General features: G+C 47.1%; 1 protein-coding gene and 1 non-coding gene across 4 annotated transcripts; one reads left to right on the top strand and one right to left on the bottom strand.

Moving 5' to 3' along the window:
- The first annotated feature begins 52,941 nt into the window (after positions 1 to 52,941).
- Positions 52,942 to 280,282, top strand: SLC2A9 (solute carrier family 2 member 9). Of its 3 annotated transcripts, none has more exons than XM_027545036.1 (13): positions 52,942 to 53,158; positions 56,750 to 56,849; positions 65,822 to 65,920; positions 86,764 to 86,924; positions 98,134 to 98,258; positions 106,134 to 106,279; positions 150,938 to 151,070; positions 178,195 to 178,382; positions 191,931 to 192,041; positions 213,353 to 213,454; positions 216,997 to 217,072; positions 253,987 to 254,114; positions 278,124 to 280,282. In XM_027545036.1, the coding sequence occupies exons 2-13, from the start codon at positions 56,787 to 56,789 to the stop codon at positions 278,355 to 278,357; spliced, it is 1,566 nt and encodes a 521-aa protein (XP_027400837.1). In that variant the 5' UTR covers positions 52,942 to 53,158; positions 56,750 to 56,786; the 3' UTR covers positions 278,358 to 280,282. The 3 variants fall into 3 exon arrangements, with proteins under 3 accessions (XP_027400837.1, XP_027400838.1, XP_027400836.1); XM_027545037.1 differs by lacking the exons at positions 52,942 to 53,158; positions 56,750 to 56,849 and adding exons at positions 61,945 to 62,277; positions 259,903 to 259,980 and having other exon boundaries at positions 278,124 to 278,207; XM_027545035.1 differs by lacking the exons at positions 52,942 to 53,158; positions 56,750 to 56,849 and adding an exon at positions 61,949 to 62,277.
- TRNAG-CCC lies at positions 123,531 to 123,603 on the bottom strand. Its single transcript has one exon. It is a non-coding gene; the product is annotated as a tRNA-Gly (tRNA).
- Positions 280,283 to 288,358: the final 8,076 nt, after the last annotated feature.

Genomic DNA, 288,358 nt, shown 5'->3' with positions numbered 1-288,358 from the left:
TCCTTCTGGTGTATTATTCATCATTGTTTGTTTATTCTTTAGTTCTTCCAGGTATTTATTAAATATTTCTTTCATCTTCTCCACTCTTTTTTCCAAGATCCTAGATCATCTTCACTATCATTATGAAAACATTCACTTAGATTGGGACATGAACCCCTGTGCTGGGACTTAAACCCAGCCAAAACCCAGTTTGGGATGCTAACCTATGTGGCTGGAACTCAACTCATGGTCTTCCACTGAGATCACACACCTGGTTTCAGGAACTAATGAAGCTCAGGTTCTTGATGTCTTGTCACAGAAAGAATTCGATGAGAGAAAAAGTGGTAGGTAAGAAGTGGATTTATTTAGAGAGAAACATTCCACAGAGAGAGTGCAGTCCACCAAGAGTGGCCTTGAAATGTGGTGTGGTTAGCTTTTATGGATGAGGAAATTTCATAGCCTGATGAGTAAGACTCATTAGGACTGTAACCTACCAGGCTTCTTTGTCCATGGGATTTTCCAGGCAAGAGTACTGGAGTGGGTTGCCATTTCCTTCAGGAGATCTTCCCGACCCAGGGATTGAACCCGGGTCTCCCGCATTGTAGGCAGATGCTTTACCATCTAAGCCATCAGGGAAGGGACTAATGAGTAGGAAGATTATTCCAACTATTTTGGGGAAACGGCAAAGATTTCTAGGAATTGAGCCATCACTCACTTTTTGGTCTTCGATGGTCAGCCTTGGAACTGTCTTGGCGCCTGTGGGTGTGTCATTAGCTTGCTGATGTAATAACAGTGAGTGTTTAAAGGTCTAGCGGAAGTCAACTCAGCCACCATCTTGAACCTATTTGGTTCTAATTAGTTTATGTTGTGTTCTCAGGCTATGTCCTTCTTTTACAAGTTGTGCCCTGCCCACTTCCTTCCTGTTTCAATCATTCTGAATTCTTTTTCTGGAAGATTGCCTATTTGTACTTCAGTCATTTAGTTGTTTTCCTGAGGTTTTTTTGTTGTTGTTGTTGTTCCTTCGTCTGAGAAAAAAGTCCTCTTTTCATTTTATTTAACTTTGTTTAACTGGGATTGTGGTTTTTGTTCTGGAGGCTGCAGGATTGTAGTTCTTCTTGTTCCTTCTGTCTGCCCTCTGGTGGAGTGTGGTAGTGTTAGTTGTTCAGTCGTGTATGACTCTTTGCAACCCCATGGACTGTAGCCCACCAGGGTCCTCTGTCCATGGAATTCTCCAGGCAAGAATCCTGGAGTGGGCTGCTATTCCCTTCTGCAGAGGATTTTCCCAACCCAGGGATCTAACCCAGGTCTTCTGCATTGCAAGTGGATTCTTTACCATCTGAGCCACTAGGGTATCTAAGAGGTTTGTGCAGCTGATGAGAGGGACTGGAGTAGAAAAAACTGGACCTTGCTCTGGTGGGCAGGCCTGTGCTCAGTCAAACTTTAATCCACTAATCTGTTGATGGCTGGGGCTGTGCTCCCTCCCTGTTAGTTGTTTGACCTGAGACAACCCAGCCCTGGAGTATACAGGCTCTGTGGTAGGGCTAGTGGTGACCTCCAAGAGGGCTCATAACAGCCAGTGTGTATTTCCTAGGACTGCTGCTGCCAATGCCCTAGTTCCTGAGGTGAGCCACTGCTGCCCCTCCCCTCTGCAAGAGACCCTCCAATGCTAGCAGGTAGGTCAGGTTCAGTCTTCTGTGGGGTCACTGCTCCTTTCCCCTGGGTCCTGGTGCACACAAGCTTTTATGCACGCTCTCCAAGAGTGGAGTCTCTGTTTTCCCCAGTCCTGTGGAATTCCTATCATCAAATCCTGCTAGCCTTCAAAGTCAGATTCCCTGGGGATTCCTAGTCCCTTTGTCAGATCCCCAGGCTGGGATGCCTGATGGGGGTGCTCAGAACCTTTACAACAGTGGGAGAACTTCTTTGGTGTTATTGTTCTCCAGTTCGTGGACTGCCCATCCGGCGGGTGTGGCATTTGTTTTTACTGTAATTGTGCCCCTCTTCCCATCTCAATGTGGCTTTTCCTTTGGCTGTGGACTATGTTTTTTCAGTGGGTTCCAGCATCCTCCTGAGAACGGCTGTTTAAGAACTAGTTGTGATTTTGGTGCTCTCTCAGGAGGACATGATCACACATCCTTCTACTCTGCCATTGTGAACCAAACCCCAAAGAGTCTCTTTTAATTTCAAAAGAGCTAAGGTTTTGTTGTTACGTAGGAGAGCTTACAACTCCATGATCCAAATAGCCGAATTCCCTTTAAAAGGACATGAATCAGGTTTTTGTCTTATTCATTCATCCAGGGGCCACTCAATTATTTATGTAACTAACTATTCATTGATCATCTATTATGTACCAGTCAACAGCCTTGAGATAAGACAGAGGTCGTTTGTTTTGTTTCTCTGCATTAACAGAGTGTGTGGGGGAGACTTTAGGCAAGTGAGTTCAGGGCAGGAGAACGGTGGTAGAGGATACTATAAGCTAAGGGAACTAGAGAAGGCGAGCTTCCGAGAAAGAACGAGACCGATACTCTACAGGAACAGGTCACATTTAATGAGGCAAGAAGGGAAAGCCATCAAACCAGTGAGCTGCTGCGCTAAGTCAAAAAAAAGAGTAGGTATATATAGAAAACATATATATGTGGACATACGTTGTTTTGAGGGGGTCTGTTTTTCCTCAAGATTATTTTGATTAGTTACCTTTCAACAACTGGGGCAAGGAATTCCCGAGACCAGCCGGAGATTGGGACCAACTGGGAGCTGAATGTAATCAATCTTAATGTTCATTCCTTTCTTGGGGAGAGAAAGTTCTTCGTTCTGTATGGAACGGTGGGAGAGACCTGGAGGGGAATTTGAACTCCAGGCTATTTTGAGCCGCGTAGCTTTCCTTCATTCCAGACCGTAAAGAATATATAAAAAGAGAAAGAGAGATGGGCCTTGTCAATGTTCAGGGTTTCTTCGTGCTGATGAATGTTCGGGGGTTTGTGGTCTGGGAGGAAGGAAGTCTAAGGCCTGTAGTGTTGATTTTCTATTCTAGCTGCCAGGGTCTTGAGCAGAAGAACAGTCTTGACTTGATCTCGAGAAATGGCTCAGATTCAGTCCTGGAAGAATCCCTGGAAAAGATTAAACAAACAAGGTCCAAATGTGAATATTAGGATAATGAATATGAATGGTCTGAGAAGGGGCAAAACCCAAGGCATCCAGTCCCAATCTGTCAGCCATGACTGCCAGGAGTTGCTTAATCTCTGGTGGATTCAAGAGGCTTGATCTGTAAGGCTTTTTGCAGCTTCCTGGACAACACCCAACTAGTCAGCATAGAAGCAGCAGGATTCACCCAGAAAAAGGCACAAACCTCCCTTTTCTTCTGTTTCGTAACACTAGGGCTGCCAAGGAATCGAGTTGATTTTGGATAGTTATAGAGCTTGGGCTATTTCCTGGAGGCTGACTGAGAGGCCTTTAGATAGTGCCTGGTAGTTTTGGATGGAGGTGGTTAGTTCCTATTCCAATTCTAGCCACTATCCCTAGTCCCACTAAGAGGGGAATGAAATGAATGGCTTGTTTCATTTGCTTGTGAATGAGAGGAATAGATAGGGGTTGATCACTGGGGGTATAAAAATGTTTGGACTGGAGTATAGCAGGGTGTGGGTTCCGGTCCAATTAGTAGGTAAACAGACATATATAGATGTCCCACACAAGAAAAACAGGCCAGGTGTCACAATACAACAGATGAAGTTGATGGCGAAGAGGAGTCAGCAGGTGGTGGGGTGGGGAGGCAGAGCTTGATCGTTCGTTCAAGAACAGTCAGAGACCCTGCTAACATGGCCCCAACGATGGGAGAAGTGGAGGAGTATGCTGAAGGAAATCGTCCTGTAAATGTTGAAGAGTGTCCTGTAGGACCAGAAATATTGTATAAAGCCTTTCCATTGGCAAAGAATAAAGTGGAGGTATGGTTATACATGGGTTTAGGGATTATGTCCATGGGTTGGTCATATGAACTATTTTGGGAATTTCTAGATACGAAAAACGGAGAAGGCAATGGCAACTCACTCCAGTACTCTTGCCTGGAAAATCCCATGGATGGAGGAGCCTGGTAGGCTGTAGTCCATGGGGTTGCTAAGCGTCGGACACAACTGAGCAACTTCACTTTCACTTTTCACTTTTGTGCATTGGAGAAGAAAATGGCAACCCACTCCAGTGTTCTTGCCTGGAGAATCCCAGGGATGGGGGAGCCTGGTGGGCTGCTATCTATGGGGTCTCACAGAGTTGGACATGACTGAAGCAACTTAGCAGCAGCAGTAGATATGCAAAAAGGAGCTGGTTGTAATAGTGTTACTTTCTGGGTGATAAGGCCTTCTACTGGAGGTTTTCCATTGTAGGAGGGAAGGTCAGTGAGCAAAGATTCTAAGAGTTTGTCTGAATTCTGGATTTGATCACTAGTGTGAAGATATTTAAGATATGAGACGAATAAAGGCTCCCCACAGTATGAGTGGTGTAGGGATATGTTACCAGTGGTCCAGTCAAGGATGGATGTGGGAAGGGGTGAATCTCCCCAAGGAGTTATAGATAGACATATCCAGCAGTCTTTAGCCAATTGTAGGTATGGGTTGAATTAAGGGTCCAGAATAAATAGTTGAGGTTAGGATTTTGAAAGAGTTCTTGGGTCAGAGGAAAGAGAGAAGATAAGAAGAAGATGTTAAGTAACATTTGGGGAAGTGAGTATAAGATAGACTATTATGGAGAAGAATTGGATTTCGAAAGGGTAAAAGTTATAAAAGGGTCCCTACAGTCACAGGGTGAAGATGTAATCTTCAACGTGTTTGAACATCAATCCTTGAGGACTCGAGATCCAGATATCTGCCAGGAGTTGTTCCAGAAATAATTGTAGCCGTGAAACCCATAGGCTCATCCGTTGTCAGTTGGGGCTGGTGGAAGCCGTGAGAACTTTAGAGCTGTAGGGCCTGTGTGTATTAAGTATTAATCTGGTAAACATTCTCATCATTGGGCTGCATAACCTTTTTTAGTCAAGTAATGTGCTTTGGCCACCTCATGTGAAGAGTTGACTCATTGGAAAAGACTCTGATGCTGGGAGGGATTGGGGGCAAGAGGAGAAGGGGACGCCAGAGGATGAGATGGCTGGATGGCATCACTGACTCGATGGACCTGAGTCTGAGTGAACTCTGGGAGTTGGTGATGGACAGGGAGGCCTGGCGTGCTGCGATTCATGGGGTCGCAAAGAGTCGGACACGACTGAGCGACTGAACTGAACTGAACTGAACTGAATGTGCACCCAAGGGGTGATTTCTTTTAATTTTGCAGTGGTAGGGGTCAGCAGAATTACTATGTAGGGTCCTTGCCATTTTGGGGTTAGATCTGAGTGGGACTGAACCGTCATATAGACTTTGTCTCCTGTTTGGAAGGATGGGTAGGGGATATTGGGATGTGGTCGAGGGAGTAGGTTATCCATATGTTGCCAAAGGGCATCTCATATATGGGCAAGTAAGGGAAAAGGAGGGTGGGATGGCAGTTTAGGACCGTCATGGGAAGTGGAGGGAGTCCTAAAAGTACTATGGGCCTCCCATACATGGCCTCAAATGGACGGATATTTAGAGATTTTTTTGGTATGGCCCAGACCTTTAAGAGGGCTAAAGGGGGGAGTTTAGTCCAATCTTGATGAAGTTCGATTATTAATTTGGTCAGAGTTTCTTTTAGAACTCAGTTGGTTTTCTCAACCTTACCAGAGGACCGGGGGTGACAAGGAATGTGAAACTTCCAAGGAATTTGAAGGGTTCATGCAATATTCTGGGTGACTTGGGATATGATCTTGGGCCTGTTGCCAGACTGGAGGGAGGAAGGCATTCCAAAACTGGGGAGGATTTCAGTGAGAATAAGGCAGGCCACAGTAGGGTCTTGTTTGTTAGTAGTCGGGAAAGCTTCGATCCATCCAGAAAATGTATCTAAGAAGACTAGGAGGAATTTAACCTCTTTACGAGTGGCATGTGGGTGAAATCTACTTGCCAGTCTTGTGCGGGAAGATGCCCGCAAATTTGGTGGGTGGGGAAAGGAGGGGTTGAGTGTTAGAATTAGGGTTTGTCCTCTGACAAGTGGTACAAGCTTGGGTCAGACTACTTAAATGAGTCACATCGTCTTTAGTTAAGTCAATAAAGTTCTGAAGGAAAGCTTTAAGTACTCTTGCAGAGGGGTGGAAAAGGGAATGTAAATATGAAAGTAATGTGCAAATGTTAGGCTCGTCAATTTTGGGTATAGTAAGAATTGATGCTTTTGAACTGTGGTGTTGGAGAAGACTCTTGAGAGCCCCTTGGACTGCAAGGAGATCCAACCAGTCCATTCTGAAGGAGATCAGCCCTGGGATTTCTTTGGAAGGAATGATGCTAAAGCTGAAACTCCAGTACTTTGGCCACCTCATGCGAAGAGTTGACTCATTGGAAAAGACTCTGATGCTGGGAGGGATTGGGGGCAGGAGGAGAAGGGGACGACAGAGGATGAGATGGCTGGATGGCATCACTGACTCGATGGATGTGAGTCTCAGTGAACTCCGGGAGTTGGTGACGGACAGGGAGGCCTGGCGTGCTGCGATTCATGGGGTCGCAAAGAGTCGGACACGACTGAGCCACCGAACTGAACTAAACTGAACTGAACTGAAAGACAGGACTAACAGAGGTGGACTGCCGCTTTGCTTTGTGATCTGCTATATTGTAACAAAATGAGATAGGGCCATATCGCTGGTGTCCCCAGCAATATATTACAGCAGCTTGTTTGGGGAGCTGAGCTACATGGAGGAGTTCAGAAATAAAAGAAGCATTGAGAATAGGTGTGCCCTTCTGAGTCAGGGATCCCCTCTCCCTCCAGATTATAATATTAGAATGTAATATGTTATAGACATATTTAAAGTCAGTGTAAATGTTTACCTTCTGGTCTTTGGCTAGGGTCAAGGCTCGTGTAAGAGCTATCAGTTCAGCCTGCTGTGAGGATGTGTGAGCTGGGAGTGTGGCTGATTTCATGAGGCGAGGCAGGGAATAACTTTGTAGGGCTGTCCCTGGACTATAGCATATCCAGCCCCAAATGGGGCTTGCTTCTGGGCACTGCCATCTATGAACCAGGATGGGACTCTGGGGTCAGTGATGAGCCGATCGGTTATACATTCAAAAGGATTAAGTGAACACAATCCAGGGTCTGAACCCAATCATGAGATAGGTGCTCTGTTTCTGGATCTGGTGTAGGGAGTAAACTAGCAGGATTAAGAGGTTTACAGGGTGTAAAAGAAAGGGATGGGTCGAGGCACTGTGCGTGGAGGATTTGTAGTCGAGCAGGAGACACAGAAAGGAAAAGCCCCATAAGAGAGCAAATCCTTAAAGGAATGAGCTGAACGTACATTTAAAGGAGCATTTCGGGTTAGTTTTGGGGCTTCAGGTATTAAGAGAGTAGTTGCAGCTAAGGCCTGGAAATAAGGTGGCCATCCAAGTGTGATGAGATCGAGTTGTTTGGATAAGTAAGCTAGAGGTCCCCATATGTCCTCCCGTTTCTGGCACAGAATCCCTAAGGCATGTCCTTGTCGAGAATGTACAAAAAGGAAAAAAAGCTTGGTGTAATCAGGTAAGTAAAGAGAAGGGGCCTGAAGTAAATGTTTGATAAGAATCTGTATGGGGGTGTGGAGAGAGGTGGGGGGTCAATAAGAGTTCATCTAAGTTTCCTCAAGTAGCTTGGTAGAGGGATTTTGGGTGGAGAGCAAAATTTGGGACCCATTTAGGAAGAAATTTAATAGACCTAACAGACAGTGAAGTTCCCTCTTGGTTTGGGGCCTGGGGGTCTGTGTCAAGGCTTGAAGTCTTGGAGCTGGAATTATTTTGGATATAGAAGTGAGAAGCAATCCCATGTAATTGACAACGGTGAAAGCAATTTGTGCCTAGGAGAGCGAGATTCTGTAGCCTAGGACATTTAGTCATGTCGCAGTGTGGACTAGGCAGTTATGGCGAGAGGAATTACGTACCAATAAATTGTCTACATATTGAAGTAAGATAGTAGAGCCCAGGTCTAAAGTTTGTAGGGCTCTTTGAAGGGCTTGACCAAAAAAATGAGGGCTGTCTCTAAACCCTTGTGGCAAAACGGTCCAAGTTAATTGTTGGGATTGATATGTGTCTGGGGCTGTGAAGAGTGGTGTAGTAAAGAAAGAGGTATAGTAAAGAAAGTGCTGCAGCCATGCGTTCCGGGAAACAAACTCACTCAGAAGGACAATGCAGATAGTGGAGAGCTGTTTATTACTCTGGCGGGCCCAAGGTAGAGTCTCCCCTTAGCCAAGGACCCCGACCAGTTTTTGTGAAAACCTTATATACCCTAAGTGGACATGCTCAAACCCACATACCCAAATTCTCTGAAACTAGTCTGAACAAAGGAAAAGAAAGATACAAAGTTAACCTGTGATTCGTATGCCTTAAGCCTAGGTGGTTAACAGTGAGCAATTATCAATAGCCATGTGGTCATACCCCAATAAGCATAACAGAATTTATGATTCTACTTGGTTACACAGATAATTAGGGTATTCTTTTAGGTGATGGAGAGTCTAGGTACGAGCCATGGGGCTCTTCCATAGGTGGTGGGGGGTGGGTGGTCTGATTTTCCAGTTAGCTTGTCGTTTCCATAGATTACTGGGCATATAGCTCAAAGTCCACAGCCCGGCCCAAGATGGAGTCCTGCTTTCAAGACGGAGCCTGTTCTATTTCCTCCTTCAAAAGAATATTTGAGACCCAATACCGTGAAATAGAGCGTGTCAGGGGGAAAAGGTGTAGGGATTAGTGACCAGGGGGTGTACGGGTATTATGGCCTCACTGATTTTGTAAAGATCTTGGACTAGATGCCAGGGGTGGGGTCCCTTTTTGACTGCCAGTATAGGGGTATTATGAGGAGAACAGATAGGCTGCAAAAGGCTGGCTTTGAGCAGTCGGAAGACTTGGTTTAAGTCCTTGTCGGGATTCTGTAGTCAGGGTATATTGAGTTTGGGCTATGATCTGAGAGGGACTCTTAAGAAAAACCTATACGGGGGAATGGTGTCAAGCTACCGATGGGGCTTTGGTATCCCAGACCCGAAGATCTATCAGGGGAAGATTAAGGGGCAGGTTTTGGGAGTGAGGGCTGGCCAAGGGTTTGGGTACCATTTGGATGCAAAAAATTGATATGGGATCTAAGAATGGGAGGTTTATAGAAGTTTGTAGCTTAGCCAGAAGATCACGCCCCATCGATGCCACTGGGCATCGAGGAACTACTATAAAAGAATGTGTTAGTGTTGTTTTGCCAAAAGAACAAAGGAGGGAGAGGTTATTTTGGGGTAAAAAGGGATGCCTGAGACCCTTTCGATGGCTACTTCTGAAGGTTGAAGAGGACCTTTAAAGGAGGTTAAAGGTGAAAAGGCCGCTTCAGTGTCTATTATGAACAAGACTTTGTGTCCGGCCAGCCCTGTCAATTACCCGAAGTCCCGTGTCCGTCTGTATGGGATGGACCTGGGGTCTGGAGCTTGGGCTCAGTCACTGGAATAACTCATGCACAGTTGGGTCAATTCCCCTCTCATCCGAGGAGCCATGGTCTGGGGTGCCAGGGCCCCCCAGAGTCTGGCCTTTGACCCATTGTTGGGCCTGGGGAGGACCCCGAGATTTGATGGGTAGTGTCCGAGGACAATTCATTTTCCAGTGTCCCCCTTGTTTGCAGGTGGGGCAGGGTTTGGTGGGTGGCTGGGGGTCTGGGCAGGATTTGGCCCAGTGTCCTGTTTGGTTACATCTGAAGCATGCGCCTGGAGGTCCCACACAGGGGGGTTGAGGTTGGCAGGCCAGAGGGGTTGAATTTTTTTCTTGGATAAGCTGCAGCGAATAAAGCATATTTGGGCTTTCTTTCTTTTCTTTTTCCTTTTTCTCTTCTTCCTCCCTATTATTGAAAACTTTAAAGGCTATTTCTAGGAGATCTCACTGAGGGGTTTCGGGGCCCTTTTCTAACTGGTGTAGTTTTCGGCAGATATCAGGGGCTGACTGACTTATGAACTGGACGTGTAATTATAGGAGTCTGGCGGGGGTGGAAATATCTAGGTTAGTGTATCTGGACTGCCTCAGTAAGCCGTGAAAGAAAAAGGGCAGGATTTTCATCCTTTTCTCAAGTCACTTCTCTAATCTTTATCGTAGTTAACATGAATGTGAGAGCTTTTTAGCATTCCTTCTAGTAAACAGGTGACCATATAATGTAGGTACCGGATGCTGGCATCGCCAGCTTGATATGTCCACCATGGTTCAGTTAAAGGAACTACATCATCAGCCACTGGATTAGCCCTATCTTGGTTATGGAGCTGATTAGCATGAGCTTGGGCTACCTGCCATATCCACTCTTTTTCATCGGCGGTTAAAGTGGCATTTAATGATGTAATAAAGATCACTCCAGATTAAATGATATGCTTGTGTAAGGCGGAGGAATTCCTTCCTATATCTAGTAGGATTTTCTGAAAAGGATCCCAATTTTTCTTCAGTTTGGCTCATATCAGAAATTGAGAAAGGCACATGAACCCGTGTAGGGTCCTCTGGTCCCACTACCTCTCTGCGAGGAAACGTGTTTGCTTTGGGTCCTGGTCCATGGAGAGGGAGTGGAAATCTCTTTTGGGATTTTGGGGTCATCACTTCCTGATTTGGAGGAGGAAGGGCTAGAGGGTGGGGTCTCGCCCCCGGATGTCTCATCACCGGGGCGGTAGGGAGGTGGCTCGTCTGCCGGGTTGAAATCGGGAGCTGAGGGTTTAGGGGGCCTTTTAGGGGCTTTAGATTTGGATTATTTTGTAGTGGAGGGGAAGAGAGAGCAGAGAAGGATTTGATAGGTAGAACAGTACTTGCACAGAAAAGTACAGCTTCTAAGGTCCCAGAAGGCTTGAATATAGGGGACTTCCGACCATTTGCCATTCCGTTTGAGGAAGTTAGTGAGATCTGATAAAACATTGAAATCGAAAGTCCCGAACTCAGGCCAGCAGTTTTGGGTGTCCAATTTGTATTGAGGCCAAATTTGAGTACAAAGTGACTCGAGTTTATGAACCTTGAAATCAGTCAAGCGTAGAGGTTTAAGGTTTCGTTTTACACAGGCCAAGGTAGAGTCCCACAGGACGGATTGGCTTGACTCCATAGCAAATGGCTAACGACTGTCTGATATAGAGAAAATGTCGTCACCTAATCTTTCGACTGCGCAAAGGCAGAGAGAGACTCTGAAGGAGGGAGAGGGCGTCCCCCAAGTACCTCCCCAGAGGGCCTTTTGGCTGGAGGGTTCCTCGGGAACCCAGAAAGGACGATAGTCTATGGCACCCTAGAGTACTGTCTGAGCTTACCTGGGCTCCTGGGTCAGGTGAGAATTTATGGTGGATGGAGGGAGGTCGAATGGCAAAAGGCCTCTGTCCTGGAGTTGGTCGATCTCACGAAAAAGAAAGAGAGAGAGGCCAATATTTCCTGGGGTACACGGAAAACCAATAAAGCTCTTACACAGGGCTTGTACCACTCACGAAGGCACAGGGCATCCTCTTGGGGAGGTCTTGAAAGCCCAGGTGGGAAAGTAAGCTTGGCAGGTTTCCATGCTCCAAAGAGCTGGCCGTGGAGAACAAGAAGGAACCTCAACCTCCCAGGTTTCAGCACCAAGAGTGTAAGGTAAGGGAACCAAAGATGGTGAGGTTCGGAGAAAGAATGAGACTGATACTCTACAGGAACAGATCACCCTTAATGAGGCGAGAAGGGGCAGCCATCAGACCAGTGAGCTGCTGCACTAAGTCAAAAAAAGAGTAGGTATATATAGAAAACATATATATGCGGAGATACGTTGTTTTGAGGGGGTCTGTTTTTCCTCAAGATTATTTTGATTAGTTAGCTTTCAACAACTAGGGCAAGGAATTCCCGAGACCAGCCGGAGATTGGGACTGACTGGGAGCTGAACGTAATCAATCTTGATGTTCATTCCTTTCTTGTGGGGGAGAAAGTTCTTCATTTTGTATAGGATGGTGGGAGAGACCCAGAGGGGAGTTTTAAGTCCAGACTATTTTGAACCGTCTAGCTTTCCTTCAGATACTCAGAGTGCTGTGAACATCTCAACAAGGGACATAAGATCCAGCCTAGGGTGGGTGAAGTGGGAGGGAATTCTAGCTCATCCCTCTGGCTTTATGGGGTGCTGGATGTACAGAGCCTGGTTTCGTTCCCACCACTTTCCAGCCCTTCTACCTCTCTGGAGCCCTACTGTCTCTGGCCTCTGAGCCCCTGGTTGTAGTGCTAGGTTAAGAACAGCAGAGAGCAGCTTGGGATCACGGCTGGCGGAGGTGGGGCCAGCCTGCAGGAGGCGCTGAAACAGGACAGGAAAACTGGCTCCCGGCCAAGGGACTGAGGCAGCCGCACATGGCCAGCACTCCTGATGTCCCTCTTTCCAGCGTCCGCCAGCAGGAAGTCCTGGCCTCCTGACCTCAGCAGAGCTGGCTGGGTCTATGTTGTCTGAAAAGAAGGTTGGCATTTGTTCTTGACCCGGTTCACTGGGCCCAGCAGGAGGAATGCCATCTCTTTCATCTCCTCTCCTGCAAGCCATTCCTTGGTTAAGACCACAGGCTGGCCGCCAGAGCAGAGAAAACCGCTTGTAATTATCCTGTGTGAGATGAGCAGAAGAGACAGCTGCTCGCCACAGGGATAAGGTCCCAAGCAGACTCTCTTTTACCAGCAAAGAAGCAGACGTGATTCTAGCTCATGGTTGGTGTGGGAGGGGGCTTGACTGACTTCACAGTCAGGCACAGTGACCTGGCTTCTCGCCTTCCCAACCCCATTAAAGTGTCCCTGTTCTCAGCTTCTTTCTCCTGGGCAAAAGAGTAAATTGAAAGATTTGTCCCGATGCAGTGCTATGGGATGGTATCAGTTTTATTTCTCCTTCTCTCCTCTTCCCCAAATTACCTTGCTGATGTCTGGATGTGAGCAAGTTTGTCCCCTCTTTTACCCTAAGGAAGGGTGAGCTAAAGGGGATATGCTTGCTCACAAAATGGGACTCTCAGTGAAATAGTGTTTCTCAAAGTATGATCCACAACCAGCTGCACCAGAAAATTCCTTATAAAAATGTGGATTTCACTGTGTGACAGTGTCTACCAGATTTAAACACATACCCACCCAATGGCCCATCAATCCCACTCCTAAATATATGCAAGAGAGTGGAACATGCATGTCCAACAAAAGCCTGGATAAGACCATTTGAGCAGCACTATTTAAAGGAGCCCCAAACTGGGAGCAACCCAGATGACCATCAACAGGAGAATGGAGGAATAAATTGTGGTTTATCCATCTTCAGTGATAAAAGTCAGTAAACTACCGATACAGACAACAGGGTGGGACTCACCTTGTAAATATGATGCTGAACAGGATAACCTAGACACGAAAGAGGGAGTCCTATGTGGTTCCCTTTAGAAGACATTCAAGCACAAGCTAATCTGTGTTGAGGGAAGTTAGAATAATGGTTACCTGCCGTGGAGGTGGTAAAGGCATTTAGAGTGTTGAAACTGTTCCATACATTGATCTAAATAGTGATTTTACAGGTATATACATAGATAGATAGATAGCTAGTTAGATATTGATATCGATAGATAGATCTGTGCCTATATGGCATTTACCATATGGTATAGTATGTTACAGGCACATACCATATATATATGCATGCATACTCCATCATTTCAGTCGTGTCTGACTCTTTGCAACCCCATGGATTGTAGTCCACCAGGCTCTTCTGTCCATGGGATTCTTTAGGCAAGAATATCGGAGTAGGTTACCGAGCCCTCCTTCAGGAGATCTTCCACACCCAGGAATCAAATCCATGTTTCCTGTGTCTCCTGCATTACAGGTGGACTCTTTACCACTGAGCCACCAGGGAAGCCATCATATATATGTATGTATAGACATATGCATTGAGTCCTATGCTTAAGATTTATAAACTTTCAAATCAGAATCTCTCAGTATGGGCACCTGGGAATCTGCATTTGGCCTTCCTGGTGGTGTGGATGTCCTTTGAAAGCTGACTACCAGTGATGTAGGCTGTGGAAGGTGAGGGCAGTGTTTGTCCCCCAAAGGACACCACACCCCATTTCCCATCTGGGTTGGAATATTACGAGATTTTTGCCATCACTAGAGAGTAAGGTTGGCGTGAGATTTCTCACCTGTTAGATCCAGCACTAGGATCCTATGAACAAGATGCCGCAGTCTCTACCCGGGACAGAAGCCACACTCTGGGGAAATACAGACAGGCAGCTCATCTCTGCTTTTTTAATTTTAATTAAAAGTTAAAGCCAGCTGTTTCCATCTTGGTACTACTGAGTGGACAAATACATATTTTAAACTCATAATCAGTCTGTGTATGACTTTAGGGCTTGTCTTCTTCTCTCCATTGCTCATAATGCCATGATCAGCATTATTAACAAGAAGAGGAGGCAGGTGATGTTCAACAAGTGTCCAAAACATGTAAGGATATTTTGTTTAAATGATGTCTTTGGATCTTTAAACCTAGGAGCACAACTAAGGCTCAACAGGATCCAGTAACTTCCTAAAAGTACATAGCAGATAGGCGATGTAGCTGGAATTTGACACCGATCTGTCCAATTCCACTGAAGAGTTTCTCTGGCTTTGGTGAGTTAATAGTCTAAAGGATTCCTGTCTTGTTTTAGTTTGTTTTAACTTACAGCCTTAAGAATTTATCTTTGTCATTAAAACCTATAAGAAAGCATCATCTTTTTTTAATTAAAATTTTAAATTAATTAATTTATTTTTGGCTGCACCCAGTCTTCGTTGCTGCATGAACTTTTGTCTAGTTGTGGTGAGCAGGGGCTACTCTAGTTGCGGGGCTGGGGCTTCTCATTGCAGTGACTTCTCTTGTTGCAGAGCACAGGCTCTAAGGCATGCAGGCTTCAGGAGCTGCAGCACATGGGCTCATGTGTATCTCCCTGGCTCTAGAGCACAGCCTCAGTAGGTGTGGTGCTTGGGCTTAGTTGCTCTGCGGGATCCTCCTGAACCAGGGATTGAACCTGTGTCTTTTGCAGTGGCAGATGAATTCTTTACCACTGGGCCAGCAAGGAAACCCAAACATCATCTTAGTATCTTCATCTTATTCAACAAGTGGGTGGATAGAGTGCAATTTATATAATCATTCCCCTCTAATATATCCTGGATAAAGTCATCAAGAAGACGTGACGACCAGCTGACCCTCAAGCTGAACCCGGGCCCTTGGAAGCTGTGTCCCCCATCATCCCCTCCCCTTGTTCTTAGAATATGTATTCTGCTTGTCTTTTGGGCTCCCAGAAGCCACTCCAAGGGTATAACCTTGAAATAGAAATGTGACATTGAGACTCTCCAAACTGTACGTGACTGACTCCAGTTAAGGGCTCTTTGTAAACTTTTAAGATTCTGGCTGACAAGTGCATGCTCAGTCGCTCAGGAGTGTCTGAATCTTTTCGACCCCATGGACTATAGTCCACCAGGCTCCTCTGTCTGTGGGATTTCCCAGGCAAGACTACTAGAATGGGTTGCCATTTCCTTCTCCAGTTGGCGAGTGCAGAAATCTATTGGTCTTGACATCACCCAAGACGAGTCTGATAAGTAAGCTTTCTTTCTCATTCAACCTGCCACCTACCAATCTGAGTGATCTGCTTTTTTCTGGGGTCTTCCCCTGCCCTTGGCATTTGGGGCTGGTTTCAGATTTCCCTTTCTTATAAGAGCAAATGTCTTGATGAACGTGCTTTCACATCAGTCATTGCATTGAGGATTGTTGCTTTTGGATAGATTATTAAAAATGAATGACCCAAACCAAGACTATGCACACAGGAATTTTTGACACAGGAATTATTGTCACAAACTGCTCTCCAAAAGCATTCTATTAATTTGTATTCCTCTCCATGGTGAGCAAGAACCTGTCTCATTCTGTTCTTGCCAACTTTGAGTATTGTAAGTCATCCTAACTCCAAAACCAACTCAGCCAATATAGCCACAGTTTAGCAACTCAACTGGCGTCAGTGAGGCTGATCATTTTTAATCTATTTATTATTTTTGTTTTTTTTCAGATATGAATTTCTTAGTCTTGGGAGTGTCAGTGTGAGCTCTTGATAGATATATTAAGAAGCTGATTTATATTTTGTCATATTGCATGTGTTTAGGAGCAGGTCACAGGTTCTACTCATACTCAGCGAATGAGTTACACAAGCACAGAAAAGTATCTAGGGGCTTCCTTAAAAGTCTGTCTGCCCAGGTTGTCACACAAGTGTTCATTCAATTATTTTTTTAATTGTATAGGTAGATAGATGCAATTGGGGTTTCCCTGGTGGCTCAGATGGTAAAGAATCTGCCTGCAATGCAGGAGACCCAGATTCAATCCTTGGGTCAAGATGATGCCCTGGAGAAGGGAATGACAACCCCTCTAGTATTCTTGCCTGGAGAATTCCATGGACAGAGGAGCCCATGTGGTAGCAGAGTTGAACATGACTGAGTGACTAACACTTTCACTCTCACATGGATATATGTGTGTGCAGGATATGTTAGTTGCTCAGTCATGTCTGACTCTTTGCAACCCTTTTGGACTGTAGCCCGCCAGACTCCTCTGTCCATGGGATTTTTCAAGCAAGAATACTGCACGGGTTGCCATTCCTTCCTCCAGGAGATTTTCCCAAACCAGGGATCCAACCTGCAACTCCTGTGTCTACTGCATTGTAAGCAGATTCTTTATCTGCTGAGCCATTAGGGAAGCCCATATAAATGTATGTAAATTTATAAAAGATATTCATTTCACAATCAAGCTTGTACTTTATATTAAAAAAAAATTTTTTTAACTCCGAAGCAACTTTTTTAATAAATTAGTTTGGATCTGAGTGTGCCCAGGTATAGTAGGCAAAAAGCTTCTCACTGCTTAGGTGGCCATGTCTGAAATGAAATCTGGAACTCACTCAAGTGAATGATTTGACTGGACTCTTTATTTTTGAAGGACTGACTCTTTATTTCTGAGGTATTAGAAGTTGTCATGAATTCAGCACTTTAAGTACTGCACTCTGAAATTTCTGAATTGCTTAGAAATCACTTCAAAGCCTAATATTCATTTGGAAAAGAATTTGCGAAGAATTGGAGTTCTTACAACATCTACCATCTGCACAGAGCATCTTGCCAAAGGTCGAATGAATCTTCAATACCCTTTAACAGGGGACTTCCCTGGCAGTCCAGTGGTTAAGACCTTGAGTTTCCACTACAGAGAGCATGGGTTTTTGATACCAGATCAGGGAGTCAAGATCCTACAAGCCTCGCAGCCAATAAATAAATAAAAATACCCCTTGATAAAGTTCGGTAGCTGCATTATTCATTTGTGTACCTCCCCTTTCTTGCCAAATTGATTCCTAGGTGTTTCACATTTTTGTTCCTGCTGTTAATGGGCTCTCGATTTTTATATACAATGTCCACTGAATGGTGATATTCAGGAACATATCAGGGTTTTGGATATGCTCCAAGTCTTTACTAAACTTCCATTTCAATTTTAAGAATTTAAATCTCTATTTTCTTAGATTTTCTAGGTACACAGGGTGACATGTGGAAATCATGGTATTTTTTATTTCCTCCTTCTCTGGAAATCAGGTCACAACCCTGATTTACATCTCCTGAAGCAAATTCTGTAAAAGCTTTAAACTTCTGAGGCAGATAAATCTCAGACAGCTTGTTTCTGCCTCGGGGAAGCTGCCTGACCTCTGTGTGCCTCACTTTTCCTTGTATGTCACGTGGTACCACCATGGAGTCCTGTTCATAGAACTATTGTGAGGTTAGATGATGCCTACTCACAGCACAGCATCTTTCTCAAAGCTTGACACACGTTAGACAAATCATGATTATTTTTTATTATATTTTAACAGGACCTTAAATGAAAGTGACAGGGAAGGGACACCCAGGTTGTTAGTACCAAACCTGGTGGTGGACAGATGTATACTGACACAGGAAACGCGGTATGTCTTGAGGAAGGTGTGGGGCGCCTTCTACTTCTTACTTAACCAACAGCCTCAGGTGAAGCGACCATCCCAGCATCTCCCAAATCCCTTGAAGGGAAGTGGGACTCAAACCCAGTGTTTCTTATTTAGTTGCTAAACCACGTCAGACTCTTCCACGACCCTATGGACTGTAGCCCGTCAGGCTCCTCTGTCCATGGGATTTCCCAGGCAAGAATACCAGAATGAGCTGCCATTTCTTTCTCCAGGGGGTCTGCCCCACCAAGGGATCAGACTGTCAATCTCCTACCTTGGCAGGCAGTTTCCTTACCACTGAGCCACCAGGGAAGCCCCAAACCCAGAGAACCTTGCTGCAAAGTCTGTGCTCATCCCCGCTGAACCTCCCTGGGGGTGGAGGTGGGGGGATGGATCAGATGTTCATTGATCCCGACCTTGGCTTCACACTAGGAACAGCTGAGGATTTCTAATAACTCACTGAAGGCTGAGCTCCACCTTAGAACAACTGGATTGGACTTTTCAAGGCTATTTCTCATATAAGCATCCTCTCAAGCCCTGGCAGATGATTGGGATGGCCAGGGCTGAGACATACTGATGGCCCTAGTACAGCATCTCTAACATCTACCTTTCAAGCCTGGTTCCAAACTCCAGGTGCACTGAAGTGTATCCTACCTCTCTTTTCCATGAATTAGTTCATCCACTGCTGCCTGTTATGATTAAATTTTATGTGTCAACTTCACTGGCCTGCATGGCCCAGATATTTGGTCACACATCATTCTGGATGTTTCTGTGAGGGTCTTTTTTGGGTGAGACTAACATCTAAATCATTGGACTTTTTTTTTTTTAAGGATTGGTTTGTTTGTTTATTTAATTTTGGCTGTGCTGGGTCTTTGTTGCTATGCAAAGGCTTTCTCTAGTTGCAGGAAGTGAGGGCTAGGCTCTAGTTGCGGTGTGAGGGCTTCTCATTGTGGTTGCTTCTCTAACTGCAGAGCCCCAGCTCTAGGTGGATGGGGTTCAGTAGTTGAGACTCGCAGCCTCCAGAGCACAAGCTCAATAGTTGTGGTGCACAAACTTAGTTGCCGTGCAGCCTGTGGGATCTTCCCAGACCAGGGATTGAACCCATGTCCCCTGCATTACAAGGCAGATTCTTAACCACTGGGCCAGCAGGGAAGCCCTAAATCATTGGACTTTGAGTAAAGCATTACCTTTCATAATGTGGGTGGGTCTTAAGAAACAAAAGACTCACCTTCTCTGAACTCTGCAGTTGATTGCTTTGGACTCAGACTGCAAATCTCCCCAATCTCCAGCCTTTCACCCTGGCCTGTGGATTTTGGACTCACACCTCCACAAATCAATTTCTTCCATACACACACATCCTGTTGGTTCTGTTTTTCTGGAGATCTCAATAGAGCACTGTAATTAAAACTTGCCTTCTGTTCAACACAATCAAATGAAACACCCAATTCCCATTCTTCATTGGAAAACCATGACTAGAGAGTAAGTGTTATAGAAGCACGGGATTTTCAGTCTAAAGGTGAATATTATAGATTGCTTGGTGGTGGTTTAGTCACTAAGTCGTGTCCGACTCTTGCGATCCCATGGACCATAGCCTGCCAGGCTCCTCTGTCCACAGGATTCTCCAGGCAAGAATACTGGAGTGGGTAGCCTTTTCCTTCTCCAGGGATCTTCCTCACTTAGGAATCAAACCCAGGTCTCCTTCATTGCAGGCAGATTCTTTACCGACTGAACTATGAGGGGAGCCGTGTTGCTTGGTCCAACTGAAATAGAGGGGCAGAGATGGAATAGCCCCAGAGTGATTGTGCCCCTCAATCCTAAAAACATTTAGTATTGTCTGGAGACATTTTTTTTTTTTTTTGGTTGTCATAATGAGGTAAGAGTTAAGGAGCTGGAGAAGAGGGTGCAAGCTTGCTGTTGGCATTAAGTGGTCAGAGAGACCAGGGACACTGCTAAACATCCTCCAAGGCACAGAAGTAAGCAGCCAAAAATGCAAGAGCACCGAAGTTGAGAAACCCTGGGTTAGGATGGTGAAACACTTAGTCATTAAGGAAATTAACTTTTCACCTCTTGGAAGGAGGAGGATTATACTCAAGTCAGGAAGGAAGCCTAACAAGACAACGGGAATCTGACTGACAGACTGGAAAAACAGGTTGGGGGAAATATTACTGAAAAGCCTACTGTTGCGGTCCTTTAATGGACCAGAACCTGGTGGTCTGGAGTCGACAATAAGAAAGTGAAAGAAAGAAAGAAGCTAATATTCCCTGGTTTATGCCTAGAACAAATAAAACCCTAAAACAGGGCTTGCACCCCTCACGAAGGCAGAGGGCGCCCTCTTGAGGAGGTCTTGAAAGCCCGGGCAGGAGAGTGAGTTCAGCTGGTTTCCACACTCCAGAGAATGAGCTGGAGGAAGGGAGAGAGAGAGAGGGAGAGGGGGAGAGAGAGAAAGAAAGACACGGGGACCCAAGCCTCTGGTGGAGCAAGGCTGCTTTAATGGTCTTTCTGTGAGTGTATATAGGCTGTTGTACAAGGAATTTCTTTCGACAATGATAAAGATCAGAAAACCAAAACGTACAGCAATCGTTATCAAGGGAACAAGGGATTAACAGTGGTCATAAGGTCAGGAGACAATCCGTATCTCAATAAAGAAGATTGAGACTAAGCAGTTTTGTTGTAAGGAGAATGTTTACTGCAGGAGATTCATGCCTGTGTTTCATCCTATGATCTCAGTCCTGGGACTGGCGTGCCATTCCACTCGTTCCTGTTGCCAGGAAGTGATAAGGAACAGAGGATTTATGAGGAACACCACGCAGGAGTCCTCCTGTTAAACGTTTCCTGACAGCCTACAGCACATCAATCGGGTAAATTCTGAAAAGGCCGGCTCTACCTGGAGGTAGGAAGGGCCAACCAGTAGGAACTTCCTGGAAACGATGGGTGGCTTGAGTTATGTTCCTAAGTGGCCATGAGCTCAGAAGGTCTCACTCGGGGCACTCTGGGATCAGGACTTAGTGCGAGACCAGAGCAGGTGAGTAGCCGTCTTGTGCTTTGGGACTGTAGCTGTTGTTGCTGTTCTAAGCATCAGATGCAATTTGATGAACTTTCCGGGGGGCTCCGTGGAGAGAATTAGCATGCCAGACTTCTGGTTTTCTCTCTCCCAAGAATGATCTTTTGTACTGACTAAGACGTGCGTGACCTTGTAGTTTAACTTCTCAGAACTTGGGATACATCCGAGCCATGGCGGTCATATGTAATGTTCTGGACACAATGCCACATGCAGAAAGCCCTCATTAAGGGCTCAGTGAAGAGGTCGGGAATAAGTGGGAAAAGCAAATGACATAGTAAACAAATTTTTCAGTTCCCTCATCTGTAAAAAGGAGGATACTAAAATATTGATGGTGGGTGTGTGAATCCAGTGGGGTGACATAGTAACATCATTGAAAGGCAGTGTATGCTCAATCCCTTTAGTCATATCCAACTCTTCATGACCCCATGGATTATAGTCCACCGGGCTCCTCTGTCCATGGAATTTCTCCAGGCAAGAATACTGGAGTGGGTTGCCATGCCCTCCTCCAAGGGATCTTCCTGACCCAGGGATCAAACCTGTGTCTCCTGTATTGCAGGTGGATTCTTTACCACTGAGCCACTGGGGAAGCCCTGAAAAAGTTTAAGTATCCTTTAAAAACTCCAGATGTTCTACTCTCTCGCATGTCTTACATCCCAGAGGATGTTTCCAGGGTGATGTTAAAAAAGAAAATGAAAAGAAAAATGGAAAGACAGGGCTGTGTTGAGATGAACGCATATTAACCTCAGAGAAAAAGACACGCTCATGACTAAAGGCGTAAGACCAGGTCGAATGACACATGGTTGGGGTCAGGTGAATATCCAGTTCAGCGTCTTAATTTATGGCCAGCTCTACATGAAGTGGAGGAGGAAATGGCTACCCACTCCAGTGTTCTTGCCTGGAGAATCCCATGGACAGAGGAGCCTGGTGGGCTATAGTCCATGGGGTTGCAGGGAGTCAGACATGACTTAGGGACTAAAGAGTAAGTACATCAGGCAAGGACCAAGCAGCTACCTTTAATCAGACACACGAGAGCCCTGAGTGTATGAACAGAGGGGGACACGGAAGAGAGAGGGAGAGTTCCTCTGCTCTCAGCACCCAGTGCTGGTGGAGTTGGGTCAATCCTGGGCACCCAGTCCTAAAACAGACCCAGAGAAATGACAGGGACCACTCAGTAGAGGGACTTCAGATCCTGTTTGATCATTCATTTCTTCATTAGCTCATCCAGCAAGTAGCTATGAGTTCCATGTTTCCTGTGGCTGCTGTCACAAATTACCGTGAACTCAGTGTGGTAGTGAAAGTGTTAGTTGCTCAGTTGTGTCCCACTCTTCAGAATCCCATGGACTGTAGCCCACCAGGCTCCTCTGTTCATGGGATTTTTCCAGATAAGAATACTGGAGTGGGTTGCCATTCCTTTCTCCAAGGGATCTTCCCAATCCAGGAATCAAACCCAGGTCTCCTGCATTGCAGGCAGATTTTTCTACTAAGGTTCTTTTCTAAGGCAGATTTTGTCTAAGCAAACAGGGAAGCACCCATTTATTATCTTACAGTTCTGGAGGTCAGAAGTCTGACACCAGTGTCTTGGGGCTAAAATCTGGGTGTCAGAAGGGCTGAATTCCTTCCTGGAGGCTCTAGAGGAAAATTCTTTCCTTGCCTCTTGCAGCTTCTTGAGGCCACCTGCACTCCTTGGCTCATGGCCCCTTCCACATCTTCAGAGCCAGCAATGGTGGATCAAGTCCATCTTAGGTCTCTCTGAATCCTTCTTTTATGGTCCCTTTTCCACTTTTAAGGAACTTTGTGCTTACATTGAGACCACCCAGACAATTCAAGATCTTTTTTTTTAAGATAATTTAAAAATAATTTTCTTTATTTAGTTTTGACTGAACTGGGTCTTCTGTGCACTCAGGCTTTTCTCTAGTTGGCAGTGAGCGGGGACTTGTGTGTAGTTGCGGAGCATGGTCTCATTGTGATAGCTTCTTCTATTGCAGAGCACAGGCTCTGGGGTGAATGGGCCTCAGTAGCTGAAACACATGGGCTCAGTAGTTGCTCCTGTCCAGCTCTAGAGCCCAGCTCGATAGTTGTGGCATGCAGATTTAGTTGCTCTGTGGCATGTGGGATCTTCCTGGATCAGGGTTCAAACTCGTGTCTCTTGCATTGGCAGGCAGATTCCTTACCACTGAGCCACCAGGGAAGCCTAACGATAATCTTATTTTAAGGTCAGTTTATTAGCCACCTTAATTTCATGTGCAACCTTACCCCCTTGTGCCATGTAACCTAACATTGTCACAGATTCCGGGGATTCACAAGTGAATGTCACTGGTGGGCAAAGAATCATGGTGCCTCTCACCAGCTCCTAGGCTGTGCTTAGTACTCTGCTTAGTACACCTGGGATAGATCAGAGATATTCTCTTCTTTCAAAGGTAGTGTACTTCCTACAGTGGAAGTAAGACATAAAAAAGTAGTAATACATATAAGGAGCAACAAGTGATAAAGAAGACATAATGAGCCAGGGATAACTCATAATGAGTTATGAGCATAGATTTCAAGGGCATCGTCACAGAATGAGCTCTGTAAAGCCACCATTTGAAGACCTGAGTGTTGAGAAGGAAGCTCCAATCTGAGGTCAAGTTCTGGGCAGAGAGAAACCCAAGTGCAAAGTCTCTGAAATACCTTCAGGGAATTGGGAGAAGTCAGTCATGTTGCTGGGCTTCCCGGGTGGTGCTAATGGTAAAGAACCTGCCTGACAAGGCAAGTTAGACAAAAGAGACGCCGGTTCGATCCCTGGGTTGGTAAGATCCCCTGGAGGAGAACATGGCAACCCACTCCAGTATTCTTGCTTGGAGAATTCCATGGACAGAGGACCCTGGTGGGCTATGGCCCATAGGGTAGCAAAGAGTCAGACACGACTGAAGAGACTTAACACAGCACAGGTAATGCTGCTTTAACACTAACAATCACAGCAAACGCACCAACTTTCACCATGGGAGGTGCTATTCTAACAGCTTTGTATCAACTCATTTGCTCCTCACAGCAGCCTGACGCCTGAGGTGCTGCTATACTTGTCACACTAGGGAGGAGCCTGCAGAAGCTAGATTACTAGCTCAAGGTCACCCAGCAGGGAAGGAATATGTCATCATACACTGAATGATCTCTACAGGATACAGAATGGAATGTGCCTGTCCTGACTGATGCCACGGGGTAGGGACCACCAGGCTCCTCTGTCCATGGAATTCTCCAGGTAAAGATACTGGAGTTGCCATTTCCTTCTCCAGGGGATCTTCCTGATCCAGGGATCGAACCCAGGTCTCCTGCATTGCAGGCATATTCTTTACCCTGTCTGAGCCCCTAGGCGAGCCCGTTGTCCTTAACTCGATCTATCAAAGATGCTCACCAAAGACACAGCATGTGTGATTTCTAATGGTCTGGGAGTAGCAAAATGCTGTGCAGTTTTAGGATCTGAATTCAATACAATTCCAACAATCTGAAACTGTGGATGGACACTAATGAGTTAGTGTTTAACAAGGATCAAAGGCAAGGCGGTTCCGCATTTAGATTTCAGAATCTGTCCACAGACCCGCACTACCTTGCCCAGACCACATGTGGAATGTTTTGTACTGTTCCCAGGGCTTCTCTGATGAGAGGCATCCTGATAAGCTGAAACTCACTCAGAGGAGCTGAAATCCATTCAATTTGATCACGTCAAAACAGAGGGTGTCTGTTGAATAAAATGACACGCAGGGCAAATTCATGGCTGACAGATCAGAAGAAAGTATTTGAAACTGACATAGAATTAGATCTAGGCTGCAAAGGGACTTCTGAAAATCACCAAGAAGGCAGAAATGGCTATGGAGCAAAGGCAAAGGATATTAACAGGCAAATTATAGATGTAGAAACATGAAGCCTGGGCAAGTGTTTGGAGAGAATCCACTGACATTGATTCTCAGAGGCTCACAGATGAAACCAGCGTGTCTACTAGATGGGTCATGCCCAGACAGCTAGTGATTCACTTGCCAAGTGAAGACTTGCATGCATTAAGTGTGGCTTGGGATGTTTGGGTATTGTCATCCCAGCTCTCATGGCAAGAGACATTCAGCTGGTGATGGTTCATGTTGGTGGAGATGCAGGACTGGGGACCAACTCACTGGAGGTGGAGATGTGGCTGGGAGAACCTTCTGGAGCAAACTTTCTTAAGCACATTCATTATCTAGAGCAAACTCGTGCAGGCCCATGAAGGGACATGGGTAAGAATGCTGGCTGCTCTGCTGGCAGACCTAAAGGCCACCTGACTCTTCAGCCCTTGGATAAAGCTTCATACATATCATTAGAGCTAATTTCCCATCAGTCCAGTGAAGCTGGTACTATTTCCCCATTTTGTAGATGAAAAGACTGAGGGCTGTGAAGTTCAATAACTTGGTCAAGGTCATTCTGAGCTTTAAATTCCAATCCTGCCAGATCTCTAAGTCAGTATATTTGTTCACTAGACCAGTCCCTTCCTAACGAGAAATAAGAGGTGAAACTGGAGACAGTCTTTATTTCCCATCACTCCTGTTCTTCCTTCCATCTTGTATTCCTTGCTTCATCCTTTTTAGATAAAAGCAAGAGAAAAGACAGACATTGCAGAAAGAGGGCCTGGTGGGAATTGGGGTGAAGGAGCACTTTGACCTCCTAGAATTCTGACTTCAGTAAAGCTTCTTACCCAATCTCCTAGGATGCTTTGAGTAAAAAAAAAAATCTTAAAAGAAAAATAAAGACTAACATATATCAAGACCACTTTCCAGGCTCTGTTCTAAGGACCTTATGTGTCTGTGTCTTCTATGGCCTCGGCCTATGGGATGGCAGTGGGGCATGATGATGATTTAGGTCCTTGCATATCAGCAACAACTCTGAACCTATAGCCATCAGCCCTTGAAATGTCTATTGTTATTTTCCCCTCTCTAGTTTATGGTTACTTGACTAAATGACCACAAAATCTTTGGGGGGTTAATTGAGGAAATCATTGCTGTGTTTCCACCTGCTGTTCTACCTTAAGGCAAGGGGTCCTGCTGTCGCTACCCCTGTGTCATACAGTCATTGGCAGGTCTAGGGGTTGGTGGCCTGCCAGGCAGGGTGCTCCTATTGGCTGAGGACAGGTCTCTGGAGAAGAGAGCAGTGTGGGATTTTAGCAGCAACACTGACAGCAGTTGGAGGATGGGCGCTTGGGCTAATTACAAGGATACAGGTGGACTATCAAGGCGATTAGCACAGCATCTCCTGAGACTGAGGGGGAGATGGTGAGGTCAGAGAACTCAGGAAAATAAAGGATGCGTGAAAAACAGCTTGTGGTGTCTGAGATGCTGGCAACATGGCCCCCATTTGCATGTGACGCCATGTGTCGGTGGAGGCCGCTGAGCACGCTGGCCCCAAACTGTGCAGAAGGAAGGAAGAGTTTAGGAGGTCATTATGCTAGTAAGTTAAAATCTGGAATCTGACTTAGATGAGGAGATGATGAAGAAGAGGAGGGCCGGTGGACTGGAGAAAAGATGGAGCGAAGAGTGGACCATAGTAGTCATAAATGGAACAAACTGAAAGGGGATTGGATGATGTCCCAGAGCTGCTGCAACAAAGCGCCACAAACAACAGATATTTATTGTGTTACAGGTCTGGAGGCTAGAGTCTGAGATCAAGGTGTAGGCAGGGATACGCTCCCTGTGGATAGAGACTCTGGGTAGAATCCTTCCTTGTCTCTTCAGCTTCTGGTTGTGCCTATAAATCCTTGGCACTCATTGGCTTGCAGCTGCATCAGTTACAGCATCAATTACTCCGTCTCTCTTGCCACATGCCTTCTCCCTGTGTGTCTCTCTCCTCTTCTTATAAGGACACCTGTCATCTTGGATTAAGGCCACTTAATGGCCTTGTCTTAACTTTATCACATCTACAAAGAAAGACCTTTATTTTCAATTAAGTCCACATCCATGGGTACAAGGGCTTAGGGCTCAGCATATCTTTCTATGGTGTGCTGTGCTTAGTCTCTCAGTCGTGGTCCAACTTTTTGCAACACCATGCACTGTAGTCTGCCACGCTCCTCTGTCCAGGGATTCTCCAGGTAAGAATACTGGAATGGGTTGCCATTTTCTCCTCCAGGGGGTCTTCCCAACCCAGGGATTGAATCCAGGTCTCCCACATTGCAGGTGCATTTTTACCAGCTGAGCTACCAGGGAAACCCATATCTTTCTGCTGCTGCTGCTGCTAAGTCACTTCAGTCACGTTCGACTCTGTGTGACCCCATAGACAGCAGCCCACCAGGCTCCCCCGTCCCTGGGATTCTCCAGGCAAGAACACTGGAGTGGGTTGCCATTTCCTTTTCCAATGCATGAAAGAGAAAAGTGAAAGTGAAGTCACTCAGTCGTGTCTGACTCTTTGCCACCCCATGGACTGCAGGCTACCAGGCTCCTCTATCCATGGGATTTTCCAGGCAAGAGTACTGGAGTAGGGTGCCATTGCCTTCTCCATATCTTTCTGAGGGGGACACAATTCATCTGATAAAAGCAAAAATCCTAAACTTTATAGCTCAATGGCACCCCACTCCAGTACTCTTGCCTGGAAAATCCCATGGATGGAGGAGCCTGGTAGGCTCCAGTCCATGGGGTCACTAAGAGTCGGGCACGACTGAGCGACTTCACTTTCACTTTTCACTTTCATGCATTGGAGAAGGAAAGGGCATCCCACTCCAGTATTCTTGCCTGGAGAATCCCAGGGACAGAGGAGCCTAGTGGGCTGCCGTCTGTGGGGTTGCACAGAGTCGGACACGACTGAAGCGACTTAGCAGCAGCAGCAGCGTGTTGCTCTGAAAATTAAACAATAGGATGCAATGAAAAGACATGGTTAAAAAAAAAAAAAAAAAAACCTCTGACGTTACTGCTCACTCCCCTGGATGGGTTACTGGCTTCTGTTGGGCTTCCAGGATAGCTCAGTTGGTAAAGAATCCACCTGCAATGCAGGAGACCCTGGTTCAATTCCGAGGTCGGGAAGATCCCCCGGAGAAGGGAAAGGCTACCCATTCCAGTTTTCTTGCCTGGAGAATTCCTTGGGCTGTATAGTCCATGGGGTCACAAAGAGTCAGACATGACTGAATAACTTTCACTTATCACTTTCATGAGGCAAATTCAGGGTGGAATCACTTTGAACTGGAAGATTCTGATGTATCAGTGTTTTCTATTTCAAATAGGTCAAAAGCAAGTGATGTGGAAGCCACAGCCAAGCTCAAGTCTTCTGAGCCATAAATCAAATACCCACGTGGGAGCAGTGACACGGGATGTGTCAATAGTTATCGAAATGTGAAAGCACGTCACAGCACTGACACCGAGTTTTCTTCATTCACACCTCCCCACCTCTCCACCTCCCCCTCCCCGCCAGGGCTTTCTGATCCTCCTGCCCAAAGGCTGAGCTGGAGTTTGCTTTTTAGCTCATGGTCTTATGAAAGGGCTTCCCTGGTGGCTCAGTGGTAAATAATCTGCCTGCAATGCAGGGGATGCTGAAGATGCAAGTTCAACCCCTGGGTTGGGAAGATCCCCCAGAGGGGGAAATGGCAACCCGCTCCTGTATTCTTGCCTGGAGAATCCCACGGACAGAGGAGCCTGGCGGGCTACTGTCCATGGATTCACAAAAAAGGCAGACATGACTGAGTGGCTGAACAACAACTAATCTTATAAAAAGGTATATCTATTTTTAAAATAGGTTGACTTGATTATTTAGTATGGAAATGTATTCAAAGTATTTAATTAAATCAAAGTATTTCAAATTACATATTAGCAGAGTGTATCTGAACACATGTCATCAAATGAGACTACCTGCATGGTTTCCAAAGGATTGTCTGCAAAATGTACAGGCTGCTTGGAATGGCATTAAGAGGTAATTCAAAAGCTAAAAATTGTTGTAAGCACTTATTTTAAAATAAAGTTTAATTTTCACTTTAACATATTTTCTGGTTAGAAAATTGAAAAAAAAAAAGTAGAAAAGGTGGAGGAAACAAAACTAACACATTCTTGGAAATTACTATGAATATTTTCTTGTATTTTCTTCCTGACTTTTTAAGAGATTGTTTACAATCATTGTTTATTCATCAAGCACCTTGGCTGAACCCACTGAGTAAAATGGATTTACTGTTACAAACCCCAGCATCTATCCATCACAGTCACTTCCCTGTGGATATTTGTGAAGGGAGGACTCTATTCTAGGCATAAAAGAAAATGGCCTGTCGCTAATGATTTTTATTCGAATTCTTCAGACAAATGAAAATTCTATGGTCCTTTCCCATCAGCCCACATCAGCTGGGTCTTATTGCATTTCTTTCTCCTTTTTGGCTTGCTTGGGAGCCAAGCAAAAAGAAAGCCTGTATTTGGAACAATCATGAGTCTGATTATCAATTCTAATAAAAAGCTCTAGCAGGCATTTCTCCAAATATTGGGGCTGGAAGGACTGGGTTTGTTGATATTTGTCTTGGTGTAAGAAAGCTAGCAACCAATAGTCCTGGTGAGAAGTGGAGGATATGAAAGGCTGACACCCCCACCCCCAAAGGAAGAGATCAGTATCATCGGTGATTCTTCAATTCTGCAGCATACAAAGGGTCTGTCTCAAAACCCTGGGTCCATGATGACATGAAGTTAGGAGGCTGGAGACTGGCGGTGGGGGAGCCAGGCTGATGTCAGGTGGGACAGGATGAAGGTCTCGCTCAGGATAATGGCAGCGGGGATGCAGGGAACCGAGGTAGAGACATTCTCTGAGACGCAGTCACGTGGATGTGGGGTTCCTGGAGGAGGAGGATGACAGGTTAGCTAGCTCTTATCCGCTGGGGCAGCAGAGTGTTTGACGGTATTATTCCCGGAGACAGACGCAGAGGAGGAGAAAGTGTCTTTGCACACCTCCCAGCTCCCCCTGTCCTGTGCCCTCTGCTGCTCACCACCAATGGACAGTCACCCATTCATTGACTCATCTGTCCACCTGCCTCCCATCCTCCCCCAAAGCTCTCATTAAACGTGGGTAAGCGTGCTCTGGGAGTGGCACTTACATTGTCTGGGGGAGGTTCTTGTAAATCGCTCATGCTGAGAATATTCCAGGTAGTTTCTGCACTAAGTATTAAGTCTGAGATTTCATGAGTCCACATGAACAACCCAGAACAGGGACAGCAAATATGACCCATGGGCTGACTCCGGCCCACTGCCTATGTTTGTCAATAAAGTTTTACTGGAACATAGTCATGATCATCTGTGTACGGAATGTCTCAGGCAGCTCTCACGCTCCAATGGCAGAGTTGAGCAGTAGTAACAGACGGCATGGCTAACAAAGCTGAAACCCATCGGGCCCTCCGGAGAAAACATTTGTCTGCCCTTCACTAGTGCGTTCTCTCCTCCCTCTGGTGCTGTGAACAACTGTGCAGTAGTGATTCTAAAAGGGGCACTTCTCCAGTGGGAGGCAACATGGGTTAGCCTATGGCTGCTTCATGTTGAGATTTGGTAGAAACCAATGCAATACTGTAAAGCGATTCTCTTCAACTAAAAATAAATAAATAAAGCACTTTGTGGCATGTAAATCATATGGTAAGAAAGCTGCGGGGTCTTTTTTTAAAGAAAAAAAGGCCAAATAATATGGAACTTGAGAATTAAGCATTGAATGAATGAATGAATGACTTAAAAGAGGCAGTGTCCCTAAACTAGAGAAGGTCATGACATAGGAGCACAAAGAACTGAGAGTCAAGAGGCTCAGATTGTTCCTTTAATAAGTCAGAGGGGACAGTGATGGATCATGCAGTCTTGCATAAACCCTCAAGAGTATAAATTTGTAAAAACTTTCTGGAATCCAAAACACTGATGTGCATCAAGAGACCTAAAAATGCACATCGCATTCTATTCTCAGGCACTGCATCTTGACATGGTAATCCCATTTCTTGAAATCTATTTCAAGGAATGAATCCAATGTTGGAGGAACTATTTGCCCACACATGTCTATTCCACAGCTGTTCCCAAGAGTGAAAAAAGGAAACCAACCTACATGACCAGCTGGTTAAAGAACATATGGGCGCCGAAAAGACTAGTACCATACAGCCATTACAATGATGTTAACGATGGTGGGAATATTCTGGAACGTAAACTGGAAAAGAAGCAGGATGACAAAGTGGGAGTATGGAAACTACCATATGGAATTACAGGCGCAAGACGGTAGCATGGTAACCGCGATGACCTTGCTTATGGATTCCTCTTTACTCTGTGTCAACACTGGGAGGAGACATTTTCACATGTGATCTCTTTTAATCTTGACACAAAGCTTGCGAGTTAATCACTTTTCCGTTTCACAGAGGAAGAAATGAAGACTGGAAGGAAACTTCTACAAGGTCATGAAATTGGCAAGAGGTCGAACTCAAACTTTGCTAACTCTCATCTCTGTGCTTATAGCTGTTATGTTAGGCATATTTTTTTTCTCTGCTACAAAAAGTGTGAAAATGGAAAGGTTTGGATTAACTGTAGCAACAGCTGCCAGTGATCAATAAAGTCGTCCCAGGAGACTGTCCAAGGCAGTCACAGAGGGAGCCTTCTCAAGGATCCAGGAAGCCCTCCCAGCCTGGGAGGTGGGAAGGGTTCCTCTTGTTGTGCTGACTTCACAGATGCAGACCCTGAAGAATCTGGAAGGAACAACCAAGGCTCAGGGCCAAGCAGCCAGGACTGAAGGGAGGGTACTGGGACACCTGCAAGCTGACTGAAGGAGAACTCCTGACAGCTCACGTTCCCCAGGAGGGTGGGAGCTTGCTGGCGCTGAGAGTAAGCCAAGGGTCAAGGGCCAAGGGTACCCTGGTGAGCTAGGCTGCACTGGGGGAGCCGGGCAGCACGCATGGGAAGGAGGACTTAGGTTGGCCTGGTGCTGAGTCACTGGAGCAAGCTGGTACACAGGGCGGAGGGCAAAGACCAGGGATGCCAATGGTGGCGCAGCAGAAAAAGTCCAGCTGAGGATGCCCTTCTGCGTGTCATTTCTCAGAGGAGCCAGGCCTTACACCTCACAAATCTGCACGGCAGCAGTGTTCTTCAGGGAGTGGACCCAGATCATAAAAAAACAAATAATAAAAAGTGAGGAGGCCAAGGTGATAAAAGCAGGCAAAAGCACCCATGCTGCACCGGGATACAGGAATTCAAGGATGGATTGGTGGGCTCTAGCACTGAAATTGATGGTGGATTCCGTCCAAATCCAAGTGATCCCGAGGCCCTTTGGGTCAAAGGTCAGCAGCAACACTTTCCTACGTGTCCTGACACCAAGCCCAGGTACAAGGAGCACCACTCACCTGAGAGCCAGTGGTCTCCAACGCGCCTCAGGAGCGAGTGTGGCAGAGGAAGCTAGCTCAGGTGCACTCTGCCTCTTTCTTGCTGTGTGACCCTGGGTTAGCAGCCTCCCCTCTCTGAGCCTCGATTTCCCCACCTGCTACTGAGCACTTCCAGCAGCAGATGCTATCATAAGTACCCCAGACGTATTGGCTCCTCACAACGCTCTGAGGAGGTTGGCCTCCATGGTCTTCACCCCTGTTTATGGGTCAGGAGACAGAAGCCCCATGAGGAGAAGGGCCTTGTCTGGTGTCACAGGAAGTGGGCAGAGGAGGTGGGATTTCAGAGCCGGGCCCAGGCCATGGGCTTGCAACAGTGAAGCCACATAAAGCGCCAGGTGACTGGCTTTGGCCACGGTCTCCCTGCCACCAGCGAAGGCAAACGCCGGGCAGTTTCTCTGGGTCTGAGCTGCACTCAGAAGACACTGCCCTTCCAGGGGTGTGAGATGTTTCAGCTGACAAGAAAGAACTGAGCCAGCTCCTCCTATGTGTATTTCACTTAAAGGTGTTCATGAATTAGATGGCTTCAACTTGAAAAAAAAAATTATGTATTTCAATGGACTCCTTACTGTCACTATCTCATCTGAGTCCATGATTCTCCCAGATCGTCATCCTCCTCCTTCTGTTTGGGCCCCGTGGGGAGAAGGTGGGAGACTCTGTGAGTTGAGGAGAAAGCTGTGCGGTGCCTGTTGGGACTAGAGAAGGGGTGGGGTAGATGTGGAGGGAGGGAGGGGGCCTACAGGGAAAGAATCATAGAAGACAGCAAGGGCCCCAGGGACGGAGTAGGGGAGAAGCGTGGTAAGGGGGGACCCCTGAGAAGGATGGGAAGACCTGCAGGGAAGCAGGGCTTGGGGTGATGGGAGCCCTTGGGTTTAAGAACAGGAGGTCCCTGTGGTTTTTCAAGGGAATCACTTGGATGGGCCTCATCCCGGATCTCAGGCAATAACACCAGAATGTCAGGACCACAAGGGCATGAACCAGGTGGCTTGTCCACCTCTGTGTCCCTGGGACCAGTCCAGGTTGGTCAGGCACACTGTAGGTGTCAGTATTGATGACTGATTGAGTGGACCAGCGTAGGAGAGAGAGGTCTTGACGATGAAAGCGGAGAACAGTCCAACAAGGTAGACTCAGCCCTGCAGAGATGGAGAAAGGATTTGACCATCTAGGGACTTCTCTACAGACTTTTTTTTCCCCATAGGAGGAATTTATTGTGTTTTTTCTTTTTTTTTTAAACTTTTTATTTTGTATTGGGAAAAGTTGGCTTAAAACTCAACATTCAGAAAATTAAGATCATGGCATCTGGTCCCATTACTTCATGGCAAATAGATGGGGAAACAGTGGAAATGGTGGCTGAATTTGGGGGGGCTCCAAAATCACTGCAGATGGTGACCGCAGCCATGAAATTAAAAGACGCTTGCTCCTTGGAAGGAAAGTTATGACTAACCTAGACAGCATATTAAAAAGCAGAGACATTACTTTGCCAACAAAGCTCCATCTAGTCAAAGCTGTGGTTTTTCCAGTAGTCATGTATGGGTGTGAGAGTTGGATTATAAAGAAAGCTGAGTGCCGAAGAATTGATGCTTTTGAACTGTGGTGTTGGATAAGACTCTTGAGTTGAGAGTCCCTTGGTCTACAAGGAGATCCAACCAGTCCATTCTAAAGGAAATCAGTCCTGGGTGTTCATTGGAAGGACTGATGCTGAATCTGAAGCTCCAATACTTTGGCCACCTGATGTGAAGAGCTGATTCATTTGAAAAGACCCTGATGCTGGGAAAGATTGAAGGCGAGAGGAGAAGGGGACAACAGAGGATGAGATGGTTGGATGGCATCACCAACTCAATGGACATGAGTTCGAGTAGGCTCTGGGAGTTGATGATGGACAGGGAAGCCTGGAGTGCTGCAGTCCATGGGGTCGCAAAGAGTCGGACACATCTGAGCAGTTGAACGGAACTGAACTTACACAATGAAGCGTTTAACTTGCTTATCCCATCTGTTGCAAGACAGCATCTTAGTTCTTTCCAGTAATATCTTTCAACATAACAGACTCAAATCAGTTGCTATAAGTTGCCATAAGCCACAAAGAGCAGAAATATGATCTTCGTGGAGCACAGGACAGAGGAAGTTGATATTGGGAGGCTGTTTGGTACTGGAAGAGGATGGAGAGAGAAATATGTGCTTTCAGGATGGAGAGAGGGGCAGAAGTTTATCAAGTCTCGGGGCCTGATTCAAAGTATTTTCTTTCACTGTAGCCCTCAACCTGCAAAGAGGGGTTCCCATTACTTTTCTTGAAGTGGAAATCATGCCTCAGCCTGGTTATTCAACTTGCCCAAGGTCACACAGCTAGTCAGCAGGATGGGAACTGCTCAGTGTGTTTCTGAAGCCAAAACCCCGCCAATGCCCACGGTGATGCATTGTCTACTCTTGAGGCTTCCTGGAGAGCTCGAGGGAGGGTTACTGTCACCTGTCCAGCTCAGTCTGAGGGCAGGACAGACTCAACAGTGACAGCGACTAAGCTAGGTCTCCTGTTCCCATGTCCCGGGCTGCGTGTGCAGGTCTCAGCACAGGTGGTCTCCTGGGTCCCTGAAACCCCATCACAAGCAGTCCCTGGCTCCCAGCCTCCCCCTGGCCCCAGCCTCCATCACCTCCCTCTTGTATGGACCAAACGGGTCTTGCCGCCTCCACTTGTCCTCATCCTCCAATCTTCACTCAGTGCTAAGCGCCCAGCTCCACGAAGCTGCCCCAGAGGCCTTTGTCAAGAGCCTTTTTCACCATTCCCCTCAACCCCCCACCCAAATTTAGAACCCTTCAATACTTTTTTTTTTACTTTTTATTTTACACTGGAATATTGACAATGTTGTGTTCATTTAAGGTGTATACAGCCAAGTGATTCAATTACTCGTATACGCGTATCTATTGTTTTTCAAATTCTCTTTCTGTTTAGGCTGTTACATAATATTGAGCAGAGCTCTCTGTGCTGTACAGAAGGTCCTTGTGGGTCATCTATTTTATCTATAGCAGTGTGTACATGTCCATCCCAAACTCCCTAACTATCCCTTCTTCCCTTCTATCCCTTGGTAATGAGTTCACTCTCTAAGTTTGTGAGTTTGCTTCTGTAGAATACAGAACAATACTTCGTTCTCATATACAACCCTGCCTTCCTAAGCTTGTCTAGAAGCCAGGCCTTACTCCAGCCACACTGGTCTCCTCCCACACAAGCTCCCCCCGAGCCCCAGCCCTCCCCATCCCTACTCCTTTCACCTGGCCCCACATGCCAACCCCTTCCCCGCCCCTGCCCCCCGCAAAACGTGCACACATGTGGAGTTAAGTCTCACTCTTCGTTTAGGTCAGAATCTCCTGATACTCTCTCTGCTGCTATTTTACACCACTCTCTAGAGTTTTCCATGATTGTATTTAAATATCTGTTCAAGGGCACAGCTGTTTTCCTGTCTGATTCATCACTGCGAAGGGCCCGAAGGACAGGGACTTTCTCTGCTTTACTCAGCTCTGGATCCATGATGCCTAGAACCGGGTGGTCCATGTAGGCAATAGATCTGATGCAACTGTATGCAACTGATCTGCTAGGATTTTGGAATCAAAAGCATCCACTGTTGTCTTTCAGTTCAGTTCAGTTCAGTCACTCAGTCGTGTCAGACTCTTTGAGGCCCCATGGACCGCAGCATGCCAGGCTTCCCTGTCCATCACCAACTCCTGGAACCTGCTCAAATTCATGTCCGTCGCGTCGGTGATGCCATTCAACCATCTCATCCTCTGTCATCCCCTTCTTTTTCTGCATTCAATCTTTCCCAGCATCAGGGTCTTTTCCACTGAGTCAATTCTTCGCATCAGTTGGCCAAAGGGAAAAAAAAATTGGAAACCCCCTTCCAGACTCCTACTGTGCCCATCAAGACAGGGTTTTGTGCTCCCTTGAAGAGTCAGCCTGTAAACACAGCTGCCTCTGGCTGCCTGGGAAAGGCTGCCTCACTCACTTTGATGAACACATGATGCATCCATCTCGTTGCTCTTGAGCTGGTCAGGGAATTCAAAGCTAATTAGATGGGATCAGTAAACAAGGCAGCCAGTTTTCAAACTGAGCACAGCTTTCCTGTAATTAAGCCTTGCTGGGAAGTAAACGTCACAGGCCAGCCTATGAGCCACACATAAGAGGGAATCATGACAAATCTGATCATTCTAATGCTAATTAGAGCTTGGCTGCTCTGATAGTAGTGAAACTTTATTCCTTTTCGCTAATCTTAGAAAAAACCAGAGGAAGTTAATCACGGGGTGAGCATGGTAAAGCCAGACTGTCTGTATGTTTCTGATTGAATGCTTCTGATTCCGAAATCCTAGAGCACAGCACACATCTGAACACACTTGGTCCCCAAGGTAGGTCCTTGGGAAAGCCCTCATCTTAGTCTGTGTTCCAAACCAGTACACATATTGAGACCCTTCACCCTTCAAGCCCACCCCGATGGAAGGCAGGACTATTACGGAATCTCAACTCATACTGCTCGCCTCATGACAGGTCAATTGTCAAAAGAAGAGTTGTTAAGGCAAGGACAGAGAAGGCAATGGCACCCCACTCCAGTACTCTTGCTTGGAAAATCCCATGGATGGAGGAGCCTGTTAGGCTGCATTTTCAGTTTTCCCTTTCATGCACTGGAGAAGGAAATGGCAGCCCACTCCAGTGTTCTTGCCTGGAGAATCCCAGGGACGGGGGAGCCTGGTGGGCTGCCGTCTATAGGGTCGCACAGAGTCGGACACAACTGAAGTGACTTAGCATAGCATAGCATAAGGCAAGGAATAACGACCATATTTGGAAAGTCCGCTGAGAAGATGTGGGCTTGTGCCCCCAAAGAACTATCTTGCCTGAATTAGAACTCAGGTTCCTTTTGTACTAAAAGGGGAGGGAGTCAAGTCAAACACTTCCCGGTCTCCATCAGCCTCCTGAGGGATGTGTTCATTTCTTCTTCCCTGCAGTTATTCAAGAGACGCTCCAGGTAGTGCCGTGGGAAAGAAGCCACCTGCCAGTGCAGGAGTGTGGGTTCGATCCCTGGGTCAGGAAGATCCTCTGGAGGAGGAAATGGCCACCAGCTCCAGTATTCTTGCCTGGAAACTTCCATGGACAGAGGAACCTGGTGGGCTACAGTCTATGGGGTCAAAAAAAGTCTGACTTGACTGAGCGACTGAGCAGAGCAGAGCAGCAGTTATTCACCAGGTAGCCCTGGGCAGGATGTTTCCTGTGAGCTGAACAAAGGTATTTTAGCTTAATGCTCATCACCTGAGAGGCAGGGTTCCCAGAGATGGGCCATTATGTATAACTTGAACTTATAGGCAATATTAGCGAGTAATATAGAATACAAAATGTTCTTCCCTATTACAGGATCTCTCACGTCTCTGACCCTGACATGGCAGAAAAAGGCATGATGGTTAGCATTGGGTGGCTGGAGTTGAATTCTCGGCAAGTGAGTTCCTAATTCTAGACGAGTTGGCATTCAGCAGCCTCTAAGCCTCAGTTTCTAAATCTCTAAAATAGACACAATAATGACCTCTGCAGCAGGTTGGGAAGGGCCTTCACTGTTCATCCAGGGTTTCTCAAAGCACAGACCCCAGGATGCTTTTTGGTTAAGTGTGGATGAGCATGGTCTTATGTGAGCATTAATGCATATGTTTCAATGTCTAATAGATTCTAGTAGAAAGCTGAGCGCCGAAGAATTGATGCTTTTGGACTGTGGTGTTGGAGAAGACTCTTGAAAGTCCCTTGGACTGCAAGGAGATCTAACCAGTCCATCCTAAAGGAAATCAATCCTGAATATTCATTGGAAGGACTGATATTTGAAGCTGAAACTCTAACACTTTGGCCACTTGATGCGAAGAGCTGACTCATTTGAAAAGACCCTGGTGCTGGGAAAGATTGAAGACAGGAGGAGAAGGGGACAACAGAGGATGAAATGTCTGGATGGCATCACCAACTCAATGGACATGAGTTTGAGTAAACTCCAGAAGTTGGTGATGGACAGGGAGGCCTGGTGCGCTGCAGTGCATGGGGTCACAAAGAACTGGACACAGCTGAGTGACTGAACTGAACTGAGATTCCACACATATACTTAAGGCTGTGGTCTTTAACCCTGGCCACAAAGACAAGGCCAGCTGAGGATGGAGACAGACTCGGGTTGTTCAGCTATAAGCCAAAGATGCCGAGGGATACCAGCAGGTAAGGAAAGGCACGGGGCGCAGTGCTCCCCGAGATCCTTCCCCACAGCCCTGCCCTTCCTCCACTTTGGCTTCAGATTTCCAGCCAGTAGAAGTAGAGAAGGACACAAGCCTGTGGCTTTAAGCTGCCCAGTTGGCAGTGCTTTGTCATGCAGACTTAGGAAATGAATACAGACTGGGAGGGCTTTGGCTGTTCCTCCTCAGGCATGTTTCTGGACCCCAGGCTTCCTGTCTGCAAAAAGAGGGAAGGTGTTGGATCAGCGTTTGCCAATTTTGCTGATAATCAGAGTTACCTGAGGCACATTCAGTGCGAGTTTATGATACCTTCCCTCCAGATTTTCAGAATCAGTGAGTCTGGCCGGGGGGTCCAAAAATCTGTTTTTAAGAAACTCTCCAGGTGGTGGCAGTGACCTGCGTCTTGCTGTCACTGTCCTCTCTGGTGTTCTAGGTTTCTTCAGGGTCAAGCTTTGCCCTTGACCCCACACACTCTCTGCAAGCCTGCCCTGAATGGTGCTTGTTGGCGTCTGTGCCCACACACCCAGACTGCAGACCAAGGAGGGCAGATACCCTTCTGTGTCTCTGAATGTTGCCTGGAGATGGCCCACGCTTAGAATTCCGGCATCGAACACAGAGATAAATCGTCTTTACATACAAATGTTCTGTTGCAGGAAATGTGACCAAGGCCCTGGCAGAGTCTCACCTGTGCCTCCCTTCCTCCAGGCTGGCCAAGCCCCACTCCAGTCTAACCTCCATGCTCTTCTGAAGGAATCATGAGGCAGACAAGAAAGTGGAAGTGTTAGTCACTCAGTCGAGTCTGACTCTCTGCGAACCCACTCACTGTAGCCCTCCAGGATCCTCTGTCCTTTGGAATTCTCCAGGCAAGAATACTGGAATGGGTTTCCATTTCCTTTTCCGGGATATCTTCCCAACCCAGGGATCGAAATCCAGGTCTTCTGCATTGCAGGTAGATTCTTTACCACTGAGCCACCAGGGAAGCCCTAGAGGCAGACATAATTCTTTTTTTTAAAAAAACTTTCGATTTTGTATTGGGGTCTAGCTGATTGACAATGTTGCAATAGTTTCAGGCCATACGAGGCAGACACCATTCTAAGTCACTTGGTCCTGTGAAGTGGGTTCTCTGACTCTTGCCTTTTACAGATAGGGAAGAAACAGACTCATAGAGGTTAAGTGACAGTTCCAGTGTTAAGGTCACAGAGCCAGTGGAGGAGCTGGGGTTTGAACCTGGCTGGTGGTCTAGTATCAGCATCTTCATATCTCTGTCACTCACCATCACATCACTCAAAGCAAATCCCTTGCCAAGAGGATCCAGTCCAAGCGGCTGGGCTCATCCCTTCTTCCTGTCCCAGTGACCCCTCTGGCAAGATCTCCCATCACCCTCCCCTCCCCCTTACTCTACACTCCAGCGGCTACTTACCCTTTAGCCCTTCTCCCTTGGCTGGCCTTCTGCTGGAAATCTTTTCTTCACACCCAGAGAACTTTCCCTCTGGGCTTTCCCATTTGTGTCTTTGGTGACTGTAACACACAGCCCAGTTTTCCACGTGGCTCAACCTCCTCCTTCCTTCAAGTCTTTGCTCAAATGTCACCTTTGCAGTGATGCCTTCCAGAACAATCTTTTAAAGCTTTGCTATCTCCTCATCCCCACCTAGACAGTATATTAAAAAGCAGAGACATCACTTCACTGATGAGTGTCCGTATAGTCAAAGCTATGGTTTTTTTCAGTAGTCATGTACAGATGTGAGGGTTGGATCATGAAGAAGGCTGAGCACCAAAGAATTGATGTTTTCGAACTATCGTGCTGGAGAAGACTCTTGAGAGTCCCTTGGACAACAAGGATATCAAGCCAGTCAATCCTAAAAGGTATCAACCCTTCATATTCATTGGAAGGACTGACGCCGAAGCATATTATGGTTCCATGAAACTTGACTCATCGGCTTAGCTCATTTTTTCTTTCAAGGAAACAGAATGCTTTGCTCCATCTGTTTATCTATTCATTCTGAGTAGCATATTGGTTTTCTTCCATTCATTCTTCTGCTAATTAATTCATTAGCTGGTTCATTAATGAAGAATGTTTACTGAGGACCCACTATGTTCTGGGCACTGTCCTAGGTGCTGGACACAGCAGCGAACGTGAGGGGTTGGTAGGGCTAGGGTTTCAGGAGGAAACAGAATCCACCCCAGATGGTGAGGGGAGAACTTAGACAGGCATAGACAGGGGGAAAGGAACGGACCAGGGATGGCCAGTGGGGCGCCCTTACCCCTAGAACTGAGGGAAGGGGAGGAGCAGCCTTGGCAGGAGATGCCTGGGCAGCTGTAGTTGGGAGGATGTTCCCAGAGCCACTGAATTAGTGCAGGGAGGTAGCAGGGAAGGTCCGCATCACTTTCTTGTCCTGCTCGTCATTTCCTACTGGGCTGGCAACCAGTAGCAAGAAAGCAGGCTAGCCCGCCTGGGCAGAAGCAGGGCAGAGAAAGCGGTGGGCCGGACCTGGGGAGGCAAGGACCAGCACAAAGACCAAATCCCAGCTCTCTGGACTACAGATTCCAGCTGGAGGAAACAAGTCAACAAATAGGTAACTATTCCCCAGCTGGGAATAGGTACTGTTCCAAAAGTAAAAGGGTGGGCTGGGTGGAAATCAAGGAGTAGATTAATCATGACCGTTGCATTTACTATCGGGAGGTCACAGGTCCTCTCCAATGGCTCCTATTTGAGTGGAGACAGGGCTTCCCAGGTGGCTCAATGGTAAAAGAATCCAATGCAGGAGCCTCAAGAGATGTGGGTTTGATCCTGGGTTGAGACGATCCCCTGGAGTAGGAAATGGCAACCCCTTCCAGTATTCTTGGCCTGGAAAATTCCATGGACAGAAGAGCTTGGCAGGCTATAGTCTATGGGGTTGCAGAGTCAGACATCACTGATCGTGCATACACACACTCTCTTTTACACTCAGAGAGACATTAGCCCTTTGGGGTATCTAAGGAAGGGCGTTCCAGGCAGAGGAACAGCAGGTACCAGAGGTGCTAAAAGAAGTGTGCACGAGACTTGCTTGGGGACACCATGGGATCCAGTTGGCCAGAGTGGAAGGGAAGGGGAAAGAGAGGGTGGGGACGGAGTCAGATATGAGTCAGTGAGGGTCAGAGCTGGTGGACCTTGCTAAGCACTGAGGACGTAACCCTGAGAAGGTCAGGAGATCATGGAGAGAAGTGGTTGGATGCTGGGTCGATGCCAGGGGCAAGATGGGGCACGGATCACTGGAAGAACAGTGATACCATTTATCTGAAAGGGAAGCCTGTAGGGGAACAGGCTCAGACACAGTGAGTTTGACACGCGACTTATTCATCCAAGTGGAGTGAGTAACTGAGTGCAGCCTGGGGGCACTGCCCTGGCCTCACTCTGCCAGGAACTCACCCAGCCTCTTGCCAGCTTCATTTGGTCTCCTTAAGGCTGAGGTTCCGCTTGGTATTCAAGTGACGATGTCATGTGGTCTGGTCCGGAACGTGGGACACAGCTGTGGGCTAGTGATGTAACACGTGGGATTCGCCAGGGTAGAGATGGGATCAGAGCCACCAACGGGTCAAGTGCAGAGCGAAGGGGGTGAGAGGGAGGGGGAGGCCCCAGAAGAACAAACAGGGCAGACAGTGAGGTGGGAAGAGCCCCGGGAGCTCAGGGAAGGGGCTCAGGTGAGCCTCTCCGGGTCTCGGCGGGATCCGAACTGACAGTGTCTGGTCCACAGACCTCCCTTTGATGTAATCCAGACCCTCTGAATTTTATGAATGATTGACATACAGATGTTAGAAATAGGGGCAATTTATTAGTCTCTGCTGTGTGTTGAGTATTGCATTCACACATGGCTGTTGATCCCCACACACACTGTTATGGGACATGCTGTTTACGATAAGGCAGCTGAGCTCAGAGAGCTTAACTGAGTTGCTTAAGGACACACAGCTGGTGAGCACACAGAGTGAGGGTCTGAAGCTTGGTCACTGGGTGGATGCAAAAGCCTTGATTTCCCAGCTTAAACCAAACTGATGAATAGGGAGGAGGGTCTGATTTTAGAACATTCCACTCCACCTTAAAAAAAATGGTTGAAATTTTTTATGTATTTCAAAATAGTAACTAAACAGAGGCTTGCTGGCTGCCGCATAGGGTGGCCAAAAACTTGATAGAGTAATTCAGTGGCATATGAATGCACAAATACATTCATAATTGTGCAACCACCACGTCTGTCTAGATCCAAAACATTTTTATCACCCAAACCAAGCAGCCCTCCAACCCGTTAAGAGTTGCTTCCAAGTCACCTCCTCCCTCTAGCCCCAGGCCACTACTGATCTGCCTTCAACCTTCATACATTTGTCCCTTCTGGGCATTTCATTGAAATGGAATCATACAACACGTGACCCTCTAAATGTAGCTTTTCTTCATCTGGCTGAGAATGTCAAGGTTCTTCTACATTGCAACATGTATCGGAACTTCATTTCTTTCTTTGGCTGAACAACATTCCATTGTATGGAGAGACCACAATTGCTGATCTTCTCAGTGGCTGATGGGCATTTGGACTGTTTCCACCTTTCAGCTACTGTGAATAGCACTGCTGTGAGTGCTCACATACAAGTTTTTGTTTGACCACCTGCTTTCAGCTCTCTTGCATGCAGACCACGGGCGTGGAATGGCTGGGTCATATGGTGATTCTATATTTATTTTTTGAAAACCCATCAAACTGTTCTCCAGTTTGTTTTCCAGTCTCACTGGGCTACACATCCCCAGTGGCAATGTACAAGGGCTCCAATTTCTCCACATCCTTGCCAACAGTTAGCTTTGATTTGGTTTTTAAATTGGCGATATTAAGACATGTCGGGCTTCCGAGCTGGCTCAGACGGTAAAGAATCAGCCTGTGATGCAGGAGACACAGGTTTGATCCTTGGGTCGGGAAGAGCCCCTGGAGGAGGGCACGGTGACCCACTCCAGTATTCTTGTCTGGAGAATTCCGAGGACAGAAGGGCTACAGTGGGCTACAGTCTATAGGGTCGCAAAGAGTCAGACACGACTGAGTGACTAACGCTTTCACTTTCCCAAGTGAAAATTCTGTCTGGATGCTGGGCTGCTAAAAAGAACCTGAGAAGTATGTCTAACATCAAGGTCTCACTCGGATAGACTTGTCCTTTCAGCGAGGTCTTTGCCCACAGAGCTGAAGTGAACAGGAATCAGGACAAACAGAACAGGTGGTCTTGCTCTAAAAGGGTCAGTTCTTATCCACAAGCCGTGATGCTTTGGGCAAGTGGGGTGACCTCTGGTCTCCGACCTCCCCAGCGTGCTTGGCCATAGAATGAAGATAAGAAGAGCTCAGTAGCTGCTCTTAGGGTTAGATGAGGCTAGGTCTAACCAGTGCTCGCCACATAGTAGGTGTTTCCTAAAAGCAGGTCCCTTCCAGGGGCTCCTCCTTCTGATTAAACTATGAATTTCCCAACAGATTTCCCCTTCTTTGCAGCCTTCTCAGCATCTAGCATCGTGTTGGCCCTACGTAGGTATTCCAAAAACATCTGTAAGAGAACACAGGAATGAGAATGAAAATAATGAGCAATAAAGAGATTTCTCAAAAATAGCTGCAATAGCGAATATATACCCTGTGCTTGCTACATGGCAAAACCAATTCAAACGTATACACCAGGGAGTGACCAGTGGGAACGTACGCTGGTTTACCACTGTGGAAAATAGTTTGGCATTTCTCAAAAAAGAAACGTAGACTTAACCAATTGACGCAGCAATTCCATTCCTAGGTATATTCCCAGACGTCTCATTAGATCTGCACATGACCTTGAGATGAGTATTCCCCGATGCCCCCTTTGCAGAAAGCTGACTTATCCCAGGAGACAGGCTGGGGAATGAGTGGTAGCTGGGGTCTGAGATCTGACATCAAATCCAGGCTCTTTCACTGTACTATGCTGTTTATCTAGATGCTGCTGAATCATCCTGGCACCTAAGAATGATTTATGACAGCAGAAAAAGCAACAAGGGAGAGTTTGAGTGACTACTTGGGGCAAGGAGGAGTGGGCGCCAGCTGGGTAATCGTGGAAGGTTTGAAAACCCTGGGAAAGCCATCCCCTCCCTCCAAGATAGCCTCAGTCTTGGTGTCTGCGTGTCCTAAAGCATAGCTGAAGCCCAGAAATGTCATTTTTCTAGCATGCGGATTGTGCACGCATCTGAGGTTGGTTGATAAAGATGCCTCGGATAGAGGTCTTTAGGGGTCAGGGATCAACCTGATCAGTGATCAGGTGATTTCCTCCTGCTCTCCAGTCCTGCTTGGTATAACTAGGCACTGGGGAAACGGGATTAGCCATGAGAAGTTTGCCTGGTTGCTTTCAATCGATGCCAAGGGAATTGGGTGAGCTTTTCCAGGCTCCCAAGACATCACTGTCTCCCAGGGTTCACGCCTGAGCCAGGCACAGGGCCTTCCCCAAGATGGGTAGGACTCCCGGGCGCCCATCTCTCTGTGCTTCACCCCAGAACCATGGGTCACTTCCCGAACCCTCCCCTCTCTGTGTGAGCCGCTCAGAAGGAGGCTCCTGGTCCCCTGGGCTGAGCTTGGATCTTGTCCCAGCTGCCCAGTGATGCTCTCTGCCCCTCACCTCTCTCTGCCTCTCTCCATCTATCTACCAGTCCTGAAAAAGAGTAGGATAAGTACACATGCCTCGTTTTTGATCCAGAATGGGGTCATGAGGACAGCGTGGCATTCATGAAATAACTGCAATGGTGATGACCATGCAAGCAGCATTTCCCAATGGACGACTCTTGTGTATTTCACCATGGGCCGATTTTACTCCTCCATTGGCAAAGCAGCAAGAGTCAGCCCCCTCATCCTGCTCGTCTGGACTACAGACTTGATCAACCTGCATGCGTTTGTGTCTGCCCCACAACTCCTGCGTGTCATTTTACTGACCTTTATCACATGCCCCCAGGCATGTTGGTCCTATGCTGTTATCCAGAAGGGATCTGACACCCAGGGCAGACGGTCAGCAGTGACATCGCCTGGGCACATCTGCCTTGGACTCCCAGGCCAGAACTCGTTGACCCACAGCTGGACACATTTTTCATAAGCTGAGCAAGCCATCAATAGCTTGTTGATCATTTGTTGCTTGTCAAGACTGGCATCAAGGAATGTTTATGATAGCAGCAGGATGCCACTTAATCATTCTTGCTGCTTTCTTTCACAACTTCCCAGGCTGTTCTGTTTATGAAGCATTTTTTTCTTTGGTCTTTAATCAGGAACGGGCTGGGGAAGCTCAAGGAAACAGGGAAGTCAGGCTCGTAGATTTCGATCAACCTTAGACACCATTTCAGGAATTACCCGGGTTTACAGAGCAGCTGGAGCAAGAGAGTTAAAAATTGAGAGATATGAAAATCAATTTGGTGACAATTAAATGAGAAAAGGCACTTGGAGTGCTTAGCGTGGTGTCTGACAAATGTTTACATAAAAAAGAAATTGATTATCCTGTGGTTATTATTCCTATAGCTGCTAACATGCCCCCTCCTCCCTTCCCTTTCTTCCCCCCACTGCCTCTCTTCCTAACTGCCCTGTTTTCCACATTCCTTTACTGGGTCTTCCTTTTTAGGTTAGCTGCCTTGTGCTATGCTGTGCTAAGTCACTTCAGTTGTGTCCAAATCTTTGTGACCCACCATGGACTAGGCTGCCAGGCTCCTCTGTCCATGGGATTCTCCAGGCAAGAATACTAGAGTGGGTTGCCATGCCCTCCTCCAGGGGATCTTCCCAACTCAGGGATTGAATCCACGTCTCTTACGTCTCCTGGATTGGCAGGCAGGTTCTTTACCATTAGCGTCACCTGGAAAGCCCTAGGGTTAGCTTGAGCACCATGCCAAAGTCAGCAGAGAATGAACCCTGAAAATTAAGCAGTCACCATGGAGTGTTGGTCAGAGAACTGAGGCCAGGACAGGTGTGGCGTTTTCTGCTCAAAGCTGTCAGCTAGTGACTTGCTGGACCCACAGGGCTTAGTCAGCAGGGCCCCATCCTATGGACAGGACACAAGGCCCAGAATACTCCATTTAGGGAGGTGGCCTCTGCCTGCAGGAGCCGGCCTGGGAAAGACGTCCCCCTTCACTGCACTGTCTGTCCCTCTTTTGTGCTGCATTCATGTGTGTGGTGCCTTCTCTTTGCCTTTGTCCTTCTACTCAGTGCGGGCTCACAAGCGAGGGGCTGACTTCAGGCAGTCTGGGTGCAGGTCCACCTCCGTGACAGGCTAGGTGGGCAAAGATTCTCCTCCCAGCCTCACTTGCTTTACTTCTCCCATGGCCCGTTAAAGCCTCCAACTCATGGTGCCCTGAAGGTTTTATTATAAGGAGCAGCAGCACCAGTACAGTGGAGGTGATTATCTAAACAGTAGGTGGGGCCAATCAAATTGCTGCGAGCAGAGTTCTGCTGTCTGCAGCTGCTGGACTGTGGCAAGTGAACCCTTGGGACCTCAGAACATGGCTATTCAGAAATGGAAACAGGAATCTGACATTTTGGGCCACAATGATGGGCACTGGCCGAGTGTTAGACTTGAGTAGCAGCAATATTAGTATTGTTATCACGGACTGTAAGAACAAAAGTTAACATTTTTGAAACCCCATGCACTAGGCTTTATATATATATATATATATATATTATGTTATGTTATGTTATGTTATTATTCTATTTAAGCTGAGAGAATTATTCTGAGGTAGTTTAAGATCCTCTGTTGTTGTTTATTCATTAAGTCATGTCTGACTCTTTTGTGACCCTATGGACTGTAGCCCACCAGGCTCCTCTGTCCATGGAATTTCCCAGGCAAGAATACTGGAGTGGGTTGCCAATTCCTCTCCAAGGGATCTTCCCAACTCAGAGATCAAACCCTCATCTCCTGCACTGGTGGATTATTTACCAACTGAGCCACCAGAGAAGCCGTAATTCCTCTAGTCAAACACTAAGTGAATTCCCCTCCTTTTTCCTCTGAACTCATTCTAAGACACCATTCATTCCACGTGTTCTCCCAGGAGCCTGTGGTGATGTTGACAGCTCGTGATCTTTTAGCATTTAGTATTTGCTTCATATACATTGACTTACTTAATCCCCACAACAACCCTATGAAGCTGGTCCTATTACTATTCCCTGCTTGACACAAAGAAATAGAGGTCCAGAGAGGTTAAGTAACTTTCCCTAAGTCACACAGCTAGTGAGCTAAAGAGCTGGAGTTTGAACTCATGGATCCATGCTGCCTAGGGTGTGAGCCGTCTGAACTTGGCTTTGTACTCCACAGCTGGCAGCTTCCCCTGTGACACGATATCGCAGGGATGTGACGTCATTCTCAGCTCCCTGGTGGCTTCTGTGTGGGAGACAGAGTCTTAAGCCTCTACTGCAAATAACTCCCCTGGGCAGTGAGTCCCTATGTACTTAATAACCCTCGCTGATGGAGGAGTAGGAAGTCAGAGCTGTCTGTGATCCCGAAGGAAGCGTGACCTGCACCCCACAAACCCCGCTGGTACCAACAGTCTTCCCCATTTGCAGCATGTTCCTGGGAAGAATGCACACATATCTCCCCATCCTTGTCCTCGGGCACAGCTCACCTCTCTCAACCCAGAGGACTCACCCTCTCGAGTTTGACCTGCAGGACGCACTGGTCCTCCCACCCCATGCCTGTGTCTCCTCACCTCAGCTGTACCCACAGGACAATTCAACACACTCTGTGATCAGTTCATGTCCACTTGCTGCCATCTCTTCTCCCACCCACATCTGTGGCCACTTCTTCCTTCATCCAGGACTGTTCACCAGCTCTGACCATGACTTCTAGGTGCTTCCAGCTTTGGACAGGCAATGTACATCCTCAAAAAAGCCACCCTCTGACCATGGCTGGGATCCTGTGTTCTCTCTGTGGTTGCAGTCTAAGCTTCCATCCTCCCTTAACTGCCTCATCTCACCTGCCACTCACTCTCTGCCCCCAACCCCCGAAGTGCTCCAACACTCACATCTGCCTTCCCCAGACCTGAGCTGGGAATGGACTGTCCACACCCTCCTGCTGGCCCACCAGGCTTGGTTTTTCTTTTTTGAATCACCCTAGTTTATTCCCAAAGCCCTTGAGATCATTAATGACAGTGGCCTGGTGCTGAAATCCACCTAGGTAGATCCATTGTAACTTAGAACAGTCTAAAGTTATGACCAACCTAGATAGCATATTGAAAAGCAGAGACATTGCTTTGCCCACAAAGGTCCATCTAGTCAAGGCTATGGTTTTTCCAGTGGTCATGTATGGATGTGAGAGTTGGACTGTGAAGAAAGCTGAGCGCCAAAGAATTGATGCTTTTGAACTGTGGTGTTGGAAAAGACTCCTGAGAGTCCCTTGGACTGCAAGGAGATCCAACCAGTCCATTCTGAAGGAGATCAGCCCTGGGATTTCTTTGGAGGGAATGATGCTAAAGCTGAAACTCCAGTACTTTGGCCACCTCATGCGAAGAGTTGACTCATTGGAAAAGACTCTGATGCTGGGAGGGATTGGGGACAGGAGGAGAAGGGGACGACAGAGGATGAGATGGCTGGATGGCATCACTGACTCGATGGACGTGAGTCTGAGTGAACTCCGGGAGTTGGTGATGGACAGGGAGGCCTGGCGTGCTGCGATTCATGGGGTCGAAAAGAGTCGGACACGACTGAGCGACTGTACTGAACTGAACTGAACTGAACTGAAACTAACTTGGTTAGATGGCATCACCGACTCAGTGGACATGAGTTAGGGTAAACTCTGGGAGCTAGTGATGGACAGGGAGGCCTGGTGTGCTGCAGTTCATGGGGTCACAGAGTTTGACATGACTGAGCGACTGAACTGAACTGAAACTGACCATTATCATCATCATCATTATTTGTATATAAAGAACTCCTTGGTGAGTCTGTGTGTGGTTGCACTTTCTGCCAGGTTTTCCTCTTCCTTTTATTTATTTATTTCAACTTGTTTTAAATAGAAGGATAATTGCTTTACAGTATTGTTTTGTGAAATGAAGTGAAAATCACTCAGTCGTGTCCGACTCTTTGCGACCCCATGGACTATGCAGTCCATGGAATTCTTCAGGCCAGAATACTGGAGTGGGTAGCCGTTACCTTCTCCAGGGGATCTTCCCAACCCAGGGATCAAACCCAGGTCTCCCGCGTTTCAGGCAGATTTTTTACCAGCTGAGCCACAAGGGAAGCCCAAGAATACTGGAATGGGTAGCCTATCCCTTCTCCAGCAGATCTTTCTGACCCAGGAATCAAACCAGGGTCTCCTGCATTGCAGGCAGATTCTTTACTGTGATATCAGAGAAGCCGCACAGTACTGTATTGATTTCTGCCAAACATCAACATGAATTAGCCATCTGAAGGCTGTGCCCCAAAGGTTCCCGGTGGCAGTTTCTCAGCTTCACAAATCTTCCTGTCCCTTCAGTTGGTTGCTTGGTCTTGGTCACTGAGAATACGGATACCACTGGACAGAAGTCCCCCACCTCCCCACTTCCAAACCTGCATCCTGCCCATGCTTCACCCATAATCTGTTCTCGGATTCCACACCTACTGCCGGCCCCCTTCTCTGCTTCTCCAAATGGCCAACATTCTGGGAAGATTGGTCTCCTTCTCCTAGGGCATCCAGGCTCTTCCTGCTGCTGCTGCTGCTGCTAAGGCACTTCAGTCATGTCCGACTCTGTGCGACCCCATAGACGGCAGCCCACCAGGCTCCCCTGTCCCTGGGATTCTCCAGGCAAGAATACTGGAATGGGTTGCCATTTCCTTCTCCAGGCTCTTCCTACCTCCTTCCTAAAACTGTTTGGTGGCATTTCAGGGGGCTCTGCAGAGCTCTGATCCTTTCTGTCTCAGCATAGAAAGAATTCAGAGAAAGCCAAAGTGATTGGTAAGAAGTGATATATTAGGACGCTTGTGAGGCTTACACGTGGGTGGGTAAGAGGGTGCTGTGTCCTGAGAACTTAGTGGGCTACAGTTTTATAATCAAAGGAAAAGTGCGGAGGGGGAAAAGACTACTTTCTTCCTCATTCTTGAATACATGTCATGCTTTCATCATCAGCTCTTGCTCCAGGTTGAGCAGGGGGGTTTTCTTGTCCCTACATGGTCAAGCCAGGACTGTCACGGCACTATGAAAAAATTATTTCAAGTCTCAGTACAATGAGGGTCTTTACTTTGAAATATCGTCTTTCCACAAATTATTGTTTTTCATGTGTGCAGAGAGCATGTCTTCGAGGTCAATTAACTTACTGAGCTCACCGGGCAGGGTATGGGTCTTATGCTACCATTGTTTTGTTTTTTGGGGGCATGTCTCATACTTCTGCTGCGTGGGTTTGTTGCTAAGCAAGCCTGCTTGGGTTTGTGGTTAAGCAAAACTACTTTCTTGAGTGATCATTAACTTACAGAGGTCTCCCATATGTTTCCTACATGCAATCCCCTAGTGGGATTAGCTATATAATCACCTACTTTGTCCCTGTACTCTGTCCCTGTCACATCCACTCACACTTCCCAGTGGCCTCCACGTGGTCACAAGCCATGGACACTATTCGCTCCATGACCCCTGAGCCGTATTCAAACAGCTGACCACTCACATCCTCTTAAAGGTCTCCTGTCTAAGTTCACTCTCCCTGTTTTCTCTGAGTCAGTTTCCTCTGCCATTTTCCGTCCCCCACCTGCTCTTTTCTGGTCAAAGTTCCTTAGGAAGTTTTTTCTCCACTCTCTTCTGTGACTTACCTAATCCCGTGGTGTTAAATGTCATTAACGTATCTCCAGTCCAGACCACTTCTTGAGCGTTGCTCCTATTTCCAAGTGCCCAAGTGACATTTGCACTTGGGTGTCACACAAGCATCTCAGCCACACACTTCCAAAAGAGAATTCTTTATTTCCTCCCATCCCCAAATCTGCTGCTTTGAGTCTTCTCCAGCTCAGTGAACGATGGTTGCCATTAATTAGACACCAAGGACTTGCCAGGCATCTCCCCAGGCCTTTGGTGTACATTCTTAGCCTAGGCTAAGAATCATATGAGAGAATGATAACCACCACCCACTGAAGGATAAAGAAACAGACCCAAAGGTTAAGTAATTTGCTCTGGGTCATGGAGGCAAAACCAGGGTTGGCATCCAGGTTTCTGATGCTAACATTCTTGCTCTTTCCACTCTGTTCGTGCCTTTTCAAATCAGGCTCTTGCCTGAGTGTTTGGAGACCATCTTCATCCTTAGGTACCTGCAGGACCACCACCTTGCATAGCTCCAGGCGGACATTGACTGTGTGAATGGAGCTCCTTGGAGCTGTGTGGTGACAGCCATTCATGCAAACTAGAATGGAAGTGCAGCCCCCGGAACTTGATAGGTGGTGGCCGAGGCCATTGTCTCTCTGGCTCCCTCAGTCCCCTCCCATCTCATCCAATGCCATTCTTTTTTAAAAACGTATTTATTTTTAATTGGAGGATAATTGCTTCACAAGGTTGTGTTGACTTCTGACATACGTCAACATGTATCAGCCATAGGTATACATGTGTCCCCCTCCTCTTAAACCTCCCTCGCACCTCCCACCCCAACCCACCCTTCTGGGCTGACCCCATTCTGACTCCTCTCTCCCCACCGACCCACACCACCCCAGAGGGCTCCCCTGGCTAAAGCCAGCTACTGTCAGACTCCGTGGGCACAGAGATGGGTCAGCTGTGGCCCCAGAGTGTAAGGAGTGTGTCAGGCAGGGTTCTCCGGAGAAACAGAGCCAATAGGATGTATATCTAGATAGATAGGTAGATTTTGATAGAAAAAGACAGAGAGCTTTTAAGGAATTAACTCACATGATCATGGGGCTGGCAAGCCCCAGACCCATATGGCAAGTCCACAGGCTAGAAATTCTGGCAGGAATTGAAGTTGCAACCTTGGCCTGAAGGCTGGAAACTCAGGCAGAATTTCTATGTTGTCATCTTAATGCAGAATTTCTTCTCCTATGGGGTGCCTTAGTCTTTGTTCTTAAGGCCTCCAGCTCAATGGATGAGGCTCACCTACGTTATGGAGGCCCATCTACTTAAAGTCAGCTGATTGTAAATGTGCGTGTGTGCTCAGTTGCTTCAGTCATGTCTGACTCTCTGTGACCCCATGGGCTGTAGCCCGCCAGTCTTCTCGGTCCATAGGATTCTCCAGGCAAGAATACAGAAGTGGGTTGCCATGCCCTCCTCCAGGAGATCTTCCTGACCCAGGGATAGAATATTCATCTCCTAAGCCTCCTGCTTTGCAGACAGATTCTTTACTGCTGAGCCCCCAGGGAAGCCCTGTTAAACGTGAGTCATACCTAAAAACTACCAGCAGTAGCTTGCCTGTTCTCTGAATGTCTAACCACACAACTAGACACCGTGGCCTTGCCAAGCTGACACATAAAATGAACCCTCAGGAGGGGGTCAAAGTCACGGTCAAGGACGCAGATGAAAGAACCGTCAGTGGTTCAGTACAGTCTGGCTCCCGCAAGGCTAAGGGAAGAAGCTCGGGGAGGCACAGGACGCAAAGCGACTCAGACTTTCCAGAAGGAACAGACGGACAGCAGAGAAGGTGAGCCTGGAAGATGAGACAAAGGCAGGAGAGGAGGCAGTCCAGCCCGGGGGCCTGAGAGATAGCAAGAGGGGCCTGAACATGGAGGTCCAGTGGGCGGCGTGTCCCTGGGCGTGTGCTGGCCACACGCAGGTGGGTCCCTCGGTGGAGGGCCTCCAGTCGACATTGTCAGGCAGCTCACGTGACTTCAAATTCAGAGCCCGTTAACCCGTAAGAACTTCTTATTCTTCCCAAACTGTAGTTTTTAGTCTACTTGGCTCCTTGACACCCTAAGGGCTTCATTCTTTAACAAAATGGTTTTCTCTTTCATTTGAAGACATTCTAAAAGCTTGCTTTTCCAGTTGTAGAAGTGATTGGTTTCTGTGTGTTTTAGTGTAGAAAATTGGAAAACAGAGGAAAGCAAATCAGATAAACATTGGCTGAGAAAGCACAGCTGAGTGGTAATTGCTGTTATGTTATGCTGTTTGCAGGATGTCTGCTTTCTCTGCATAGAAATATGTCATGAGTCGTCCGCTCATCTCTACAGCCTATCTCCTGCTGTGGTCTCTCTCTGCTGGGCCAGGCCTCTTACCTTCAATACGCCTCTTGAGAAGTCCATATGCTCCTCCTAAACTGTCTCTTCTCCCAGAATGTAAGCTCCGTCAGGGCAGGGTGAGGTCTGTTTTGCTCAAGATTTCATTCTCATAACCTAGATGCTTAGTGTTAAAGTGTAAGTCGCTCAGTCGTGTCCTACTCTTTGTAGCCCACCAGACTCCTCTGTCCATGGAATTCTTCAGGCAAGAATACTGGAGTGGGTTGCCATTTCCCTTCTCCAGGGAATCTTCCCAATCCAGGGATTGAACCTGGGTCTCTTGCATTGCAGGTAGATTCTTTACTATCTGAGCCACCAGGGAAGCCCTAGATGCTAGGAGCTTAATGAATAATTGTTCATTAAGCTTCAGTTCAGTTCAGTCACTCAGTCGTGTCGGACTCTTTGCGACCCCATGAATCGCAGCATGCCAGGCCTCCCTGTCCATCACCAACTCCCAGAGTTCATTGAGACTCACGTCCATCGAGTCAGTGATGCCATCCAGCCATCTCATCCTCTGTCATCCCCTTCTCCTCCTGCCCCCAACCCCTCCCAGCATCAGAGTCTTTTCCAATGAGTCAACTCTTCGCATGAGGTGGCCAAAATAAATAATTTAATGTGTAAACATTTTTGGTTTAAATTTAACTTTAAATTAAAAAACACATGGGTGTGGTTCAAGTACAGTAAAGGATCCACATTGCCAACATCCGCTGGATCATCGAAGAAACAAGAGATTTCCAGAAAAACATCTATTTCTGCTTTATTGACTATGCCAAAGCCTTTGATTGTGTGGATCACAACAAACTGTGGAAAATTCTTAAGAGACGGGAATACCATACCATCTGACCTGCCTCCTGAGAAATCTGTATACAGGTCAAGAAGCAACAGTTAGAACTGGACATGGAGCAACAGACTGGTTCAAAATAGGGAAAGGAGTATGTCAAGGCTGTATATTGTCACCCTGCTTATTTAACTTTTATGCAGAGTACATCATGAGAAATGCTGGGCTGGATGAAGCACCAGCTGGAATCAAGATTGCTGGGAGAAATATCAATAACCTCAGATATGCAGATGACACCACCCTTATGGCAGAAAGTGAAGAACTAAAGAGCCTCTTGAGGAAAGTGAAAGTGGAGAGTGAAAAAGGTGGCTTAAAGCTCAACATTCAGAAAACTAAGATCATGGTATCTAGTCCCATCACTTCATGCCAAATAGATGGGGAAACAATGGAAATAGTGACAGACTTTATTTTGGGGTGCTCCAAAATCACTGCAGATGGTGACTGCAGTTATGAAATTAAAAGATGCTTGCTCCTTGGGAGAAAAGTTATGACCAACCTAGACAGCAGAGACATTACTTTGCTGACAAAGGTCCCTCTAGTCAAAGCTATAGTTTTTCTAGTAGTCATGTATGGATGTGAGATTTGGACTATAGAGAAAGCTGAGCGCCAAAGAATTGATGCTTTTGAACTGTGGCGTTGGAGAAGACTCTTGAGAGTTCCTTGGATAGCAAGGAGATCCAACCAGTCCATCCTTAAGGAAATCAAACCTGAATATTCATTGGAAATACTGATGCTGAAGCTGAAACTCCAGTACTTTGGCCACCTGATGTGAAAAACTGACTCATTGGAAAAGACCCTGATGCTGGGAAAGATTGAAGGCAGGAGGAGAAGAGGAAGACAGAGGATGAGATGGTTGGATGGAATCACTGACTCAATGGACATGAGCATGAGTAAGCTCTGGGAGTTGGTGATGGACAGGGAAGCCTGGAGTGCTGCAGTCCATGGGGTCACAAAGTGTCAGACACGACTGAGCAACTGAACTGAACTGAAAGGATCCACCTACCAATGCACGAGACATGGGTTCAATCCCTGGGCTGGGAAGATCCCCTCGAGAAGCAAATGGCAACCCATTCCAAAATTATTACCTGGGAAATCCCAAGGACAGAGGAGCCTGATGGGCTACAATCCATGGGGTCATAACGAATCAGACATGACTTAGTGACTAAAAAAACAAGTACACCTATTTTTAATGTTGACTAGAGTATATTTCTTTATACATCTTCCTCACGTTGTCAAGTAAGAATGTATTATCAACACTTTCCAATGATATTAGGTATTCTTTAACATAAGCTTCCAGCACGTGAATGTGCCAAAATTTAAACTTTCTTCTTAAATATTCTGTCCTATTGTGAAGACCATTTTTCTACCATGAAAAATGTTGCAATGATCATCTCAGGCTTAAATCTTTGTACATTTTAATTACTGCTTTAGGCTAACTATAAATGGAGTCATTGGGCCAAAGAACTGAAATACTTTTACAGCTCTAGAGACATATTTTCAAACTCCAGAAAAGCTATAGAGTTTTCCACTTCTTTTGTACTAGGGATTCAGGTTACAATTGTGCTGCATTTGTGTGTGCTAAGTCACTTCAGTCGTGTCCAACTCTTTGTGACCCCATGGACTGTAGCCCGCCAGGCTCCTCTGTCCAGGGGATTCTCCAGGCAAGAATACTGGAGCGGGTTGCCATGCCCTCCTCCAGGAGATCTTCCTGACCCAGGGATCAAACTGCCTCTCTTATGCCTCCTACACTGGTAGGCGGGTTCTGTACCGCTAGCACCACCTGGGAAGCTCCTACAATTGTGCTAACTGTTTGGTAACAGTTTCAATTTGACAGGCGACATTGCACTTTGAATTTATAGTATTTTTATTTTCACATCTTAAGGACAGAAAGTCTAGGATTTCCAAAATATGCCCCATCGTAAGAGGACCTTACAAATGAGGATATCCTGGGGAGGGGCCAGTACTTGATCAGCAACGTGCCAGGGGTGGGAAAACACAGCAGTGGTCCAACCTGACCGTCTCGTAAATGGAGAAACAGGCCAGAGAGGAACAGAGGCTCCCGGGGCTCTGGGGAAGCTGGGCCCGCCACCCTGGTGTCCTCACCAGGGCCTCCTCCCCTGGGTTCCTTATCTGTGACAGCCAGCGTCTGTCTAACCACTTCTCCCTTTTTTCTCTCTTTCAGGAACAAAAAAGCCCAGTCCAAAGGCTGACAAGGAACCATGAAGCTCAGGGAAAATGACTCAGCAGATAACAAAGGAAGCAACTTGGAGAAAAAGAAACTGGTCAGTCCTGGTTCCCTTATGTCTCCCTGGTAGGAGTGTCCAGGTGACCCTGAGGTGGTCCCTCCTGGGGGGAGGTGGCGAGGGGGCTGAGCACTGAAGGATGAGCAAAATTAGGGGCACTGGTAAAAGGTGTGTGTGTGGACGAGTGTATGAGTGTCAGGACAGGCCCGGCACACCCAGGAATGCTGGGCTATGACCACATCCTTCTTTAAAAAAATTGTTTTGTAAAAATTGAAGTATTGCTGATTCATGATGTTATGCTAATTTTTGCTCTATGGCAAAGTGATTCAGTTATGCATAGAGACATGTTTTTAAAAATATTCTTTTCCAATAGAGACACAGATGTAGAGGACAAACGTGTGGATACCAAGGGGAGATGAGAGATGGTGGGATGAACTGGGAGATTGGGATTAACATGCATATACTACGATGTCTCAGTTCAGTTCAGTCACTCAGTCGTATCCGACTCTTTGCGACCCCACAGACCGCAACACACCAGGCTTCCCTGTCCAACACCAGCTCTAGAGACATATTTTCAAACTCCAGAAAAGCTGTATAGTTTCCCACTTCTTTTGAGCTGGGGATTCGGGTTACAACTGTACTGCATATGTGCATGCTAAGTCACTTCAGTGATGTCTGACTCTTTGAGACCTCATGGACTGTAGCCTGCCAAGGCTCCTCTGTCCCTGGGATTCTCCAGGCAAGAATACTGGAGAGGGTAGACATTTTCTTCCCCAGAAGACCTTCCCAACCCAGGGATCGAACCCAGGTCTCCTGAATTGCAGGTGGATGCTTTACCGTCTGAGCCACTAGGGAAGCCCCGGCCACATCCTCGATAGAGTGAATTGCCTTAGGACCTGTCTGAGAGCACGGGCCACAGACCATGTGGCTGGGGATCTGGCATCAGATTTGGAGATGGGCGAATCCAGGCTCTCCCTGAACTTCTGTTCTTCCTCGTGGCATCAGCCTAGTGGATCCTCCTGAGCCTGGTGGGAGGGTGGGTGGCGTGGCAGGTGGGAACAGTTGGCAGAGGGTAGAGCAGTGTAGATGTGTCTTGGGAGATGGTTAGTGGGGAGCCCCAGTTAGCTGTCATCTGGTTCACAGAGCCTCACCGGATGGTGCTCATCACAGAGGCCTGGTACTCAAGCAGGGAAACTGGCCTTGGCAATGGTCCAGCTGCACCCTACTGGCCCCAACCCTTTTCTTTGCTGCTGTGAACACCGACACGAGGTTGGGGGCGGGGGGACCCAGGGGGATCTTTCTACAGAGAGTACTCACCGTGTCCTTTGTTGAGAAAAGGATGAGAACAAGAGCACTGGGCCAAGAAATAGCTCACCAGAGGGACAGGGGGATGTGAAGAACAATGAATGTTCATTGTGTGCTTAGCTGTAGACCAGGTGCTGTTTTAGGTTCCAGGGTTTTTAGTGTTCTCCACGCACAAACTCCTCAAATCTTAGCAAGTCTAAGAGGTGGTGGCACCATCATCAGGCCCATTTGACAGATGAGGACACTGTGCCAGAGAGGCCGAGAAACTTGCCCAAGAGCTCACAGGTTGTCAGAAGTGGGGCTGAGACCCAAAGCCAGGCAGTCCTTTGGGCACCACTGTCGGGGGGTTAACCGGCTGAGCTGTGGCAAGCAGAGAGAGCAGCTCTCATCAGGCTCATCAAGGCTTTCAAAAGAATGGAGCTCTCTGTTTTCTCACCTTGGAATGCACTGGGGTGCCCCCTGGGAATCCAAGACCCCCCATTTGTCTGAAGGAAGAAAGCACGGTTAACCCCAAGGCCAGGCTTCCTAAATAGGCGAGCCCAGCCTGGAACTTGAGCCAGAATAGTTGGGCTCCCATCTCAGGCGTATGACGTCACTGCTCACCTCTGGGCTGGTTTGCGGGAGAGCTGGGTGGCTGCTGCTGCTGCTAAGTCGCTTCAGTCGTGTCCGACTCTGTGCGACCCCAAAGACGGCAGCCCACCAGGCTCCCCTGTCCCTGGGATTCTCCAGGCAAGAACACTGGAGTGGGTTGCCATTTCCTTCTCCAATGCATGAAAGTGAAAAGTGAAAGTCAAGTCGCTCAGTCGTGTCCGACTCTTCGCGACCCCATGGACTGCAGCCCAGCAGGCTCCTCCGTCCATGGGATTTTCCAGGCAAGAGTACTGGAGTGGGGTGCCATTGCCTTCTCTGGAGCTGGGTTGGGGGGGGGGGGCGACAACTGACAGACAGTCAGTTCCACCAATAAGAAGAACTCTTCAGGCTAAGCACCGCCTCCAGGCTGCACAACGAAAAAGGGGAAGTGACTTACTGCAAGTTTCTTTTGTTCCACTGAGTGGTGTCCAGTCCGGGTTTCTGGGAGAGCCCTTCGTGCAGCGCAGGGTCAGGGCAGCTGCTGGAAGGCTGTCCCACCCTCCACCGCCCCCCCCCACCCCGCCCCGCTCCAGCCCCGCCTCCCCCACCTCCAGTCTGCACTCCGTTTGGGTGATCGGGCCTTTAGTGTTTTCAACCACCATGGGGAACATGGAACAATTTTAAATGAAAAAGGCAGGTCACTGACCCAATGTGAGTTTTAGCAAGATCAGGGACACCCCCCTGTTAAAGATGAGAAGACCAGGGTGGTTACGTGGAAAGGCCTGAGACAAGGAGCGGGTGGAGGAGGAAATGAGATGATGAGTAAGACACCCCATGGGGACCGCAGAGCTGGTTCCTCTCTGCACAGTGAAATAGCCATGCTGCCGCTCCCACACTTTAGGCCCCAACTCACTCAATTATTTTGCTTCTCCCCACACCCCCGGGGCATCCATGTCTGCAGGACTGGCTCTGCCCTCTCACCCCAAGCCCTTCTCTGCCTGCATTATTCCCCTGGCTTACTCATCCTGTAAGAGTCGGCTCTGGAATCACCTCTTCCAGGAAGTCTTCCAGGATCAGCCCCAGGTTGGCTCAGTGCCTCCTCCGTGTTTCCCAGGGGAATCCTCAGCTCTCACATGTGATGTCACAGTCGAGAGCTCCCATGTTAGAACCCTGCTCTGGACCCAGCTCTGTGAGGGGAACTGGCCAACTGGCTGAAAACTGGTTTCAGAAACAGCCAATTGTGCCAGCGGCCTCCCTGCATGACTGATATGCAGAATGAATATTGCACTGAATGATTCATGCACTCAGTAAATAACCAGCCTAATTATTCAGGGCTGGCTTTTTTCTTTCAGAAGTTTCAGCTCCCCACTGAGCAGCTCCCTTCCCACTGATCTGCATTCGCAGAGCTGGATGTGTTTGTGTGCACTTGACAATCCACGCTCCCAGAAATTCTGCTGTGATCCATAGCTTTTATTTCACCATGCACTTTCCATTAAACCCAGGTTGCCGGCTTCGGGTCTCTCTTTTGTGGATTTGCAGATGCCCTGGCCTTTTAGGGGTCCTCTGTTCCCCAAGCCTGCCATCATTCTGCCAGCCTCTGCACCTGGTCTCTGCTCTGAGCGCAAATGGCCAAGGCATATCCTAGACATAATTTAAGGCCCTTCTCTGACATCCGAGCAATTCAGCCGTACAGGGAGTTAATTCGCATGACATCCTGGTGTGCATGAGGGGTCTCGACTCCTTAATGCTTTCCCTGAGCCAGGCCACCTGTATGAGCAGGGCAGAGTAACAACCGGTGGCAAAGTCTTTTTCTTCCAAACCCACAACTTCCCCGCTTGTTCTAGAGCTGCAGGGCAGCCTGTCTTCATCTCCAATATGTTGCTGTGCGTTTTCTATTTGAGTCTCAGAATAACTCTGCAGGATAATCAGGGCAGGATAAAGCTCCCATTTTGCACTTGTAAATGTGGTAGCTCAGAGAAGCAAATCAACTTGCCTGAGGACACACAGCTAAATAGCGGTGGAGCCACGGTTGGAACCCTGCCAGGCTTCTCCGGTAGCCAGTAATCTGTCTGTCCCAGGCCGAAGGGAGATTTTGCTCTGGGTTCATGCTAGTTGCTCTCCTCCCAGCATGCTGGCCTTAAGAGGGGAAAGAAAAAGACGCCAGAGAAAGCGTCAACTTCAAACTGGCGCTTGCCATCTACCTCTGCCCACCTGCAATGTGGGAGACCTGGGTTCGATCCCTGGGTTGGGAAGATCCCCTGGAGAAGGGAAAGGCTACCCACTGCAGTATTCTGGCCTGGAGAATCCCATGGACAGTCCATGGGGTTGCAAAGAGTCAGACAGATTGAGAGACTTTTCATGCTTGAGCGCCTTCCACTTTCACTTTCATCCACCTCTGCAAAGATTAACTCTTCAGCTCCTGCAGCTGCTGACGTTCAACATCCCCTGAAGGGAGTTCAGGATGGAGATAGGGAATTGGGGCACTCCGTGCTCTGGGAAAACTGGCAGGACAGGTCTTCAGATAGTTAGATATTTTCAGGAGCTGATAGTATGAGCTCAATTCTTATGTCTCTTCATATCTAGAAAGCACTTCATCCCTTCGTGGTGACATCTGCTCTTTGTGACTAGCAGAAAACTTTTGCCAAGCTAAGTGCTTGATTGCATCAACTCCCTTTCACCCAGGTGGTCTGGTAGTCCTATCTCTTTCAGAATTTTCAACAGTTTATTGTGATCCACACAGTCAAAGGCTTTGGCATAGTCAATAAAGCAGAAATAGATGTTTTTCTGGAACTCTCTTGCTTTTTCCATGATCCAGCAGATGTTGGCAACTTGATCTCTGGTTCCTCTGCCTTTTCTAAAACCACTGGGCTTCCCTTATAGCTCAATCGGTAAAGAATCTGCCTGCAATGCAAGAGACCCGGGTTCGATTCCTGGGTCGGGAAGATCCCCTGGAGGAGGAAATGGCAATCCACTCCAGTATTCTTGCCTGGAAAATCCCATGGACAGAGGAGTCTGGTGGGCTACAGTCCATGGGGTCACAAGAGTCGGACACAACTTAGTAACTAAACCAACCCCTTCATCCCAATCATACATATATTCACCTTCCCCCACAACCTCTTTGGAGCAGTCTCTCAGAGCTATCTGAGGTGCTCTCTCCTGGGCTGCAGTCCTCATTTTGCCCCAAATAAAAATTCACACTATGCAATTTCTTTCTTTCTTTTTTTTTTTAAGTAGAAAAATCAGGTACTCAGGGTGGTGATTTCTGGGAAAAGAAATTTCCTTTTCAGGGCTTTCCAGCTGCTGCGGTGAAGGCCTGTGAATGCGGAAACATTTGTATTGCTCAATTCCTGTTCGGACAGGATACAATTGCCACATTTCCTGTTCGGCATCCCCTTGCCCTCCCTCTGTGGACTCTGCCTCCTGATTCAGGGAGATGGCCCAGCAGAGCCCCTAAGGAGCCAGCTGCGGGGAGGGCCGGGGGCGGGTCTTCGCCAAACAGGACATGGGCTCAGCTTCCCTTAGCCACAGCAACCCAGGGCCTCACGAGCGTGCCCATCCAAGGACTGTGATGCAGGGCAGGAGGAGACGAAAGGTAAACACAGCGCCTGGCCTCTGTCCGGCCACGGAGGCCTCTCTCCGCCTTCCTGAAAAGCCTCTGGTCTTGATTCCTGGCTCCTGGACCCTGTGACGTTGGCTGCGGGGCTCCATCTCTGATGTCGCAGCTCCCTGGGCTCCCGCCAGCTTCTTCTGGCAGCGTGGCTGTGCTCGGGCAGTGAGGCCACACAGAGAACTGCTCTCATCATGTGTGCGGTGCTCTCGCCTCCCATTGTCTCCACCCCCACCTTGGGGTGGGTGGTAAGACCTGGCGGGCATGCAGGGGTGGGGGATCTGGGGGACGGGGCTCTCACCTGTGCTTCTCTGCCCTCTGATGGGTGCAGACAAGGACATAATGACCAAGGCTAGGAGTGAGAGAAGCCCGGGGACCCGCACAACCCAGGGATCAAAGGAACAACATCTGAGCTGAGCCCCAGAGGATGAGTTTAAAGACGAAAGGCGATGGAGGGCGGGCATGGTGTCCAAAAGTGATTCTGTTCCATCAGTGCATCCCATTCAGTTCCCGCTCCTCTTACTGCAGAGAGTACTCTGACCCCACACTTGCCAACATCCATCTCTATGGTCTGTAAATCCTCCTTCTGGCCTCTGTCCAATCACCAGAGTTTACAGAGCACTTTCTCGGCAGGTTTGGGGTCTGGAAGCAAGACCCCCACCCGCAAAAAGTAAGACCCACACCAACTGTCCAGCCTCTGCTGTTGATACTCAGGGTACCTACCCCTGGACACCTACTCTAACTTCTTTCTTCTGCAGAATATCCCATGAGGTGGGTCTGTTGCAGGGAAGGGCCAATTCTGACTCCATTTTGGAACCGTTTCTTTGACTTGCTTTTCATGGCTTTTGTTATGATCATATATAAGGGCCTGCCTCAGACAACCCTGTCCCTCTGCCAGACTGTTCAAGTGCCCTTGTTCAGAACACTGCAGAAAGGAAACAGCTAACACAGCCCCTGGAGACTTATCATTCTAGGATATACTTGCAAGATTAATGACCTTTTTACTTTGTTTCCTCACAACTCCCCCGCCCCCCATCTCTGTTCTAGAAAAGAGCCAGGCATCCAGAGCCTGATAAGATGGTTGTTTTGAGACATTTGTCTGCTGTCTTCTCGGTCTGCTTGGACTCCGTCACAGGTCTATTAACATCCCCATTTCACAGATGAGGACTTCGAGTCACAGAGGAGCTATACCACTGGTCTGCTGCTGCTGCTGCTAAGTCGCTTCAGTCGTGTCCGACTCTGTGCGACCCATAGATGGCAGCCCACCAGGCTCCTCCATCCATGGGATTTTCTAGGCAAAAGTACTGGAGTGGGGTGCCATTGCCTTCTCCAACCACTGGTCTAAGTTTACACAATTGTAACTGGCAGAGACGGGGGTCAGACAAAATTGATAGAAAAGTAAAAGTGAGGAGGTGGGACTTTCAGGGCAACTTTCAACGGGTCTTAGATATGAAGGTCTCCAGAAGCAAGGATTTCAGGGGGCACAGAGGCTTCAACCAGGGTGAGAGACCTTGGCATGTAGCTTGGCCAACAGCTATTCTGCACAGCTTGGTCAGAAGGAGCAGAGAGAGAAAACAGAGTGAACAGCCGTTCAGAACACTGGCTACGTGCACACACCCTCTCCGCGTCCGCAGGCAGCTGCACAGCCACAACAGTCTATACAGCCCATTTTACAGTTGGGCAAGCTGAGGCCCAGAAAGGTCCAGAAAGGTCAAGACCCTGGACAGGTCCCACAGCCGTGGTGGAGCGGTCCGGCACTGGAGCCTGTGCCGGAGGAGGCTGCCAAGGTGGGCCAAGCAGGGAACTGGCTGTCAGAGTCTAGCTTCCTTATCTGGTCAGTGTTTGATTTATTCCCTTCCCTAAACCGTGGACCTCATCTATTAACATCACGTCTACTGCTGCATCCCTGGAGCTTTGTCAGGGTCTGGCACTTAGAGGACACACACAGACACACACACACGAAAAATGATGGAGAGAAAGTGCCTTCCGAGAGCACCGGGTCCCCCTATCTGACAAGTGGTCCACACTTGCCTGGCCAGGTTAGGATGGCAGCCCCTTCCCACTTCCAGCCCCTGCCTTCTGGCCAGCCTTTGCCAAGGGGCCCAGCTGCTTGTACTCCCAGTCCCGTGGTGGCAGTGGCCATCCACGGATGGGTCCAGCGGGCAGGATTACATGGAGATAAATGCTTGGTCCTCCAGGCCAAGCCCTGTCTCTGTCTGTCTGCAGGTCCTTGTCCTAAGGTGCTCACACCAGCCTGTGGGAGGACAGCGCAGCCTGGAACAGAGTACTCGTGGGTGGGTGTGCCTTCTGGGGCCGTCAGAAGCGTTAGCCCCTGAGACGCTGCACCCAGGAGAGGAGGCAGTGGGGGGAGGCAGTGTGGTGCGGTGGGTGCTGCAGGGGGCGTGCTGGAGCTGGACCACCTGGGTGGGCTCTGATCTCCATCCCAGACACCACCAGGGACTGCTCCGTGTAGGGTAAGGGGGTTAGAGAAGGCAAGGTTCAGAATAAAGAACCAGACCGGCACTTTACAGGAACGGATCACCTTTAATGAGGCGAGAAGGGGCAGCAGTCAGATTAGTGAGCTGCTGCAATGACCCAAGAAAAGAGTAAGTATATATAGATATATATGTGGAAATCTACTGTCTTAAGGGGGCCAGTTTTTCTCCAAGGTTGTTCAGATTCATTTCAGTTCAGTTTAGTCGTTCAGTCGTGTCCGACTCTTCGCGACCCCATGAATTGCAGCAGGCCAGGCCTCCCTGTCCATCACCAACTCCCGGAGTTCATTCAGACTCATGTCCGTCGAGTCAGTGATGCCTAGTTATCTCTTAAACGGCTCCAGCAAGGAATTCTGGAGATGGCCAGAGGCTGGGACCGAATCAACCTTAATGTAAATTTTTTTTTCCGGGTGAGAGAGTTCTTTGTTTTGCATAGAATGGTGGGGAGGACCCAGAGGGGAGTTTTAACTCCAGGCTATTTTGAGCCAAGTAGCTTTCCTTCACTCCGTGCCTCTGTTTCCTCACCTGTAAAATCAAGATAAAATGTACTGATCCTAGGAGTCTGTGGAAGAATTCCCAGAAAGGGCTGAGAACAGATGCCTGGCCCGTAGGTTTTAGCGAGAACCCAGATGCTGCTGCTGGCAGCTTAGCCTGGCTTTGCTTTTTACCTCGGAGATGAGTCAGAGACTGGCCAGATTCTGCTAAAATCACAGGGCTGTAGCTGCTAACAGCACCTGCGAAAGGACGTTAGGTCTGCGTTGCACAGATCTCTTGCAGCCCGATAAAGGGGGCAGTCGTGTGGCCGGGAGGGTGGGGGGAGGGAGGTGGGGGGACCGATGGCAAACTGAGCTCCCTGGACTGGCCACGCCCACCTGGACCGGTCCCGGAGGGGAGCCCCTCCTGGACAGCTGGCATCCTTACCCTGGGAATCCTCCCCAGGGAAGAGGACAGCCCACCTGCGTCCTGCGGGCCCCTGGCTGTGCCCCCCCAAACCCCGAGCGCCAGCTCTGACGTGCTTTGCTCTCCTTTCCCAGGACTGGTCCTGCTCGTTGATCGTGGCATCTCTCGTGGGCGCCTTCGGCTCCTCCTTCCTCTACGGGTACAACCTCTCCGTGGTGAACGCCCCGACTCCGGTGAGTGCCTCGTGGCCGCGAGATGGAAGCCCGGCAGAGGGCGCTGCAGCCACGCGGAAAACCGGGTGTTAGCACCAAGGCTTGGATTGGTACCCCATTCTGCAAACCTTTGCGGGCCGGTTCTGTGCCAGACACCGGCTGGACACTGGGGTGAGGGGAGGGATAGAGAAAGGGAGAGCAGTCCCTGCGTTCGAGGGAGAGGTAGGAGCTACAGAAACAGAGGATGATGGCCCTGCGTGGGATCAGTTCCTTGCTCCTGGAGGGTCCTGGGAGAGTGTAGGGAAAGGAGAGGGGTCGCGGGAGGTCCCAGGGTTCAGATCCTAAGGATCTTATTCCGGGGCAAGGAACACGGAATCTGAGGCTCACGGAGGGATCTTAGGCATAGAAACATTTCCCTGGCCTGTTTTTTGTTTTTCTTGCCTGTGTTTATGGCTTTTAATCACAGCTAGAGGTCACTTGTGTATCTGTTGGTTTAAGATGCATCGCTGGCTCTTGTTTTCTTCTGAAATCAGGTCATTAGGTGCGGTTCCCCAGGCCCTCTTAACATCACTCTGCTGGTTTGCACTTGAAAGTTTGGTTTGCACCCACCTAGGCTGTTAGGTTTAGGTTCTACCTATTCCTGGAGGTGCTGGCTTCTACTTGACCAACCTCCATCCCTGGGGTAAAATGGTGGGGTCAAGGGTGGTGGGACAGGAAGACTTCCTGGAGGAGGTGATATCAGAGCTGCATCTTGACTGTGGAGCAAAGGCACAGAAGCCTGAGATATGAAACATTTGCAGAAATACAGGTCTGGTACAGTTGGAGCCCAGGATGTATTTTGGAGAATGTAAGGGCATGAGCTAAAGAGGCAGATAGAGTGCAGGCTGTGGACTTCGCCGAGTGTTTGTAAGGCTTCTCCTTGTTTGGGGGGCCTATGCTGTGTGCAAAACAGAGGGGGAGGCCGAATCAGTGCATCTCAAAGGGATCCCAGGAGCCCTGACTTTGCAGACATGCCTCAGGGATCCAGCCGCCATCTGTGCAGAAAAGCACTGTTTTTTCACTCTGTTAACTCTTTTATGTTTGGGGCTCTGTCAGTTCATTTGAAAAATTGATTCTGATACTGAAAATGGTTTGCAAAACCAGGAGGATTAGATGGCTTCTCCGAGCACTGGCAGCAATCAATGGCTTTGATTTTGTCATTGTGATGTCATCCTGAGATGGGGTCTGATTTGTCCATATTTGTCTTTAAGAGCATTGGGGATTTGCACTCTTTTATTTACTTGGTCTTCCCAGGTGATGGAGTGGTAAAGAATCCACCTGCCAATGCAGGAGATGCAGGAGACTCGGGTTCTACCCCTGGGTCCGGACTTTCCCCTGGAGAAAGAAATGGCTACCCACTCCAGTATTCTTGCTTGGAAAATTCCATGGAGAGAGGTGCCTGGAAGGCTACAGTCCATGGGGCTGCAGAGTCTGACATGACTAAGCACACAATTTATTATTTATTTGGCTGAGTTTTTTCTTAGTTTCGGCATATTGTATCTTCCTTGCATGCTGCCGGATCTTTCATTGCGGCACACGGATTCTCTAGTTGTGGCTCACAGGCTTAGTGGCTCCGTGGCATGTGGGATCTTAGTCCCCCAAGCAGAGAACCAGGCCAACCAGGTTTCTGCCCTCAGGAGCTCAGATTCTATCTAGCAGCAGAGTCAAACACCAGATACCAGAAGCTCCTGTTTGGGATAGAGCTTGGGGAGTTGCTAAGGGCTTGCTACCCAACTAGGGATTGAACCCACATCCCCTGCATTGCAAGGTGGATTCTTTAACCACTGGACCACCAGGTAAGTCCCTGGGAATGTGCACTTTTGCTTCATCTTGATAATCCAGCAGAGCCTCCAGCGGAGGGTAGAGAATCTTTGCACTTATGGCTTATGGGGCAGAGACATGTAAAACTTGTAAAACTTGAACATGGAATAGAATGATATGAGTGGAAATGTCATAGTTCAAGCAATGACCATGGGGACAGGTAGAAGGAGTAACCATGTTGTTCATGCATTCAAGAAACTGTTTTTAATGAATAAATTTTATGTTTTAGAGCAGTTTTAGGTTAGAGAAAAGCACAGAATTTCCATATACTCCCTGCCCCGACACATGCAGTCTCAACACTCTGAACATCCTGCACCAGAGCCGAACCTTTGTTATAACTGGTGACCCACATTCACACATCCTTATCAGCCAAAGCCCACAGTTTACATGAAGGTTCACTCTTTGTGTTATACTTTGTACAGATTTGGACACAGGTATAATGACTTGTGGGCCTGCCTAGTGGCTCAGTGGTAAAGAATCCGCCTGCCAGTGCAAGAGACAGGGGTTCAATTCCTGGGTCGGGAAGATCCCCTGAGGAGGCAATGACAACCCAGTCCAGTATTCTTGCCTGGAGAATCCCATGGACAGAGGAGCCTGGAGGGCTACAGTCCACGGGGTTGCAAAGAGCTGGACACGACTGAGCGACTAAACAATAACAACAAAAGCAACATGATGACTTGTACCCACCACTGTAGTGTGTTGCACATAGTCCCTAAACACCCTCTGTGCTCTGCCTGTGAGTTCCTCCTTCCTGCACCCTGGCAACCACTGATCTTTTGACTGTCTCCACACAGGCACACCTTGCTTTATTGCCCTGTCTTTTTGCAGGTATTGTATATTTCACAAATTGAAGGTTTGTGTTAACCCTGTGCTGAGCACATCTACGGCACCATTTTTCTAACAACGTTTACTCACGGCTTGTCTCTGTGTTACATTTTGATGATCTCACAGTATTTCAGACTTTTCCATTATTATATTCATATGGCGATCTGTGATTTTTTTTTTTTTTTTGGCTGCACTTGCAGCATGCAGGATGTGAGTTCTCTGACTCGGGAGAGAACCCATGGCCCCTGCATTGGGAGCACAAGTCCTAACCACTGGATCACCAATGGTCCATCGATCAGGACTCTTGTTGATGTTACTGTTGTAACTGCTTTGGGGCTCCACAGTCTGAGCCCATATAAGGCAAAGAACTTGGTGGGTCAGTGTTGTGTGAGTTCTGACTGTCCACCGACCAGCTGTTCCCCCATCTCATCCCTTTCTCCTTGGGCCTCCCTATTCCCTGAGACCCAACAAGACTGAAATTAAGCCAATGAATAACCCTACAATGGCCTCTAAGTGTTCAAGTGACAGGAGGAGTCATATGTCTCACCTTAAATCAAAAACTAGGAATTACTAAGCGCACTGAGGAAGGCATGCTGGAAGCTAAGAGGGGTGTAAAGCTAGGCCTCTTGCCCCAAACAGTTGCCCAAGTTGTGAATGCAGAGGAATAGTTCTTGAAGGAAATTAAAGCTGCTACTCCAGTGAACACATAAATTGACCACAAAAGTAAAGCAGCCTTATTGATGATCTAGAGAAGGGTGTAGTGGTCTGGAAGGAAGATTCCACCAGACACAACATTCCTTTAACCAAAGCCTAAACCAGAGTCAGTTTCCCAGCTGGCGCTAGTGGTAAAGAACCTGCCTGCCAATACAACTGATGCGAGAGATACGGCTTTGATCCCTGGGTTGGGAAGATCCCCTGGAGGAGGAAATGGCAACCCACTCCAGTAGAAAATGTGGAAAATCCTACAGACCAAGGAGCCTGGTGGGCTACAGTCTACGGGGTCACAAAGAGTCAGATGTGACTGAGCGAGCAGCATGCAGCATGCAATCCAGAGCAAGATCCTGACTCTCTTCAATTCTGTGAAGGCTGAGAGAGGCGAGGAAGCCGCCAAAGAGAAGTTTGAACTGATAGCCAGAGATCGATTCGTGAGGTTTTAGGAACATAAAGTGTGAGGTGAATCAGCAAGTGCTGATGTAGAAGCTGCCGTAAGTTATCCAGAAAATCTAGTTAAGATAATTTATGAAGGTGGCTATGCTAAACAACAGACTATCAGTGTAGACGAAACAGCTTTCTATTGGAAGATACCATCTAGGACTTCCATAGCCCCGGAGGAGAAGTCAGTGCTTGACTTCGGAGCTTCAAAGGACTGGCTGACTCTCGTTAGGGTGGTGATCTTAAGCTGTGGATTTTAAGCTGGAGCCGATGCTCATTTACCAAACTGAAAATCCTAGGGCCCTTAAGAATTTTGCTATCTTGTCTCTGCTTTTGCTAAACAGAAGAAATGACAAAGTCTGAATGACGGCACATCTATTTACTGAATATTTTAAGCCCACTGTTGATACCTACTGCTCAGAAAAAAAGATTCTCTTGAAAATTAGATTGCTGACTGACCATGCACCTGGTCACCCAAGAGCGCTGATGGAAACACACGATGAGATTAATATCGTTTTCCTGCCCGCTAATACATCAAGTAGACGAGATCGGGTGCGTGCAGATTGCTATGGCTGTAGATCAACCCTAAAGGAAATCAATCCTAAATATTTGCTGGAAGGACTGTTACTGGAGCTGAAGTTCCAATACTTTGGCCACCTGACTTTTTCCAATTCATTGAAAAAGTCCCTGATGCTGGGAAAGATTGAAGGGAAAAGAAGGGGGTGGCAGAGGATGAGATGGTTAGATAGCATCACAGACTCAATGGACATGAATCTGAGCAAACTCCCAGAGATAGAGAAGGACCAGGAAGCCTGGCATCTGCAGTCCATGGGGTCACAAAGAGTCAGACACGACTGAGTGACTGAACAAACAAGAGAGCTTATACAACATCCATGCTACTGCCTGGGGATTAAGGGGATAATTTTGATTTCCAAGTCTTATTTAAGAAATACATTTCCTGGGAAGGCTAGGGGGAAGCAATAGTTAGGAGTTTTGCTTGGACATGTTTGTGTATGTGCTCAGTCACTCAGTCGTGTCCAGCTCTTTGTGGCTCTGTGCACTATAGCCTACCAGGCTCCTCTGCCCATGAAATTTTCCAGGCAAGAATACTGGAGTGGGATGCCATTTCCTACTCCAGGGGATTTTCCCAACCCAGTGATTGACCCTGGGTCTCTTGGGTCTCCTGCAGTGTCACGTGGATGCTTTATCACCCATGCCACCTGGAAAGCCTATTATGGACATCCACGCACTGCTATATTTAAGATAGATACCCAACAAGGACCTACTGTATAGCACATGGACCTCTGCTTATTGTTATGTGGCAGCCTGGATGGGAGGACTGTTTGGGGCGAGAATGGATCCGTATACATGTATGGCTGAGTCCCTTCGCTGTTCACCTGAGACTATCACTACATTGTTTGTTAATTGGCTCTGCTGCTACTGCTGCTGTTAAGTCGAGTCAGTTGTGTCCGTCTCTGTGCGACCCCCTAGACGGCAGCCCACCAGGCTCCCCTGTCCCTGGGATTCTCCAGGCAAGAACACTGGAGTGGGTTGCCATTTCCTTCTCCAATGCATGAAAGTGAAGTGAAAGTGAAGTTGCTCAGTCATGTCTGACTCTTAGCGACCCCATGGACTGCAGCCTACCAGGCTTCTCCATCCATGGGATTTTCCAGGCAAGAGTACTGGAGTGGGGTGCCATTTCTTTCTCCAGTTAATTTGCTATACCCCAATATGAAAGAAAGTTTAAGATGTTTTTTAAAAATATATTTCATAAGGCTATACCTGCCATAGATAATTATCCCACTGATGGATCTGAGCAGGGTAAATTGATAACTTTGCAGAAAGGAGTCACCATTCTAGATGCCATTAAGAACATTGACTCTTTGCGACCCTTTGGACTATACAGTCCATGGAATTCTCCAGGCCAGAATACCGGAGTGGGTAGCCGTTGCCTTCTCCAGGGGATCTTCCCAACCCAGGGATGGAACCCAGGCCCCCACATTACAGGCGGACTCTTTACCAGCTGAGCCACAAGGGGAGCCCTGTGATTCATAGGAAGAGGTCAAAATATTTACATTAACAGGAGTTTGGAAGAAGTTGGTTCCAATCCTCGTGGATGACTTGGAAGGGTTCAAGACTTCCATGGAGGAAGTCACTGAAGATGTGGTGGAAACAGCAAGAGAACTAGAATGAGAAGTGGAGTGCTGAGTCACTTCAGCCGTGCCTGACTCTTTGTGACCCCATGGACTATAGCCCGCCCAGGCTCCTCTGTCCATGGGATTCTCCAGGCAAGAATACTGGAGTGGGTTGCCATGCCCTCCTCCAGGGGATCTTCCCGACCCAGAGATCGGACCCTAGTCTCTCGTGTCCCCTGCACTGGCAGGCAGGTTCTTCACCATGAGCACCACCCGGGAAACCAGAGCCTGAAGACTGAATTGCTGCCATCTCATGATAAAACGTTCACAGATGAATAGCTGCTTCTCATGGTTGAGCAGAAGTAAGTGGTTTCTTGAGATGGAATCTACTCCTGGTGAAGACACTGTGAAGACTGTACTATATAAATTTAGTTGTTAAAGCAACGGCAGGGTTTGAGAGGTTTGACGCCAATGTTGAAAGAAGTTCTGCTATGGGTAAAATGCTATCAGACAGCTTTTCGTACTATAGAGAAATCATTCACGAAAGGATGAGGCAATCAACGCAATAAATTTCATCAGTCTCTTATTTTAAGAAATTGTCACAGCCATCCCGGCCTTCAACAACCACCACCGTGATCAGTCAGCAGCCATCAACATGGAGGCAAGACCCTCCACCAGCAAAAAGACCACAATTTGCTGAAGACTCAGATGTTAGTTAGCATTTTCTTAGCAGGAAAGTATTTTTTAATTAAGGTATATAAATTGTTTTAAAAGACCATGTTATTACACATTCAACTATAGTGTAAGGTAAATGTAACTTTTACATATGCTGGGAAACCAAAAATTCATGTGACTCACTTAATCGTGATATTCACTTGATTGTGAGACTTTGGAACCAAAGTCAAAGTATCTTCAAGTATTTTGTCCTTTTCAGAATGTCACATATTTAGACTCATGCAGTATATTCAGGTTGGCTTATTTTACTTAATAATATGCATCAAAGTTTCCTCCATGTCTATTCATGGCTTGAAAGCTCATTTGTTTTTGGCTCCAGATAATATGCCATTGTCTGGATGTTGTTGTTCAATCACTAAGTCATGTCCAACTCTTTTTGACCCCAGGGACTGCAGCACGTCAGCCTTCCCTGTCCTTCACTATCTCCCAGAATTGGCCCAAATGCATATCCATTGAGTTGGTGATACCATCCAACCATCTCATCCTCTGTCATCCCCTTTTCCTTCTGCCCTCAATGTTTCCCAGCATCAAGGTCTTTTCCAGTGAGTAAGCTCTTCCCATCAGGGGGCCAAAGTATTGGAGCTTCAGCTTCAGCATCAGTTCTTTCAATGAATATTCAGGGTTGATTTCCTTTAAGATTGACTGGTTTGATCTTCTTGCAATCCAAGGGATTCTCAAGAGTCTTCTCCAGCACCACAATTTGAAAGCATCAATTATTTGGCGCTCAGCCTTCTTTATGGTCCAACCCTCACCTCCGTACATGACTATTGGAAAAACCATAGTTTTGACTATATGGACATTTATCAGCAAAATGATGTCTCTGCTTTTTTTATACACTGGTTATGTTTGTCATAGCTTTCCTGCCAAGAAGCAAGTGTCTTGAAGTGAGTTGCCATTTCCTCCTCCAGGGGATCTTCCTGACCCAGGGATCAAACCCACGTCTTTTGCATCTCCTGCATTGCAGGCAGATTCTTTCCCGCTGAGTCACAAAGAAAGCTTCTGTGTCTGGATGTACCCTAGTTTATTTAGCCACTCACCTGCTGAAGGACATCTTGATTACATCCAAGCTTTGGCAATTATGAATAAAGCTGCTATAAATATCCATACAATCCAGAAATCACCCTTCTTGGTATTTACCAAAATAAACTGAACACTTATGTCCGCACAAAACCCTGCATATGAATGTCTGCTGGATGTCTCTGTCTGCTGGTTCATTCTTAATTATACAACTGTATTTTGTATGTATGGGCTTCTCAGATGGCACAGTGGTAAAGAATCTGGCTGTCAATGCAGGAGATATCTGGGTTGGGAAGATACCCTGGAGGAGGAAATGGCAACCCACTCCAGTATTCTTGCCTGGAGAATCCCTTGGACAGAGGAGCCTGGTGGGTTACAGCCCATGGGGTCACAAAAGAGTCAGATACAACTGAGCATGCAAGCTTGTACATTTTATGTATACAATGGATATCATACAAAGTATATTCTAAACATAAAAATACTGGGAAAAAAGTTTGTTAAATGAGAGAATGAGAAAGAAAAACTAAATGAGAACTTGGCTTTGTCAAGGGGGTCTAATTTATTGCCGCCACTCCCAAGCCACATAAACTAGGACTTAGTTGAAACAATGCGAGCTTCCACAAAAATAACAGTGAGTGGTCTGGCTTTAATAATGAATGAGTCACGTTTCAGTGATTTCTGAGTTGGTGACATTTGTTCTTTTCTAGGGAGGGGATACGGAAGCTCACCCCCCTGTCCTGCCCTAGGGTCAGTATTTAAGCCCAGGGCTTCAGCAGAACCATTAATTTGACTCATCATACATTTCCCAGCAGCAGTGGTGTAGTTTATCATTTTCTTCTCCCCAGTCCTTCCCTAAGGGCAGGTAAACATGCAGTGATAAGGAGTTAAATCATCACCTCTATCTCCAAGAGCAGAGCCATCCCAGTTAGCGGCAGATGCTAAATGCCGGCCCAGGCAAAGATGCCAATGAGCCAGCAGACAGAGAAGCAGAAGCAAGTTGTGGTCCTTTCCATTAATCCCACCCCAGGCTGCCATTTTAAAGCCGCTGTTCTGGAAGCCCCCTTGCTCTCAGAAAAGCAGGGCACGTCATGGGATGCCTCTGTGTTCTGAGATCTTTAACAGGGAAAATTATTAAATAGGAGGGCTGATGAGGGTAGAGCTTGTTACAGACATCTGGGTGGATCAGGACCAGTGGGGGCAGGGGAGAGTGGGGCTCCACCTCTTGGTGGGAGAAGGCTAAGATTACAGGAAAAACCAGCGCATCTTATCGTTTCAGAAACAACTGGCCATTATTTTGATGAGATAGGCATCTGATTAACTTCATCATGGACCAGCATTTCCTCTGATTTGAGAATCGCATTCTTGCTTTCTCCTTTTTTCTCTTTTCCTTTTGTCTCATCCTGTCTCACTAGTTATGCAAGCAAAACAGGCTGCTATTAGCAAAAACAAACAGCACAACTTTAATGATTCAACCATAAAATTACTGCTCTGATTCCCCTTCTATGAAGCAGGAACTGTATCTCTCATTTGGATATCAACCTTCATGGCAGATATTGTGACATGCGTGCGTGCGTGCTAAGTTGCTTCTTTCATGTCCGACACTTTGCAACCCCATGGACTGTAGCCCACCAGGCTCCCCTGTCCATGGGATTCCCCAGGCAAGAATTCTGGAGTGGGTTGCCATGCCCTCCTCCAGGGGATCTTCCAGACCCAAGGGTGGAACCCGCATCTCTTATGTCTCCTGCTTTGGCAGACAGGTTCTTTACCACTAGCGTCACCTGGGAAGCCCTAGATATTGTGAGAGTAATCTCATTTTACAAAACAGGGAGCCTGGGGGGCGGGAAGAGAGATGGGGTAACTGACTCAAGGCCACTCAGCCAATGGGGAGTCACAATCTCAGCCCCACCCAAAGGCCACTTTTAAGACTTTGTCTAAATCTCCCTTTTCTTATTTCCCCAGAGATCAGCCACATATGCATTTTATATCCTCTTTGGGAGCTCAGTATTTATTTTGCAAGCATTTTTTTCCATGTTACTGAGTACTCCCATCGCCAGGATTGCTAACAGCTGTGTATTGCTGCCTCCCATGGCTGCTCCACCTTCCCAAAGTGGGCCTCTTAGATTGCTCTCAATTTTTCTCTAGTACGAGATGCTGCCGCACTGTTTAACCTGGGATCTCTGAGTCATTGTTTGCTTTTAATCGGAGCCGGCAGAACTGCTGGCTGACAGGAGGAGGGTGCCTTTCCAGGCCTGGGGTGTTGATGTCTGAATATTCCACACTGTGGGTGCCACTCCTGGGGTCCCCAGATTATGGGAGCTCAGATGCCTTCCTCTTTGAGTTAAAATCTTTTCCTTTCGTAAAGCTCCTCTGTGGGAAAATGCCTTTGTTGAGCCTAATGATCAAAGGACCATATTCCCAACTCAGAGCTGCTCTGCTTCGAGGGGTGGGCGCCCTGGCTGCTGCAGCCAGACAGAGGGAACCCAGTGACAGCCAGCCCAGGAAGGCAGGGAGTCAGGATGGAGGAGGAGATTGGATGGCATGACTGGTATGAACAAACCCAGGCAGACAAAACTGGAAACATTCTCTTTCCGCCTGACAGGAGAAAAACACTGAGATTTATTGAGCACTAACTCTAGACATCATGCTAGGGACCACTCATCCCCACCCAATCCTTCCTGCAGGATTGTTATGGCTGCAAACCCGGGTTGTTCTACAAATAAGTTATTCTGTAATTGGTGCTCAAAACCATCACCCTGCACTTGAGTTGAATCAGGAGGTCCTTTGAGATCCCCTGCTGCCTCAAGACTGATTTTCAGCAGCCATAAGCAATTTGAAGAGTAATGAAAGAACTCACCCTTTTCACTACAGCCAAACAGAGGGCATACAGAGAGGACTAGGAAATGTTATCTGAGTGAAGGTCTGCGTAAATGCACTGTCCTCCTGCAAACACAGCTGTGTGTGTGTGTGTGTGTGTGTGAGTCACTCATTCGTGTTGGACTCCTTGCAACCCCATGGACTGTAGCCTGCCAGCTCTTCTGTCCATGGGATTTCCCAGGCAAGAATACTGGAGTGGGTAGCCATTCCCTTCTTCAGGGGATCTTCCTGACCCAGGGATCAAACCTGGGTCTCCTGCACTGCAGGCAGATTCTTTACCATCTGAGCCACCAGGAAAGCCCTAAACATAGCTATGCGATCCCTCAGAAGAATGTTCCAGCAGCAGACAGACTCCAGATCAATTTTTTTTTTTTTTAATAAGAAGGATATTTGGAAGCACATATTCTTCTCTCAGCTCCTGCCTTGGGCCACATAGAAAACGAAACTTTCTTTCTTTGTGTTCTATATAATTAGACCCAAGGGTTGGGCCACCTTCCTCATTACAAAGGTAGTTGAGGGAGGAACCCAGAAAACTCTGGAAGCCTTCCTCTCCGATGATCCCTTGCAATTATTGCGTCCTCTATCATCACTCTCAGTGTTCGTTCTGAAAGCCGGCTGAGTGGGCGAAATATTCTCAGATGTCTAGAAGTACAGAGGTCTCTCCCTCACTCCTCGGTTACTCAGACTCCTCCAGGAGAATCTCACAGTGGGAAGAAAAGAAGACACCCCAGAGCTGCAAACTGAATATTAAGTCAAGAGGGAGCTGGCCGCTTTCCTAAGGACCTAGGAGGTGGGTTGGGGTCCTCAAGGCCACCCTAGTCTTCATCATTTGCTAGAAGGGCCCATAAGACTCACCACAAGGCTTATTCATGATTGATTGATTACAGCAAAAGGATGCAGAGCGAAATCGACCGAGGACTTAGGTGCCTGGGGTGAAGTGCAGAGGAGACCAGGGTCGTCTCCTGTGGAGGTGGGCCGGATGCCCTTAATTTCCCCAGCAGCAAGCTATGACACCTCTGTGAACAGTCTTCCTTCAGGGAAGGTCATCAGAGACTCAGGATTCAGGGCGTTTATCAGGGGTCAGTCACAGAGTCACCTCCTTGAGATACGTACACAATTCCTGACTCCCGGAAAAGAAGCACAGACCACACTGTTGGCACACTCTAAGTCCCAGGAGCCCTTCTTCTCACTCCTGGGAATGGTGTGTTCCCTCCCCAAATCCAAGTTCCCCAAGGCCAGCCCAGGACTCACCTAGCAAGCAGGCCTTTCAGAGGCTAGAAGTCTCAGGCCAGACATGTTCACTTTTTCTGCACAGGTGGCAGAAAATATCCACCTGCCAATGCAGGAGACACAGGAGACCAGAGTTCAACCCCTGGGTTGGGAAGATCTCCCCCTGGAGAAGGAAGTGGCAACCCACTCCGGTATTCTTGCCTGGAAAAATCCCATTGACAGAGGAGCCTGGTGGGCTATAGTCCATGGGGTCACAAAGAACTCCGCACAGATTAGCAGCTGAACACACCCAGTCTTTGGAGAAGGAGATGGCAGCCCACTCCAGTATTCTTGCCTGGAGAATCCCAGGGATGGAGGAGCCTGGTGGGCTGCTGTCCATGGGGTGGCACAGAGTCAGACACGACTGAAGTGATTTAGCAGCAGCAGCAGCAGCGCCCTGTCTTGGTTCTGCTATTTAGGGGACACTAGGTGGCGCCGCTGAGCTGACATAATTTTGTCTTGTGTGGGCTTCCCTTCCAAGAGCCTGGTCTGTAAAGACTTCTGTAATGTTTTCCTCCCGGTGCCGGCGTGTTCAGTAGTGTGGGGCTGTCTCTGCAAATCCCTAAGGAGTTAACTAGCATGAATTGCTCTGTGATGCAACGGTGTGTGTACTCTGGCCCATCCACCCATCTATGTATGAGCATTGTTATAGCCCTCCTGAGAAAAATTTGACATGGATTAATGACAACCTCTATGAATCAGGCAGGAACATTAATATCGTAAAACAGGCTACAAGGTAATTTGCCTCCCATTGTCTGGCAATTTCCTGTCGTCCTTTGGAGTTGTTCTATGGCAGTCCCTGTGGCTGGGCATTGCACGGTTCAATTAGTCGCCAAAGCTTGGCCCCTGTGTTGCTGGCTGGGGAGATAGTGGTAAATTATTCATGGCTTCGTAGACCTGAGAAGTAAACAAGTCTAGAACCCTTCTTTCACAAGGCAGAAACAATGATGTCAAAACCCCCCACCCCCACCAGTCACCCCAGCTTCTGTTTGTGTGTTTGTTTGGTTTTTTTTTTTTGGAATTCTTGTGGATCCAGCACTGTCCTTTATGTTCATCTTCACATTAAATCCTCATGGTAACTCTTTAGGGAGGAAAATGATTTCATAGATGAGGGGCCAAAGGCACAGAGAGGTTGAGCGACTTGCTCAAGATCACCCAGCAGAAAAGTGGCCAAGCTGAGAGCTGGATGAAATGGATTCCAGGGCCTTTAACCACTGAGAACCCGGCCCTCAGAGGACTGAACAATACAAGTGAGTCCAAACCCATGACTTCTCAGCTCTTTGTTGAGTCTCTGTTCCTTTAACCCTGTGACCTCTATTTATTTCTTTGCAGTTTAGGCTCTAGTTAGTGCTGGTCATGATATAAATATTCCTTGGTGAGTTTATAAACTGTTTCTATTAGACTCATCATCTCTTAACAGTTCAGGAGCCTCCTGACTGGTCCAGCCGCCTCCAGGATAAACTTTCTGAGTCCCACACCACGCCTACAATGAATGTTCTGCAACACAAGTGAGGATCTCAGTTCCAAGTTCAAATCCTTCAACTGCTCTTCAACACCCGCAGGATGAAGTGTGGACCCCTTGGGCTGGCAGTCAACTTCTGACCACGTCTGCATAGTTCTCCAACCTGTCCCCAGCTGCCGGGCCACCTTCACACTCCACTGACTCATTTACAATGTCTCTATATCATCACCTAGGCCATCAGCTTCTCCACCTTTGAGAACTGCCATCTACAGTCATCTAACCCCAGCCCCTACTCTTCGTTCTTCGTGTCCCTGATCTGAAGGACCTGGCTGAGTGGCTGTAGCCCTTTTCAGCTTCCTGATACCGCAGGTCTTTCCACTCCATGTTGTATGTGCTTGCTTATTTGGCTCTTATGTCCACAATAGATCTTGAGCCCCTCAAAGGCAGGGACTGCAGAACTTGTCTCTAGAAGACAGGGTGGGAACCTGGGCCCCTAATAGGAGGAAGTAGAAAAGCGAAAAAGCATTAGTCGCTCAGATGCGTCCGACTCTGTGGGACCCCATGCACCTTAGCCCACAAGGCTCTTCTGTCCATAGTGCTCTCCAGGCAGGAACACTGGAGTGGGTTGCCATTTCCTTCTCCAGGGGATCTTCCCAACCCAGGGATCTCCTGCATTGGCAGGCAGGTTCTTTACTGTCTGAGCCATCAGGGAAGAATGTCCTAATAAAAGACACAAGAATGGGTTTGTCGGAAGTAGGTCCAATGGAAAAGTAAAAGGTGGACTCAGTGAATGAGATGGCCTGAAATGAGCCTAGAGATTAGCTAATATGGCAATCTTAAAACTATATTTTCTTGCAGATTACTTCTTTCAAATAGAGTCTTACGAGTTCCCCAAAACATAAAAGGAAATCTCTAGTCAAAGGCCCATATTGCCACACCTAGCCACCCTTCATGATTTTGCCTAAATTTTCCTTTTCTTTCTTTCTTCATACTGTTCATGGGATTCTCAAGGCAAGAATGCTGAAGTGGTTTTCCATTCCCTTTTCCAGTGGACCACATTTTATCACAACAAAATTATTAAGAAGAGGTGGCAAGAATACACAGAAAACCTATACAAAAATGATCTTCATGACCGAGATAACTATGATGGTGTGATCACTCACCTAGAGCCAGACATCCTGGAATGCGAAGTCAAGTGGGTCTTAGGAAGCATCACTATGAACAAAGCTAGTGGAGGTGATGGAATTCCAGTTGAGCTATTTCAAATCCTAAAAGATGATGCTGTGAAAGTGCTGCAGTCAATATGCCAGCAAATTTGGAAAACTCAGCAGTGGCCACAGGACTGGAAAAGGTCAATTTTCATTCCAATCCCAAAGAAAGGCAATGCCAAAGAATGCTCAAACTACCACACAATTACACTCATCTCACAGGCTAGCAAAGTAATGATCAAAATTCTCCAAGCCTGGCTTCAACATTACATGAACCGTAAACTTCCAGATGTTCAAGCTGGATTTAGAAAAGCTAGAGAAACTGAAGATCAAATTGCCAACATCCACTGGATCATTGAAAAAGCACAGGAGTTCCAGAAAAACATCTACTTCCACTTTATTGACTATGCCAAAGCCCTTGACTGTGTGGATCACAACAAACTATTTTAATAAAAATTTTAAGAAAATTCTGAAAGAAATGGGAATACCAGACCATCTGACCTGCCTCCTGAGAAATCTGTGTGCAGGTCAAGAAGCAACAGTTAGAACTGGACATGGAGCAACAGACTGGTTCCAAATCGGGAAAGGAGTACATCAAGGCTGTATATTGTAACCCTGCTTATTTATGTGCAGAGTACATCATGTGAAAGTCTGCACTGGATGAAGCACAAGCTGGAATCAAGATTGCCAGGAGAAATATTAATAACCTCAGATATGCAGATGACACCACCTTTATGGTAGAAAATGAAGAACCAAAGAACCTCTTGAGGAAAGTGAAAGAGGAGAGTGAAAAAGCTGGCTTACAACTCAACATTCAGAAAACTAAGATCATAGCATGCGGTCCCATTACATCATGGCAAATAGATGGGGAAACAATGGAAACAGTGACAGACTTTATTTTCTTGGGCTCCAAAATCACTGCAGATGGTGACTGCAGCCATAAAATTAAAAGATTCTTGCTTCTTGGAAGAGAAGCTATGATCAACCTAGACAGCACAGACATTAAAAAAGCACAGACATTACTTTGCCAACAGAAGTCCGTCTAGTCAAAGCTATAGTTTTTCCAGTAGTCATGTATGGATGTGAGAGTTGGACTATAAAGAAAGCTGAGCACCAAAGAATTGATGCTTTTGAACTGTGGTGTTGGAGAAGACTCTTGAGAGTCCCATGGACTACAAGGAGATCCAATCAGTCCATCCTAAAGGAGATCAGTCCTGGGTGTTCATTGGAAGGACTGATGCTGAGGCTGAAACTCCAGTACTTTGGCCACCTCATGTGAAGAGCTGACTCATTGGAAAAGACTCTGATGCTGGGAGGGATTGGGGGCAGGAGGAGAAGGGGACGATAGAGGATGAGATGGCTGGTGGCATCACCGACTTGACGGACGTGAGTTTGAGAAAGCTCTGGGAGTTGGTGATGGACAGGGAAGCCTGGCGTGCTGCAGTCCATGGGGTCACAAAGAGTCAGACAGGACTGAGTGACTGAACTGAACTGAACATTCTCTTTCTCAAAGCCTCATATCATGGTCATTGTCATGGCCTGGGCCTGTCAGGTTGATTGTGCTCAGGTAAATCAGTTGCTGTAACACGCAACCCCTAAATCTTGGTGGCTGAACACAATGAGAGTTAATTTCCCAGCCCTGTTGTCACCCAAGCAGGTGAGCAGGGGTGCTCTGCTCCCTGCAGACACCCTGGGGCCCAGGCTCATTCTACTGAGGGGCTCCTTCATCCCTGAGAGGTTCAGAGGCCTCTGCAGGGGGTCCTCTGTGACTGTCCAGCCTGCAGGAAAAGGAAGTGAGTGAGAAGGTCCAGGAACTCTTAACATCTCTTTACACATCTTTGGTGACAAATGGTCCTATGAACCCCTCTGCCCCCACCCCCAGATTCAAGGGACTGAGGCATGTGATGTGGCAGTGTAGGCAGGAATAGGAAGAGGGTAGATGCTGTGAGCTCGGGCAGGCTCTGCAGTCCCAGTGGATTCAGAGCAGCTTTTGGAAGCATCGCTTCACTTCAAAGCTTTTGGCTCTGATGAAACATCACAGAATGGCCCCAGGTGAGCCAAGAAGGAGGTATACAGACTGAAACACACTTAGCAGTCAGCCAATATTGATGTCACATCCTCACCTCCCCCCAGTTCAGTCTTTCCACATGGACCTGGGGGTATTGATGTGATCATCTTTGTGTTTTCCAGACTAAGAATAGGGATAGAGTCGTGGTTAAGAGGTGGGCTCTGGCGTCCTGCTGCCTAGATTTGAGTCCTGACCATAATGGGACCTTGGGAAAGGCCCGTGGCTGTACCTCAGGTTCATCTGCCCAGGAGACAAGTCAGAACACAGGACCTGTCTCAGAGGGTTGCCGAGTGGACGGGTTCGTGTGTTTCCAGTTTTTAGACTAGTGCATGGCATGTGGAGAATGTGATTTTTATTATTTTTAATATTTATTATATTTAATAAAATGTGATATTTACTATTTTTATTATTAATGTAATAAATGTGATATTTACTATTTTTATTATTGTATGATGCCTGGCCCATAGCAGAAACTCAGTTTAAAACACACACACTCATCTCAGCACCTGCTCTGTACTGGGCACTACCAGTCTGTGCCAACATACTCCATGAATCTTCAGCCCAATGAATGAGTCATGCAGGGAATTAGCTCAACAAGCCTCATCACCTGGCTTCTGCTCTCACATGTGCTTTGGGGCTACCTTTCATCTTGGTTTTGGCTGAATTCACACCCAAAGACAAGTGTTTAATTGCTAAAGGCGTTGCTTTGAAACCAACTTTCAGGGACTGTCAGAGATGTGTTTCCACTGAGGGCAACTCTGCCAGGCTTCTCCAGCCCTCTGCAGATGCATCCATTCTCCAGTTTCCCCAAATTGAAATAAGAAGCATCTGCAGAGACTCCCAAAGCAGCGCCTAGCAGTGAGAGATGTGAAAGCCGCCTCTTCCCCGACCAGGCTCCTGAGTGCTTGGAAAGGAAAAGAGAACATTTCCTCCCAAACAGCATCCTTTTAGTTTCTGTGTGTAAACTCAGGACGCTGGTCATTGCTGCAGGCGTGGGAAGACAAGGCTATTGAGAGCAGTCATCAGCAAGACTCTTCCCAGCGCAGCCGCTGGAATCTGTGCAGGACTGCGGTAGGGACCAAGTCACATCCAAGAATGACCTTCAATGCTGGAAGGTCTCCTGATTATCGTGCCAGAGGCCTGGGAAGTCCTGGGCACTCACTTCAGCTTCTCTGGAGGCTCTGGACTCTGTTGGTAGTCCTGGGAGCATCTTGTGAAAGTGAAAGAAAGGGAAGTCACTCAGTCGTGTCCAGCTCTTTGTGATCCCATGGACTATACAGTCCATGGAATCTCTAGGCCAGAATACTGAAGTGGGTAGCCTTTCCCTTCTCCAGGGGATCTTCCCAACCCAGGGACCGAACCCAGGTCCCCCACATTGCAGGCAGATTCTTTATCAGTTGAACCACAAGGAAAGCCCAAGAATACTGGAGTGGGTAGCCTAGCAGATCTTCCCTACCCAAGAATTGAACAGGAGTCTCCTGCATTGCAGGAAGATTCTTTACCAACTGAGGTATGAGGGAAGCCCAACTGCCTTCCTGCGGCCACTCCATCCCTCTGGATTAGTGCTAACCATGCTGTTTCTCGCTCTATACTTGGCTTCCTGAGGGGTGTCCTCCTTACACTCTTTGGGGCCCTGACATGGCAACTTAACAAGGACCCAATCAGGACTGATCTTTAAACCTGTAAATATCCTGGGCTTCCCTGGTGGCTCAGTGGTAAAGAATCCACCTGCCAATGCAGGAGACATGGGTTCAATCCCTAGTCCAGGAAGATCCCACATGCCACCGAGCAACTAAGCCCGCAAGCCACAACTATTGAGCCTGTGCTCTAGAGCCTGGGAGCCGCAACTACTGAGCCCATGTGTCACATCTACAGGAGCCCATGTGCCCAGGCTGCCCAACAACAGAAGCCATGGCAATGAGAAACTCAGGCACCGCAACTCGAGAGTAGCCCCCGTTCACCAGAACTAGAGAAAAGCCCACGCAGCAATGAAGACCCAGCACAGCCAAAAATAAACAATAATAAAGATGTCTCATATTTAACAAAAATGGTGTGATGATGGTTTTAAAATAAATAAATACATGTCCTGTTGGATTTAGCTGCTTCACTCTCATACCTTCATCATGCATGCAGTCACTGGTGGGTGGTTGTATGCAGGCTCTGAAGCCAGGCAGACTTGGCAAAAATCATTCTCCACCACTTACTAGCCATGTGGATAAATACCTTACTCTTGGCTCCCTCCTCTGTAAACGGGGGTGTCAACCGCCAGGGTTCTCGTGAGTATGAAATGGAATTACTTATGTGTTTTGGTAGAGTTTCAAGAGTTAGACACAACAGCAAGTTTGTCTGATTGAAGCTAAAAAAGAAGGCGTTGAAAAAAATAGTGAGCAGCTCCCAAGATGGCTGGGAGGGCTGGCAAGCCAGGCTCAGAATCTCTGCAGGGAGAAGATATATGTTCTTTTTCAGATTCTTTTCCATTATAGGTTATTACAAGATACTGAAAATAGTTCCCTGTGCTCTACAGCAGGTTCTTGTTGTTTATCTGTTTTATGTGTGGTGGTATGTATGTGTTAATTCCAAACTCCTAATTTATCTCTCCCCACCTCCAATATCCTCTTTGGTAAGTAAGAGGAATTTTCTAGAAATGGATTTGCTGGGTTCTAGGTTAGGATCTTCAACTTGACTAGGTAAAGCTAAACTGTTTTCCAAGGTGACTGTACAAATTAAATTCCCACCGTCAGTGTACCAGAGTACACGCAGCTAGTCACTACTGAACCCTTACCAGACCTGTTCATCTTTAATCTCCCTGGGGATTGGGTGATCTCCATACAGGTACTGGGTGCTGCTGCTTCAAGTTCTTGGGTGATTTCATGACAGCCCGAGACAATCAGTGTTATCACTCCCATCTTGCAGATGAAGAAACCCAGGTTTAGCTGGTTTAAATCATTAGCAAATCATCATGCTGGGATTCAAGCCCAGGTCTGTGTAACCAGACCCTATGCTTTTTCTGCCATTCTATAACACTGGCTGTTATTGGAGAGGTCTCTGGGCCTTTATGGGGTACCTATGGGGAACTATGAGCTTCTTGGAGATGGAACTCTCATGGGGAGCACAGTTCATGACCTCAGTCTTTAGTGTATGTCAGAATCACTCAGTCCCATCCCAAACCCACTGAATCAGAATCGACAGCAGTGTTGTGTGTTGGGGTGGGGCAGGGTCTAGTGAGCATGAAGTGGGCATCTTATTGTGGTTTATTTAAATAATTTTTAAAGTTTATTTTTGGCTGTGCTGAGTCTTCATTACCCAGCAGGCTTTTCTTTGGGTTGCGGTGAGCTAGAGCAACTCTTCATTGTGATGGGCTGGCATCTCACTGCAGTGGCTTCTCTTATTGCCCAGCACAAACTCTAGGGCACACAGGCTGTGGCATGTGGGCTCTACAGGCTCAATAGTTGTGGTGTGTAGGCTTAGTTGCTCCATGGCATGTGGCATCCTCCTGCACCAGGGATCAAACTGTGTCTCTTGAATTGGCAGGTGGATTCTTTACCACTGAGCCACCAGAGAAGCCCTCATTGTGAGTTTAATTTACATTTCTGTGTTAATAAACATGTGGAACATTATGTCATTAGCTTCCTGGTCAGCTGAATTTGTTTTGGAGTCTGTTCAAATCTTTGACTCATTTCTACTTGTGTTGTCTTATTGATTTGTTAGAACTCTTTATATATTGTGACTACAAATCCTTTGTATCTACATGGGTTGCAAATATGTTAGCTCAGTTGATGGTTTGTCTTTCCAATTTTCATGATGCCTTCTGAAGAGCAGAACACTCTTAAGTCTGATGAAATCCAAATGAGCATTTTGTTTTTCTTTTCTGGTTTTTTTCTGTGTGTGTCTTGAATCTTTACCCACCCCAAGGTGGCAAATATTTTCCCTTATTTAGGTATGAACATTTTAAACACATTTTCAAGGTGATTCTGTTGTGTGGTTCTCCTTGGTTCAGTCAGATGTGAATTTGATTCCCAGGTTTGCTACTCAGCTGAACAAGTCAGTTTGTCTCTCTGAGCCTCTGTTTCCCTACCTGCCAAAGGATTTGAAAATAAGGTCTGTCCACAAGGTTTGTTAGAAGGATTCAGTGAAACAGCTCAAACAGAGCTTAGCGAAATGCCTGGTATGAAACCAGTGTTCCATAAAAGTCATTTTGTTTATATACAATGGGCTTCGAGCAGCTGGGAGGAATAACATGGTTTGTTGTTTGTTTTCAGTACATCAAGGCCTTTTACAACGAGTCGTGGGAGAGAAGGCACGGACATCCCATAGACTCGGACACTCTGACCCTGCTCTGGTCTGTGACCGTGTCCATATTCGCCATCGGTGGACTCGTGGGGACGTTCCTGGTGAAGGTGATCGGAAAATTTCTTGGGAGGTCAGTGGGGGCCCCTCTGTATTGGCCATACTATGTCTGTATTAGAGTCAGGATTGCAGGAGGCAACAGAATTCCACTCAGTCCAGCTGGAGAGATTATAATGCCAGAAGGACACAAAGCAGAAATAGGGTAAAGAAAAGCCAAGGAAAATTGAATCCCTGGGTGAGGGGTTGACAGGCTGGCGCTGAGGCTGTGGAGGCATCAGGCTTTGTCAGGACCCTACTGTCCAAACAAGGAGGAGCTGGGAAGAAATATTCTGGCTGTTCTTTCTGCTGGCCCTCCAGCCTGCATTGGCGCCTCTCATTGGTCAAACCCAAGTGGAAGCCTGAAAACCCAGGCGTCTCATTGGTGCAGCTCAGGAGGACCAGCTTCAGGGCTCAGAGAGGTGAGGGGAGAGTGGAAAGGGACCTAGGTGTGGGAGCAATTGGACAAGAGTCAGCACAGTGTCTTAGAGACTGTTCCACAGAGATATCTACAGAGCTTTTTTTTTTTAAAAATCAGTTGCTTAAACAGTCTTCCATTGTATGACTGGATGATAATTTCCTTACTGGCTCCTGACTGAGAGACATTTGGGCCACGTCAAACTCTTCCCAATACAAAGGCAGCTGCCGTGAATATCAATTTCATGTTGAAATTCCCCAACATCAACCTCTCCAATCAGATCCACTCTACCCCTGTGTTTCAGTCTTTTATTTTCTACGTGAAGCCTTCTCTCGTGTAAGATTGCGTTATCCATAAATTCCCCCAAACATTTGCTCTGTGTCCTTGCTCATAGCAACTTCCTGGGGGATGCTGAGGTGTTTAGTGGAGAGAGTAGAGTCTTTAGAGCATTCACATGTGAACTTGAATCATGAGTCTTCTACTTCCTGGCTGTGTTGACATTTGACCCTCAGGTCTCTCATCTGTGGAATAGAGACAAGAGTCCTACCCTGCTGTAAGGGCTAGAGAAAATTAATGGGGGAGAATGGCCCATTAGCTCAATGAAGAGAAGCTATTATTATCTACCATATTATTTTCTCATCATCACCTTGACATAGTAGGGGGTCACCCAAACATAGTAAAGTGAAAGAAAGAAAGTGAAGTCACTCAGTTGTGTCTGACTCTCTGTGACCCCATGGACTGTAGCCCACCAGGCTCCTCCGTCCATGGAATTTTCCAGACAAGAGTACTGGAGTGGATTGTCATTTCCTTCTCCAGGGGATCTTCCTGACCCAGGGATCGAACCTAGGTCTCCCGAATTGCAGGCAGACGCTTTGCCGTCTGAGCCACCAGGGAAGCACCAAAAGAGCCAGATGGAATTCTCCAGGCCAGAATCCCTGAGTGGGTGGCCTTTCCTTCTCTAGGGGATCTTCCCAACCCAGGGATTGAACCTGTCACTCAGGACTCCCCGAGTCACTTTTTAAATGGCGGGAACACATATCAGACTGGCTTATGCCTTAGAGGGAATTGGTTGGCTCATGTGGCTGAAATATAATTCAGCTGAATCCAATAGCTCCTATGATGTCATAAGAAAATGCATCTGTGTTCTCTCCTCTCAGCTCTTGCTTGCTATGTTGGCTTCATGAACAGGTGGCCTCTGCCCACAGAGGGGCAAAGTGGCCTAAGCCCCTTAGACAGATATGGTTCCTACTGAACATCCCCACCACAAACTTCTTCCCACAGTCCTCATACAGGCCCCAGGCATGAATCTCACTTCCCTGAGAGAGCTTGCAAACTGTCAAGACTCTTCAAAAGGAGCCAATTCTACCCCATTAGAGACATTTGACAATGTGCAGAGATACTGCAGGTTGCAAAGCTGAGGGCTGTGACTGGTACCTCCTAGAAGCCAAAGTCTCAAACAGAAGGAGTCAGCAAACACAAAGCATGGAGCTTCTCCAGTACACGTGGTTTACGCATCATCAGTTGGTTTTAAGGACATAGTCCACTTGGTATTAAACGTGCATGAACTGGGAAGTGACAGTTAAAAGTCATAACAAACCTTTACTCTAGCTCCACCCACTGCCCACCACATATCTGTCAGAAGCAATGCTGGCCTCTGAGCTTACATAGGACTTCGTGTTTCCCTCTGTTATATCACTTGGCATTTGGGGTTACAAAGATTTAGTTTCATTTCTGTCTCCCCTGAAAGGCGAGCTCCTCAGTGTAAGATCCGTGTCTGTATAGGAGCCCCGGCATGTGGCACAGGAGCTCCAACACAGTAGGCAAGCCATAAACTTTTGTTGGGTTTATGAAAGGATGGAGGGAAAGTGCTCAATGCTTGAACTTTTTCTACCGTAACTCCCCCAAATGCCCATCCTTCTGTTGCTTGCATGCTTTTTATTTGCCCATACATTTATTTTGCAAATATTTATGGAGAGCTTGCTATGTGCCAAGCACTTGGTGGTGCACAAAACTGACAAAGTCCCTGGGGTAACAGCTCTCCAGGCAGAGGGAACAGGAAGTGCAAAGGTCCGGGGGAAGAACGGGCTTGGTTCCTTTGAAGATAAGACAGGAGGTCATTATGGCTGGAGCTGAGTCCAGGAGTAGAAAATGAAGCAGGAGGGGTCACTGGGTTCAGAAGCGGAAGACACTGTGGGGAAGGGTTGGGACTCCAGCTTTGACTCAGAGTAAGATGGGATATTACTGGAGTATTTGTGATCTGACTCACATTTTGAAAGGCTTGCTCTTATCAGTGGATTCAGGGAGGCTGGTTAGGAACATCCTGCCACAAGCCAGGTGAAGTGATTCGTTTTGCACCAGGTTTGTCATGAGACATGGTGAGAAACAGTGAGAATTGTTTGCATTCTGGAAATAGTTTGGGAATAGAGAAAACAAGCCCTGCTCATGGACTATGTGGGACTAAGAGAGAAATAAAAATAATGCTAACATTTTTGTCTTGAAGAATCGCAAGGAGCAAGGACTGCATTGCTTTTTTTAAATTAATTTTATATTGGAGCATAGCTGATCAACAATGTTGTGTTAATCTCAGGTGTACAGCAAAGTGATTCAGTTACACACGTATCTATTCTTTTTCAAGTTCTTTTCCTATTTAGGGTATTACAGAATATTGAGCAGTTGCTTTTTGAGGTAGGAAAACCCTTGATAAAAACAAGATTTGGCGGGGGAAAGGAAGAATGGAAACTCAGTTCTAGGTATACTACGTGTGAATTGTCTGTTAGCCTTCCAGTGGAGATGTCAAGTGCACAATGAGATTTGTGAGTCTAGCACTCGGAAGTGCCCAGAACTCAGATGTAAATCTAGATGTCCTCAGTACAAAGGTGGCACTTGAAGCCAGGAGATAAGGTTACATAGGAGGTACATAAGATCATGGCATCCAGTCCCATCACTTCACAGCAAATAGATGGGGAAGAAAATGGAAACTGTGCCAGACTTCGTTTTCTTGGGCTTCAAAATCACTGTGGATGGTGACTGCAGTCATGAAATTAAAAGACACTTGCTCCTTGGAAGAAAAACTATGACAAACCTAGACAGTATATTAAAAAGCAGAGGCATCACTTTGCCGACAAAGGTCTCTCTAGTCAAAGCTAGACAGTAGTCATGTATGGATGTGAGAGCTGGACCGTAAAGAAGGCTGAGCACCGAAAAATGGATGCTTTTGAACTGTGGTGTTGGAGAAGACTCTTAAGAGTCCCTTGGACAGCAAGGAGATCAAACCAGTCAATCCTAAAGGAAATCAACACTGAATATTCTTTGGAAGGACTGATGCTGAAGCTGAAACTCCAGTACTTTGGCCACCTGATGAGAAGAGCTGACTCATTGGAAAAGACCCTGACATTGGGAAAGATTGAAGGCAAGAGGAGAAGCAGGTGGCAGAGGATGAGATGATTAGATAGCATCATGGACTCAATGGACATGAGTTTGAGCCAACTCCAGGAGACAGTGAAGGACAGGGAAGCATGATGTGTTGCAGTCCATGGGGTCACAAAGAGTGGGACCCAAAGAGTTGTGACCCACTCGCAAAGAGTGGGACCCTAAGAGTTGTGACCCACTCGCAAAGAGTGGGACCCAAAGAGTTGTGACCCACTCGCAAAGAGTGGGACCCTAAGAGTTGTGATCCACTCGCAAAGAGTGGGACACAACTGAGCCACTGAAGAACAACAACAAAGTAGAGACCAAAGGAATAGGTTCAAGAGCTGAGCCTGGAGCCCTCCAATATTCAGAGGGTTGGGAAGATGTTAAGGATCACCCAACAAGGTAGGAGCAGTCTTACCATTGAATGAGATCTACAACGTGAGGGAGAGGAGATGGTGATCAACCAGGTCCAACACGGCCAAGGAATGAAGACCAGCCTGAGCCCTGGCTGGTGAATTGAGCAACACAGAGGTGGCTGGTTGTCTTGGCAAGAGCCATGTCAAGGGTACAAAGGAGTAGACAATCATGGGAGTGGGTTTAAGAGAGAAAGAAACAAGAAGAAATGGAGACAATGAGTGCAGACCACTTTTTAAAATTTATTTATTTTTTTATTGAAGGATCTTTTTGAGGAGTTTTACCATATAAAGGGGAGCAGAGACAATGGTGTGGTGGATAGAGGAAGAGGTAGAATCAGGAGCATTTTTTGTGTTTTGTTTTGAGATGGGAGCTGCAGCAGCACATTAATGAGATGTTCCAGCAAGGAGGGGAAAATGATAGTCAGGAGCAAGGGGTGAAAGTTGCTGAAGCTATAACCTTGAGCAGGTCCTAGAGCGGGTGGGGAACTAGTAGGTCATTGGAGGGATTGGTTTCAGGTAAGAGTGGAGACTGTTCATCCGTAGAAACAGGAAGGAAGGCAGAGCTTATGGGCACAGATGCTGGTAGGTTAAATCACATGGAAGGAACATGTGGACCGTCTCTTCAGATTGATTCTGCTTTCTTGGTAGATTATAAAGCAAGGTCACCAGCTGAGGAACAGGACAAGGGGATTAAAAGAGAGAGAAGATGCTTGAAATAGTCCCCCAGGAGACCAGGAGACTAATCAAAACAGGAAAATCTAGAATAGTTGGTAGGGGCTTAAAGACTACTTGAGTTGGTTGGTCATGAATTTCAAGTGAGACCAGGCAACATAATTCAATGTATTTTTTTTTCCAGCCAAGATGAACTTTGTATACATGTGCAAGATAGACTGAGATCTAACTAGGATTGGAGTTATCTCAGAAACACAGAATGAAGGAGAAGAGTGAGTGGATCAAGGAGTGGAGGGTATATGAATGTTTAAAATGATGGACTCTGGAATTCAAGCTGGATAAGCAGGAAGAGATGGACATGGTAGAAGCTAGATCCCATCTTGGCTTATAGGCTGGTCAGCTAAAGAATTGCTGGAAGGGTAAGTGGTAGGAGCCAGGATCTCCACAATTTCCCCCATTTCACTAGGGCTTAATGAAAAGGACTTTCCAAATCCAAACTGAAATCATACTCCCTGTATCTCCTGATCATAGTCCTGTGTATCAAGGTGAAACAGTGGAAGGCAGCTCTCACACTTTCCCTGAACCCTCTCTTATCTGGGCTGAATGTCCCCAGTCCCTTTGACCATTTCTCAAGGACATGGCCTCCAAACTCCTCTTTACCCCTTTCTGTCAAGAGCTGATGATTTGGGCTGCTCTGGGAAGATTCTACATCACTGGAGAAGCTCAAAGTACGGAACCAGTTGTACGCAGTTGGGGGTCCCAGAGGGCACTGGGGTTCTGCTCTCAGAAACAGCATGGTGCTGGTCCCTCTTGTTCTGTTGCATGTTCATCCCTGTGAAAAATATGGTAACAACAATAATTAAAATCCCCGTCTCTGAACCCTAGTGAGTCAGCATTGTGAATTATCTGCAAATAAGGTTTCTCTCCTCGCTGGGACATTGTCATGCTGGGGGTTATTTTGGGAAGGAGTTCATTAATATGATAAACTCGCTTAGAGGGTGTGCAGCCCAATTTGTAAATGTTTCAAGTCAGACTTGAATGTGATTTTAACATCCCCTGCGTAGCACAAAATGCACCATTCTATCCAATGCAAGAGCTCAGACCCAAGCCCTGGGAGGCATCCATGGCTCCTCTCCCTCTCTCCACTTCTATCCAACTCATCCATATTTTAGGTTCTGAATACCAGTTTCCAATGTCTGTGGCCAGGGTGGGGGTATTCCCTACATCATCAAAACATTCTCCATACACCAGCTGTCTGTTCTATAATTCAACTCCGTTCTGACACTATCTACCCAGGGATGGTATCAGATTACAATATCGAGGGCTCAGTCCCACCAAACTGCCCCTCTCCCAGTTCAGACACCAGTCCCAGGCCCAGGTTGTCACCTGAGCTTCTGACCATCTGGCTTTGGACTGGAGGGTCCAAAGACCCCCTGCCTTGGCTTTCAAGTTAAGGGTTTAGTCTCGCAAGACTTCCCCTCCCCTCTTCCAACTCCAGATGCTAACAGCGAGTCATGGTTGTCAACTATGCTTCTAACTCAGGCTCCAGCCCCTCTCCTCTCTCTGTAGGTCGGGATGGGATTGAAAGTTTCAATCTTCTAATCACATGGTTGACTCCACCAACAACCATCCCCCCATCCTTATTTCCTTTCCAAAATCACCGGCTATAAATCAGAGCTTCCAAGGATGCCCCTCTTAGGGTTTTATTAATTGCTAGAGCAGCTCACAGAACCTACAGGAACATTTTCCTTAGTAGATCCCTATTTATTATGGAAGGATATAACTGGGACCAGCCAATGGAAAAGACACCTGGGACAAAGGATGGGGAATGGGTGGAGCTTCCGTGCTCTCTGAATGCACCACTCTTCCCAAATCTATTCACGGTCATCAACCTGGAAGCTGCCCAAACCTTGTCCTTTTGGGGTTTATGGAAGCTTCATTACATAGGCATAGTTGTTTAAGTCATTGGCCATGGATGTTTGAATTCAATCTCCAGCCCCTCTCTCTCTGGAGGTCAGGATGGGATTGTAAGTTACAACATTCTAGTCACATGATTGGCTCCACTGGCAACCAACCCACCCTATCCTTAGTTCTTTTCCAAAAGTCACCTCACTGACATCAGCTCACTTGTGGGCTTGTTATGAATAACACAACATTGATTCATTGTTCTGGCTCTGAATCGATTTTAGTAAATGAGGTCTAGTGACGAAATATTATAACAAAAGATGCCCCCATGGTTCTTATCACTTGGGAAATTCCAAGGGTATTGAGCACTGTGAGCTGGAAACCAGGATGAAGACTGCATATTTTTGTTACTATAAATCACAATATCACTATCAACAAATTCCATCAATTCTGCCTGCAAAACACACCAAGATCCAGCCATGGCTCACTCCCTCCACCATCCTGATCCAAATCCCTGTGAGCACTTGCCTGATCTATGCAATATTCCCTGTTGGCCTCCCTGACCCCACACTTACCCCTGCATCCCATGGTCAAAATAGAAGATGGAATGGTCTTATTAAAATCAGGCCATGCCTCTCCTCTCCTTTGAAACTTCAAAGGCTACGCTTCTTACTCAAATAGAAACCCAAGTTGTCATGGTGGCCTGCGGATCCCTTACAAGCTCCCCTTACAAGCTCCAGTCCCCTCCCCTTTCACCTTCTACTACTTGCTCTCTGGGTCTCCTCTGATTCCAGCAACACTGGCCTCACTCTTGTTGCTGCAACAGTCTACATCTGGCTCTTCTCTGCCATGATTGCTGTTCCCCAGGGTCCATACAGCTCGTCTTCTCGCTCTTCAAATCACCCACTTTCTTCAGTCTGTGCTCAGGTGTTAGCTTCTTGGCAAGGCCCTCTCTGGCCACTCTGTGTAAAATTGCACCCCCTCCCCCGCTCTCATGTTCTCTACAACATTTCTCACCAGCTGATATGCTCCACATGTTTTAATTTTACTTGTTTATTAAGAGAAGCATAAAAGCAGGGACTTGGCCACATTCATGGCTGTGTGCCAAAACAGAATGATGCTCAGCACCCAGTCCAGCTTCAAACATGTGCTGAGTGAATACATGTCAGCTGAATGAAAAAAAAAACTGTTGAAAGAATGAGTGAATGAGAGTATAAGTGGTAGCCACTATTGCAAACAGCTTAGTATTCTGGATTCTGGAATGCCAAATATCCCACTGAATAGCTTGTGACCTTGAAGAAAGAAAGAAAGTGAAAGTTGCTCAGTCATGTCCAACTCTGCGAATCCATGGACTATACAGTCCATGGAATTCTCCAGGCCAGAATACTAGAGTGGGTTGCTGTTCCCTTCTCCAGAGGATCTTCCCAACCCAGCAATCAAACCCAGGTCTCCCACATTGCAGGCAGATTTTTTTACCAGCTGAGCTACCAGGGAAGCCCAAGAATACTGGAGTGGGTAGCATTTCCCTTCTCCAGAGGATCTTCCCCACCCAGGAATCAAACAGGGGTCTCCTGCATTGTAGGTGGATTCTTTACCAACTGAGCTATCAGGGAAGCCCTGTGTGACCTTGCCCAAATCTTAGTTTCTAGATCTGTTTCTTCATGTGGGAAATACAGTAGCAAATCACCTAACTTACAGGGTCTTCAATGAGTGTAAAGGACTTAGTGCCTGGCACATCATAAGGACTCTCTGAATGTTAGCTATCATCATGGTTTGTTTGTTTATTTTACTTTATTGAGTCTCTGAATACGTTCCAGGTGACATCCTAGGCACTTTGCATAAATCTTTCTCACAGAATCCTTACAAGATAGACGTTATTATATTCATTTTACAGGGGAGTAAGTCAAGTCAAGACTGAGAGAGTAAGAAATCTTTCCAAAGTTGTTCAATTAGTATGAGCTGTCCAAGCAGGAACATTACTGGAGGTGGGTTCAGGAGAATAGCAGCTCTGCAGCCCACAGATGTGGGAGCTAAAGTGAGATTCATGGCAGATCAGAGCTGTGCCATGTAGGGCAAGCGGGGTCCACGTGACCTGACTCCTAGATTCATTCCTTCATTTATGCAGCAAATATATATGGGTCACCTGCCTGTGTCAGGAACTAGTGTACTTGCTGGGGATCCAGTGACAAGACAAAGTCTCTGCCCCCTAGTGCTTACATTCTAGTACAGGAAGATGGACAGCTAGCATAAAACAAGTAACAGGAGGATAATTTCCTGTAATACTGGGGCTGTGGAGAGGCTAGAACAGGGTGAGAGGATGGGCTGTGCAACTGGGGAAAGCAGTCATATCAAAGGGTGTCAGGAGATTGCATTTGAGTTGAGGCTTTAGTGAGATGCTTCCGTCATAGCTCAGTTGGCAAAGAATCCACCTGCAATGCGGGAGACCTGGGTTCGATTCCTGAGATGGGAAGATCCCCTGGAGAAGGGAAAGGCTACCCACTCCAGTATTCTGGCCTGGAGAATTCCATGGACTATACAGTCCATGGGGTTGCAAAGAGTCGGACCAGACTGAGCAACCTTCACTTTCACTTTCTTTTAATGAGATGGAATGACCCCATTGGATCAGAGACCACTTCTGAAGATTTTAGCCCCCTGAGGGGGCTCCCTTCCAAGCCCCTAAGGTATCAGCAGCACAGGATAGCACACCCACTTCAGAGGTTCCCCCTTTCGACATCTCCACGCCCTGCTACTTGCTTAACCAATTCCCAATGTTAAATTGGTTAACTAATTTAACCAATTAAATTGGTTAAACTAACTACAGTGATTTTCATTTTCCTATCTGACCTCTGACTCATGGATTTTTTTTTTAATTTTCCACTTTAATTTTTTAGTTACATACGATTAGCTATTTCCGTCTTCCCAGGTGGCACTAGTGGTAAAGAACCTGCCTACCAATGTAAGAGACATAAATGATGCGGGTTTGATCCCTGGATTGGGAAGATCCCCTGGAGAAGGGCATGGCAACATACTCCAGTATTGTTGCTTCGAGAATCCCGTGGACAGAGGAGTCTGGTGGGCTACAATAGGGTCGCAAAGAGTTGGACATGACTGAAGTGACTGAGCATGTACACATGCGTTAGCTATTTCATATTATTAAAGATTGGCTTTATCAGCAAAATATTCAACATGTATTAACAAGTTTGAAGAAGTCACATATCTGTATAATTTTAGCTATGGTGCTATTGCCTAGAGGGATAGTGAAGATGCCAGAAAAAACACAAAGGTTGCAAAAAATTAAATCTACTTAACACTTTAAAAACATACATCTGCAAAGTAACAGGTTATGAATAAAAACAATGTAAGTCTAGTTAAAAGGTAAGGTCTACCTTGTCCTATTTATTGAAATATATTTTTTTATTAAAAAAATTTTTTTATTATTTTTTTTTTACTTTACAGTATTGTATTGGTTTTGCCATACATCAACATGCATCTGCCACAGGTGTACACCTGTTCCCCATCCTGAACCCCCTCCCACCTCCCTCCCCATACCATCCCTCTGGGTCATCCCAGTGCACCAGCCCCAAGCTTCCTGTATCCTGCATCGAACCTGGACTGGCGATTCATTTCTTATATGACATTATACATGTTTTAATGCCATTCTCCCAAATCATCCCCCCCTCCCACTCCCACAGAGTCCAAAAGACTGTTTTATACATCTGCGTCTCTTTTGCTGTCTCGCATACAGGGTTGTTGTTACCATCTTTCTAAATTCCATATATATGCGTTAGTATACTGTATTGGTGTTTTTCTTTCTGACTTACTTCACTCTGTATAATAGGCTCCAGTTTCATCCACCTCATTAGAACTGATTCAAATGTATTCTTTTTAATGGCTGAGTAATACTCCATTGTGTATATGTACCACAGCTTTATTATCCATTCATCTGCTGATGGACATCTAGGTTGCTTCCATGTCCTGGCTATTATAAACAGTGCTGCGATGAACATTGGGGTACATGTGTCTCTTTCAATTCTGGTTTCCTTGGTGTGTATGGCCAGCAGTGGGATTGCTGGGTCGTATGGCAGTTCTATTTCCAGTTTTTTAAGGAATCTCCACACTGTTCTCCATAGTGGCTGTACTAGTTTGACTTATGGATTATAAGACACATTTTTGACTTTGTAATATTAAATAAAGGTCTTAGAACCAATGGACTAAAACTACACCAGGGAAATCCACAGAGGGTCAGGCTGGTGATGCTTTCAGAGGTGATGTAATCAACCCCAGTGATGAGCCCAGAGGAAGGAAATGCTTTGCTCATGGTCACACGGCCAAAAGTGGTGGTGGGTCCATTGAGGAGTCTGGACCTTGCTCCTGGAATGGACAGGCCAATGGCAACCTCATCAGACCTTTTCTTTTTCTTCCAGGAAAAACACTTTGCTGGTCAACAATGGGTTTGGGATTTTTGCTGCGTTGCTGATGGCCTGTTCTCTCCCAGCTGGAGCCTTGGAAATGCTCATCGTGGGACGTTTCATCATGGGTGTGGATGGAGGTGAGATTGCATAGTGTCAGAGGAGGAGGCAGTAACACATTCCTTGGTGGGGTGGTGTGTGTGTATCAAAATGTGATGGGTATTTTGTGGTTGTCACATGACTGGGTCCCTGCTGATACTGAATTGGCAGAAACCGAGGATGCAAGAGGGCTTCCCAGGTGGTGCTAGTGATAAAGAACCCAGCTGCCAATGCAGGAGATGCAGGAGACCTGGGTTCGATCCCTGGGTCAGGAAGATTCCCTGGAGGAGAACATGCCAACCCACTCCAGTATTCTTGCATGGAGAAGCCCACGGGCAGAGGAGCCTGGCGGGCTGCAGTCCATATGGTCGCAAAGAGTTGGACACGACTAAAGCAACTTAGCACACACGCATGCATGAGGATGCAAGAATCCAGCATGGAATGGGGCAGCCCCATGGGATGGACCACCTACCCACGATGCTCCTCTAATAGAGAAGTGTTGACTGGAATGATCCCAAACCGATACCAAAGACAGGGATGGTTTTCTGCACATCGTATGTTCTGTTTGTCATCTTCACCATAAAATTCACATCCCAAGAGGTCTGTGGGTTTTTATGTCAGGGAGTTTTTATGAGGGTTGTTTCCTGTCTGGGCCTCTGACTCATTCATTCTTTCTTTTATGCCCCAAGCGTTTTCAGAGCACATGCTGTGCCTGGTGTTCTACGCTGCGGACACAGTGGTGAACAGGAAACCCCAGTCCCTACCCCCAGAGCTTACATTCTGGTGGGGGGAAAGATATGTAACTAGATATATAAGGCAGATAGTGACAAGCCCTAGGAAGAAAATGAAGCAGAGCAGGAAGATAGCAAAGGCTATTTTAAATAGGATTCAGGGAAGGCTACTCAGAGAAGGAAATAAATGAGCAGAGACCGGATAAACCAAGGGGAAGGGACAAATGAATATTGGGAGAACTGTGTTCCTGGCGGAGGAGAGGGCAGTGGCTCTGAAGCAGAAATGTGCTTGGCAAGTTCAAGGGAGAGGCAGGAGGCCAGTGTGGTGGAGCTTGGTTAGTCAGGAGGAGTGCAGATAGATGGATATAGGGTTGGCCAAAAAGTTTGTTTGGATTTTCCATACCACCTTATGGGAAAATCCAGATGAACTTTTTGGCCAACCCAATAGATAGAAAGGTAGACAGATAAATAAACAGGGATTCCCTAGGGGCTCAGACTGTAAACAATCTGCCTGCAATACAGGAGACCCGAGTTTGATCCCTGGGTCGAGAAGATCCCGTGGAGAAGGGAATGGTGACCCACTCCTGTATTCTTGCCTGGAAAATCCCATGGACAGAGGAACTTGGTGGGCTACAGTCCATGGAGTCACAAAAAAGTCAGACACAACTGAGGGACTGATACTTTCACTTTTCACAGATTGGTGAACTGCCAGATGCAGCTGGAACCCAGTATGAACTCGTTAAGGGCTAATTCCCTTCCTCATCCTCTTCTTATAAGCTGAGGGCAGCAGGCGTTATGAGTGACGTGAATGATAAAGCAGGAAAGTGAGGAGCCTGGTAGGAGGTCAGGGAGGAAGAGACTTCACTTACCTTCATTGCTCTGCTGGCGGGAAATAATTCAGGACTGTACAATAATCCAAAGTCTCAGTCTTCTGTCTTGGCATTCAAGTAGAAGGGAGAAACCCATAGAAAGAATGTTAACTGGAGAGAATCCTGGCTAGTGTTCATGCAGAATTTTCTAACTGACTAATAGGTTCATGGACACCTTCACCTTTGATGTGCTGCTACTAACGCTGAGAGGCTGTTATTTTTTTTCCAACAGCCCTGGTTTATTCACCATGATGGACCAAATGCTGGGCATAAAACAAGCTTCAATAACTTTGAAAAGATTGAAATCGTATATAACTCCATTCTCTGCTGCTGCTGCTCTTAAGTCGCTTCAGTCGTGTCCAACTCTGTGAGACCCCAGAGACAACAGCCCACCAGGCTCCCCCGTCCCTGGGATTCTCCAGGCAAGAACACTGGAGTGGGTTGCCATTCTCTGACCACAATGCAATTAAATAAGAAATCACAAACAATATTTAGGAAACTCCCCCTCTAAATTTGGAAAATAATAAAAGCACACCTCTAAATATGACATGAGTCAAAGAGGAAGTTATGAGGGAAACTTAAAATACTTTTAATGGAATGATCATGAAAATACAGCATATCACACTTTGTTGGATGCAGTAGAGGTAAGGATATTAATGTTTATATTAGAAAAGAACAGGATTTGGTAAACTAACATCCCTTGTGATAAATTTGGATGGTAGACTGTTTTTTTAATGATAAGCTTATTTATTTATTTATTTTGGGTTGTGCTGGGTCTTTGTTGCTGCATGCAGGCTCTCTCTAGTTTTGGAGAGCAGGGACTGCTCTGTTGCGGTGCAGGGCTTCAATAATTTCAGTAGTTTTGGTGCACAGGCTTTAGATTTTCTCCACATGTGAAATCTTCCCAGACCAGGGATCAAACCCACGTCCCCTACGTTGGTAGGCTGATTCTTATCCACTGTACCACCAGGGAAGTCCCTGTAGACTGTACTTAATGGCCTGTGAGCCAGAGGGTATTATGCTAAATGAAGTAAGTCAGACAGAGAAAGACAAATACTGTATGTGTTCACTGATTGGAATCTAACAAACAGAAGAAATGAACAAATGTACCTGTGCATGCAAGCTAAGTCACTTCAGTCGTATCCAACTGAACAAACATAACAAAACAGAAATAGATTCACAGATACAGAGAAAAATGGATGGCTGTCAGAGGGGAGGAGGCGGGGGAACTGGGCAAAATGGGTGAGGCAGATTAAGAGGTACAAAATTCCAGTTATAAAATAAAAAGTCATGGGATGGACTGTACATCATAGAGGGTACAGTCAGCGCTATTATAACAACTTTGTATGATGACAGATCGTAAACTGACTTAGCCGTGATCATTTTGTAATGTATAAACATGTTGAATTACTATCATGTTTGTGCACCTGAGACTAATACAATATTGTAAGTCAACTGTAGTTAATGAAAGGCTATTTTGTTGTAATTTTGCACGTGAGGACCCTGAGGCTCAGAGATGTGAGACAGCAAAGTGATCAAGGGTGAAGGCTGTGAATTAAGATGGCCTGGATTCTGAATTAACGAGGTTAATTTCATCACCTTGTCTGTATCAGTTAGGTTTTTCTGCAATAAAAGAAAAAAAAAAAAAGCAGAACCATAATGGTTTAAGGCAATAGGCATTTTGCTGAACCTACAGTTTGAGGGTCCTTGGGGCTGCTCTGATCTGGCGGCCCTGCTGGGCTCTCCCCCATGGCTGAGGTTGGCTGCGGGCTGGTCCACGGCTGGATGATTTTGGATGTCCTCATGCACTTGTTTGGTGGACGGCAGGTGGGCTGGTCCTGGGATCCCAAGGGCTGGCTCGTCTCTGCTCCATGTGGTCTCTCATCCCTAAATAGTGTGGCGAAGCCTCTTCCAGGGAGATTTTTGGGATTCCAGTGGGCAGCAAGAGAGGCAAGTCCTGTCTTTGAGCACTTGTCAAGTCTGCTTGGACACGCTTGCTAGAGTCCCACTGGCTGAGGTGAGTGCTATGGCCAGGTGCAGAGTCAGGGTGAGAAACGTCCAACCACCCAAGGATGTGGACACAGGGAGCATGGATGGCAGCAGTCTGCTTTCCTGTCTTAGCCTCTTTGTTTCATATGTGAAAGGACAAAGTACCCCTAAACTTTCCTTGCTAGGGGATGTAAAATTTAATGGTGTGCCGTGCGTGCACAGTGAGTACATTCCAGGCCCTGTTACTTCCTCACACCAGTAATAGTATCATTGCCATTATTGTTGCTGTTATCATTTTTATTCTGTTAACAAGATAGTCATGTACGGATGTGAGAGTTGGACCATAGAGAAGGCTGAGTGCTGAAGAATTGAGGCTTTTGAACTGTGGTGCTGGAGAAGACTCTTGAGAGTCCCTTGGACTACAAGAAGATCCAACCAGTCCATCCTAAAGGAGATCAGTCAGTCCTGGGTGTTCATTCATTGGAAGGACTGATGTTGAAGCTGAAACTCCAGTACTTTGGCCACCTGATAGGAAGAGCCAACTCATTGGAAAAGACCCTGAGGCTGGGAAAGATTGAAGGCAGAAGAAGGGGGTGACAGAGGATGGGATGCTTGGATGGCATCACCGACTCAACGGACATGAGTTACAGCAAATTCTGGGGGGCAGTGAAGGATAGCAAAGCCTGGCAAGTTGCAGTCCATGGGGTCGCAGAGTCAGACAGGACTGAATGAATGAACAATAAGATGCAGATTCAAGATTTGGACAGATGGTCTGGTTTTGAAGTCTCTGCCTGCTCAGGAGGAAGGGTGGTGAGATGGGAGCATCTGAAAGTCCTTTCCTGATGGAGTCCTCTGAAGCCTGTCTTCCTGGAAGTTTTGTATTTTATCCACTTGGCTTCTTTCCTGCTACTTTGCCTGTCTAGCTAGTCTGGGGGAGCTGACACTTACTCATTACACATAACTGGATGGTCTCTGAATTTCCTTAATTAAAAATAAGATGGATTTGAAGAGAGATGCCATTTTTTATAAACCCACATATTCAAGAAAAACATCTTTTGGACTTCTTGTCCTGTAAACTTTTCCAAAAGCAGTAGAAAAATGTAAAATCAAGAAGTGGGTGGGGGGAGACACACTCTTTCTGACTCCTGGAACATGGCCTGTTGCTGCTGAGCCAAGATGTAGAAGCTGCATGTCATTTATTCTCACCAGACCCTCTCAAAGCAGAGACTGGAATATGAGGGCACTTAAGGTGAGGCAATGGGTCAGAAAGAAACGAAAATTGCTGGTCATGAGATGAGTTGCTGTCTTGCTCAAAATAAATAATTTAAAGCCAAATGAGAAGCCCAGAGGATTTTCAGGAGGTTGTGCTGCTCTAACTGGGTTCTCAGAGGCAATATTTGGAACCATCGCAGAAAATGTCGGACACCTGCCTAAAGTGTCCTATTTCCAGAAGGCTTGGAGCAAAAATAAACACACTATTTTGACATTGCAACAAACACGGTGCAGCATGGATTGGAGGCTGAATCCATGCAGATTGTAAAGTCAAGATCAGGGTGCAAACGTGTTTGTAGAAGATTGTGGTGGACAGGCTCCTTCCACTGCCTTCCCAGGGCTGCCCACACTCCCAGAGGTGCAAGCCCACATCTGCTACATTAAGAACTTTCCAGGGGACTTTCCTGGTGGTCCAGGGGCTAAGGCTCCGAACTAGCAATGCAAGGAGCCCAGGTTCAATCCCTGGTCGGGGAACTAGATCCACAAGTCGCAACTAAGAGTTTGCACGCCACAGCTAAAGATCCTGTGTGTTTGCCACTAGGACCTGGCACAGCAGACAAAATAAATATTATTTTTTTTAATCTAAGTATAAGTGGACCTGCGTGGTTCAAGCCTGTGTTGTTCAAGGGTCCACTGTAAATACTGAACAAGATAACTTTCATAAAGTACTAGGTGCCACAAGGAACATAAGACTGGACATAACAGTGATGGGGAGGGGTTGATTTCCAGAGGTGAAGGCCTCATGAGGAGCTGTGGCAATCTCCTGTGGCTGCAGTCACCAAACTGGGGGGCTTAAAAGAAGAGTTCTAGGGGTCAGGAGTCCAAAATCAAGGTATCTGCAGAATTGGTCCCTTCCAGAGGCTCTGATGGGGGAGTCTATTTCACGTTCTCTCCTGGCTTCTGGTGTTGCATTCCCTGGCTTGTGGACCCATCACTCCAGTCTCTGCTCCATCTTCAAGTGCCCGTCTTCTCTTTGTGTCTCCAAGTGTCTTACCACCTGGTAAGGACACCAGTCACTGGGTCGAGGGCCCACCCTAATCCAGTGTGACCTCACCTTAACCTGGCTACATCTGCAAAGGACCCCCTTGGGTCTCATTAGGTCCCATTAACAGGAGGAAGTGAAGCTGAGCTGAGATGGGATGGATAGGAGAGCATCCACCCATGGAGCTGTGAGGACAGAGCACTTGGGAGAAACAGCAGCGAAGCCTGGTGTCCCACGATCAGAATGAACCTGGAGAGCCCTGAAACCTTATGGTTGGAACACCTGGGGGCAAGGGGCAGGAAATATGGTAGGCAACGCGGTCAGAGGTTGAGAGGGTCCACTCAGGTGTGAGAGGTGCTTGGTGCCCGCATCATGGGCCCCGGTTAATCAGCCATCCTTGTTTGTCTAAAACTCAGAATCTTCCCAGGATGCAGAACTTTCAGTGCTAAAGCCAAGATGTTGTCGTTGTTATTTAGTTGCTAACTTGTGCTAGACTCTTCTGTGATCCTATGGACTGTAGCCCACCAGGCTCCTCTGTCCATGGGATTCCCCAGGCAAGAATACTGGAGCAGGTGGCCATTTCCTCCTCCAAGGGACCTTCCTGACCCAGGGATAGAACCTGTGTTTCATGCCTTGGCAGGCGTATTCTTTACGACTGAGCCACCAGGGAAGCCCTAAAGCCAGGTTGGTCCCTTGCAAGTTGGGATGAGCTGGTCATCGTACAGCAGCTACCTCCTCACCTGTTGAGCCATCAGCATCTCAGTTTTCCATATCACTTCACAACGGACAAGTCAGAAGGGTCTCCATTAATTGACATCATCCGTGTGCCTGGCCCTCCGCTGAGCATCCCCTGGCCACCAGGGATTCAGTCTGCACAGGTGCCCTGTGAAGGAGGCAGGCTTACTCTCCTTCACCACGACCCGTGCCCCCTCTTTTCCACTAGCCTGGTCATTTCCTTATTAGCTTTTTGTGTTAGTGTCATTAAGTCATGTCTGACTCTTTGCAATCCCGTGGACAGTAGCCTGTCAGGTTCCTCTGTTCATAGGATTCTCCAGGCAAGAATACTTAAGTGGGTAGCCATCCGCTTCTCCGGGTTGATCTTCCTGATCCAGGGATTGAATCCAGGTCTCCTGCATTGAAGGCAGATTCTTTACCATCTGAGCCACCAGGGAAGTGAAGTGAAGTGAAAGTTGCTTGGTCGTGTCCGACTCTTTGCAACCCTAAGGACTACACAGTCCATGGAATTCTCCAGGCCAGAATACTGGAGTGGGTAGCCTTTATCTTCTCCAGGGCATCTTCCCAACCCAGGAGTAGAACCCAGGTCTCCCACACTGCAGGCAGATTCTTTACCAGCTGAGCTACAAGGGAAGCCTGATACACCAGGGAAGTAATGATAATTATCCCCAGAGGGTAGCAATTGTGTCAGGGTGAAGACCTAAGAGTTTCCCAAACGTCCATCCAGTGACCCCACATGAGCCAGATGCTTTGTATGTAGTCTTGTGTTTCCACCACAATAGGAATAGACAGTTATCATGACCTTTCTTTCATAGATGAGAAAGCAAAGGCCAGGAGAAGCCAGTTTACTTCTAAGGCCACCTAGAGAGGAAAGTGGGGCTGTGGGACTCGAATCCTGCAGGTTCCTCTTATTCGGCTGCTAAGCAACCATGTGCCAAACTGATCTGTGGTCGCTTGATTTTTCCATGAGGACCGGTGATCTCAATATGTGTGTTGGAGATAAAAATTCAAATAGCATTTGATTTATGTCGCCACTTCGGAGATAATGCTGTCTCTTTACAAACCTTAGGCGTGTTTGCCTTGGGTGTGGAACCAGAAAGTTATCCTGGGCTGAGATGCAATGCATGAGGTGCTCAGCTTATAAACTGGGTCAGCCCTTCACAGGAAGGGTTCCCTGAAGGCTAGAAACTGGTGTGAATCCAACCTAACTTGAAGCACATTGATTGGTGCTGTGGCCATAGCGCTATTTTTGTCAAGTGCCAAGGGGAAGGAGGTACCGTGACCAGCATCTTCTGTGAAGGACACAGCTCTATCACGGCCGCCATGCTTCCTCCACAGGCATCGCCCTCAGCGCGCTCCCCATGTACCTGAGTGAGATCTCGCCCAAGGAGATGCGCGGCTCTCTGGGGCAGGTGACCGCCATCTTCATCTGCGTCGGCGTCTTCGCGGGGCAACTGCTGGGCCTCCCGGAGCTGCTGGGAAAGGTAAGTGCGGCTTCCCGCCAAACACATTCGCTCTCAGTTCATGTCACCATCCCTGATCCCCGTGTCCCTTGCCAGACGAAGGGCAGTCAGAGGGGAGCCCTTCCTCCAAAACCTTGTCCCTAGCCTCAGAATTCTTGATCACTCAAGCGTTTCGTTTATTATTGGAGAAAAGTTGTTGCTGAGTTTCTTTGATTGGGTTTGATTATCTTTTTAGAAAATAAAGAATATACAAACCAATTCAAAATGTACAGTATGTAGGAATCCATTCACCCAATGGCTGTTGTTAAGAGATTACTTATGTTCATTTAGGCTTTGACTTTGCTTAGATAACTTATATACATGTAGGTTGTTTTTTTTTTTTATGGAATCATGTCATACACTGGGTTGGCTAAAAAGTTCGTTTGGGTTTTCCATAATATCTTATGGAATATTTTCCATAATATTTCCATAAATATTTCCATAATATCTTATGGGAAAACCCAAACAAACTTTTTGGCCAACCCCTCTTGAGAGTCCCCTGGACTGCAAGGAGATCAACCAGTCCATTCTAAAGGAGATCAGCCCTGGGTGTTTTTTGGAGGGAATGATGCTAAAGCTGAAACTCCAGTAGTTTGGCCACCTCACGCAAAGAGTTGACTCATTGGAAAAGACTCTGATGCTGGGAGGGATTGGGGGCAGGAGGAGAAGGGGACGACAGAGGATGAGATGGCTGGATGGCATCACCGATTGGATGGACGTGAGTTTGAGTGAACTCCGGGAGTTGGTGATGGACAGGGAGGCCTGGCGTGCTGCGATTCATGGGGTCGCAAAGAGTCGGACACAACTGAGCGACTGAACTGAACTGACTGAATACATTGTTCTGCTACTTGCTATCTTCACTTAATATATTTTGGGCATCTGTCCAGTGTTTGGCTCAGCTCTACCTCACTCTTGAGTCTTTCTTACCCATGTGCTTAGTTGCTCAGCTGTGTCTGACTCTTTGTGACCCATGGACTATAGCCCACCAGGCTCCTCAATCCATGAGATTGTTTTCCAGGTAAGAATACTGGAGTGGGTTACCATTTCCTCCTCCAGGGGATCTTCTTGACCCAAGAATAGAATGCACAACTCCTGTGTCTCCTGCATGGCAGGCGGATTCTTTACCACTGATCCATTGGCAAATATGTATTGTAAAAGCACCAGATTCTAGCAATCGTTCAGAGAGCTGAATCACTCTTAAATTGCTAGTGAGAATGTGAAATGACATAGCCATTAAGGAAAAAGCATTTGGTAGTTTCTCAAAGGCTAAAAATTCCTTTACCATACCTCCTATCAATTGTGCTAGCAGGCATTTATCCCAGGGAAATTCAAATTAGGCTTGTACAAAAATATATACACAAATGCTTACTGCAGCTTTTTTTTTTTTGTAATGGCGAAAACTAGAAAGAATATAGAGTTCCTTCCCACATTCATATCTAATTGCACAGTCTTTGGTGGTTGGCTTTCAGTTTTGGAAGCAGGAAGGCCTGACTTTAAATCCCAGCACAACCATGTACTTGCTGCGTGGCCTCAGCAAGGAGGAACACCTCGCCCAGGTTGGGGTGGGGATGCGTGTGATCAAGCGGGGCTGCCCAGAAGAGGTGGCCTCTAAACTGAGCCCTGAAGGGTGAGCAGTTAGGCAGGTGATGCAGGGGTTTGGAGAGAAGACCCTGAAGAGAAAGGGAATAACTAAAGAAAAGGCCCTGAGATGGGAATGGCGCTATGAGAGACCTGGGAGCGGCTCGGGGGCTGAGAGAAGACTGGGCACGGGGAATGTGAGAGGCAAGGCACCTGTTCTGGAGCTGCAGTGGGCTTCCTCCTGGGGCAGTAGGGAGCCCTGGGTGACACTAGAGCAGGGGAGTGACCCAGCCAGACCTGAGTGAGAAGCTGGCTCTGGGAAGATAGGGGGCAGGTGTGGGCTAGAGGGGGAGGAGTCAGAGGATGGAGAGTGACCTAGCTGGGACTTGCTGTTGGCCAGGGAAGGATGAGGTGGGAACTGAAACAGTTGCCCGGAGGAGCAAGAGGAGGGGTGATGGAATCTACAGCCTTGCTGCCTGAGTGTCCGGGAGGATGAGGGAGGGAGAATGGTGAAGATGCCTCCTAAGGAAGCAGAGTCATCCCCTTCCCCCTTCCCCAAGAGGACCAGGAGGGAGGAGAATAAACCATGGCTGAAGGTCAGTGTTGAATGGCCACCACTTCTGGCCATTTGAACAGAGGAAGGCTGACCAACCCTGCCCTGGGCTGCCCCCATCAGGAGGCAGGCGGCAACCGAAACAAACCTAACAAACGCTCATATCAATGGTGCTTGAGTAAAGCACATCTTTAATGCCGTTCATACCCAACAGTTGCTTTGTGAGTGGCTCATATCTATAGGTGTGGAAACATGAGCTGAGAGAGGTAAGGGGTAGAACTAACTAGTAAAAAAAAATTGTTGGAGCTGAAGCCAGAACCTGGATCTGCCTGCCTGCACTCCTACATGTGGGGTGCATCCTACACAGTCCAGATGGGACCCTCTGGATTCTCCGGGAGTGTGACTAAGACTCTGACTCCAGTTATGCCCTGTGGACCCTTTCCCTACATCACCTGCTGGGTGTCCTGCTTGTGTGTGTGTGTGCTAAGTCACTTCAGTTGTGTCCAACTCTTTGCAACCCCATGGACTGTTAACCTGCCAGAATCCTCTGTCCATGAGATTGCCCAGGCAAGAATACTGGAGTGGGTTGCCATTCCCTTCTCCAGAGGATCTTCCTGACAGAGAGGTCGAACTCGCTCCTCCTGAGGCTCCTGCATTGCAGGTGGATTCTTTACTGCTGAGCCACTAGGGAAGCCCGGGTGTCCTACGCTTCAACTCGATTCTGACACTATCTACCCAGACACAGTGTCAGAGTCTACAGGTCTTAAGATCTCAGTCCCACCAGACCGAACCTGCTTCAGATGCTCATCTCAAGTCCAGGTCTTTACCTGTGCTTCTGACCTACAGGCTATAAATCAGAGGTTCCCAGGACCCCTCCTTGGGTTCAATTAATTTGCAAAAGTGGCTCACAGAATTCAGGAAACCAGTTTACTTACTCCATAATGGTTTATTATAAGAGGATGTAACTCAAGAATGGCCAGATGGAAGAGCTGCCTAGGGCAAGGTGTAGGGAAAGGGTATGGGGCTTCCATGTTTTAAAAATATGTTCACCAACCAAAAAGCCTTTCAAATCCCATCCTCTTGGGTTTTAACGGAGGTTTCACTATAGACATGATTGATTAAACCTTGGTCATTGGCATTGAACTCAATCTCTAGCCTCTCTCCCCTCCCAGATGTCTAGAGGGTGGAACCAAAAGTTCCAACTTTCTAATTAATTGGTTGATTCACCTGGCAACAAGCCCCCATCTTTAGGTGTAGTCCAAAAGTAACCTCACTGACATAAACTCATCAATTAGGAAATACCAAGGGTTTTAGGAGCTTGGTGCCAGAACCACAGGACTTCCCTGGTGTCAGTGGTCAAGAAGCTGTCTGCTGATGCCGAAGACTTGGGTTGATCCCTGAGTCAGGAAGATCCTCTGAAGAAGAAAATAGCATCCCACTCCAGTATTCTTGTCTGGGAAATTACATGGACAGAGAAGCCTGGCAGGTTACAGTGGGGTCACAAAAGGTCAGATGCAACTTAGTAACTGAGGACACACACCCCAAAACCAGGACAAGGACCACAGGGGTCTTAGTCCTTTGGGGGCTGCTATATGGGCTTCCCCAGTTGCTCAGATGGTAAATAATCTGCCTGCAATACAAAAACATGCATTTGATCCCTGGGTCTGGAAGATCCCTTGGAGGAGGAAATGGCAACCCAGTCCAGTATTCTTGCCTGGAGAACTCCATGGACAGAGGAATCTGGCGGGCTACAGTCCATGGGGTCACAAAGAGTCAGACACGACTGAGTGACTGACAAAAATAACAACAAAAATACCATAGACTAGTGACTTATAAACAGCAGAAACTTATTTCTCACAGTTCTGGAGGCTAGAAGTCCAAGATCAAGGTGGCCACATGGTCAGTTTCTGGCGAGGGGCTCATCCTGCCTTGTACCCACAGCCACAATCTCACTGTGTCCTCACATTGGGGAGAGAGGTCATCTCTTGCGTGTCTTCCTCTAAAGGCATTAATCCCATTCATGAGGGCTCCATCCTCATGACCTGATCACCTCCCAAAGGCCCCACTTCCTAATGTTATAATCCTGGGGGTGAGGATTCCAACATATGAATCTGACGGGGTCTCATTCAGTCCAGAGCAGGTCTCAGCTCTTTCTTGAGCCTCTATCTTCTCTTTTCCTTCACTCATCCATTCACTCACTCCGTGCACTTGCTAATCACTCAGTTGGGTGCTGGAGCTGCTTTGATGGTAAACATGAGCCAGGTACAGTCTGTACCTTCATCTTGCTCACCGTCTGCAGGGACTGTGTGACCTTGGACAGGACACCCACCTCCATGAGCCAGTGTCCTCCTTGGGGAGGAATGCTCATAAGTCCCAAATCCCCAAGCTCCACTCCAGCCTAAATTTCTCCAAGGGGACATCTCTGGCAGACAGTGACCAGTTCAGCATGTCCCCAGAATGAACACCTTACGCATACCCATCCACACTGTTATTTCCGCTTGTTTCTGCTTTGTCCTATAGTAGGTCATGTCTTATTGATGTGTATGTATACTAAGCCCAGTGGTTTCAAGTTGATTCACTCATTCAGAAAATATTTAGAAAGCTTCTGCTCTGGGACAGGTGTTGGGCTGGTGGCTGTTGGTTATGAGCTGAGGATTTCAGACTACTCTCTGCCCTTGGGGAGCTTACAGGAAAGACAGTTAACCAGTGATCAGCATGATGGGGTAAAAGTAGGGCATTGTCCTAGAATAGGGGGTCCGAGATGGTTTTCTGGCGGAAATGACACTCAAACTCATGCCTTGAGGATGAATAGGATTTATCCAGGTGGGGAAGTGGTGGAGAGAGAGAAAGAGGGAAAGAAGCAGAGTTGGGAAGGGTGTTCCAGGTGGAGGGAACAGTATAAGTGAAGGCCCTGGCATTTGTTGAGAGGCAGAAACCCTAGGGGAACTGGAGCACCGAGAGGGAGAGGGAGGAGCTGCTGGAAAGGCAACACACCTGAACAGTGAGAATAGTGAAGGGTGAGCAAGATGAGGAGGCTCAGAGGAGACTGTAGACCTGTCCAGTGAGGGTAGACAGGTACTGCTACTATTTCCCCGACAGGTACTTAACTGTCTCTTGTGTGTGTTAGTCACTCAGTCATGTCCGACTCTTCATGACCCTATGGACTGTAGCCCGCCAGGCTCCTCTGTCCATGGAATTTACCAGACAAGAATATTGCAGTTGGTAGCCATTCCCTTCTACAGGGTATCCTCCCAACCCAGGGATGGAACCCAGATCTCCTGTATTACAGGTAGAATCTTTACCATCTGAGCCACCAAGAAAACCTCTACTTGACTAAGGTCATAGCATTTACAGTGAAAGTCACTCAGTCCTGTCTGACTCTTTGTGACCCCATGGACTATACAATCCATGGAATTCTCCAAGCCAGAATACTGAGGTGTGTAGCCTTTCCCTTCTCCAGGGGATCTTCCCAACCCAGGGATCAAACCCAGGTCTCTCGCATTGCAGGCGGATTCTTTACCAGCTGAGTCATATCCAATTTTCAAGAGAAGCTAGAAGTCTGAATTTTTATGTCACATTTCTTAATTTTTAAATAACTGAAAATTGTTTGGGTTTGGGTCAGCCTGTGGGCCACTTTTCACATACTTTGATGGGGTCTTGTGTGCCTATGGAGGTTTATCTTTGTCGAAGAGTAATGAGAAATCCTTGACAGGTTGAAGTAAGGCAATGACAGAATAAGATGAGCACTTAAAAGACTTTTGGGGAAAGGACTGGATCCCAACAAAGCCCAGGGAAATTGCACTGGTCCAGAGGAGAGATGCTGGGAGCTTGGATTAGAGTGATAGCGGTAGGCAAGGAATGGGTGGATGAGATGGCTTAGACAGTGATGGGATGTAGGGCCTGAGGGAAGAGGAGTCAAGGATAATTCCGGGTTCTGGCATATCCCTCAGGTAGCATGGCAGTAGCAGATGCTAAGATAGGGAGCCCTGGAGGAGAAGAACTTTGCAGGGATTCATTGAAATGAATTGCCCAAGTCACAGAGCAACTTAAAAGCAGAACTGATTCAAAACCCAAATACCTGGGCTCCCAGGAGGGGGTTGTCTCTCCTGGCAGCAGCAAAGCTCAAAAGCACGATTCTGGCCAAGGAGCACAGTACCCATACCCACTTTCTGATCCCAAGCCAGATGAGAAGGTAATGCTATTCATCTTGTAGACTGTCTTTTCCCATCAGATTGGATTTATTTCAGATAGTCTTGGAGGATATGTGAGTAACTCAGTGAATGTCTTTTTTGTTGTTTTTTTCATATTCATGCTCAGGGAAGACGGATTTGGGGCTTCTAATACAGGAAAGGATGTCAAATGGGAAATTTTCTTTCATCTCTTTGGGGATTTGAAATACTCCAGCCAAGTGAGAGCCACAGTTATTTCAGTAAGTGTCAGCATTTCATTTTCTCTATTTTAATAGAATTTCATTTACCTTCAAAAAGACAACCGAGTTTCTAAAAGAGAATTAGCGAGAAAAGCTGTGCTTCAATGCAGGCAATTGCTCTGAAAGGCAGAGGCTGGAGGAAGTAGCAAGAAGGCTTTTAGAACAGACGCCAGAAGGCAAGAGAGGGAAATAAATGTAGGAATTAATGCTGGTGCCTTGAAGTTAATCAAAGATGCATCATAAAACACTGTGGGATTGAACATTTATGTGACATTTTATAGTTTCAAAAAATATTTCAAAAAGCATATTAATTAGCTATTTCTCCTAAAATGATAAAGAAGAAAGGAACTGAGATAAAAATTGTAGGCAGAAGTGTGAGGAGATACAGAACAGCTTCAGGTCATGAATTAATGGTTTCATATGTGTGGGAGAGCATTCAATCGGTTGAGGATCCGGCTGAAAGGTGGTTGTTGAATCACGCGAATACACTGGGATTCTTGGCCCCCAGAGAATTCAATCCGGGGCCAGAGACGAGGCTTGATCGCTCAGAGCTTTTGTGTAATAAAGTTTTATTAAAGTATAAAGGAGATAGAGAAAGCTTCTGACATAGGCATCAGAAGGGGGCAGAAAGAGTACCCCCCTGCTAGTCTTCAGCTGGATGTTAAACAGTCACTAGCAGTCTGTTAATGAAAGAAAGGAATGTCTTAAATTTCAGAATGGCACCAGGCCCCTCACCCATAAGATGCATTTTGGGATAACCTTGGCACCAAATGGTTTATCCTGGGCCATAAAATGATTAACTTGAATCTTGAAGAAGGGCAGACCACCATACAAATAGTTTCATTTACATAGATTAGGGGAACAATATCTGAGTATAACATACTGGTTTGTCAAGTAGGTTCTGGGCCAAGAGGCGGAACCGACTTGGAGACAGAGTTTGGGGTAAAGGCATAGCTCATTAGCATAGCTTAAGACAAACATTTCCATAAGAAAAAGGCATTGGTTATCTCTAGGCGAAACCAGGTGTCATATGGCAACACAGTATTTTAAGAGAAACCTCCCTTTAAATTTGTATAGAGAAGGAAAAAATATTGCTAGTTTGTTTCCTCCTGCCGCTTAAGAGAGAGAAAAATGTCTGACACTTGCAGGCTATTTCCTCCATTTGGAGACCCTTGGCCTTCCTGCCTGTTACCCTCTCATTTTCATCGACTCCAGTCCCCAGGTCCTGGTCTACAAAGACTGTGAAAAGTTTGTCCTTTCTTCCTCCTTGAGAATTCCAGACCCCTCTCTCCTTGGGGACCCCTAGATTTCCTATCAACCTGCCTAGGAAATGACTGTCTCATTCCCCCCTTTTCTTTTAGGAGAATTATGTTGCCTAGGGAAAAGGGGCGTCGTTCTCATTCCATAACTACTTCCGAGCTGACAAGGGGCGTTGTCCCTAAATTGGTGAGGCAACATATTCTCCTAATCCTCATATTGAGGATATCTGATCCAGGGGCCCCAAATAGTAGCTGGAGGAAGCTACAGCAGTAGCAGGAGTTTGAGCAACCATTTGTAATTTAAAAGCTTTCATGTGGCTAGAAACAAATCCAGTTATACAATTACAGATGCAGGGAGCAAACAGCAAGAACAAAACAACCAGAATTATTGTAATTAAGATAGTTGTCCACCATGGGGAACTAGTTAACGTTTCCCAAAGTGAAGCAATTGAGGCTTCAGGAGTGTCCATGGCCCTAATCATCTTGTTCATGTGGTTAGTAAAATGGGTAACATTCGTGCTCATATCAGGTATATATGTACAGCATTGGGTATGAATAATGGCACAAGTTCCTCCCTGTGCAGCTGTCAGAATATCTAGAGCCAATCTGTTTTGTAAAACCACCTTTCTAATTTGTGCTTGTTCAGCATTAAGAGCTGAAATAGCCTTTTGAGAATCTTGTAATGCCTGTTGAGTAAAATTAGTCAAAGCATCCACTCGTAACATAACATCTGTAGTTCCCAAAGAGGGAACAAACGCTGCAGCCAAATAATCATACCAATAAAATACAGACCTTGCCCACCGAGTTCTAAGGTGGGGTAAATTAGCAGGCTTTTCTGAAAGCTCTGAAAATATAAAGCCATGAGTAAAGGCTAGACCCAGGGTGCATCTCCCTATCCAACCAGGGGGAAGCCATGCCCATAGGTAAGAGCCACATATCCAATAAGTCTCGTTTGGAGCAAGCCAGCGTGACTGAGATATCCAGTCCCAATTCGTGCCTGGCCAGACAAAGGGAGAACCTGAACTGGGATTGGAAAACACGGGAATGATTACATTGCATGTTTCCTGAGACAAATATCCCACTTGTTTCCAATCATTGTAATTAAGTTGTTGGCTAACTTTTGGGGACGGCTCTGTTTGTTCCCAGCATATAGAGGCAGTAGATATTAAACGTCCTTTTTCAGGAGTTAGCCATGTAACCTCATCCCATGTTTGATAAACGTCAGGTAAAAAACCATTAGATCTAGACCTATTTATCTTATATGTAGCAAAATAGTCATTGAACCGAGCAATGTATAATCAAAATTAAAAGTCACATTATGTCCATAGTTAGAGTACAAAGTGTTGCACCAGTCCATTTTAGGGTTGGTAGATGTCATCAGATGAAGAAGAGGCATCACATGTGATTGTTGTCGAAGGTATTCACAGACTTGGAGAAAGTCTTTTCCTGGAAGTGGGGAGGTCCACCACAGGAAGCCTTCCACTGACGAAGAGGGGAGCGCTCGGCAGACCCAGCAGTTAGACCGATTGTGGAATGCAGCATAGGAGTGAGCCCAGGACAGGAAGACATTGTCTTGAGGATCCAACGGCAGACTCAGGATATTTGGAGTCAGCAGAAGTAAGCTCACATAGGTTATCAGGCCCATCTAAAAGGTACAAAGTCAGAGCATAGAAAGTAAAGACATAAAATGAAGTCACTTAATTTTGGTCAGGGTGCCACCTCTTAACTCGAGTATGATGTACCCACGAATCAATTCCTGGCACTTTTGACAGCTGTGGGAGAGGAAAGAATAACCTGGTAAGGACCTTCCCAGAGAGGCTCGAGGGATGGGCCCCCAGATCCCAATGTTTTTATGAGGACCTCGGTTCCTGGCTCAAATAGAGGCTTGCTTGTCTCGGAGGCTGGGTCAGGAGTCGTCTCCCCGAGTTCTGTTAATGCCTGTTGAAAAGCTGAGAGCTGAGTTACATAGTTAATTCCAAGGCTTCAGGGTCTATAACAATGTCTGTGCGTAAGAAAGGCCTTCCATAAATACATTCAAAGGGGGACAGTCCCTCCTTTTGGGGGGTAGTTCGAGCCCTCATTAAAGCTATGGGTAGGACTTTAATCCATTTGTCCTGCATCTCTTGAGTTAATTTGCGCAGATGCCTTTTGATAATGTCATTAGCTTTTTCAACTTTTCCGGGGGATTGGGGTCTCCAGGAACAGTGTAAGTGATATTCTATTCCTAGAGCTTTAGATACCCCCTGGGTTACAGCAGCTTTAAAGGCGGAGCCATTGTCACTCTGAAGGCTCTGTGGCAGCCCAAACCTGGGGATAATTTCATGGATTAAAATCTTTATAACCTCCTTAGCCTGTTCACTACGACAGGGAAAAGCCTCAATCCATCCAGTAAAGGTATCTACCCAAACTTGTAAGCAAGAATATCCATTAGCTTTTGGCATATGAGTAAAACCAATTTCCCAATCCTCTCCAGGATACTTCCCACTTCGTTGTAATCCAGATTTTGCTAGCTTTTCAGTCTTTGGGTTATTTTTTTGACAAATCTCACACCTTTTGATAATATTCTTTAAAGTTTTCATTACATTTTTACCTTCAAACAAACGAGAAACCATTTGGTAAGTACTCTCGGCACCCAAATGAAAACTCTGATGTAAACCCTTAAGAATTTTCCACTGAGCATTTTCAGGAATTATTAATCGTCCATCCTCAGACTGTAACCATCCTTTATCAGTAATCTTTGCTCCTCGTTTCTCATATCTTTTTAATTCTTCCTCAGTATGTTTTGGTCTTTCCTGTTCCACAGGACCTGTCCAGATCAAAGGCATCTGTAGTGAAGGGGTTTCGTAAAGTGCCGCTTTTCTGGCTTGACAGTCAGCCAGATGATTACCTTCGGCTATTTTACTCCCATCCCTGCTGTGCCCTTTGCAGTGCATAACAGCTACTTCTTTAGGACAATATATAGCAGTTAAAAGTCTCTCGATCTCTCTGAAATGCTTAATAGGTTCTCCTGTTGCTGTTTTAAAGTGTCTCTCTTTCCATATTGCAGCATGAGCATGTAAAGTCAAATAAGCATACTTAGAATCTGTGTAGATATTTACCTGCTGCCCTTTGCTTAACTCTAGAGTTCGGGTCAGGGCCACAAGCTCTGCTAACTGAGTACTGGTTCCCTGGGGGAGAGATTTTGCTTCCAAAACCTGTTCAGCAGTCACCACGGCGTAACCTGCTTTACACTTTCCATCCTGAACAAAAGAACTGCCATCTGTAAATATTTCTATGTCAGGATTGTCTAATGGGGTATCCTTTAGATCTTCCCGAGCTGCATAGTTCAAAGTTAGGAATTGAGAACAATCGTGATGAGGTGTTTCATTTTCCTTTTCAGGAAGGGAAGTGGCAGGATTTAAATTTCCACAAACTTTAAGCTTAGTTACTGGTCCTTCTAACAACAATGACTGATACTTAAGAAGCCTACTGTCTGTCATCCAAATATTAACCTTAGAATTTAAGATTCCACTCACATCATGAGAAGTCAGTAGAGTGAGGTTTCGTCCATTAATTATTTTTAAAGCTTCAGGTGCTAATAAAGCCGCTGCCCCAATTACTCTTAGGCAGTGGGGCCACCCACGTGAAACTACATCTAATTCTCTGCTTAGATAAGCAATAGGTTGCTGGTGAGGCCCTCGGGGTTGTGTCAAAACTCCCAATGCCACACCTTTTCTTTCAGTGACAAACAAATTAAATTCTGACCCTGTGGGCAAGCTCAGAGCTGGAGCTTGCAGGAGAGCAGTCTGAAGAACCTTAAAAGCCTTTTGAGTTTCTGGAGACCAAACCAGTTTGTCGGTTTGGGCCTGCTGAGTTTCAGCTATAAGTTTATATAAAGGCCAGGCAAGTTCCCTGTAACCCGGAATCCAAATGCGACAGTAACCTGTGATTCCTAAAAATCCTCTTAATTGTCTTAAAGTCATAGGTAGGGGGTGATTTAGTATAGGTTTAATTCTCTCAGGGCCTATGGCCCTAGTCCCTTCTGATATGATTAGGCCCAGATATCTAACCGATTGTTGACAAAGCTGAGCCTTTTCCATTGATGCCTTGTAACCACAGTCTGCCAGAAAGTTTAAGAAATCTTCTGAGGCTCGCGAACAAGCTTCCTCTGTCTCAGCACAGAGCAAAATATCATCTACATATTGTAACACCACTGCTTCAGAGCTATAGTTTTGTAGATCCCGTGACAAACTTTGTCTGAATAAGTGAGGACTGTCATGAAATCCCTGGGGCAAAACTGTCCAGGTTAACTGAGAAGCTGGCTGCGTAGGGTCTTCAAAGGCAAATAGGAATTGACTTTCTTCCGCCAAAGGCACTGAATAGAAGGCATCCTTTAAATCAATTACTGAGAAATATTTGGCCCGTTCAGGAATTTCAGACAATAAAGTATAAGGATTAGGCACCACGGGGTGTAAAGGAACTACAGCCTCATATATTATTCGTAAATCTTGAACTAGTCTCCATTTACCATTCGATTTCTTTATACCCAAAATAGGAGTGTTGCAAGGACTGTTACAGGGAATTAATAGTCCCTGCTCCTTTAAATTTTCGATGATGGGTTTTAACCCTTCCTTAACTTCAGGTTTCAGTGGATACTGCTTCTTATGTGGAAATACGTGTGGGTCTTTGAGCTTAACAACTACAGGAATAGCATTTTGTGCTCGACCCACAGATTTTCCATCAGCCCATACTCTAGGATTTACATTTTGTTCAACTAAAGGGAGAGAAAGGGAGGGCTCCATATTCATGAAAACAGAGGCATGGACCTTGCTCAGTATATCCCTTCCCAAAAAGGGTGAGGGAGATTCTGGCACGATGAGAAACTCGTGTGAAAACAGCACAGAATCCCAGTTGCAAGATAAAGAATAACTGAAACAATACCTTTTGGCTCATCCAGACAGTCCCATTACGGAAGCGGATCGGGAAGAAAGTGGACCAGGGACTTCAGTAAGGACAGAATAAGTTGCCCCAGTATCTAAAAGGAAATCGACGGATTGGCCCCCCACAACTATTAAAACCCGGGGTTCCTCAGGTGTAATTAGGACGGGAGCTTGTGTGGGGACCCCCGGGCACCTTTAGTCCTGATTGTCTTGTCTGACCCCGGAGACCTACGCCTCTGGGGGCAGTCTCTCTTCCAGTGTGGTCCTTTGCAGACTGGACATGGAGCCGGGGGCGGCTTAGATGCCTGAGGGCAATCCCGCTTGAGGTGCCCCTCCTTTCCACAGTAATAGCAAGCCCATCCCTTTTCACCTGGGCCCCTCTGGGCATTTTTCTCAGGCTGTTTAAGAACGTTTTTCATAGCCATGGCGAAGGCTTCCGCCTTTTCCTTTGTCTTTTTTTGCCTTTCTTTCTTTTCCTCATATTCCCTACCATAATAGACTGTCTGAGCCAGTTGTAACAGAGTATCTAAAGACTGATTTGGTCCATACGCCTGTTTTAATAGCTTACGGCGGATATCTGGAGCCGACTGAGTGAGAAATCTATCCTTTAAGATCACTTTTCCCTCTTCACTTTCGGGATCAATCTCAGTGAATCTGCGAAGGCCTTCTCTCAGTCTATCTAGGAATCTACCAGGAGCTTCTTTCTTCTCCTGTTCTATATCTGCCAATTTGCCATAGTTTAAAGGCTTAGAACGCGCCTGCCTAAGTCCCTCAAGAATACATCTAACAAAATGACTCTGATCCCATCTTCCTTTAGCTGTGTTGTAGTCCCAGTCTGGTTCTACAGTTGGGACCGCCTGATTCCCAGTGGGGAGGGCCGCTATCTCGTTCTCCCTCTTCCCTACTGATTCATTACCAAGCCATTCATCTCCATAAGCAACCGCTTTTTCCAAAACTCGAGTCTTTGACTCAGGAGTCAGCGTTTGTCCCAAGATATACATCACTTCCTTCCAAGTGAGGTCATAAAGCAGAGTAACACCTTTAAAAGCTCTAATATATTTTTCTGGGTCCTCTAAATAGTCTCCCAGATCCTCCTTGATTCTTTGTATTTCTTGATAAGAAAAAGGCTTATTAACTTTCACAGACTGATTATTTCTCCCGGTGGGTGTTTCATAAAGAGGCGACAGCTTGTGTGGCTGTTCCTCAGTCTCTCTGGCTGCTCTGCGCATATGATCCCAGGGATAGATTGGAGAAACCTGTTTCTCCTCTTCTCTTTGTCTCCTGTCCTCCATCTCATCTCTTACTTCGATGGTCTGAGTTTCTACTGAAACCAGAGTAGTCTGAGGTTGTACTGAGACAGGAGTTGTTTGGACCTCCATGTGGGCAGTTTGAATCCCAGTTTGGAGTCCCCGGTACGGGGGCAAAGTAAGAGGACAGGAGGGAGCTGAAGATTTCACGCCCAAATCTATACCCTTAGGACATAAGTCTGGCATATTTCGCAGAGAGAAAAAGGGCAACACATATGCTACTTCTACCCATTTCCCTTGTTCCTTACAGAACCGGTCTAATTGTAGAACAGTATTATACTTAAGAGACCCTCCAACTGGCCACCGTTCGTCGTCCTCCAGTGGATACCGTGGCCATGCAGTATCACATAGGAAGACCAGGTGTGTCTTCTTTAAGCCCTGGGGATCAAATCTATCCCAGTTTTTCAGGATACAGTTCAAAGGAGTGAGGCTGGAATTGTTAGCTCCCATCTGTAAGAGAAAAAAAGCGACCAGCACCATTTTTTCTACCGGAGGCGTCCCTCCCTGCTCTAGATGGGGGCGTAGACAGATGTTACACCAAAAGCTTTTCCTTCCTGGTCGGACTTAGTCTGTCCCTTACCGACGCAGGGGCCGTACTCGTCCCTCCCGGTTCTACCACCGAGATGGGGTGGGGATGTACCAGGGGTAGACTTGATAGCATCCCTACTTGAGGTCCAGCTCTTCACCCTTAACCTTGCTTGCCTCTGATGTCACCCGGGGTGAATCAGAGTAACCTTCCGGAATGCCTCCCAAGCTAAGACTGCTGTAGGAAACATTCGTCACCTGAGTGCCTGTGCACGACCCTGAGTATTTCCCGACCACAATAAGACCGACGCGAACATAAAACTGAGATGTTCTTTCCAAGCATCACCACACCAGTATAACAGCCTCCTCTGATCCACTAAGAGCCGGCATTACCAAAGGAAAAAACCCATTGCAGTCCCAATCTGAGTAACCTTTAACCTCAGAGATGTTCTGGGAGCTAGAGCTGCATCTAGCTTCCGAACTTTCGATTCCTAGCGAGGCTAGACACTTTCTTGACTACCAATCCAAGTTTGGGACCTAAGCCACAGTACACAGTAACAGTATAGATCACAAGTCCCTTGAAAGTCTATGATCCGATAGATTAGGTTAGTACTTCTAATTCCCAAGGAGTTATGAAATGTCAAAGAGACCGAAAAGTTTGACCGAGAAAGGAGAGTTCGGTCCACACGCTTTGCCCATTTCTGGTCGGTTCCCGAAGAAGACATTGGGTGCCTCTTGGCATTGGCAGGTCAGTATAACGCCCCGACAGGTTTCTGCCATAAGCCGTATGAGATCACCGTGGAACCGCAGAGCAGGGCCCCTTACTTGCTTCACGCAGGGCATGCCATTCATTCACACAAGCACACCGTAGAGTTAGTAAAGCATGGCAGAAAACGTGTTCGCTAAGAGAACAAAGAACTAAAGCTCCAAGCATCCTTACCTTGTCCTGAAGGATCCCAGACGAGCCCCCAAGATGAAAGGTTGTTGTTGAATCACGCGAATACACTGGGATTCTTGGCCCCCGGAGAAGAATTCAATCCGGGGCCAGAGACAAGGCTTGATGGCTCAGAACTTTTGTGTAATAAAGTTTTATTAAAGTATGAAGGAGATAGAGAAAGCTTCTGACATAGGCATCAGAAGGGGGCAGAAAGAGTACCCCCCTGCTAGTCTTCAGCTGGATGTTAAATAGTCACTAGCAGTCTGTTAATGAAAGAAAGGAATGTCTTAAATTTCAGAATGGCACCAGGCCCCTCACCCATAAGATGCATTTTGGGATAACCTTGGCACCAAATGGTTTATCCTGGGCCATAAAATGATTAACTTGAATCTTGAAGAAGGGCAGACCACCATACAAATAGTTTCATTTACATAGATTAGGGGAACAATATCTGAGTATAACATACTGGTTTGTCAAGTAGGTTCTGGGCCAAGAGGCGGAACCGACTTGGAGATAGAGTTTGGGGTAAAGGCATAGCACATTAGCATAGCTTAAGACGAACATTTCCATAAGAAAAAGGCATTGGTTATCTCTAGGCTCAAGAATAGCTAACTTCAGGCGAAACCAGGTGTCATTATGGCCACACAGTATTTTAAGAGAAACCTCCCTTTAAATTTGTATAGAGAAGGAAAAAATATTGCTAGTTTGTTTCCTCCTGCTGCTTAACAGAGATAAAAATGTCTGACACTTGCAGGCTATTTCCTCCATTTGGAGACCCCTGGCCTTCCTGCCTGTTACCCTCTCATTTTCATCGACTCCAGTCCCCAGGTCCTGGTCTACAAAGACTGAAAAGTTTGTCCTTTCTTCCTCCTTGAGAATTCCAGACCCCTCTCTCCTTGGGGACCCCTAGATTTCCTATCAACCTGCCTAGGAAATGACTCTCTCACGGCGTGGGAGCTCGGAGTTCATCAGTGCTCCAGTGGGGACACGCTTCACACACGACTTACATCCAGTTGGTTCCTTTATACAAATGTTTAGTGTTTAGCTTGAAACACGAGGGAAATACAAAAAAGGAAATAAAGCAACTTGAAATTCTGCCCTGTTAGGTAAGGCAGCTACATCTATTACTGTCTATATTTCTATCTACCTGTTATGCAATAGAAATTACATTGTGCTTAGCTTCATGTTTTTCTTTTTAAAAAATCACCATCCTTGGGCTTCCCTGGTAGCTCAGATGGTAAAAAAATCACCATCCTATCGAAATCATTTCTCTCATAAATCCATTTTCAGTGTTACATTATATTTCATCACAAAGGTGCACGATAGCTATTGCCCATTACTGAATGCGTTTGCTGTGCCTGAATTTACACTAACATGAACCATATGGAAACAGATATTTTTCAAAAATCTCTCAACTCCTTTCTTTTAACTTGTTTGATTTTTATGATTATGTTGCATCCATAGCTATTATTCCACAGTACAGAAGAAATTGATAAATAAAAATATTAAAGTGTCTATATCTCACCATTAGCTAGATAAACACTTTAACAGTTTCAAAGGCTTTTTCACATTTTTTTTATTTAAAAAAATTTTTTCTAATTGGAGGATAATTGCTTTACAGAATTGTGTTGGTTTCTGTCAAACATCAACATGAATCAGTCATAGGGGAAATATTTATTTGATTTTTGAGCTCTGCTGGGTCTTAGTTGTGGCATATGGGCTCTAGGTCCCTGACCAGGGATTGAACCTGGGCCCCCTGCGTTGGGAGTGCAGAGTCTTAACCACTGGCCCACCAGGGAAGTCCCTTCTGTTGTTTTTCAATCAGATACATTTATACACACACACACACACAAACACATTTGGTTCATTACATTCATAACCTTTTGCAAGCTGATTATTTCACAACACAATGTTGTGAACAAGTCATTAAAATAATTATCAAGATAATTTTAATAATAGTTGCACATTATTCTGAGTTACCATAATTTGTTTCATTATTCTTTTATTTGCTGGACATTTCAATTGTGTTTATTATTGAAACGCTGAATTTTTAAACTTAGGATGAACAGTCTTCTACATAAATCATTATTCACTCTATTTGTGTGGTTTAGCACCCTAAAAATGAAAACAACAGGTCAAAGAATATACATTTATCTAAGGCTTTCGGGCATATCAAATCTTTCTCCAAAGGCCACCTCAGTTTGCTTTCCCACCAGCAGCACACAAGAGTACGCTGTGTCTTATGCCTTTGTCATCTGAAGCATTTTAAATAACTTGGGTATTTAATAGGCAAAAGCAATATAGTGTTGCTTTAGAATAAATAGTATTTTGTGTTTCTGTGCTTATTAGCAAGGTTGGATATTTCATAAGTGCATTAGTTTTCTGTTGGTGCTGTAACAAATCATCACAAATGAGATGGAAATTTATTTTTGGATCCCAGAAGTTCAAAAGTGTTGCAAGAAGGGGACCTCCTTCCAGGGCCCAGGAGTGGGCTCTTGTCTAATAATCAGAAATGAATTGTCCATAGAGACACATGTGCTGACAAAACAAGAGACTTTATTGGGAAGGGGCGCCCGGGTGGAGAGCAGCAGGGTAAGGGAACCCAAGGGAACTGCTTGGCCACGTGGCTCACAGTCTCGGGTTTTATGGTGATGGGATTAGTTTCTGGGTTGTCTCTGGCCAATCATTCTGACCCAGGGTCCTACCTAGCGGTGCAGGCATTGCTCGGCCAAGATAGATTCCAGTGAGAAGGATTCTGGGAGGTTGGTAAGACTTATGGGCTGGCATCTTTTTCCTTTTGACCTTTTCTGAATTATTCCTGTTGGTGGTAGCTTGTTAGTTCCAAGTTCCTTACCAGGACCTCCGACTGTAAGATGACTCTTGCAAGTGGTTACTGTCGGATCTGGCCAAAGCAGGTGGTTTCAGTCAGCAGTTTCCCTAAAAAAACTGGTTTCACTGGGGTGAATTCAAGGTGTCAGGAAGTCTGGGCCCTTCTGAGGAGGAGGAGTCTATTCCTGTCTCTTCCAGCTTCTGGTGGTTGCTGGCATTCCTTGGCTTGTGGCCCCGTTGCTCCAATCTCTGACTCTGTGGTCACACTGCCTCCTCCTCTCCTTTCTTTGGTCACATTTCCCTTTGTCTCTGTCAACTGAAAAAAAAAAAAAAAAAAAATTCACAACCTAAAAGTTGAGAGCTATGTTTTATTCTGTGGACATTCTTAGGACTTCAAGCCTGGGAGATAGCACCTCAACCTGAGAAAATTGCTCCGAGGAGGCAAGGAAGGAGCTGAAATATATAGAAGTTTGTGCAACAAAGGGCAGGAAGTAGAAACATCAAAAGATTGTTGCTAATTAAAAGAAAACCAGTTGTCCCAAGCTAAGGAATTTAGCATTCTATATATGGGAAGATATAAGGGTCTGGGCTCACTGAACTCATTCCTTTGATATGCACCTCAGCTATCTGGGGTCAATATCCTGTGTTTTCCCATCCTGAGTTTCTTCAAGGTTTACCATCAGAGGTGGCTGCAGTCCTGAAGACAGCTAGATGGTGGACAGACCTTGTTTCTGTTTCAAGTTCCCTCAGGGCTCACTGTCATTGGGATGGCTGCATTCACTGATGGCCATGACATCCTTTATTTACTGATATGGCAGGCATCATGTTTAGTTCACGCCTCCTTCTTATAAGAACACCTGTGATCGCAGCCCATCCAGATAACTCAGGATAATCTTCCCATCTGGAGATCTTTAACTGCAAAAAAATATTTTGCCACATAATTTGATATTCACAGTTCCAGAGATTAGAATACAGGTGTCTTTGAGGAGTTCATTACCAATGCTAATGACTCTCTTAGTAATTTTTACAACCTCTTTTGCTTTTGTTAACCTTTTGATATATTTGTGGCATATATTTTTATGGCTTGGTTTATTTTTACATTTAGTTTCCTTTCTATTTTCAATGTGTGGATTTAAAAAATATATCGTTAAATATAACGAAGTCTTTCTTTTCCTTTGAGATTTCTTCCACTGGTTTTTATCTTAGAAATTTCTTCTTAGGAATACGATAAATTTTTATGTGTATTTATTTGTGGGTCATCTATGGTATTAGTTTTTACATTTAATTCTTAAAATCGTTTGACTTATTTTAGAATGTGGTATGAGGCATTTGCACTTATCTTTTTCCCACCCCTCCTGTCACTTTTTCCTAAACTACTCTTTAATCCAAGCGTTTCCTCTGTTGACTTTTGAGGTTTCTTTATTACACATGATATTCACAGTACACATGGGTTTCTGCTTCCGGGCCATCCACTTTGTTCCTTCATTTCTATTCTAGGGTCCATACTTTGTTTTCACAATCGTAACTTTATTGTATGTTTAATACTGTCCCTGCTAGTGTTGATTTTCAAAACTGTGCTGGAAACATTCACTTGTATATTCTCCCATGGGAACTTTAAAACTATCTCCTCCTTTTCAACACAGAAAAAGTCTTTGAAGCTGTGATTGGAATTGTGTTAAGCTGTTTGAACCCAATTAAGATTGTTTTTCATAACTCATTATTTCCACTGAGAAACACATGATGCCTCCCTCTTTATCTAGATTTTCTTATTATCACTCAGCTATTTTTATTGCTACTGTATTTTTAACTAAGCAAAAGGGGGATTAATTTTTTTGTTAATTATAGTTATCTTCTATCTTTTTGCTGCTACTGGAGTTTTTTTCCATTATGTTTGGTTGTTAACAAAATATGGGAAAACTACTGATTATATATGTTAGTATGGAACTCTCTTTTACTTTCTTATACTTTTTGGCTGCTTATTTGTTTATCCAGACAATTCAAATGAGTGATTACTGATAGCATCTGTAAAGACTGACAATTCTGCCTCTTCCTTTCTGATAATTAATCTCTCCTTTTTTTTGTTTTACTGACATTCATGTCTAATTGCATTGACCAGGCTATGTTAATAATGTTGACTTCAAGGGGCATCTTTATTTTCCCTGTTTTATTGGAAATACTTATTGTGTTTCATCATTAATTTAAGTATGTTAATTTTTCAATTTAAAATGGATATTATTTATCTTGGTTAGGAATTATATATCTCATCTTGGTTTCTATAGACTATCAGCAATGTGGAAACTGTCTTCTAGTTTTTATTGGGCTAATGATGCTTCTTTGTTACCTGACAATCAATTATTAGATATGGTATACTATTAGAATGCCTTTTGTTAAACCATCCTCACATCCCTGGGATATATCTTTATTGGTCACTATCAAACATTTTTTAAATGTTGTTGAATTTGATTCATTAGTGTCTTATTTAGATTTATATACTTACAGCCAGAGATGAGATTTATCTAGACTTTTAATGCTTAATCTATATTTTTTAAATCTCTTTTCATCTTTTACCCATTCTCAGTTCAGTTCAGTTGCTCAGTCATGTCCGACCCTTTGTGACCCCATGGACTGCAGCACGCCAGGCCTCCCTGTCCATCACCAACTCCTGGAGCTTGCTCAAACTCATGTCCATTGAGTTGGTGTTGCCATACAACCATCTCATCCTCTGTTGTCCCCTTCTCCTCCTGCCTTCAATCTTTCCCAGCATCAGGGTCTTTTCCAATGAGTCAGTTCTTTGCATCAGGTGGCCAAAGTATTGGAGCTTCAGCTTTAGCATCAGTCCTTCCAATGAATATTCAGGACTGATTTCCTTTAGGATAGACTGTTTAGGATTCTCAAGAGTCTTCTCCCACACCACAGTTCAAAAGCATCAATTCTTCGGCGCTCAGCTTTCTTTATGGTCCAACTCTCACAGCCATAAATGACTACTGGAAAAACCATAGCTTTGACTAGATGGACTCTGTCGGCAAAGTAATGTCTCTGCTTTTTAATATGCTGTCTAGGTTAGATGATATCATATAACATTAGTAATTAAAGTATCACAAGACCTCACTAATAAAACCATCTCAACCTAGTCTTTCCAGAAAGAAATTCTTGGAAGATATTTTATCAGTTTCTTCTTTAATTAACAGTCTAATCTGTCTCCTTTTGAATCTGTTTTTAAAATTACTGCCTTTTCAATACAATCATTCATTTCATTGCAACATTCAAATATATACACACAAATATACATACAACTAAGCTCTTTCTTTTTTTAATGCTTTTTAAAAATAATTTTAAAAATAATTTATGGGTCTTCCTTGCTGCGTGGGCTTCTCTCTAGTTGTGAAAAGAGCAGGGACTACTCTCTAGCTGCAGGGCGAGAGCTGCTCATTTCAGTAGCTTCTTTTGTTGCAGATCAGGGACTCTAGGGCTCAAAGGCTTTGATAGTTGCAGCACCTGGGCTCAGTAGTTGAGGCTCCGAGTTCTAGAATACAGCTCAACAGTTGTGGCACACAGGCTTAGTTGCTCTGTGACATGTGGGATCCTCCTGGATCAGAGATTGAACCTGTGTCTCCTGCACTGGCAGGCACATTGCTTACCACTGAGTCACCAGGGAGCCCCACATACAACTATGTTTTAATATCCTTATGCCTATTCTTTATATCTTCTCTTTTGATTGAATTTTGTTTATTTGATTTTTGCTCTCTCTCTTTCAGATAACATTTTCAAAAGGTTGCATCTGATTTTATTTGCAAGGCTAAGCTCTATTATCCATTTTATTGCTTTCCAGTTTTATTGATTTCCGCTTTGTCCTGTTCTTATTCATACATTTTTTTCTTTGAACACAGGTCTGCCAATATTCTGAAAAATTTTAGTATGTCACTTTCTCAATGTTACTGTTTCTACATAATTTTTCATTTTGATTCCATACTCCAAACAATTAATTAGAATAATGTTTTCAATTCCCAGTAGATGCATCTTTGTTCTTGTCACTCACTGCGATTTTTATTTTGTTGTGTGAGTAGAAAGTAACTCTTAAATTTCTCCTATGGGCAACATGTTAAGGTTCCTCTGTGGCTGGCTTGCAATCAACTTTTGTAAATATTCCATATTTGTTTCAGGACAGTAGCTCTTTCTTGGCACATTGTATGCAGAGCTAATATTAATGACTGTGATTTCATCACAATAATTATTGTTAATCTACAAAATACTAAGGACCTCGTACTGGAATTCCACAAGCGATTAAAAAGAGGAGAGAAATGTGATTCTATTATAGCAGAATGAACTCCCGAGGGCGGGACACAGAGCGGCCCCTGTAGCTCTAGTTCTGGTGTCAGGCTGCCTGAGTCTGCCTTCCAGTCCCACCGCGCACAGCTGGGGAACTTTAAATAAGTTTCGGAACCTCTCTTAGCCGTTGCCTTACCTATGCAATGCAATTACATTGACACCTGGTTCGTTGGGGCTTTTGCAAGGCTTAAAGAAGGAAATAGATGTCAAGCGCTTCAAAACAGTACCTGGAACTGATGCTAAATAGATGTCAGCCAAGATCTCATTTAACTCATGTAATAGTTCTTGGAAATAGATATTATTACTTTCTATGTTAAAGATTAAAAGTTCAGTCTCAGAGAGGTTTAATAATGACCCCAAATGGCCACAGCAAGAAGGCAGGAGAGCCTAGTTGGAGCCTGAGCTTCCTGGCTTTGAAGCCATGACGTCTGTGCCATAGGGCCTGCAGAGCGGGACTTGCAGATGAGGAGCAGGGGGAGGCACCCCAAAGCTTAGAGTCCTGGCATAGGAAGTCAGGCAGTCAGGCAGGCTGTCCTGTCAAAAGGAGTACACGACAGCACTTCTTTTCTATAAGCTTTTCATCTTGGACTCTCTGTACTTCATCCAAGCCCAGGAAGAAAGGACAGTTTGATTCTTATCAAAATATGAGAAGACACGTATTCATCCACATTAAAGTAGTCGCAAACAGTCCAACAGCACTTTCACCTGATGAGACTCTTCATGTCTCCAGTAACTGAGAAATCACACCTTTTCTGTTTGAAATGAAGAATCTCACTCGGGGCATGGCTCAGATGTTTTCTCTAGCAGGAGAAAACGTTCTAGCGGGCTGGGAGCACTCGCAGGATGAATTTCCTTTGATGGGAACTAGGGAAAAAGAAAATTAGAGACTGTCACATCTTCATCCTCCCTGCCACTTCAGAGTTCCTCACAGGGTGATGCCCAGTCTCCTTCAGGCATCCTTCTGAGCTCTGAATTTTCTCTTTTAGATAATTCAGGCTTTCCAGTGGGGCAGTGTGGGTCCCATTAGCTTCCTGGGTCCCATTCAGTCTCCCTCTCCAACAATAGGAAAAAGAATTATTCCTTAGCCTCTGTGTGTCTTCGTTAGTAAAATGGGGATAAGTATGCACAGCTCACTTGAGTTGTGAAAATTAGATGCAGTGATACACAGACAGTTCTTAGAACTCGCACCCTAATTAGCTCCATTTGGGTTCACTTTGTGCAAGCTATATGCTGGACCCCCTCACCGCGTCATCTCTCTCCTGTGAGATACTAGTTAGCTGTTCCCACATCAGTCTTCAGGCTTCCCACGTGACTCAGTGGTAAAGAACCCGCCTGCCAAGGCAGGAAATGCAGGAGATGCGGGTTTGATCCCTGGGTTGGGAAGATCCCCTGGAGGATGAAGTGGCAAGCCACTCTGGTATTCTTGCCTGGAAAATCCCATGGACAGAGGAGCCTGGCAAGCTACAGTCCATGTGGTCAAAAAGAATGGGACATGACTGAGCACGCACACACCTTAGTCTTCTGCAAAAGCTACTCCTCTCTTAGGAAGTTGGCTGGGTCTGCTATGGAATTGAGTGGTTGTCCATGTGATGGTCTTTCCCAAGAAATGAGGTCTGAGGTCTTAGCTCTTTGTATCATCATAGATCTGATGGTGGGGTCTGTGACACTGAGATGCTCCCTAGATGTAGAGGGAATACACAAACTTTTCTTGACATTGGAATGATGAATGCCCCAGTTCATGAATTTTCTAATGCTTCTTTGCTCCTGAAAACACAAACATACCCCCAGGCTTATCTGCTGTGATGTGTATGAGCAAGCGGCAGGCCACTGGCTTTGTGCGGTCCCCTCTCCTGACCTCGAGTTCTTTGTGTCTAAAAGGAGGGGCCTTTATAGACGTCACTGCAGGGCTCCTGTCTGCTCTGGCTTCTGCGTGATGGTTAATGCTCTGGGTGACGTGTGCTCCTGGGCTGGGGGCACCACAGCCCCTAGTCAGCTCGGCTGGTATCTCAGTCTGCAAGCAAGGAAGGTTGAAGGGATACAAAGATAAATTTAATTGGTCTTGAAGCCATGTCATCTGGAATTTTAAAGACAGTCTCTGAAGCTTGCCTTAACTTTGCTATTCTGTCTTCAAGACAGCTGCAGGGAAAAACAATTAGCCCAGCTGCCCTCTGAGTAGGTGGCCTGGAGTGGGTGTTGGAGGGGAGAGAGAATTCCATGAGCCCCATGAAGGAGAGATGAGCAGCTCTGGAGGTTTGCTTGGTCATAAGGTTCGTGCCCTGTGGTTTAGTGGCCCCAGTAGTCAGGCTTCTCAAACAGTAAAGTGTCTGCCTGTAATGCTGGAGACCTGGGTTTCAATCCCTGGGTCAGGAAGATCCCCTGGAGAAGGAAATGGCAACCCACTCCAGTACTCTTGCCTGGAAAATTCCATGGATGGAGGAGCCTGGTTGACTACAATCCATGGGGTCACAAAGAGTCGGACACAACTGAGCAACTTCACTGGCAGCCAGGCTGGTATGCCTGGGAGGGAACAATTCAGCAAAGGTCAGGCAAAGAGCAAGGTCATTGCATCATCAGACCTGGGCTCCAAGCTCCAAAAGTTCACATTTGCTATGGGTTTGTTTTACCTGTTAATTCAGGAAATCCATGAAATAACCCTACAGATTAGGTACGGTCTGTATCATCCCCATTTCACAGACGAGAACACTGAGGCAGAGAGAGCTGGACAGATGTGCTCAAGATCACACAAGTAATGAGCTGTGGAGCTGGAGTTTGAAGGCAGGTTGCTAGAAACCCTGCTGTTTTGGCCTTGGCCTGTCTCAGACAGAACCCAGCTAAACAGAATATATATAAAATTGCTCCCTACCCACAGTCAGCTCTTACTGTCTGGCTGGTCTATAACACGTTCTCTTCAAGAAGTCCTTCTGAACAACACCATGCACCCTCATCATCTCCAGGAGTTTGGCCATTTCATCATCTCTGTCTCACGAGGCTCTTGGAAAGACAAGAAGAAGGTGGATCTGAAATGCCCTGTGATCTACACACTGCAATACAGGTGTGCAAAGGGATCACATCACCTGCGGCCTCCAAGGCTCTTTGTGCAATGGCTCATCCTCCCCTGGGCAGTGCCATCATTAGACCCATTTCTCAGATGGGGAGAACAAGTCTCAGGGTTAATCAGTGCCCGACTCTGGTTTGCACAACTGCTGAGGAGGTTGGTACCCTCAGCTCCTGGCTACCAGGCCCAGCCCCATCACTTCCACCATGTACCAGCCACTGTGTCTTGGAAATAGGTCCTGAGTCACCTCATGGGGACCCCACCATCACCCTGGGATGGGGGTAAGCTTTACAGGGATGGTCTGAGGAGGCTCCTGGGGGCTGAGCCTCCACGATGGCAGCTCAGTCCCATCCTGACGTTTGATTTGCTCGACTGCCTTGTACTCAGTGCTTCTGAACCCCAGACCCCCACTGGGAGGCTCAGGATGGTCCTTCATTTACACAGTGGAGTAGAAAGACCAGAATTTGCAAAATGCTTTCCCTGTGCCAAGCAGTGGGCTTTATCCACATCATCTCACTTAAATTAGCCTCAACCTGAGAAGTAGGTTCTGTCATCATGCCATTGTGCAGATAGTAAAATGGAGACTCAAAGGGGAAGCCCTGCCCAGAGCTATCTGGCCAGTGATCTTGGACATGATTTGAACCTGGGGAGGCATTAGGAGTATGTTACCATATGTGAGACCCCCGAGCACACTGCCTGGTCCTTCCTTTCCCCTCGGTGAGGACAGGAGTAGCCAGTTCACCTATCATCCTTGGCACATGTGCCCTTCACCCAGAAGTTTCACAGAAGATGCTATTGAATAAATGGGTCAAAGCACTTCCCCCATTTCCAAGGTGTCATCCTATTTCAGGAACTGAGTTGAGTTCACTGCCATTGTCTGATGTGATCCCCAAAATACACAGCAATCCTCTAGGATGTGACTACTATTATTAAACCCATCTTGCAGATGAGCAAATTGAATCTCATAGAATTTGGAGAACTTGCCCAAGGCCACCCACTAGCAGGAGTCCTGGCCAGGACTCAGCCCAGGCAGTCTGACCCAGACCCTCACTTGTATCACCATGTCTGCCTATAACCAAAGTCATCTAGCCCAGGACTCTCACTTTACAGAGAACCTCTGCCCAAGACCTAGATCACAAAGTATGGGGCTCTCTTGGGTCCTTCACCCAGAGTCAGCCTGTGGTCAGGCACCCTCTAGTATCTGCAGCCAGCAGGAGCCCAGGCCATTTGGACTTTGTCTCCTGATGATGTATTCATTCATTTGACAAACATTTATTGAGTTCTTACTGTATGCCTGGCACTGTTCTAGGCTCTATCTAGAAGAAAACAAAACAGACAAGGACCACTGCCCATATGAACCTTGCATTTTGATGGAGGACACAGATCAGAGACAAATAAATATTTAAAGTTGGGCAGTAATGAATTCTGTGAAACAAAACAGAGGGGAGGTGGTGAGGGCAGGATTTAGATTTAGAAATACGGGTAGTTGGATGGTGCTAGAAGTTAGATGGATTAGAATGAGAGATTGGGCCCCAATTCAGGCCACTTTAGCAAGCGGGAGGATACTTCTGGGGCCGAGATGCATATGAAGCATGGGAGCGTAGAGACAAATTGCTACAGGAAGAATCCTAGCCTTTTCCCAGAGATGCCTCTGCAGGAACCTCATCTAATCTGGCTTCTTCCCTCTCCCTGCTGGTCTCAGTTTCTGTATCTATAAAATGGGCACAATAATACACACTTCACAGGACTATCTGTCTAAGCATTAGAAAAGCTACTACATGGAAAAGTGCTTATTGCCTAATTTTGCAAATATTAATAGTTGCCACCTGGCCAGGCAATGGATCCCATGTTCAGCAAATGAAGCCTAAATTCCTCAGCTTGGCACCCAAAGCTCCTGAACTGGGGCCCAGTCTGTCATTCTAAGCCACCTAACCTCTTGTTGCTGTTGTTCAGTCGCTGAGTCGTTTCCAACTCTTTGTGACCCCATGAACTACAGCATATGAGGCTTCACTGTCCATCACTATCTCCCTGAGTTTGCTCAAACTCATTCCGTTGAGTCAGTGATGCCATCCAACCCTCTCATCCTTTGCCACCCCCTTCTCCTCTTGCCCTCAATTTTTCCCACTTCAGGGTCTTTTCCAATGAATTGGCTCTTCGCATCAGGTGGCCAAAATAGTGAAGCTTCAGCTTCAGCATCAGTCCAATGAATATTCAGGGCTGATTTCCTTTAGGATGGACTGCTTTGATCTCCTTGCTGTCCAATGGACTCTCCAGAGTGTTCTCCAGCACCACAGTTCAAAAGCATCAATTCTTGGGCACTCAGCTTTCTTTATAGTCCAACTCTCACATCTATACATGACTACTGGAAAAACCATAGCTTTGACTATATAGATATTGGTTGGCAAAGTGCTTTCTCTGCTTTTTAAAATACTGTCTAGGTTTGACATAGCTATTCTTCTTCCAAGGACCAAGTGTCTTTTAATTTCATGGCTACAGTCACCATCCACATTGATTTTAGAGCCCAAGAAAATGAAATCTGACCCTGTTTCCACCTTTTCCCCATCTATTTGCCATGAAGTGATCTAACCTCTGCTGCTGCTGCTGCTGCTAAGTCGCTTCAGTCATGTCCGACTCTGTGAGACCCCAGAGATGGCAGCCCACCCGTCCCTGTGATTCTCCAGGCAAGAACACTGGAGTGGGTTGCCATTTCCTTCTCCAATGCATGAAAGTGAAAAGTGAAAGTGAAGTTGCTCAGTCGTGTCCGACTCTTAGCGACCCCATGGACTGCAGCCCACCAGGCTCCTCCGTCCATGTGATTTTCCAGGCAGGAGTACTGGAGTGGGGTGCCATTGCCTTCTCCGGATCTAACCTCTAGCCCCATTCAATTACCCATATTTCCAAGTCCCCCCTTACTCCCCCACCATCCCAGAATCCTCCTCCAGTTTCCACACTCTGGTACCATTTGCTCTCTTTCTGTCTCTCAATCCACATCCTTCAGCTTTCCAGAAAGATCCAACTCCAAACTCCAGTAAAGGAATATAACTGAACAGCCCTTCTGAAAATAGAAAGAAGCTGAACATCCCCTGCGCTTGGCCTGATACTCCGGACAAAAGCTTTTGCTTGCTCTGCTGAATCCCCATAATAGCCCTTTACCATGCCTTTGGTCCACTCGGATAACATCAGGACGTGCCCTTTCGTTGTGCTCGCCTCTGGTTTCATCCTGCCTGTAAGCCCATTAGGGGCTGGACCACTCTCGTTCGGATTCACCTTCCTCTTTCCTGCACTGCCCGGTGTGGGAGAGATGATGCTGTCTGACAGAAGACGCATTTTGGGGGTGGAGGGGAGAGGCTGTGCACCTGTCTTATGGGCTTACTTGGATGGAGGGGCCATCTCAGTCTAGTGGAAGCAGAGCTTGTTTTCTTCCAGGCAGAAGGAACTCTTTTGTTTCTCCAGTGCCAGTCTGTGTGGTTTAATGGAGTCTGAGTGAGCTGGGAAGGCACAGGGCCCTGGGGAAAAGAAAACCCCAGGGTACTCCCATAATTGCATGAGGCAGATGTTGCTTCCAGCAGATTGGAAGTCTCCGTGTTTGGAAGAATAAGATTCCTCTCACATGGAAATTGACCTCTCAGCTTCCCAAGCAGCACTCACTGATAAACATTCCTTTCTGAGTTTTGGACACTGAGGGGAGAATAACACCCAGTTAGCAGCCTGGGTCCCTGCCCAGGAGGACTTGGTGTTGACAATGACGGTAATTTGACAGAAATCCTCCCCCTCTCCATCCTGTGCATACACATCCATCCATCAGACCCAGGCATGAATATTCAGGTTTCTTAGGCCCAGACCAGCTCCAGTTGTAAGCTGAATCACAGCAAATGGATTTGAGCCTATAGACCAGGGATTTTACCATCTGGAATTCCAAAGGAAAGTGTGCATGATTCCAGAAAAGTGCCCCAAATAAAACGTATTCATGTCTCAACTTCACGTTTGATTTGAAGCAAATTGAAAATTTTTTTAGTCAAAATATTACATGATAATGGTTTTAAAAATGTAACACAGCTAAGAGGCTTATAAGGCTTCTTCTCTGGTGGCTAGGTGGTAAAGAATCCACCTGCCAATGCAGGAGATGTAAGAGACACAGGTTTGATCTCTGGGTGAGGAAGATCCCCTGGAGGAGGGCATGGCAACCCACTCCAGTATTCTTGCCTGGAGAATCTCATGGACAGAGGAGCCTGGTGGACTATAGAGTCTGTGGGGCCACAGGGTCAGACACAACTGAAGCGACTTAGCATGCACACAAGAGACTTACAGGGAATGTAAGAGGGAAGAGAGGTCCATTTGCTTTACCCCCTTGAGCCCCTTATAACTCTTTTAACTATTTGATAATTCCCCTATATTTTAAAATGATTTGAGCCAGTTCTTTATAACAAAACTATGTCTGTACGTAAATAATTTGTTATAATACTATGTCTGGATTCATTCGTTTTGGACATTCTCATTGATGTCTTATTGTAACAGTTGAGTTCCCAGCCCACACTTACAACACTATCCTTCCTCTCCTCTTGCTCTGTCCTACCATGTAATTATAGCAGTTTGTTATAATTCACTGGCTAATATTTATATTATTACGATTATGTACCTTGATGACTTTCCTTTCTCATGAAGCTTTTTGTTTTTCTTGGAGTTAATAATTCCTCGATTGTTATTTCTTACATCTTTAGTTTTCTATGTGCCTATGGCTGATTTTTTCCAAATGGTCCAAGATTAAACATTTGGCAGTGCATTTGCAAAATGCTCAAATATGTCACTGGCCGGCAGTGACTTTCCATGCAGCCAGCTTCTTGACCGAGCTGGACTCCAGCATGTGAAGCAGGCACCAAGAGAAATTTACCAGATGATGTGTTGCTGAGCAGTCTTAGAAGCATGTGCCAGTGGAGCATCCATGAGGAGTCCTTTAACTGCCTTTGGTGTCAGGGCAGGACCCACATGGAGGTGACATCTGAGCTGGTATTAAAAGAAGAAGTAAGAGTTTGCCAGGCAGGCCACCGGAAGTCAAGGAGCTTCTGGGGAAAGACAACAGCATACACAAAGATCAGAGGTGTCAGAGAACAGTTCTTTGAAAGAGCTTGAAACCACTGACAAAGGAACCTCTGACCTGCAGCCAGAGCCGCATAGAATGCCTTGAGTACCACGCTACTAAAGAGTGTGATCCTGGCAGCTTCTCTCCATGACAAAGTGTGGCCTCTCCTTCTTAGACTCCTGGACACAGCAATGCTGTGTGTGTGTGTGGGGGGTCTTCAGCAGCCCAACCAGTCTTTTCTCCAAGACCCCCCACCCCCACCCCACCATGCTCACCCACACACCTGCTCCCTGAATCACACACAGCCTGGAAGGAGGGATGTCCACATGCCGAGTGGCTGAGGACAAGAAACAACGCCAGAAAATGGTCCTCCTTTTGAAATCTCTGTGCTTCTTTTGACTTCGGTCTCCTCCTGACATTTAAGGTATTTCAAAGATAAGGTGAAAATGTGAGGCCCTGAAAAAGCCCCCTTCTTGATGAAAAATGATGTTACTGAGTGGAAGCCCTCCCCATGAGAATGCGGCAGGTACCTGGGGGCTGGGAGGCACCCACCCACAGTGTGGTAAGAGGGGTCATGAGAAAGCTGATGATGGAGATCACTGGGAAAAACTAAAACACAGCCCAGGGCTCCATGTCAGCCCCCTACCCCACCTACTGCTCTCCCCTTGCTCTTACTGACCTCAAACCTGCCTTGTCCTTCAGGAAACTTTCACAGATCGAATGCATGGCAATGTGAATAAGTTAAGGAAATGAGACATTAGCATTGCTTTGAAAATGCAGCCCATGCCAAAGCGGGCAGAGAATGGAGCGTGCTTAGAGGTGGGAGGGACAGAAGTGTGCACCCAGGAAGTGTGCAGCCTAGCATCTTACAGATAAGAAGTCAGTGCCCAGGAGGGAGGGCTGCCGTGCGTGCTTGTCAGTGGGCTCCACAAAAAACCACCAGGGGTGTCCATGTCTGGGGAGGGGCATCAGATTGCTGACAGAGACCCCCAATGGGGAGAGAGCATCCAAAGAGGAGGGACAGTGGCTGAGGAAATGAGATGGGAGTCCCTGATTGTGGGTAGGCTGGTCTTCAACTCCCAGACTTCCCGCTCAGGTCTGAGAGGTGGGTTTCATACATTCGACCCAGACACAAAGTCGCAGGCTCGGAGCAGCAGATCTAAACTCGGAGTGAAGTGACTGAAAGTTGCTCAGTCGTGTCTACCTCTTTGTGACCCCATGGACTGTAGCCTGCCAGGCTCCTCTGTCCATGGAATTCTCCAGGCCAGAATACTGGAATGGGTAGGTGACCCCTTCTCCAGGGGATCTTCCTATCCCAGGGATTGAACCCAGGTCTCCCACATTGTAGGAGGATTCTTTACTGGCTGAGCCACCAGGGAAGCCCAAGAACCTGAAGAGGGTAGCCTATCCCTTCTCCAGGGGATCTTCTTCCCAACCCAGGAATCAAACTGGGGTCTCCTGCATTGCAGGAAGATTCTTTACCAGCTAAGCTACCAGGGAATCCTAAAATATGTTAATAGCAAGCATGGAAGCCAAACACCAACCTTTTGGGACCTCATGGACTGCAGCCCGCCAGGCTCCTCCATCCATGGAATTCTTCAGGCAAGAATACTGGAGTGGATAGCTGTCCCCTTCTCCAGGGGATCTTCTCAACCCAGGGATTGAACCTGGGTCTTCTGCACTGCAAGCAAATTCTTTACCTCTGAGCTACGAGGGAATCCCCTAACCTCAGGCCCACCCTTCAGTTAGGATGGTCACTTGTGTTGGTTCAGAACCACAGCACAGGGAAAAAGGAAGCAACAGCTCTTGGCTCCCAATCATGTACCAGGCCCATGCTAGAATATCACCTAGTCAACCTCATAGCAACCTTGCAAAATAGCTGTTAATTGCTCTCCTGGAGTGATTCCAGAGAGAATTCGAGGATGCAGAATTCGCTCAAGGCCCCAGAGCTAGTAAGTAGAAGAACCAGAATCTCAACTTGGGCCTAACACTGAAGCTGAGTGAGACTGTGAAAGGCCCAAGATTGTGACCCTAGGTCACAGAGCTCCTGGCTAACCAGGCTGGTTCCTGACCACTGACAGCCACACCTTCCATGTCCCCAGAATCCAGGTCATTGATAGAGAAAGTCCAAATCGTGTTGCATCCTTGGGCTTTTGTGAGCCTTAGAACAAACCACATTTTGTCTTCCTCTCTTGAGCTCCATTTGGTGAACACTAATCTGATCTCAGATGATCTGATTGTAGAAGGAGGTGGCAGACAAAGCAGAGGTATGAGTGGGTCTGAACAGTGAGACCAGAAACCAGGATGATCCAGATTGAACACAGAAGGCTGACAAGAGGATTAATAATGGGCTTCAAGTTCAGGGAGCATCATTTAGAGAGGAATGCTGGTTTAATGCCCTCAGGAAAGAGAAGGGTGAATTCTGTAAGTGTATAAGCAGGGATATTGGACTGCCCAGGGCTTAAGAACACAGAGCTTGGTACCTTACTGCTAGGGGTGGGTGTGCCACTCTACCATTTATAAGATGCCTGAATATGAATGCATAACTTCTTGGTGCCTCGGTTTTCTCATCTGTCAAATGGGAATATAGCAGGGGTATTGTGAGGGTGAAACTGGGTCACTCTGTGTGAAGCACTCAACAAATTCGCACGTGCTTAGCGCCAGTCTATCACTGTAGTTGGCTCAGGGAGGGACTCTGCAGGTCAACAAACTTTAAAAAAATGCACAGATTTCTCTCTGAAATGAGAAAGGGACAAGGTTGATTTCATGGAAAATTTTGCAGCAGGACTTTTAGCCCATCACCTCTCCAGCCTCAATTTCCTTGTCTATAAAATGGGAATAATAGCTGCTGACCTTACTTCCAGATTGCTCAAGAACCAAGCAAGGCAGAAGACACTTGAACCCTTTAAAAAGCAGAAACCTGTTTCAGGGAAGGAGAGGAAGATGGTGTTTCTTGAAAGATGACCTCAAGCAGGTCACTTAACTCACGTCTAATACTTGGAACAGCTTTCTGAGTTGTGAATGTTATGCCCTGGGAGAGTAATTTCACTATTGTTGCTAAGACAGAGAAATACAAGGGTAATCATCCAGTCGTGCGCTTGAGGTCTCTCTTGTTGAAGTCAGACCATGGTACCGGGAACAGCCATTCTAGAACAGCACACTTGCTGCAATGACCTGAGCGTCTTAGCATCTGGATTGCACCCTGGGGGTGTCGGGTGGTGTTGATTTCTGCAGGGTCTGTTGGGGAGATGGTGACAGGCTGACCCATTCTAAGGTGGTGGAAGGCGGGGCGGACACAGCCGGGCCCATGGTCGCCGCTCCAGGGCTCTGTGAGCTGCGGTCTGCGGGGTCTTCTCTGGAAGGTGCTTGTGGGGACATCTAGGTCAAGGGTTCTGTGGACATTCATTGACTGATGCTGGTTCCCTGGTGAGACCCAGCTTGTGATAAGTATCATCACCCTTTCATTTCACAAAACATCCCTTTGGAAAGTGACTGTTTATCCCTCCCTGAGTGGCTGCCCTCATGCCTGCTGCACCTCGGCTTGGTGGAGCCCGTTTCAGTACCAGCATGAACCACTGGAATTGAGCTCGAGTGAACTCCGATGAGTTCTGTACAGAACTTTCTATAGAAGAGCAGGACTGGCTCAGCCTAATGTCATCTGCATATCAATTCGCTATTCAGCTTGCAGCTGCCACGAGGGAAAGTGATGGCTATTGCTTCTCAAAGAGAAATGCGTGGTATCAGCAATAATGTCACAAAAGAGCCCCCTGAACAAATCGGAAGAGCCAGGCTCCCATTCTACTCTGCAGCCTCCCCCCCACCTAGGTTCTCATGTGAGCTTGCTTGATCTACTCGACCTTGCTGGGTTTCGGTTTTCTCTTCTATAGACTGGAAATTATAACAGTACTTTATAGGAGAATGGTCTTCATGCTACTTTAGCCCTTGAATAGGATACCATGCTACTTTAGCCCTTGAATAGGAAAGTTTGGCATAGATAGATAGATAGATATTAGGTTGGCCAAAAGCTTTTTCCATAAGATGTTATGTAAAGACCTGAAGAAACTTCTTGGCCAACCCAATATCTTACTTAAGAAGCAGGGATGTGTGTCATTTCATGGGTCTCCATCTTCAGCTGCAGCACCGCTTACCTGTACCATTCTTCTTACCCAACATGCATCCAGACTGGAGGCATTTACTGAATGCCTGCCAGGTGCTGGGTGTTGGGAAGAAATATAAAAGAACACGGCAGGGGGTGGCCCTGAAGTGCTCAGTCTAGACAGAGTGATGCACCCATAAAGAAATACGCATTACACAGGTAGCAAATGCTTTCATGGAATTCTGCACTGGGAAGAGGTGTCATCCAGAGGAGGAAATGCTGAAGCTGGGGGGATACACAGCTATTCTGCAGATAAGAGCAGGCATCCCTGGGAGAGGAAGCAGCACGTGCACAGGCACAGCATCCTGAACTCTGCTTGTTAGAGACGCCCATGGGTTGGCAGGATCAGAACAGAGGAGCAGAGGGCTGGGGTCTTACCAGTGGCAAGGCTGGAATCCTGGATGGGTTCGCATCAGGCAGAGGGCTTCGTATTCCAGGCTAAGAGATTTTAACTTGATCCCGAGGGCAGTAGGGAGCTGCTGAAAGTTTCAGACAGAGAAGTAGCTTAGAACATCAGATTCACATTCTAGAAGGATCACTCTGAGACAGTGAGGGGAATGCAAAGGGAAGCAGGGGGATTTGGGGACAGTTAAGATGCTGTTGGTAGAATCAAGGCAAAATCGCTGTCAGAACCTCCCCTAAGGCATATGCTAGCAAGTAAGAAGGGGAGGAGATGCCCAGAGATTTCAGAAACAGCCGACAGAACTGTCTTAGGGTAGGCAGCAGTTCGGATGGCAGTGAGACAGTTGTGAGTTAAAGGCAGGAATGGAGGTGCATCAGGTTTCCAAATTGGACTTCTGCATGGATGGTGATGGCCCCAGTTGTGGTCCAGGGACAGGCGTGGGTGGGCTGGGAGGTGGTGGAGCTTATGGAACTCAAGGGTTAAGAGCAGAGCTGTCCACTGGGCAACTGGAAATGAGTGTGAGGAGCCCCCAGTAAGAGGTGTGGGCTGGATGTGGAGATCTGGGGTCATGGCCCCATACATGGGTCTTAGGTTGGGTTCCCCAGGGAAGAGACCCTGAGATGGGGATTTTTGAGCAGGAAGTTGACTGGGGAGTGTTCTCAGATCAACACCTCCAGGTGATAAAGGAAGAAGGACTCAGTACAAGGAGAGGGTGAGCTGCCCTTAGTCACAACAGAGGTCTCAGCCTGCAGGGAGCTCTGGACCTGGGAGGGTCCATCCGAGAGGGAAGAGGAGGGGAAGGAAGGCCTTGGTGCCCCTGCACCAGCTAGCCATTGGTTGCTGCTGCTGCTGCTAAGTCGCTTCAGTTGTGTCCAACTCTGCGACCCCATAGACGGCAGCCCACCAGACTCCCCCATCCCTGGGATTCTCCAGGCAAGAACACTGGAGTGGGTTGCCATTTCCTTCTCCAATACATGAAAGTGAAAGTGAAGTCACTCAGTCGTGTCTGACTCTTCAAGACCCCATGGACTGCAGCCTACCAGGCTCCTCCGCCCATGGGATTTTCCAGGCAAGAGTACGGGAGTGGGTTGCCATTGCCTTCTCCGGCCATTGGGTGCAGTTTGCTCCTAAGGATGGATGAGTAGTCTTGTGGAGGAAGCATCCTTGCAGGGCTTGTCTAAGGAGAAGGCAGGGACCCAACTGTAGCCCCATAGCCGACAACAGTCATGGCAGGTAGAGGATGACCCCCTCAGTTCTGGGTCACACACCACTGTCTACAGCAGGTGGAGGGGAGGTGCTAGGCTCTCAATTGGTTGCTTCCAGAGCCACCCAGACAGCTCGAACAACCCAGTACCCAAGCCACACCTGCAGGCCAATTAACCCCAAATCTCCACCTGTGGGAGACCAGGAACATCAGTCATTTTCATTATCCCACAGGTGATTCCAATCTGCAACCATGTCTAAAACCACTGTCCTGAGGGAAGCCATGGGATGAACAGAAAAGAGTGTTGGGCTCAAAGCCCTGGGGAGGGGCTCAAAGAAACTGGAGGAGAACTAGGAGAGGGGTGTCCTGGAAGGCAAGGGGCAAGGGATTCCAGAAAGAAGTGGCCCCCTGCAGCAAGAACTGATGTGGTACCATGCCTAGGGAGAGAGTGACCCAGATGCCCTAAAATGTACCTGGAATTCAACTTTAATGTCACTGTCATGAAAAGGTAATAGACACAGATGCTTCCTGTGAAAGAAGAGTCTATGATTCATAGTTCTCCAGTGGAGGGGGCATGCCACCCCATGCAGGGCCACACGAGGAAGCTCCAGGGCTGGTCAGGAGCAGAAGGAGGGAGGGCATGAGAGAGTCATTTCCTAGGCAGATTGATAGGGAGTCTAGGGGTCCCCAAGGAGAGAGGGGTCTAGAATTCTCAAGGAGGAAGAAAGGACAAACTTTTTTTCTTTCTCCACATTCCTTAGGATTATATAACAATAATGTATCCTGCCTAAGGACAGTCTTTGGATTCAACCTTCTGTTATCTTAAAATGTTAATTATGGTAGTAGACCTGGTCTTTACAAGGATGTATCTTGCCTAAGGACAGTGTTATCTTAAAATGTAAATTATGGGAGTAGGTCTGATGAGGTCTTTACAACCTCCAGATATTCTTTGGATTATATAACTTCATTGTTAACACTAGCAAGCAGGTACTCTTTCCACCCCCTTCTGATGCCTATGTCAGAAGCTTTCTCTATCTCCTTTATACTTTAATAAAACTTTATTACACAAAAGCTCTGAGCGATCAAGCCTCGTCTCTGGCCCCGGATTGAATTCTTCTCCTCCAGAGGCCAAGAATCCCGGTGTATTCGCGTGATTCAACAACAACCTTTCAGGCAGGGCATGGCCCAGAGCCTTTATTGTGACTTCCATGGAAGGAATGGGTGAGTCTGGGTAGGGAAGCTTAGGCAGGCTCAGGATGGCATAGTCTGAATAGTTACAGGTGTCCCCAGGACTACAGGGGCTATCTCAAGTTGCCTACTACCTGGCCCTGGGGTAATTTAGGAGAGGGGGTGTATTGACTTGGTGTGTGAGAGTTAGATAGAGGAAGTGGTCCATGTAGGCTCTGGATTGGTTGGTTTGTATGTTAAAGGGATGATCCCAGGGAAGTTATTTGCTAGAAATTAACTAGCCTAGGAGGGGGAGTATCTCCAGGATCAGTAAGGCTCTAAGATATCAGATCATCATAAAACATAGGAAATAAAAAGCATAGTTAATAGACCAGCCCCGAGGGCCCTCAGCTTGGAGGTCAGAGAGGGCTGGGCTTCAGCCTCAACTCATCCCCTTGGGGTGCTGGGCACAACTTTCAGAATACACAGGAGCCTTGACCTTGGGTTCCTCGGGGCTACAGAGGGGAGGACTCTCCAGAACAGAATGAGATGCAAACTCCCAGGTCAGGGAAACTGTAGTGGGGGGGTGGGGGGGTTGGTTCCAAGGATGGAACTCTACAGAATTCCCATGAAAATGCTCACGAGGAAAGAATATCCATGAGAAACATCTGCCAGCCCCAGAGACCTGACCCAGTTCTTCACCACTGTTTCATCTTAGAGAAGTCAGACACTGAATAGAAGCCAGGGAAGTGCAGGGGGAGGATGAACAATGAGAAGCCACCATCAATCCCCCACCCCCAACTCTTTTCACTGCAGACTCCAGCTCGAAGCAGGCTTGGACTGGGGGAGTAGAAAATATGTCATTCAATCAGGTTGATTTCATTATGATTTTGAAACTGTGGCCTTAAGACCATTTAAAACCACTGAGATGGGGAAGGGAAGGGCACTCTCACTGATTGCATTTTGAACAAATGTAGGAGATGAAAGGGCTTCCCAGGTGGTGCTAGTGGTAAAGAATCTGCCTACCAGTGCAAGAGATTTAAGAGACGTGGGTTCAATCCCTGGGTCGGGAAGATCTCCTGGAGAAGGGCAGGGCAACCCACTCCAGTATTCTTGCCTGGAGAATCCTATGGACAGAGGGGCCTGGCAGGCTATAGTCAGTAGAGTCGCAGAGTCAGACATGACTGAAGCGACCTAGCATGCACGCACAGGAGATGAAAACCAAGGTTGTGTTTCAATAACACCATGAACTGTATGTTTTTAAATTTCGTTGCAGATACATTTGTAAAGTATCCAGCACTGAGCTTGACACGTGGAGAACTGGTTAAATGCTAGCCTTGATTCTAGTGGATGAGATCTTAAATAGGAAGACTTACAAAGGAAAATAGCCCATTTTATCCCCTCAACTAGCCTTGTGAGAGAGATCTCCTTCCACTCCTTCTCACCTCCAACCCCTGTCCTGGTGGCGGTAGGAATAGTATTTGCTCCACTTGACTGGGCGGGGATGGCGGGGGGTGGGGGGGTGGCAGAGGACCACAATATACTGTCCTTAAATTAGAACCTGACTTGGGATAAGATCAGTGATTCCAGCTCTACTTAAAAGTTCAAGCTGTCTCATCCTGGTCCAGGAGGGTTTTATTTATGGAAATACCTGAGGTCATCTATAGCCTGCGGGAAATAAGACTAGAAGTCTATTTTTGAAAAGGAAGCCTCGGTAGACTAAAGAGGAAGACAATCGCATTTTTGCAAGACTCACTCACCTTACCAGAGAGAAAGCAAAAATCATCTCTGCTGACAAGACTTCCATTTTTCTTTCCTCTCAAGTGATATCAGCATGTGTAAGAAGGGCTTTGACCTCAGGCTTTACTGAACACATCAGGGTCCAATTGGCATCAAAAAGACTCATCAACCTAGAGGGATGGGATGGGGTGGGAGGTGGAAAGAAGGTTCAAGAGGGAGGGCGCATATGTATACCTATGGCTGGTTCATGTCGATGTGTGGCAGAAACCAACCCTCAGCGGGTAAAGAATCTGCCAGCAATGCAGCAGACACAGGAGACGCGGGTTCGATCCCTGGGTCAGAAAGATGCCCTGGAGAAAGAAATGGCAACCCACTCCAATATTCTTGCCTGGAGAATTCCATGACCAGAGGACCCTAGGAGCCTACAGGACCATGTGGTCTCAAAATGTCAGACACAACTGAGCGATGAAGCCCACACAATATTGCAAAACAATTATTCTCCAATTAAAAATAAATAATTAAAAAAAAAAAAAACTCATCTGAGATTGACTCTCTGTAGCACCTAGTGGTCCATGAGATTCTCCAGGCAAGAATACTGGAGTTGGTTGCCATTCCCTCCTCCAGAGGATCTTCCCAACACAGGGATCGAACCCACATCTCTTATGTCTCCTGCATTGGCAGGCGGATTCTTTATCTCTAGTGCCTCCTGGGAAGCCCTACGCAGGTCATACTGGAAGCCCTAGGCAGACACAGCCCAAGGTGTGTCCAGCTGCTTGCTGCTCAGAAGGCTATAAAGAGGCAAGCTTGGTGGAAAGGAAAGTTTGCTTTATTTTGGATGCTGGCAGCTGGGTGAGAGGGCAGACTTCTGTCCAGAGGTTGACTCCACACCCCACCCCACTGCACCCCACCCCACCGCGACCAACAATCAGAGTTGGGCAAGAGGTTTTACAGGTGGAGGGAGGGGGCTCCATGTAGAAAGAGCACACTCAGCTCTGACAGTCATCTTGAACTTGGTCAGTGATGGTCTGACCTGCATTACCTTGATTAAGTACAGTTGATCTTCAGTTCCAGCGTTGGTTTGTTCTCATTTCTTAGAGGCCAGTTCTCAAAATTGTGGTGGCTTATGTCATGGCTACAGTCTGGTCATCATGTAATTAACTTCTTCCACCTGATGGTGGTTTTAATAACTATAAGACAGCTCACAGGATATGGCTCAGAATATTATCTATAGTCCTTGAAAAGGGACTAAATGTCCTTGACCTTGCTAAATAACTAAACTATAATTATTTAGTCTGTTGGATGGTTTTCCTGTTTCTGCATTTTCTCACTTCTCTGATTAAACTTACCGTTTGGCTAAAATATTTCCCCAGACAAAAGGCAGGTGGAGAACATGAGGGGCAAGGACCATAGGCTTTTCCCACAGCATCAAATTAGAGAGGCACCTCCCAGGGGTGGCATCCTTGGAGCTGCCATTGGGTGGAAGAAAGAGGGGAGCTGGAAAGTACTCCTGGAGGAGGAACAGCAAGTACAGATGTGCAGAGGCATGATCCACTCAGGATCATTGGGAATGATGACTGCAGAGGAAGTGCAGGGCCAGGGGATGCTGGAGATGTGGGAGCTTGGCTGGAGGATGGGTCATGGATGGCTTTGCTGCTGTTCCATGGCCCTTTAACCTGGCTTTGAGGACAACCAGGAGCCTTTGAACTGAGATGGACACCCTCCGTTTCCTTGAATCTACAATGCAGCATTTCTGGAATCACACTCCTGTGTGTAAATTGACAGGTTACGCAATCCAAATCTAAGCGTCATCGTGGCCCCTTCCAAGATCAAGAAGGAATGTTATCTTTATCACCTGACTGGTTGGTGGTGAGGCAACAAGATGATGGTTCAGGAATCTAGATGTCAGTTTGCTGACTCCAACCAGCCTGGGGGTCTACATGCTGGTGGGCGGCAGTTTCCATGTGGTGGGGTCTTTGTTTCTGTAGAAACAACTCAAGGACATGCATTGGGTTGCCATCTCTTTCCCCCAGGGAGCAAGCAAGGTCCCTGCCACTCTGTGGCTAGATAACTGTTTAAGTGACTATTACTTTTTCTTGCTTGACTGGCTTTTCTTTGTTTCTGCATCGCCCCGTTTCTCTAATGATTAACTCCTTGATCCTGCTCTTTGAAACTCAGGGAGGCCCAGGAGACCAAAGCTTTTGCTACAGATAAGAAGCAGGGGACATGGAGGGACTGGTCACCAGGAAGGCCCCCGGGGTCCTGCTCAGTTTCACTGGTGACCACTCGTCCACCTTCCTGCTCCTCTCCCAGCCTCATTCACAGAGCTCTCCCCAATACTGAAAGCTGGCATCGGCCTGACAGGTCCCTCACAGATGATGGAAGTGGGTGCTGGCTGGTGAAGTCGGAGGAGTTTGTGAATATAAGTTGTTACTGTGTCCAGAATGAGGAAGACATGGTTAGAGAGCATCACTGATTCAATGGACATGAATTTGAGCAAATGCCAGGAGACAGTGAAGGACCAGGGAACCTGGCATGCGGTGGTCCGTGGGGTCGCAGAGTGGGATGCAGCTGATCGACTGAACAACTGGTCGACTGAACAACAACAACAAAGTGGATTTTTCAGCTCACAGGGAGACAGTCTGACCTGGCCCACCTGTGAATGGCCAGAGAAAAGAAGAAATTCACATTTTCCCTTCTATTTTGCAAGACAAATGGCCTTTTTTCTTTATTTCCTCACCTCCTACTCCCACGCTGCTCTGTAAAAGAAGCTGGCATCCAGATCCCCAGAAGATGGCTTTTTGGAGACACTAGTCTGCCATCTTCTATGTCAGCTGGCCTTCTGAATGAAGTTGTATTCCTTGCCTCAACACTTTGTCTCCAATTTATTGGCCTGTCATGTAGCATATAGAACAGCAACACAGCACTTCCCAGGAGGCACTAGTGGTAAAGAAACCATCTGCCAATGCAAGAGATGCAGGTTCAATCCCTGGGTTGGGAAGATCCCCTGGAGGAGGAAATAGCACCCCACTCCAGTATTCTTGCCTGGAGAATCCCATAGACAGAGGAGCCTGGCAGGTTATAGTCCAAGGGGTTGCAAAGGGTTGGACACAATTGAAGCCACCTAGCACGCTTGTAATAACAAAAGCAGCGAAAAGCAGGGGTTAAAGTCAAAGAAGCAGATCCAACATGGAGTCAGAACAGGCTCTTCTCCATTACAAGGGCACTGCAGTCTCCACCTCAGGATGGACTCCTCCTGGCAGGACTGACCTGAGGCCAGCTGAAGCTTCGCCAGGTGCGAAGCCTTTCCAGGTCTGGACACATCTCCTTTTCTCCTTGACTGTCTCCTTGTACTTTCTTAGGAAAGAAAACGCTCAAGAATTCCACGTTGAGAACTTTGTTTTCCTCTCTTTGTCCCCCTCAAAACTCCTCCTTCTGACCTCTTCTTTCAGAGATGCAATTAGAGTTCATTTGTAAACCTGGGTTTAAAAAAAAACAATCAGGGAGAATGCTGCCTTAATCAGCATAATAATGAAGGCTCTGTGCTGCCTTTAAGCTGTATAATAGGTGAATGGCTGCTCCTGTGTGCTAAGTCGCTTCAGTCCTGTCCGACTCTGTGTGACCCCCGTGGACTGTAGCCCATCAGGCTCCTCTGTCCATGGGAGTGGCTTGCCATGCCCTCCTCCAGGGGATCTTCCCGACCCAGGGATTGAACTTTCGTCTCCTGCATTGACAGGCAGGTTCTTTACCACTAGCGCCACCTGGGAAGCCCTCAAAGGGGCTCAAATTGCCTCTTGAATGGTATATGCTGTAGGTTCAGGGGTGGCCTGTGTCTGGAGGCCCCACCACCCTCTCTTCTGTGGGGACTCGGGAAAGCTCCAGCTGACCTTCAGTGATGAGGGCAAGATGAGTAAGAGGTCACAGGCCTCAGAGGTGTCTGGCTGGTAACACCAGCAGAGCAGTCGCTTCTTCTGCACACCCACTGGGTGCTGGCAAAGCACAGAGCCCACAGGCAAAGCTTTATCTGAGCCCACTCTCACGACTGCCTGAGAGGTGGCCGCGGCTGTCCCCATTCCCCAGGTGAAGAGAAGGGGGTTCGAGGGGCCATGAGAATGATCTCAGCCAACGACCTGGAAAGACCAGAGCCCCTCAGGCTGGCTTTGCTGTCCCCGGGGCCTCTCAGTCAGTCAGTTCTTGGCTTCCCCAAACTCCTCCTTCTCAGGGTCACCCTATTGCAGGAAGGGGGAGCCTTTCCAGGGCCCCACAGTGGGCTCTTGTCTAACACAGAAGTGAATTCTCTGAGGAGACACACATGCTGTGAAAGCAAAAGACTTTATTGGGAAGGGACACCCGGGCGGAGAGCAGCAGTGTTAAGGGAACCCAGGAGAACTGCTCTGCCACGTCGCTCATGGTCTTGGGTTTTATGGTGGTGGGATTAATTTCCAGGTTGTGTCTGGCCAATCACTGTGACTCAGGGTCCTTTCTGGAGGTGCAGGCATCACTCAGCCAAGATGGATTCCAGCAAGGAGGATTCTGGGAAGTTGACAGGATATATGGACTGGTGTCTCCTCTTCTTTTGACCTTTCCTGTATTATTCTGGTCGGTGGTAGTTCGTTAGCTCTGTGTACCTTGCCACAATCTCTTTGTGTAAGATAACTCATGCAATGGTTGCTATCAGGCCTGGCCAGGGACGGTGGTTTCGGTCATTGGTCCCCCTAACTAAACCACAGTCTCATGCTTTGAGGGGGTGAGGTCAGCTTTCTGGGTTGTCTCTGTCCAGCCACCTTGCTCATGCCCACATCTGATGTGACTCAGGGTCCTTCCTGGTGGTGCAAGTATCTCTCAGCCAAGATGATTCCAGAGGGAGGACTTCTGGGAGGTTGCAGGACTTATCATGGACTGGCATTTCTTCCCTTCTTTTGGCCCCTCCTGAATTTTCCCATTTAGTTTTGGGACCTCCTGTTGTGAAACAACTCATAAAGCAGTATGGCCAAGGTGGGCGGTCTCAGTCAACAATTCTGTAACAAATCCAGTGTCCAGTCCCTCCCTAGTCTTTGTTCCTGGGGTTTATCCTTGGTAAGGGGGACCCTGTGCAGAAAGCAGAAGCTGCCTGGCCCAGGGGTCCAGCTCCCCCCAAACAGTGACCTTATCATTCACCAACCCCCTTTTCTCCCTTCAGGAGAGCACCTGGCCGTATCTGTTTGGAGTGATTGTCATCCCTGCCTTGGTCCAGCTGGTGAGCCTGCCCTTTCTGCCCAAGAGCCCGCACTACCTGCTACTTGAGAAGCACGACCAGGAGGGAGCTGAGAAAGGTAGGGCTCCCTTTGCCTGGTCCACGCGGCCCCCATCTCCTCACAGGGGTCAGGGATATGGGCATGCATGCTCTAGCACACCCCATCCCGTTTCGTCTTCCCATCTGTCTGCTGTGGGTGGCCCTGAGTGGGGACACAGATCACAGTGTGGACTGAAGAAAATAGCACACCATGAGAGTTGTGAGTTGTTTTATTTGTGGCAAAATGAGGACTGCAGTCCGGGAGACAACCTCTTAGCTGGCTCTGAGAAACTGCTCCAAAAAGATATGAGGAGTGTCAGTATATATGTGATTTTGGTGAAGCGGGATGCATGCGGTCAAGCATGCATGTCAGCAAAGGTTTGCTGCTAAGTCACAAGGAGCAGATGTCACCATTAATGATTTTAGTGCCTTTCTAGATGTGAGAATATGTGAGACTTTGGGCTCATAAAATCTTCTGAAAATATCTAACTATCTGAAGGCCTGTTCTGCCAGTTTTGAACAGATCACCTTATTCTTGGTTTCTGCCCTGAACTCCTTTCAGGGTGTATTGAAGGTCAGTGACTGCAGTGGCTACTGACTTAATCCTTGTAGAACCAGATGGCTGGTGACAGTTTTTCAGTTATCAATAGAGAGACCCTGAAAAAGCCAAGACAGAGCAGGATAAGACCCAGGTCTGCTCACCTCTGTGCAGTGTCTCTCCATGGCCACCTCTCGGGGGGACCCAACCCCAGAGATGCTGCAAACACAGGTTTCTCGGTGGTTTAGTCTATCCCAGCCCTCCCTCTGTTATTCTCTTCCTCACTGATCAGCTTTCCCATCAAGCACAGAATAAGCCCTCGTGTCACCCCAGCATGGGGCCTCTGCACCAAGACCCAATGGAACATTCCTTCCAGCCTTTCGAGGGAGCAGAAATATACCCATTTTACAGGAGGGAAGCATGAGGCCCACATAGGGCTTGCCAGTTGTCTTCTGTAGCTTTTCTTAACCCTTTGAATGGTGAGGCGCTGAACCAGATTCAAAGCACAGCTTGAAGAATCAGAGGCATTTCTACAGAGCCCAGAAAAGGCAAAATGATTTTGCCTGGAGACAGACAATGTAAAGTGAACAACAGGATCCCCTTTCTTTTAGTTTTATTAAACAAGACATGGTCAAGAGCGCCATGGTTCAGCACAAGGGCTGGGAGTAACTAGTCCTGCCTTCACATCCCAGCTCTGCAGTCTGACCTCGACCTGTTCTTTTTACTGTTCCAATTCTCAGAATCGACATCTGTAAAAAGAAATGATATAAACTTCCCCTATGGGCTTCTTGTAGAGATTAAAGTAGATATCTATATCTATGTCTGTATCTATATTTGGTCCACAGTATTATCTGCTGTCATCATTACTGAGCTCTCTGTCCATTTTCTTATTATCCGTGCCATGTCCTCTAATCTAAATTTCCCTAATGTCCACATCCAAGAAAAAATAATTAAGAATTATATGTAATCCTTAGTTTACTATAATTTGTGCAAAATAAATCTAAAATTTAAAGTCCAAATAACCTAAGTGTCTTTTGAGTTGACAGATGTTATGATGAAATATTAATCACCCCCTATGTTCATCCATGGGCTTCCCTGGTGGCTCAGAGGTTAAATCGTCTGCCTGCAATGTGGGAGACCTAGTTCAATCCCTGGGTTGGGAAGATCCCCTGGAGAAGGAAATGGCAACCCACTACAGTATTCTTGCCTGGAGAATCCCATGGATGGAGGGCCTGGTGGGCTGCAGTCCATGGGGTTGCAGAGTCGGACACGACTGAGAGACTTCACTGTACTCTGCTATGTTTGTCCAGCAGTTTTTGGTTTGGATCTATTTTCTCATTTACAACATTTTCATGAGATCAGAGAACGTTATCATTACCTTCGCTTTTTAGATGAAGAAACAGAGGCCTACAGGGGTGAAGCGACTTCTCCAAGGCTGTGGTTATATGGTTTCTGGTTTCTAGAGGCCTTTAAAAACTGATGGAGAGGACAGATCTTTCTTCTGTAGAGTGCCCACATACACAAAATTTGTGGAGCTTGGTGTTGGGGATGGGACTTGATCCCTCTCCCCTAGAAGCCCACAGAGGACCCTGGTTAATGCTCCACCCCCATCTCACAGCCAGCTAGTGATAAAAGAAGGATTGAAACCTGAAGATGACTGTCCTCCCTTCTCTCACACACACAGAGGGACACGGATGGGTAGTGGGGTCCATGGGGAGGCAAACTATCCAAAAGTCAGGCTTCAGGAAAGCAAGCTGATGGTCAGATGGAGGAGGCTCTGGAGTAAAAAGAAGGCAGTTGAGAAAGAGCCAATGGGATCTGACTCCGAAAAGCAACTGGATTATAGGTCGTTATCGTTCAGTTGCTAAGTCGTGTCCGATCCTCTGCTACCCCATGGACGGCAGCACGCCAGGCTCCTCTGCTTTCCGCTATCTCCCGAAGTTTGCTCAAATTCATATCCATTGAGTCGGTGATGCTATCTAACCCTCTCATTCCCCGAACCCCCTTCTCCTTTTGCCTTCAATCTTTCCCAGCTGTTAGAAGGCAGCAATTCCTCCAGCTTGATCTCCTGGCATGCAAGGACGTCCATCCACCCATCTGGCTCCACTGGGGAGGAACTCTTGGGAAATGCTCCAATTAAGTACAGTTGGAATGGGCAGTGCATGCGAATGCCCGACAGTGAAAAAGGTTTAAAAGATTTATTTCATAGCACAGCAGGGAGTGAGAGAGAAGGCCAGTGGTAAAAAAAAAAAATGATAAATATTACATGTGCGCTTTATAAAAAGGACAAAAATGTTGGCCTTGGGTTGAAACAGAATATTGAAATCTGCATCTGTACTAATATTAATAAAAGTGCTCATTTCACTCCAGGCATTCAGCAATCATAGCTATTTATTGTGCTGGGTGCTCTGCCAGGAGAAAGGGAGAGGGGGACAAAAGATAGCCTTCCCGCTTCCCCAGGAGGTAACAGGGACACCTAGGTATGGGCCATGCACACACTCCTAATTAACGGCTCATCCACATTGAGAACTAGTTCATTCTCAGCACTTCAGGTGTATTAGATTGTTAATCCCTCCTTACCATAGAAAGTAGATCATATTATTTCCATGGGAGAGCTTAGATAAAGACACAGAGCTAGCAAATGCCAGCCCTGCGGTTTGAACTCTGACAGTCTTGCTCTGGCTCCTACGTGCATAAACAAAGCACTCTTATCTCTGAGCACCTTGTTTGGCACCACGGGAAATATACCTGGCCTGGTCTGTGGGCAGGGGTGCGTCCAGGGGCGGGGCCAGGGGCGTGGCTTAGGTGTTCTGCCCACCCCTTTTGTGGTGTTGAGCACAGGGGCCAAGCTTGGTACCCTGCATTTGCTTCCGACTTCCTGTTTTTGCTCCAGCTCTTCAGAAGTGGCATTTGGGGTTGTGTTTGGTCCTTTTGTATTTTGCTGTCTATAATTGGGCTTCCCTGGCGGCTCAGCAGTAAAGAATCTGCCTGCCGGAGACATGAGAGACATGGATTTGATACCTGGGTCTGGAAGATGCCCTAGAGGAGGACATAGAAACCCACTCCAGTATTCTTGCCTGGAGAATCCCATGGATAGAGGCCACTGTCCATGGGGTCACAAAGAGTCTGGCATGACTGAAGCGACGGGGCATGCATGCGTGTCCATAATTTGCCCCAACTGCGCATGCTCTCAGTTATTTTTAGTCCCTCATAGTTTCTTTGTACCTTGTTGCTCTAGGCGAAATTTGTCCAGGTGCAAGCATTGCAGCAAAGGGTTCCAGCTCCCAGGCTGTCTTAAGAGGAGATGCAAGTATGGAACAGGCTGTTTACGCAGGCAGGGAGTTCTCATTTCTGGAGGTGTCTGAGCACTAGGCAGGAGTGGGAAGAACCACTGGAGGCAGCCAGAAGGTCCAGTTCAATCAACACCCTACTCTGCTGTCCACCAACCTCCTCTAGGCCTTGGCTTCTTAATTTCTAAGAAGGGAAACATCACAACCATCCAGCCTCTGGTTGAGACAGACAAGATCAAATACAGTGGTGTTTGGGGGAAGAGGGCTTGGCAAGCTGTGGCCTGCGCACTTAAAAAGGAAATTGTCTGCTTTTGCCACGTGGATTGCTGCATGACCTTGCTTTTGAAGAAAGGGATTCTATGGTTAAAGTGATGTGATATCTTTCGCTCTGGGAATGGAGAATTTGTTTAATGTTGGGGGGAGAATCACCCCCAACTCTCTAACAAATCAATCGTCACTTATACCTGAGCTGTTCCTGTCCTTTTCCGTGACATTTCCATCATGTTTATTGGTGGTACCACCCCTGTGTTTGTGCCTTAAGCATGTTTCCTTATGACTTTTTTCTTATTATTAATGTCATGTGTGGTCAAAAGAAAAATGGCCTCCAAGTATATCCACATCCTAATTTTCGGAACCTGTGAATGTCACCTTGCATGGCATGAGGGGCTTTGCAGATGTGATCAGTTTAAGGGTCCTGTGCGTGCATGCTCAGTCGCTCAGTTGTGTCTGACTCTTTGTGACCCCATGGACTGTAGCCCATCAGACCCCTCTAGGGACAATTATTTTGGATCATTTGGATGAATCCAATGGAATCACAAGGCTCCTTATAAGTGAAAGAGGGAAGAAGAGGGTCAGGGTCGGAGAAGGAGCTGTGGTTGAAGATACAGTGCTGCCGGCTTTGAAGGTGGAGGAAGGGGCCAGGAGCCAAGGAAATGCAGGCCGCCTCTAAAGCTGGAAAAGGCCAGGGAATAGACCACCCTCTAGAGCTTCAAGGAGGAGCAGAGCTCTGATGACACCTTGATTTTAGCCCAGTGAGTCCCTTTTTGGGCCTCTGACCTCAGAACTGTTTGTACTGTTGTAAGCCTGTGAGCGTGTGCTCAGTCACTCGACCCCATGGACTGTAGTCCTCCAGGCTCCTCTGTCCATGGGATTTCCCAGGCAAGAATACTGGAGTGGGTTGCCATTCCATTCTCCAGGGGATCTTCCTGACCCAGGGATTGAACTCACATCTCCTGCATTGGCAGGTGGATTCTTTACCACTGAGCCACAGGGAAAGTGGTGATTTATTAGAGCAGCACAAGAAACTCAGACATCACATTAAGTAAAGAAAATCAGTTCCAGTTGAACTAGGACTTTACCTTCATTCTGAAGACAAACCTTTTTTTACTTGAATTCTCAGAATGGTTGGACATTCTGATGGCTTCTTTTATTTTTATTTATAACAAATAACTGAGTGAAAGGTCTTCGGGAGCATGATGCTTTTAAAGCTGTTTGTTTCCCATGCACCATTTTTGCTATAATTTATCAAGTGTCCTTTCCACGCAAGGTGCTTTGTTCTCATTGTCTCCAACGTCACAAGTCTCCAGAAACTCAGAGACTTTGGGGAGGAAATCAGCACTCAGACGTTGAGAGCCTGGCCTGCAGTCCCACTCCGGCCCTGAATTCACACTAGGGCAAGGTGATGCCTTGAGTGGATGTTTACATGAATTTATGAACACGACATATACACAGAGGCAAATGTATTAGCAAACGATTGATCCATTAGTTGCTAGGTTTAAAGCCTCGAGAAATGTCCACTGCCATATTGCGATTTTCTATATTTGACCCAGAGTTGAACTCCATACATACGTCTATTGCATCAGAGAATAGTTAAATCAGTCATTGCTCATCTGAATTGAAAACTAAAAGTCCTGTCCTCCAGCCAACTTGATTCACTTACGTAACAAACAATTATGATTGTAGCATTATGAAAGCATGCTTAGTACATAATGCTTTGTGGGGAAAACTAGAACATAAAATAAGCCCATGTGATCACAAAAGTGTGGACATAATAGAGATAAGTAGGGCAGGAAGCCATAAAGAATGCTGAGCACTGAAGAATTGATGCTTTCAAATTGTGGTGCTGGTGGAGACTCTTGAGAGTCCCTTGAACTGCAAGGAGTTCAAGCCAGTCAATTCCAAAGCAAATCAGTCCTAAATAGTCATTGAAAGGACTGATGCTGAAGCTAAAGCTCCAATACTTTGGCCACCGGATGTGAAGAGTCAACTCATTGGAAAAGACCCTGATGCTGGGAAAGATTGAGGGCAGGAGGAGAAGAGGGTGACAGAGGATGAGATGGTTAGATGGCATCACTGACTCGATGGACATGAGTTTGAGCAAGCTCTGGAAGATAGTGAAGGACAGGGAAGCCTGGTATGCTGCAGTTCATGGGGTCACAAAGAGTCAGACACGACTCAGTAACTAAACAACAACAAAGGCAGGAAGGGGAGAAGGCAGACCTGGGTAGAGATTTGTGAGAGAGCTGTGCTCTGTGCTCTGTGCTCTTGATAAGGGAGGATGCATGATGTGAGCTGGTCCTCCTGCAGCCTCCAGCCCCACAAATGCATCCACCAAAACCCATGCCAAGTCCAGAAATGGCCATCCAAGTTACCAAGGTGCCCAAGGAAACCCTGGGTAGTCAGCCCCTCCCAGACCCTGCTCTTGCCTGGCAGGTCCTGGCCACGCTATGTCCATCTGGAGACACTGGAGAGGTCTCCGGAGGGCAGGTGAGTGCCCTGGGCTCACACTTGTCAACTGAAGGATGGTGCCACCTCCCAGACCTGGCAGAGGGATGTGGCAGGGGAAGGAGACGTCTTACCTCTGCCCCGTGCAGCACAGTCACCTGCTCTTGGAAGACCCTCCCCTGTTGTCACTCTGCTTCATCTTCATGATGTGGCCATGATGAGTGACCTCGAACCTCTCCCCACCTCGCCCCTGGAAGATTGGTCCTCCAGGGCTCCCTGTCCCCTGGCTGGAGAGCCTGCTGGCGGGATGGGCTACAGAGCAAAGGACTCGCAGCCCAGGGAGCCTGGCACCTCCCTTCAGAACACCCAAGGGTCCACAGTGGGCAGCAGAACAGCTCAGAAAACACCTCGTAAAAGCCCGGTTTCCCAGAGCACAAGGCACATTTTCATTCCAAACAGCGAGAGACTGGAGTCAGACACAACACCACTTTACCTTTGTTTTTCTGTTTTTTTGCACAGATTAGTTTTTACATTTTTGTGCGTTTTTAAAAAGTTACACTCCATTAGAAGTTACTACAAAATAGTGGCTCTGTTCCCTGTGTTGCACAGTACATCCCTAGAGCCATACACCTAATAGCTTGTACCTCCATCCCACCACCTCTGGGAGGGCCCATCAGGGGAGGAGAGCTCTGTGTACCCCTGACTGAGATGCAGGTTCGATCCATGGGTCGGGAAGATCCCCTGGAGGAGGAAATGGCCACCCAATCCAATATTCTTGCCTGGAAAATCCCATGGACAGAGGAGCCTGGCAGGTTACAGTCTATGGGGTCTCAAAGAGTCAGATGTGACTAAGTGACTGAGCGTGCACACATGCACACACGGAGTCAGACAGTATTTGTCTTTCTCTCTCTGCCTTATCTCACTAAGCATAAAGTCCTCCAAGTCCATCCATGTTCCTGCAAATGGCAACATTTCCTTCTTTTTTATGGCTGAGTAGTATTCCAGTGTGCATATGTACCACATCTTCATCCATTCATCTGTTGATGGACATATGGGTCGTTTCCACACTTTGGCTATTGTAAATAAGTCTGCTGGGAGCACTGGAGTGCATGTACCTTTACAAATTCATGTTTTCATTTTTTTTTTTTGGATATATACCCAGGGGTGGGATTGTTGGGCCACTTGGTAGTTCTACTTTTAGTTTTTTGAGAAACCTCCACATTCTTTTCCTCAGTGATTACACCGATTTACATTCCCATCAACAGTTTATAAGGGTTCCCTTTTCTCCACAGCCTCACCAACCGTTGCTATTTTATACTCACTTTACTTTTGGAGGTTCATGGAAGGTTCCAGCAAGCAGAGGATGTTTTCAACATCACGCCTGTGGTTGGTGCCATCTGTGGGTAGCCCCTGGGTCTCCTGGGGGTCCCCATGCCCCTCAGCATTGGGAGGAATTGCCTGTGCCCCCATTGTACTGCATGGGGACTTTCAAAGCCCCCTTCAAATGTCTCTGAAGTCCAGAGTGCTCTGGAAGTTGAGCCATCTTGGGCACCAGGACGCTTGCTTGCTGTCTTGTTACGCTTGTAACCCTTGTTACCCTCTGAGCGTAACAGCCCCAACTTGAACTTCAGCACCCACTTGGTCTTCCCCAATCAGCGTTGCAGCAGTCACGCCCCTGATCACTGGAGGGTTTCCGGAGGGGCTCGATGCCTAAGGTGCCTGACTTCCTGCCTCCCACCAGCCTCTGCTCTCCCCTCTCACCTCCGCTCATCCCCTCTGCCTGCTCAGAGGACCCCCAAGCTCCAATTTCCTCTCCCTCTAGCATGTGGAGCAGCCTTTCTTCTTTCTGGAGCTGAAAGCACCTGCCATGCAAACGTTCAGCAAACCCCTTTTCCTCCAGGCACTTATCAAAATATTTTTCTCAGCCAAGACAGTTCTTTCCTTGAGAGACATTCTGGTGTCAGCCGCTAAGTTAAAACATGCTTTTCTTTCCTTCTTTATACCAGTAATATCACTGCGGCTCTTTGAGACTCCTGGGCTCTGTGGAAGCCATGGTGTGTAGACTCAGGTGGGGACAGGTTCCAGGCTCTGCTTCCTCACATGGTAGCCCTATGAGCTCACGCAGTTGCCCATCATTTTGGGTGAGGCTCAGTTTTCTCATCTGTGAAATGGGAATAGCACAAATGCCTATCTCCAGGAACCGGAAGGATGATGAAATAAGATCATGGATTGGAGAACACTTTGCAGCCTGCAAAAAGTCTGTAGCAACATCAGCTGCAGTCACCGTGATCATGTGGCTAAAATCAATCAACAAACACTCACTGTTTATCAAGTAGGTTCTTGTCCAGGAAGGGAAAGAAAGAACTGCCCATAGAGGCCACAAGCATCCAGACTGAGACTTTGAGGTCACACAGAGAGGTCCTGGGCCCTGGGAGGAACTTCTGTCTCTAAGAGCTGTTGAGAGGCCTGGGAGAAGCCCGTCTTGTTGAAGATACTTATCCTTTCTTCTTGCCCAGCTTATTCCTACTCATGCTGGGAGGCTCTGTGCATCTCCACAGGGGCTTGGAATTCAGTGTCTGGACCACTGCCCGTCAGTCAGGGTCCTCTATGAAGCTGACACCAGGTGGACCAGCGAGCGGGCCTTGATTGGCTTGAGTGCCTGTGCAGGGAATGGGGAGGTAGAGAGACTACAGACGTGGGACCAGCCCAGCCTGCAGCGGAGAAACCAGGTTCGGGGCTTGGGCAGAAGAGTCTTGGGTGCTGTGCAGAACAGAGAAGACTCAGCAAGGCTCTGACACCTCCTCCAGCAAACGTCAGCCCCAGAGGGGCCCCATGTGCCAGGAACAAGGCTGCCTCAGTTCCCCAGCCATGTTCCCGCTGCTGTGAGCAGCGTCCAAAGCCTGGAGTGACATCCGGGGTGAGGGCTTGCAGAGCACAAAGCCTGGAGTGACATCCGGGGTGAGGGCTTGCAGAGCACAAAGCCTGGTGCGACATCCGGGGTGAGGGCTTGCAGACCACAAAGCCTGGTGTGACATCCGGGGTGAGGGCTTGCAGAGCACAGCGTCTGTCGCCCTTGGTCAGGTCCAGCCCTGTAACTGGGGCTCTGTGGGTACGTCCTCCTGCCACTACAATGAGGGAGGCCAAGTGGCTCTAGAAGGGCACCCTCAGTGGAGGAGGGAGACGGAGTGACGTCTTCCTGGGGGCCCCAGGCTGGTCAGGGCTCTCCAGAGGAACAGAAGCAATATGGTGTATGCGTATGTGCGTGTGCGTGTGAGTATGTATGTGTGTGTGTAGAGGCAGAGAGAGAAATTCAGTTTAAGCAGTCAGTGCACGTGTTTGTGGGGCCCGGCAAATCCATCTGCTGAGTGGGCTGGAGACAGGGAAGAACTGATGTTGCAGCTCGACTCTGGAAGCTGCTGCAGGCAAAGCTCCTTCCTCATCGGGGCCTCAGTCATTGGCTCTTAAGGCCTTCAACTGATCGGGTGGGGCCACCCAGCTTCCCAGGTGGCACTAGTGGTAAAGAACCCGCCTGCCAGTGCAGAAGATAAAAGAGACGAGCATTCAATCCCAGGGTCGGGAAGATACCTGGAGGAGGGCGTGGCAACCCACTCCCCTATTCTTGCCTTGAGAATCCCTAGGACAGAGGAGCCTGGTGGGCTACAGTCCACAAGGTTGCAAAGAATTAGACATGACTGAAGCAGTTTGGCACACATGGACACACACACCCGGATTCCAGAGAATCATCTGCTTCCTCCAGGTCTAACTGATGTGAATGTTACACCATGACATCTAGACAGGTGTTTGACCAAACACCTGCTTTCTGTGGCTCAGCCAAGGTGACACACAACACTGACCATCGCAGCCCCACCCTGTCCCTTACACCCACAGTCATCTCACCCTGGGACTGATGACACTGTAGGGTCACCTGCTGTTAAATGAGTCTCCCTCCTGCCCCCCCCCCCCCCCCCCACACACACACAGGACAGGGACCGCCTGCGTCTCCTTCAGGGCTGTGCTTCCTCCGCTATCCCCTCCGCTATCCCCTCCTCCGTATTCAGCCCATTTCACTTATTTAAAAAGATATGAAAACATATCAAGGCCCTGAAAATGTGGTACAAGGTGCGGAAGACCATTCACTTGTGAAAGTCATTAACAATGGTAAAGAGAAGTGAAGTGAAGTGAAAGTCGCTCAGTCGTGTCCGACTCTTTGCGACCCCATGGACTATCCATGGAATTCTCCAGGCCAGAATACTGGAGTGGGTAGCCTTTCCCTTCTCCAGGGGATCTTCTCAATCCAGGGATGGAACCCAGGTCTCCCGCATTGCGGGCAGATTCTTTACCAGCTGAGCTACCAGGGAGAATGGTGACTAACAATAGTGAGTCCTCCGGGCGAGAAGGCAGCTCAGCCTCTCCATCCCACAGCCCAGCAGCCCAACCCAAGGGGTTGGGACGCACCATCCGCCCACACCTGACTGCTCCTGGAGCAGGGGCTCAAAAGCCAGGGCTCCTGACTCCTAGAGGGAGACTCTTGCCAGTCCTCTTTCACCTGGCATCTTTCCCCTCCAGCTCAGGGGTCTAGAAGTGCCCCATTTCTTGGGCAGGGGCGGGTACATGGGCGGGCGGTGGTCCAGCAGAGGACCCCCTCTCAACACTCAAAGATGAAGAACCTGCCAGAATTCATGAATGTGCTTGGCGGGTACAGAGCACCTCCCAAAACAGCCCCCTAAGTATTCCAGAACTCATTCTTCCTACACTGGGTGTTTCATGAAAAGCAACGATGCCCTTTTTGATATTTTATGAGCCACAGAGCTCCACATCGGAAGCAGTGGAATGGAGACTTTTCATTCCTGGGCCCCAGGGACGCATCAGCTTTGCCTGGGGGTGTGCGGGTGAGATGCAACTGGGGATGATCGGCGCTGTGACTCGGAACAGCGTGTGCATCCTCTGAGCATCCTGGCTAATCAGCTCGTGGGCATCAGTCCCGTTAAGCTGTTATAGACAGCAGGCACTGAGAGAGACCCCAGGATCCAGAGTTACACCCTGGCTGGTATCAGGCACCCTGGGCCTGCTGTGCTGCATCCCTGAGCTATGGTTTCTCACCCTGTGTAATCAGGATGGACAAGATGCTTCCTCTAGGCTGGTCCAGCTGCGGGCTCTGTGGTCAGGCTCTGGCACGTTGGGGCAGGAGCTCGTACTGGGCCCTGGGCTCCTGGAAAACAGGCCCTCAGGGTCTGCTACCACCCATGGGCTCACACTACAGGGCGGTCACAAGTGTGACTGCTGGAGTGTCCTGCTCCCCACCCAAGGAACTGTTCGATGGCACGGAATAAAATGTGTGCTAGTGTGGGAAGCAAAGGAATGGTCCTCTGCCTCCGAAAGGTGTTCATGTATTACTTCCCAGAACCTGTGATCAGGTTAGGCTACATGACAAGGGAATGAGGAAGGCAGGTGGAGTGAAGATGGCTCCTTGACTGACTCTGAGATGGAGAGAGTACCTGGGGTTATCCACCAGGACTCAGTGGAATCACAAGGATTGTTCTAAGGGGAAAAGGAAGACAGAAGAGAGAAAACCAGACAGCTGCATGAGAAGGTTTGGGCCCAAGGCTGCTGGCCTTGAAGATGGAGGAAGAGGCCATGAGACAAGGAGAGCAGGCAGACTATAGAAACCGGAAGAGACAAAGCACGGACGTTCCCCTAGAGCCTCAGAAGGAACTCAGCCCTGATGACACATTGCTTGTGGTACACGGAAGCCGCTTTCAGATTTTGACCTTCAGAACTGTAAGATGATGCTTTGGCATTGTTGTAAGCCATGGCTTGTGGTAACTTGTTACAGCAGCCACAGGAAATTAACAGAGATGTGTTTACTGAATCCATTGTCTTAACCCTCACCAAAAAAAAAAAAAAAAAAAGCCTACAGTGTTTCCGTGCATGTGCTCAGTGGTGTCTGACTCTTTGTGATCCCATGGACTATATAGCCCAACAGCCTCCTCTGTGGAAATTCCCAGGCAAGAATACTGGACTGCGTTGCCATTCCCTCCTCCAGGGTGTCTTCCTGACCCAGGGATCAAATCTGCGTCTCCTGCGTTGGCAGGTAGATTCTTTACCACCGCACCACTGGGAGGTCCTATAAGGCTTCTACTCCTTATTATGCAGATGGGACGACTAAGACTCAGAGAGATGCAGGTAGATGACATCACGGTCCCTGAGCTGTTGCACTTGGAACCCAGGAGTAACAGGAACAACATTTCAGACGGAGCGGCGTGATGTAGGGCGTGGCTGCCCAGGTGCTAAGCAGGGCAACAGGATGGGTCCCTCAGAGTCCTCACTCATGCTCGGACCCCAGAGCCCTCACTCCTTATTGATACCACAGGGAGACACCTGTGGCTGCAGAGCAGGGCTGCTGGCACAAATGTGGCCGATGTCATTGCCAATGGGGACACCAGAGCCTCTGTCTCTGAGGCAGAGTGGGAGCCACCACCACTCATGGTGCCAGAGGTTCAACCTGGTGCAGAAGAGTATCTTCCTTCTTCCTACCTTCTCTCCCGCATCAGCGCATCTTATGAGTGGACCTTGACAAGTGGGCTAACACGGAGTCCTGGGAATGTGGAGTACACGATCGTAGCCCAGGAACACAGGAGTGATTCTAAGAGCGTGATTTGGGACTGAGTCCCAGTGGGCAGGATCTAACTCAGCTAGTAAAGGTGGGATAATTCCTGGTACATGTCACCCCTGGGCCTTTGCACCTGCTCCCCCACCTGGAAGGCTCTTTCCCTAAACGTCTGCCCAGCCCTGCCTCCCTCCCTTCAGCAGGTTCTCTGCTGCACTGGCATCTCTTCTAAAGCATCTTCCCAATACAGTGGCTCCAAGAGTGACGTCTCCTCCACACTGTCACTCACCCTGATTTGATTTTCTTCTTTTGCTGGAATGTTATCAATGACCAGAATTTGCCTAGTTCTAGGTTAATTGGTTTAGTATCTGTTTCCTCGCTCAAATGAAAGCTCCCTGAGGGCAGGAAATTTCCTTGTTTTCTTTGCAGAAACCCCAGCACCCAGAGCAGCACCTGGCACATAATAGATGCTCACTAAACAGTTGTTAAAAGGATAAATGAAACCAGAGTTCAGAGTGCACCTCACAGCGCAGTATGTGTCCTGGTCTCCGGAGCTCTGGACTTCTTTCACACTGGCAGTTGCCCGTGGCGGTTGGAGGGAGGTTGACCTGCCCGGAAACGTGAAGGAGAAGAAGGTTAAGAGGGGGAGACAGGGATGAGGGTGCTGTAGGATGCAGACCAGCCGTTTTCACCAGGGAGATGTTTCAGAGAGTCTCTTTGGCCCTTCTGATGTTTTTGCCTTGATAGTTTCTTCTTCTGTACCTAAGAAGTCTGCCTCAGGGTAGATTTTCCAGGTCAAAGCGAAGCATGTGTGTTTGTACAAAGTCACCTAATTTGGAGACTGCTTGTAGCCTCTCACAGTGGCAGGAAAACTCTGCAGGCAGGGATGTCTGAACATGTGCTGAGAGGGACAGAACCAGACGTGGAATGTTGATGAAGTGTTCAGGAAAGGCCCCAGCTCAAAGTGGTCGTGCTGAGACATGGAGACTGATGTACAATCTGAAAGCCACTCTTCCCTGAAGTCAAATTCCTAGCACTTGTAACTGAGATGAGGGCTCACAGAAGGCTAGCTTTTGGTGTCTAGAAGATGTTCAGTAAATGTGCACTGAATGTTGTTCAGTCGCTAAGTTGTTTCCGACTCTTTATGACCCCATAGACTGCAGCCACGTCAGTTTTTCTGTCGTTCACCATCTCCTGGAGTTTGCTCAAACTCATGTCCACTGAGTGAGTGATGCCATCCAGTCATCTCATCCTCTGTCGTCCCCTTTTCCTCCTGCCTTCAATCTTTCCCAGCATCAGGGTCTTTTCCAGTGAGTCGGCTGTTCACATCAGGTGCAAAAGTATTGGAGTTTCAGCTTCAGCATTAGTCTTTCCAATGAATATTCAGGACTGATTTACCTTAGGATAGACTGGTTGGGTCTCCTTGCAGTCCAAGGGACTCTCAAGAGTCTTCTCCAACAGCACAGCTCAAAAGCATCAATTCTTCAGCCCTCAGTTTTCTTTTTGGTCCAACTCTCACATCTGTACATGACTACTGGAAAAACCATAGCTTTGACTGTATGGACCTTTGTTGGCAAAGCAATGTCTCTGCTTTTTAATACACTGTCATGAGGAAACAAACATGGCCTGCCTGAAGCACAGGTGCACAGGTGGAGGAGGTCCTAACTCCGTGCAATGACCCGAGAGAAAGGAGGAGGGCTGGCTGGCACGCGCTAAGGACCTGTGGCACCTGTCCTGTCCCCATGGCTTGCCTGTTACACCCCTCCCCACCTACGAGATCTGAGTTCTCACTCCCATTTTACAGGTCAGAAAACAGAGACTTGGGGAGGTTGGTACAACCTACCAAAAGTCACTCAGTAAGTGCTGGGGCCAGTTCTTACACCCAAGTTTGTCTTGGTCTATAAAACCACAGAATCTGGGATCTACACAGGTGACTGAAAAGCAGGAGGACAGAGTTTGGCTCAAACAGAATGCATCTGGGGGAGAGTAGCTGAGCTCAGCCTAGACCCTCCTCCAGTCTCAGGGATTATAAATGAGCCATGCCAATACAGGTGACGTGAGAGATGTGGGTTCAGTCCCTGAGTGGGGAAGATCCCCTGGAGGAGGGCACAGCAACCCACTCCAGGATTCTTGCCTAGAGAATCCCATGGACAGAGGAGCCTGGTGGGCTACACAGTCCATGAGGTCGCAAAGAGTCGAACACAACTGAAGTGACTTGGCACAAACACAGTGCCTGCTTTTTGCAGACAGCAGAGGCGTGAACGCCTGGCCGGAGGCCCTGGGCAAGTCAGTGTCTGAGCTGGAACCAGGCTCTTTCTCCTGGCCTGTGTCCATGGGGCTCTCACTGCCCCTCCCCATCCCCGAAGGAGCAGGAGAGGAGCGGAGCTGCAGGCCAAGATCAGGGAAGGACCAGCCCAAACCTGACGGTGCCCCCGTGGTTCTAACCTGCTAGACAACCATGATCGTCCTGCCACTAGCTTTTTGCTCCCATGTCAGTGGTTTATAGGAGCAGGAGTGGCACTGACTTTTACAAGCCCTTGTACTGGCATGTGGGACACTGAGCACCGCAGCGCTGCGAGGGCGTCTGCACGCAGGTCCTCGTAGAGATGAAGAAGCCAGGGGTTCAAGGTCAAGTGGCCTCACCACACCACCCACTAGAGGCTTCGTTTTCCTCTCTTGATTACGTATTAGAACTCCGTCTTTCACTTTATAGACGTCAAGGAGAAAATTGAGGCAGCTTAGATAGCAAGCAAGCACGTGTGTGTGTGTGTGTGTGTGTGTGTGTGTGTGTGTACTCACTTGTGTGTGTTACCGATGGAACTCAGGGCCCTGGAAGGAGAATGAAGAACCTCTGTAGGTTTTGCAGAGCTGCAGAGAGGTAGCACGCCGTGGAGGTTAGGACCTTAGTTTTTCTGAGCCAGACTGCTGGGGTTCATACACCTACATTGCCATTTCCTGATTGTAAGTGTGTTAGTTGGTCAGTCGTGTCTGACTCTTTGCAACCTTGTGGACTGTAGCCCGCTAGGATCCTCTGTCCATAGGATTTCCCAGGCAAGAATATGGGAGTGTGTTGCCATTCCCTTCTCCAGGGGATCTTCCCGACCCAGGGATTGAACCCACATCTCCTGCATTGCAGGCGGACTCTTTACCATCTGAGCCACCAAGGAAGCCCAGTTGACCCTCTACACATGGGTTTGTTTCTAGGTTCTCTGTTCTATTCCATTGGTCCGTAAGAATCAAAAGGAAGATCTCTAAGAGCTATTAGCATTCCTGTTCCTACTAGCACTGCAGCACGGTTTACAATAGCCAAGATACGGAAACAACCTAAATGTTCGGTTTTGAGTGAATGGATTGAGAAAATGTGATATACTTACCATGGAACATTATTTGGCCTTGCAAAAGGAGGGCATCCTATAACAGGTGACAACATGGATGGATCTCGAGGACATTAGGCTAAGTCAGATGTCAGTCACAGAAGGACAGACACTGCATGTTCTCACTTACATGAGCTATCTAAAAGAGTCAAGTTCAGGGACTTCCTTGGTGGTCCAGTGGTTAAGACTCCACCTTCCAATACAGAGGGTGTGAGTTCCATCCCTGACCAGGCAGCTAAGATCCAACACGCCTTGCAGCTAGAAAACCCAAAGCACAGGACAGAAGCAGTATTGTAACAAATTGCATAAAGACTCAAAAAAATAAGTGTACATCCTCTTGCGGGTTGCTACCCCTAAAATTAATTAATCAATTAATTTAATTAAACAGTCAATTTCATCCAGTCCAGCTGTGGAGTAGTGAGTGCCAGGGACTGGAGTGGGGGACGGAGAATGAGAAGCTGCTATCAACAGGCAGGAAGTCTCAGTTACGCAGTTTGAGCAAGCTCGGGTGACACCAGGAGGCCCGCACCGTCTGTGACCTCCTCCCATCAGCATCATCTTTTGGGCCAAGCCTGCATCACCCCGTGGGCAGGGGCAGTGTAGGAGTGGAAACGCCAGCTCTCCTGTGTGATGTGGGTACATCCCGTGGTCCTACTGAGTCTTGGTTTCCCCCTCTGTTAACAGCGGTCAGAGCACTGATCTTGCAGGGAGGTTGTGCAGCTTCTGCTGGCCCCACCTCCATCTCCGCCCCCCCCCCCACCCCCCAGAGTGGTAGCAAGTTGCCTCTGGCTCCCACTCAAGAGAACGCCTTCAAGCAGAGACCCTGCCTTGTTCTTTCCTTAACGTAGTAGACCTTGGCACCTACGGCATGTCAAAGCTCTCAGAAGCCGCAGGTTAATTGAAGTGAACTGAATCTGGTTCTGGTAGCTTCTCCGGTCCGCTGTGTCTTTTCATCATCCTTTGAAGTGTGTGGAAAGAATGATCAGACGGATCCAGGCTGAAACACTGACTCTCTCCTTTCTACCTGGGATCTCTGGGAGGTCTTCTAATGTCTCTGAAGCTCAGGGGGCTAAACCACACTAGGAATTGCAGCCAAGTCTGTAAGACGCCCAGCCCAGGGTCTGGCACACTGTGCCGTGCTTTGAGTCACTTCAGTCATGTCCGATTCTTTACGACTTCATGGATGGCAGCCCACCAGGCTCCTCTGTCCATGGGATCTCCCAGGCAAGAATACTGGAGTGGGTTGCCATGCCCTCCTCCAGGGCATCTTCCCCACCCAGGGGTTGAACCCATATCTCCTGCATCTCCTGCATTGCAGGTGGATTCTTTACCACTGAGCCACCAGGGAAACCCCCTGGCACACAATGCTGCTGCTGCTGCTAAGTCGATTCAGTCGAGTCCAACTCTGTGCGACTCCATAAACGGTAGCCCACCAGGCTCCCCCGCCCCTGGGACTCTCCAGGCAAGAACACTGGAGTGGGTTGCCATTTCCTTCTCCAATGCATGAAAGTGAAAAGTGAAAGTGAAGTCGCTCAGTCGTGTCTGACTCTTAGTGACCCCATGGACTGCAGCCCACCAGGCTCCTCCATCCATGGGATTTTCCAGGCAAGTGTACTGGAGTGGCTATTCTAAATATATGATAATTACAACAAAACCAATATTTACTGCTGGTCTTATTTCTTCACAAACTACGTGAGAAAGCATAGGGAGGGAATTCCATCCCCCACCCTAAGGATCTTTTCATACTTCCTACTTTTTGCTTCCTCTTGTATCTAAAGTTATTAGGTAGCACATCATCTTCAATTTACTTCTTCAAATATGCTAGGTGTTCTATTGAAAATCCCTTCTTCATTTGATTGGGTATGCTGCTGCTGCTAAGTCGCTTCAGTCGTGTCCGACTCTGTGTGACCCCATAGACGGCAGCCCACCAGGCTCCCCCGTCCCTGGGATTCTCCAGGCAAGAACACTGGAGTGGGTTGCCATTTCCTTCTCCAATGCATGAAAGTGAGAAATGAAAGTGAAGTCGCTCAGTCGTGTCCGACTCTTAGCGATCCCATAGACTGCAGCCTACCAGGCTCCTCCATCCATGGGATTCTCCAGGCAAAAGTACTGGAGTGGGGTGCCATTGCCTTCTCCGCTGGCACACAATAGGTGCACAATAAATGTTCACCACCTCGCCCCTGGTTGGTGTTCTGAGTCCCCTCGAGTAAAGGCCAGTCTTTAACTGGTACAAGAATTAGTTGCAAAATGCCTCCCACTCCCAGCCCGAGAGTTGACCATGCCCCCAGAGGGGTTTTTTTCCAGGTGGGAAATGAAAATTCTCGCTCCTTTTTCAAGGTCTTTGGAGTTAGCGATTAGAACACAGAGGACATATGAAAGAGAGGTGAATCCTGAGAAGCAAGGGTGGGTGGGAGGCTGAGCCGGAGGGGAAGCTCTGGGGCAGACAGGTGAGTTGTTTAAGTGGCTTGGGGATTCAGGAAGATGGACTCCTCTGGGAGGGTTGTCTTCCATAGAGAATGACTTTTGGAAATGACTCACAGATTAGTCGTTTCTAAAGCCCTCTCCTCTCTCTCCACAGACAGCTAGTTACAACTGTGTGTGTCCGTCTCAATCCCTGCCCCCCACCACCACCCAGATGTGTCTCCCCCCTCCCATGGAACCTGCACACTTCTGGGTTTGTGTGCTTGTGTTTAGAGACTTTGTCCCCCTTCCCATCTTCCTGTTTAAGGCCTGGGGTCCTCCCACAACATCTCCAATGAGTGGTCATCAGGCCTCTCCTTGCACACCTCCAGGGATGGGGAACTCACTGCTCGAGAGACCACCCAGCCCACCCTGGAACACATCAATCCAACAGTTCTTTCTTGTGGCGAGCTGATATCCCATTCATCACAGCTCTGCCCTTACTCCTGGTCTGACTCTGGGCCAAGGAGAATAAGACCAACCCCAGCCACACACAGACTTCTCCCTCAGAGCCCCCTCTCCTCTGGACTAAAGTGAAAGTGAAAGTCGCTCAGTCGTGTCTGACTCTTTGTGACCCCATGGGCTATACAGTCCATGGAATTCTCCAGGCCAGAATACAGGAGTGGGTAGCCTTTCCCTTCTCCAGGGGATCTTCCCAACCCAGGGATCAAAGCCAGGTCTCCCGCATTGCAGGCATATTCTTTACCATCAGAGCCACCAGAGAAGCCCAACTCATCAGCAAATGTGAGTAGGGTCCAGTTACATTTTTCCAGCGTGGTTTGAGCACCTGCTGCATACCAGGCCCTGAATGAGACCCAGTCTCTGGCACGATGTGTCATAAGCTGCACACCAGTATCAGGGCCTGCCCTGGAGCTGGTGGGACTCCGGTGATGACAGAGGCAGCAGTGGTGGCCATTAGCCAGCTGCAGGACACCCCTGTCAGCATGGCGCATGATCTGTACCCTGGCATGGACGTCTGCCCCTGTGAGTGGGATCCCTGCTCCAGAGGCTGATCGCAGGCCTTCACCTAAAGACCAGAGGGAAGCGATGTGGTTACTCACAGGCTCCGAGAGTGCAGCTGGTACATTTCCATCTTCCCAGCTGTCTTTTGGCTGTCCTCACAGAATCACCGGAAGATGTTGCCTTTTCGTATTTTAACAACCAAAATTTAGGAAAACTCACTGAAACTCTTCTTCTGGAATATTTTCAAACAGAAATAATTTTTTTTAATGTTTGCAAATTTTTTTTTACTGAGCAGATTTGAGCGTTTGAATAGGTGACCTATGTCCATCAGTTTGGTTTCCAAGCCACAAGGTGATAGAAGCATTTCCAAACATCTTTTTTTAGAATAACTTCCATCAAAAAGTTGCTACTCTCACTCTTGTGTTAAAAACGTCACCTTACCTTGAAAAGATAGATTGCTTCTGTCTTGTCTTTTAAGACTTTCTGCCAGGCCGTCTCCTGTCACAGCCACGGGAGCTGACAACAGGCTTATGCCTGGAGCGAGGTGGCAGGTCTGCTGTTCTGTCTTTGTGCTGCCTTTGTTCATTTTATCTTTAATCTGTCATTTCTTTGGAGGATTCTTTATCAGCTGCCTGTACATTTGTCATGGTTGAAAGTGAAAGTTGCTCAGTCGTGTCCAACTCTTCGTGACCCCATGCGCTATACAGTCCATGGAACTCTCCAGGCCAGAATACTGGAGTGGGTAGCCTTTCCCTTCTCCAGAAGATCTTTCCAACCCAGGATCCAACCCAGGTCTCCTGCATTGCAGGCGGACTCTTTACCAGCTGAGCCACAAGGGAAGCCCAAGAATACTGGAGTGGGTAGCCTATCTCCTTGTCGTGGTTGATTCTGTTAAAACGGAAAACTACCCTTCTCAGATCCACTAACCAGTAAATTACACACGTAACTTTAATATATCACTCTGCACCAAAAACAAAGGAAGACGAAGGGCTGACAGCTCCAGTGATTGGCGGAGCCCTCACGCCCCTTCACTTGGGCCGTGTGAAAACTCTAGGGTTGGTCCATGTTGAAATGTTATAAAACTAGAACATAAGTTCCAGTATTTTTTACTACGCCTACTGTGGATCCTACTGCTGTCAATAATAAAAAGGAACCAAACCTAAATTAAAAACCCAGTGATTTCCTCCTCTTAAATACTAATACAGTGGGAAAAGCCACGTATCGATGAAACCTCTCTTTTTAGAAGCGCTGAGGCCCACGCTGTGCTGAGTTCAGTGCGCTTCCTTACCTGTGACTGCAAAGGCCATCACCCTGGGCTCCCCAGAAAATCCCTTGGCCTGCCTTGTCCCAGGGCCCCTCCGGATCATAAGAACATGTTCTCCAGATTGTTCTGTGCTTTGCTCTAGCATGATGTGATAAATGCTAACATAAGGTGATCACGGGTGGTTGCTGCTAGAACAAAGTACCACAAATTGGGAGGCTTTAAAGCAGCAGAAATTTATTTTCTCATGGTCCTGGAGGCCAGAGGTTCAAAATCAAGGTGTCAACAGGACCTGCTTTACCTGCTAGCATCTGGTGTTACCAGCAGTCCTTTGCATTCCTTGGCTTAACAGCCGCATCACGCCAACCCCTGCCTCTGCCGTCATGCGGCCGTCTCCCCGGTGTCTGTCTGTCTGTGATTCTTTACCTCTTCCTACAAGGACGAGAGTCATATGGGATTCAGGGCCCACCCTCCTCCAGGATGACCTCAGCTTAACTGATACCACAGTTGCATCTGCAAAGATCCCTTTTCCAAATAAACCAGCTGTAGGTTAGGACTTGAACATATGTGTATGGGGCCAGAATTCAACCCACCATAGGTTAGAGTGTTTTGTAGTCATTGTCAGGTTAAGATAAAAGAAGCAAGCCCCAGGAGGCTGTAGCAAGCGCCTTCTGTCGTAGTTAGTGGCCTTACAGTGCCTCCTGGTCATTAAGAGCCAGCCCTGCTTAAAGGAATACGTGAGTGCTGATGTTTAATACTGCTGGCAGCCCAGGGCTGTTCTGTCCATTTTACAGATGAGAAAACTAAGGCACAGAAATATTAAATAACTGGCCTGGCATCCGACTAGGTGAAAAGTGGTGAAGCCAGGATGGGGACTCATCCAGAGTGGCCCCAGAGTCGGGGCTCTTAAACACCACCACCCACTGTTACACAACCGGTCACAGGTGTGGTGACCTCGCGGGTGTCACCGTACCAGAGTGCCATGCCATTCCACCCCTCTGGAATCCGGGGAAAGAGATGGGTGAGGCTCCAGAGGCCTACAGGGCTCCATGGCTGACAGGCGGCAGATCTGGGGTGGCACCCAGCTCAGCCTGTCTCCATGGCTGTCGCCTCCTCTCCACTAGACACCTGTGCCCATTTTACTCAGGGCACAGCATTTTGTGGTTATTTCAGGGCCTGAACCAGGCTGCCCTCAACCTTCAGTTCTTTCTCTGAGTTTGCCAGGCTCAGGCTCCACTTCCAGAAAGGGCATCATTGGGCTGGAAAATTTCAGGGCTGTGAGTCAGCCCTGGCCGAGAACACCTGTTTTTCTTGATATCTCTATGTTGTGGTATGAAGTGTGGGTGGGCAGGATGCGGGTTCAGCTCTCTTAGATGGTGAGGATAGGAGCTCACGGGACCACACAGCCTCCAGCTCATCACCCCTTTCCCCCATCACCCACTTCCAAATCCAGGCTCCGGCCATGAATGGTCTCCCAGACCCATCCCTTGGACACTCCTGGCACGTATTGTCCACGTGGGTCCAGCTAACATGTGGCACATGAGCCACCAGCCTGCTCTGTTGGATTCTGCCTGGTCCGTCACCCATTCTTCCCCACTGGGCAGAGAGGACAACCTCAGAATCCCCCTCAACCCCAAGTCCCAGGCAGCTGTGACCACTCAGGGAGAATCAGATGCCAGCAGAGCCCTGCCCTATATCCTCACTAACTGAGAGAGCTGGCACCAGGAAGGCCCGTGCCTGAAGCCAGGGTAAGCTTCTGGGTGAGCCCAGAGGTCCCACCCCAACATGCTCCCCAACTATTCTAGAGCACCAAATAAGCACTTTTCAGGACCAGGCACCCCTCCAGGTGAGGGCCCACCACCCAGTCCTTATACCCCGAGAGGCTCACACGAGTATCATCCCTGAATTAGAGGTGAGGATGGAGTCCAGAGAGGCTGAGTGACTCTTCTGTGGCCACCCACCCAGGACGCTCCATCTAGGGCTATGTGCTTAAACCGTAGGCTTGCGACTGCATGGCCCAAGTCTGTGACCTCCATCCCTTCCAAGCTCTCCCTCCCAGATTCCTAGAAGTACTGGACAGACACATCCCCCTTTGCCCTTACTAAGTCTTTCATGATGCTGGTTTCACTCATGCCCTCTAGCTTCCCAGCGGGGCACTTGTCCCTGAAAGGGGTCGCTGATGGCACTGAGCTCCAGGCTGAGCCATGCTCCAGGCTTTGCCTGGTGCCTTGCCTACTCTGCAGGTGGTTGTCATAGTGACGTGGAGACAGAGGTGGCCTCAGCCCCATCTTACAGTTAAGACCTAAGGCTTGAAAGATCAGGTGCTTTCCCCGTGTCCTGCAGAAAGTGAGTGGTGGTGGGGTTGAACCTACAACTTCCTCATTTCAGTGGCTCTGCGTTGGTTTTCCTTTGGTGGCTTAAAACATCAATTTATTACCTTATAGTTCTGGAAGTCAAAACTGCAAAATAGGACTCAACAGGCTAATATCAAAGTGCTGGCAGGGCTGGGATCCTTTCTGGGGGCTCCAGGGGAGAATCATTCCTGGCCTTTTCCAGCTCGTAGAGGTGGCCCGCACTCCTTGGCTCGTGACCCCTTCCTCCTTTAAAGTGCATCCCTCCTCCAACCCCTGTTTCCATGGTCACATCAGTTTCTCTCTCACTCTGACCCTCCTACCTTTCTTTTATAAGGACCCTTGTGATGACATTGGGCCCACCTAGATAATCCAGGATAACCTCCCCATCTCAAGGCCTTTACATTAATCACATATGCAGTGCCCCTTTGGCCATGAATGCTAACTTATTCACAGGTACTGGGGATTAGAATGTGGACTGACATGGGTGTCATTCTTCTGCCTACCCCTGGCTTTTTCTGCTCTTCAAAGTGCCTCCTAAAAGACAGAGATAGGGAGTAACCTGGTGATATTTGCCTCCTCTCTGCCCAGTGCCATCCATGGAGCTCCCCTCCCGGCTCCCAGGATGTCCTGAATTTGCTCCCTCTGTGACACTGCCACGTGAAGTTAGAATCACACTTCTTGATGTACTTCTGCACAATGTTAGTTGATGCACCAGGAAACACATTTGGGAAATGTGGATCTAAACAAAATGAAATGGGTGTCTTTCTCACAGGACTTATCAGAACCATTACTTTTTTTGTTTTAATTTTCTTTCTTTCTTAATTTTATTATTTATTTTGGCTGTGCTGGGTCTTCATAGCTACACATAGTCTTTTCCTAGTTGCGGTGTTCAGGCTTCTCATTGCAGAGGCTTCTCTTTTTGTGAAGCACAGGCTCTAGGATGAGAGGACTTCAGTAGCTGTGGCGCACAAGATTAGTTGCTCCACAGCATGTGAAATCCTTCCAGACCAGGGATTGAACCCATGTCCCCTGCACTGGCAAGCAGACTCTTAATCACTGGACCACCAGAGAAGTCCACAACCTTTGCTAGTCTAATGTAAAGTTTGAACCCCTGGGAGCTAGCACTCATGCAGTGAGACTAAACTTCTCTGATCAGGGAATCTTGTTCCCATGGAGCCTCTCCTGGGATTGGAATTCCACAAAAAAAACTGATTTGGAAATGTGATGTGATTGTAGTGGAGACACCACCTCCCCAGTGCAGTGTCTGGAGCACAGCAGACGCTCAGTAAGTTTGTACTGAGAACTGGCTCTGAACAGCCCATGATTTCGGCCCACCATACACGAGACCATCCCTTTACATGACCAGTACTGTCCCCACAGGATCAACAAACACCAACTTGGCACCTGCTCTCCCCCGGGCACCAGGCACTGGACTTCCAGGTGCTCACAGCAGGCGCTGATGAAAGTGTGGTGAGAAAGTGCCAAGGTAGGAAAAAGCGCAAGGGACTGTGAGAGCCCAGGCTCTGACTTCGAAGTGGGAAAAGTTAGCCAGGCGAGGAAAGGCAGGAAGAGCATTCCCGGTAGAGAGAAGGGCATGGCCAAGTGCAGAGAGAAGAGAAGCCACTACAATGACAAGCCTGTGTACTGCACTCAGAGAGTAGCCCCTGCTCACTGCAAACAGAGAAAAGTTGGGGCAGCAACAAAGACCCAGTACAACCAAAAATAAATAAATAATTTTTAAAAATTAAAAAAGAATGAGATCAGAACTTTTAAGAGGAAGAAGAAAGAATTTTGCTCCAGGAAACTCTAAGAGCTGAACAATGAGTTTAACTGAGAGCTTCCCAGCAGCCAAAGTGAAAAGGGGAAAAAAAAAAAAGGTTCTCAAGTTCTCCTTATATTATGTATGTCAGGAAGAAGAGAGAAATATTTTCTTGCCCTGAAACTCTAGGCTTACTTTATGACATGAATATTGCATTTTTGAACTTTGAGAAATACTATGGTTTAGTGAATGCTACAGAAACATTACCCCCTCTGCTGTTTCCTCCACTTATCTTTAATAAATGCTGGAAAAGCTATTAAATTACAGCTTACAAAAGAGACATTCTGAGGTGGTTTTTACTATACTTCTGGAAATAACACCTCAGAGCCTTCCTGGGCTTGCAGAATCTGGAGAGATTTAACAACCATGTTTTGATTTTTCCGACTTAAGAAAAGCAGTTTCACCTGGCCTGAGGCTCAGAGCAGTGTTTTTAGGGATAATGCGCACTGTATCAGGAATGGACTGTCCCCAGGAGCCATCACAAGCCGCCTCCCCTGTAGGAGGATGAATACCTAAGTGCTGAATATTTAAATCTGCATTCTAAAACCATCTCCCCAGATCTAATTATTGTGATCTCGGGGGTCTAATCAGACAGCCCAGCTTCGTGCATATATCCACGGCGGTTTGCACAATTAAGGGCTTGGTAAAAAAAAAAAAAAAAAAAAAAGATGACATGCTCACTGAGGCTGGAAATTTGCAGTGTTCAGCCTGGGAAAGCCTGAGTCACAGGGGTGAGCTTGAATCCTGGGAAGACTGGCTCTTTGAGAATATTTCAATCCAGCTTTCTGTGTTTCACAGGGCTGTGTGGAAAGGGCCCTGGAGATCATTTAGTTCAATCCCCGTTCCAGGCATCCTGGTCAGGTGGCAGTCTGACTTCCGTCTAGAGGCCACCAGTGAGAATGAGCACACAGGGCTGGGCAGACAGGAGGTGCTCAGTGCATCATCATGGAGCCAGGGGTTTAGCATATGTTACATCACTTGGTCATTACAGGAACTTTTTGAGGCATGAACGCTGCTCATCTACCCAGAGGTAGAGATGGGATTTGAACCCTGGATGTGCTCAGCTTTGCAGTGGGGGCAATCAGAGGAGCCTGGTTCTCTAGGGGTTCTTCTCCTGGCCAACTCAATGACCTTGAGCAGGTCACTACATCTCTGTGGGCCTCCTGTTTTCCTACTTTTGTTTTGTATATATCAGTTCAGGTCAGTCGCTCAGTCATGTCCAACTCTTTGCAACCCCATGGACTGCCGCACGCCAGGCTTCCCTGTCCATCACCAACTCCTGGAGTTTACTCATACTCGTGTCCATTGAATCGGTGCTGCCATCCAACCATCTCATCCTTGTCATCCTCTTCTCCTCCTGCCTTCAATCCTTCCCAGAATCAGGGTCTTTGTGTGTGTGTGTATATATAATTTATCTATTTGGCTGCTCCAGTCTTACTTGCAGCATGCAGAATCTTGCTCTTCATTGTCACATGTGAACGCTTAGTTGTGGCCTATGGGATTCAGTTCCCTGACCAGGGATCAAACCTGGGACCCCTGCAGTGGGAGAACAGAGTTCTTGGCCACTGGACCATCAGGGAGGTCCCTGTTTTCTTACTTTTAAACAAGGGCTTGGCACTCCATGGCCTCAACGACCCCTGCCAGCTCCATCTCTGATATACAACCATCCGGTGTGTCTGGATGGTGGGACAGACCATCCCCGGGGGCCCCAACATCAGACACAGCGGACGTCCTAATAATCCCCACTGAAATCCGTGCTCCTCCCCATTGGTAGCCTTCCGGACCTTCTTGGGCAAAGAGGACATCTCCCGTGAGATGGAGGAGGTCCTGGCGGAGAGCCGCGTGCAGAGGAACATCCGGCTGGTATCTGTGCTGGAGCTGCTCAGGAGTCCCTTCGTTCGCTGGCAGCTCATCACCGCAGTCATCTCCATGGCCTGCTACCAGCTCTCCGGCCTCAATGCGGTGAGTGCCCCAGCACAGACAGAGGAGCCGGAGGGAAGGGTGGGGGGAGGTGGGCCAGGGCTTGGACCCTGTATGCCCTGGGTTCTAGCCCAGTTCTGTGCCACTGGGCAATCATGTAACCTGACCATCAGTTTCCATATCTGTAAAATGGGATAATGTAATATGGAAAGAGCTAATCTAAGTGAGATGTTCAATGAAGCAGCTAGCCCAGAATTACCCCTTACTAAATGCTGCTATCATTATAATTACTTATCCCTAGAAACACTTAGAAATCATATGTCTTTAAAATATATATTTATTTATTTGGCTGAGTCGGGTCTTAGTTGCGGCACACATGATCTTTCCTTGCAGCATGCAGATTTATCTCTAGTTGTGTTTTCAGTCTCCAGAGCATGGGCTCTGTAGTTGTCCCACGGCACGTGGGATCTTAGTTCCCCGCCCAGGGATGGAACCTGCATCCCTGCATTGGAAGGCAGATTTTTAACCACTGGACCACCAGAGAAGTGCCTAAAAGTCATATTTCTTAAGGAAGATATTAGAAAGTCACAAGTAAGCGACATGACATTGAGATTATTTAAAGAAAGGTACCCTTGGCTGGGCTGATGCTGGGAAAGATTGAAGGTAGGAGGAGAAGGGGACAACAGAGGATGAGATGGTTGGATGGCTTCACTGACTCAATGGACATGAGTTTGAGCAAGCTCCAGGAGATAGTGAAGGACAAGGAAGCCTTGCATGCTGCAGTCCGTGGGGTCGCAAAGAGTCGGATTTAGCAACTGTTCAACAACAACATTGGTTGGGCTGGCTTCAATGTATGATTTTGACCTGATAAAATTTAAAGGCTTTAAAGAAAAGTTTCTTGAGGCCCAAGTCGATGTGGGCAGGTAAACCAGAGGAGGGTCTTCTTCTCTGGGGTACCCTAACCCACCAATGGACAGAGCCTCCCCTTCTCTCTTAGGGGCTCCAAAATGTAGAATTCAGAAATTTTAGGAGTAGGGAGGCAGACTTAGGATCATTACTGTTATGGCTGCTTCTGGAAAACAGTGGATTGCCTCCAGGGGTAGTGAGTTCCCCATTTGTGAAAGTGTGCAAGCCAGCTGGCCAGCCACTTGGCAGGAATACATAGAGGAGATTCCTGCACTGAAGGAATCAGATTCCCTCGAGGTCAGTTACATAGCTCAGGACAAGTGTGGCTGGGCCCAGAGGGCAGGAGAAGGGAACTTCTGAAGAAGCCCAGATGAAGGAGTTGCCCTGGCATACCAGAGTCAGCAGGGAGGATGTTTGTGGGTGGGTAGGGAAGGCAACCTGAAAGGGGAGTAGTTCCAGTCAGGGGGTAGGGGATGGGGGGGAAGTTAACAACCCAGTGTTCAGCCTCATTTCTCTTTTTTCTCTTGCATCTTTTGTTGGAAATATCAGGATGAAGTGAAATCGTCTTGTGGCTTATTTGCTTAACCTTGGTCTAGTTGTGTCAGCAGAAGGAGGGGCACCTGGGTTAACTTGCCTGACCTTGATCTAGTCCTATTGTTGCCTCCTCTGGATAAGACCAAGGTCGTGCTTATTGTTGAATCACCAAGTCGTGTCCAACTCTTTGCAACCCCATAGACTGCAGCATGCCAGGCTTCCCTGTCCCTCACCATCTCCCAGAGCTTGCCCAAGTTCATATCCATCGAGTCGGTGATGCTATCCAACCATCTCATCCTCTGTTGTCCCCTTCTCTTGGCTTTAATCTTTCCCAACATCAGGGTCTTTTCCAATGAGTCGGCTCTTCAGGTGGACAAAGTGTTGATGCTTCAGCTTCAGCATCAGTCCTACCAAAGAGTATTCAGGGTTGATTTTCTTTAGGATTAACTGGTTTGATCTCTTTGCTTTCCCAGGGACTTTCAAGAGTCTTCTCTAGCACCACACTTCAAAAAGTCAATTCTCTGTTCTCACATCCATACATAACTACTGGAAAATCCATAGCTTTGACTACATGGACCTCTGTTGTGCTAGACTGTTTCAAATGCTCCCTCCCTGTTCTGAGTAAGCAGAGAGAGAAAGCATCTGTTTCTTAAAGTTAACACGTGGAATTGTAAAGCCACATATGGAATCTGTATGTAATGAGACATTTAGATAGAGAACCATGACATTTCTAAACAGAATTCTCTCCTTCTGTGAGACATAATTTTCCAATTTGCATATGCTGTATTACTTTGTAAATTCCACTTGAGTGTTTCTGTAAGCCCCACTGCATAAGCATAGATGGAGAAAAAAAAAATCTCTGCTCCCAGAGCCAGCAGATCTGAGATCTCAGTCACTTTCCTTTGCGTTGACTACTTTCCAACTCTTTTCTTTTTCTTTCTTTTTTAAAATTTATTTATTTATTTACTTACTTTGGCCATGCTAGGCCTTTCATTGCTGTTCGTGGGCTTTCTCTAATTGTGGAGAGTGGAGGGGCTGCTCTAGCTGTGGTGCACAGTCGTCTCATGGCAGTGGCTTCTCCAGCTGTGGAGCACAGGCTTCAGCAGCTGGGGAGCACGGGCTCAGTAGTTGTGGCTCACGGGCTCTAGAGCACAGGCTCAGTAGTCGTGGTGCACCGCCTTAGTTGCTCCGACAACATGAACTCTTTCCAGGCCAGGGATCAAACCCGTGTTGCCTGTATCGTCAGGCGGATTCTTATCCGCTGTGCCACCTGAGAAGTCCTCCATCTTATCATTGTAAGGACATTTAGCATGACATTTATCTTCTTCACAAACGTTTAAATGCACAATATGACATTGTTAACCATGGGCATCATATTGTACAGATCTTTAGAGCTTGTTCATCTTGCTTAAACTGAAACTTTATACCTATTCATTAATGACACTGAGTTTCCCCCACTCCCAGCCCCTGGCAACTACCCCAGTTTGACTCCATGCTTCAGAGTATACGTGTATGTCACCGGGTTGGGTCCCTAGGTCATCCCTAGGCAGTCAAGGGGACAAGTCCTACTTCATTCTTACATGAAGTGAAGTGAAGTGAAAGTCGCTGAGTCGTATCTGCCTCTTTGCGACTCCATGGACTATACAGTCCATGAAATTCTCCAGGCCAGAATACTGGAGTGGGTAGCCTATCCCTTCTCCAGCAAATCTTCCTGACCCAAGAATCAAACCAGGGTCTCCTGCATTGCAGGCAGATTCTTTACCAACTGAGCATTCAGGGAAGCCCTCATTCTTACATACTAAAGGACAAGTGCCGGTGAGCAGCAAATCCCAGCCTCAGAGCCCACTGTCCTATGCCCTAGTCCAAGCTCCTTCCCTGCACCTGGAAAAAGCTACCTTCTACCCCCAAATAATTCACAAGATCAAAGGAGAGAGCTAGCTAACACAGATGAAAGCCTCTAAATGCACTTTAATACTTGCTCTGTCCCCTTAGTTTTACCAGAAATTATGTGGGGGGATCATAAAGAATGCTGAGTGCTGAAGAATTAATGCTTTTGAATTGTGGTGATGGAGAAGACTCTTGAAAGTCCATTGGACTGCAAGGAGATCCAACCAGTCAATCCTAAAGGAAATCAATCCTGAATATTCATTGGAAGGACTGATGCTGAAGCTGAAGCTCCAGTACTTTGGTTACCTGATGCAAAGAGTCAACTCATTGAGAAAGACCCTGATGCTGGGAAAGATTGAGGGCAGGAGGAAAAGGGGATGACAGAAGATGAGATGGTTAGATAACATCACCTATTCAATGGACATGAATTTGAGCAAACTTTGGGAGATAGTTGAGGACAGAGGAGCCTGGCATGCTACAGTCCGTGGGGTCCCAGAGAGTTGGACACAATTTAATGACTGAACAACAACAATGAATGTTGGGGGACACAGTCTATATGTTAAGACAGGCATAAACACTGCTAGGCATCTCCATTCATCACTTTATTCTGGACCCAAACGTCTTGCAGGGTAGGTGGCTCCATCCCCATTTTCTAAATGAAGAAGCTGAGGCTTGCAGAGGATCAAGGATTTGCTCAAGGTCATGGTGGGTTACACGTCCTGGTAGCAGGGCCCTGACAGATTCCCCAGCCCATCTCTGAGACCTTATACCCTGCACTGAACCAGTCTTTCTCAGCCTTAGCACTATGCACATTTGGGGCTGGAAAATTCATTGTCGTGGAATTTTAGTATACACTCTAGGATGTTTTGCAGCTTACCAGACCTCTACTCCCTAGGTGACAGTTCATGCAACAAACAAACATGTCTCCATCATGGCAAAATGTCCCCTGGGGACAAAAATTGCCCCCAGTCGAGAATCACTGTCCTAAACAAGCATTACATATTGTTCAGTACTTTTTTTTTTTGCTAAAGAGTCGATGAATGGTTTTCACACTCTTTAGAAATCAAGTGAAAGTTGAACATAACATTTAGTTATTTCTCATTCCCTTTTCAGCGTCAGATTGTTTTTCCCCTCCTTCTCACAGTAACTTTCAAGTTCTCGTCTCTAAAATTAGACCTGTCACTTAAAATTATTTTGTGTAGCTGCCTTCCTCCAACAATTTGTTCTTTGCTCAAAAAAACAGACTTGTGTTTTTGGTTTCTGTGCAAAGATTCAGTCTCTCTGATGCTGCTCCCTCCCCATAACCATCATTGAGGATGGAGACCCTTCCCAGGGTCCATGGGTCTCCAGCAGCCCATGACGCATGGAGGCAGCTGAGTGTTATGTGAGGAAAGGAGTAGGAGGTAAGAACAGGGGTAGGGAGGGTGCACTTCCTACCAAGTCCTTGAGGGGAAAATTTGACTGGATTGCCAAACCTGAGACAAGAAAGCCATAGTTTTCTTGAACGTTCTGGAATCTTCTAGAATGTGAAGAATGACAGTGGAACTCTCATCTCCTTAGGTTACCCTTCCTTCTTTTGAATTTCTCCCTTCTTCAACAGAGGAGGCCAATCATACCAACGCCTCCAGTCCTCAGTTTCCTCTTATGGAAAATGGAGATATAGATTCTTTTTTTTTTTTTCACAGCTACCATGAGGATTGCATGAAATCATGTGTGTTTGTGTTAGTTGCTCAGTTCGTGTCCAACTCTTTGCTTCCCCATGGACTGTAGCCTCTGTCCATGGAATTCTTCAGGCAAGAATACTGGAGTGGGTTGCCATTCCCTTCTCCAGGGATCCTTCCGACCCAGGGATTGAACCCAGATCTCCCGCGTTGCAAGCAGATTCTTTATCATCTGAGCCACCAGGGAAGCTCAATGAAATTATGGACAGACACTATCTCTGATGGTAACTGATGGGCCTCTGTTAGATCCCCCTTCCTCTTAGCTGGTATCAGCAAGACTGTTCCTAGCAGTGCTTTCTTCTTTCTCAATGCCACACACTTAAACTTTGCTGCTTCTGACATGCACCATACTTGGGAAGCAAGACTCCTAATCTTGTCAGAATAAACGTAAAACACGAGTGGGGAGGCTCAGAGCGCAGGCTGGTAGGAAGCCATGTGGGTCTGATAATATTCATTCTAGATGTTCAGTTCAGTTCAGTTCAGTAACTCAGTCGTGTCTGACTCTTTGTGACCCCATGAACAACAGGCCTCCCTGTCCATCACCAACTCCTGGAGTTTACCCAAACTCATGTCCATTGAGTGAGTGATGCCATCCAACCATCTCATCCTCTGTCATCCCCTTCTCCTCCTGCCCTCAATCTTTCCCAGCATCAGGGTCTTTTCAAATGAGTCAGCTCTTCACATCAGGTGGCCAAAGTATTGGAGTTTCAGCTTCAGCATCAGTCCTTTCAATGAACATCCAGGACTGACCTCCTTTAGGATGGACTGGTTGGATCTCCTTGAAGTCCAAGGGACTCTCAAGAGTCTTCTCCAACACCACAGTTCAAAAGCATCAGTTAGTTCTTCAGTGCTCAGGTTTCTTTATAGTCCAGCTCTCACATCTGTACATGACTACTGGAAAAACCATAGCTTTGACTAGACGGACCTTTTTTGGCAAAGTAATGTCTCTGCTTTTGAATATGCTGTCTAGGTTGGTCATAACTTTCCTTCTAGGGAGTAAGCGTCTTTTAATTTCATGGCTGCAGTCACCATCTGCAGTGATTTTAGAGCCCAAAGAAATAAAGTCTGCCACTGTTTCCACTGTTTCCCCATCTATTTGCCATGAAGTGATGGGACCAGATGCCATGACCTTAGTTTTCTGAATGTTGAGCTTTAAGCCACCTTTTTCACTCACGGCCTTTTACTGCCAGCATATTTGTCCACTCTGTGGGGGCCCAAGGGTCACAGCATTCCTGGGGAGCTAGTGTGCCCCTTGAACTCTTTACCTGTGTGACTGTTGTATAACATATCCTTTCCCTGCTAGACTAGATCTGGGAGGGCAAGGACAGGCATGTTGTTCCCCACGGTACTGAATAAACAATAGAAAGGAAGGGAGACAAGGCTGGGAGAAGGAAGGGAGGGTGGGAGGCAGGAGAGCCTGAGACAGGTTTGTAGCAAAGTGTGACCCCTCCCCCTCTGCCAGCCTGGAACCAGGCCATGTGAGTGTCCATCTCATTTGTCTAAGCATCATTAGGAATTCAGAACCCCAAGTCATACTCTGCACAGAACTTCTCATCACAAGAACAGAAACATTATGAACAGGTTTCATTTCAAGGTTTCTTCCCAGATAAATTCCTAACTCAAACTAGAGAAATTAAATGTTCTGTTACCCTCATAACTGAGACCATCTCACTAGAAGAATTTGCTCTGTCCCCGTGACAGGAGAGAATGCTAAATGAGGGCCCTTCCAAGTGGCCACCCCAGTGTGTGCCAGAGTAGAAGTTCTAGATTCAACTGTCTATGTTCAGCTCTCAACATGAAACTTGCCAGTTTGGGGATGAGTTGCCATAACAGCTCAGTTCCTGTATCCCCTCATGCTGTATCCCCTGTATTTCTAATGCTGTGAAAGTGCCGCACTCAATATGCCAGCAAATTTGGAAGACTCAGCAGTGACCTCAGGACTGGAAAAGGTCAGTTTTCATCCCAATCCCAAAGAAAGGCAATGTCAAAGAATGTTCAACATACCGCACAATTGCACTCATCTCACACGCTAGTAAAGTAATTCTCAAAATCCTTCAAGCCAGGCTTCAACAGTATGTGAACCGTGAACTTCCAGATGTTCAAGCTGGATTTAGAAAAGCTAGAGGAACCAGAGATCAAATTGCCAGTATCCACTGGATCATTGAAAAAGCCAGAGAGTTCCAGAAAAACATCTACTTTTGCTTTATTGACTACACCAAAGCCTTTGACTGTGTGGATCACAACAAACTGTGGAAATTTCTTAAAGAAATGGGAATACTAGACCACCTTACCTGCCTCCTGAGAAATCTGAACGCAGGTCAAGAAGCAACAGTTAGAACCGGACATGGAACAATAGACTGGTTCCAAATCGGGAAAGGAGTACGTCAAGGCTGTATATTGTCACCCTGCCTATTTAACTTACATGCAGAGTACATTATGCGAAATTCTGGTCTGAATGAAGCACATGCTGGAATCAAGATTGCCAGGAGAAATATCAATGACCTCAGATATGCAGATGACACCACCCTTATGGCAGAAAGTGAAGAAGAACTAAAGAGCCTCTTGATGAAAGTGAAAGAGGAAATGTTGGCTTAAAACTCAACATTCAGAAAACTAAGATCATGGCATCCAGTCCCATCACTTCATGGGAAATAGATGGGGACACAATGGAAACAGTGAGAGACTTTATTTTGAGGGGCTCCAAAATCACTACAGATGGTGACTGCAGCCATGAAATTAAAAGATGCTTGCTCCTTGGAAGAAAAACTATGACTAACCTAGACAGCATATTAAAAAGCAGAGACATTACTTTACCAACAAAGGTCTATCTAGTCAAAGCTATGGTTTTTCCAGTAGTCATGTACAGATGTGAGAGCTGGATTATAAAGAAAGCTGAGCACTGAAGAACTGATGCTTTTGAACTGTGGTGTTGAAGAAGACTCTTGAGAGTCCCTTGGACTTCAAGGAGATCCAGTCAGTCCATCATAAAGGAAATCAGTCCTGGGTGTTCATTAGAAGGACTGATGCTGAAGCTGAAACTTCAATACTTTGGCCACCTGATGTGAAGAGCTGACTCATTTGAAAAGACCCTGATGCTGGGAAAGATTGAAGGTGGGAGGAGAAGGAGACAACAGAGGATGAGATGGTTGGATGGCATCATCAATGGAAATGAGTCTGAGTAAACTCCAGGAGTTGGCAATGGACAGGGAGGCGTGTCGTGCTGCAGTCCATGGGGTCGCAAAGAGTCGGACACAAGTGAGTGCCTGAACTGAACTGAACCTGGGCTCAGAGCCCAGCACAGCCCATGCAGTGGGAAGAACGCACTGCAGGAAGCACAGGCCTGGGTCTCTGTCCAGCTCTTGCCTTGTCATCTGTGTGTGGTCTTTGATCCTCTGGCAATGTCCCCTTCCAGGCTGTTGAGAGACGAAAATGATTTGCATATCATTTGCATGTTATACTTTGTCTCTAGAACACCTGTCCTGAGTTAAGAAGGAGGGCTTTAGGGCATCAGAGGCAGGGGGTCAGATCAGATCAGATCAGATCAGTCGCTCAGTCGTGTCCGACTCTTTGCGACCACATGAATCGCAGCAAGCCAGGCCTCCCTGTCCATCACCAACTCCTGGAGTTCACTCAGACTCACGTCCATCGAGTCAGTGATGCCATCCAGCCATCTCATCCTCTGGCGTCCCCTTCTCCTCTTGCCCCCAATCCCTCCCAGCATCAGAGTCTTTTCCAGTGAGTCAACTCTTCGCATGAGGTGGCCAAAGTACTGGAGTTTCAGCTTTAGCATCATTCCTTCCAAATAAATCCCAGGGCTGATCTTCAGAATGGACTGTTTGGATCTCCTTGCAGTCCAAGGGATTCTCACGAGGCTTCTCCAACACCACAGTTCAAAAGCATCAATTCTTTGGCGCTCAGCCTTCTTCACAGTCCAACTGTCACATCCATACATGACCACAGGAAAAACCATAGCCTTGACTAGACGAACCTTTGTTGGCAAAGTAATGTCTCTGCTTTTGAATATGCTATCTAGGTTGGTCAAAACTTTCCTTCCAAGGAGTAAGCGTCTTTTGATTTCATGGCTGCAGTCACCATCTGTAGTGATTTTGGAGCCCAGAAAAATAAAGTCTGACACTGTTTCCACTATTTCCCCATCTATTTGCCATGAAGTGATGGGACCGGATGCCATGATCTTCATTTTCTGAATGTTGAGCTTAAAGCCAACTTTTTCACTCTCTACTTTCACTTTCATCAAGAGGCTTTTGAGTTCCTCTTCACTTTCTGCCATAAGGGTGGTGTCATCTGCATATCTGAGGTTATTGATATTTCTCCCGGCAATCTTGATTCCAGCTTGTGTTTCTTCCAGTCCAGCGTTTCTCATGATGTACTCCGCATATAAGTTAAATAAACAGGGTGACAATATACAGCCTTGACGAACTCCTTTTCCTATTTGGAACCAGTCTGTTGTTCCATGTCCAGTTCTAACTGTTGCTTCCTGACCTGCATACGGCTTTAGGGCATCAGAGGCAGGGGGTCAAGGAGGCCCAAATCCTCCTCCCACCAGCTCCTGCAAAGTCCCTTAAAGGTCTGTTACTGAGTCCAAGCTCACTCTGCTTGCCGCACGACTGGACAACGAATCCGAGAGACTAGGTGTTGAGGCAAGGAACACAACTGTTTGGAAAGCCAGCTGACCGAAAAGATGGCAGGCTAGCACCTCAAAATAACCACCTTGTCAGGGCCTGGTTACCAGGTTCTTTTATGGATCAGAGGTGGGGGGGTGGGGGGCAGGTGAGGAAATAAGGTAAAAAGATGATTCAATCCTTGCAAAAGTCCCCTAGAATGGCTTCAGGCAGGGGAATGTGTTAGTTTCACTTTCTTACAGTCTTTCAGAGGTGGGAGGCTCAGGTTATCTCCCTGGGGCAGGCCACCGTTTATAACAAAGAGTTAAAGTCGCAGAAGCAGATCCAGTGTAAATTTAAAAGTAACCCTTCCTGGTTACAGGTCCATCCCACAGGGAGGAGGCTGGATGGAGGCAGATAAGAGATGCTTCCACCCTGGGCTTGCACACAACTGTCCCATGTCCTCCTTTACCCAGAAGCAGTGGCATCTCCATAGAGAGACGGGAATCTTCCAGACTGATGCTCGATGTGTGCTGTGTACCCATTAGAGAAAGGATGCTTTAAGAAAACTTTCATTTAAAAAGCTTTCACCACTACCCTGCAAGTATGATTACCTTCTTTCAGAGAACAGAGACTAAAAGACGTGAAATCATTTGCCTCCAGACCCTCAGGTCACCAGAGGCAGCCCTGGGATTGAAATCCTGCCTTGCCCGCCTCCCAGAATAGCAGCTCCTTCCACTGCACCGTCTGCCTCAGTGGATGGAGTCGATCAGGCAACCAGAGAGAGCACGGTTGTGTTGGGGTGAGGTCAACACAAATCATAGTCCATGGGAGGGTCCGCCGCAGGACATGCTCCAGACTTTGTGTCTCCATGCAGTTCAGCGCCCTCAAACTGCCAGATCAAATAAACCTCAGTGGAAGCAGAGACAGAGGCAGTTACCACGCAGCTCTGTAAGATGATGCAGGGAGAGAGAGATGGGTTCGTGGAGGAAGCCAAATGAGACAGGCAGCTTGTGTGATGTGCGGGCCCTCCCTGTGGGGACAAGGCCAGTCCAGCAGGTCCTCCTTGCTGGCCCTGGATGGGGAGACCACCCAAAGGACCGATTTCTGCCTATCACTGCAGAAATGCATTTAAGTACAAGAGGACTGGGGGCTTCCCAGGTGGCTCAGTGGTAAAGAACCCACCTGCTAATGCAGGAGATGTATGCGATGTGGATTCGATCCCTGGGTGGGGAAGATCCCCTGGAGGAGGGCATGGCAATCCACTCCAGTATTCTTGCCTGGAGAATCCCATGGACAGAGGAGCCTGGTGGGCTACACCCTGTGGGGTCGCAAAGAGTTGGACTGAAGTGACTTAGCATGCACATAAGAGAGGGCCACTTATAACTGTCCCTGTGAGTCTCTAGTGTTCTGCACAGTGACTCTTCACTAACATTTAAACCCGTCAGGAGTGCCCGAGGCAGCGTTGCTCCAGGGAGAGTTGGAGGCAGGGAAGAAGCTGGGGTGGGAAGGGGCATGAGGGGCAGGAAGGAGCGTGGCGCCAGCTTCCATGGGGAATACAGATCACATGAGATCAGAGACTGGAAGCTTCTGACAGAGGAACAGGTCAGGGGGTGGGGTTCAGGGCTGACGCTGAGAATAACACAAACATCAGCCTCCACCTTTGCAGCGGGGTGTCAACTGAAAGAAAAAAAAAGTCACAACCTGTAAGTAGAGTTGTTTTCTTTGGTGGAAATGTTAAAGACTCAAACTTGGGAGGTAGCCTCTCAGTAGCCCTGAGAAAACTGCTCCACGGAGGTGGGAGGTGGAGTCAGGCTATGTACAAGTTTGCAACAAAGGGAGCAGGCAGTCTGAACATCAAAGATATTGTGAGGTAAGGCAAATCAGATATCAAGTTTATGGATTTAGTGTTCTTCCATTTATGGGGAGATGAAAGCCTCTGGGCTCATTGAATTTACTCCTTTTGTATGCACCTCAGTTATCAGGGGCCAGTTCCTGTTTCTTGATTGCTTACTTCCTCAATTCCCTGTTCACGTTAGGAATGGTAGATGCAGCGGATGGCTGCTTCTTGCATTCCCCAGGGTTCCTTAGCAATCACCATCGTAGCGGGTGATGGTATCTGCTGGATCGCTGGCATTGTGTTCCCTTTTGGGAGCCCTCATTGACATTTACGAAATCGCTGATGGTTGTGACCTTTCTTGCCCATGGATATGGCTGGAAATATTTCATTTCACAAGTTCAACTGGGCATGGTCGGAGAGACCACTGACTGTTGAAAATCCATGAACTTGGGTGAAGATTAAGAAAGGCTCTAAACTGCTTTGATCCAACCCTGAAGATGTGCTGCGGATCACAGTCACCTTCAACGTATAAACAAATCCAATGGAAACTGAGGCTTTGGGGAAAATTTTGGCTTCTGTCATAGCCCAGGAGCTCTAGGAAGTAATGAATTTATCAGGAGTCACTTCTCTACGCTATGGATGTGACAGCAAAGATACAGTCTAAAATTCTAATTTATCAGCTCACTCAAATGAGAGGCAGACACAAACAGGAGTGTCTTTCCCATGTTTGCCACCAGATGTATCAGTGCCCACAAGCTCAGATAATTTCATGTGCAGTAGTTTTTACCAGAGTCTGTGTGTGTGTGCGTGATCATGTCCAACTCTTTGCGCCCCATGGACTGTAGCCTGCCAGACTCCACTGTCCATGGGATCTCCCAGGCAAGAATACTGGGGTGGGTTGCCATTTCCTCCTCCAGAGAGTCTCTAGATGTACGTGGTTTTCTATCATTCTGCAAACTGTTGCTTTTCAAGGAAATGGCTGGGATGGAGGGAACACAAATGATTTACTTTCAGCCTTTTGATCCAAAAGTTTGGATCAATGAATAGTGACAGTCCTTACCCACTTCCTGACATCTCCCAGGAAGGGTTAGGGTTATCCTCTTTTGACCAAGGAGAAGAAGGAATCTCAGCCAGACAGAGAAAATTGTCTGAGGTCGCACAGGTAGTTCAGGAGGGAGCCAGGTCTCCAAACTCCAAACGTGGATTTTCTGATGCCCTGTCAGTGTCTGATGACATGTGTCTGTTAAGCTTAGGTTTGACCTCATGTGGCAGAAACCTCAACAGCGACCTAAACAATAGGCCTTCTCTCTCACATGAAGGAAATTGAAAGCTCTGGTACAGTAGCCCCAGGACCACATACCAGGGTTTGCAGAAGGCAGTCCTGGTTTATGGCTGATGTCCTACAAACATTATTAGCACTCTCCAAAGTGCCCAGGTGTGGATAATAAACTACAAAATCATCCCTAGTGAGTACGGACACAGTTTCCTTCTAACTTCCTGCTCCAGCATCTGAACAGGTGGCTTTCATCCCATAAGAGTTCTATGTATAGTTATGCAGCTTGAGAGTTGTGGAACTCGCAGGAGCCTCATTCATGTTGTACCCATTATAGATTTAGTTTGACGATTTTCCAAAATATGAAGTAAAATGTCATGTGGATCAGATACCGTCTCTTATTCTCAGCATGTTACCTTGGGGGCTAAAAGCAGTGCTGTCCCAAGAGGGCTGCTGAAGCGGCAGCCATCACATTCACCATCCTGACAGCAGAAAAGAGGAAGGGCAAAAATGGAATCACACCTCTTTGGTGAAAACCTAATTTTCAGGAGAATTCATGGAAACTCCACCAAGATTTCTATTCTTATCTCATTGCCACACTTAGCTAAGCACATGTTGCTCCCAGTAATGTAGACATTCTTTTAGTAATGGGAGAAGGAAAAAAATAAATCATCACCTTGGCTCATAGCTCCACTTTATGCCCCCGGACTTAGCAGCAAATCTCAGAGACCATCTTGTACCTGAATTTAGTTTAGGGAGCAGATGCCTCTCACTGACCCTTCTGCCTTTTTTGTCTCTCCTGCTTTATAGATTTGGTTCTACACCAACAGTATCTTTGGAAAAGCTGGAATCACTCCAGAAAAGATCCCATACATCACCCTGAGCACCGGTGGCATTGAGACTCTGGCTGCCGTCTTCTCTGTAAGTAAACCCAGGGTTATTCCTGAGAACATCATGGGGTTTAAACAGCACTGTGGGAACCTCCAGGGGACAAACCAGCATGCCTTTAAAGGAACATGCCCTTTGTCACTCCGAAGGTGTCTGAATTTGGGGGGTTTATCATGCAGTTATCACTGATGTTTCAGCCATCTAGAGAACATTCTTATCTACATCTTGTTTCCCTGTTGTCTTCTTTTAAATAAGTAACTCCTTTCTCTGAACTCTCACCTAGTACCAAATGTCACACTGTGATGGGCACCCTGTGAAGAGGCCGTAGCTCCCTGGGAGGCCAGATCAGAGTCTATGCAAACCTAAGTTCTGTTACCATGACTTTAAAACCACTGGCTATCATCACCACCCCCAAACATGTAGGAGTTTGCCAGGCAGAGAAAGGAGAAAGGACACTTCAGTCCATCGGTTCAAGAGGGAAGCTTTAATGATAAGCCACAATGTTCAAAAGAAGAGAGACATAGAGCTCATCACTCTTTCTCAACTTGAGTGTGTACAATAAACATTGAGGGGAAAATAAAACCTTAGGGGTTTCAGAATCTAGCAGCAATTGCACAGGTTTTGCAATCAGACCAAACCAGCATTGAATCCTGGCTCTGGAACTTCTTCACTGCGTGGTGTTGGACAATGCATCCCACCTCTCTGTTCTTCAGTTTCCCCCTTTACGAGCTATTCCTTTCTCGTCTACCTTGACCTTGATGAAGTAGCTCATTTATTTCCACTTGTGCTCACTGATTTGCGCTGCCAAGATTGATGCCAGTGCCAACAGGCAGAGGCTTCTAATTGTATTCCTGCCTCATTTTCGAAAGAACAGTTTAATTTGCTCCTTGCTCTTAATGGAGCATTCTAACAAGATGCTTTTAAAAACACATGTCATGAAATTGTTGAGACCCGATGCTTGTCCCTTTTCCACTCACGGTCTTTTTGTTAGGAAAACATATCTTGATGTTTCACAACCTGGAAGTTTCGCAAAATTCTTGTCTCAATTTACAGACTGCACACAATTGTCATTAGTAATTTTTACATTGATCAGCAAGAAAGCACAGTCAGCCTGGAATGAAAGTGATGGGAAAATTACAGGGTTTTTTGAGGGTTTTTGTGTAAAGTATTTTGTTGCTATAAGAAATCAACATGAGCTCATTAGAGTAAATTCATAAAATACAGAAAATAGAAACAAAGAAGAAATACCTACAATCATACTACCCAAGTATGTTTGGCAAAATTTCTTTTGTTCTCTAGACATAGACAGCTGTATTAATCTTACTCAGTATAATGCTATCTTTAGCTCAAAATTGCTAATTATTAGAGAGATGCAAATCAAAATTACAATGAGGTATCATTTCACACCAATCAGAATGATCATCATTAAAAAGTCTAAAAATAACAATTGCTGGAAAGGGTATGGAGAAAAAGGAACCCTCCTACACTGTTAGTGAGAATGCAAATTGTTGCAGCCACTGTGGAGAACAGTATGAAGTTTCCTTAAAAAGCTAGAACTGGAGTTGCCTATGATCCAGCAACCCACTCCTGAGCATATATTCAGAGAAAATTGTAATTCAAAAAGATGCACGCACCCCAGTGTTGGTAGCAGCACTGTTAACAATAGCCATGACATAGAACCAACCTAAATGTCCATCCACATAGGAGTGGATAAAGAGGATGTGTTATATATAGATATACAATGGAATATTACTTGGGCATAAAAAAGAATGAAATAATGCCATTTGTAGCGACATGGATGGACCTAGAGATTATCATACTAAGTGAAGTAAGTCAGGCAAATATCATATGATATCACTTATATGTAGAGTCTAAAATATGACACAAATTAACTAATTTACTAAACAAAACAGACTCACAGGCATAGAAAACAAATTTATGGTTTCCAAAGGGGAAAGGTGTGGGGGGAGGGACAAAGTGGGAGTTTAGGATTAGAAGATACACACTGATATATATAAAATAAACAATAGTCCTCCTGTATAGCACAGGGAACTATACTCAACATCCCCTAATACCCTATGATGGAAAAGAGTATGAAAAAGTGTACATATATGTAAGTATATACATATAACTGAATCACTTGGCTATATACCACAAACTAACACAAACTGTGAATCAACTATAATTTAAAAACTCCTATCTTTAGACTAATTTTAATTCTGCTTTTTGTTCACCTAAACTTATGTCCCAAATAATTTTCCATTTTATTATTTATTATTTGAGTAAATTTTTATTGATGGTGGTGGTTTAGTCACCAAGTATTATCCATCTTTTGTGACCCCATGGACTGGAGCCCACCAGGCTCCTCTGTCCATGGGATTTCCCAGGCAAGAATACTGGAGTGGGTTGCCCTTTCCTTCTCCAGGAGATCTTCCCAACCCAGGGATCAAACCCAGGTCTCCTGCATTGCAGGCGATTCTTTATTGACTGAGCCACCAGGGAAATTTTTATTGAAGTATGACACATATACAGAAAAAGTACACAGATTGTTGCCCCTTCTGAATTAACACTATTTGTGAAAGCTGTATCATTCTTCAAGAACTGGCTGTAAAGCCGTGTCCTTAACCGTTGTCTATGGGGTGAGGTTGTTGAGTGTCTCTGCTCAAACGGCAGAGCCACACTGCCCAGAATCTGATCCCAGCTCCACCCCGTTTAAACTGCATGACCCCAGTGAGATATTCAACAGCTCTGTGACCCAATTTCCCCATTTCTATAATAAGGACACCATCCCTGCCTGATAGGGAAGGAATGAGGATTAAACAAGTGGGCACATACTTAGTGATGCACACAATGCCTGGCACGTTATGTAATTCAGTGAGTGTGAACTGTTCTAGTTCTGGCTAGGTAGGTTCCCATTGTTTGTCACTTTAAATAAGGCTGTGATGGACATTCTTGCAGAGAGCAGGACTTTTCAGCGTCTCTCGCAATCTTTCCATAGCTGAGGAAGCCAGTTCAGCTCAGTTCAGTGGCTCAGTCATGTCCGACTCTTTGTGACCCCATGGACTACAGCACACCGGGCTTCCCCATCCATCACCAACTCCCAGAGCTTGTTCAAACTCATGTCCATCAAGTCGGTGATGCTGTCCAACCATCTGAGGAAACCAAGACCAGACGAAATGACTTACCCAGGATCCCACAGCAGTAGGTCAGAACCTGAGGGTGTGGGGAGCACTAACATCTAAGGCCTCTCTCTTCCCAAGGCCCTGAGTGCTTTCCCTGAGGTCTCAGGAAGGCACACATCAATCCTGGCAGTCCAGTGACTGTTTGAAAAAGGAGCCAACAGACGGTGTGGTGATGCTTCCAGCCTCCGTCTCTCTGACCCTAGGCTTCTGGTGCCCACTCTGTGGCTGGCAGATCATCCTTAGTAGAGCCAACAGCCTTTGATGAAGTCCTTATGAGGATTAGTCCCAGGAATGAGGGAAATGACTTTGCCCTCCTGGGAGAGAAAGAGAGGACTTTTCTAAGATCAGAGCTAGGGGTCAGAGCCTCTGAAGAGTCTGCCCGCTTCTCCAAGTCTGGATTTTGATGGGCTACAGTCATTTGGATCTTGCACATTCCAGAGGTTCGGGCATCTCGGTGAGGGCCCAGAGCAGGGATGTTGGCTTCATAGTGTTGGTGCATGTGTGCGTGCTAAGTCACTGCAGTCGTGTCTGACTGTAGCCCACCAGACTCCTCTGTCCAAAGGATCCTCCAGGCAAGAGTACTGGAGTGGGTTGCCACGCCCTCCTGCAGGGGATCTTCCCGACCCAGGGACTGAACCCAGATCTGCTGCATCTCCTGAATTAGCAGGCAGGTCCTTCCACTAGCACCATCTGGGAAGCCCAGGTGTTGGTGAAAGTGAAAGTCGCTCAGTCACGTCCCACTGTTTGCCACCCCATGGACTTCCATAGTCCACGGAATTCTCCAGGCCAGAATACTGGAGTGGGTAGCCTTTTTCTTCTCCAGGGGATCTTCCCAACCCAGGGATTGAACCCAGGTCTCCTGCTTTGCAGGCAGATTCTTTACCAGCTGAGCCACAAGGGAAGCCCAAGAATGCAGGAGTAGGTAGCCTATCCCTTCTCCAGGGGATCTTCCTGACCCAGGAATCAAACTGGGGTCTCCTGCATTGCAGGCGGATTCTTTACCAACTGAGCTATCAGGGAAACCCCAGATGTTGGTGGACTTACTCATTCATGAGTTCATCCATGCTACAAACAGCTTATATCATGCTTGTGCTTCAGAGTCACCAGTAACATTATTGTGACCTAAGGAGAAAGACATAGAAACAGACACCTGTCATGTGTAACACTGGGATGTGCTCTCCTTTGAGGGATTCCAGGAGGACTTCCTGGAGGAGGGACATAAGAGTCTGAGAGCTGAAGGGCCAGCGGGAGTTAGCCAGGTGAAGGGCAACCTGCCCCATGGCCCTGTGTCCAAGCTCCCAATCTGCGCTCCCTCCTAGTTTATCTTCTAGGAGAGTTGAAGATGCAGATTAGTTCACTGGAAACAGTCCTAAAAATGGTAGCATTTACACTAATCCTCGGAAATATCATGAGATTAAATTCAGCATGAGGCTGGGAGTCTGTAATGGAACAATGTGTGGGGGGAGAAAGAGTTTGGGCTCTAGGGCCTGCTGCTCTGAATTCAAATCCTAGTCATCTTTTTACCAGCTGAGTGGTTTGAAGGAAATTGCCCAAGATCTCTGGATTTCTTTACTCATCTTTAAAATAGGTACATAACCACGCCCAGCTGTGGAAGGCAGAATATCGACTTCCCAAGTGTCCACTTCCTAATTCCTGGAAACACACATATGCTATTTTACATGGCAAAAGAGGTTTTGCAAATGTGATGAAGTCAAAGGTTTAGGATGGGGAGGTTATCCTGTATTATCCGGTAGGTCCAGGGTAATCACAGGCATCCTTATAAGAGAAGCAGGAGAGCTGTAATCAGAGAAGGAGATGTGATAGTGTAGCGGAGGTGGTGTAATGTTGACTCTGAAGATGATGGGAGGGGCCACAAGCCAAGGAATGCAGGCGGCCTTGAGAAGCTGGAAAAGATGGAGAACAGATCCAGAAGGGACATAGCCCTGCAGACAACTGACTTTTTAAAAAATAATTTTATTTATCTATTTATTTCTGACTGTGCTGGGTCTTCGTTGCTATCAACAGGCTTTTTCTCCAGTTGCAAAGAGCAGGGGCTACTTATTTCAGTGCAAGTGTTTCTCCGGAGAAGGCAATGGCAACCCATTCCAGTACTCTTGCCTGGAAAATCCCATGGACGGAGGAGCCTGGTAGGCTGCAGTCCATGGGGTCCATGTGGTCGCACTGAGCAGCTTCACTTTCACTTTTCACTTTCATGCATTGAAGCAGGAAACGGCAACTCACTCCAGTGTTCTTGCCTGGAGAATCCCAGGGATGGGAGAGCCTGGTGGGCTGCCGTCTATGGGGTTGGACAGAGTCAGCCGCAGCAGCTTCTCATTGGTGGCTTCTTTTGTTGTGAAGCACAGGCTCTAGGGCACACAGGCTTCAGTAGTTGAGGCACCTGGGCTCAACAGTGGCCGTTCCCAGGCTCTAGAAAGTGAAGTTGCTCAGTCGTGTCCGACTTTGCAACCCCATGGACTGTAGCATACCAGGCTCCTCCGTCCATGGAATTTTCCAGGCAAGAGTACTGGAGTGGGTTTCCATTTCCTTCTCCCGGGGGTCTTCCTGACCCAGGGATCGAACCCGGGTCTTCCTCATTGCAGGCAGATGCTTTACCATCTGAGCCACCAGGGCTCTAGAGCACAGCTCAGTAGTGGTGGTGCACGGGCTTAGTTGCACTGTGGCATGTGGGATCTTCCTGGCCTGGTGTTCAAACTTGCAACAACCGACTTTTGCTCCATGAGACCTATTTTAGACTCATGACCCCCAGAACTGTGAGAGACTAAATATATGTTTCTTTAAGCCACTAACTGTGTGGTAATTTTTTAAAGCAGCCACAGAAAACTGATGCACCACCTTACAGAATTTGTCATAGAAACAAAACCCAAAGTACATGAAGGTCCACTGGGTGGTCCTGACAGTCAGTATTCAGGACATCTTTTGCTCCTTCCCTGGTGGCTCAGATGGTAAAGAATTTGCCTGCAATGTGGGAGACCCAGGTTCAATCCCTGGACCAGGAAGATCCCCTGGAGAATGGAATGACAACCTACTCCAGTGTTCTTGCCTGGAAAATTCCATGGACAAAGGAGCCTGGTAGGCTATAGTCCATGAGGCCACAAAGAGTCAGACATGACTGAGTGACTAACACTTGCCCCTTTCCAAGTTCTTATTACCTTGTTTCCAAATATATACTTACTATTCCTCCAACCCTGGGCAGTAATTGCCTATCAAAAGGACTTGCCAAGGTTGTTTTTTTTTTCCCTTCTTTCTTCTCACTGAGATTTTTGAGAGTCTATTAAAATGGCTTTGGGCCCTAAAAACACCGAGAAAGACATTTTTGTTCATTTGATCTGCAATTAATTTCGGCTCCTGGCATTGCCAGTCAGCTTGGGCAGTTGTAAATAACTGCCATCTTGCAGAAAGAGCTGGTTTTCCAAATTGCTCTTCTTGACACAGCATTAACTCTCTAATGAGTGAAGGTCCACAGAGTGTCACTCAGGCCACGCGAGCCCGAGGGTCTGCTGCCACGTGGCTGGCTTGTGGAATTCAAGACATTCCATTAAGAGGCAGGGATGTGTTTTAAATCAGGGTAAGCAGAATTCACATAAACCACTCTTACTCCTTCCTCAGTAAGTGTTTGCGATTGTCAGGGAATGGACTATGTCATCGAGCTCAAGTAAAAAAAAAAATCTACTGATTTCCACCACCCACTCTGCTTCCCAACAAGTCTCACAGTTTCATCATCAAAACCTTTAGTGTTTCCTTCAGTCTCGAGCCCCAGATCAACTGTGTTTTAGAGGAGAGAGTGGGTAGAAGTGATGATGCGGTGTGATGTGGTCCCCAGGCCCTGCCTTACCAGGTGGGTGACCTTGGGCCCATTATTTAGCCTCTCTGGGCCCCAGTTTTCTCTTGGAGTAAGCGGTGGGGTGAGAACAAATCCTTATCTAAACAGGTTTATCCTGAGAATCATACAGTGATTCACAGTGTTTGGCACGGAGCAGGTACTTAATAAACATTCATTATTGTTATAATGAATGAATGAAAATTCAAATTTCCCATTTGCCCAAAGTTGAGAATGGTTTAAATTATGATCATAAACCTCTTAAGATCACATTTTACTTTCCCAAGAGAGGTGGGAGGGAGGGACGTGTGCCCCTTAGAAGCTACAGAAGCTGTGGCCTGAAGCCATTTCTAAAGTGACTCAGAGGAGAAGGTCCTCCCAGGACTTGAAAACCTGGAGAAGCCTGGTCTGCTGGCAACCTCTGCTGCGATTCCAGTGGGTTCCCATCCAAGTCTGATTTTGCCCTTTGCTTGAAATGTCTCAAGACCACTTGAATTTATTATACTTAAGAATCATTTGATCACCTGGAATAACAATCATTTTGAAAGTTACCTTCTTCATTTCTCATACCTTTGGCCCAAACAGAGATACATGTCTCACACACATTCATCTTGGAAATAGAAATTTCCAAACAAAGGACTTCCCTTGTGGCTCAGCTGGTAAAGAATCCACCTGCAATGTGGGAAGCCTGGGTTCGATCCCTGTGTTGGGAAAATCTCCCAGAGAAGAGAAAGGCTACCCACTCCAGTATTCTGGCCTGGAGAATTCTATGGACTATATAGTCCATGGGATTGCAAAGAATCAGATATAACTGGCGACTTTCATTTTTCCGAACAAAATTTATGTTTCAGTGAATTATTTTTTAATGTGCAATTTAGAGAGAGCCTTTTTCAAGTAGAAAATGATTTGTGAGACCTTGGTCTTCTGAACATGGACTTAAATTCGCAGATAACCAAGGTCTCTGCTTCTTTTCAGACTGAGATTTGTGAAGGCAAAGATTAGGTTAGCACTTGCATATTTAAAACAGAAGTATAGCAGTTAAAAGTAATATGGAAATTTGACATTTTTTCTCACGCAATCTGTGTTGGCTTTCCTCTCTCAGCAAGAGAGCCGAGTCAGCAATAATAACAAACACATCCTGTATTCCTTTCTCCCATCCTTCTATAACTAAAGCCTAACCAATAATCCAGCTTCTGTCTAGAGCATCACTAATTGTTGGTGTGACCCCCCTGAGCTGGGGGTCCTCAGGGACCCCCACCATCCCCAAGTGTCAAGATCAAGGACAACCATTTGGGATACTGCGGTGCTGGCCTCTGTCTGGGAGGCATCTTGCTCCAATGTTCAGGTCGTGTGCGTGTGTGTGTGTGTGTGTGTGTGTGTGTGTGTGTGTGTGTGTGTGACACACAGCAGGTTTGAAGAAATGACGACAGTTTTGTCAAGCTGGATTTCTGCAGCCCGAGTCTGCTTGAGTTCCCCTAGGCTAAGAGCCAGTCTATAATAAGCACCCAGTACATAGTTGCTTAATTGAGTGAGACTCAATTACAGCCATTTGGGAAAGGAGCATCTGCTAAGTAGATGGAGCGCTTTGCCTCTGGCTGGGATCCACATCCTCTGCCCCAGGCAGTCAGATCAGGGGCTCTGAAGGAGGTGGAGACCCCGGCAACAGCGCTTCCTCTCTCTGAAGTCCTGCGCACAGTCAGCGCACATGGCTGCTCAGGAGCAGGAAGTCAGGCCAGGCAAAGGCTGAGTCCACAGGACCCAGCAGGATCAGAAAGGGCCCGGCCTGGAATAGGACAGAAAGAACATGGTGTATTTATATGTGTGCTCAATCACGTCTGACGTTTTGTGACCCCATAAACTGTAGCCTGCCAGGCTCCTCTATCCATGGGATTTTCCCAGGCAAGAATACTGGAGTTGCCATTTCCTCCTCTAGGGGATCTTCCCAACCTGGGAATTGAACCCATGTCTCTGGCATCTCCTGCATTGGCAGGTGGATTCTTCACCATTGAGTCCACTGAGTGAACTCTTACTGGGCCCTGCCAACCCTGAGATGTCAGGAATTCTACCAACTGCTGAGTTCTTCAAACCCTAGACACTTGGCTGCAAACAGGCAACACAATATAGACAGATTGACCTATAAAATTGTATAAAGTAATGTAAGTGAAGGGCTTCCTCGGTGGTAAAGAAGGAGCTGCAGGTTCAATCCCTGGTTTGGAAAGATCCCCTGGAGGAGGACATGGCAACCCACTCCAGTATTCTTGCATGGAGAATCCCACGGATAGAGGAGTCTGGCAGGCTACAGTCCATAGGGTCACAAAGAGTCTGACATGACTGAAGCAGCTGAGCATGCACAATGTATGTGAAACACTGTAAAGACACATTAAGTCAGATTTGAAAGCTTTGATTGAGTCACATTTGAAATAAATGAAATTTCTTGCTGTTACTGTTCAGTCACTCAGTCGTGTCTGACTCTGCGACCCCGTGGACTATAGCATGCCAGGCTTCCCTGTCCTTTAGGCTCTCTTTTCCTTCCCTCCACCCTTTCCTTCTTTCTTCATTTGCTTCATCATTTAACAGACAATATGCTAAGCCCTGCTCTCCATCAGACCTGAGCTCCCTGTATGTGTTTGCTACAGCTGCACACAGACTGAGTATCACAAACTGAGTGGCTTAGATGCAGACCTCTCACCTTTCTGGAGGGTGTTCATTGGAAGGACTGATGTTGAAGCTGAAACTCCAATATTTGGCCACCTAATGCGAAGAGCTGACTCATTTGAAAAGACCCTGATGTTGGGAAAGATTGAAGGCAGGAAAGAAGGGGACGACAGAGGATGAGATGGTTGGATGGCATCACCGACTGAGTGGACATGAGTTCGGGTAAACTCCAGGAGTTGATGATGGACAGGGAGGCCTGGCATGCTGCAGTCCGTGGGGTCACAAAGAGTCAGACACGACTGAGCAACTGAACTGAACTGAAGTCTGAAACAAGGTGTTGGAGGATGGATTCCTTCTGAGGTTGAGAGAGGATCTGTTCTAGGACTCTTCCCTGGCACCTGGACATTTGCTGGCAATCACTGGCTTTCCTCAGCTTGTGGAAACATCACCCTGATCCCAGCCTTCACCGTTACGTGGCCTTCTCCCTGTGTGCGTGTCTGTGTGCACATTTTCCCCTGTCTATAAGGACACTAGTCATCCTGGATTAGGGCCCTGAGGACCTCATTTGAACTTGATTACCTCTGTTGTTGTCATTATTGTTAAGTTGCTCAGTTGTGTCTAACTCTTTTGTGACCGCATGGACTATAGCCCACCAGGCTCCTCTGTCCATGGGATTTCCCAGGGAAGAATACTGGAGTGGGTTGCCATTTCCTCCTCCAAGAGATCTTCCAGACCCAGGGATCTACCCTGCGTCTCCTGCGTTGGCAGGCAGATTCTTTACCACTGAGCCACCAGGGAAGCCCGGTTACCTCTGTGAAGACCCTATTCCCAAATCAAGTGACATTCTGAGATACCAGGGCTTAGGCCTTCAACCTGTCCTTTTTGGGGAGGACACAGTTCAACTCATTCATTCCCCAAGGGCAGGGACTCCTGTCTCTCCTCTGTGCCCCAGTGCCAGGGCCTCCCACAATGAAGGAAAGAAAGCTTTGGGAAAGTGTGTGCATTCTTTTCGTAATTCTAGATGTTACTTGTCTTACTGACAGTGAGGAGAGGTACTGTAGTACAGGGGTTAAGAGCAAGACTCTGGAACCAGACTACCTGCACTTAAATGGCGGCTCTGCCTCTGTGTGACTTTGGGTAGGTTGCTCAACCTCTATGAGCCTCAATTTCTGGATGTAACAGAGGATGATAGTAGCATACCCTAATAGCATACCCTAGCATACCCTAATAGCATAATAGAGACATTATGAAGATTAAGTTATTGCAATATACATAAATGTGTCTAGAACTATGTCTCGTGTATAGTAAGTGCTGTAATGGTGTTCCCTAGACCATAATCAAGGTAGCATGGTGTTGACAATAAGGATAGCTGCAGATCAATGGCGTAGAATAAAGTAAGAAATACAAAAGGTGCCAAAGTGACTTAATGCAAAAGGATAGTCTTTATTAAGAAATGGTGCCATAAAAAGTAGTCACATCGAAAAAAAAAACAAAAAACTCTTGTCTCATGCTGTACGCACACAAATTAACTCAAAATTGACCATAGACTGAAACATAGAAGCTAAAATTATAAGACATCTAGAAGAGAACATAGGAGGAAGTCTTTGCAACCTTGAGGTAAGCAGTGATTTCTTAGATGGGACACAAGAAGCATGAACCATTTTTTAAATTGAAACATAATTGTGCAATATTATGTGAATTATTTTGAGGGGCTCCAAAATCACTGCAGATGGTGATTGCAGCCATGAAATTAAAAGACGGTTACTCCTTGGAAGGAAAGTTATGACCAACCTAGACAGCATATTAAAAAACAGAGACACTTTGCCAACAAAGGTCCATCTCATCAAGGCTATGGTTTTTCCAGTGGTCATGTATGAATCTGAGGGTTGGACTACAATGAAAGCTGAACATTGAAGAATTGATGCTTTTGAACTGTGGTGTTGGAGAAGACTCTTGAGAGTCCCTTGGGCTGCAAGGAGATCAAACCAGTCCATCCTAAAGGAGATCAGTCCTGGTTCATTGGAAGGACTGATGTTGAAGCTGAAACTCCAATACTTTGGCCACCTGATGCGAAGAGCTGACTCATTTGAAAAGACCCTGATGCTGGGAAAGATTGAGGACAGGAGGAGAAGGGAACAACAGAGGATGAGATGATTGGATGGCATCACTGACTCAATGGACATGAGTTTGGGTAAACTCTGGGAGTTGATGATGGACAGGGAGGCCTGGCGTGCTGCAGTCCATGGGGTTGCAAAGAGTTGTACAAGACTGAGCGACTTCACTTTCACTTTTCACTTTCATGCACTGGAGAAGGAAATGGCAACCCACTCCAGTGCTCTTGCCTGGAGAATCCCAGGGACAGTGGAGCCTGGTGGGCTGCCGTCTATGGGGTTGCACTGAGTCGGACACAACTGAAGTGAACTGAACTGATGTGAATTTCTGGTGATGAAGCTTGTTTTTAATTGACCAGTTGGATTTCATCAAAAGTAAAAGTAAGAGCTGGGGACTTCCCTGATGTTTCAGCGGTTGAGAGACCACCTTACAGTGAGGGGAATGTGAGTTCAATCCCTGGTCAGGGAACTAAGATCCCATATGGCTCTAAGCTCACAGCTACTGAACTGGAGTGCCACAACTAGAGAGTCTGTGTGCCAGAAGGAGAGATCCCGCATGACGCAATGAAGATCCATGTGCTGCAACCAAGATCTAATGCAGGCTGACTAATTAATGAGTCCTTCTAAAAAGCAAAAGCTGTAACTATTTAAAAGAGTGTTAATGGACTGGAAAGGCAAGTCAGACTGGGGAATATTCACAAAGTTCACATGGAACTTTATCCAGAGTATGTGAAGAATTCTCAGTGATTCAACAATAAGAAGACCAACAACCCCCTTGAAGATCAGAAAACTGAATAGACACTTTATGAAAGAAAATATCAAAAACCACCATGAACAGATGAAAATTTGCTCAACACCAATAGTTATCAGGGCAATTAAAGCTAAAACCCATAATGGGACATAACTCACCATAAGGATGACTAAAGTTAAAATGATGAAGAGTACCAAATGGTGATGAAGATTTGGAGTAACTGGGACTTTAGTATACTGCTGGAGGGACTTTAAAATGGAAAACAGTTTGGTGGTTTCTTGTCAAGTTTTACTCATACAACCTAGCCATTTTCTCATAAATATTTACCCAAGAGAAATCAAAGCACACATATACACAGAGACTTGAACACTGATCTTCATAACAGTTTTATTCATAAGAGCCCAAACTGGAAACAGCCCAAATGTCTGTCGACTAATGAATGAAGAAACAAATTGTGTTATATCCACTCAATGGAATACTACTGAACACTAAACAGGAATAAGTTACAGATGTATACAACACAGATGAATCCCAAAAGCATGTTGATGACCAGTATGGAAATATCATCTCATCTGGACTAATCTAATCTATACTGGTGGGAAGCTATCAGCGGTTGCTTGGGGCCAGTGAACTTTGAAATGACAGAAATGTTCCATATCTTGGTGTGGTCAGTGCTTTATGAGTGTGTAAGTCTCGCAAAACTTACCAAACTGCACATTTAAAACAGGTACATTTTATTGAATCTAACTACATATCAATCTAACAAGAAAAAAAGTTTTTACCGTTTTTATTCCACCACTGATCCTAGGACTGTGTAGTGGGCAGCAGGTGAAGGTAAATGGCTGCTGAATAGATGAATTACCCTGGCTCAGGAGTCCCCAGAGGGACTGTCTTTAAAGCATCAGGAGGCTAACAGTTCATCCCTGGCTGACACCAGTAGCCTTCAGAGGCTGCTGTTCACCTTGAGTTCATGTCTTCACTAATGATTTCCATGTTGAGTGGAAATGCCATGTTTAGTCTAATCCCTTTTGACAGGATGCACTTCGGTGCTATTTAAAGAAGGAGGAAGAGAGCCCTGGAGACTGACCCTGTTTCCCACTAGGATGGAGAGGGTTTCCATCTTTTCTTTGTTTCACAGACATTTCCTTGGCATCTTCTACAAACTGTTTCCAAATCAAAGATGATGTTCCCAGCTTTACTTTGGCTCAGGTTCCTGGTTCTTGCAGACACTTTAGTGAAAAGAAGCAGCCAGATCCCCCGAAAGCACTTGAATGTTGGCATGATGGTATGAGAGTGGGTCTCAGCTGGTTTGTGCTTGGGGCACACTTGCTGACTCTGAAATCGATGATTGTGCCTTTAAAGAAGCTAAAATAAAAATACAAATAATGGAAAACATCCAACAGCACTGAAGTCAGTAACAGGTTCAGGTGTGACAATGTATCAATCTCAGTGTAGCAACCTCAGTGTCTCCCAATGACTGTGACGGTTGTCATGGTAACGGCTCTAGTCACTTCTGCACTCTGTCCCTGGCTACACTAACTGAATCCTCTAAGATGCTTATGAGGTGAAGCCCACAGATCGTCCAGTTATGAGCAGCCTGCATTTCCAGTGCCAGCTGTAACTTTGGGTTTGACCCCATTGAGCATAAGAACGATTATGACATCCTTAGATTGTAGCAGAAACACACTGTACAGGGTGATGAAAATTTCCCAGCGCAGGTATTGAAAATCACGGGCGCTTGGGAAAGAGTCAAGACTGGATTGGTGACTCAGGGAGTAGGGGTTTGCATCTTCACGTGTTAGTTAAGTCTTTTCATCCTTTTTTAACTTAGAAAAGATCACTGTAGGACTTCCCTGGTGGTCCAGTGCTTAAGAATCTGCCTGCCAAGGCAAGGGACGTGGGTTCAGTTCCTGGTCTGGGAAGACTCCACATAATACTGTGCAACTAAGCTCTTGCGCCACAACTACGGAGCCTGCGTGCCTGGAGCCCCTGCTCTACAGCAAGAGAAGCCGCCTCCGTGAGAAGCCCGTGCAAAGCAATAGAGACTAGCGCCTGCTCCCCACAACCAGAGAAAGCCCATGCGCGACAAAGACCCAGCACGGCCACAAGTACATTAATTAATCAAATTCTTTTTTTCCTTAATATATATATGTCATTGAAGTATAGTTGACTTAACAATGTTTCAGGTGCACAGCAAGGTGATTCAGTTAGACACATACACATACAATATTTTTGAAATTATTTTCCATTATAAGTTATTATAAGATACTGACTAAAGTTCCCTGTGCTATACAATAAACCTTTGTTGCTTGTTGCATATCTATTTTTTAAACTAGAAATTTAGCATTCTATTCAAACTAAGTCAAACAAGTGAAATCAACACGTCATAAATTTTTAGGTGAAAATTCATGAGTTCCCTAAAATATATATTATATATATAAGCTTTTCTATTACACTTGATAAAGGCTTGAGAAAGAACATCCAAAAAAAAAAAAAAAGAGAGATGGAGAAATTGGAAAACATAAACTAAATGTAATGGGAGCACTGCATATGAAGTAGAAAAAGTGAAACAAACTAGAGTAAGTAAAAATACACAGCTGCACATTTAAAAAGCTCATTGCAGAAAACTTAGAAAAGACAGAAAAATAATAAGTAAAATCACAATCACACATTATTCCCCCAACCACAGTTTGCCATTACAAACTATTTTAGCATCTATTTTTCCAGAATGTATTAGTTTCATATAGCTAAAATTTACAAAACTGTCGATGTCTCTATAGCTTTATGTCCTACTCTTTTCACTTAAAAGTATATCCTGAAGATTTTTCTGTTATTTTAAATTCTTTGAAAATATGTGAATCTCTACACAATTACCATGGGGATGTTCCAATATTTATTTAACTAATTCAGTTGTTGATAGACCTCTAGATTTCTATTTCCTTAAGAACATGCCTGCCAGTGCAGGAGACATAAGAGACATGGGTTCGGTCCCTGGGTTGGGAAGAGCCCCTGGAGAAGGGAATGGCTACCCGGCTCCAGTATTCTTGCCTGAAGAACCCCATGGACAGAGAAGCCTGGCGGACTACAGCGAAGAGTCAGACATGACTGGAGCCACTGAGCACATAAACAACACTATGAAGAAGATCTTTGTTCAGAAAGTTTTGACCAAATGTCTATTTCCTTAGGATAAATATCCAAAAGGTGAATGACTGAGTTAAAGAGCAGAGCTATTTTTCAAACATCCCTGGGCGTGAGAGAGCATTTACCCCACTTTCTTATCTCTGAGGAGCTCTGCGTGGCTTTTAACAAATTCCATAATCTCACTGGACCTCTAATTCCAGGTGTCTCCGATCTCCATCCCCACCTCCCAGGGACCCAGCTTCCCGCCATGTTGCTCTGGTCCTGGAAGCCCCTCTCAGGTCCTCCCCTTTGATGGACTCAGTTCATAAAAGCTTGGAGAGGAGAGATGACTTAGACGCATGCCCTTCTCTCTCTCTACAACTTTCCCAGCAACTACTAATCTTTGCTTCCTCCATGGCTCTCACTGGACCTGGCTTCCCATGGGGTAAACCTACCATCCTCATCTCCCTCTCCTCTGAGATATGAGAACCATCATACTTGCCTTATAAAGATAAACCTTCACTCCATCAGCAAATGTTGGCTCCACACCTACTGGGTGGTCTTCTAGGTTCTGGGAAAACAAAGATGAAACTCCTAACCTTCAAGAGAGGAGGAGAGTCAGGGTACAGGGAGGAAGGTGCTGAGCATCCAGGTGCATCCATGTGCTCTTACCAAGTGGAGCTTTGTCTATTCTGCTGGGGAAAATACTAATGTCTTATGGACCAGGAAAGATTATAGACGGTGCCCACTCTGCCTCCTGCCAGCCTCATGACCTTAACCAGTTTTCCAAAGCCTCTGTGTCGGTTCCTTTACCTATAAAATCAAACAAATAATAGAACCTATTTTAATTTTTAAATTAAAAATAATTTTTAACTGGTGTATAGTTGATTGACACTGTTGTGTTAGTTTCTGGTGCATAGCAAAGTGATTCAGTTATACACACAATTCATTTTCATGGTTTTTTTTCCCCCATAATGTTGTATCCCAGGGCATTGAACCTAGTTCCCTGTACTCTATTAGTCAGTTCAGTTCAGTCACTCAGTCATGTCTGACTCTTTGCGACCCCATGAATCGCAGCACACCAGGCCTCCCTGTCCATCACCAACTCCCAGAGTCACTCAAACTCATGTCCATCGAATCAGTGATGCCATCCAGCCATCTCATCCTCTGTCGTCCCCTTCTCCTCCTGCCCCCAATCCCTCCCAGCATCAGAGTCTTTTCCAGTGAGTCAACTCTTTGCATGAGGTGGCCAAACTATTGGAGTTTCAGCTTCAGCATCAGTCCTTCCAATGAATACCCAGGACTGATCTCCCTTAGAATGGACTGGTTGGACCTCCTTGCAGTCCAAGCGACTCTCAAGAGTCTTCTCCAATACCACAGTTCAAAAGCATCAATTCTTCAGTGCTCAGCTTTCTTCACAGTCCAACTCTCACATCCATACATGACCACTGGAAAAACTATAGCCTTGACTAGACAGACCTTTGTTGGCAAAGTAATGTCTCTGCTTTTTAATATGCTATCTAGGTTGGTCATAACTTTCTTTCCAAGGAGTAAGCGTCTTTTAATTTCATGGCTGCAATCACCATCTGCCATGATTTTGGAGCCCAAAAATATAAAGTCTGACACTGTTTCCAGTTTCCCCATCTATTTCCCATGAAATGATGGGGCCAGATGCCATGATCTTCATTTTCTGAATGTTGACCTTTAAGCCAACATTTTCACTCTCCTCTTTCACTTTCATCAAGAGGCTTTTGAGTTCCTCTTCACTTTCTGCCATAAGGGTGGTGTCATCTGCATATCTGAGGTTATTGATATTTCTCCCGACAATCTTGATTCCAGCTTGTGCTTCTTCCAGTCCAGCGTTTCTCATGGTGTACTCTGCATAGAAGTTAAATAAGCAGGGTGACAATATGCAGCCTTGACATACTCCTTTTCCTATTTGGAACCAGTCTGTTGTTCCATGTCCAGTTCTAACTGTTGCTTCCTGACCTGCATATAGGTTTCTCAAGAGGCAGATCAGGTGGTCTGGTATTCCCATCTCTTTCAGAATTTTCCACAGTTTATTGTGATACACATAGTCAAAGCTTTGGCATAGTCAATAAAGCAGAAATAGATGGTTTTCTGGAACTCTCTTGCTTTTTCCACTATCCAGCGGCTGTTGGCAATTTGATCTCTGGTTCCTCTTCTTTTCTAAAACTAGCGTGAACATCTGGAAGTTCACGGTTCACGTACTGCTGAAGTCTGGCTTGGAGAATTTTGAGCATTACTTTACTAGCGAGTGAGATAAGTGCAATTGTGCAGTAGTTTGAGCATTCTTTGGCATTGCCTTACTTTGTGATTGGAATGAAAACTGACTTTTTCCAGTCCTGTGGCCACTACTGAGTTTTCCAAATTTACTGGCATATTGAGTGTAGCACTTTCACAACATCATCTTTCAGGATTTGAAATAGCTCAACTGAAATTCCATCACCTCCACTAACTTTGTTCATAGTGATGCTTTCTAAGGCCCACTTGACTTCACATTCCAGGATGTCTGGCTCTAGGTGAATGATCACACCTTCGTGATTATCTGGGTCATGAAGCTCTCTTTTGTAGAGTTCTTCTGTGTATTTTTTGCCATCTCTTCTTAATATCTTCTGCTTCTGTTAGGTCCATACCATTTCTGTCCCTTATTGACCCCATCTTTTCATGAAATGTTCCCTTGGTATCTCTAATTTTCTTGAAGAGATCTCTAGTCTTTCCCATTCTGTTGCTTTTCTCTATTTCTTTGCATTGATCGCTGAGGAAGGCTTTCTTATCTCTCCTGGCTATTCTTTGGAACTCTGCATTCAGATGCTTATATCTTTCCTTTTCTCCTTTGCTTTTCACTTCTCTTCTTTTCACAGCTATTTGTAAGCTCTCTTCAGACAGCCATTTTGCATTTTTGCATTTCTTTTCCATGGGGATGGTCTTGATCCCTGTCTCCTGTACAATGTCACGAACCTCCATCCGTAGTTCATCAGGCACTCTGTCTATCAGATCTAGTCCCTTAAATCTATTTCTCACTTCACTGTATAATCGTAGGGGATTTGATTTAGGTCATACCTGAATGGTCTAGTGGTTTTCCCTACCTTCTTCAATTTAAGTCTGAATTTGGCAATAAGGAGTTCATGATCTGAGCCACAGTCAGCTCCCGGGCTTGTTTTTGCTGACTGTATAGAGTTTCTCCATCTTTGGCTGCAAAGAATATAATCAATCTGATTTTGGTGTTGACCATTTGGTGATGTCCATGTGTAGAGTCTTCTCTTGTGTTGTTGGAAGAGGGTGTTTGCTATGACCGGTGCAGACCTCCTTTTCTTGACAGACCTCTATTAGCCTTTCCCTGCTTCATTCCATATTCCAAGGCCAAATGTGCCTGTTACTCTAGGTGTTTCTTGACTTCCTATTTTTGCATTCCAGTCCCCTATAATGAAAAGGACATCTTTTTTGGGTGTTAGTTCTAAAAGGTCATGTAGGTCTTCATAGAACCATTCAACTTCAGCTTCTTCAGCCTTACTGGTTGGGGCATAGACTTGGATTACTGTGATATTGAATGGTTTGCCTTGGAAATGAACAGAGATCATTCTGTTGTTTTTGAGATTGCATCCAAGTACTGCATTTCGGACTCTTCTGTTGACCATGATGGCTGCTCCATTTCTTCTAAGGGATTCCTGCTCACAGTAGTAGATATAATGGTCATCTGAGTTAAATTCACCCATTCCAGTCCATTTCAGTTCACTGATTCCTATAATTTAATGTCAATGTTCACTCTTGTCATCTCTTGTTTGACAACTTCCAATTTGCCTTGATTCATGGACCTAACATTCCAGGTTCCTATGCAATATTGCTCTTTACAGCATCGGACCTTTCTTCTTGTACTCTATAGCAAGACCTTTTTGCTTATCTATTTTATGTGTAGCAGTTTGTATCTGCGAATCCCAAACTCCCGATTGACCTCTCTCCCGCCTCTTTTCCCCTCTGATAACCGTCCGTTTGTTTCCTACGTCTGTGGGTCTGTCTCTATTTCATTGAGTTCATTTATGTCATGGTTTAGACTCCACAGACAAGCAATATTACATGATCTTTGTCTTTCTTTTTCTGACTTACTTCACTTAGTATGATAATCTTTAGGTCCATCCAAGTTGCTGCAAATGACATTATAAATGGCATTGTTTCATTCTTTTTATGGCTGAATAATATTCCTGTGTGTGTGTGTGTGTGTATCTGACATCTTTATCCATTCATCTGTTGATGGACATGACATGCTGCTTCCTTGTCTTGGCTATTGTAAATAGCACTACTATGAACATTGCGGTACATGTATCTTTTCAAATTAGAATTTTCTCCAGAAAAAAAAGGAGATCAAACCAGTCAGTCCAAAAGGAAATCAACCCTGAATCGTCATTGGAAGGACTGATGCTGAAGATGAAGCTCCAGTACTTCAACCACCTGATGTGAAGAGCCAACTCACCAGAAAAGACTCTGATCCTGGGAAAGACAAAAGGAGAAGAGGGTGGTAGAGGATAAGATGGTTGGATAGCATCACCAGCTCAGTGATCATCAACTTAAGCAAACTCCAGGAGATGGTGAAGGACAGGGAAGCCTCACGGGCTGCAGTCCATGGGGTTGCAAAGAGTTGGACACAACTTGGTGACAGAACAACAACAACCAACCAAAAAGCTTTGTGCCCAGGAGTGGGATTGCAGGGTCATATGGTAGCTCTATTTTTAACCTTTTGAAGAACGTCCATGCTGTTTTCCATAGTGCCTACACCAATTTCCATTCCCGCCAACAGTGTAGGAGGGTAACAAAATGCTTTATGAAGCTTTGCTGCTGCTGCTAAGTCGCTTCAGTCGTGTCCGACTCTGTGCGACCCCATAGATGGCCTCCCACCAGGCTCCCCCATCCCTGGGATTCTCCAGGCAAAAACACTGGAATCGGTTGCCTTTTCCTTCTCCAATGTATGAAAGTGAAAGTGAAGTCGCTCAGTCGTGTCTGACTCTTAGCGACCCCATGGACTGCAGGCTACCAGGCTCCTCCATCCATGGGATTTTCCAGGCAAGAGTACTGGACTGGGGTGCCATTGCCTTTAGTGACAGTTAAATGAATGGACACATAGAAAGACTGTGCCCAGCACATAACAGGTGCTTGACAAGTGGCATCGGTTTCAAGCACCCACACTAACCCATGACCATGGGGAAAGGGGAGCAACAAAGACACAGAAGTATCAACTGACTCGAGGCCAATTACAGGCAGGAGGTGGGAACTTCTCTGCCGCTCCCACTCCAGCGCCATGCCCTGGGAGTCTACCCCTAGGACACCCACAAAACGAGGCAAAGTGGAATGGAGAGCAATTGCCTTCCACCTGCCTACTGGCTCCCAAGGTGGGGGAAGGGCTGGGCAACTATGTCCCTTCTGAGGATACACCCACCCTCCCCGATGAGGAAGATCGGGAGGAAGGTGAATGTACGGACACACAGCCGGTGCTCATGAATTGTGGCTTTCTTCTCCCTCCTTCTCTGGCTGTGGCCATGGAGGAAGCAGCCGGGGGTCTCCAGGCCAGAGCCATCCTTTAGCCATGATCCCAGTGTGGTTCCCCAGCAGCACGGGTCCCCTTCACTCGCTGCAAGAAGGAGATTAATGACTGTCTCTCTCCGACCCTCACCCAGGGCTTGGTCATCGAGCGCATGGGACGGAGACCCCTCCTCATCGGTGGCTTTGGGCTGATGGCCCTCTTCTTTGGGATCCTCACCATTACGCTGATGCTGCAGGTGAGAGGATGCGCCTATCCCTTCCCCAGGGAGTTCAGGATGGGCATGGCTTTCGGCCTCATGCTCTGGGACCATTGGCTCGGGAAGTCTGTGCAGTCTATAGGCAACTCTTGTGGTGTGGAGTTCCCAAGGGCATCTCAGCTTTGAAGCTGCTGAGCACTCTTGGGGAAAGGTGTTAGTAATGGGTCCTTGGACTGGGGTGGGGGCCAGGGAGGGGGAAACAAGAGACCTGACTTCTGGTCCTGTCGGGGAGTCACTAATGAGCTGTGTAATCTTGGGCAAGATCTGTCCCCCTCGAGCCTCAATTTACCCATCTGTGGAATAGAGGAGATTGCACTAGATGTCTCTGAAGATGCCCCCTCCAGCTCTCATGCTCCCACTCAGGGTGGCTGGCATGGCCCTGTGAGACTCCTGTGCAATTACCACATTGATGCCCGTGGGTACCAGCAGGGGCACTGGAGCCAGCTGCCTGATGGGAATCCTGAATGTCCCGCTTACCCTCCATGAAACTTTTGGCAAGTCACTTAACCTCTCTGCTTCTCAGGGCCCCGTGTCTAAAATGGGATGGTTACCCTATGCCCAGCCCATCCTGACCTCCCCGGGGAAGGGGCAGGCACGTCCTTTCACCTGCAGCATGAGGATTAAATAAGACATGCATTTGAAGTGCTGCAAACAGTGCCCAGAGCATAGTAAGTGCTCAGTGAATGCCTGTTTGCGGGGGGAATGGATGGAGCCATAGCTAATTCTTATGAAAGTGGTATCTTTTCCTCTAATGGTGATGAGGAAACTGAAGCATACATCTCAATGAAGAAGCTGCCCCAGCTTTCACAGCTGGGCAAGGGCAGACCTGAGATTGGATCTCAGAATCTTGGGGTTTCCTCCTGCCCCTTGCACTGCTCAGGGCAGCCTGTGTTCACTGAGCATTTACGCCATGCCTCAAGCTCATCTCAGCCCTATGGGAAGTGTGGGGCGAGGTCACAGTGGTCAGTAAGAATTTGCAATTTTCAAAAGTGAATCCCTGAATGGAAATCACATGTGGTGGTCACCTGCCAAAGGTCTTAATGTCCCCACATGTCTAGAAAAAGGCAACATCAGTGTGCTGGCGGGTTTCCCAGGTGGCATTAGTGGTAAAGAACCCACCTGCTAATGCAGGAGATGCAAGAAACGTTGAGTTCAATCCCTGGGTCAGGAAGATCCCCTGGAGGAGGGCATGGCAACCCACTCCAGTATTCTTGCCTGGAGAATCCCCATGGACAGAGGAGCCTGGTGGGCTACAGTCCATGGGGTTGCACAGAGTCAGATACTACTGAAGCGACTTAGCACATGTCTGAGAGACAGTAGCTTGTCCTTCCAAAAGGAGTTGCTGCCGGGCATGCTGACCACGCAGGAGGTGGAAATCTCTTCCTTGGGGTCATGTGCTGGCAGAGACCTTCCTTCCCCACCACCAGACAGGGTTGTTCTGGACAGAGTCTCACAGGCTCCTCGGACCAACCAAGCTAGATGTTCTGGGTCATAGTCTTTCTGGAGAGTGAGTCAGATGTCTGGAAGAGCCATCTGGGGCATGAGAACCCCTCTGGGCCTCACCCTGAGCTCTCAGAGCTCTTCCCTGCTCAGCTGCCCTCATCTCCTCTGTCACCCCAGCCCTGCTCCCCAGCAGCTGTCTGCAAAAGAGCCTGGCTCTTTCCTCTTCCCAGGGCCCTCCTTGCTCAACTGGCTCCTTGCTTTCTAAGACCCTGGCTTCCTCCTGGATCCCGCTTTCTCCAGGAAGCCTTCCCTTTCCCCTGTCTGAGTGAAGCAGCCTCCTCTGTCTTCCCCAGGATCCCAGGGGCAGACCTAAAACACTGCTTTACACACAGCCTTGGCTTTCATTGTTGAGCCATCTCTCTCTACCAATGGACAGTGAGTTGTGGGGGTGAGGACCATGCCCATATCATTTCTACATTTCCACCTCCCAGCAAGGCACCCGGGAGGACCTTGGAATAATCTGTCAAACAGATGGATGGATGGATGGATGGTTGGATGGACAGATGGACGGATGGATGGACAGATGGACGGACAGATGGGTGGATGGATGGATGGGTGGACAGATGGATGGATGGATGGATGGATGGACAGATGGATGGATGATGGATGGACAGATGGATGGATGGATGGATGGATAGATGGATGGATGAACGGGTGGATGGATGGATGGATGGACGGGTGGATGGATGGATGGACGGACGAATGGATGGATGGGCAGATAATGGATAGATGGATGGATGGGTGGATGGATGGATGGACAGATGGGTGGGTGGATGGATGGATGGGTGGATAGATGGATGGACAGATGGATGAATAGATGGATGGACAGATAGACAGATGAATGGATAGATGGATGGACAGATGGACGGATGGATGGATGGATGATTCAAGGCACCAGACCCATTTAGTACAAGAGGCTATGAGGCTCCTCCCAACCCTAGACCCTGCTGCAGCAGGAGCTGGTAGGCTTGGCTTGGCATGGAAGGGCTGTTCTGCCCTCTCCCCGCTCCCCACTCCCCTCCACCCTGGAGGCCCATGCTGGGCTCTCCTGTGCCTCTGTGCCCTTGCCCATGGGGAACCCTCTCCTGGAAATCTTTTCCTTTCCTTTTCCTCTTGCCTGACTTTGGCTCAGCCTTCAAAGGTGAGCACAGACTCCTCTCTCCCCGAGTCTCTCTTAGACTGGGCCCAGGTGCCCCAGCACCTCCACACATGCTCACCCACGCTCATCAGGTCCCAGCACTGGTGACACGAGGTTCTCATCATCACCATCCAGTCTGCTAGAGCAGAAGCGATTTCCTAAACTTCTCTCCCACCAGGCGTGAAGCCACCACCCCTACCCGCCAGACAAGTGACAGCCCCTCCAAGCATATTTAATGACATGAGTTAACTCATCTCACACCTTGTCAGGACAGCAGAGGGAGAGATAGAGTGTTTTATATGATTAATAGAGATTGGCTTAGAGAAAATTTTTTTAAAGTGAAATTGCCTGTAAAATTTTCTCATATTGCCTGCTTCCAATTAAGCCCTCAAATGGTGTTATTCATTTCTCTACCACTTACCATATGCTGTGCATGATCAGTTGCTCAGTCGTGTCTGACTCTTCGCAACTCCACAGACTGTAGCCCACCAGGCTCCTCTATCCATGGGATTTCCCAGGCAAGAATACTGGAGTGGGCTGTCATGCCCTCCTCCAGGATATCTTCCCAGCCCAGGAGTCTCCTGTTTTGGCTGGCTGATCCTTTACACTGCACCACCCGGGAAGCCGAATGCTGGGACTTTGCTAAATGCTCACAGGCGTCACGCCACTTCACTGTGACATCTGTACAGTAGACAGATGGAATGGCTTAGGGGTTATCATCATCCCCACGTTATGGATGCTGAAACTGAGGCTCAGAGATGTAAAGTGACCTGCCTACCTGAGGTCTCGCAGATGGATCAAGGAGGAGCTGGGGGCAGGGGTGGTACCCAGGTCCTCCACCCATGACTGCTTCCTCATCTGCCCAACTGCTCTCTCACAGGATCATGCACCCTGGATCCCCTACCTGAGTATCCTGTGCATTCTGGCCATCATCGCCGCCTTCTGCAGCGGGCCAGGTAAGACTCTCTTCCTCACCTGCTAGCCTAGGGATTCACGATGCCACCAGGGCAGGGCGTTCTCATTGTACGGATGCAAAGCTTGTGGTCTGAGGAAGGGCAAGAACCACTGGGAGTGGAGGGGGAATAGAGAGTCCCCACCTATTTAAATGCAGTGATTGTCTTGGTTTCCATCCAACTGATGGTCGGTAACAACCTCACTCAAAGATGAGTAGATGGTAACATACTACAACATAGCGACCTTTAACAACTGGGAGAGCTGGGAGCTGGGATGAATGAAAGATACCCAAGTTACAGTCTGTGCCCACAGAGAGGCTACCGTTTCAAATGGAAGGTATGCTGCTGCTAAGTCTGCTAAGTCGCTTCAGTCGTGTCCGACTCTGTGAGACCCCATAGACAGCAGCCCACCAGGCTCCCGTCCAAAGGATTCTCCAGGCAAGAATACTGGAGTGGGTTGCCATTTCCTTCTCCAATGCATGAAAGTGAAAAATGAAAGTGAAGTCACTCAGTCGTGTCTGACTCTTCTCGACCCCATGAACTGCAGCGCACCAGGCTCCTCCATCCATGGAATTTTCCAAGCAAGAGTACTGGAGTGGGGTGCCATTTATTCACCATTGATTATGTGCTGTACTTGGCCAAGCATTTGATGCCCGTTAACTCATTTAAGGAAGAGAAGGGAAGCTGCTTGCCTCGAGCGGGCAGTGATGGAATCGCCCAGCCCCTAGGTCCTAACCACCACCTGTCACTGTCCCTGCATGAGTGTCCAGTCTGGAGTGTTCTGAGCCCCACTTTACCCAGGACCCAGCTTCAGCCTCAGCTCTGCCGTTTCCCTAGTGGGCAGGTCCTCTGCTCTTCCAGGGCCTCAGATGGTCAGGCAGGTGAGACTAGGGCCCCTGCCATGCTTGGCTTGGGGGCCTGTGTCCTGCAGGGGCCCTGTCAGAGACCACGCTGGGGCTGGGAAGGTGTCTCCGGGCAGTTCTGACGATCACAGAGCTCTCTCCCCAAGTCCCTGCTGAGGTTCTCCTTTGTTTGGGTTTCTCTGTTGAAAACATTTCCATCAGAACAAATGGACCCGAACTTCTCTTTCTCCCTTTGCGCTGATTTTCACGGGCCTTGATGTTCCATGTCCTGTCATGTTCATCCCCACCAGGGACAACAGAAGGTTGCAGTGAGATGGTGGGCTGGGCCGTGGAATGATGGGCTGGGGTAGTATCAGACATACATACGCATGTGCGCATGTGCACACGCTGCTGCAGTGATGAGACGGCTGGAGGAACAGGAGGTATCTTCCAGGAGACAGGGGGAAGCTAACGACAAGAGGACGAACAAGGAGCCCAAGAAGCAGTTAAAGGAGATTCAAGGAGAATATGCTCCATCTCACAGGGCCGCCACACCACCCACTCCTCACGCAGCTGTCACGTCAGGGCCCCTGGAGGTGGGCAGCTGGTGGCTCCATGCAAGGCCAGGGGACCGTGGGGAGGAAACCCAAAGGGCAGTCTTTGCTCTCATGGGGCTCATAGGCTAGTGTGACCATCTCACCCAGGCTGTGTCACCTGCCCAGTGAGGCCTGTCCTGACCACTTAATCTAAAATCAACACACATGTACACAAACAAATAAGTACACACACACACGCATACACACGTGCATACACAGAGTGTACACACACACATGAAAGTGAAGAAAATGAAAGTGCAGTCGCTCAGTCGTGTCCGACTCTTTGCAACCCCGTGGACTGTAGCCTATCAGGCTCCTCAGTTCATGGACTTTTCCAGGCAAGAGTACTGGACTGGGTTGCCATTTCCTTCTCCACGGGATCTTCCCTACCCAGGGATCAAACCCAGGTCTTCCGCATTGCGGGCAGACACTTTACCATCTGCATATGTGTATACACATATGCATACACAACAAGCACACACAAACATATACCTACATACAAGTATACACATGCACACACATAATACACATACAAGTATACACACACACTCATGCATACACAAAGTATGCACACATATGCACAATACACACATATACATACACACAAGCACGCACATGTACACACATGCACACACAAAATACACACAGACATGTGCATATATACACAAAGATACACATACAAACACACACATACACACAAGTATATACATGCACACACACACACACATACAAGGATACACATACACAAATGTACACATGTGCACACACAAGCCACAGTCACTCACATACACACACATACCCTTGATCACATCATCCTGATTTACTTGCTTCTCAGCCTCTCTCCCTGCCTCATCTGCTCACAGTATTCTCAGATGAGGATTTAATACAGGATTGCCAATCTTTTTGTGTAAAGGGCAAGACAGTAAATATTTTCCAGGCCCCACAGCCTCCACGGCCACTCTGCAGCTCTGCAATGGTAGTGCAAATGCAGCCACAGACAGTGTGTAAATGAAAGATGACACGGCTGTGTCCCGAAGAAACCTTACTCACGAGCAGGTGGCAGGCTGGGTGCGGGCTGTAGGCTGTAGTCAGCTGATGTCTGATTTAGTATGTCTCCCTCGGTCTAGAAAATAAGCTCTGAAAGAACCTGTTTGTGCTTCATTATCTTATCCTCAGAGCTCAGAAGGGAGCCAGAACAGGCACTGTCATGGCTAGAGCTCTTCCAAAAAGGGGACAAGTCACCCCTAAAATGACTTGGTTAAATGCAGAGGCCATGGCTGAGGGCTTCCCTGGCCCCATCCTGCCCCATCCTGGCCTCACACATAGTAGCGTTCAGGCATTAAGCTCTCTTGATTTCACGGGATGTGTCTCACACATTGCCCCCAATCTGCATGACAGTCTTGAAATTAGGATTAACTGCTCCTGTTTACAGATGAGAAAATAAGCCCAGAGAGGTTACACAGTCCCCTAACATAAACCAGCTGGAAAAGTTTGGAGTCAAGATTGGAACCCAGATCTTTAAAACCTGCACTCTTTCCACCTTGTTGCAAAGGATAGCAGTTCACATCCATGCACTGTTCTGAGCTTTTCCAGCATTTTCCAACCTCTGATCTCTGTCGCCTGATCTAGTCCTTACACCAGTTCTCTGATAATAATAACATTTATTGAGCACTTACTATGCTCCAGGCCCTGTTCTAAGTGTTTGAATGCTCATAAACATCCTATATGAATATTAGATAACACAGAGTCAGGTTGTCAAAATAAAATAGTAACAATCAGGGATTTCACTCAGACTCAAACTTGACTAATAATTCTCAGGATACTGGTTATCATAAGATGTAGGTGAAGTTTAAAGCCATCAGCACGTCTCCCTAGATTCTTCCTTGAAGATTAGAGTGCACTCTGGTCCAGATTAAACTCCCAGGGTCTCTGAATAAAACATGCATGACAACACACATCCAGAAACTATTTTATTCATGACGCATCTTCATTTTCACTTTGATAATTACACAGCTGACACTGACATTTTCCAGTGAACTCTCCCCATAGCTATACATCCCATTCTAAATAAACCAGGTAAAGCATCCTAAAAGCATTTGTACATAAGGACTCTCTCTTATCTTTCTGCTTCAAGTACCATTATGAGACTGGATTAGCAAGTTTATAAACAGAATGGACTAGTTATTATTTTTTCTCTATTTTCCCTCTCCCTATCCCAGCTGTAAAAGGTGAATTATAGGTAAGCTGTAAAACCTTCCCTTCCCAAACTAATTTTATAGCCTTTTTATAGATGAAAAGCAAAAATCTTAATTTAATCATTTCCCCAGGCCTCATAGCTAAGAGGCGAGGGCTGGATTAGAGTTGACACCACCGTGTTCTAGGACCTGTAATCTTAACTCTGACCTATGCACATGGCTACGACTTAGTGACTGAACAACAGCAATGCACATGGTCATTACTCACTGACTGCTTGCTAAAAGGTGGGTGGAATCAGGCCCGTCGGGAAACTGACCTGCAGAACTGACACAGGATCTGGGACAAGAGAGGAAGCTTCTGTCTTTATCCTCACGTGATAGGTCTACTCTGCATTATCAGGAATCAGTCCTGTTTGTGTCAGTACAGAAAGGTACAATTTGCCATTTGTATCTAGTTGTCAAATGTCCGTGGCTGAAGGTGAATTCAGAGCACTTTGATTTTCATGGTTTCTTGCTGTTCTTGCTTCAAACGTTATCTGTACACACAGGTCAGGAGCAGTCTTTCTTCTTTGCCTCAAACTCACATATCTAAATCATAGCACCTATTGTTGACACAAAGGCTGTGTGACACATACAGACCTTCATGATGAGGTGGAACAGAACATGGGGACGCTTTCCGAGCTCCCAGGGGACCTCAGAGATTCTTTGGCAGATGAGAAACTGCCCAGGAGCTGGGATGAATTAGAACTAAGGCATCCTCAGTTCGTGAAAGAACAGAAAATTTTCAGTCCAGTTATTCACTGGAAGATTAAGCTATGCTTTCCCTGCCAAGAAGTCCTCTCACTATGACTTGATTGCTTCTACTGATGGGGAACTCTCTACCTAACAAACCAATGCTGTGGTCCAAGGTCAGGGAACTATGGCTTGTGGGCCAAATCTTGCCCATGGCCTATTTTGTATGACCCATAAGCAATGAATGGTGTTTACATTTTAAAGGGAAAACAAGAAGAATGTGTGACAGAGACCATCTGCAGTGGCCTAAAAAGCCTCATGTATTTCCCATCTGGCCTTTTTTCAGAAAAAGTTTGCCACTCCTTCTAGAATCCCTCAGTCCTGACCTTTGGAAGAAGGGAGAGTGAGCTAGCTTATGAGGGAGGGAAAGATGAATTTCAATACAGCAGAAATGCCAGGATATAAAAGGAGGTTAATAGCAAACGAACCACAAATAACCCAGCCAGGCCCGAGCAGTGGTTCTCAAACACTGCTGAATTACCTGGGAAGCTTTCAAAAGTCCTGATGGTCAGGCTGCATCCACGGCCAACCAAACCCTAAGCTGGCGGTGGGACCCAGGCCACATTTTCTAACACTCCCACGTGATTCCAGCTTGCAGCCAAACTTGGAAATCCCTGGGCTAGAGCCAGCTTTCCCAACTCTGTCTGAAAGCATTACAATCCCCTGAGGGGTTTAGGGAACTACAGTGAATGCTGATTCGGACCTCACCTGACACAGGCTTCGTTGGACCTCCAGTGTTGAACCCGGTGAGAACCGCTGTCCAAGATGGGTTGGGGGCGGGGGCACATCGCAGGACCCGTCGGAAGTCAGTGAGGAGCTGGAGGCAGGTCCAGGGGCATTATGTTAAGATTTACTCTGAGCTCCAGAGAGGTCTGTTTCAGGGGGATATTTAAGCATGAACTTCACGGGGCAGGTTTGCTGTGGGAAGAGATCTGGAAGGCAGATGGATGGGAAAATATATGTAGTCAAGTGGCATGAGCCAGGGGCCAGGTGGGAAACCCAGGCTACAGGAACTGAGGACCAGACTAGGGCCGTGGGCCTGGGCAGTGCCAGCTGGCAGGGACCCCATGGACATGGGCCCTGGGCTGAGTCAGGCCACTGAGGGGAAACCCACATCCCCGAGTGGGATTTGAGCGCTCTTCTGTTTTGTTCTGATAACAGCTGTTCTCCCAGGAAGAACAGTGAGTGCTGACATGATCTCTCCGTGGACAGATTGGCCTTCTTCTCCATGCACTTAAACAAAGATGCTAAATTGAACCCATCTGCACACCTGCCTGAAAGGCCTTCTTGACCCAGTCCACAAAATCTGCCTTCTGTGCTTTTTCCCAAGCTCTCGTCCTTCTTGCGGTGACTTTGGCTCCCCTCCCAACATTTGCAAATGCTGCCTTCTCGTGATCATGACTGAGTGCTGAGTTTCAGGGATTTTAGACTCTGCTCTCCATCAGTGTCTGGGAGGCTCCCTAAGGAGAGGTCCAGGTGCACCCCCCAATCTCAGATCAGACACCTCATGTTCACCCAGCAGCTGGGTGTCACCCACTCCAGCTACGGTAGCCACAAGGTTGACCAGGGCTTAGAAACTTCACGTGGACTCATATCGACAGCACATAGCTTAAGCCCCCGGGGAAATTACATGTCCAGGGGGCACTGCCACTGGAATTGTGAGATCATGTTGCATCTTGCTAAGTGGACAGGAAGGAACAGGTCCCCGGAAGAGCTGCCCTAGGAAAGCATGGCTCGGAGCTGATGGGAGAAAAATGGCCAAGGGCCTCCCAGGCAGCCTGCCCCTCCATGATTAAATGAATAAAAAATCATCTTCCCAGGAGAGAAGCTGTACTTTGCCCGAGGCAGCTTCTGTGGTGAGTGGATCAATGCAAGGAGACTTGACAGTGAGTTGAAATTAGGTGAAGGGACAGAAGGAAAATGAGAAAGGCAGTTTCCTGCTACATATTTTATTTGTGTGCATAACCCCAAGGCAGTGGCAGAGAGGCCTAATAAATGAGGCCCAGGATAAAAGAGCTTTATCTTTGAGGGAAAGGAGATGATCCTCAAAGCATGTCAACTGCAGTTTGAAAAGTCTTAACGATGAACAGACTGTGCTGGCTCTGAGTTCAGCCTTCTAAGGGCAGTTTACCAGCCAGTGGGGAGGACTGATGCACCCTGGTCCACGCAGCAAGATGAAGTTGATCACTGTTCGTATAAATGGGTGAATCAGGATCTGATCTGAGCTTTCCAGAAGGCTTGTGATGTCCCGATGAGGGAGTATGCCAAACGCCCAGGGAGCATGTGATGATGTTTAAATGATGTTAGTTGCTCACTCGTGTCCGACTCTTTGCGACCCCAAGGATTGTAGCCCATCGGGTTCGTCTGTCCATGGAATTCTCCAGGCAAGAATACTGGAATGGGGTTGCCATTCCCTTCTCCAGGGGATCCTCCCAACTCAGGGATAGAACCCAGGTCTCCTACATTGCAGGCAGATTCTTTACCCGTTGAGCCACTGGGGAAGTTCAGGACACTCCTATCACTCAGGAAATTCCAAGGGTTTGAGGAACTCCATGTTTTGTGCCAGGAACTGTGCTCTCTGCCAGAAACCAGGGGGAAAAGCCAAATGTATATTTATTATCCCACAGTGCCAGGCTCTGGGCCAGGATTGCAGGTAAAGAATGAATGAGACAGCGTTGCTGCCACCACGGAAGAGCAGCTGCACAGTGTACAAATGACTCACCCAAGGTCACACAGCAAGAGCAGCAGAGCTGAGAGCGAGACCCGGGCAGTGACCCTCTGGACCCTCTCTCCCCACCAAGCACCCCGCCTGGCGTGGCTTGGTGGCTCATACTCCTGCGGTCCTGGGTCCTGGGGCCCGTGGGAGGGTTCTCAAATATCCCATCCAGACATTGATCTGTCTGTAGACTGAAAAGATGCACAACCTGGAAGGTGAGAATTAATTTAATTCAGCAGACAAAACTGAGGACAAAACTAAGCCCAGGAGGCAGCCTGAGACAGCTCTGAGAGACCGCTCCAAAGAGACAAGGGAGGAGCTGAGATATATAGTTTTTTCAGCAAAGACCAGGTAGTTGGAACATCAAAAGATTACTGTTCATTAAAGAAAACAGATACCTTAAGGATGTTAAGGAATTTAGTGCTTTTCTGTGTCTTGGGAAGATGCAAGAGTCTGGGCTCACTGAAATCATTCCTTTGATCCGCACCTTAGCTAGTGGAGGCCAGTATCCTGTTTTTTCCAGGCTTCCCAGGTGGCGCTAGTGGTAAAGAACCCGCCTGCCAATGCAGGAGATATAAGAGACGAGGGTTCAACCCCTGGGTTGGGAAGATCCCCTGGAGGAGGGCATGGCAACCCACTCCACTATTCTTGCCTGGAGAATCCCATGGACAGAGGAGCCTGGCGAGTCACATGGGGCAGAGTCCATGGGGTCACAAAGGGTCAGACACAACTGAATCAACTTAGCATGCATGCACGCGTCCTGTTCTTTCCAGTCCTGAGTCCCCTGGGGTGCACTGTTGGGGTGACTGCAGGGACTGGCAGCCCATTTGCCTCCATCCTGAGTCCCCTCAGGGCTCACCACTGGGGGCAGCTGTTTACTAGTGTGGCAGGCAACAGATTTCATTCACCACAGTTAGACGTCCACCTTGGACCTTTCACCCTCTGTGGCCTTGGCACCACGGAGCCTTTGGAGCACTGGCCACAGAGGTCCACTGAGGGTGGGAGAGAGGCCAGAAGTCCACCTGTTCAGCCACTGGCCAAGGTTGCCCCTTGAAGGGGACCCTCCCACAGGCACTGTTGGAAGTGCCAGCCAGGATCTGGGAACTGAACTTTGAGAGTCCACCCTGATGGAGCCCATGAGACCCAGAAAGGGGAGAGGCTAAGCCCAGCAGACCCAAGAGGAGAGCCTGGGGAGGGGTGAAGGGAGAAGAGTCAAGGGAAATAGAGTCCAAACCACACACATGTGTGACGTGAACTGAGTGCCAGCCTGGCACCTGCTCTGTCTAGTGGGGAAGAGATGGAAAACATGCTGCTCCTGCCCTGGAGGAGCCCACGGGAGACAGACCTGGGAATGGATGATCTCGTTCAGTGGATTTACCCGAGGGCAGGAGCGGGAAGAAAGGAGGTGGAACCAGGGGATGTCAAGTGGCCAGCATTTGGGCAAATGTTGCTTGGACATGATCCCATTGAATTCTCTCGAGTCTGCAAGGTTGGATCCATCATCTTACAGCTGGCAAAGGTGGATGGAAGTCAAGAGTCAGCCCTGCTCTGTCTGCCTCTGAACCCCATGCCATGGGGCAGGCGCTGTGCCAGACCCAGTGCATGGGCGAGGTTCTGTCCCTCGGAAATGCTGCCCCAAGAGGAAGCTCAGCGAGCAGACAGCAAGGCCTCAGCTGCCTGGTCAGGGGTCAGGGCAGGAGGCCAGGCCCTGCTTGGAAGAGATCCTCCCCAAGTATGAGTCTAGCACAATGCCTGGCAGTTATAGGTACCCAGACATTTCTGCTTGTTGAGTGAATGAATAAATGAGAGAGTAATTCCATCCATGGCCTTGGCCTCCACTCTACATTAAGTAGGCCAGAATTTAGATGGAGGTCAAGTCAGATGATTCATTTCCCCTCAGAAGTTAAGAAACTCTGTGCAAAACAGAGTAATAAGTACATCAATCTCTAACTTTCTTGATCAAGGAGTAATGATTGGGTGAAAGACATCAGTCTATATACATTAAAACGATTAGAGCTATAAATCAAGAGATCTTACCCTGACACCAAATAGGTATACAGTCCTAATTTTTTTTAACGGTTTAATGACAATAAATGGGAATCTCTCACAAGTCCAGGCTTAAAAAAAAAGTAGCAGTCATTGCTCAGGACATATTTGTATCTCTAAAAGGGATTGATGCAGAAGGTGAGGTTGAACTCCAGTAGTGTGGATTCTAATTCTTAGCTGTCTCCATGCAGTAGTGGATACCAAATGCCCACGCCCATTACCTTCTGGGATCTGGGGTGAGGACTTATGAGATAACCTCTTTCTAAAACTGCCCTGCAGACTCTCAACTATCATAGAAATTTGCAATTAGGTCAAGGACCAGCACGAAGGTATTGTCAGCTGGGATTTTAAAGGAAATTGCACAAATGGCCTATTTTCAGAGGAAAGGCAGGTGAATGGGTTCAATAGAAAAGATGGAGACATGTGATAAATACGGACAGAGGGAAGTGCCACCCCCCCGCCCCGCCCCCGCCAAGCCTGAGCAGGCATCAGGGAGATGAATTTTAATTAATATTCTTTCCTCCCAAATAAGAGAAATAGATACTAAGAAACAATATTGCACTGTGAAGACTGAGCTTGACAGCTCTGTGGAGCTCTGTGGACCGTTGCTATATTTAAGACTTTTGCCACCATCTCCACCTCCAAGAACTAATTTTCATCCCAGTTGAGAATGCATGATGGAGGTAAACGCGTAGATTTTTTTTAGTCAGTCCAAGCTGTAACTTCATCCCCAAGAGCATGAAGAGGAATGAGAAACGTCCCAACCAGGAGCTTGGAACCCAGGTTAGAGGCAGTTTCCAAGTAAAGAAAAAGAAGAGGAAGTAGTTGGCTCTCACTGGAGAGGGGGGCTGGATTGACAGTTGAGGCTCAGAGAGGTTAAGTGCTCCACCCAAAGTCACACCGCAAATGAGCAGGGGAGCCAGGATTCCAGTTCAGGTTGGTGTGAATCTAGAGCCCGACCTCTTAACATCCACACACAGTAGGCTACCAAGAGAAATCAGGACCCTGGCGCTGTGGAAGCGTGGAGAAGACCCTTACCTGGACTAGTGGGAAGTCAGGTTACCTGGAGGGGGTAAAGTTAAACTGATTTCTGAGTGTTGAGTTGAAACGAGCCGAGCCACCAATCATGGGTTCTCAGAGCGTGCACTGCCCACAGTGCCCCGTCTAAAGACACATCATCCCCGTGTTAGACAGACACAAACATAGGAGAACATCAGCCCATAGGCAAACCCAGCCGTGCATACACGCTGGAAAGCACGCCTCGCACAGTGGTTCACACATACACGTACACCTGCGTGTGTGACCCCCCTCTCCAGATGTTCCCCAAGGTTCCTTTCTTATCCACTCTCAGCAGCCTGATGGCCATCCCTTGCCTGACTTCATATCTGGCCTGGGTGCCCACCATCAGGGTGGGAGGTGGGAGGAGCCCAGTTGTGCCTGGCCTGGGGGAGCAGATGGTTGGCACGCATGGTCACCAGCCAGGGCTGCCGCCTGTCAGGTGTCTGGAGAGTTTCCTCAGTGAAGCCAAGCTGGGCCACGGTGTGTGATGGTTCAGGTCATACAGAAACCTACTTAATTTAAGAAGTCTTTTTCCTTGAGGAAGGGACACATTTTCTTGTTTGCAAAAGTGCCATTTGGATCAGCGGTGGCCCAGCTATAAAGAAAAGGAAGGAACATCTGGGCAGAGGCCAGAAGTCAGAAAGCAGAGTGTGTTGGTGGATTCTGAGGACACAGAGTGTTACAGGAGGAGAGAGTGGGAACGCGGGGGCAGCAGGGAAGGTCCAGACACAAAGAAAACGGAGCCAGGTCATTGCGGCCTTCACAGGCTGGAAGAGCTATTAGTAGACTTTGTCCTCCCGGAAGTAGGCAGCCACTGAGGAGTTTCAGGCTACAGTGTGACATTATCAGACTGCTGTTTTAAAAGTCTGTAGTGTGGAGACTGAGTGGAGGGGAAATACGGAAGATGGGAGAGGCTTGAATGCATGCATGCTCAGTCACTAAGAGACATGTCCAGTTCTTTGCGACCCCATGGACTGTAGCCCTCTAGGCTCCTCTGCCCCTGGGATTCTCCAGGCAAGAATACTGGAGTGGAATGGGGTACTATCTCTTCTTCCAGGGGATCTTCTTGACCCAGGGATCAAGCCCAAGTCTCCTGCATCTCCTGCATTGCAGGCAGATTCTTTACCACTTGAACCATCTGGGAAGCCTGGGAGAGGCCTACTAGGCGTAAATTAGGGGTCATTAAGGAATTTGTATTAGGGAGCTATCACTGTGTAACAAATAACCCCAAAACTTAGCAGATTAAGCAATGCTGCTGCTGCTGCCAAGTCGCTTCAGTCGTGTCCGACTCTGTGCGACCCCATAGACATTACCGTCTATAACTGCCAACATGACCAACTCAATGGACATGAGTTTGAGCAAGCTCCGGGAGATGGTGAAGGACAGGGAAGCCTGGTGTGAGGCAGTCCATGGGGTCTCAAAGAGTTGGATACAGCTGAGCGACTGAACAACAACAAACCTACCATTGCTCCCAAGTCTGCGCCCTGACACAGTAGTTTTGCTCCACCTGGCCCAGGCTTTGCTGATTTTCATGCAGATTGGATGGATTCCAGTCAGTCCAAGGTGGCCTCAACCACTGATCTGTAATCAAGAGGAGTGACTCAATGTCTGTCACCACCCAGCAGGCTAGCCCAGCTCATTTACACGATGTTAGACAAGTCGTAGGAAAGAAATGTGCAAAACCTGCCAAGGTCCAGGCTTGACATCACTACTGTCCCTTTCTCTTGGCCAAAGGGAGTCAAAAAGCCAGCTCAGAACTAAGTGTGGAGAAACGATTTTACCTCCATTTGGAGGGGCTGAAAGTACCATGGCCACTCTGCAATCTCTCCAGAAGCTGTGACTGTAGACTAGGCAAGGGATGACAACTCAGGACTCTCATTTAGGGAGAAATAGGTGTCATCCGTTCATTTACCCATGTCACAAATAATTATTGAATGCAAACTGAAAAAGCCATCCTTCAAGTCCTGGCAATACAGTGGTGAGCCAAACGCACACACGCACACACACGCACACAGCCCCTCCCCTCGAGGGAGCTTACTTTAAGTGACAGTCAGAAGTTAGCGTTCCTGCTGGAAACGTATGACAGACTCCACTGACATAATTTGAAAAGGCAAACTGCAGTGGTGAAGACAGGCTACAGGATAATGTCCAAGACCCTAATTATTTGGAAGGTCTCAGCATATGACGTGAACACCCACTCCCCCACTTATTGGCTGTGCATAAAGCAAAGCAATTTACGGAAAGTTAATTCATCAAAAGTCGACTCACTGGTCAAATCGCTGAAAGCCATGTCATAGAGAAAAACTCTTTGCAGAATTTATCTTATTTCTTTTAATTATCTCTCAAGAATGTAGAGACTTTTGTATGGAACACAACAATTTTAACACCTTTCGTTGATTTCAGTGTTGCTGTTCATTTTGCCTGCATAAGTGAATTTGGAAAAATGTCCTCCCTTTTTTAAAATTTAGTTCCTTGGGGCAAAAAAAAAGCATAGCTGAGCGGCATAAAATATATCTGTATCCACAGTAAGAATATATGTGTTCCTCGCTCTCCAAATCCATTTTATTCCAAAGACTGATACACACAGTAAGTAACAGGGTTTGGATAGCAAGAGATATATCAACACATTTATGTTACTTTCTTTGACTCCTGAGTTTGGAAAGACAGAGTTTGGATAGCAAAGGCGCAGAGAGCAAGAGATACGCACCCATCGGTAGATGACGCTTCTCTTACTCATGAGTGAATTTTATATCTTTGTCTTGGCGAATTGACCTCAGTGAAATGAGCTGCTGTTGCTGCTGCTAAGTCACTTCAGTCGTGTCCGACTCTCTGCGACCCCATAGACAGCCTCCTACCAGGCTCCCCCGTCCCTGGGATTCTCCAGGCAAGGACACTGGAGTGGGTTGCCATTTCCTTCTCCAGTGCATGAAAGTGAAAAGTGAAAGTGGAGTCGCTCAGTCGTGTCTGACTCTTAGTAACCTCACGGACTGCAGCCTACTAGGCTCCTCTGTCCATGGGATTTTCCAGGCAAGAGTACTTGAGTGGGGTGCCATCGCCTTCTCCGAGCAGTGAAATGAGAGGCTGTGCCAAATTCAGGCTTCCCTTGTGGCTCAGATGGTAAAGAATTTTGACTATAATTTGGGAGACCTGGGTTCAATCCCTGAGTCAGGAAGGCAACCCCACTCCAGTATTCTTGCCTAGAGAATTCCATAGACAGAGGAGCCAGATTAGGGGCTCTAGCTGGGTGTCTGTGTTTCAGAACCCACTGTTTTTCTCCCTATCCACCATCCAGGCTGCTGGGTAGGCAACAGGATTGGCATTTTAGCACATTTTCTGGAAGATTCCCAAGTAGACAGTTTAGCCCAAAAGCACTGTCTTGTTTGTAGAAGTTTTCAGGCTTAGTAACCAACTCTGGGGCTACCCAGAGACCCATACCTGTAAGCTGGCCAAACTGACCACTGGCTACCCACTTCTCCACAGCTCTCAGGACAACACAAAAGTCGTTTGAGAATGCTGACAGTGTGAACAATCGAGTATATAGCCAGCATTTCAGATTCTGTGCTGAGTATTTCACTCAAGCCATCTTACCCAGCCCTCAATGAGCCCTGCAGGCAGATTGTCTTATTCCCATTTTGACCATGAGGAAGATGAGCCTCCAAACGTTTGTGGCTCCTCTAAGTCATACATGTAGATGCTACTGATGTCAGAGGGTGGCGATGTTTGTGCTCTTTTCTACCATAATGCAGTGAACATTGATTCTCCCTCCAAGATTCACATTCACTCAGAACCTCAGAAAACGTCCCTGTTTAGAAAGAAGATCATTGCCTGTGTAATTAGCTAACGATCTCAAGATGACATCATTCTAGAGCCAGTTCAGTTCAGTTGAGTCACTCAGTTGTGTCTGACTCTTTGCGACCCCATGGACTGCAGCACACCAGCCTTCCCTGTCTATCACCAACTCCCGGAGCTTGCTCAAACTCATGTCCATTGAGTCGGTGATGCCATCTAACCGTCTCATTCTCTGCCGTCCCCTTCTCCTCCTGCCTTCAATCATTCCCAGCATCAGGATCTTTTCCAGTGAGTCAGTTCTTCGCATCAGGTGGCCAAAGTAGTGGAACTTCAGCTTCAGCTTCAGTCCTTCCAATGAATATTCAGCACTGATTTCCCTTAGGATTGACTAGAGCCAGGGTGGGCCTTAAATCCAATGACTGGTGTCTTATAAGACAAGGAGAGGACAGAGAGAGAGACACAGTGGTAATGTGAAGATGGAGGCAGAGATCAGAGTGATGATCCTACAAGCCAGTGTCAGCAACACCACATGTTAGGAGAAAGGCCTGGAGACTTCCCTGGTGGCACAGTGGATAGGAATCCACCCACCAAAGCAGGGAACACGGGTTCCATCCCTGGTCTGGGAAGATTCCACGAGCCGTGGAGCAACTAAGCCCACGCTCCACAACTCCTGAGCCTGCACTCTAGGGCCCGGGAGCCCACAACGACTGAGCCCCTGTTCTACAACTACTGAAGGCCTTGGACCCAGAACCTGTGCTTCGCAACCAGAGAAGCCACTACAGTGAGAAGCTTGTGCAGCTCAGAGAAAGCCCGCGTGCCACAATGAAGACCCAGCACAACCAAAAATAAATAAATAATACAAACGATTTTAAAAATAAAAAAGAGAAAGGCATGGAATGGTTTCTCCCTCACAACCTCCAGAGAAAACTAACCCTACCAACGCCTCCATTTCAGACTTCTCGCCTTCAGAACTGCGAGAGAATAAATATGTTGTTTTTAGTCGCTGCGTTTTGGTGATGTGTTAGAGCAGCCCTAGGAAGCTAGCCATGATGTTGGCAGGAAAATATTTTCTGTCTCCCAGGCAGCAGTCGACGTGGGGCCAGTGGGCTTTGGAAATGACAGACTTCCATCATCCAGCTATCCTCATCCGCATCATCACTAATGCCAAACAGATGGTGGGGCAAGCTGCTCTCCAAGCTCATGGTGAGCTTTCTGCTTATTCAGGAAGACCAAGGGGAACTTTTAGAATTAATATTATCTTCCTTAGGCAGAGCACCTGTTCAGAGCTAGGTACCACAGTCACCCTCATCCTCAGAGCATCCTGCCAAGGAAACACTCTATTTGCGACAGGGTCACCTGGGCTCCAGGAACCTGCCTTGCTCGCATCACATAGTCAGAGATATCCCAGGATTTGAACCTACATCTATCTGACTCTGACATCACCTTTCCTGCCACTCTCCCTCCTGTTTTTCCAGACACTTCATTTCCTTCCTTATCTCTTTTCTGCAGCCTAAGGCAGAGTTAATTAGTGAGTTTATTTCCTGTCGTGTTAATTCGGCAGTGCGCTCTATGACTGTCTGCCAAGTTGTCCCCAGAAAAGATGGTCCCTCAGAAGCAATCCTAAGCAAACGCTGTTCTGAGAGTGAATTTGAGCCCTCCAGGGTTTCAGGGCAGAAGCCTGGATATGCAACAGAAAGATGGAAAGTTTTGAAAACACTGGTTCTACAGCCCCAGAGTCGGTGACACCCCCTTGGCTTCTAGACTTCCCTGTGATTCCCCCAGCAGCAGTCTTCCTCCTGGCTGGGATGGAGCGATCCTGGGACCAGGCAGGGGGATTTGCCACTTAGTTGTTCCTTGCAGCCTCTGAGATGGTGAGAGTAGGAGTCTCTGTTTAGGTGATTAGTGTCCCATGGCTGCTATACCCAAGTGCTGCGAACAAATGGCTTTAACAACAGAAGCCTCGTCTGTCACAATCTGGAGACCGGACGTCCAGAATCAAGGTATCAGGAGAGCTGAGCTCCTTCAGAGGCTCAGAGGAGAATCTGCCCACACCTGCCTCCTGGCTCCTGATGGCTGCCAGCATTCCTTGACTTGTAGCCACAGCCCTCCAATCTCTGCCGCCTCTTTGTGTTGCCTCCTTTTCTATGTACTCCCAAGCCCCTCCCACTTCTCGCTTACAAATGTGGTTAAAAATAAATTCACAAGCTGAAGGTTGAGAGTTATGTTTTATTAGGCAGGAAATTTTAGGACATCAAGTCTGGGAGGCAGCATCTCAAGTGACCCAAGAGAAGTGCTCTGAGAGGGGTGGTGGGGGAGGAGACAAGTTATATCAAACGAAGTTATATCTTGCAAGTTATATTAAGACAAGTTATATCAAACAAGCTATATCTTGCAACGAAGAGCAGGTAGTCTGACTTCAAAATACAATTGTTAATAAAAGAAAACCAGATATCTCAAGTTAAAGAACTCAGCCCTTTTCTATTTATGGGTAGATGCAAGAGTCTGGGCTCACTAAAATCATTTCTTTTATATGCATCTCGGCTATCTGGGCTTCCCTTGTGGCTCAGCTAGTAAAGAATCCACCTGCAATGCGGGAGACCTGGGTTTGATCCCTGGGTTGGGAAGATCCCCTGGAGAAGGGAAAGGCTACCCACTCCAGTGTTTTGGCCTGGAGAATTCCACGGACTGTATAGTCCATGGGGTGGCAAAGAGTCAGACACGACCATGCGACTTTTTCACTTTCAGCTGTCTGGGACCAGTATCCTGTGTTTTCACATCCTGAGTTCGCTCAGGGCTCACCTGTTCACCCTTGGTGGTGGCTACAATCACTGATGACTGTAACATCCTCTATTTACTGACATGGCAGGAAAGATGTATATGATTGCATTTAGAACCCATGCTGATAATCCAGGATAAGCACCTCCTTAGCCTGGATTTTAAGAACTTTAACTTAAGCATCCCTTTTGCCATAGAAAGCAGTATTCATAGGCTCCAGGGATTAGGAGATGGGGTACATGGAGGGCCCCACCTTGCTCCTGTGATGGCAGAAGGGCTTACAGTTCAGCAATTGCACCCCTCAATCTTCACACAAATGCTCTCTCCTTCTCTCCTGTCTCACCCACTTCTAATCTCACCGTGGGTGAAGGGGCTCGAGAGCCGAGAACCAACCTTGTTGGCTGTCCCTGTGCAGGCAGAAACCCGTGGCTGACTTTGAATTGCCGCCTCTGTTGTGTCTTGGTTCTGAGTCCAAATGAAGCTCTGTTTTAACCTCCTGTTACCCATGCAATGTAAATGTTAACTAACACGACGTGACTACAAGGCAAGAAGTCACCTTTGCTAAACAGGGTCTGGAAGGTATTAAAAGGAGCAGAAGCAGGGTCTTCTTTTTGAGGGATTACTAGAAGTAATTCTTGGGGGCAAGGCAGGGTGGGGCAGGGGCTGTGTCAGAGTCCTGTGGCTGCTGTTACGGACCCCCACTTACCTCAGAACAAATGTACATTTATTCTCCAGGTTTCTGGGGTCCAGAAGCCTAAAGCCATCGTCAATGGGACAGAGTCAAGGTGTCTGCAGGGCTGGTTCCTTCTGGTCTGGGAGAGTTTGTTTTCTGGCCTTTCCCTACTTAGAGGTTGCCCACATGCCTTGGCTTGTGGCTTCTTCCCCAATCTTCAAAGCCAACTGGGTAGCACCTTCTCTCCTCTCTGACCCCCTGCCTCCCTTTTATAAGGACCTTGTAATTTTATTGGGCCCACCTGGACTGAGGGTTTCCCAGGTGGCTCGGTGGTAAAGAATCCACCTGCCAGTGCAGGAGATGAAAGAGACGCAGGTTCCATCCCTGAGTCAGGAAGATCCCCGGGAGTAGGAAATGGCAACCACTCCAGTATTCTTGCCTGGAAAATTCTTCCCTCCTCCACCAGAGGAGCCTGGTGGGCTGCAGTCCATGGTGTGGCAAAGAGTCAGACACAACTGAGTGACTGAGCAACTCTGCATGCACCTGAATTGGGTAGGATAATCCAGAAGAGGCTCCCCATCTCAAGATCCTAACATTATCATACCTGCAGCATCTCTTTTGTCATATCAGATAACATTCATGGTTTCTGGGGATTAGGAGTCAACATCATTGGGAAGGCAGGGGGTGGTGGTTATGCACATTCCAGGTAGTAGCAGCATTTCCTAAGGCTAACAGGCATGGGAAAGAAGGATATATTTGGAAATGGCAGGAAGTCAGGAGGCTGGTGGTGTCACGGGGGAGCTGGGAATGTTGGCAGGAGGGGCTAAGAGGTAAGCAGGTCGAGATCAGACTCTGCCTCGTAATTCAACCAGTATTTGTTGTTGTTCAGTCGCTAAATCGTGTCTGACTCTTTGACCCCAGGGACTGTAGCATGCCAGCCTCCCTTGTCCTTCACTACCTCCCGGAGTTTGCTCAAAGTCATGTCCGTTGAGTTGGTGATGCCATCCAACCATCTCATCCTGTGCTGCCCCCTTCTCTTTTGGCTTTGGTCTTTCCCAGCATCGGACTCTTTTCCAAGGAGTTGACTCTTCACATCAGGTGGCCAAAGTATAGTGAGTGTATTAATTCACTTAGGCTGCCATAACAAAGTCCTACAGACCAGGTGGCTTAAACAACAGGAATGGGTTGTCTCACAATTCTAGAGGCAGGAAGTCCAAGTCAAGGAGTCAGCAGGGTTGGTTTCTTCTGCAGCCTCTCTCCTTGGGTGCGGAAAGCCCACTTCTCACCACGTTCCCACATGGTTGTCCCTGTCTATGTGTCAGTGTCCTAGTCGCCTCTTCTCGTAAGAATACCAGTCAGATTGGGTTAGGACTCATGCATATAACCTCATTTAATCTGAAAATCTACATTTCCAAATGCAGTCACATTCTGAGGTACTGGAGGTTAGGACTTCAATACATAAATTCCAGAGATGTCACAATTCATCCCATAACAGTAATCTAAAGTGAAGCTCCTCGAACAAGAACCTCCGTGGTTCAGGTACTTACTCTTCCTCTGACCAACTGACGTGGGGCCAGTTGCTTAATCTCTCTGGGCATCATCTGAAAATTAAAGATAACAATGGCACCCACCTCACTGGGAAGTTGTAAGGATTAAATGCATCCATTTGTTCAGTGAATAATTACTAATGGCAGCCATGTGCCAGGCACTCCTGTAGGTGCTGGAGAAAATGATAATGAACAAAAAAAAGACAAAATGCCTGTCATTCTGGAAGTACTGATGCTGAAGCTGAAACTCCAATACTTTGGTCACCTGATATGAAGAACTAACTCATTGGAAAAGACCCTGATGCTGGGAAAGATTGAAGGCAGGAGAAGATGGGGATGACAGAGGATGAGATGGTTGGATGGCATCACCAACTCGATGGACATGAGTTTGAGCAAGCTCCAGGAGTTGGTGATGGACAGGGAAGCCTGGTGTGCTGTAATCCATGGGGTTGCAAAGAGTCAGACACGACTAGGAGACTGAACTGAACTGGAATGTGTATTATAATGAGACATTATCCTTTGTGTATCGTGAAGAAGGGAATGGCTACCCATTCCATGATTCTTGCCCAGAGAATCCCATGGACAGAGGAGCCTGGTGGGCTACAGTTGTCTATGGGGTCACAAAGAGTTGGACACGATTGAGCGACTAACACTTTGACTTTCTATCCTTTGTATAGGGAAACAATATAAAACAATATGAAATTCACTTATCAAGTATATTGGACTGGAATAAGCACTACAGAGAAATTTTGAGCAGGGAGGTGGCCAGGAAGCTTCTTTGGGAAGATTTTGCAACTTGTCAGAGAAGGTCCTAGAAGCAAGGTGTCAATTGAGCAAAAGATGTGAAACCATGAGGGAACAAAACATCCCGAGAGCTGAAGGAAGAGAACACAGAACAGAGGAGCAGTAGGCGACGACCCAAATGCTGATGCCCACGCGCTCAGAGCAGAGAGGAGAGAGGGCCTTCAAACCATCTCTTGGCTCTAAGCTGCAATCTCTCTAAGGCGCCATGTCTGCAAGAACAGAGTGTCTTTTAGACTCTACATTATTTGCTTTTGCTGTTGTGACAAATTATCACAAACTTAGCCAACGAAAACACCACTCATTAATTATCTTATAATTTGGTGCCCAAAAGTCTAAACTGAGGCTGCAGGGGAGCTCTTCTTACAGAAGTTCGAGGGGAGAATTTATTCCTTCCTGTTTTCTTCTTCTCAAGGCTGCTGGCAGATCTTTCCTCATCGTCTCTTGCTCCATCTTCAAACCTCTGCTTCTGTCATAACATCTCTTTTTCTGACTTTGACCCCCTTGCCTCCCTTTTTCATGAACCTTTATTTTAAGGACATAGAGCCCACCTTGATCAGGCAGGAGAATTTCCCCATCTCAAGATTCTTAATGCCATCTGCAAAGTCCCTTGGCCATGTAAGGTAACATTGTCACAGGTTCTGGGAACTAGAATGTGGATTTCTTTGGGGGGACATTATTCTATCTATCGGACATCCCTGGTGGCTTAGTAAAGAATCCGCCTAATGCAGGAAATCCAGTTCAGTCCCTCGGTTGGGAAGATCCCCTGGAGAACGGAATGGCTACCTAACTCCAGTATCCTTGCCTGGAAAATCCCATGGACAGAGGAGCCTGGCAGCTACAGTCCATGGATGGGGTTGCAGAGTCAGACATGACTGAGCGACTACTCACGCATGCATCCCATCTGTCACAGCATCCTTGATGCTCCAAGTCTGCACAAGGGGAAGAAAAACTGCAATATGAAATGGAATTTCTCCTATTTTATGTTCCCCATGGGCCGCTTGATGTAGTCAAGAAACTATGGGCTTCATCCTCTTCTAGTCTTGGGCCCAAAGGTCAGGACCCCACTTCCCAGCTGTGTGACCTTGGGCAGCTTAGCTCAGCTCTCTGGTCTGGTCCCACCTGTAATAAGAGGATGATGGATACAAGAAAGCTGTGATCTGAGTGTAAAAGAAATCTCTGCCAAGTGCCTAATAGAATTTCAGCCTACAGAAAGCACTCAAGGAGCGGGGCTGTTACAAGGTTTCCTAAGCCACGGGTCAGCTTCCTGTGCTTAAGAAAACTGCCCCTGGTGGGTGTCTTCTTAGCAGAAGTGGGTCCCACCCCTACCCGCCCGCCATCCCCCACCCAGCAATCTGCAGTTCAGGAAGCCAAGCTCTGGAGACCTGAGCCTTCACTAAATCAAACAAGCCTTCGGGAAGAGAATTGCTTCTGAGAGGACATCAAACAGAACAGGCCGAGGGTTATTTTTCTAAGACAATGGTGTCTCTAATGGAAAATTTCACCCACCGTGAAGTCTCATTTCTCGGACGGAGCCAGGGGAGGAGCCGGCGCAAGTCCGTGTACTGTCTCACCCCTGCGGTGTTTCCCTGTGAGCACCCAGCTTCTTTGTTTAAATAAAACATGCAAAAATAGAAAATCAAGCTTTTTAGGTCTTAAAAGGGCCTGCGAGGGCTTCCTTTATAAAGAAAACTCAGGCATGTGCTTCAGTGTGTGGATTTTCTGAAACCTATTTTGCAGTTTACATTTTTTGCTCTTTTATCTATTCTCAGTTATGGTCCCAATTATTTCATTCAACAAAATATTTTGAACACACACCATGAGCCAGGTACTGTGTTCCACACTCAGGATGCAGAAACAGAGTCAGAGATATTTTCCATTTCTGGGAGTTCATCATCTAATTAAGATAAACATCAAATAATTATAGTCTGAAATTATTATACATGATTATAAATTATAAAGTGCTTCCCTGGTGGCTCAGATGGTAAAGAATCTGCCTGCAATGCGGGAGACCCAGGTGTCATCCCTGGGTTGGGAAGATCCCCTGGAGAAGGAAATGGCAACCCACTCCAGTGTTCTTGCCTGGAGAATCCCATAGACAGAGGAGCCTGGCAGGCTACAGTCCATAGAATCTCAAAGAGTTAGACATGACTGTGTGAATAACATACATACATACATAAATTATAAAGGGCTTCTCTGTGGCTCAGCAGTGAAAAATCCACCTGCAATGCAGGAGACACGGGTTCGATCCCTGGGTCAGGAATATCTCCCAGAGGAGGGCATGACAACTCACTCCAGTATTCTAGCCTGGAGAATCCCATGGACAGAGGAGCCTGGTGGGCTACAATCCATGGGGTCGCAAAGAGTAGGAAAGAACTGAAGCAACTGAGCATGGTATAAATTACAAAATAATTATAAACAATTATGACCTATAAACTGGAAAAATAACCCAGAGAGTGCAAATTCCATGAACTTGAGGATCAAGTACAGTAAAGAGGAGCAGGATGAGTAAGCTCACAGGAAAGTGCGTTCATTAATTTAAAAGTATTTATCAAGCACTCCTTATGTTGATCCAGCACCCAAGACACACTGGTGAATGGTAGAGAGACATGATCTTAGCTCTTGCATCTTATGTCTTGGAGGGGAGAGAGAGAGTGGGGGAGTGCTTAGACCCCAAGCAGCCACCCCCAACAAGTGCATATTTATAGGACCCTGTCCAGTAAACTATTACTTTATGATGCGTGACATGAACTAAGAAGGAATAAATAGGGTGAGAGGTGGAGTGGTAAGAGAAGAGTTGCCTTTAGTGAGTGTGGACAGGAAGGGCTGCTGTGAGCACTGGAGGCAAGGCTGGGATGCTGGAGAAGGAAGTGGCCCTGTGAGGATCTAGGGAAAGGATGTGCAAAGGTCCTGAGGCAGAAACTCGCTTGATGGGTAAAGGGAAGGCTGGAGTGTTGTCAGTAAGAGAGAGAAGTGATGTTAGAGGCGAAGTTGGATGGAAAGAGGGGCCCAGAGATGGAGGAACTTGTAGCTCTCTGGTAAGGAGCTAGGATTTTATTTTCAATGCAGTGGGACGCTACTGGAATATTGAAGCAAGGAGGAATTTGATCCAATTTCAAAATGTTAGCAATGTGACTATATTTTCAGTCTTTCATTCAGCAAGTTGTTAGTAATCACCTTCTATGCATATGACTCCATTCTAGTCCCAGGAGATGCAAAGAGGAGTAAGACTTACCTAGTGGAGAGGCAATGGCACCCCACTCCAGTACTGTTGCCTGGAAAATCCCATGGACGGAGGAGCCTGGTAGGCTGCAGTCCATGGGGTCGCTAAGAGTCAGACATGACTGAGCGACTTCACTTTCACTTTTCACTTTTCACTTTCATGCATTGGAGAAGGAAATGGCAACCCACTCCAGTGTTCTTGCCTGGAGAATCCCAGGGACGGGGGAGCCTGGTGGGCTTCCATCTATGGGGTCGCACAGAGTTGGACACGACTGAAGCAACTTAGCAGTAGCAGCAGCAGTGGAGAAGCAGCCAGTTTCATTCATTGATTCATCCACTGACCAATGTTCATTGAGCTCTCATACTCTTTACAGTGAGACTGTTCCAGAAATTAGGGCAGAGCATAGAACAAGACCCTGATGCTGGGAAAGAATGAGGGCAGGAGGAGAAGGGAGCGACAGAGGATGAGATGGTTCGATGGCATCATTGACTCAACGGACATGAGTTTGAGCACACTCTGGGAGATAGTAAAGGACAGGGAAGCCTGGCATGCTGCCATCCATGGGGTCGCAAAGTGTCAAATACGATTTAGTGACTGAACAAATGGAACAAAACAGACAATGTATGTGCCTCCAAGGAGCTGACATTCTGTTGGGGGAGGATTAGAGTAAGCACATAAAAATATAAATATGTAAAAATACTGAGTGCTCGAAAGAAAGGTGGTGCAAATGAGAGGGAGGAGATGGTGGAAGGGTGCTATCTGAGATGGGCAGGGGGCACAGAAGACCTCCTTAGAGGAGGTGACAATGGAGCAGAGATCTGAGAGATGGGAGGGAGGCCTCCACGCAGGTATCTGGAAGCAAGCAGCTCATGTAGAAGGGACAGACGGTACACTGGCCCTGGTGTGATTCCCCGCTCACAGCTCCCAAGGTGCTAATCCAGGTACCAAGATGCACCAGTGAGTGACACAGAGACGTGGTCTTTGCACATGCCAGCCTCAGGGAGGACCTTTCGAGGAAGGAGGAACCCCGAAGCCAGGGCCTCAGAAAGGAGCAGGACTCAGGTCTAGGTTCCATGTAACAGCTGAACTCATTCTTTCACAAGAAGTAAGCTCCCCATCAGTTGAGGTATACAAGGAACTGTGTTGATGGGACTCCGTAGAAAGGAGCCAGGCTGACCTGGAGTCCAGCCCTGGCTGGGAAGGGCACAAATTCATTCACTGACCACCCCTTCCCTCAATAACCCCTCACCAAGCACTCCATCTAGGCCAGGCCCATCCCTTCAGCCTCCAGGGATCCATGGGGGGTGGGCAGGGACAGGTGGCATTCCCCAGTGGCAGGGGGTTATGAGCTTGCAGAGGAAGGGGGCAGTGGTAAATTTCAAAAGGTGAGAGTTTTTCAGGTGAGAAGAGAAGGCAAGGGAAGGGGATCCCATAGGAGCCACCAGATGCAGGCCAGGTGTGGTTGGGACCTGCAGGTTGTCCTCGCTGGCTTTGCCCTGTCCAGCAAGGTAGCAGCTTTGCTGGCAGGAGAACCCAGGCTGTGAAAACAGGCCAGCTGTGAGCAGCTGTGGTCCCGCCCAGCAGGAAGAGTTCTGTTCCCCTCCACTCTCAGGAGCCCGGGCTGAGTGGACCCACACGGCTTCAGCTTTTTGATTTGGAAATGATTCAGCTGTACTGAGGCTGGCACATCACAGCCAATCTGGGATGAAAACACAGCTGGAGCTGCTACTTCTGCAAAGACAGCACTCCCCAACTTTCAAGGGGATTTTCTATCTCAGCCTGAACATCTGCCACGGCCGCGGGAGCTGGGCACCCCGAGGATTTGAGGAGGACAACTGGAAAAGAAGAATAAGCTCAGCTCTCCACTGAGGACACTCCAGGGAAAGTCAGGAAAAGCCCCAAGGCCTGTCGAGGTCACACGTGCACAGAGCATTTCAACTTGGCCACGCAAGATTTAGTCCAGCATCCCTCCTGGGTCTCCCGTTTTAACTGTTTGCGTGGGCTTCCTTCCCTGTGCCCGACTCAGCCTCATCGCTGGCGGGGTAGGAGACCACGTGTCAGATCCCTGCCACGTGTTAGATGAATGACCTTGGGCAAGTCGCCTCCCCTTTCTGAGACTCAGTTCCTTCATCTTTAAGCTGGGGATAACACGACCTACCTAGAAAGAGCAAGCAGCTCTTAATTAATATAATTAATTAATTATATATTAGTATATAGTAATTAATATATATGTTAATCACTTAATTAATTACTATAGCTCTACACAGGCAGCCACACCATGGGCAGGCAGCATGTGGTAGGTATTATTATTTTTAAGCTGTTTGCATTGACTGAGAGGATCTATGGAAGTTCCAGTAGACCTGGGTTTGAATCCCTCTTCTGCCGCTGCCTGACCAGCTGTGGGACCTCAGTTCAGAGTTTTCACCTTGAGCCGGATTCCCACCTCAGCAGTTTGCCTGGGACCATCTCAGCTTGCCCTGGGTGTCCAGATGTCATTATCAAGAGCAGCCCCCAAGTCTCTGAAAACACATCATATGGTCTCCCCACCCATTGATCAATGGGGCACGACATGGCCATCCTCGAAGATGAACAAGGAAAAAGCAAAGGAAAACTCCTGATGAATCTGAAAATGCCTGCCCGCTGTAAGTCAGCCTCAGCCAACTCACATTTACAGAAACGTCTTATAGCCAAAGAGAAGCAGTGATTAAATTCTACCATATAGCCAGGCACGAGGGCACATTGGCAGCAAGCAGCAGGATTTGTTGAAAACTTCATTCTCCGTCTTTCTTGCTCTCAGCATTGCTCATTTATTGAGTCTCCGCAAAGCCCAGCTCCTGCCCTCTCCAAACTCACATTTGAAAGCCCTTTCCACTGTCTCTTCTTCTGCTGCTCAGTTCTTTTGGAGATCAGTTCTATTCATCCGGAAATACTGACAACTTGAATTTTCTCTTTCCCCGCATCTCATATACACAATAACCTCTGCTAATCAGTCAGGAGATAAGTTGATATGCCACTGAAGTGACCAACCACCCCCAGGGTTTCTGAAATGCAGGATATTTCCAAAGCTGGGACAAGCTAGTGGCCCAGGAGTCTAGATTATAACTCAACTGTTGTTCAGAAAAGAGCAGGCTGTCCTGGGCTTCAGTCTTGGGCAATGCAGGACTTTGAAAAACAAGGATGGGTATCCCCACAAAGAGACGCTAAGTCAAGGACTCGAGGAAAGTAGTTTATTAATATTTGGGGGTTGATCCCAGGAAACACCTGAAAATGGACAACTGAAGTGGGAAAGGAAGGAAGTGGAAGGAAGAGATGTTCTTCCTGCATGCTAAGTCATTCGGTCGTGTCCGACTCTGTGCGACCCTAGGGACTGTAGCCTGCCAGGCTCCTCTGTCCATGGGATTCTCCAGGCAAGAACACTGGAGTGGGTTGCCATACCCTCCTCCAGGGCATCTTCCCAACCCAAGGAAGGTACAATCCTGAGCATATCTTCAGGCAACCAGAGCAGAATCCTGCTGAAAAGCTATAGGAAATATACATTTTAGAGTCATCCCCTCAGAAGTATTCATCCCAACTCCCTGCTGTCAGTCTGGGGAGAAAGAGGTGTCAACTCCCCAGCCCTCTGGCTGATGGGAAGCCAGACAAAGCCATGTGCCAGGGTTGCAGCTGGCAGGAGGGTGCTGGGCCAGCTGCCCTGAGATGGGAGGGGGGCCTGGAATAAGGGTGGACCACCAACCACATGTGCTTCAGCATTCTGGGATCTCGAGACAGCACCATGAACCCACAGGATCTAAGATGCCATCTAGCCCGGGGACCATCATTCTGTTGGACCTGTATCCCCAGTGCCCAGCACCACCTCAGCTCAAAGCCAACTCAGTCATTTGTGCACAGTGAATGAACATACAAAACCACTCTGCCAAGACCCAGGCTGAGGGTGTGACTGCCTTGGCTCTATCCAGGCTGCCTTCAACTGCAGCACCCATACCAAAGACCCTTCCTTATCCAGGCACCCTTGCATATCTGCTTCAACAGCCCTTCCAGTGCTCACCCAAAGGAAGGATGTTGAAATGTGCTCAGGAGAGCTGACTATGGAGACCTCTGATCTCTGACTTTGTGGAAATGTAAACTCCTGACCAAGGTTCGTAGCATCATCTGAGTGTGTGAACCCACCAAACAGAACAAACACACCACTGTGAGCTGGTCCTGATAGATTTGAACTGTGTTTTCCTACCTGCTAATTAGCTGCCCATGCTCATTAGAGTGTGCAGCTCCTCACTTTTAATTAGAATTAGCAGAGTCCTTGTGGCCTTATGTGGCCTCTTTTCTCCTGAAATGCTTCAAAAGCATCCCCTCCCCCAGAAACTCCAGCATGGAAACCTTCAAACTGAAGAATGGGTCTTCTTAACAGTCCAGATGAAAGAAATTCCACTGGAATAAAGTCTTTATCAAAACACACTAATTGGTAGTCAAGAGGGGACTCACTCTGTGTTTCAACGGAGCGCAGTTCAAGAAGGCAGCTAAGTCTATTATTGATCCCATGCAAATTCCGGTGAGAATCACAGAAGATGGTCGTTAATGATGCTGAAAGCCATGCAGTGCTTTTACACAAACATTTTTCCAGTTTTTTTTTCTCAAGTTCTCAATGATCATGTCCTAACCAGCATCCTTATCTGCCTCCACACTCTTGCTTCACCAATGCAAGCTCCACTTGGTGCCTGGCGATACTTTCCCATCACAAATCTGATGACAGCTCTCTCCTGCCAAAGCCTTTTGGCTGGCCACTGCACCTCCCACCTGCAAACTCCAAACCCCCTCACGTAGTGATCTAGACCCTGAGATCTGCCCAGTGGACCCTCCAGATGATGCCTCTTCTATCCTATCTCCCCCATCCTGAGCTGGGATCCCGCAAACAGCATCCTCTAGACCCTGTCCCATATTCTGCCCCATGCTGGCCCCAGGACCTGGTTACCCCTCCATCCACAGAGTAAATTTCCACTCACACTTTCAGGATCTGTTTAACTGTCATCATTTCCTGCCTAGTCATCCATTCCACAAGCATCTATTGAGCACAAATGTCTATTAACAGACACAGGTTGCTACGGGGAGGAAAAGAAACAAGATACCTGCCCTCAAAGAATATAATAAGCAAGCAAAGAATAAAGGATTGAAGAGACGATGACACCATCCATGGAGGAATAGGTGGTGGGGACAGGACCTCCTCCTTCTGTCTAGTTCAATTCACGCCTGAGTCTCACTTTTCCCTCCCTTCCCTTTCCTTAGGAGATATGCTCTATGCAAGCGAGAACACAGGCTGGGGTCAGGACCTCTGCTGGCTAACTTCTTGGGCTATGGTTAGGCTGGGAGAAAGGGGAGAAGGGTGGCATAACTTTTATATTATCACCTACTAGGAGCCACATACTATTCAAGGGTTCTCGTGGCAGGAATACTGGAATGGATTGCCATTTCCTCCTCCAGGAAGTGAAAAGAGAAAAAACTGTCTTGAAACTCAACATTAAAAAAACTAAGATTATGGCATCCAGCCCCATCACTTCATGGGAAAAAGTGGAAGCAGTGACAGATTTTATTTTGGGGGCTCCAAAGTCACCACAGATGGTGACTGAAGCCATGAAATTAAAAGATGCTTGCTTCTTGAAAGGAAAGCTATGAGAAACTTAGTGTATTAAAAAGGTCTGTATACCTTGCTGACAAAGGTCTGTATACTCAAAGCTATGGTTTTTCCACTAGTCATGGACAGATTTGAGAGTTGGACCATAAAGAAGGTTGAGTGCCAAAGAATTGATGCTTTTGAACTGTGGTGCTCTTGAGAGTCCCTTGGACTGCAAGGAGATCAAACCAGTCAATCCTAAGGAAATCAGTCCTGAATGTTCTTTGGAAGGACTGATGCTGAAGCTGAAATTCCAATACTTTGGCCACCTAATGTGAAAAGCCAACTCATTGGAAAATAAATACCCTGAGGCTAGAAAAGATTGAAGGCAGGAGAAGGGGGCAACAGAGGATGAGATGGATAGACAGCATCACTGACTCAATGAACATGAATTTGAGCAAACTCCAGGAAATAGTGGAAGACAAAGGAGCCTGATAGGCTACAGTCCATGCAGTTGAAAAGAGTTGGACGTGACTTAGCAACTGAACAACAAACAACAACTGGGAGCCAAGCCCATGATAAACCAGCTGCTACATCCCTTGTGACCTGAAGTGTGTCCAAAGCCGGGAGCATTCCCAGCAGTGGGAATAGTCAGTATGCGCAGGAGCTAGGAATTTCCAGGAAGGACATTGACTAGAGCAGAGAGGCTAGTTTGGAAATTCTGAAACATGGAGACTCACACTTCACCTCTCTGGCCTCAGTCTCCCCATTTGGCAGAGGGGGTGGGGCTGGACAGGTGGCACCTGATTCTTTTTAATATTTTATTTTATTTATTTATTTGGCTGTGCCAGGGCTTAGTTGCAGCACATAGAATCTTTAGTTGCAGAATGCAAACTCTTAGTTGTGGCATATGGGATCTGGTTCCCTGGGATTGAACCCAGGTCCCCTGCATTGGAAGCACAGAGTCTTAGCCACTGGACCTCCAGGAAAGTCCCCAGGTGGTACTCAATTTTGCAGCATCTCTGGATACAAAAGGAGCAAGCTGCCTTTGTTCTTTCAGTTCAGACCAGCAACTCCTGGTGACTTGTAATTCCTCCTTACCCATGATCAACCATGTCTGATGCCATATCCCTATGGAATTCATCACTTGATTTCTGAAATAATTTAAAACTCCACAAAGGGAAAACTTTCCCAGAGCCTGACACACAGGAAGTACTTAACGCATGAACTATCTTTATGGTTAAAATTGCTCAGAAGAGGCGTGGTCCAGGAGAAGGTTAGTCTTGTGATGGCTTTAGCTTTCTTGACTTAGTGGGTCCCCAGATGCTGGCAGCTCCTTGAAATCAGAAGTTAAATCTGCTTTTTACCATCGACATCCCAGAATCTGTGCTGCTGTGCTGTGCTTATTCGCTCAGTCATGTCCGACTCTTTGCGACCCCATGGACTGTAACTCACAAGGCTCCCCTGTCCATGGGGATTCTCCAAGTATGAATACTGGAGTGGGTGCCATGCCCTCCTCCAGGGGATCTTCCCTACCTAGGAGTAGAACCTAGGTCTTCTGCATTGCAGGCGGAATCTTTACCAGCTGAGCCATCAGGGAAGCCCAAGAATACTGGAGTGGCTAGCGTATCTCTTCTCCGGGGATCTTCCCAACCCAGGAATCGAACCGGGGTCTCCTGCATTGCAGGTGGATTCTTTACCAGCTGAACTACCAGGGAAGCCCTCCAGCATCTGGCTCATAGTCAATACACAATGAACTATATTAAGTGAATGAATGAAGAGAAGAAGAGCTATAGCAGTTGATATGATTGAGCCTTTGCTATGTATTGTACACTTTGCTAAGCACTGTCTCATTATTTTCATTTTTGTAAGTATTTATGTATTTGGTTGCTCGGGTCTTAGTTGAAGCACTCAGGATCATTGCTTCATCCTGTGGGATCTTTCACTGCAGTGCACAGATCCTCTCTTGTTGCTCTGAGGCATGTGGGATCTTACTTCCCCAACCAGGGATCAAACCTGAGTCCCCCACTTTGCAATGCAGATTCTCTAATCCACTGAACCACCCGGGAAGTCCTCAGCCCTGTCTTATTTAATCCCCACACTATGCTAAGAGGTAGGAGCTATGGCTCTATCCTCATTTTATGGATGGGAAAATTGAGAGCCATGTGACTTGCTTGTGGTCACACACACAGGCTGGAAGTGGAGAGTTTATCTGATTCCAAAGCCAGTGCTCTTAGCCATTAGCCTGGGCGCCTTGGCATAGTCATAATTAACATGTGCCAAGTAAACAGGTTTTACCGAGGTTTCAAATAGCTCATCCCTGTGCTCAGGTTATAGGTGGGAAAACTGAGGCTTAGAGGAGGGCCAAAAATTAGCAGAGCCAGAGGTGCCCACTGAGTCAGGATGGGACAAGCCTCTGCAAGGGCTACAAGGGTGTGGGCGTCCAAGCTCCCCAGAGACAAAAGGACAGCCCGCCTCTCCCATTTGGCTGAACAGGCAGCCTCAAAGCTAGGGTAGCTTCCAAAGCATTCAGCCTCCTTCCTACATCGACTGGGTTCTGGTGTCAGCTCCCTGTCCTCAAGCAGCCGGCTGTGCTTACCATCGTAAAACAAACCTCTTTGGAAACCCTGTCTTCATCCTCTGTCTAACATCTCCTAGGGAAAGAGCAAGGGAGAGAATCTTTTCCCTAAACCAGAAGCTCTTGGTTTTGGGACCAGGTCTGACTTCCCAGGTGGCACTTGTGGTAAAGAACCCTCCTGCCAATGCAGGAGACATAAGAGACCTGGGTTCTATCCCTGGGTCGAGAAGATCCCCTGGAGGAGGGCATGGCAACCCACTCCAGTGTAGTCCTGGCGGGACTACAGTCCATGGGGTCGCAAAGAGTCGGACATGACTGAGTGACTTTCATTCACTCGCTTGGTCACATAGCCAGTAGAGAGAGATGTGGGAATTGAAATCAGGTTTGTCTCCTGCAGGAGAAAGGTTGTGAGGCTAGACCTGTGTCAGATGGCTCCTCGTGGTGGACACCAGGGTTGCAGTTGTCCAAGAAAACTTAGTTACTGCAACAGCGGAGCCAGAGACACAGGAGCTGAGTGCCATATGCCACCCAGTGCCCTTAACCATGAATATATCCCATCCCGTGCACTAACCACTGTGTGATACCCCCAGCCGTGCTCTAGCTATCATGTGGTACTACCACATAGGGCACAAAAAAAGTGAAAGTGAAGTCGATCACTCCTGTCCGACTCTTTGCGACCCTATGGACGGTAGCCCACCAGGCTCCCCCGTCCCTGGGATTCTCCAGGCAAGAATACTGGAGTGGGTTGCCATTTCCTTCTCCAGGGGATCTTCCCGACCCAAGGATTGAACCTGGGTCTCCTGCATTGCAGGCAGACTCTTTACCGTCTGAGCCACAAGGGAATCCTACGACCATACAGTAGTGATAATTAAGTGAAATAATGTATGTCAAGAGCTTTTCCCAATACCTGTCACAATTACCACCACCATCATTCAGCAGCTGCAGCAACACCACTATCTCTACCTTCATCATTATCACCATCATTTCTATCATGACCACTGTCATTATCACCATCCTGGCTAGCATCACACCACCACCATCACCACCATCATTATCACTAGCATCATTATCATCATCACCTCCACCATCATTACTAGCATCATTATCACAATGAGCGGCATTATCACCACCATCACCATCACCACTATCACCACCATCACCATTACCACTATCATCAGCATCACCATCGCCATCATCACCACCATCACCACTATCATCACCATCACCACTGTCATCACCATCACCACTGTCATCACCATCACCACTATCATCACCATCACCACTGTCATCACCATCACCATCACCACTATCATCACCATCACCTTCCCCTTTATCATCACCATCACCTTCCCCACTATCATCACCATCACCACTGTCATCACCATCACCACTATCATCACCATCACCACTATCATCACCATCACCTTCCCCTCTATCATCACCATCACCTTCCCCTTTATCATCACCATCACCTTCCCCACTATCATCACCATCACCTTCCCCTTTATCATTACCATCACCTTCCCCACTATCATCACCATCACCTTCCCCTTTATCATCACCATCACCTTCCCCACTATCATCACCATCACCACTGTCATCACCATCACCACTATCATCACCATCACCACTATCATCACCATCACCTTCCCCACTATCATCACCATCACCTTCCCCTTTATCATTACCATCACCTTCCCCACTATCATCACCATCACCTTCCCCTTTATCATCACCATCACCTTCCCCACTATCATCACCATCACCACTGTCATCACCATCACCACTATCATCACCATCACCACTATCATCACCATCACCTTCCCCACTATCATCACCATCACCACTGTCATCACCATCACCACTATCATCACCATCACCACTATCATCACCATCACCTTCCCCACTATCATCACCATCACCACTGTCATCACCATCACCACTATCATCACCATCACCACTATCATCACCATCACCTTCCCCACTATCATCACCATCACCACTGTCATCACCATCACCACTATCATCACCATCACCACTATCATCACCATCACCTTCCCCACTATCATCACCATCACCACTGTCATCACCATCACCACCATCATCACCATCACCACTATCATCACCATCACCACTGTCATCACCATCACCACTATCATCACCATCACCTTCCCCTCTATCATCACCATCACCACTGTCATCACCATCACCACCATCATCACTATCACCACTATCATCACCATCACCACTATCATCACCATCACCACTGTCATCACCATCACCACTATCACCACCATCACCATTACCACTATCATCAGCATCACCATTGCCATCATCACCACCATCACCATCATCACTGTCACCTTCACCATCACCACTGTCATCACCATCACCACTGTCATCACCATCATCACTATCATCACCATCACCACTGTCATCACCATCACCACTATCATCACTATCACCATCACCACCATCACCATTATCACTATCATCAGCATCACCATCACCATCATTACCACCATCACCACTATCATCACCATCACCATCATCACCATCACCACTATCATCACCATTACCACTGTCATCACCATCACCACTATCACTATCATCACCATCACCATCGCCATCATCACCACCATCACCACTATCATCACCATCACCATCATCACCTTCATCACCATCACCACTATCATCACCATTACCACTGTCATCACCATCACCACTATCATCACCATCACCTTCCCCACTATCATCACCTTCACCACTGTCATCGCCATCACCTTCACCATCACCACTATCACCATCATCACCATCACCATCATCCCTCTGTCAATAGACCTTGGGCTAGTCACGCCCCTTCTTTGAGTTACAGTTAGCTCACACAATGGGAGGAAATAATGCAGATGAGTTTAAAACTATTATTCTAGTTTTATTATTCTAGCTATTCTAGTAGCTAACAATTATTGAATAATTAACATTTATTCAGTACCTCACATGGAGCAGACTTATACTAAGTGATTGCACACAGTAGTTCATTTAATCCTCACAAACCCCCTCCTCTCTCTAGTAAGTCCCTTCTATCATACCTCACTTGTGATAGATCTGCATTCTAGAGGGATCTGGTGGACCCAGAACTTCCACCTGTTCTTACTGACACTAGAGCCCTAACACCATGTCTCACCACCTTCTCTGGCTGGGGAGTTTGAAGGAAATAATGGAAATGAAAACCCATTGGCACAGTGCGCTGTGCAGGATTGTCATGGTTGCTTATATTTGTCCTGCAGGGGTGGCCTGAAGGCCTGAGAGAGAAAGAGAGAAGAGGCATGATGTAGATGTCCTTGAACCCAGGGTGTCTTAACCGTTCCTCCACTGATCATGCAAATCTTTACAGAGTACCTGGTGTCTGTATCCTAGGTCCTGTGCTGGGAGGAGGCACCATAACCAGTAAACAAATCGTGGCCTCAGCCCTGAACAGCAAACAAAGTGCAAGGGGGCAGGTTTGTCAACATTCTGCTCCACTGTAAACTAATAAACCGGCGGCAGAAGTGTTAATAAGTTACCTACAGATGCTTCCAAAACACATCCAGGGAAGTCAGGAAGGTGAAACATCAGCCCTCGGCCCTGTTCAGGCTTCAGCAGACCTGTGAACTGCCCCCTGGGACGTGCAGCAAGGCTCGTGGCAGTAGGTGTGTGACACACTTGCCAACATAGTCACACGTGCTTCATAGACCTAAGGCTGGTTGTAGCACATTTTACCATGAAACCATTGTTCCTGCACATCATTTTGATAGACACCTTTAAGATAAAGCATCCACCTTTTTTGTAGCAAACAGTATATCAAGCCTTTTCAAAATCAAATGTTGAGCATTTACTTCAAGTATGTAAATATCAGTCACCTGTCTACTCTGCCAGGCCAATGGAGATGCCAGCTTCCCTGGAGGGCTCACAGTCTAGCAGGGCAGGGGCAGAGTGTGGGTCATGGGTGGTCCATTCTGAGTCATTTTTGAGGTGCAGAGTCCAAGGCTTGTGGGCAGCATGCTGGGGCAGTCGTGGTGAAAGCTCTGGAGAGACACAGGCTTGAGCTGGTCCTGGCTGTGTGACCTTGGGTTGCTTGGTTGAACCTGACGATGAGCGCTGTGGTTTCAGGGTGCAATGCTCACCCTGAGAGCTTTGCATCCATGGGGTGGCAACTACCCAAATCAGCCCCTTCCATCCATCCGCACCGCCGCCATCCAAACCCTCTAGACCGCCATCATCTGCTCCTGCCAGCCCCAACAGCCTCCTGCATCAACCTCTGCCTCCTCCAGTCCTTCCTCCAAACAGCAGTGGTCTCTACGAAGTGCCAATTGATCACATCAATCCCTCCTTTAAACCCCTCATCAGTTTTCCTCAATGGCAGCCCCTCTCCTTGATCTCCAGAGGCTGCTTAACTGGCCCTGCTCACCTTTGCCATCCCATCCCCTTCCTCTATCCCCTTCCTCAGATGTCCAACAGGATAGCCTCTGTTATAGACCTTGTTGTTTTTCAGTCGCTCAGTCACGTCCGAGCCTTTGTGACCCCATGGACTGCAGCACGCCAGGCCTCCCTGTCCCTCAATGTCCATTGAGTCGGTGATGCCATCCAACTGTCTCATCCTGGGTCATCCCCTTCTCCTCCTGCCCTCAATCTTTCCCAGCATCAGAGTCTTTTCCAATGAGTAGGCTCTTTGCATCAGGTGGCCAAAGTATTTGGAGCTTCAGCATCAGGGCTTCCAGTGAATATTCAGGGTTGATTTCCTTTAAGATTGACTGGTTTGATCTCCTTGCAGTCCAAGGGACTCTCAGGAGTCTTCTCAATCCTTTTCATCCCTCAGGGTCTCTGCCCTTTCGTCCTTCCGTCGGCATGATCATCCCAAATCTTCACAAGCTGCATCTCCTCCTTTGAGCCGTATCTCCACCATCACCTGCCCAGAGAGCTCTCCCTACCACTGCTAACCTGGATCTCCACCCCCTCCATTGCCTTGAGCATTTCCTCCAGCGCTTATCACATGCTGCATTAGTTATTATTCCCTCACTTCCTTTGTAATAAGTCATCCTTTCTCCCCCACCAGATAAGGGAGTCTCAGAAGCGCAGGGGCATGACCACTCTCCTCCAGGACTGTGGGGCCAGCCCCAGCACAGCCAATAATCACTGAATCTTGATGGAACGAGTGAATCCAGCCTGTGCGTGTGTGCTAAATCGCTTCAGTCATGTCCAACTCTTTGCGACCCCGTGGACTGTAGCCCGCCAGGCTCCTCTATCCATGGGATTCTCCAGGCCAGAATACTGGAGTGAGTTGCCATGCCTTCCTCCAGGGGATCTTCCCAACCCAGAGATCGGACCCAAATCTCTCATGTCTCATGTATTGGCAGGCGGGTTCTTTATCCCTATTGCCACCTGGGAAGTCCAACCTAGTGATTCCAGAACTGAGATGGGAGAGCCTAGAAGATGAATCATCTCTCATTTGGGAGGACCAGGTCAGAGAAATGGTTTGTGTATCTTTAGGGGTTACAGGCTATAATTCCAACACTCATGCCCAAAGGTGTCACTCTCCCAGGCAGAGCTGCCTCTTACCAGGAGGGGCTCCCCTGCCAAATAGAGATGGATGCTGGTGGCCAGACTTCCCTGGGGTGATTAACCCATGCCCTGGCTCTGGTTGCAGGTGGCATTCCCTTCATCCTGACCAGCGAGTTCTTCCAGCAAGCCCAGCGGCCAGCTGCCTTTACCGTGGTGGGCACCGTCAACTGGCTCTCCAACTTCACCATCGGCCTCCTCTTCCCATTCATTCAGGTGAGACTGACAAGGGGGCTCTTGGTCATGAGATCCCCTCCAAGTGATGGATGATTCATAACACAGAGGTTGATTCTCTCTCAAATGAAAATTCTGCTGGCCTGAGGATAGGAGAAATGTGCTTTGGCCCAAACTCTAATCCTCTTTCTCCCTCCTGTATCTTTTGGGAGTTGCCCTTGAGTGCTAAGGGCTGTCATGGGGCAGATTCACATCACTGAAGGTCTGCAGGGAAACCTCTCACCTGCGGTGAGAATCTCAAACCTGCAATGCACTTGCCCTGGTGTGAGTGAGACAAGGTCCATGTCATGGTTCCAGTGCCCATGCCACCCTGCCATGCCTGTAGCATCCTCATTGTCTTCAGCATCACCACAGCTAATGGGGGTCATTGTCCCAAGGGTGACCACCTTTGACAGGAGAATGATAACTCAGGGAACAGATACAAGTTCTTTTTGTGTAAGGAGGCCAGTGTGGCTGGAACCAAAGGAGAAAAAAGACAAGAGAGGAGATAAATTATATCAGAGAGCTCTCCAGGGCCAGGAACACAAAAGACAAGGGCTTTACAAGTGTTCCTCACAGAGCAAGGGGCCAGCTGCACTCCAGGAGGGAGGATCAGGCTTCCCTGCTCTAAGACCCACCAGGGCTCCCCGCTGCCCAGAGAGCAGGTGACACCACTGGTGAAGGTGAGACTCCATCAGAAACCTCTGAGCAAGAACTCACCCTCCATTTGGGGGGCTTAATTCAACCCTCTGCAGCCCCTCCATTAATTCTCTGCCTGTTGCTTGACTGGCGCCAAGCCTAGCACATTTCAGAGACTCTGCTGCAGGCAGGCCCACATGATGGGAACTCCTGCATGCCCAGTTGTGGACCAGTTACTCTGCACCAGGCCCCCGTCATGGGGTTTATGAATTCACGATGCCCTCAGGCAGCTCTGCACTGCAGTTTCTCATCCTCTCCATCCTACAGAGAAGCTGAGGTTCAGGGAGTAGATGGAGTCAGCCCAAGGTTCCAAGTCATCATTCAAACTGGTGGCTCCACCCCGCCCCCTCTTCCTCTTCCGCATTCTCCATCTACTGCTCTGTCCTCTCAGTCTCAGAGTTAAGGGCTGCCCCACTGTGTAACTTGTAAAGCATCCTGACTTAGCTACAGCCACTGCATCTCTGAAACATAGGTAACACGGGGAGGCCATGGACCAGGGAATCCACATCCATCTACTCCATCCTCAGGGCACGTTTGTCTGGCTGTTCTCAGAGGATAACAAGTAGTCTGTTCAACTGACTTCACACCTTCAATGGCTTCTCCCAGTTTGGCTCCAAGCCAACAGAGCTGGGCATCAGTAAAATATTCATTATTATGAGGAAAATTCTCTCCCAATCATTTCTCTCTCAGCTCACAGCTCCCCATATTCCTAGATTAAGCGGAGGTTCTGCCCCAGATCTTTTTTTTTTTCCCCTAGCATATGGTGGCTCAGACGGTAAAGCATTCTGCCTGCAATGAGGGAGACCTGGGTTCGATCTGTGGGTTGGGAAGATCCCCTGGAGAAGGAAATGGCAACCCACTCCAGTACTCTTGCCTGGAAAATCCCATGGATGGAGGAGCCTGGTAGGCTACAGACCATGGGGTCACAAAGAGTCGGACACGACTGAGTGACTTCACTTTCTGCCCCAGAGCTTTAGGAATGATGATTGGCAGAGCCCTCTCCTTCTGGAATAACTGCCCTGTGGCAGGTGGAGGGAATGTGGCCAGTCTCACACCTGCCAGTTAAGACCTTGGCATGGCAGTAATGTGTGTTCCAGGCAAACTCCCATGAGTGAAAATCACACAGCCACACCTTACCTAAGGAGAAATGCATGCTGCCTGGTGTCCGGAAGGGGAAGAGCCAGAAAGTTTGTGTCCTTCCCTGACCAGGGCCCTAGGCTGCTTCTCAGGGAGGGAAGTCAGGCTCAGCAGGCTTGGGAGACTTGCCCGAGGCCCAGGAGCTGGTGAGAATCTGTCAGAACACAGTCACAGCCACAGACTTCCTCTCCCATCATGGTTTTTACAGGTTTCACACTCCTTTCACAATAACCCAATTTCTGATGGCTTTGAAGATGTGTTAGGGGTCACCTTCATTCCAACCAACTCAGTTCCAGCTGGGCACTCACCTGGCTAGAAACCCCAGGAGCCTGAGAGGTTTCTGGTATCATTGTTCATGCTAGGTCACCCTGCTGTGATGAGCCAGGGCAGAGTAGGACCCTGAATGCCATAAGAGCCATATGCCAAGACTGTCACCACATGTGTGGATGCTTCCACTTGCGCTATCAGGATGCTCTCATAGAGAAGTCATAGGGATGCTGAGAGCCTGGTCGGGGGCAGGGGACAAGATGAAGGAGGGCACAGCCTTGTTTAAAGGCTCAGGGGCAGAAGTGGCGCCCCCTACCCGCAGAGCCAGGCCCCACCAGCACAAGTGATACACGTGTGCATGGCAGTCTTACAGCATCCAGACTGGCTGGTTCCTCTCAGAGGCGTCAGGGTACAGGTGTCACAGGAGGGCTGGGGGAATCACTCTTTACAGGTACAAGTTTCAGGGCTTGTGGCAGTTCAGGGAGAAGTGCAGGGGCTGGCAAAGAAAGACACAGCTGGGAAGGCCTGGAAGGCAGGTCTCTGATCCATTCCCTGGGAGGCATCGGGCTCAGGTCGTGTCACTGCCTTTGGCAATTGGGGCTAGAGCTGGAGAGAGATGTGGGTCCCACACCAGAGAGGGACCTCCTGACCTTGACCTTGACCTTGCAGGGCAATGTTTGTAGCCATTCAGGGAATATAGGAAAGTGGCCTGGAGGAGCTCAGGGAAGAATTCCAACTGCAGGACCCTCTGCAGGAGCCCACTGGGTCAATGTAGCCCATCGTGAAAAGCTGGCAATGGGGTCTCCTGGAAAGCAAGAAGCTTGTGAGGACATGGTCCATCTCAGTGTAGGCAGAGGACCCCTCCCACCAGCCCCATGAATCCCCTAAATGCAACTCTGCCAGGCGGTCAACAAGCCTTTGCTTGGAGTCCCCTAAGCACAAGGGTCTCAGGGCCCCCAGAGGTGGGCATTCTCATCATTACATACCTAATCCTTAGAGCCCACCCCCTTGTACAGGCCAAGACGATGGGATCTATGAAGGTGAACCTCTGTGTCTGTCTCCAGAACAAGGTGACCAAAGCCTGCAGGACAGGCTTTGTATCCAGTTGTGTAGCCCGAGGTCTGGTCACAACCAAATGAATGGCTAAGTGAGAGGTAACGTCTGTCAAGGACCCACGACGGGCACAGGACACACTTGAACGTGGCCCTGCTAACACCAGTGGCACTGATTTCAGACTCTGGCTGCCAGAGCTGTGAGAGCATGCATTTCTGTTGTTTCAAGCCACCACATATATGATAATTTGTTACAGCAGCCAGAGGACACTAATAGTGTAGGAAACCAGCCAGATAGACAGTCAGAGCTGACATTGATCAAGAATTACCATGCTCTGTATGTATTGTAATTCATTTGATCCCCCACCAGCCCTGTGTGGCAAGTGCCATTACGGCCTCATTTCACAGCTGGACAAATAAGTGCACAGAAAGGTTAAGTCACTTAGCCAAGAGTGCCCAGCTAACATAACAAGTGACAGAGGTGGAACTGAAACCCTTGCACCTCCAGGGTGTGCATTCCTGACCACTGAACTCTACAATATCCACCAAGAGTCACACATCTTCACCAGTGCCTCCCATGCAGAGGGTGAAAGGTACCAATACCGGCTTGAAAATGACACCATCAGGGGCTCTAAGGGCTTCCCTGGCGACTCAGAGGTAAAGAATCTGCCTGCAATTCAGGAGATGCTGGTTTGATATATGAATTGGGAAGATCCCCTGGAGTAGGAAATGGCTCAGTTCAGTTCAGTTGCTCAGTTGTGTCTGACTCTTTGAGACCCCGTGGACTGCAGCATGACAGGCCTCCCTGTCCATCACCAACTCCCAGAGTTCACTCAAACTCATGTCCATCAAGTCGGTGATGCCATCCAGCCATCTCATCCTCTGTCATCCTCTTCTACTCTTGCCTTCAATCCCTCCAAGCATCAGAGTCTTTTCCAATGAGTCAACTCTTCATATCGGGTGGCCAAAGTATTGGAGTTTCAGCTTCAGCGTCAGTCCTTCCAATAAACATTTAGGACTGATTTCCTTTAGGATGGACTGGTTGGATCTCCTTTCAGTCCAAGAGACTCTCAAGAGTCTTCTCCAACACCACAGTTCAAAAGCATCAATTCTTGAGCCCTCTGATTTCTTTATAGTTCAACTCTCACTTCCATACATGACCACTGGAAAAACCATAGCCTTGATTAGACGGACCTGACTTGCCTCTTGAGAAATCTGTATGCAGGTCAGGAAGCAATAGTTAGAACTAGACATGGAACAACAGACTAGTTCCAAATCAGGAAAGGAGTATATCAAGGCTGTATATTGTCACCCTGCTTATTTAACTTCTGTGCAGAGTACATCATGAGACATGCTGGGCTGGATGAAGCACAAGCTGGAATCAAGATTGCCAGGAGAAATATCAATAACCTCAGATATGCAGATGACACCACCCTTATGGCAGAAAGTGAAGAACTAAAGAGCCTCTTGAGGAAAGTGAAAGAGGAGAGTGAAAAAGTTGGCTTAAAGCTCAACATTCAGAAAACTAAGATCATGGCATCCAGTCCCATCACTTCATGGCAAATAGATGGAAAAACAGTGGAAACAGTGGCAGACTTTATTTTTGGGGGCTCCAAAATCACTACAGATGGTGACTGCAGCCATGAAATTAAGACACTCCTTGGAAGAAAAGTTATGACCAACCTAGACAGCATATTTAAAAGCAGAGACATTACTTTGCCAACAAATGACAATGCTACCCACTCCACTATTCTTGCCTAGAAATCCCCATGGACAGAGGAGCCAGGCAGGCTATAGTACATGGGATCGCAAAGAGCTGGACACAACTGAGTAACTAAATGACAGCAACAACAAAGGATCTAAACTATTGTGGATTTGGTCTTGTCAAATTCCTCAAGCACATTATTTGGAGGAACCAATTTAGGGGAGAAGCTAGTGGTCAGAGCAGGCATGGCTACCCCTCTTACCAACCTGAGGAATCCTGCATCAAGCCCCTGGCATGGCTCCTGGAGGCCACTCTCCCCAGCACTGAGATGAACACTGGTTCTTGTCCGTCTGCAGAGCAGACCTGCTCATCGCCACGTGCTCCTGGGCTCCCAGCTGCCTGATGCTTCTGCGTGCTGAGTGAGAGGCTGGGGCAATCACTCCGTGGATCTTCCTACCCTGCTCCCCAGCAAGAGAGCCACAACTTTAGGAGCTTTGCTTGTAGCACTTAATAAGCCTGGAAAGAGGTTGAGGGCTCAAGATTTGTCATCAGAGGACCTGGGTTGGAGTCCCTGCTCTCTGCTGATATGCTGTCTGAGCTGGGATTTCTCCAGACCTCTGTTCCTCATCTGTGTATGGGGAACGATAACAGAGCTTCCTCCTAAAGTTATTGTGAGAGTATATCACAATGTTTGCAAAGCTTTATTACACATGGGTCACAGCGGAGGACAGGCCATGGGCAGGGATGATAAAGGTGCAGACAGGTGGATGAGTTTCAGCAGGTGAGACCTCAGGGAGTCTGAAGGGGATGCAAGTCAGCAAAGTGGTAACACAGAGTTGAGGAATGGGGAGTGTGTGCCTTTCCCGGGACTGCTGTAACAAATTAACACAAACTGGGTGGCTTAAAACAATAGAAATCTACTCTCTTCTAGCTGTGGAGGCCAGAAGTCCCAAATCAGTCTCCCTAAGCCAAAGTCAAGGTGTTGCACAGCTGATGACAAGAAGTACAGGTGGGTTTTGGAAGCCAGGCTTGGACGTGTGGTCTGAGGTACCCAGGTGGAGAAACCCGGTGGGTGTGACGCTGAGTCCCTGACTGCTGCCCCCTAGGGTGAGCACAGAGTGGCCCTGAGACCCCTAGGAGGAGTCAGGCAATGCCAGTTCTGGGGTGGTAGGGCTCCTGCTAGATTACAAAAGGACACACTTAGTATCAGGAAACAAAGTGGATATTCACATACTAAGTACAAATAGTAATTGCATGCCAGGCCTTTGTGTCAGGCATCTGATATTTCTTCAGTAAATGCCTGGTAGACCCTACTAGACCTTGAATGCTCTGCTAGAAAACTTGCCCTTGATCCTGTAGGCCAGGGGTTCTCAGCTCCAGAAACATGAGATCCATGGGTCAGGGGGAAGGGTGCGTAAGATAAATGATAATGCTTGGGACCTGCCACCACCATCACCAAGATTCTGAATCAGTTTGGAGGGGTGGGGGGTTGGAATTATCAGTATTTTTAAAATGTTCCAGATGATTCTAACGTGTAACTGTGGTTGAGAATCGGTCATGCAGATATTTAGGAAACAATGATAGAGACCAAGCAGTATTCACCATTCTGGATTCATCCTGGCTGCCTAGAGGCTGGATTGAGCGGGTAGAGAACAGCTTGTGGACAGGGAGACCTGGCAGCTGCGGTTATCTGTCACCTGCAGGGGAAATGGTCCTCAGGGTCAGATTAGGATGATGGCAGGAGGATGGGGATGGGGTGGGGAGAGCAGTCAGGAGCAGAGTAAATCCACTTTGCAGAGTAGGGAGGAGGATCTTACATAAGGCAGCACCTGGCCCAGATGCATCGCCCCAGCTGGATGGATAGCCAAGCTGATGACAGTCACCTGCTGTTAGGACCAATCACACATCTTTGGTCTTCATCACCTTTAGTTACAGACCAATGTCAGCCAATCAGCAGCACTGCCTTCAAAGTTGAACTCAGACACCTCTGAACTGGTCCACAGAAGATTTCTATGATTTCAACACTGCCATTGGCATCATCATCAGAAGATTTTATCCATAAAACAAGGGCTTTTTGAGAGGCCCACCTGATAGCCAGGCCTTCTTTCCTCCTTAAACTTGACCTTCAGCCCAGCTCGTTCCTTCCCTTTCCCAGTTGCCCATTAGTGCAGTGCTGATTGTCGATTTGTTCCCAGGCAGGATGTCCATGGATATGACCCTGGCTCCACAGTTCAGAAGTTCCAAAGCACAGAGCCTTCCAAAAATATTCAGGCCCTTCTTCCTTTCTATTTAGAGGGAGGGCATTTTATAGGTCACCAACTTTTTTAATAGTTCTCTCCACTGAACCCTTTGTGTAAGCAAAAACTTTCAAACTTAAAAAGAGGGAGCCGGGACTAAATAGATGAAATGTGTAAAACGATTCCAGATGGATTCAAGAACCAAATGTGAAAAGTGAAACTAAAAATCAAACAGAGGACCAAGTAGGAAGGTATCTCTGTGACCCAGGCTGGGGATGAACAAGACCCCTAACAGCACAAACAGTGGGGAGAGAAGGGACAGGTCCAATTATATCAAAATGGGGGTTGGGGGGTGGGGTGGTTTGCACCCAATGAGGAATGGCAAGGTCAAGGATTCTACAGATGATGACAGAAGCCATGTGTGACCTCTAAACTGATCAGGGATTAGCCCTTAGAGTAGGAAGGACCTCCTGCAAGTCAACAATAAAAGAGCATGAGTCCCTCTAGGAGAGGGACAGAAATAGGAAAGGGCAGTTCCCAGACAAGAAGCACATGGTAACACAGGGGAAGAGAAGCAACTTGTTTAAATCAAAGAAAGGCAAACTACCCTAGTAACATACCTCTGTGTATTTGCCCAGTTGTCAAAATTAGACACTTGGAGAATACCAAGTGTTGACAGAGACGTAGGGAAATAGGAGCCCTCGTGCACTGGTGGAGCACTCTGCTGCTGCTGCTAAGTTGCGTCAGTCGTGTCCGACTCTGTGCAACCCCATAGATGGCAGCCCACCAGGCTCCCCCGTCCCTGGGATTCTCCAGGCAAGAACACTGGAGTGGGTTGCCATTTCCCTCTCCAATGTGTGAAAGTGAAAAGTGAAGTCCCTCAGTCGTGTCTGACTCCCAGCGACCCCATGGACTGCAGCCCACCAGACTCCTCTGTCCATGGGATTTTGCACTCTAGTGCCAATTAATCATATTGCTTTGTCGCTCAGTCGTGTCCGACTCTTTGTGGCCCCATGGACTGTAGCCTTTCAGGCTCCTCTGCCCATGGAATTCTTCAGGCAGGAATACTGGAGTGGGTGGGTTGCCACTTCCTTCTCCAGGGTATCTTCCCGACCCAGGGGTTGAACCTGCGTCTCTTGTGTCTCCTGCATTGGAGGCCAAGTTTTTTACCACTAGCGCCTCCTGGGAAGCCCAATTAATATTAAGTATCCATATATCCTGTGACCCCAAACTCCACCCAGAGATTTTTGCAAAGGTATGTAAGATAGACTGTACAGGGATATTAACTACAGTACTATCTGTGGCAACAAGGGATGAAAGGTAACCTGAGTAGCCACACCTTGGAGGAAGCATAAATAAAGCATAGTAGGTACACAGTACCAGAGTTATGTGTCAGTGAAAAGCAATGAGCTCAATCTTCATCAACAAGATGTGTGAATCTAAACCCAGGGGAGAAAGAAGTAAAGCAGCGAGTGGAGTCTGTAGCCCGGTACTGTTTGTGTAAATTTAAAACACAGACATAAAGCAACAATGCAGATTTTCACCAAAAGAATAACAGAAGACAACTGATAGAAAGATAGATGATAGATAGGAAAAGTGAAAGTGAAATTTTCTCAGTCCTGTCCGACTCTTTGCGACCCCGTGGACTATACGGTCCATGGAATTCTCCAGGCCAAATACTGGAGTGGGTTGCCTTTCCCTTCTCCAGGGGATCTTCCCAGTCCAGAGATCGAACCCAGGTCTTCCACACTGCAGGCAGATTCTTTACCAGCTGAGCCACAGGGGAAGCCCAAGAATACAGGAGTGGGTAGCCTGTGCCTTCTTCAGCAGATCTTCCCAACCCAGGAATCAAACCGGGGTCTCCTGCATTGCAGGTGGATTCTTTACCAACTAAGCTATCAGGGAAGCCCTTATATAGTTAGGAGGCAATTCTAATTATACATGGTGCACTGTAGAAACTATGAAAATATAAAGAAAATGAAGTGAAAACATTCATGTTATGGGTTAATGATGCTGTTTCCTACCCTTCCTTCAAATACTGGTAATTTTTCATATTTATAAAAATTAGAACCAATTTTTTTGCTTTGGTTTTTACTTTTCTCACCTGGCATCATAGTATACACATTTCCTTATGCCCATGGACATAATTCTTGCCTGGAGAATTCCGTGGACTGTGGAAGCAGAGTTCCTACCAGCTAGAGCTTCCCCAGGGTCTCCGGGTTTTCAGGGATTGTTCAGGAAGCCTTGAAGGCATGACTTTGACTCAGATTGAATGGCCCTGCTGGCCACACTGACAGAGACACTGGTCAGGAGGCCACATTTAGATTTAGGGAAATGTCAGCCTCCTGACCCAAGCCAGGGAAGACAATGGTTAAATTTCCTTTCTGGATGGGAGCGAAGGAAGAGAGCCAGGTTCTTGGGGCTGCCCCTGGCAATGATGAAGGCACTGGAAAAATGCTGGACTCACAAGCTCACCCCACTGGGACCCTCTCATGGGATCAACTTCTGTTTGTTGTAGTCTCCATAAATGAACCATTTCCATTCTAGAGCCCTTCTGGGAGCCATGTCAGCAATAATCGAGAGCCACTGTATTCACTTCCTGGGGCTGCCATAACAAAGTTCCATAGACGAGGGGGTTTAAACAACAGAATTGTTGTTTGCTCACATCTGAGACACAGGCTTTTGCAAGGCTGATTTCTTCTGAGGCCTCTCTCCTGAGGCTTGTAGACAGCCATCTTCTCCCTGTATCCTCACATGGCCTTCCTTCTGGGCATGTCTGGTCCTAATAGCCTCTTCTTATAAGAAAACAATAGAGGAAAAAAACAAAAATAGGGAAACAACAGAATGGGAAAGATTAGAGATTTCTCCTCAAGAAAATTAGAGCTACCAAGGGAACATTTCATGCAAAGATGGGCTCGATAAAGGACAGAAATGGTATGGACCTAACAGAAGCAGAAAATATTAAGAAGAGATGGCAAGAATACACAGAAGAACTGTACAAAAAAGATCTTTGTGACCCAGAAAATCACGATGGTGTGATCACTCACCCAGAGCCAGACATCCTGGAATGTGAAGTCAAGTGGGCCTTAGGAAGCATCACTATGAACAAAGCTAGTGGAGGTGATGGAATTCCAGTTGAGCTATTTCAAATCCTGAAAGATGATCCTGTGAAAGTGCTGCACTCAACATGCCAGCAAATTTGGAAAACTCAGCAGTGGCCACAGGACTAGAAAAGGTCAGTTTTCATTCCAAACCCAAAGAAAGGCAATGCCAAAGAATGCTCAAACTACCACACAATTGCACTCATCTCACACGCTAGTAAAGTAATGCTCAAAATTCTCCAAGCCAGGCTTCAGTAATAAGTGAACCATGAACTTCCAGATGTTCAAGCTGGTTTTAGAAAAGGCAGAGGAACCAAAGATCAAATTGCCAACATCCGCTGGATCATGGAAAAAGCAAGAGAGTTCCAGAAAAACATCTATTTCTGCTTTATTGACTATGCCAAAACCTTTGACTGTGTGGATCACAATAAACTGTGGGAAATTCTGAAAGAGATGGGAATACCAGACCACCTGACCTGCCTCTTGAGAAACTTATATGCAGTCAGGAAGCAACAGTTAGAACTGGACATGGAACAACAGACTGGTTCCAAATAGGAAAAGGAATACGTCAAGGCTGTATACTGTCACCCTGCTTATTTAACTTCTATGCAGAGTACATCATGAGAAAGCTGGACTGGAAGAAGCACAAGCTGGAATCAAGATTGCCAGGAGAAATATCAATAACCTCAGATATGCAGATGACACCACCCTTATGGCAGAAAGTGAAGAGGAACTAAAGACCCTCTTGATGAAAGTGAAAGAGGAAAGTGAAAAAGTTGGCCTAAAGCTCAACATTCAGAAAACTAAGATCATGGCATCTGGTCCTGTCACTTCATGGCAAATAGATGGGGAAACAGTGGAAATAGTGTCAGACTTTATTTTGGGTGGCTCCAAAATCACTGCAGATGGTGATTACAGCCATGAGATTAAAAGACGCTTACTCCTTGGAAGGAAAGTTATGACCAACCTAGATAGCATATTAAAAAACAGAGACATTAGTTTGACAACAAAGGTCCATCTAGTCAAGGCTATGGTTTTTCCAGTGGTCATGTATGGATGTGAGAGTTGGACTGTGAAGAAAGCTGAGCACTGAAGAACTGCTGCTTTTGAAGTGTGGTGTTGGAGAAGACTCTTGAGAGTCGCTTGGACTGCAAGGAGATCCAACCAGTCCATTCTAAGGGAGATCAGTCCTGGGTGTTCATTGGAAGGACTGATGCTAAAGCTGAAACTCCAATACTTTGGCCACCTCATGCGAAGAGTTGACTCATTGGAAAAGACCCTGATGCTGGGAGGGATTGGGGGCAGGAGGAGAAGGGGATAACAGGGGATGAGATGGCTGGATAGCATCACCGACTCAATGGACATGAGTTTGAGTAAACTCCAGGAGTTGGTGATGGACAGGGAGGCCTGGTGTGCTGCGATTCATGGGGTCGCAAAGAGTCGGACACGACTGAGCGAGTGAACTGAACTGAAAAGAAAACAAGTCACCATGGATCGGGCCCGCCTATGTGACCTCATTTTCCCTTATCACCTCCTAAAGACCCTGTCTCCAGATACAGTCCCTCTGAGGTACTGGGGGATAGAATTTCAACATACAAATCATATGCATGCTTAGTCGCTCAGTCGTGTCCAACTCTCTGAGTCCATGGACTGTAGCCTGTCAGGCTCCTCTGTCCATAGATTTTTCAGATAAGAATACTGGGATGGGTAGCCATTTCCTACTCAAGGCTTAATAAGTGGTAGCTGCTGTGATGGGTGGTTGTTCTCATTGCCCTTATGTGCCAGGTACTATGTTAGGTACAAAGACTCACATCATGAGTTCACCCCTCCTATCCATCTCATTGTGGTTCCTTCTTTATGTCTTTGTTGTAGAAGATCTTTTCTTGTAGGCTCCAGGCTTTTGCATTGATGGTTGCCCTGCAGATAGTTATGGCTTTGGTGTCATCCTAAAAGGAGGTGAGCTCAGGGTCTTTCTACGCCATCTTGGCCACTACCATCTTGGCCACTCTCCAGGTACAAATAAATGAGAAACAAGAAGAAACCACACAAACGTTGGGATCTGACAACCTGACCTTGAATCCTGGCTTTGCAGCTCACCAGTTTGGAAGCCTGGCACACTGCAGTCCATGGGATCACCAAGAGTCAGAGATGACAGAGACTGAACAACAACAAAGTTTGGTAAAGAGCAGGCTGGTCAAACTTTGTCCAGCTTCGGTTGCCCTCCAAGCCATAATTTTCATGTTTATAAAACAAGAGGATTGCCCCCACTTTTGCAGCAGGGGCTCTCTAAAGAATAAGAGACAAAGTCAAGGCTTCAGCACAGTGTCTACCCACAGATGCTAAGGGACAGTTGCTGTCAAGATCACTGTGGGAAGGCTGTTTCCTATTGTGAGATCTTAGGATCATCTGGAAAGAGGAGACAGGACAGAAAGATCAACCATGATAAACCCCAGAAACTTGCACCATCCCTTACTAGCTGAGCTGTTGGGACACATGGCCTCCCAAAACTTGCCTTCTCCCCCTCCTTTCTCTTTCTCTCCTTGCCGGGGTCCAGCCCCAGTGCAGCCAGGGCATTCGAAGGGGAGATGGCTTCGGCACTCGGGATACGATAGAATTAAACATATAAACAGTGGTTAAATAAGGATAGCTCAGCGAAGAAATTCAGTGAAAAAAAGAGGCTGAATAACTTGGTTTACGTGGAAAGCCAATAAAATTCCAAGACAAGGAATTTGCATCACCTACATGGGCACAGGCGTCCTCCCGTTCTCCCGAAGGAGAGGAGACACTAAGCCTTCCCTGGTCAGATCTTAGAAGCCCAGGCAAAATTAGTAGGCTTGATGAGCCTCCACACTCCAGATGGGAATTCAGCCAGAAGGTGAGAGAAAGAACGACATGGGGAGACCAAGCTTCGGTGAACAAGGCCTGCACTTTATTTTCCAAAGTAGTTTTTATACCTTAAGTTGTGCATAGAGGATAATGAGGGAAGGGGTAGAGTCAGCAGTAAGCCAGGCTTTCTTCCTGCAAACTTATCATATGCAAAAGTTTAGGTGACTTACATCATCTTCTGGCCAGGAGGCCTGTTAACATTTTATGATCCTTTCTTCAGAAAACTTATTTTTCTCTAAAGGTGATTATTCTAAAGTCAGGCACCACCCTCCGAAAGCACTAGATAAAGTTGCATTCCTATAGGGCAAAGGTGTGGTGGGCTATAACAAGAAAAGAATTAACTCAAGGGTCCAAGGTTACAAACATTAAAGCTACTACTTACATTCCTATACACCAATTATATTAATCAATACACTCCCAGGGACACAGTAGGTAAGGGATATGGAAACTTAGCAGCAAACATTGGCCCAACAAGTGAAAAACCTTTCACCAATACAATTTCTAATCAATCTTTTAACTGCTCAAAGGAATCTGTATTTAGACAGTTTAGAACATCTCATGCCTCTCATAGTTGGGAGGCTCTGAACAATCACATGTGGCCGGAAGACCCTATTCAGGCAGGCTAGAGAACTCCCAAAGGAGTTTGTGAACTAAAACACTTGTCATGCCCAGGAATTTTTATTAACTGGAGCTGTAAGTTAACTGTTTTTCAGAGAGAGAGATGGTGGTGGGGGACAGCCCCCAGTAAAGTCAGAGGTGTAGGTGAGAGCACAAAGCAGTGAAGTAGGCAGACTATGGTTTGGGGGGTAGATGCTCAAGAATTTCCAGGGGGACTCCTGAGGCTCGATCCCGCCTTTGCATATGCCGAGCCTCCTTCCTCATGACCTTTGCCATGGGCGGAGTTCCTCACACTGGCTCCCGGCATCTCCTCTCCTGCAAAGTGTTCTAGATGGACTGGGCCAGGCTCCCTTGATCCCTAAGGAGATTACTAGACTGCCTTCTCCTCTGAACTTTTGCTGTGGTCAGCATCCTTGGGCCCCTTGGGTCATCGGTTGTAAATGCCTCCAGATGACTTGGCCTCTGCCGTTAGCATCAGTATTTTCTGGTTGGAAGAAAATTGCATGCAAATGTATGCCTGCTGGATTCCACTGGAGTTAAATTCCTTTTGAGTTCAACAAAATCTAGAGGGGAGAAGATGATTCTTTTCAACTTGGAAAATATTAGGTCATGTCCCAAATGCCTATGCAAAGCGAGGAGGAAAGCTGATGCTGATCTGGGATGGTGGGCTTCAAGAGGAAGCAAAGCTGCCCCCAGCCTCTCTGGATGGGCCAGGTACACCTCCCAGGGAGAGAGCGTCTTTCACCCACTCAGCCCCTGTGGGTGCCAACTTTATACTGAGACCTAGAGACAGGGAAGTGAACAGTGAGGCTCAAGCTGCCCTGACATTTCAGGAAGAACAGACCTGACTTATGGGAAGCATGTAGTTTCATGGGAGGATGTAAAATGAAGGGCTTAACTGGGCTGACCAGTGTAAGGGCCACTCAAGCTAAGACTGAGGAAGCGCATGCGCAGAGCAGGGGGAGGGAGGCGATGCCTGGCAGGGAGATAGAAGAAGATGTTGGCAGAAGCCTTGAGCAGGCATGGAGCATCTGAGGAAAGAAGAGGATTGCAGGTCATTCTGAGGGAGAACAGGGAGCTGAGGCCAAATCCCTCAAGGCATTGAAAGCACGGGAGGGATTTGGGGTTTATCTGAAGGACTCTAGGAAGCCACTTCATGATTTTAAGACATGATCCATTTTGTGCTTTTAAAATGCTTCTTCAGCTGCCTGCTGGGAACTAGATTCAGGGCAGGGGCAGGAGAAATGGATGCTAAGGTCATAGAAATCAGAATGGTGTTGCTCAGTAAGGGTGGGCTTGGGGGGGAATTGACTAGAAAATGACACAAGGAAATTTCTGGAGTAATAGAGGTGTTCTGCCTCTTAAGAGAGGTGTTGGTTACACCTGGGCATACTTTTCTTCAAACACATTGAACTATGCATTTAACAGGGACTTCCCTGGTGGTTCAGTGGTAAAGAATCCACCTGTGAATGCAGGAGATGTGAGTTCAATTCTTGGGTTGGGAAGAATCCTTAGAGATGGAAATGGTAACCAAATCCATTATTCTTGCCTGGGAAATCCCATGGACAGAGGAGCCTGGCGGGCTACAGACCATGGGGTTGCAAAGAGTCAGACACGACTTAGTGATTAAACAACAACAGTGCACTTAAGCTTTGGGCAAGTTACTATATGCATATTCTTTCTTGATAAAAAGTTGTACATTTTTTTATTTTTAATTTAAACATTCTGCTGGGGTACAGACAATTAACAATATTGTGATAGTTGCAGTTGAACAGTGAAGGGACTTAGCCACACATATACCTGTACCCATTCTCCCCCAAACTCCCCTCCCATCCAGGCTGCCACATAACACTGAGCAGAGGTCCATGTGCTGTACAGTAGGTCCTTACTGTTTACCCATTTTAAGTATAGCAGTGTGCACATGTCCATCCCAAACTTCCTAACTGTCTCTCCCCCCAGACACTTCCTCTCAGCAATCATAAGCTCATTCTCTAAGTCTGTGAGTCTCTTTCTGCTTTGTAAGTTTGTTTGTATCATTTCTTTTTAGATTCCACATGTAAGGACTGCCATATGATATTTGTCAAAAGTCGTATGCTTTTTAAGAAAGAGAAAACATGTTTCAGGGTAAAGTCATCAAGACTTTGTGTTATAGCAAAGACAGGCAGAGACGGAGGAAGTAGTCAAAGGTGATTTCCAGTGTCTGTCTTGGGCGGGTGGCAGCATGGCAGTGCTGGTTCTGAGAGCAGGTGGACGAGCAGCAGACATGCCAGGGATGAGGGCATGGCTGAGAGTGGACATGTCAGCAGGGTTGTTAATGTGGCTTCCAGGGGAGCTTGTTGAATTGAAACGCTACCCATCAGGCAGCCACGGGGCTGTGTCTACCTCAAAGCTTCCTGGAAAGTACCACCAAGACCCTAACTGAATACATGCCAGTGACTTTGAAGCCACAACCCACAGCAGAGAAGTAAATCACTCCTAAGATCCCTGCTCCCTCTTCTAGCTTCCCTGGAAGCATCCTCGGGTTTCAGGCCCACTCTGCTATTAAAGTAGAACAGCCTGATCTTTTAAAGCTCTTTGCGGAATTGGAGTTACAAGTGTAAGGCACCTGGCTTCCTATCAGTTCTTAAATGGTGTTCCAGGCCTCCAAGAGCTCACTGTAAATCACCAATGAGCCAATGTTCCAGCTACACGGGTGGGGGTGGATACTAAGCAGAAGAATTATGCTTTTCTTGCCTTATGAAAATCTAACTTGGACCCCCTTTCATACCTTCATGCATTTCCATAAAAGTCCCCCCATGTCATTCTTTTATCCTCTCATTCAACATATTTATATTAAGAACACAAGAGTGGGTTGTCATTTTCTTCTTCAGGGGATCTTCCTGCATCAGGGATCGAACCTGTGTTTCTGGCATTGGGAGGCGGTTTCTTTACTACTGAGCCATCAGGGAAGCCTAATCCCCTGGGTGCCTCTCTCTAATCGCTAGCAGGGATTTTGTGCTAATTATTCTCCAGGTTTTCTTCAGGGTTTGACTTCTTTATGAGTGTGGCCCTAACAAACTAGTGTTTTGCTCTTCCTGGTTTTATAGTTGTACAAAGAGAATTATCCGAAGGTATTTTCTGTGCCGTGTACTGTTGAGTGCCATCTGTGTCATACGCCCAGCTACAGGTCATTGCTTTTTACTGCTCTAAGAATCCTTTGAATGATGTATCCCAATATATTTATCCCTTCCCTTTTCCATGAGCACTGTCATTGTTCCCATTTCCTTGCTCTAGAAATAGTGCTATCATGAGCATCCTGGAACAACGCACAAGAGTTTCATGCTGACAGGAATGTTGACATCCGCTATGCAGTGCAGGAGACACGAGCCATGTGACTCCTGCAGACCTGCAGGTGGCTAGTGGAATGGAAGAACTGAACTTTTAATTAATAGAAAGTCAAAGAGTGCACCTCTAGTGTTACCAAAAGGGCGGGGCATAGAGAGGGGCGGTCTGGTTGATCACTGCTCAAAAGCCAATGAACAGGCCAGGTTGGTAGAAAGGAAAGTTTGCTGAATTTTAGATGCCAGCAACTTGAGGGGGAGGGCAGCCATCTTTCCAAAGACCAACTCCCCCCATGACAAGTAGGGGATAAAAGCCTTTGTAGGCTACATGAAAAAACAGTACAGTCAGCTCTGACAGTCATCTTGATTGTTTTAGGTAGAGTTAACGTTCAGTTCCAGAGTCAGTTGGTTTCCATTTCCTTGAGGCCAATTCTCAGAATAGCTGCAGCTTATGTCACAGTTATAGTCTGGTCATCATGTAGTTAATTTCTCCACCTTGTGACGGTTTCAGTATCCATAAGACAGCTCACAGGATTATTATTTGGTCTCCTTTGACCATTTCCCTTTGTTTCTGCATGTTCTCATTTCTCTGATTAAACTTATTCTTTGACTAAAGTTTTCCACAGACAGAAGGTCCGCAGAGGACATGAGGGGAAGGACCATAAGGTCTCGCTCTGTTTCACTAGGACAGATCCACTCTGAGTGTCATTGCGAGGTCGTAGGATGCACACAACTCGCCTTGACTTGCTCATGCCCAGCGGTGCTCCAAAGAAGCTGTGGCTATTCACAGTCTCAATTGTGTTTGCATGGGTATGAAAATTCATGTTTCTCATCAACACTTGGTAGTGTCATTGTCAGACTTCACATTCTTGCCAATCTGTTAGTGTGAAATGGTATAAAGTTATGATTTTAATTCATATTATTCTGAATTACTAAGAACAATGAGCACCTTTTCACAAGTGTGTTTGCCATTTGTATTTCCTCTCCTGTGAAATGCTCGTCCATAAATTCTGCCCTTTTTCCTATTAAGGTCATCATTGTCTTATTGACTCAGAAAGAGTTTTGTTTTTGTTTTTTTTTAATTCAGGGTATAAATTATTTGTTCATTACGTATCACAATACTTCCCCATTTGTGGCTCTTGTACTCTTTGTATGGTACCTTTTGTTTGTTTGTTTTGTTGGGTCAAGAAATAGTGACTTTATATGGAAAGCCAGCAGACCAAGAAGGTGGACTAATTAATATCCCAAAGAAACATCTCTATATGGTAGCTTTTTATGAACAAATGTCCTTGATTTTGGAGTAGTCAGGTTTTTTTTTTTTAATTTATGAACCAAGGTTTGTGAATGTGAAAGTGTTTCACAGAAAACCTCCAATATGATTATGTCCATTTTACTGATGGGGGAAATAAAGCCCAGATGGATTGTGGCACTCCCTAGCATCAATGATGAGCTGCATATTTACTGGAGTCTGATCCAGAATTGAGCGAGGTCTGTGGCTTCTTAGGCAGGGTCCTTCTCACTACAGATGTCCTGCCTAAAATCTCCGAGTTCAGAGGACACTGGACAGACCCTCCCACACCATCCATACTTAGGAGGGGTTGAGTAACTTCTCAGGAGCAGCTGGGCAGAAGGTGAATTTCTGAGTTGTTGTAAAGGGAGAGAGGAGACGGGGAGAGTGACACATACATTTTCTGACAGTACTTTGCCAGACGTGCTGCACTGAATCAATTTGCCCAAGGGAGGCAGGGATGGAAGCGAGACAGTGGCCTCCAGATCAAGTCAAAGGGAAAAGTGTCAGTCACTCAGTCGTGTCCAACTTTTTGTGACCCCATGGACTGTAGCCTGCCAGGCTCCTCTGTCCATGGAGTTGTCCAGGCAAGAATACTGCAGTGGGTTGCCATTTCCTTCTTCAGAGGATCTTCCGAATTTAGTGATCCAACCTGCATCTCCCGCATTGGCATGTGGATTCTTTGCCATCTGAGCCACCTGGGAAGTACCAGATCAGGTTAAACCGAATTCAACTCCAGACACCAGCTGGAGAACTACAGGCAAATCACTTGCCCTTTCTGATCCTCACTTTCTCACCTAAGAGAAGGTTAGGAAGATCGGTTTCACAACTGCTGTTAGTAAACACCAAAGGATCCCAGTAACATATAATCCACTCACCTCCCCAAAACACACACACACACACACACACACACACACACACCCCAGCAAGGGAGGCCTCAGAGGTAATGGAGAGAGTCTGAGCTCCCAAGTGGGCCCACTTCAGTGTGAGTCCTGACTCTCATGGACCCCTGCAAGGCCTTGGACATGTTTCAGAAGCTCTCTAATCCTCAGTTTCATCTTTTGTTAAAAAAAAAAAAAGAAGGAAAGATAAATGGCTCTATCACAGTGTGAGCTACAGGGATCCGATGAGATAATGTCTGTAATATTACTGACACCCAGGAGGTGCTTAATAAGTGCATTTCTCTTCCCAGATTAAATGCAGCCGCAGCTTGCAATAATGCCAGGTTGCCGCATGACCGCTGGCAGGAAATTATTTAGGGCAGATGCCGACGAAGGTCCTTCAGCTGCCAGGACCAGGGTGAACTTCCAGCTCCCAGGCATTCTGCTCCCCATCCATCCAGGTCTCCTCCTGCCCTCTCCAGTGCTGGCCCTGACTTCCTGAAGGAACCTCTGGGCTTCGCATGGCCCAAGCCTTCTTTTTCTCATTGACTTTCTCGAGCTTATTTTTGTTGTTGTTTTTGAGGACTGCTTTCTTTTCTTTATTTAATTAATTTTTACTGAAGTATAGTTGCATTACAACATTGTGTTAGCTTCTACTGTACGGCAGAGTGAATCAGCTGTACATGTATATATATTCCCTCTTTTGCAGATTCCCTTCCCATTTAGGTCACCACAGAGCACTGAGTAGAGTTCCCTGTGCTGTACAGTTGGGGTTTTTCTCATTGACTCATTAGCCAGGTCTCTCCTCGTCTTCTACCCCATCCTTACTTTCTAGACTGTGAGCACAGTGTGAAGAACACTGGCTGGGGGGATAGATGGACAGGTTTGAATCGGCTTTGTCTCTTGGGTCCAGAACCTGCACCCATAACTGCATCCCTCTCAGTTTTCTTATCGGAAAAACAACACACATGCCATAGGGTGGGTGGGAACATTAGATCAATGTTAAATCAACAATCCTGCTGTTAGATCAGATTTCCCAGGGTAGCTCATTAGTCAAGAATTCGCCTGCCAGTGCAGGAGATACAGGTTCTATCTGTGGGTCCGGAAGATCCCCTGAAGAAGGAAATAGCAACCCACTCCAGTATTCTAGCCTGGAAAATTCCATGGACAGAGGAGCCTGGCTGGCTTCACTCCATAGGGTCACAAAGAACCAGACATGACTGAGCTTGTGTGTGTGTGTGTGGGGGGGGGGGGCGCGCGCAGAGCTATGCTGTCTATGTCACCCTGGACAGGCAGGATGACCTCCCTCTGCCTTGATTTCCCCATCTGTAAAAAGGGACCCATCTATTTTCCCGAGGTGGGAAGTGCGCATCTGTGGAAAAGCTCCAGCTCCACCAACCCGGCAGAGGAGATACCTATCTATCCCATTCTCTTCTCTCCTCTCTGGTCTCTAACCACCTCCCAACACCCTCCTAATGATGCTTCTCATTCAGGAGCAGGTGTCTGCAGAGCCAGCTCTAGAATTGGGGGATTCTGTGGGGCACGCATGTCTGCCACAAGTTCCGCCCCGCATAAGGGTGACCCAGCCAGACTTTTCCTCTGAGGGTCAGTGGGGCAGAGCCTGTGCCCTGGAAGTGGGCCTGCTCACCTGGCCTTCCCATCAACTTGGCTTCCGAGAGTCACAAGGTGGGCAGTGTTCCTTCCCAAGGTGCCCGCAGTACCAGAAGTTTCTTGGCTCAATTCTGTGGCATGGTGAGAAAAATCCTGGCTCCACCCTTTGGGTCTTGTGAGAAAGGAAGCCAAGCCGATGACAGCTCTGCAGTTGACAGCTCTGAGAGGTCCCAGGCATCTCCACATGTGGCCAGGGTAGGCAGGGAGCCGCTCTGAGCCTCAGTGTGTCTGTACACCCCGTGAACACTTCTGGAGCACCTACTATGTGTCAAGTGGTCTCCCAGGTTCTGAAAACACAAGAAAAATAACAACGCCTGTCTTCCAGCAGCTCACCTCCCTGGTGGGGGAGAGGGTTAATGAAGGATCCTCCTGGGGAGTGGAGAGTGATTTGGTAAGCAGTGAAGAAGGGTAAGTGGAGAGCTGGGGAAGCCCTTTAGAAGCAGTAACTGGAAGAACTTCTCAGAAAGAAAGCTGAGATGAAGAGAAGTGAGATGTGCAGACATATGAAGATTATTCCAGGGAAAGGGAAGAGCAGGTGCAAAGGTCCTGAGGCAGGATACCGGAGGAGTATCATGAAGGCAGTGTAGTGGGAGCAGAGAAACGGCATGAGAGAGGGAGGTCAGAGAAGTCAGGGTGCTGAGTGGTGGCCGGGCTTAGAGGCCATGGTAAGGACTTGGGCTTTGCTCGCATGACTTGGGATGTCATGATGTGTCTGGAGCAGAGGAGTGGCACGCTCTGTCTTTTTTAAATATTTCTTTCTTTCTTTACTTGGCTGCATCGGGTCCTTAGTTGCAGCACATGGGATCTTTCTGCCATGGTGCACACACTTTCTAGTTGTTGTTCAGTAGTTGCAGTGCATGGGTTTAGTTGCTCTGCAGCATGTGGGATCTTAGTTCCCCGTCCAGGGCTGGAAACCACATCCTCTGCACTGCAAGGCAGATTCCTAACCACTGGACCACCAGGGAAGTCCCCACACTCTGTCTTTTGCTTCACAGAACCACTGTGGCTTCTCTCTTGAGGATAATATTAAGTGGGGACACCAGAGAAGTAGAGAACTCCATTGAGAAGTTCTACTAACAATCTGACCCAGAGACGATGATGTGTGTGCATGCTCAGTCACTTCAATCATGTCTAACTCTTTGTGAATCCATGGACTATACCCCGCCAGGGTCCTCTGTCCATGGGATTTTCCAGGCAAGAATACTAGACTGGGTCGCCATGCCCTCCTCCAGGGCATCTTCCAGACCTAGGGATCAAACCTGCATCTCCTGCATTGCAGACAGATTCTTTACCACTGAGCCACCAGGGAAGCCCAGAGATGATGATAACTTGAACCAAAATGGTAGCTGTATAAGTGGTAACAAGTGCTCATATTCAGAATATACATCAGGGTAGAGATGACATGATTTCCTGATGCATCAGATGTAGGTGTGAGAGAGAAAAAGTGTTTAGATGGTCTAAGCAAATGGAAGGATGGAGGTGCCATCAACTGAGATGAGGAAGACCAGAGGAGGAACAGGTTTAGGGGCTCTACTGAGACCCAGTAAGTCAAGATGGCCATTCAGCATACAAGCGGAGATGTTGAAAGGCAAGGTGGATATATCTCATTTCATCTTCAAAGCAGCATGTGGTATAGACTGTGTTATAAATGAAGAAACTTCAATCACTGCTTTGAAGTTCTATCTTAAATGGCACATCTTCAGTGTTGACATCTTGTGTAAATGATGGAGTCAGGATTTGAATCCCACCCAGCTGACTGCAGAGCCCATGCTTTCTCTTCTCTATTCTGTTCCTGGAATCTCTGTGGACAAGTGGAAGGCACACACCCTTCTAGACAAGCCCTCCGAGGTGTGGAATGTTTATGCCATCCAGAACTGCTCTATGACTTCTACAGAGAATGTCTCATTTAATCCTTTCAACAGCCTTCAACTCCCATTGTTATCCTTATTTTACAGCTTTGGAAACTGAGGCACCAAAAGCCTCAGAGTCAGTAAATGGTGGGTCTAGGAGGTGATCCAGAGGTCAAGCCCTTCAACACTATGTCATGTGTCAAAATCAAGTGTTTGTCAAATCAAAGATTAGTGTGTAATTGACTAAAATCATGATATTGCTGATTGTGAAGTATCATTCAAAGACAGTGTTATCTTTTAATCAACAGACATTTGTAGAATGAAAAAGCCTTTGCCCTGACAACTGGAACCTATAAAGTCTTTTATTTAACAAACATTTATTGATCAACTACTACGAGCCAGGCACTGGAGAGACACAGAAGCCCTAGGGGTGACCAAGTCATGAAGAAGCTCAAGGTCTGGCACAGTAGCCAGGGTCATTCCAGTCCAAGCATTAAGGGCTATAATCAGGATATATAAAGTACTGTTGGGTGATTACATTCAACATTTCTCTTTTTTCTAGTCTCTCTTATTTGTGTGAAGCTGTATCAGGATAGCAATCAGTGAACTACATCTTTTGCATATTAGAAAAAATGGTGTTATCTTGACCTAGCCTGTCCTCTGTAATTTTCTTATCAACTGGGGAATTTCACTTCCCTTTTGACATCACACTTTTCTCATGCGTATAGTAGCAGGGGGTTGGAAGGCGGAATGTGGCTGATGGTAAATATGAACGTAGGATAACATTCAGCAAGCATCACATTTTGCTTTCGTGATGATTAATTTTTTTAATATTTATTTGGCTATGCCAGGTCTTAGTTGCAGCATGCAGGATCTTTGATCTTTGTTGCCAGATGAGGAATCCTTAGTTGCAGCAGCTGAGATCTAGTTCGCTGACCGGGGATGGAACCTGGGCTCCCTGCATTGGGAGCTCAGAGTCTTAGCCACTGGACTTACCCGGGGAAGTCCCCATGATGATTCATTTTTATATGCCTTGTTTTCAAAATAAATAAAAACTGCCACTTCCTCATCTTTGCCAGGGTTTAAAGCTGATTCGTGTGCGCCTCATGTGAGAACGTCTCAGGTAGACATTTGTAAGGCACCTTGGCCTGTAGAGGAGAGCCTCACACATGCTGTGTTTAATCCAGAAATGTTGATCCAGGGATGGGAAACTATTTTTTAAAAAATAAGCCCAGAGATGGTTTTGCAGCCAGTCTAGCGATTGTCTTTCTGATGCCTTTTTGTCTCTGCCTTTCCACAGCAAAGTCTGGACACCTACTGTTTCCTGGTTTTTGCTGCAGTCTGCTTCGCAGGTGCTCTCTATTTGTATTTTGTCCTGCCTGAGACCAAAAACAGAACCCATGCAGAAATCAGCCAGGCATTCGCCAAAAGGAACAAGGCATACCCACCAGAGGGGAAAACTGACTCAGCAGTAACTGATGATAAGATGAACATACAGCTTGAACCAGACTCCTCCTCTGCACTGGAGAACTGAATCAAAAACAGTGTTGTCTGAATGGACAGGCTCACCATTTTAATACCAGAGAGTCCCCTGCAAGTTTAGCCTGATGAAATATTTAAAAATAAGCCTTTGCTCATCTAACACTGCAACCCATTTGGGATTTCTTCACAGCTGAATCCCCCAAAGTCTTCTGGCAGTTGGATTCGCCCTTTCAGTGGACCCAGTATTCTTCTGTAGAGATCCATGCCCTGCCTTCTTCACGACTTAGCCCATGGTTTCAAAATGAAATTGGGGACACAGCATTTGAATGCTTTCTCAAAGGTCAGCGATCTGGTCTGACAGAGGACTCAAAAGGCTTCCAGTCCCAGCTCTAACAGTAGTAGCCTTGAGCTGCCCTCAGCCTGGATCCTGAAGCTTTCAGGGACCCTTGGCTGTGATCCCGGATGAAGGTTTTCATGCCTCCTAATCAATGCCCTTTTCCAATCTTTGACTCTACTTTATGGATCTCAGACTCAGGAGAAGCTGCTCCCAACCCACCACCCTCCAGGTCCTATCTCTCCCAGGCCATCCCTGGGAGGCTCCCAAAACATCTTTTCTGAGTATCAGATGTGCTCACAGCGGGCATAAAGGGGATCAATATAGAAGACCTGGAGAGGCAGATGTGAGAAGTAACCTCCAGAAGCTGAAAGAAGCAGGACCACAAATGGAACTCCATTCAATTGAAAAGGACAGTGTTAAGAATGATTCTCATCTCAGGATTTCAAGATTACTGACTTACACTTTCACACATGTAACGCCCTTTAGTCTACTTCTGGTCCAGAGTGCGCACCAGAAGAATTGCTTTTATTGGAGGAAGGAGCAAATGAAACTGTAGATGTAGTTACAGGAGCACTGACCACCACCTAGATCACGATGTTGAAGGTCACATCCTAAGGATACACAGCAGTGAGCAGTAAGAGTCCCGAGTCTAGACTTCATGGAACAGAGTTGCTGTAACAGCCCTGAACTGTCTAGCAATAACCTTTGCATGTGAAAGTCAAAATTTCTCTCTTGCTTAAGCTACTCTTATCTGGGGTTTCTCTTCCTCATGTCTAAACCAAAATTCAATTCATCTGGGTCATGACAAGAAAGAGCCCAAGGCAAATGAGAATATATGAAGCAAGCTCAATAATTTAGACAGTCAGCAATCTGTTTCTCCAGGGCACAGGTGCCTCCGTGTTAAGGGAGCATGGATTCATATTCATGTTATGTAGTTAATGCAGCTTTGAAGTAGTCTGGGAGCTGTCTATGGTGCTGATCTGGGATTTCTGCCTAACGATCTAATTTTTCCTCTTTATAATCTTGCGAAATACTTTCACATTGTTGCTTACAATGCTGGAGATAACCTATGAAGTACATATTACTGGATTCATTTAATTTGATCCAAACCCTTGGAGTTCTTCCAGCTCCAAACCCAGCCAAGGTTAGTGCCCCTATCACTGTACTAGGGACCTCAGGAATTTGGCCCCAGCCCCTTGTCTCCAGAACAATTACTTTAATATGTATCCCTCATCCCTTCCACTGTGACCACCTGACATCTACTTGTCTGTGGTGGGTTGTGGAATTATCAACCCAGTGAATCAGGCCTCCCAGTATGCATGCTCTTGTATAATTCCCCACTGTACTGAGTGGATTTGGCCATGCACTGAGATATCAGAAAATGTGACACAAGCAGAAGCTTAATAAGCACCTGCACTCCAGGGCTTTCCCTTATAATGTGCTAATATCATCATTTGTGTAAGCCCAATCTAGCTTCCTTGAGGATTCAGTTCAGTACAGTCATTCAGTTGTGTCCAACTCTTTGTGACCCCATGGACTGCAGCACACCAGGCCTCCTTATCCATCACCAACTCCTGGAGTTTACTCAAACTCATGTCCATTGAGTCAGTGATACCATCCAACCATCTAATCCTCTGTTGTCCCCTTCTCCTCCCACCTTCAATCTTTCCCAGCATCAGGGTCTTTTCACATGAGTCAGTTCTTCACATCAGGTGGCCAAAGTATCGGAGTTTCAGCTTCAACATCAGTCCTTCCAATGAATACTCAGGACTGATCTCTTTTAGGATGGACTGGTTGGATCTCCTTGCAGTCCAAGGGAATCTCAAGTCTTCTCCAACACCACAGTTCAAAAGCATCAATTCTTCAGTGCTCAGCTTTCTTTATAGTCCAACTCTCACATCCATGCATGACCACTGGAAAAACCATAGCCTTGACTAGATGGATCTTTGTTGGCAAAGTAATGTCTCTGCTTTTTAATATGCTGTCTAGGTTGGTCATAACTTTCCTCCCAAGGAGTGATTGTCTTTTAATTTCATGGCTTCACTCACCATCTGCAGTGATTTTGGAGCCCCCCCAAAATAAAGTCAGCCACTGTTTCCACTGTTTCCCCATCTATTTGCCATGAAGTGATGGGACCTAATACCATGATCTTAGTTTTCTGAATGTTGAGCTTTAAGCCAGCTTTTTCACTCTCCTCTTTCACTTTCCTCAAGAGGCTCTTTAGTTCTTCACTTTCTGCCATAAGGGTGGTGTCATCTGCATATCTGAGGTTACTGATATTTCTCCCAGCAATCTTGATTCCAGCTTGTGATTCATCCAGCCCGGTGTTTCTCATGATGAATCACTGCATTAGAATTGTGGTGGTCTTTTTTTTAACTTGAATATCTCCCCTACTAGACTCTGGAAGCCTACAAGAAAATAACTGATTCACCTCAGGATCCCATATTCTTAGTAACTGCTCATTACATATTGACTGAATGACTAAATGCCATGGCATAGTTGTGAAGAAGATGTGATGGGAGCCCTGAGGACAGAATGACTGTAGCTTAGGATGATTAAGACAGATTCTTTTGAATGAAAGCATGTGAGCTGCATGTCAGATGAAGATTAGGCTTTCATCAGACTGAGAAGATGGGAAGAAGGTGTTTGAAACAAAAGGGCCAATGGCATGGGAATAAACTAGTAAATGGCATATTCAGAGAAAAGCAAACTATTGGTGTGACCAAACAAGGGGGATGTGAGGATAAGAGCAGAAGATGAGGCTGGTCACTAGTTTTGGTCTAGACTGAAAAATCATGACTGTGGCACCAAGTCCACCTCCTAAATATGCCTGGGACCAAGCCCTCCCCAACGGCTTCCATCTATGGCTGTTAGACTTCGGTCTACACAGGCAACAATCTATTCTGATACTACTTCTCAACTGAATAAATGATGGAACTTGGGTCGATCAGATGGCTATTATCAGACTTCTCATTTTTCTTCCACTGGATTTCATTAGCTGGTTGTGTGCCCCAAAGGAGGGAGGTCGTGTTGAGTGACAGGACTCAGCAGCTGCTCAGAGTTTCAAACATTTGCTGTAATTTACACTAAGATGTGGATATAATTATCTTTATCAGAATGACTTCCCCTGGCAAATTTGTACAGTAAGTCAAGTAAATTTCCTCTCATTAAATCACAGCATTTAGGGACCGCAGTTTGTCCCAGCCAAGAACTGGAGCTTGGAAGTAATAAAGGCAAAGGAAAGGAAAAAAAACTTGGGTTCTCAGCAGGAAGTGTGGGTGGTGAAAAGACGGAGGCCGTATTTCAGAAGTGTGTTGGAAGCCCAGACCTGCAGGAATTCCAGGACTGTACGCCTCTTGAATTTAGAGCAGACACATCTCCGCTACTCACTACCCTACTCTTTGCCAAACTGAGAATGTTGCATTGTGAGTAAGATTTAGAAGTAAAAAAGAACAGCTACATGAAAGTATTTTCAGTGATGGGATCAGATCCTTCAGAAATGGGCTTGTGGTTTCATCCCATGAACAAAAATAAAAATAAATATTTTTATGCTGGAACAATGGTAGATGTTTTCACACACATTATCCCCTTTGGTTCTCACAACAAAACTGTGGGGTAGGTTGTGCATGTGCTTATAATGCCCGTTTCTTTACCTTCTTGTGATTTAACCCAGTTCTAACTAAACAGCCTGAAGTGGACCCTGGGGACACCCAATGTGTCATGAGGAAGAAGAATGCTTCACTTCAGTCGTGTCCAACTCTTTGACCCTGTGGACCGTAGCCCGCCAGTCTCCTCTGTCCATGGGATTCTCCAGGCAATAATACTGGAGTGGGTTGCTACTTCTTAATCAAGGGGATCTTCCCAACCCAGGGACTGAACCCACGTCACTCGCATCTCCTGCATTGGCAGGCAGGTTCTTTTCCACCAGCACCACCTGGTTACCTGCTAAATCCCTAGTAGTAGCCACAGTCCCTTGCACCACAATGAGTAATAAAGAGAGAGCTGGTGGATGAACAGATTGTGAATGAGGTTTTGTTTAATCAAGGAACTTTGACTGACATATTTAAAAGATACCAGAAGTCATTAGGACAGTAAAATTTGGCTGAAACCTGGAAGCCCCGGTGGCTCAGAGGTAAAAAATCCACCTGCCAATGCAGGAGGTACAGTTTGATCCCTGGGTCGTAAAGATCCCCTGAAGGAGGAAATGGCAACCCACTCCAGTATTCTTGCCTGGAGAATCCTACGGACAGAGGAGCCTGGCGGGCTACAGTCCATGGGGTCACAAAGAGTCGGACATGGCTTAGCGACTAAAACAACAACAGCAAGCAAACAACATACCCAGCCAATGAATGTGTATCAGTTAGGACTGCTTAATTTGCAGGTGACAGTCCTAGCTCATACTAAGTTAAAAACTAAAGCACAACGTTTTTCTTTTGCTCAACAGGGAAGCTAGTAAGGCAGCCAACTTAAGTCTTGCCTGGATTCAGGGACTCAAATAATACCATTCATGGTTCCATTCCTGTCATCTCTCTACTCTGCTGGTCTCTGCTTCTGAGTTTCTCAGTATAGCAGCCTCCTGTACCCCAGCCTTGCACCTTCTCAGCTTGGTCGCCAATGGGAGGAAAAAAATCATATTTCTAGTGCTATGGAACAAAACACCACAAAAATTGGTGACCTAAAGGAACAGCCATTCTTCTGCTCACGGTTGTGTGGGTCAGCAGGTCAGGTGGGGATCAGCTGGGTAGTTCTTTGAATCCATGTGGCATCTTCTGGAGCTGACCAGGCATTTGTAGTCAGAGGGTGTCAGCAGGAGGCTGGTTGGTCTCAGATGGGCTGATTCACATGTCAGGGGCCTCAGCTGAGATAGCCAGAATATCTGGGATGTCTGGGCTTCTCTCTCCATCATCTCTGTCTACATCAAGTGTTTTAATCTCAAAGCAGCTGCAGCCTGGCTTGCTCACAAGGCAACAGGATTCCAAGATTGAGAACAGAATCTGCAAAGCCTCTAGAGGCTGAGGTTCAGAACTCAAAAAGCATCTCTTTGACTGAGCAAAGCAACTCGTGGGACCAGCCCAAACTCAAGAGGAGGGGAACTAGACTCCACCTCTTCATGGGAGGTGGCTAAAGTCACATTGCAAAGGGGCACAGGGGATGGGAGGGGTTATTGTGGCCAGCTTTGCAAATAGTCTGCCGTTCCCCAGTGTCCAGATAGCAAACAAAAAGATTTTGATTGCGCTACTCAGCTACTCAGCTCACATTCATGTCCCTAGTCAACCACTATGGCCACGGATGATGAGTCGCTCAGATGCTCAACTCAGAAGTAGCAGGCAGCGAATAGCGCAATCTAATTGACAACTTTCTCAGAGCTGCTTAGAATCGAGGAGGGAGACCCCAGCAAACCAGAAGATGGAAAAGTTTAAAAGATAAAACTAAAACTCGCAGAGTCCAAGGCAAGCTCTGTCTCTCATAAGGTGATGATGATCAGCTGTGAAAGCCTGAAAACAAAACTTGAATCATCACAGGGCAGAGACCATCAGTCTCCTCAAAGATAAGAATGCCCTGACTTATAGACCAGCCTGTCCAGTCCTCCTGATTTTGGAAATGAATACATAATTCTCAAAGCCAGATGCCAGAAATGACAAATATTTAGACCAATTGACTCATGCCCCCTTTTCTCATTCCATAATGCCCTGACAGGCTTCACATTATAATTTGACTTCCAGCAAAACGCTGAAACCAATTTGAACTCTGATTTTTCTCAGTAATTCTGTTTTTCATAGCACAAATTAGTAAATCGCCATTCCTGGCTTATATATCAGTCTCTTGTGAGAATAGTAGGAATGAGTTATTCCTGGTCCAACTAAATCTCAGGTATAAGAAGATTTCATCTTTAAGGCTGAAAGTCAGACCATGGTGAGTCTTCAAAAACCTTACCCTTCAAGGCATCTCCTTGAGGCCTCCTTGGAGATGCCTGAAGTCAAGCTGGATCTCCAGGTATTATTGTCCTGACTGTAACCCAGAAGAAGCTAAGACTCAGACCTTAGCAACTTGCCCAAGGTCACGAAACTGGCCACCATTGCCTATAAGATAGTGCCTTACCACTTTTAATACACAGGGCACTTACTCTGTCCTGCAGTGTCCCAGGTGCTGGGGATAATGAGGGTGCAGAAAACAATTTCCAACTATAATGAAACTGACATTCAAGTGGAAGGAGATATATGCCACAAAAACAAATGCAGTGGTGATAAGTGTAGTGCAAACTCTTGGAACGTGAAGCCATGCCGGGAAGTGTTTGGGATGTGACTTTCAATCAGCGGCCAGAGAATGATAACATAAGAATAGCATCAGTATACTAACACATATATATGGAATTTAGAAAAATGGTAATGATAACCTTACATGTGAGACAGCAAAAGGGACACAGATGTACAGAACAGTCTTTTGGACTCTGGGAGAAGGCGAGGGTGGGGTGATTTGAGAGACTAGCATTGAAACATGTATATTATCATATGTGAAACAGATCGCCAGTCCAGGTTCAATGCATGAGGCAGGGTGCTCAGGGCTGGTGCACTGGGATGACCCAGAGGGATGGGATGGGGAGGGAGGTGGGAGGGGGGTTCAGGATGGGGAACACATGTAAACCCATGGCTGGTTCATGTCAATGTATGACAAAAACCACTATAATATTGTAAAGTAATAGCCTTCAATTAAATAAATTTTAAAAAATAAAATAATTTTTAAAATAAAATAAATTAAAAAAAGAATAACATCAAACTGTTACTCATGGATCTGAAATGCCCACCTGTAGAATAGGTCAACTGGACCCAATTCCCTCTAGAGTACCATCATGCACAAATCTAGAAGGGGGAGAACTGGTTTAGCAACTCATCACATGGACAAAGGGCTTTGGAGGGTGGATAGAGTAGAATTGTATAGGTCAGAAGTGGTTAAAGCAATTAATACTAATAGAATATCTATAATTTATTGAGCCGTGCTGAATGACTAAGATGAATTCTTCTCTAACTCTCATGTCAACTCTGCCAGGGCAGGTATTTGTCTCATCATTTAGCCACTGGGTTCCCCAAGGTTGAATAACTGATCCCAAAAGAGGCTGGGAGAGGGCAGGATGTGGTGAGCCATGCAGGCCGTGCGGGATTGTTTGGGATCCGTCCCACACTGCTGCCTCTCTCCAGCCTTTCCCTGTGTTTCCTCTTCTGCCTTAACCTCTCTACTCTCTTCTCTCTACCACAAAATGCCCAAGAGACCCTCCCTGAACCATCTCCCCCGTGGTGGTCAGCAGAGTGATTTATACTAGCATGGAGAAGTCATCTGACTACCCGCACCAACCCCCTCCCTCCAACCCCCACTAACCAGATGCTCCACAGCCTCTGAGCCCAACATCAGTGCCCCCAGGGACCTCAGCATCTGAGTCTGAGGCCGGACTGGGGACATGACCCCCAAGGACTTCTGACCCATTCACCCTGCCCCACCGCCTCATACCATTTGTATATGGTAAAAAAAAAAAAATTAATCTGAAGGCTGGGGACCTGCCTAAGATATCCTAGATAATAAGTTATGAAGTTTATATTTGAGCCTAAATACTCTAAATCCTAGCCCAATGCTGATTTTACCATGCCACATCTTGTCACAAGATAAACTTATTGTTGTTTTCAGTCACTAAGTCATGTTCCAACTCCTTGCGACCCCATGGACTGCAGCACACCAGGCTTCCCTGTCTGTCACCACTTCCCAGAGCTTGCTCAAACTCATGTCCATTGAGTCAGTGAAGCTATCTAACTGTCTCATCCTCTGTCGCCCTCTTCTCCTATTGCCTTCAATCTCTCCCAGCATCAGGATCTTTTTCAATGAAAATGGATTTTTCCAAATTAGGGCAAATTATAATCATCTCCAAAACAAGGCATGTTGATCCTACCTCTTTCTACTCAGTTGCATCACAGCCCTCCCAAGGAAGGCCAGTTGACCAAAATGCAAATGTTTCCCACTTCCAGGGCTGCAGTGAAAGCCCAGTGTCTGGAACAAAGCCCAGTGTCTGATGCCTTCCAGGGAGGGTCCAAGCCAGGGCCATCCTGTTGCCCCTTCCTTTTCATGAATGGCATCCCCCAGGGTTATGCAGGACAGCTCTGAGCACAAGACCAAATAAGACAGAGGGGAAAGATTCCTAAGCCAGAAGACAGTGTTCCTTCCAGGACTCACAGTGCTGCTCACCTTGCAAATGGGATGTAAAAGGGAGGACCAGCCTTTCTCAGAGACTGGGTTTATGAGGCTTCACCCCGTGTGTGGACAGTCTTCATCTGTGTATGCGAAGCACTGGCAGCAGCATGCCAAAATTTCTTTTTAAATTATAATCAAGTATGAAACTACACTTATCATCTTAGGAAGTGTGAGAGTTATGAGAAAGTGTCTTTTCCACTGGACAGGTCTCTAGAATGTAAGGAAAGGCTGGTAGATTGGTAACAGTGGGCCAAAGAATATTGGCCCTGAAGACATTTTATACAACAATCTCTGTCTCTGCCTCTCTCCATCTTTCCATGAGCTCAAAACCATGATTAGAGGCTCTCAGTATATGGCCAACCCCAGGAATAAAGCAATGAATCCAGCCCAACCATGCCATCGAAGAGAGCAAAGTCCGATGAGAAAGGCAGCAGGTGCACGATTTCAGCACCACAGAAAGTGCTGCTATGGAGGGAGGCAAGCAAGGTGTATTACAGAATTAAGGCAAGGCACCTAACCCAACTGAGAGAATTAGAGAAGACTTCCTGGAGGAGGTGGGCTGTCACTGAAGGGAGCCCCAGGTAAGAGAAAGGGCCTTGCCCACAAAAGGGAAAAAGCTACTACTCAGAGATCCAACAACACATGCTGATATAGCACATGGGGAACACGCTAGTGGCTTGTGTGGCCAGAGCACAGGGGTTTCTAGGAGGGCCAGAAGATGTAGTGAGACTCTAGACTCAAGAAGCAAGCAAGAGACTTCCCTGGTGGTCCAATGGTTAAGAATCCACCTGCTAATGCAGAGGACACAGTTTCAAACCCTGGTCCGAAAAGATCCCACATGCTGCAAAGTATCTAAGCCCATGCACCACGACTACTGAGCCTGTGTGCTGCTGTTAGTGAAGCCCATGAGCCTAGAGCCTGTGCTCTGCAACACAGGAACCACCTCAGTGAGAAGCCTGCGACCACAGTGAAGAGTAGCCCGCACCCTCTGCAACTAGAGAAAGCCCGCATGCAGCAACGAAGACCCAGCACGGCCAAAAATAAATTAATTTTTTTAAAAAAAGAAGTAAACAGGACCTTGCATGCCATTTTGAGGAATAAGGACTCTGTGTTGAAGGCAAACAGTTCCAAAAGAGTGCTTTGTGAAATTCCAGACTCCAGGGGCCCCCAGGAAAGAGGGGTTCTGTGGTCACTGGGGTTTGGGAAATCCCTTCTACAATCCCCTTTCGAGGACGGTCACAGAGTGCACTGAAAGTTCTGAGAGGTCTGAAAGTACGGAAACCCGGTTAACTCTGTCTAACCCACTCTTTTCCAAACATAGTTAGCCAGGAGGGATGAAACAGCTATAACCATCGCCGGAACCCTCGGAGGGAAACCGGACAGAGCCTCTGGGGGCTTTGAACGTTTTTTGAAGTACAAGAATGACCTGGTCAGGTGGCTGTATTGGAAAGATACCCAGAGCCAAGGAATTGTTCCTTCATTAG

This window comes from Bos indicus x Bos taurus, chromosome 6 (assembly GCF_003369695.1).
Source record: "Bos indicus x Bos taurus breed Angus x Brahman F1 hybrid chromosome 6, Bos_hybrid_MaternalHap_v2.0, whole genome shotgun sequence".
NCBI lineage: Eukaryota > Metazoa > Chordata > Mammalia > Artiodactyla > Bovidae > Bos > Bos indicus x Bos taurus.
Note: the sequence above shows the minus strand (reverse complement) of the source record. Positions and strands in the feature narration are given on the sequence as shown.

Bases quoted from the DNA above. Each gene is read 5' to 3' on its own strand.
- SLC2A9 (XM_027545035.1), top strand. From the start codon at position 62,188: ATGGGCTCAGCTTCCCTTAGCCACAGCAACCCAGGGCCTCACGAGCGT. The intron at 62,278-65,821 runs GTAAACACAGCG...CTCCTTTCCCAG, and splicing joins AGGGCAGGAGGAGACGAAAG to GACTGGTCCTGCTCGTTGAT. The intron at 65,921-86,763 runs GTGAGTGCCTCG...GTTTGTTTTCAG, and splicing joins TGGTGAACGCCCCGACTCCG to TACATCAAGGCCTTTTACAA.